The 288,358-nt window shown below is 41.4% G+C and overlaps 1 protein-coding gene across 2 annotated transcripts; it reads left to right on the top strand.

Moving 5' to 3' along the window:
* The first annotated feature begins 3,139 nt into the window (after positions 1-3,139).
* SPSB4 (splA/ryanodine receptor domain and SOCS box containing 4) lies at positions 3,140-237,238 on the top strand. Of its 2 annotated transcripts, none has more exons than XM_030576193.1 (3): positions 3,140-3,173; positions 104,346-105,201; positions 235,957-237,238. In XM_030576193.1, the coding sequence occupies exons 2-3, from the start codon at positions 104,508-104,510 to the stop codon at positions 236,082-236,084; spliced, it is 822 nt and encodes a 273-aa protein (XP_030432053.1). In that variant the 5' UTR covers positions 3,140-3,173; positions 104,346-104,507; the 3' UTR covers positions 236,085-237,238. The 2 variants fall into 2 exon arrangements, with proteins under 2 accessions (XP_030432053.1, XP_030432052.1); XM_030576192.1 differs by lacking the exon at positions 3,140-3,173 and adding an exon at positions 33,958-34,687.
* The last annotated feature ends 51,120 nt before the right edge of the window (positions 237,239-288,358 follow it).

Below are 288,358 nucleotides of genomic sequence, written 5' to 3' on the forward strand. Positions count from 1 at the left end.
ATTGGTAGACTATAAAAAGAAAACATACAAATAGAGTTGGATTAATCTCTGCAAAAATCACAACTAGCTAGTCTGCTTGGCCCTAAATTTTCAAACGGCAGCCCTCTGTACTATATTCAAAGCACCAGACCCAATTCCACTTAGTTCTGCACACGGGCTTTTAAAGATTTTGGTGACAAGAGTATCAATAAAACCACTGGAAGACATTACATACTGTCTTTCTCAGCCTAACAGGGCCTAATTTTGGGTATCTGTTTCCACATTTAGACATTAAAATATGTAGACTGACTTTCAGAGGTGCTGAATTTTAGTGGGGAGCTGCGATTGCTCAGTGCTTCTGAAAATCAATCAAAGTACCTATATATAAATATAGATGCCTAACTTCAGACATTCAAGTTTAAGATTTGAATCTAGGATTCTAGTATGTCACTCTCTGTATGTCTTTGTCGGACATGTCCAAGAAAGGTGTTTGCCTCCTGTTCCTTCCCCTTCCCTTCTTAATCTATCTCAGTGCCCCTTAGTTCTAGAAGTGAATTGTTTCTGCAGTTCAATATCCTTCTGTTGGAAAGAGCATATTTTCTTTGTAGTCCGTATCTGGTAGTGCAGTGCAGACCCAACTGTTGTCCACTTTGAGGTTTCGGAACTAAAGGCTTTGCTCATAGTTAAAGTTACAGCTAATTCATCTATGTTGTTAATGACAAGAATACTGATTCACATTTAATAAAAGCCGTCACCACTTTAACCAGAGGTGATTAATCTAAAACATGGGCTCTCTATGTTTCTCCACTGTGCTGAACCAACACTGGCAGCATGATGATCAGAACCCTAGTCTTAATTCTTTGTAGCCTCATCGCCACAGTGTTTTGCAAATTTAAGAATGTATTAAAAATATTTAATTCACAGCAAATCTCTACTTTGATATTTATAAATAAAATATAAAAGAATTGGTTAAAATTGGAAATCAAATCTCAATGGAAAGCTATAAAGACTCAGTTCAGCCTCTTAATGGCTATATTTAAGTCTCAGCCCACAGTTCAGCTTCCTCCTCCCTTCTGCTTGCAGTGGTGAGGAGGAGATAAGTGAAGGTGTGTTCTTTATGGGCTATTTCTATCGTCACATTTGTGCATGATCATATGAAGATGTTGTCATGCTGTTGAAGCAGATTCAGTTTTCAGGCTTGACTCTTAAGGATGGTATTTTTAATTGTTTATTATTTTAACATTCAGTTTTGACCCCAAGATTAAAAAAGAGTGTTCTGTAGAAATATGACCAACAAGTGGCTTGCATAAAATGTCATTTGCCTCTTCAATCAACACTTCTTGGAAACAAATGGTTCTTTGCTATACAAATAGAATAGCTGGGTCTTAATTTACTGAACTCTGTTAACTTTGCAGATACAGTTCAGATTGAATAGGACAATGAACATCATTGCATTATCCAAATACATGAAAACTCACTGTCTCAAGACAGCTCTTTTGAGGAGGGCAGAGAGTTGTGAATTAACTTTTATTGGCAGAGGTTTTGTCTATGTGGGAATGGGCTTCCTAGTATAATCTAAGGGGTAAGTTTAAACCAATATAGTTATTAAACCCTCATGTGGACACTTATTCTAGTATAAGAGTGACTTTTTAAATTCAGCTAATATTGCTTGGAAGGGAGGTTTAGTTAAACTGCAAAAAAGCCGCCTTATGCTGCAATAAGGGTCCACAAGTGAATTATACCTGCACAGCTCTATCAGTATAACTGGGAAAGCTTTCCTTTGCAGAGAAGCCTATAGTTTTGGTCTGTAACTTGCAAAACATTTATTCAAATTAAGCCCGTTTTATACTTTTCTGGTACGATCATAAACATATCAATCCCTCCCTTGAAAGAAAACTAGCATCAACATTAGTCAACAAATACTGTGTGTGTGTGTGTGTGTGAGAGAGAGAGAGAGAGAGACTGCAGTTATTCAGGTATTTTAGTTCCAGTTCTTGAATATAAAGTTTTAGATCTTATATCATTTGAAAAAATTAGTTACATAAAAGTCTCCCATTGAGTTCAAATGCAGCCCAAGCAGCTAACCAACTCCACCCTCCAACCCTCTGTTTTTAACCTGTTTGACCTATATTGTGATTTTTGGTTGGAGGGGGTAAGGGGGAAAGAGAGAAATCTATAAAGCCAAATCTTTAAGTTTGAATTTTTTAAAGCAGCCTGAGGGGAGTGAAGTGGCCAAGTCCAACCCCAGCCACAGATTTTAAAATATTATTTGCCACTAATTCTTTTTCATACAATTAACCAGTAAACTTCCACAATTGACTTCAATATGATCAGGGATTTGGGTGGGAGTCTGGATTTATTCTACTCAAAAACTTGCACTAGTTTAATTAAACCAGTTTAAAATGGGTTATATTGGTTAAGATTGTCCCTGCAGAGCTTAAGATTTGTATTGATTATTGTTTTACATACCCCTCATTTTTAACATGCCTCATTGTTTGTTTGCATCTTTATGTTTTATTGAAATTTTATCACTTAGCAAAGATTTATTTATTTATTTATTTATTTTTTACGTTGCATGCAGTGTTGCTTTCTTTTCAAAATGCAGGAAGGTGGTTTTATGCTTCCAACCATAATGTTAAACTGTAACATTAAACACAGCCTTAGTGTGAAATGAATCAAATCAAGGTTGTTTCTGTTAAGATTGATATTTAACTGAAGTTACTAACATTTGGTAGATAGTTTAAAGCAGAAAGGCCAATGTTGACTGACGTTAAAAAAAATAATTGGCTGATTTAAATTTAAATTATATTGTTCAACAATGTTATGTAATTGGATGGGAAAGCAAGAAAGTCCTTTTATTAGAGAATTCTTTGTAGATAGTAGCCATGAAAGCCACAGTGGTTGATGCTAATTACCATATTTTGTTTAAATTTCCATCTAAATGAAAGGATCATTCAATTCAGAAGCTGCAGTCATACAAAAACCACAAGTGCAGTTGAATTGCTGCTGCCAAGCAGATGGGGCTTTGATCAGAATAAGTTATTTGCAGCTTTATTGTCTGGCTGCCAGGGTGGGGTTTGTATTGAATCATCTCCTTTTGAAGAAGGGGAAGGGGAGAAACAGGTCTCACTGATCAGTGATACATTTTTATTTTTTGCAGATGAAAATCCTCAACTGAAAAGACAAACTGCAAGGTACATATTTAAAAAATGTCTTGTGATATCTGACCACTTTGAGACCACTTTATCTCTGTCCTTGCCTCCCTTTCTATTTTATCTATTGATACATGTGATGCTTTTAGTCAGAGAATAGCTACTGTGTTTATTTTTATCTAATGGTAGTTTGTAGGGGATGGGGAATTGGATTATTTTAAGTTGAGATCAAACATCTGATTTCTCTCCCCCTGCACCAAATTCAACTTTATCTTATACTGGAGGAAAGGAGGAAAGCCTGTGCAGGACCCATTGCTCCTGCTGTGATGTATCTCATACTTCATGATGACAGAGTTGAAAGCTTAGCAGCTTCACATATCTGAAATACTTTCTGCTTATACTGGGAGGTGCAAACAGTATTGTAAACTAGTCAGTTGGCAAAGCCGTTGGGGGGAGAGGGGAACAGAATGGGAAAGGAGACTGTTTTCTGCTGTGTGGCTTTCTGAGGCTTCACAGGCTATCTTTGACAGTATAACTTTACTAATACAGCACCCAGCGTTCAAAACAGAAAGAAAAAAGTACTGGGAACTCAGTCTGGGAGGAATAAATTCAAAGAAGAAATGAGTGCTGCAGAATTAAGTCTTACCTCAATCAGATAGGCTTATTCTGCAGTGCTCATTTCTATTTTGGCTTTATCCCTCCCATACTGAATTCCCAATACATTTTTCTTCCTGTTTTGAACCCTGGCTGCTGTATTAGTAAGGCTACATGGTCAGAGATACCCTGTGCATCCTCAGAAAGCCAAATGTAATGTTTTTTAATTTTAAATGTTTTTTTAATGTTCTTTAATTTTAAATAGTATTTTTCTCAACTTTGTATTTCAGACTCTTCCTCCCCAACCCTGTTCTCCCTCATTGTAATGAAAGTGTAACTTTAAAAGAGAAATTCAAAAACTATTCCTGTGATCCTGCTGGGGAAAAGGTGCTCTTGTGAACTCTGCCTTATTTTGAGTACTGCAAATACAGTAACTGTCTAGATTCAGCAATGGAACATTGTGAAATAAAGAGAACCTCTATCCGCCCACAACCCCTCCAGACCAAAACATCACCTACTGTAATTTGCTCTGACGTGCATTTTTTAAAACAATATTTGACTTACTCAGTTGCCTTTCCTTACCCCTCACTTTTCCATCCCACTTCACATATTGACAACTCAAGGAAGAGCTAAAAGGAAGTTGTATTTCTGAAATGTAGCCTAAATTTGGTATTAAAGAAATAATCCCATTTACTTCATTCTATGAATAATCCTACCAACTTCAGTGGACACACTGATTAATAAAGTATTTAGGATTTGGCCCTAACTGTACACTTGCATCTTGATCATAGTTTACCTGATAATTGTAATGTACAACCTCAGTCTGTAATATTAACTTTTCTGTCCCCATTGATATGATTGTAGGTGGCTTTTCTAAATTTGGAACAAGTGAAGTGGATAAATGGTTTGTGAGCACTTTTAAATTGTGATGATTTAATTCTTATCTGAAAAATGTCTCCAGACAGTGGGCTCACTGCTATGGCTGCATTTAGTTTCAGTTTCACCATCCTGTTTTTTTCTTTCCTACCTTCTTTACACTATCTCTGTCCCTGCCTCCCTTTCTATTTTATCTGTTTTCGCTTTCTTTTGTGTGATCCCTGCTGGGGAAGATCACAATAGTGTTTTACATATAAAAGGGTTACAGATTAAACTAACTATCATCCTAGTCTTTATACCAAACTTTTGTGCTAAGAACAAGCATTTGAATTTCAAGCTGAAAGCAGGAGTTTAAAGTGAGTGTTTTTAACCCAGCTACTGCTATAGCCTCATAGTAGCAATCCTACGAGAGCAAATTCTTTGTTATAAGAAAATTAAGCGCTTCCGCTAAGAATGATGATTGTGTAGAATGTTTTTTATAGGTTAAAGAAAGGGGAACAAAATGTTATGTTTTGGTGGGCTTGTTCTACCGTAGTCTTGCATTATGGCAGAAGATCCCTTATCTCTCTCAAATTTTCCATTATGCTTGAGTAATAACCTTATTCCAGGCTAAAAGGGGCCAATCCATGGCTAGTTTTGGTTGCAATGGTAGCATTCTTACTACTGGGACTTTTCTAATTTGACACTGCCAGTTCTGCATGATGATTTATGCACCACAGATTCATGATGTACAGCATTTTTTTTTTTACTGAAAGTGAACTAAGATCTGTGAACACAGAAAACTCACTGTTAGATTTGAATGGTTGTCTGAAGTCAAGTAGGTTGCAGAAAAAACTATCTAAACCTGAATCAAATTCTAGACATTATATTATTTCTGGCTCAGATTAGATTAAACTGACTTTTTTGAAAAAATGTTGGGCTTGTGTTTTTTTCCATGTCACTTTTTTACAGTCTGTATAAGTTCTTAAGGACATGGTTTGTCTGTATCAATAATAGGGCAGAAGCAGAATCTGTTTGTTGTTTTTTTTAATAAAATTTGTAAAAATTCTGTTTTTTGTAAGCTTTGGATTCTGCCAGAGTGCAAAATATCCTAGGGGTGGACCATGGTGGTAGTTTCTTTAGGAGAGTTCTAATTTCTTCCTGGAGGAGAAAGTGGTCTAACCAAGATGTAGGGCATGCTTCTTGATCTGATGTTCATACTCAGCTCAAAGTTAGGATATTGCCAGCTGAATGCAAGAGGTATGGAGGTTACCTATTTTGGATAGGGAGGTTTTGGGCTATGGTATCACAGGCATCATCTGCAGGTGTTGAATTGTCCCAGGACGACAAGTCTGATTCTCCATTTGCTTCCACTGGTATACATCATGAGTAATCACACTGAAATCACTGGAGTGAAACCAGAATGAGTGAGAGGAAAATCAGGCTTGTTGAGTTTTGTGAACTTTCTCACCATGCCAGGCAGTACCACTTGGAAACTTTTGTTGATTTATAGATTACCACGATGTCCAGATTAGTTTTGTCACTAGATTTGCAGGTTAAGTGTATGCACTCAAAGAATCTTTGACAAAAATTTTAAAACCATAAATTTCATAATTTTGAGTTTTGACTCTTCAAATGAGGTCTGAGCCTTTTTCAGTCTATTTGATTGTTTAAGAGTTCTGCCCTCGGGCTCATGGAGGTGTGTACATCTGTCACTGAATCTGGTAGATGCTGCACACATGATGATGTTGTGCATGTATCTAAGGGCAAAAATTGTCACGTAATGTCTTGGTGAGACACTGAATGGAACTATCTGGTTAAGCAGTTAAGGAATTAACAGGCAGGTGAAGGAAGAGGTGACAAAGATCATGCTGAGTCTGGCTGAACTTAGGACCAGAATACAATTGAAAGGTCACTAGTTGTATCTTCTGTCTGCTTTTTAGCATCTTCTTTGTTTAACTGTGATCCTTCATAACTCAAATAAGGTGAAACAGATGTAGGAAAAGCATCACTATACAATGTGCCAAACAGCTAAGAGGATTCATCGGGTACCCAGTTATCACCAAGTCATGCTTTGCTCACTCTGGACATGGTTAAGTGGCTGTTAGGGGCTGGTCTACACTTGGAGGGGAGATCGATCTAAGATACGCAACTTCAGCTACGTGACTAACGTAGCTGAAGTCGAAGTATCTTAGATCGAGTTACCTACCATCCTCACGGCATGGGATTGACGTCTGTGGCTCCCCCATCAACTCTGCTACCGCCGTTTGCGTTGGTGGAGTTCCTGAGTTGATAGGAGCGCATTCGGGGATCGATATATTGCGTCTAGATGAGACGCGATATATCGATCCCCGAGAAATGGATTGCTACCCGCTGATATGGCCAGTAGTGAAGACGTACCCTTAGTTATCTTATACCTTTTTTGTTTATTTATTTATTTGATTTATTTGCTAATGTATAAAATAAAGGGGTTTTGCTTAAAAGTTCTATTTTTAAGCGTGTTTCTTTGGTTTGGAATCTTTCAAGAAGTTTCAGTCACGGTTGCCAGAATGATCTTGTTGCACACAACCATTCCTAGGAACAGGAAGTTAGTTTATATAGGTTGCCAGTTGTACTGCTAACCTGATGGTTTACAAATCACAAAATCAGTGTTTGGAACTTATGCCAGGGGAAAGTGGGGGCAGTGGAGGGAGCACAAGCAACTTTAGGCTCGTGTGTAAAAAATCTAAAGCTGTCAACAGTTGGGACGAAGACTTCCCAAATTTGTAAAGTGTGGCTTACAGTCATTTGGCATGCCTAGGAGTTCAATGATGTGAACTAAAACAGTAGCTGAATGACTTTACCATATTTTGGAAGTTCATTTAAGCATTTTAAAGATTTCAGGTATTGACCGAAGTATTTTCTGCTTCTCAGGAATATTCTATTTTATTTTTCAGTTTTTTATTTGATGAGTTACTGTAAAAGCAATTAAGGATTACTAAAACAGAAAGCTCTTTGGGTCAGGGACTTCCATTCCTTCATATCTATAAAGCAGCTAGCATGCCTTTGAATGCAATCTAAGTAATATGGATGGAATAATTAATTTTACCAAATTTAGAACACTCTCAAACATCACGGACTCTAGATAAAACCATGCTTGAATAGTTATACTTCCTAAACTAGGTTTGTAGATTTCTTTTGTTAATTTCTTTTGTGATCAACCAGTCGATTGTGTGGACAAGTGAATGTATATTAGTTTGAGTAGAAAATAAGATGCCTAACTCTGAAATAGGTTTATTCAAATTAAAATAGTCTTCTAGCATGTGAGGAATAACATTGATATATGAGTTATTTAATGGAGTGTCCTGTGAAAAAGTATGCTTGATTATAAAGAGCTGTGTATTAATCTACAGCTGCTGGCAATTACATTCTTCACTGATTTTGAAGAGTAAGCCAAGAGCAAATGCTGGCCTGTTTAGTTGGTCTGTCTTGCTGGGAATAACTGAGTGTAGGCTGGGAGTTGTTTAGCCTGGCAAAACCACAATCAGGACCAGGAGAGATGTGGATCTCCGCTGAAGAGAGGTAACAGTTGTGGATCTGGAGGGGAACTTGGAGGGGATGCCCTTGCTGGACTATGGAGGGGGTATACAGGTGCGGTTGCCCTGAACTCTGACAATGAACTTTTAGATTAATATAGTCAAAGTCTGAAGGACATGTAATTATGGGATTTTGCAGAGAGTACCTTTATATAGGTCATACACTTCAGGTTTATATACAAATTTAAAATCTGAGTGTCCATAACCCAACCAATGCATCCTTGCTATGTACTATTAGTGTCAATGATGAATTTGTTTAAATACTACTGTAGTTATTTCCCACAGAGTCCTTCTCAGTAGCATTAAAGGTGAGGTGCATATAGACGTTCAGAATTAATTGCATTTATGGCATGTTTTCAGTGAGAAATAGTTTAGGTAGAACAAAAATGCCCTACTCTGATTCCAATTTTTAATCTGCTGCTTGAGACTAATTTTAATATTGCAGTGTAATAAAAGGAAAATGATAAAAGTCTTTGTTCTAAATGCACTAATAACCTATCATTTCAGAAAAATGGCTTTAGGATACTGAATAGTCTGATAGTCTGGTTACCTTTTGCTCTGCTGCAGGGAAAATCTTCAGTGGTTCAGACATGGAAGGGATAATCCATGCATAGCTCTCCCCCTTCCTGAAAGTAAGTGGGTGTCATCTACCTCCATTTCACCACTTCGCCAACCCTAGACCCCATGGAGGGACCTCTGCAAGATCAAAGATCTGCACATGGGAAGAAGGCAGCCAGCCATGGGAAAAGAGTCTTGGCAATGTCCTTGCCCATCCCCTCCCAGTGGAAGGACTTCCCCAGTCTGTCTTTGGTTCTGTTCACCCCAGCATGGCCACTGGGATGATCATAGGCTAAGCTTAAGAGCTTTCCCCGGTACTTTGTTGGAACCACCAACTGTTTTTGCGGCTGCCATTTTTCCCGGTGTCCACCAGAAAGAATTTCTTTGTATAAAAGTCCTTGGTCTATCACAAACCGGGATCGGTGAGCAGAGCTGAGAGGCGGTGGGGTGCTCCATGCCACCGCCCAAGCTTTTTGAAGGCTGTCATCTGCTTCCTGCTCAGTCTGGAACTGTTCCCTTGAGGCTGGGGACACCAGTTTTTCCTCAGACTGTGGACTTGGGCTTGGTCCCTCTGGAAGCGATGTAGGTGATGGGGTTGTTTCCATTGCTGGTGAACCACTGTCCGGTGGTGCACCTGGGGGTATTTCAGGCTCTGGCTGAGCCTCTTCGGTATGGTTATCTGTTGCTTCTGCCAGTTGTGGCTCGCTGGCGCCTTCTGGCGGTGAGGTTGAAGATGTGGTTGCGATTGCTGGCACTGGTGCTGGTTTTGGGGGCTGTTCCAGTTCCGGGCCTGGGACTGGAGGCGCTGTGGCTGTTTCCGTTGTTGGCAGGGAATCCGGGTCCACTACCTCTTTCTGGGTCTCTGGTAGCACAGACGGGTTTCCTGTGGACGGCTCAGGAACAGGTATGGGTCTGGAAGCTTGCCTGGTTTGGCTACGTGTAACCATTCCCACTCTCTTGCCCCGCTTCACCTGGTTGGCCAAATCTTCCCCCAGTAGCATGGAGATGGAATAATTGTCATAGACTGCAAAAGTCCACCTTCCTGACCAGCCTTTGTACTGGACAGGCAGTTCAGCTGTAGGCAAGTCTACAGCTTGTGACATGAAGGGGTAAATTGTCACTTGGGCCTCTGTGTTGATGAATTTGGGGTCGACGAAGGATTGATGGATAGCTGACACTTGTGCCCCCGTGTCTCTCCACGCAGTAACCTTCTTTCCGCCCGCTCTCAAAATTTCCCTTCGCTCCAAGGGTATTTGAGAGGCATCTGGGCCTGGGGATCTTTTGGGTGATGGTGGTGTAATGACTTGCACCCGGTTGGGGTTCTTTGGGCAGTTGGCCTTGATATGTCCCAGTTCATTACACTTAAAGCATCTTCCAGCTGACTGGTCACTGAGTCGAGGTGAGTTACTGGAGACTGGTGAGGTGGAAGAATAGGGCGTCTGTGGCTTTCCTTGGGTTGTAGGAGGGGTCTTGGGTTGCCCTCGGTTGTAGGGTTTATGGTCGGTGTGCCCCCTGGGGTATTCATTCCCCTTGACAGTAGCTTTCTTGCTTTCTGCCACTTCCATCCATTTGGCTCCAATCTCCCCTGTCTCGGTGAGATTTTTGGGTTTTCCATTTTGTATGTACCATGTTATGTCCTCAGGAACACCATCCAAGAACTGCTCCATTTGTATGAGGAAGTGCAGTTCGTCCAAGGATTTAACATTGGTTCCTGATATCCAGGCCTCATAATATTTCCCAACGTAGTAGGCGTGTCTGGGAAATGACACATCTGGTTTCCACTTTTGGGTTCTGAAACGCCGACAGGCATGATCTGGGGTTATCCCCATTCTAAATCTGGCCTTGGTTTGAAACAGTTCATAATCGTTCATTCTGTCCTTTGGCATTTCAGCCGCCACCTCTGCTAATGGTCCACTGAGCTATGACCTCAGCTCTACCATGTACTGGTCTTCAGGGATGCTGTACCCAAGACAGGCCCTTTCAAAATTTTCTAAGAAGGCCTCAGTGTCATCACCTGCCTTGTAGGTGGGAAATTTCTTGTGATGTGGAACAATCATTGGCGCAGGATTGTTAGGATTGGCTGGAGCATCCTGCCTGGCCTGCACCAAGTCCGTTTAATGCTTTCTCTCTTTTTCCCTCTCTTCACTCTGTTTTTGTTGTTTTTCCAGTTCTTGTTGGTGGGCTGCATCTCTGGCTTCTTGTTCTCTTTTGATGTTTGATGTTTTCTTCCCTTTCTTTCAGCTCCACCCCTTTTTCTCTTTTTTCCATTTGTCGCCTGTGGTCTGCTTCTTTGATTTCTACCTCTGCCCCCATTTTTGCCTTGGAAGTCATGGTTCCTGTTTTCTTGTGTTGGGGTGCCCTCTGGTGTTTATTGTTTGAACTGCTGGCTCTCTGTTGTCTCCTGGGGTTTGCCTAGCAACAGTGCCTTTTTTTAATCTTCCTCTAGCTAATCTTTTAAATGTAAAGTAAACCAGAAAAACCACTTTATTTGCATGTGTGTTGTGCTGGGTACTTGACTCTCAATCGGAGTGCTATAGTTTAACAAAAGACCCTTTGTCAACCTTAATAGTTCCTTGCTTAATATGCAAGTCAAACTGCAACAAGAGAACAGAAAAAAAAATTCTCTTTGGCTCCTTTTAAAACCAAACCTTTTCTCTCTGCTTAAAAGCCCTAGCAGAGAAAAAGAAAATAATATTCCTACTGGCTTCTGGATTCTTATCTTTCCACACCACTGCCACTCATGTCATAACTTTTTCCTACTCAGATCTGAACCTTAGAGTTCAGAACATGAGAAGCTAGCATGAAACCTCCAAACTTAATTACCAGCTTGAATCTGATATCGCTGCCACCAGCCAGAAAATTCCAGTGTCTGGCTCACTCTGGTCTCCCCAAAACCTTCCCTGGGGGACCCCAAGACTCAGATGCCCTGAGTCTCACCACCAAGGGAAATAACCCACTTCCCTTCCCCCTCTTTACCTCTTCCCAGATTTCCCCGTCCTCGGTACTCTAGGATATTCCCTGCTTCAAGTCCTTGAAACACAAGTACCGAGAGATCAAATCTCTCTCTCCCCTCACCCAGAGAGTATGCAAAGTCAGGCTTAGTAAATCTAACACAAAGAGATTTTCCCCCTCCCTTCATTCCTTAGCCTTAACCAGTGAAAAAACTCAAACAGGTCTTAAAAAGAAAACTTTATATAAAAAGAAAGAAAAAGACATAAAAATGGTCTCTGTATCAAGGTGACAATATACAGGGTCAATTGCTTAAAAGAAAAAATGAATAAACAGCCTTATCCAAAAAGAATACAATTTAAAACATTCCAGCAACTACACACATGTAAATACAAAAAAACAATATAAACCTATTGTCTTACTATCCTTGTATTTACAACTTGGAAACAGAAGATTAGAAAGCCTGGAGATAGAGAGATCACTCTCAGAGCCGAGAGGGTCACCAAACCAAGACAAAGAACACCCGCCCAAAAACTTCCCTCCCTTGACATTTGAAAAATCTGGTTTTCTGATTGGTCTTCTGGTCAGGTGTTTGGTTCCCTTTGTTAACCCTTTACAGGTAAAAGAACATTTAACCCTTAGCTATCTGTTTATGACAGTCATCTACCTCCATTTCACCACTTTGCCAACCCTAGACCCCATGGAGGGACCTCTGCAAGGTCAAAGATCTGCACATGGGAAAAAGGCAGCCAGCCATGGGAAAAGAGGCAGCAGGGAGGGCAGATAAAACATATACACAATCTCCCCACTCGGACAACCAGCTAGGATCCAATGAACGGTTAATTCAGCTGAAATTGTATTGACTATTCTGTAACAAGGAAGACTTGCAGCCAGTGCAGGGGAACAAAGACAGTGACCTAGAGCCACTAGAGTGGAGCACCGCAAATGGCTTGCATTTGGCCAATATATCTGAGTTAATTTGCTCTATAGAGAGAATTTAAGTATATACCAGCTAATTTTAAAAGCCAACGTCCTTACTCAGGACTAGATCAGCCCCTTTGGTGGAAAAACCTGCAGGAAAGGCCTGGGGGACAGAATAGAAGGAGATCCCTTGGGGTTGCTGTTCCCCTATAGAATAATCAGGGTAATCGTCTTTGGTTTATTGCACTGGATCTAGGCAGTGCTTAATTTGTGCCAGAGCTCGCTAGGGTTAAGCCCCGGCATCTCCAGGCTTGGCAGTTCATAGCCCCAGCACCTCTGGGTTTGCCACTTCAGTTCTGAAAGTAAAAAAATTGCTTGAGGCCTACCACCTCTTTCATTAGAAATTAAGCGCTGGCTCTTTGTTCCCCTGTACTGGCTGCAAGTCTTCCTTGTTACTTGTCTGGCTCACTTGAAGCATGGCAGTAATGGGACCACACATGCAGGGATCCCTCTGTCACTTGCTGCCCTTGGAGCCCCCACTCGAGAAGTTGTCTACAGCATGGAGGAGCTTTACAGAACAGTCAATACAATTTCAGATGAATTAACCATTCATTGGATTCTACCTGATTGTCTGAGTGGGGAGATTATGTACACGTCTTATCTGCCCTCCCTGCTGCCTCTTTTCCCATGGCTCGCTGCCTTCTTCCCAGTGCACAGATCTTTGACCTTGCAGAGGTCCCTCCATGGTGTTGAGGGATGGTGAAGGTGGTGCAGTGGGGGTAGATGACACCCATTTATTTGCGGGAAGGGGGACAGCCATGCATGGATTATCCCTTCCATGTCTGAACTACAATGGAAAAACCTGGTTTCTAGGATTTACCATTTGAATTTTGACTTACTGAAGACTTCTATACTTCTTCCTTACAATTATTAGATGATGTTGTAATCACTTCTTCACTTCTAGTTAGCTAACATAACTGGCAGCTATTTACTTTTTTTTTAAAGCAGTTAATAGAATTTTAATTTCTGCTCAGATTTGCAACTCTCTTGTCTGTTCAATATTTTTCTAACAAGGTATTTCTAAGTGTAATTATTTGTAATTAGAGCACACTTAGACTGTCTACCTTTTAATTTGAAAAGGGCTTAAGTGTCTTTGATTTCAGTGTTATTCTGGTAACAATTACATGACCAGAATTTTTATTTTTATTTTTTAGGTTTCCATATTGTCAGAACTACCATCTTCCAAATGACAAGTTATGGTTGTCAACAGCATGAATTAGTGTTATAACAGAAATCAATCTTTCCTTTCTCTGGTTACTGATAGCCTTTTGAGAATGATTTTTGCTAAATTATAACAAAAATATGGCTCAGAGGTCGGCAACCTTTTGGTAGTGGTGTGCCAAGTGTTCAGTTATTCACTCTGATTTAAGGTTTCCCATGCCAGTAATATATTTTAACATTTTTAGAAGGTGTCTTTCTATAAGTCTATATTATATAACTAAACTATCATTGTATGTATAAGGTTTCCCATGCCAGTAACATATTTTAACATTTTTAGAAGGTGTCTTTCTATAAGTCTATAATATATAACTAAACTATCATTGTATGTAAAGTAAATATGTTTTTTTAAATGTTTAAGAAGCTTCATTTAAAATTAAATTAAAATGCAGAGCCCCCCGGACTGGTGGCCTGGCCCCGGGCAGTGTGAGTGCCACTGAAAATCAGCTCGCGTGCTGCCTTCGGCACCCGTGCCATAGATTGCCTACCCCTGATATAGCTAGTAAAATGTGTCGCTCACCTGGCTAGATTGGTTGCATGTCATTGTCAGCTTAACTAGTGAGAACTCAAAATGTTTTGTTTCCTCTCAACTCTCATATTAAAAAAATAGAATATAGCAAATTTAAGCTCCACATTAAAGGGAACTAACATTTTAATTCTCAGTTCCTTAATCATGGAGGATGCACAGAAGCAAAATCTGAGTTTAAGGACATAACAAAGGGTATAATTAAATAGAAAAAGGAATGGAAACACACATCCCCCCCATATATGAACAATATAAATAGCAAGATAAACTACCAGTAACAACTTATATGAATAATTCCTGTGAACAGTATTTAGCTACTAATACCAATATAGCCATCATACAGGAATACACACAGGAGTAAAAGAAAAAATTCTCACAAAGATCATCATATAAAAGAGAGACAAGAAAGGGCCCAAGCATGCAATTTTTGCTCCATTTACAGTGGGACTACTTCAGTGAATAAAGATCATGTGATCAAGGCAGGCAAGAGTGGATCTCAAAATAAAATCAGATCCTGTTTGTCTCACTCGTATTGATTTCAATGAGATTACTCCTGTGGGCAAAAGGAGAGGAGCAGGATTTGGCTCATAACATATAAAAATAAAAACTAATGTAAATGTCTGCAGTAATCTGAACACTTACTTTACTTCAAGGATGGTGACATGTACTTGTTGGCAGCATTCTAATTGGCAAAATTTCCTGAACATACATATTTTACTGCATATTGAACTACGTATTCACCAACAAGATCTGTATGCAATGTTGATAAAATATGGCAAAAATATCATACAGGTAAACTACAGCTAAAGAAATGGAAACAATATTTCATGGGTTAAAACAATCTCAATTAGTCAAATATAGAGTGTTTCATATTTATGAAATCCGCCATTTACTATATGCTGTAGGAGAACTCTATTATTAAGGCAAGAATATATGTGATCCATAGGAAACTCATAAACTGAATTAATATAGTGGAGAAAATATCTACTTAGGCTCTTTAGAAATCTTCATGGATTTGGAGTTGAAGTGTATTCAGCCTGCAGTTCACTGTAAATCGTAAATTTAGATTTTTGTGTGTGCTTCCTTCAGATCTGCTACTTTCTCTTTTGCGTGCTTATTGAGTCCTTACTATACATACAGAATCTCTTTGCGCAGAGACTCATTTCTTTCTGTGTGCAAAGGAAGATTAATGTTTTTCTGATATCTAGACTTTGGTATTTAAATAATCAAATATGGTTACTTTTAGGCAAAGCATTAGTGATGTGCTTTAATTGGGCACTGTGAATGAAATCCATTTTCCCAGCATGAAACTAGCGATCAGGTTTTATGCAGGTAAAGTGCTGCGATGATTAGGGAAGCAAACAGAGTGTTCCAGCCTGGGGTTAGGATGAGAAACCACAGGACAACCTTGCTAGCTCACAGAAATGCTGACTGGCCACCTTGGAATTTAAGTATAAAATATTCAGGGAGAAAACATTTTGGGAAGTGATGGAGAAGTTGGTGGCCAAGGCATCCAAGAGGGAAGTCTCAGCCCTGTTTGAGACATGCAGAAAAGAATTATGTAGGCCTTGCACAACAGCCAGACAATCCTTTTGTGGCTTCAGATTCTCTTGATATCATAAAAGAGAATCTAACTGCCAGAGGATTTTGGCAGTGAAATAAGGCAAAATGTCTAGAACAATCTTCTCCAACGGAACATTCTCCGAGAACAATGCGTGACTTCCTAGACCTATGTCTGACAATGAAATTAAAATAACTTTGGGGGAAGCATACGAGATGTTGGACAAGGGCTGCCTTGGAAAAGTAGGTGCTGGAGATTCCATGAAGCCAATTACACCTTTTGGAGACTGGAGCCATGACATGTACAAAGAAAAGATTATACTAAGGTTTACTTAATTTTGCTTTAAATTCCCCATCACCAAAGTTTATTTTAAACCTACAAGATCAAGTGGTCCGAATCTTTGAATCATGAAATCTGTCTGAGACCTCAAATAATTAAATTTAAATTAAACTCACCATTAGATAATTTAACTATATTCATGTTGTTATCTTTATGAAAACTCTTGCTGAATAAATTCCATTGTTGAACATGCTTTTGTTGTTTTAGTTTTTCTGCAGTGACCTGCTACTCTCAACTTCAGAATTTTGAGTATGGCTCTGGCAAGCTGTAATTTATAGCTTTGCAACAATGGTTTTACAACAAGCTCTGCTAAGTGGGAGTTTCTGTCCAGGTTAATTGCTTTGTACTGATCTAAGGAACTAGAGTTAAAAGCTTTTTTGAAGTGTGTAGAAGCTGCAGCAGTCAATTGTCTGGAAGGGACATCAGAGCTGTGTTCTAAGTATCTTTCTATACATTTAATATATAAAAGCTAGATAACTTGGTCTATTAAATTATTTAAAGAAATACAATTTTATTAATGATATTTAGAGTGACTTAATGCAAATAATATTAAATTAGAAAGCATTTATTTACCAACATGAAAGCTTTCCTACAACATACTAATGAACTTTGTCTTTGAATCTAGCTGTCTGGTGTATATTAATAATTTTATAGTTTAATGATATAGCTGCTGATTTAGAATGTAATTAGATTACAATTATGAAGTTTCTTTGGCAGCCGCATTTCTAATTCGCAGCTCAGCTGTTAGAGAAGCCTACAGAAAAAAGACAAAGCATCTTTAAAATAGTTGCTTTCTGCTTCATATTATAATGTGCTAAAAATCCTTTACGTCAAAGAGGATTTCATACTGGTTGAAAGGGTTGAACATTCCCTGTGTGGCACAGGAGTGGAAGATTCAATAGGCAAAGCCTATTCCCACCAAATTGGTTGGAGATGGGGAAGCTGACCTAGATAGTAATGGATTCTATTTGTTTCCAGATCATCCTTTTAAATAGTATTTAAGATGAGACTGTGACTGACTCAGGCGAGGTGGGGGAGGGGTGTGTGCATGTGTGCCAGGATCTTTTCACCTTCTCTTTGAGCAGGGACCGCCATCTCCTTTACCTGCTGCCTCCTACGATCTTTTCAAGTGTAAGCCATCCCAAATGGAGGTAGAGAGGGCAGAAGCCAGGACCCTCATGCCATCTCACTTCAACCCAGCAGGTATTGCTGAGTAGTTTTATTAACTAACATGATGTTCAATATGACTTTGAAGTTGGTGTAGACAGGGATCATCCTGTTAACTTTGGGCCAGCTGATCAAAGGTAATCCATGCAAGTTCCCGTTAACTGGGATTTATCCATGACCAGCTGATACCATTTTACACATGATAGTCTCTGACTTCAAAAAGATATTTATTATCATATTAGTTAACACAGTGATGCAAGGTCATAATTTCCTAGAGAAGACAAGCTTCTAATGAATAGTGCATTGGGTGAACCATTTGGATCCCGGAGTCATAGTGCTTCTCAGTCTTGTTTTTAAGAAGAACCTGAAGGTAAAATAGGTGAGGTAACTGCTTTTGCCAGGGGCGGGCCATTGCCTCTCCAGTTTTTGAGGCCAGAATGCACCTTACTTTACCTAAATTGGTTTGGGGTCTCTGCCCTTGCATGCTAATACAATCCATTGAGTTTCAAAGGGAATCTGAGGAAAAATACTACTGCTCATTTTTCAGTGTTAGTGAGTAGAACTGGGCAACTGATTATCTGCTCCCAGAGCGCACTCTCACATTTTGGTCCTGCACAGTTCTGTTCTGTCACCCCTCCTTTTCAGTGCACATAGGAGGCTGTTAGACTAGATTAATGGAGAAGTGGATTACATTGTCTTCAGCATGCTGCTATCCAAGCTAAGTATTTCCATTAGTGGAATGTTGGTTAGATTTTTGCCTCAAATAGCTTAGACCCCATAAAAAAAAATATGTACATGACAACATTTTCAGCCTTGGTTGCCTATGCTAAGATACTTACATCAGTATTATAAATTTAGGTGCCTAATTATAAGAAGAAAAGGTTGAAAATGTTGGCCACAGTGCTTAATTCATGTGAAAGTCCATGACAAAAGCAGCTGAACATACCCGCTTTGTGTATAACTTGAACTTGGCTATTGTTCAGCTGAATATACTGGTACTTACATAAAAAGCTAAAATAGGGGCAAAGTTCTGGCTGTAAAAAGATGTTAATATATGCATCCGTTCTTCCTGGTCCCTTTTTAAATGAAGAGGATAGTTTTTTTTTTCCTCACTGTGTCACATAATGTATCTTTCATTTCTCATGACTTTTCCATAAAATGTTCAATCTTGTATTCTTTATGCTTCCAAAATGGATTGGGCCTGATCACATAGAAAGAATAAAAGAATGGCTTTTCAAGAACTACAATGTGTGTGTGTGTGTATGTGGGCTCCCCGGTGCTGCCACAATACAACAAAATTTGTATTGTAATTTTTTTTATTAAGTTGTAAAAAAAAAAAAAAAAAAAAAATTCTAGCCATTGGGTTTAAAATATGTCAACTTTTATTCAGAAATGTGTTTTTCAGACACCAGCACTGAGTGGTTGGTTGTTTTTTATTTATTTATGAGAGAGAGGAGAGATCATCTCTGCCCATTGATCTGGTGTTTGTTGTGAGATTATACGGTATGACCTCTACCCGTAGAGGGAGATGATCCTTCCCAGTCACACTGAAAGACCCACAGAGATTTGTCAGGTGCTGGCAGCACTGAATATAACCAATTATGCTACACCACATGTGATTTCAAATTGTAATTTGCTCTTTTTAGATTAACAGGCATAACAGAATATAGCAGAGGAAAAATCAGCAATTTTTGCAGACCCGACAGTTCTTTGTAAGTTAAAATGATGGGTATTTTAGATTGTAGCTCAGAACTTTAATAAAAAAAATTCTGTAAGTAATGTAGATTTTCCAAATATGCTGTATTTTTTTGTCTCATTATTTCTTGGAAAGCGTTTTCCTGAATTCTGACCAATAGTCCTGTGATTACATCATGGTCTTCAAGATGAGCTTTGCTTGAACAAGAAACTTTAGAAGTTTGACTATGCAGTGTTGTTGTAGTTATGTTGGTCCCAGGATATTAGACAGACAAAGTGGGTGAGGTGATATATTTTATTGCACCAGCTTCTGTTGGTGAAAGGACAAACTTTCAAGCTTACACAGAACTCTTCTTCAGGCCTGGGAAACTAACTCAAAGTGTCACTGCTAAATACAAGATTTGAACAGATTATTTAGCATAAATAATTAACACACATTTCAAGGGACCATTCCATCCTCACCTGTAACAATTTTACGTTCAACGGCAAGCACTTTGTCCAAACCATGGGAACAGTCATGGGTCTAGGATGGGTCCCCAATATGCTACCGAAATACCCGAGAGCACTTGCTTCAAAACAAACATAAGACCCCCTCTGATCATATATGCCTAGTTGCCACCTATCATCCCACACTGGGATCCATATGGGCTATCAAACAACTACAACCTATGCCCAGTGGGGATCCCATCCTGGAAGAAATCTTTCCAAAACCTCTCTTCTGACCTTCAAACAACCCCCGAACCTCTCCAAGCTCATCATCAGAAGTACGCTCCCCACAGACCAGGACATGCCAACTCGAAGTGTCATCAGATCCTGCCAAAACAACGGATGCAAAACCTGTAGACATATTTCCACTGATACAATGATCAACACCTCACACAACATACCTTTCAAGATTCCTGGGTCCTACACATACCTATCACAACCTAACCCAGTATACTAAATGCCCCAATAGCAGTTGTATGAGTGAAACCGGACAATCACTATGCTATTGAATGAACTCGCATAGGAAAATGACAAAAACACCTAATCACCTTTGAGTGAACACTTTTTTCACAAAGCTATCGCTTTATATCTGATCTCTCAGTCCTCATCCTCAGAGGAAACCTGCACACTTTCAAAAGATGAGCTTGGGCCTGGGCGGCGGGTATAATAGGCCAGGGACTGCCACTGGACAACTGGGCTGCGGTGCTGCCCTTACCTGAGACCTCCCCCAGCCATAAGGTTCCTGCTGCTCCCTGCATCCACCTCCTTGGGACAAGGGTGTGAGGAGCGACGTAGAGAGCCAGCGGCTGGTGGAGTGAGGAGGCGTGGCTAGGCACTGCTGGGGCCAGTGGCTTGGCGGTGGGTGGGGTGGGGCCTTCAGGGGCAGGAGGAGCTGGCACACAGGGAGGCTGCTGGCAGCTCTTGGCCCAGCTCGACTGTGGCAGGGGTGGTGGGAGGGATTGGTGGCTTGGAGGGGTTGGTGGTTGGTTGGCTTATGTGTGGGGGGTGACTACTCAGCCTGGCGCTTGGAAGTGCTTGCAGCTCGTCCCAGTGCTGGGTCCGGGCTGGCACTCGAGGGAGAGGGGGGTAGAGGCTAGGCCTGGTGCTTGGGGGGGCTGGTGGCTTGGCCCGGCACTCGGGGGGGGGCAGTGGGTTGGAGGAGGCAGCTGGGGCTGGCGGGCCAGGGCTCTTCTGGTTGGGGGAGGCCTCCTCAGGGCTTTTCCTTTTACAGGGGAGGGAGATTTGGGGCTCCAGTGTGCAGGAGGGTGGGGCCTTGGGTGGAAGGGGCAGGGCTGGTGCCAGCAGGCTAGCATCTCCCAAGTGGGTTGTTCACCTGTTGCTCACGAGCCTTGGAGCTTAGACACTAGCTTTATGGCTTTTTACAACAATCTGAAACCCACCCCTTTGTTTCCACTCTCCTCTTCCCCCCATCCTTTCCTCCCTATGACTGGAGGGGTGTTTACCTTGAGTGGTCCCTTGAAATGTGTTAACTACTTATTTTAAACAACCTCTTCAAATCTTGTGTTTAGCAGTGACACTTTGAGTTTCTAAGACTGAAGAAGAGCTCTGTGTTAGCTCAAAAGCTTCTCTTTCACCAACAGAAGTTTGTCCAATAAAAGCTACCTCACCCACTTTATCTCTCTAAGGAAGAATTAATCATTTAGGCCCAGAGCCTCCAAAGTGTTTAGTCCTCTAAGTGCCTTGGAGGTTCTGGGCCTTTGGCCCAACCATGTAAAGATCCTGATCTTTTTCTTGCGTATACTAAGCGTCCTTAAGTGCTTACAGGATGGGCCCTATATTTTTGGTAAAGCTTGTCTGAAACTAAAGCCCAGCTAAATTCTTATAAGCAAGGAGATGTCTTAGGAGCAAATTATTGGTAAAATTATGAACTCCTAAGAAACATAGGCTGATTTACAGGAAACTCTGGTAGTCCTTTAAGTGTGGTGACACAAACAGCACCACTCTATATAGTTGGGCTTTAAGACTCCAAAGGTGGAGAAGATGAGTTACGAGTTAGGATATATCTAGCTACACACAGAGATATGCTATCCAGTTTGAGAGCTGATGCCATGTGTGAAAGGAAATATAGTATGATAGAGATTTTGACTATCAAGTTTTTGTGACCCTTTAGCTCAAGCTCTGTATAGCAAAGGGTTCGATGCTGTAGTCCTATATAGTGTTTCCTCTCTTCCTGCATGAGTAAACATTAATATACATGCTCTAAAACTGCTTTCATCTCTGATTCATACAACTTCCTTGCAAAATAGCCTTCAGTGTGCTGGCAACATGAACACAGGGTTGTATTGCTTATTCTGCTTTTTGTTCTCATTCAAATTCACACCCATCCTGGGCATGAGCTCTGCTCTCTTTACTCTTCCTGCTTACTTTGCTGGGGCCTGCTATCCTGGGCTGAACAGCTGCTGCTATTACACCACCTTTTCCCCATCTGGGAGGGCAGATGGACTAATCCATAAACAGCCAATATTTGTTCATAGATCATTTTCTAGACAGGGCTAAATTGAACAGCTGACAACCTTCCCAAAGATTCTGAATGTTTCCATGCTTGGGCTATGTGCTACAAAACCAGAGAGGTCTTCCACTCTCTTTCACTACATATAAATGTTGGAACTGTAGAAAAGTATAAACTAAGAAATTGATGATGTGTGGCCAAGGTGCTAAGAACACTTACATTTATTACCTTATTCTTTTGTAACACTTTCTGTAAAACAGTACATGCTTCAAGGACTTCCACTCACTTTTCCTTCCCCTACCAAATAACAACAAAAAATTCTTCCATGGATACAGCACATACTGTGGCATAGTAAATGTGACATTTGATTTTTGGTTTTGCATCCTCCCATAACCAGGATGAGTGTAAAGGTTAGAGAGCTTTCATTTTTCATGTTTCAACTGAAGCCGTGTTGCTTTTCACTAAACATTGTAATTGTGCTTTACTGCTTATACATTTAGTACATACTCAGTGTGTTTAAGTGAATCAAAAAGTTATCTGACATATATTTTCAGACCCTCACAATTTTCCCCAGGGTTTCTTTAAAAAAAAAAAAAAAAAAAAAAAGAGAGAGAGAGAGAAATAAAACCCTGTACTGTCTTTTTTTTTTTTTTTTTTTTTAATTTTTTGTTAATTTCTTACTGGATGGATAACTTCCTCTCTACAGTGTACTTGATGCCATCTGAGAGAACACACTTTACTGTAAGAAAAACCTTTCCCTGGCAACCTATTTCTTAATAAACTTTAACTAAAACCAGTCATTACATTTTCGGAATAAAAAACGTGTATAGGGATTGTTTTTTCTTATGCCAATTAAACAGCTTAATTTAATTATCTATCTCTACCTTTACAGATCTTGAGTTTCTTTAGGTAAGTCAGTAAGATATATTCACTTTGGCAGTCAATTATGCTAGACCACTTCCTCTAGAGCAATATTTATTGTTTTCCCTTCTTATCAGACCTTACTGGTCCTCCTGTACACTCTGTCCATTATCCAACGAGTCAAAGTCTGTAACACTTTACAGACAATATTAATGAAGAATCTGTAGATTACTGGAAATGGGAACTGCAGTTGTGACAGTTCCATAAAGAAAATGATACATTTCACTTCAAAACATATGTTGTCACAAGAATGGTAACAAATTTTAATTGAAGGGTAGAATTGCTTTCTTGTCTAAATTGGCCTATGTGTATTCTGTGCTTTTCACCTTTGTTCACCATCTGTCCTGGCTGAAACTGATGTCAGCCATCTGAGGACTGCCTCCTTGATGCTTAGTTTTCTGATTAGATACTCATGGCACCCTTAAAAAAAACAAAAAAAACTCCACACAACAAAAGATAATAGGGAGTCTTTGTATGGTGCACACTTCTATATCCCCAAGGCACTTTTGTGTTTGCACCCTTACAGCAGCCTTTTTGTGTTTCCAGACCCCAGATGGTTGCGTGCAGCCGCAGGCCTTTTGTAGAAGAATCATACATAAATTGGGTAATGGAAAATAAACTGTATTTACTGGGCTTTTGAAGTAAATGAACATTTCCAAGTTTAACAAACAGGCTCTGAGGGGAAATTGCCAAAATACATATTACTACAAATCTTGGTGAAATATTTAAAGAATTGAAAACATTACTTAAAAACTATTTACTGGGTGCACTGAAAAACAAAGGAGTGCAGAAACTGAAGCTCGAAGGCAAAAATGTAAAATTATTAGGATAAAAATCAAAGATTTATAACTAGAGGTGGGAGCTCGGCAAACAATGCAAACATTCCCATTTTTCAATAAAAACACTTAGGCCGTGTTCTTTACTGACAAATATTTGAGTGATGTAGTTGTATTGGAAAAACACTATCAAGAGGCAAATTTCAAAGTTGCAAGGTGCGTATTCACAGGAATTTACAATTGCAAATATTCTTGCAGAAAGTCCTTGTGCGCTCATCCAGTCAGGGAACAGAACCTGTGATTTTAAGTGAGACTCCTAAGACTCCAGTCTGAAATACTGGCAATCAATCAGAGTTTAAATAATAAGAATTAAAAAAAAAAATCTGCTCAAAAATATTTTGGGAGCAAAAAGAGTCTAGACATACTGAATAAATTATCGATGTGGGTTATTTTCTTAACTCTCCAAGATATAATGCTAAAATGGTAAACAGAGTTCTTCTAATTAAAGAGGTAGTAATTGAGAGAGAATATTATAAAATATAATGGAAGATGAGAGCTTGAAATAATAAAATTACTGCAATATTAATTGACTATCTAATGTTTTGGTGAGGTTGAACAGCTGGAACACATTGAGTGATAGTGATAGTGCGTCTGTTTTTCTGGATGAATACATCTTTAGTCCTTGGCATTATTGAAGCTCTGTCTTGCGGAAGATTGGATTTTTCCTGAGAAAACTAGGGACTAATCTGGAGTTACCTTTAAGTAGAGAGATTCTGTTTTGCAAGGAAGAAAACCTTGAAGGAGAAATGCTTATTTTGGATCTATATTTCCACCTGCTTGACATTTATATTTAGAAATATAATGGAAGTTATCTGCTAGGGTACATTAAGGAGACCCTGATGAAGCAAAAACCTGTAACTAGTCTGTTACATTCTCTTAAGCTATTATATAAGATAAAGCATGGTAGTGCATATATTCTCTAGATTTTCTTGAACAGATAACGTATTTACATTTGGGTGACACTTCTGTCCAAATTAACAGAGTATCATGACAGAATTTGCAATAATAGCTAAATAACTGACTAAATTATTTGTCAGAGGCAGTATAAATGGAAGTGTTCTTGGTTTGAAGCACAAGAGAAGTAGGGTTTATGTCTGTGTGTGCATACGTTATAATCTCTATTTCTAAACATAGATCTGACTCCATATAAGGGATTGAGGAGTTTCCAGGAGCAGTTGTTTTGGGTCATTGTATCCATGTTAAAAATTGGACACCATAGCAGTAACGTGTTACTAACTCCAATCCTAAAGCCTTTCTCATGAGGGGACTACACGGGTATGTTTTGTCAACTCGCTGGTACAATAAATATGCGAAGCAGTACAAGGTTTATTTAGAAAGGAGAAATGGGCTGTGACTTACTCAGTGTGCTGATGATACCCAGCTGTAAGTCTCTATTGCATACATTTTGGCATGAGTAGTGGAATGTCCAGATGATCTTAGGCTTGGATGCGAAGTAGCTGGTTTTGAGTCAATCCAGATAAGGCTGAAATAATGTTGATGTGTTGGGTGAAGCACTTGGTTGAGTTGATGAGGATTTTTCTGACTCCACTAACTGAAGGAGAGAAACTATTCTTTGTAACACAGGTGCACAGTGTACTGCACCAGTTAGTGTTTTGTATCCTGGGCTGGTCTTAGATGCTCCAGGACTAGTCAAGGGCACTTACACCCACCTGCCGCTGGTAAAAAGAATTTGACTTCATGTCTTAGAGGTTGATCTTGTCATAGTTACCCTTGACTTTGTTAATTTGAGATCAGATTGCTGTAATGCACACTAAAAGGAGGTACACACTGAAAGCTAGGACAGAATGATTACTTGCTGCATCAGTGAAGTTTCAAGCCAAGAGCAGCGGCGGCTCCAGGCACCAGCGCTCCAAACGTGTGTCTGGGGCGGCAAGCCGCGGGGGGGCACCCTGCCAGTCCCTGCGAGCGCAGCAGTCAGGCAGCCTTTGGCGGTTTGCCTGCGGGAGGTCCCCAGTCCTGCAGATTCAGCGGCGGGTATGCCAAAACCGTGGGACCCACGGACCTCCCACAGGCATGCTGCTGAATCCATAGGACCGAGGACCTCCTGCAGGCACGCTGCCGAAGGCAGTCTGCCTGCCGTGTTTGGGGCAGCACAAAAGCTAGAGCCGCCCCTGGCCAAGAGCATATTATACCAAAGCTCCAGGATCTACATTAGCTGTCTAACTTTTCCAGGTGGAATTCATGGCACTGTAATGCCTTAAAAAGATCTGAATAATTGGGAGACACTTACTTGAAAGGCCACCTCCCCATGCCAGACTGCTGCAGTTGAGGTCAGCAGAGGCATTTGTGCAGAGCTCCCTCATTTAAACAGGAAAGAGCTGCTAACAGATAATTTTCCATGAGAGGGGGTCTTTTGCTTTGGCATTGAGCCCCTAGGGCTTCCGGAACCCAAAATAGTTAGGATAGGCCTTTTAGCATGAATTAGGCTTTCTCGCAGGTATCATTACTGCTATGGAAGGATTTTTATCTTATGTCTTCTGGGGCATATTTGTTTTGTTTACTGATGGAATAGGGCAAGCAGTCAATTAAAATATTTATTTGAAAGTTAAGTTTATTTTGTATAAATCTAAATAAAATAGTCAAGATGACTTTCTTCTGTTGACCATAATGTGGTGGCCTGGCTGCTATTTCCAACTACATTTTGCATGAAGAAAAGACACTATTTTGGATACCAAATCCATAGAGAAATCAGTTTAGTTCTGACAGTTGAAACTGACATAACCTGTGAGACCATGAACTTTGATGAAGTTGGGATATGAGTGAAATACAAAAGGATTTAAAAGACATTTTTTCTCTTACTCATGGCTATTGCATGCAGATATTCTGAGAAACTGGCTGTGCCTATAGGAGGGATAATTGGTTATGGTATTGAATATGAACTGTGTATTGGACTTTGGAACCAAGATTTTCAAAAGAGATTAATGATTTTGGGTACCCAATTTAAGACCCCTTAAAGGGGCCTATTTTTAGAAAATACTGAACACCTACCTTTTTAAAATCAGTCTCCTTTAAAGTAGCTCAAATTGGTCATGCAAAAGTTGTGGGACCCAATATCAGTACCCACTTTTGAGAAGCAGTGTGGAATACCCTTTACATAAGGGTTAAATTATGTGGTCCTGATGGCTGGGGAGTGTGGACCAGTGTATACAGCCTTTCATCTTTATAGCAGTGGTTTGCATTGAATCCAGGGGTATATGGTAGTGAAGCAAAAATGTTACAACTTCTGCACAGTGAAATGAGCAGTTGGTCTCAGTCCAGTTCCTAGTAGCAGTTCATTTAATTAAAAAAACCCCACCAACTCAGGCTTTGTCTACACTACACAGCTTTTAGCGACATGGCTGTGTCGCCACAGCAGTGCTGCTAAAAGTTGTGCAGTGTAGCCACTGTTTGTCAGCTCTCCTGCTGACAAAATCTTCAACACCCAACGAGCATGGTTAGCTTTACTGGCAGGAGAGTGCCCCTGCTGACAATGCGCTGTGCACACCAGCGCTTGTCGCTGCAAAATTTTTGTCTTTCAGGGGTAGGGGGAGGGGAAGTTAATACCTCTGAAACACAAAAGTTTTGCCTTTCAATTGCCAGTGTAGACATAGCCTCAGGCAGCCTTGTTGGTGATCAGAGAACCAGTACCAAACAACTAGAGACTGAGTTCACTGCTATAGGTGGTCCCTTCAGGTCAAGATTGAACAGTAATGTGACACAGCTGTTCCTGTAGATGCATATCTCCTTTCTAAATAAAGGAAGGTTTTTCTCCTCGTCATCTGGAATTTAGTCATTACTAGAGATAAGAGCATAGAATTTTGTTTTGGATCAAATTTGACAAATTTTTACAGGTCTTTGTGACTTTGTTTCATCTGTTTTTCTCCCCTCTGAACCTAGAGTGCCTGAATTTCAAGTATACTCAATTTATCAAATGTATCTCAACATATCTTAACATATCTTTTATTATGTACAGTCATAAACTCTTGGAAACTAGAGCTTTTTCTACACTGGCAAGTGAAAGACAAAAATTTTTGTCATTCAGAGGTGTTAAAAAAACACCCGCCCAAAAGACAAAATTTTGTTGAGGACAAGTGCCGGTGTGTACAGTTCTGCCTGCTGACAAAGCTAATGCTGCTTATTGGGGGTGGAAGATTTTGGTGGCAGGAGAGCTCTCTCCTGCCGACAAACAGCGGCTACACTGCGCACCTTTTAGTGGCGCGGCTGCAGTAGCACAGCCATGTCGCTAAAAGCTGCGTAGTGTAGACATAGCTTAGGGCTGTGCTACTTTTTATGTTTGGAAGTTGCCTCATACTTTATGGGTGCTACAAGAACAAGAATGGTTGTGCAGCTATATGAGGGATGGTTTTAAAAAACAAAACAAAACACATTTACTAAAGTGTATATGATATTGCCAAATTTGGTCCATATCCAAATTTACCATCAGTTTTAAAAATTGCAGCCTAAAATGGTTTCTGCGCTGATGTGATTATTCTCCATTTTAAGTATAAAATAGAGCAAATGCCATACATTTTTTTAAAAAATGGTGAAGGTGCAGCAAATAGCAATTTTGAAGGGTGACCACTTTCATTATTTAATTGTTAATGTATTTGTGTAATAGAGTTTGCTGAAAAAGAAGGCATTCTGTTTTTTGAGAGGGTAGTGTAACTTCCTGATCTGGCTACCTGTGTAATGGGACTTCTTTTAATAATACCCTTCTTAGTTTTGCAGTAAAGGATTTAATTTTTAAAATATCATGCCTTTGGTAAGCTGTTCATTATTTTTCATTGAGAGGTTCATTTTATAGGAGGGTATAAACCAAAGATTTTATTAGATGACCAAATCTTGGTAAAATGAGATGTACAAAAGAACTTGCAAACAGTTGTGCACACACTTAACTTGACTAATGTGAGTAGTCCCGTTGATTTTAAAACCTGCATAAGTGTTCGCAGGATCTGGGCCTTAAAAGGTATAATGAGCAACCATGAGAGGAAGGATGATGATCCAGTGGTAGGGGACCACTAGCTTCACACTTCACACCTTGTTTCAAGTCTCTGCTGTGGCCCAAACTTCTGTGTGACTGTGGATAAGTCATTTAGGCCCAGATCCTCCAGATCCATTGAGGCTCCTCATTTCCATTCAGTGCCTTCACTGAACCACATTGGCTCCTGATGCATGTACTTAACTGTAGTCCTGATTATTTTCAACTAGGAACTTGAAATGGCCACTCTTAAGCCCTGATGGAGGCTTATGATGTTGTCAACATGAAACCCACACACTTAGTGATAGGAGGTGGGTGTCAAATTTCACACGAGCAAGGAATCTCAACAAACTTTATGGTTATGGGGTGGGGGAGGGGAGGTTGCTGAAGTTCTGTGTCATCTTATCCTCTCTATAGTAGCAGTCAAGTTTAATCTATATTGGCTTTTGCAATTAGGTATTTCTTTTAATATACTGTAATTTCCTCGTGCTTATTTACTCATAATTGAATGCAGTGGGCACTGTTCATTTCTCTTAGATGGCTGTCTTGCAATTTTGACGGGCCTTAGTGATCTCCCATTGGGGAGATAGAAAAGATTTTCTATATGGTCATCTAATAAAATTACTATTTCCTAGTGTATATTTTTGTTAAACCTTCCTTTTTTAGATGCCATGATCACACCTTTATTCTGGCAGGAAAAATTCTCAGGATCATTTCCTGATCAACCTCAGTGAATAATTATTTAAAGCTTGGGTTTTTTTGAGCTTTTTTGGTATGCAGTTCCAAATATCTTTACCACAGGGCTGAATCACTGTTGAATTATGCTACATAGAGAATGTGCACAATGAAATTGCACAGCTTTAGTGTGCAATTACTGTCCTGTACTGACTATGACCAGCTAACACATTTCCAAACACAACTTGCTATATATACAAAAGGTGCAAATTCCTGTTTAAAATTCTTAGTTAAAACATGACCTCCTCTCTCTGCAAGTCAGAGACCTAGGCAAAAGGGTCTATCATTTCTATCCATATACAAACAGTATGTGTCAGTCCTCAGTAACCAGTATAGGCAATAGCACCACTTTCTATACACTCAAATAAAAGTACATTTTGCATGTGCATTGTATTGGCCAAATCTCCCTGCTCCCTGATTGCTCTCAGTTGTTTGAGTTTCAGGCCTAAGTACCCAAGATAAAAGGGAAGAAGTTGTTGAGTTGCAAAATTTCTCTTTAACCTTCCATTGCAGATTTTTTATTTTTTTTTTAATAATAGAACCTACAATTCTTAATTAGGATCAGGGGTCCATTGTTTTAGTCACATTACAAATGTAGTAGTAGACATGGTCCCTGCACAGAAGAACATATGATCTAAGAAAACAGGTAACAAATCTATCCTACAAGATAATACTGATTGTGAAAGGGCTTATCCTTAGAAAAATAACAGCCTGCCCAGTTTAAGGCTGAGAAGAGGAAAGGATGGAGCACAGAATGTATTTTCTTCTCAAACTGGAGAAGTTAAATTTGAATACAGTGACTGGCCTACCAATAGAGATCAAGAGAGACAGATTCTCAGAGGTATTTAGGCTACTACCCTGCTTTGATTTCAATGGAATTTAGGAGCCTAAATACCTTTGAGAATCTGGGCCAGAAAACCTTCATCTCAGGGTCATAGCATGCTTCGCAAAGGCCTGTTGCTGATTTAGAGTGGGAAGCAATGGAATTATTTACCCAAACTTTTTCAAACCTTGAATAAAGTTAAATTTCTGATTTGGTTTTTATATTTTCTGTTTCCTCCATCTCTAGTGGTTACCTAAGTGGTGGGAAGAGAGAAGATACAGCTTAGTATAACTCTCACTGTATGCTTTTTAAAAACTTTTGTGGGAGTTCCAGAACATTGGTTCCAAGGCTGTTCCTCTGTCCCACAGAGTACATTGCAACTGTTTCACAATTCCCCCAATTATGGTGTGACTCATCTCCAGAATAAGATTTCTGGATTGTCACTGTGTGTCACAATGAAGCCTAGAATGTCTGAGTCTGTGTGAAGCGACGGAAACAGTTACAAGCAAGGGTGAGAGATCTTTTTGTGCAGAATATCCCCAGGTTCAGTCATCGCTGGGGTCTGCAGTCTGTCACTGTCCAAGTTTTAAGTTCTCAGCTATTTTCACTTCATGAATTATACCTGTGTGACAACAATGTACATGTCAATGCCATTGTATTATGAGAGGTAACTCAACCAATTACCACCCTTACTATACAGCTGATTTTCATGTAACCATTTAATTGGTTGTATGAGAGAGACTATGTAAATGGTAGATTACTGGCTCAATTGTCACACCCTTCCCACAACATGGACTTTCACTAATTTTTTACTAATGCTGGTGCTAGGAATGTGCCAATGAAATCTATCAAACAAACAGCAGCTGACATAAATGAGAGGTCCCCCTCCAGTGTCTACAATTTTGAGTGTTGAGGTTTGTTTTCTCTCATTTATCTCTACTTTCCTAAATACAGCAAAGTGGCACCTTATAGACTAACAGACGTTTTGGAGCATGAGCTTTCATGGGTGAATACCCACTTCGTTAGATGCATGTAGTGGAAATTTCCAGGGGCAGGTGTATATATATGCAAGCAAGAAGCAGGTTAGAGATGATAAGGTTAGTTCAATCAGGGAGGATGAGGCCCTCTTCTAGCAGCTGAGGTATGAAAACTAAGAGAGGAGAAACTGCTTTTGTAGTTGGCAAGTCATTCACAGTTTTTGTTTAATCCTGAGCTGATGGTGTCAAATTTGCAGATGAACTGAAGCTCAGCAGTTTCTCTTTGAAGTCTGGTCCTGAAGTTTTTTTGCTGCAGGATGGCCACCTTAAGGTCTGCTATTGTGTGGCCTGGGAGGTTGAAGAGTTCTCCTACAGGTTTTTGTATATTGCAGTTCCTAGTACCTGATTTGTGTCCATTGATCCTTTTCTGTAGAGACTGTCCAGTTTGGACAATGTACATAGCAGAGGGGCATTGCTGGCATATATTACATTGGTGGACATGCAGGTGAATGAACCGGTGATGGTGTGGCTGATCTGTATCACTGCAAAACACACTGGGAGAGTTATTTTAAAATATCAGTTTATTTAAAACAGAACAGCGTTAAATGCAGCTGGACCAAATGTTATGGAAAACTCACATTCATGCAATTCAAATCACTAACCCCAATGATTTTATAATTGACAAAGTGAAGTTTACAACATGAACACTGATTTTAAAGAGAGTAGCAAGCTCTCAATCAGCAGAATATTCAACTGTTTGCATATGCAGAATTTGCGCCCCTGCTGCCCTGAAACATCCTTTCAGAGGAGTAGTTTGGTAGTTAAGTGGTCCAGTCTAGGCTTTCAAGTTTAACACACAGTTCAGATGAAAGTGAAAATTCACACTTCTTACTGCTTTTGTTTCAGATTGACTGGAGATTCCAGTAGAAAAAAATGCATTAGTTTATATTGGGAAGGCTGTCACCACCAATATGGTTAAGAATGTCACTTTAAAAAAAAAAGAGGAAAAAAAGAAAAGAAAAAGGAAGCTTAGATCCCAGGGAATACAGGAAAATCCACAAAAAGACCATATGTCCTGACCCCTTTGAATTTCTATTGTCCTGGCACACAAGGAAGAATTATTTGAAACCTTAAGATGTGTATTATTTCAAATACTTTTTTTTCCTGTATCTGAGGGTTCCTTAGTCCATCACCTGGTCTTGAGGTGACAAATGTCTGGATAATAGTAGTGAAGTCCACATCTGAAAGAAAAGGTTTCAACTTGCTAGTCAGGCACAACTGTGAAGAAAAAAGTACATATGCACATTATTGAATGGGGGTTTGAATTAAAGCCATTATTAGCATCACAAAACATTGGGTTTCATTTTAACTAAATAATGGAATTAATATAAACAGTGTTTGGGGGGGAAAGACCCAGATATTGCATTATGATTTGCACATGCACAGCAGTGGATTCTAAGTCAGTGATACAGTTTGCTTGAACAGATCACAGTGCAGGATTGGGGCCACATTTAGGAGTTGTTTGTTTATTTAGCATAAAAAAATGTGCTGGGAGCTATACAGGCCTATGCAAAGACTGGTATCTCTTCCAACAGCTTAAAACCTGAAGCCACGATCCTACAAAAGTGTACATATCACATGTACTTAACTTTACCCCATGTGAATAATTCCTTTTGATTTTCATGGGACTACTTACCAGTAGAGTTAAGTGACTTTGTCTTTACAGGATCATGGCCTAATCAGGCCACTTACAAAGAGGGTGGGGTGTAAGGATGGATAGATTTGCAAGCTTTCCCTCCTGTTCCTACTCTTTAATACAAACCACACCAGTACATTGGTAGGGTGATTTTTCAGAGGTACTGGAGCAACCTTAGCGTCCCTTGACTTTTGCGGTAGCATTGGCAAGGGGTGCTCAGACCTCTAAAGTTCATGTCAACAATGTGTTCTGGTACAGGCAGGCTGTGTGTGTGTGTTTAAACAAACAGAAATCGTCAGGTGCCAAAGGAGATGTTACACACAGGGGCACTGGAACAATTTTTATAGTGGGGGTGCTGCTGCTGGTGGAAAACATTTATTTGATGTTTGTTATTACCAGGGCTTAAATTCGTAATGATTATTTCCTGGAGCCCTCTCCCATCCAGGGGGGAGTGGGTTCCCTGGAGTTCAGGGCTTCCGCCTCACAGGTCCGGGAGGAAGATGTGCTGGGGCTCAGAGCTTCAGCCCTGTGTAGTGCCCCCTGAGGGGCTGAGGCCCAGCCCACAGGTTTGTTTGAAAATATTTATGGGTGCTCCATTCCCGTGGGTTCTGGCTGAATTTAAGCCCTGGCTATTACTACTTAAAGACAGGGGGTACAACAGCACCCCAAATTCCAGCACCACTGGTTGCACATGAGGATCCCATGTATCCTTTGTGACCCAAGGGGTTAAATAATGCAATGCTGGGCTGGCTCAGTGAACTAAGAGTGCTCTTGATGAGCTCTAGCCAGAGATGCACAGGAAAGCGTGCGAGGAATTGCAGTTTGTGCAATAGCAAGGGGGCTCTATTACCCAGTTGGTAGGCTCCGGCTTGTGTGCGTTTCGGCGTCTGTGTGGTAATGCTAGTGTTGGGGGAAGGGGCGTCACCATCTGTTCTTAATTCCCTAGTCATTGGATTAGTAGCCCTTAGTGATGAGATCAGCAGGATCAGCTTTCCCGATGGGTCACTGCACTCGCTTCAGCTGCAGGCTCTTCCCATCTGGGCTGCCTCTCTGGAGGGGAGACACAGAATGAGGAATCCAAGGCATGAAGTAAATTAGCCTTTGAAGGAGCAACAAAACCAGGTCTGCAAAGGGCAGGAGGACGGTGTTCAGAGGCCAGTTTTCTTCTGTGGGGAGTGATGGTACCTTTTCTGCGGGAGCAGTCGTGAAATGTTTCCTGGCTATTACTGGGTTGCTTCGATTTTCTATTACAAGCTTGTATCCTACTGAGTAAGGAAGTGTTTTTTTTCCCCGTCTTTCCGCTGGCTTGTATGTTTGGCGCCTCAGCACACACCACACAGATGTGGCTCTCCAACACATCGTTAAGCAGCCTTTGACAATATTTTTGCTTTTAAACCTGCCTCTTCGGGAGGATTTGCTCATGCTAAACTACGGCTGCCAGAGTTTGGAAGCTTAGCTTGGTTGCCGTTCAAGAGGAAAATATTGTTTAAGGAAGTACTTTTGCGAGTCACAGCTCCCTTTTCTGTTTTGTTTGTTTACTTGTGGTTCGACCTTTCCCTCTGGAATTTTGTATTCTCATAACGGACCAGCCTAAGAGGAGCTTTAGTATTTTTATGGTAAGTTATCGAAAGGTGAATGTTTTCCACTGATTACGACTGTTGTTTTATTCCGTGATATGTTTAGTGATGTACGTTTTTGAAACAGTGGCTACAAGGTTAGAAACTATTTAAAAACGAGCAACAACAAACCCCTATATCTGTGGTTGAAATAATAGTAATACACATTATTCTGCCTTTCAGAAATGCTTGTAAAATTCATGTTTAATTGTAGTCTTGATTTTCACAACAACAACAAAAAATGTAAAAACCAAACAAAAAACTCCATAAATTTGTGCTGCTTGGCTGTGAATTTAGATATTGGTGGTGCTCAAACAATCCCAGATTAAACAAAAATCTGTTTTATAGGGCAGATTGTGATGAGTGCAATATTTTAAGACATTTAAAAAATGACTTTTAGAGGCAAAAGGAGACTTCAGCTGAGCTACTTTTAATATTTCAAATTTTTCTAAGTCTCTTTAGCAAAAGGAACATAAATTATAATTTTGTCAGTAATCAAACCCAAGTTTTTAAGCTGTGTGAGTTCCAGTGAAGAAATGTATTCAATCAGTTTGCCCTGTTGCTACTTTTTAAAACTTCTGGCAAGGATGTTCTTCGACATTGGTCTGATCCTCATTTGGAATAGTAATACTTTATTCAAACGGCTTTTATGGTTTCAAAATGTGCCACACTTTGTTTCCTATTGAATTCCTCAAGCTTAGAATCCCATTCATTCTGGAGGAGGAACATTCTAGTTTAAGATCAGTAGATAAAGTTGATGTGACATTTGGCGTGTTAGTTTATTTTTTTTCTCCCTTGTATTTTGTAAAATATACATTACACATTGCTATGGGGTGAGAAGCGTCCGGAATCTAGACGTGATCAGTTATTACTTTGGTTACCAATTTGATATTGGTTGCAGCCCAGAGTGCTAGTAAAAACCAATTTTTCACAATGCTTCTATTGCCCTTGGTGACAGAAATTATCCATAACAAGATAAACTCTTTCACAATGCAATGTTATTCTTAGAAAAATAACACACACACACCCCCCACCCAAGGGCTGTTCCTAAGCTTGCAACTAATGTTTGTTTGGTTTGTGCAGTGCATGTCAAGCCACGATGCATTTTTAATGTCCTTTCTGTAACAAAAGCAGTCTGTCAGGAACATGAGAATTGCAGTTAGATTTATTTTGTGCTGATGACAGAATAAAGTCAAACATTGTGAATTCATTTTTTAAAAAACCTATGGGGCAATGGTTTTATAATGTGTACAGTGGTATTAACAGAAATGTGTTCTCATAGCAAAAGCACAAAACTGGGAGGTGGGCGACCTAGCTTATATATGCTTGTCTCTGCCATTGATTTGTTGTGTGACCTTGGACAACCTCTCTGCCTCCATTTCTCCATCTGCATGTCCCTACATCACAGTGGGGCTAACGCTTAATTTATTAATGCCTTTGAAGCACTTGAAGGTCTTCAGATGGATTGTACTGTAAGTACCTTTATACACTGCAAGCTTGTGAAACTAAGAGCTGAACTTCTGCATTTACCTGTTTAGAGGCATCTAGGAACAATAGTTTGGCAGCTCCCATCCCTAATGCATGTGTTTTCCTGACCTTATTTCTTCTTTGCAGATTTCACTTAAATTCATCTATCATCAGTCGTCTTGCTCAGTATTCCTCAGTGTTTTGGTGCGATACAGTGATATGAGGTTCCCTTTTGGGAAATACATTTTGTAATAGTCATGCTGAGATCACTTGCACAGAGGTGCCCAAATGAAGATACAGCACTAAGACATATACACTGGCTAGAGCAGCCGAAAATTGCTAATTTTTGTTGAGGCTGTTATGACTGATTTTATGATTTCATAAAAAGAACAGGAGTACTTGTGGCACCTTAGAGACTAACAAATTTATTTCAACATAAGCTTTCATGGGCTACAGCCCACTTCTTCGGATGCATGGAACGGAACATAAATTGAGGAGATATATATACACATACAGAGAGCATGAAAAAGTGGGAGTTGCCCTACCAACTCTGAGGCCAATTAAGTAAGGGGGGAAAAAAAAAAAACTTTTGAAGTGATAATCAAGATAGCCCAGTACAGACAGTTTGATAAGAAGTGTGAGAATACTTACAAGGAGAGAGAGATTCAATGTTTGTAATGGCTCAAAGAACAGGAGTACTTGTGGCACCTTAGGGTACGTCTACACTACGGGGATTATTCCGATTTTACATAAACCGGTTTTATAAAACAGATTGTATAAATTCGAGTGCACGTGGCCACACTAAGCACATTAATTCGGCGGTGTGTGTCCATGATCTGAGGGTAGCGTCGATTTCCGGAGCATTGCACTGTGGGTAGCTATTCCATAGCTATCCCATAGTTCCCACAGTCTCCCCCGCTCCTTAGAATTCTGGGTTGAGAGCCCAGTGGCTGATGGGGCAAAAATCATTGTCGCGGGTGGTTCTGGGTAAATGTCATCAGTCATTCCTTCCTCCGGGAAAGCAACAGCAAACAATCATTTCGCGCCCTTTTTCCCTGGATTGCCCTGGCAGATGCCATAGCACGGCAACAATGGAGCTCGTTCAGCGCCTTTTTTTTTTTACAGTCACCGTATGTGTACCGGATGCCGCAGACAGAGGCGATACTCCAGCGCTACACAGCAGCATTCATTTGCATGATAGCAGACATGGTTACCAGTCGTTTTGTACCGTCTGCTGCCAGTGTAAATTGGCAATGAGATGACGGTTATCTGTCTTTCTGTACTGTCCGCTGCTATCATGGGTGCCCCTGGCTGAGATCAGCCGGGGGCGCAAAAGCAAAACTGGGAATGATTCCCCGAGTCAATCCTTCCTTTATGGTTTCTAAAAATAGTCAGTCCTGCCTAGATTATGGGGCAAGTGTACTAGAGAACCAGTGTATCAGAGAGCACAGCTGCTCCGTGTCAGATCCTGCAGAAATGATGAGCTACATGCCATTCACGGGGGGGTACCCCTGCAACAACCCCACCCATTGCTTCCCTTCCCCCCCAACTTTCCTGGGCTACCGTGGCAGTGTCACCCCCCATTTGTGTTATGAAGTTATAAAGAATGCAGGAATAAGAAACAGTCACTTGTTAGAGAGATAAAATGAGGAGGAGGCAGCCTCCAGGTGCTATGACAGTCCAGGCAGGACATTAAGTGGTGCGGAGGAGAGGAGCCCAGCATGCCGCTGCTATGATAGTCCTGGCAGTACAGAATCTTTTCTTTACACAGGAAAGGGAGGGGGCTGATAGAGCTTAGCCCCCAGTTGCTATGATGAGGACGGTTATCAGCCGTTCTGTCCCATCTACTGGGAATGACCAGGAATCATTCCTATTTTTACCCAGGTGCCCCTGGCTGACCTCACCTGAGGTCAGCATTCACGGGCTGATGGTGACAACGGATATCAGTCATATTGTACCGTCTGCCACCAGGGAAGGCAGAGGAGCGGATACTGCTCTTCACTGCTGCAGCATCGTGTCTACCAGCAGTATTCAGTAGATATAGGGTGACATTGAAAGAAGTCAAGAAACGCTTTCTTTCCCTTTTCTTTCACGTGTGGGGGGGAGTAAATTGATGATCTATTCCCTGAACCACGCCAGACAATGTATTTGACCCTACAGGCATTGGGAGCTCAGCCAAGAATGCAAATACTTTTCAGAGACTGCTGGGGACTGTGGGATAGCTGGAGTCCTCAGTACCCCCTTCCTCCCTCCATGAGCGTCCATTTGAGTCTCTGGCTTCCCGTTACGCTTGTCACGCAGCACTGTTTAGCTTATAGATTTTTTTTTTTCAAACGCTTTGGCATTTCGTCTTCTGTAATGGAGCTCTGATAGAACAGATTTGTTTCCCCATACAGTGATCAGATCCAGTATCTCCAGTACGGTCCATGCTGGAGCTCTTTTTGGATTTGGGACTGCATCGCCACCCGTGCTGATCAGAGCTCCACGCTGGGCAAACCGGAAATGAAAATCAAAATTTTGCGGGGCTTTTCCTGTTTACCTGGCCACTGCATCCGATTTCAGATTGCTGTCCAGAGTGGTCACAGTGGGGCACTGTGGGATACCGCTCGGAGGCCAATACCGTCGATTTGGGGCCACACTAACCCTAATCCGATATGGTAATACTGATTTTAGCGCTACTCCTCTCGTTAGGGAGGAGTACAGAAACCGATTTAAAGAGCTCTTTATATCGATATAAAGGTCCTCGTAGTGTGGACGGGTACAGCATTAAATTGGTTTAACGCTGCTAAAATCGGTTTAAACGCGTAGTGTAGACCAGGCCTTAGAGACTAACAAATTTATTTTAGCATGAGCTTTCATGAGAGTTCATGTCTTCAGATGCATAGAATGGAACACACAGACAGGAGATATTTATACATACAGAGAACATGAAAAGGTGGAAGTATGCATACCAACAGGAAGAGTCTAATCAATTGAGATGAGCTATCATCAGCAGGAGGAAAAAAAACTTTTGAAGTGATAATTAAGATGTCTCATAGAAGGTATGAGGAGAACTTAACATAGATAAATAGATTCAGTTAGTGTAATGACCCAACCATTCCCAGTCTCTGTTTAGGCCTGAGTTAATTGAATCTAATTTGCATATTAATTCGAGTTCATCAGTCTCTCACTGGAGTCTGTTTTTTGAAGTTTTTTTGTTGCAAAATTGCTACCTTCAAGTCTGTCACTGAGTGGTTAGAGGTTGAAGTGTTCTCCCACTGGTTTTTGAATGTTATGATTCCTAATGTCAGATTTGTGTCCATTTATTCTTTTGCGTAGAGACTGTCCGGTTTGGCCAAGGTACATGGCAGAGGGGCATTGCTGTCACATGATGGCATATAGCACGTTGGTAGATGTGCAGGTGAACGAGCACCTGATGGCGTGGCTGATGTGATTAGGTCCTATGATGGTGTCACTTGAATAGATATGTGGACAGAGCTGGCATTGGGCTTTGTTGCAAGGATAGGTTCCTGGGTTAGTGTTTATGTTGTATGGTGTGCGGTTGCTGTGAGTATTAGCTTCAGATTGGGAGGCTGTCTATAAGCGAAGACTGGTCTGTCTCCCAAGATCTGTGAGAGTGAGGGATCATCTCTAAGGATAGGTTGTAGATCTTTGATGATGCGCTGTAGAGGTTTTAGTTGGGGGCTGTAGGTGATGGCTAGTGACGTTCTGTTGTTTTCTTTGTTGGGCCTGTCCTGTATAAGTGGCTTCTGGGTGCTCTTCTGGCTCTATCAATCTGTTTTTTCACTTCAGCAGGTGGGTATTGTAGTTTTAAGAATGCTTGATAGTGATCTTGTAGGTGTTTCTCTGTCTGAGGGATTGGAGCAAATATGGTTGTATCTTAGAGTTTGGCTGTAGACAATGGATCGTGTGTGTCCTGGATGGAAGCTGGAGGCATGTAGGTAAGTATAGCGGCCAGTGGGTTTCTGGTATAGGGTGGTGTTTATGTGACCATCGCTTATTAGCCCAGTAGTGTCTAGGAAATGGACCGCTTGTGTGGATTGGTCTAGGCTGAGGTTGATGGTGGGATGGAAATTGTTAAAATCACGGTGAAATTCCTCGAGGGCTGCTTTTCCATGAGTCCAGATGATGAAGATGTCATCAATGTAGCGCAAGTAGAGTAGGGGCGTTAGGGAACGAGAGCTAAGGAAGCGTTGTTCTAAGTCAGCTATAAAGATGTTGGCATACTGTGGGGCCATGCGGGTACCCATAGCAGTGCCACTGACTTGAAGGTATATATTGTCCCCAAATGTGAAATAGTTTTGGGTGAGGACAAAATCACAAAGTTCAGCCATGATTTTATTGGGGATACTATTCCTGATGGCTTGTAGTCCATCTTTGTGTGGAATGTTGGTGTAGAGGGCTTCCACATCCATAGTGGCCAGGATGGTGTTTTCTGGAAGATCACTGATGGATTGTACTTTCCTCAGGAAGTCAGTGGTGTCTCGAAGATAGCTGGGAGTGCTGGTAGCATAGGGCCTCAGGAGAGAGTCCACATATCCAGACAATCCTACTGTTAAGGTGCCAATGCTTGAGATGATGGGGCTTCCAGGATTTCCAGGTTTATGGATCTTGGGTAGCAAATAGAATACGCCTGGTTGGGGTTCTAGGCATGTGTCTGTATAGATCTGTTCCTGTGCTTTCTCAGGGAGTTTTCTGAGCAGATGTAGTTTCTTTTGGTAATCATCAGTGGAATCATAAGTTTCCTGTAGCATAAGAATTTCTGAGAGAGAGACCATCTCTCATGCTAGTCCACATGAAGCAACTCAATAACTTGTCAGACTTCATTATTGCTTTGTAAACTCAGTGTAATGGATTTTCCATGTACCAAAACTGAGCAAACTATTTCTGGCTTGTCTTCCTCCACAGACACTGCTTGTTCCACTTCTTTGTGTTGGTCACTAACACTGCGTCCTCTCTTCTACAGGGGAGGAAAGCGTTACAATGGAGCTTGGAACTGTTTCATGGATTGTACAGAGGGTTGCATGTGATGGTTATCTTGATGATGAGATGCTCTTGAATTTTACTGACCTTGTGACTAGCCCTTATGACTAGTTTGTTCTTAGAATGTTGCAGTAATGCAGCTGGTAGGGTTAAAATCAGAATGTGGGGTTCTGAGTTCTGATTAGCCTTTCATTGTTACAAGACCTTGATCAGAATGATTAGAAATCTTATGTTAAAAATATTTCTACCAAATTCCTCTTGGCTTAAAATAAGGGCATGTTTTTACCAGGTTCAAGTCTTGTAAATCATAGTGTATGTTTAGCTGTCTCTTTTACTTAGCTTGCTTAACTGCTCTCTACAGCAATGCTGACGTCCTTCACTTACAACCCCCTTGCGTTATGGCAACATTGCTTCAGTGCAAATTTAAGAAGGTTTTCAAAGGAATTCTAAGAACTGTAAATTCCAGCTTAAACAATGGTAATGTAGATATGCTGTCCATCTTAATAGAAAATAAATAAAAGGGAAATCTAAAGGTATTTTAGTTATAACCAAGTTTCCCAAGATGGTACTTTGACATAAAGTTTAGTGGAACTTGCAAATCCTGGCTTCAGGCCAAGGAAGGAGTTACAAAATGGAGGAGCAATGGCTGGTATTCTGTGGAAATGCCTTGCTTTATTGTGAGATCTAAGACACGAACCTTGACTCATGTCTGTTGAATTGTATGGGAGACATACTGACAAAACCCTCTTTAGATTGGCAGTGCTAATTTAGATTTCTCTTGCTGAGCCACATAAATAAAATACACTACTAGAGTATAATGGAAAGAGAAGACCAGGTATGTTGTACTATGTAAATATGTAATGAGGCAAGTTTTTTTTTTTTTTTTTCTCTTCCTGGTTTCCATTATAAAACCTGTGTTTTAAGACTGGCCAGTTGGAACTAAATCAATATTGTCTTATCAACATTTAATGTAAAAGTGCTGTTTGCGCTTAAATGTCTGCTCATATTTCCGTAGAATACCATACTTGAGGATTTATCTTTTAAAATGTAAACATTTGCTCTGGGTTAGGCATGCAGTAATTCTTGATAAAGGACTCTATTTTGAGTTTAATGTACTGTACTACACACACCTATGTCATAGATCATTTGGAAGGTTATTTCATGTATGTTCAGACTAAGTATGATGTGGAAATGTCAAGTGGTGCCGTAAGCTTGCAGGTGAGGTTGAACAATGGTACCCAAAACCAGTGGGATTTTTTTTATCATTCCAGAAAGACTGCAACATGACAAAGATTGCAGTTTTTACTGTTTAATTTCAAGACCTTAATCAAGTTCTTAGTTGTTAAAGTATCTAACAAATGATTAAAAAGTTTTCTATATTTATAATTTTGAAATTTGCTGGCCAGATCAGTCTCACTGAAGATTGTGCACCAGTAGTAGTAGGCTGTGTGCTCGCAGTTAGTACTGTATAGGGGAAAGAGATAAATGTACACTTCTACCCCCATATAATGCAGTCCGATATAATGCGAATTCGAATATAATGTGGTAAAGCAGCACTCTAGGGGACAGGGCTGCTCTACCGTGTCTCATCTGAATTCATGTTATTGCAAGCAGTTCTGCGCTCGCCTGTTACATGCTGTGGCCCTCCCTGGGGTCCCCCCGCACCAGCTCACCTCCGCTCCACCACCTTCCGCTAGCGTGCTGCAGCTCCACTTCTCCTCCCTGCCAGGCTTGCTGCACCAATCCGCTCATCTCCGCCTCCTCCTCTGAGCATGCCGCTGTTGCTCTGCTTCTCTCCTCTTCCCCCGCCCTCCCCGGCCCCTAAGGCTTGCCAGGCCAAACAGCTGGTTGGCATGGCAAGCCTGGAAGGGAGGGAGAAGTGGAGCGGCGGCGGCACACTCAGGGAGGAGGCAGAGATGAGCTGGGGCGGGGAGCGGTTCCTCTCCTTACCCTGATATAACGTGGCTTCACCTATAACACGGTGAGATTTTTTTTTTTTTTTGGCTCCCGAGGACCGCGTTATATCGGAGTAGAGTGAATTCCTAATGTAATACTTCTCCATTTGTAAGCTTTGCTACATACAATGTAGTATCTCTAGTCTGCCTGGTAGAAAGTTTTAATTAAAAAGCTAGTTTCTTGAATTTTTCAAAGGCTAATACTTCATGCACAGGCTAGTTTTTTAATTCCGTGACACTTATGCATAGGTCAGTATTAGTGTTTAAGATGACAAATATGCAGAAGCTGTGAGAGAAAGAAGTGCCTAACAAGACGTTATGAAAACAGAGTCCGCAAACAAGGCCTTGCCTCTGCACTGAAGAGGGATGAAGAGCATATTAGAACTCTTACCAACCATGTCATCAACAATATGATCAACCCACTTGACTCTGAATCACCTCCAGACATGCTTATCAACATATTTACTGGACTGCATGTAACATCAGATGTATAATAGGAGATATTGGTGAAGAAGAAATGGAGAAATGCACTTGATTCTGATGGGGGAGACAGCTTTTGCAGCCCAATTAAGATATCTGGCATCAAAATGCTTGCTGACATGGTCAAGAAGTCCAATTTTTTTTAAGTCTGGCAAAGGAGGGACAATCACAGCAACTATCAGTCCAGAAACCGTTTTCCTCAGAGGCCCCGTCATTAGTGAGATGCAGAGATGATGTTTCAATGGCAACTGTGCTTAGTCCAGTAGGACCTGTGTCTATGCTCCTCTTCCATCCTGCTGGAATGATGAATTAGGGCATCAGCTTAGACGCTCAAGCTGAATGAGTCCATGAGCTAAAACCATGCAAAGAAGAAATTGCATTATATCATTAGAAATGCAGTGGCTGTCACACACATGATGGCTGGAGACAAATTCCACACATTTGGTGAACTGGCTGCTGAATAAAAGGCCTTAAAAGGATTCGATAAAGCTAATTCTGCAATTCAAGAGTTTGACAGATATGACAACAGTACCTCTGTGAAAACTGCAGAATGATGGTGCCGGGCAGGGTCTAAGGTTGGATGCAAGACATACTGGGTGATTAGTGGGCACCCTATGCCTCCGTGGAAAAAATTTCTAAATGTGATAGCCAACAAGTTATCACTAGTAAAATTCCTTTTCCTTTGTCTATATGGTTCAAAATGCACCTGGGAGTGCAGGCACAAACTCAATGCAAATACTGCTGAGGCTTTTCCAGTGGTGAAATAGCAAAGTCCATGATCAGTAGAAGTGTATGAAGACTCCTAAGACTTGTGCAGTACAGAGGAAGTAGACACAAGATACTTCTGTATGCTTTATATGCCAGTATGGCGCTTGGGTCTCTTGGTATCAAAGAAACTATGGCAATTAGGTGACATGCTGCAGATGTTTTGTTCTTTGCTGTTCTATACTTTCAAAAAAGGAACACCTTGATAACATGTGGATTGAAACAGGCATCGTTGCCATAAAACTGACAGTCCTTGCTTCATACCTATGCATACAATTCGTGATGCGTTTGTTCCTGACTTCTGCAACATATTTCCTCATGCACATGTATTAACAGGATGTGACTGTGCCATATCTATTTGATACTGGGGGAAAAAATCTGTTGGAGAGCGTGTCAGAAAAGCCTCAATTTCTTATGGTAGCAAAGAAGTTGCTAGCAGTGCTGAGACTGAGAAAGCAAAGGAGTCCCACAGAGAGAGACATTGCGTGGACCTCAAACTGGCAATCAAGAAGGAAAAGTCGCTGACCAGACTCCCACCATGTGAGGATAGTTTTGAAGAGCATGTCAAAAGAGCATCTTGCCAAACAAAGATTACAATGTCTTCACACGTAATTAAAGCAGGTACTGGATCAGCACTGCAACATGGTTAGAAACATGTGGATATTGAACTTTATTCTTCAAGGGCACAATGGCATCTGAGCTTCTATGAGACCTTTATTTTGGTCTGTACTGATACTGGTTGCTGCACAATCTTCCCTGCACAGAACCATGTATATACGAAGGGAATGAAAATTGTGGTAACCATTGAAATGGATCTTTAACGGCCCACAGCTGGGCGGATTGTTACCAGTACCAGAGAAAATTCGGAAACAGTATGCTTAATGCATAGTAATTTATTTGATTAAGGGGAAAATATCACACAAGCAGTCAGGGCAGCTCCAGACTGCAGCACACCAAGTGCGTGCTTGGGGTGGCATGCCGCGGGGGGCGCTCTGTCGGTTGCCGGGAGGGCTGCAGGCAGGTCGCCTTCAGTAGCATGCCTGCTGAGGGTCCGCTGGTCCCGCGGCTTCGGTGGAGGCGCGCCTGCGGGAGGTCCACCGGAGCCGCAGGACTGGCGACCGGCAGAGCGCCCCACGTGGCATGCTGCCGTGCTTGGGGCAGTGAAATGTCTAGAGCCGCCCCTGCAAGCAGTAAAGGTTATAGACTACGCATCTCGCTAGTAAGCCTTAATTCCCCAAACATAAACCCTCAATAACTATGTTGACCTTACACAGTATCCTGCTTGGTAAACAAAACAGGTAGATGGAGATTTATTTTCTTCTCTTCTCTCCCCTTTCAGGTACTTTGTCTATCAAATGTCCCTTGTAGCAGGGTCTTGGTTACCTCAAGGCCTTCTGTCTTGCAGTGTCACCTCTTTAAATGTTAATTGGGAAACCTAATGTACTCTGTAAAAGCAGCAAAGAATTCTGTGGCACCTTATAGACTAACAGACATTTTGGAGCATGAGCTTTCGTGGGTGAATACCCACTTCGTCAGATGCATGTATTCACCCACGAAAGCTCATGCTCCAAAATGTCTGTTAGTCTACAAGGTGCCACAGGGTTCTTTGCTGCTTTTACAGATCCAGACTAACACGGCTACCTCTCTGACACTAATGTACTCTGCTTAGCATTTATAGCTTTTATTCTGAAAGGAGTCACGTGTCCCAAAAATATGCCCGGTGGGTGTTTTTATTACTGGTTTTCTACCATTAATATTTTGTAAGGGGGCTGCAAAGACACAGATCAAAGCTCATTCAACGTTTGCCTTCTCATCAATCATTCACTTGAGCTCTTAGCGTGATGCCATCCAGAGGATCATTTTGACCTGGGTCAGCCTGTACCAAGCTCATTGATCACGTGTTTTCATGTTTTCTTTATCTGGTGAGCTGGTCCCCACAGCTGATATATTCCAAAGTTTGATGTTGAAACTTACACACGAATAGAGCTTTTATTAATCATTCAAATGCAATTTCAGCAGTTTCACCAACTATCTGACGCTAAGAGAATCCTGCTCCCAGAATCCTCTAGCAAATTCAGACTTACCAATCCATGCCAAACTCATGCTTATCACGTTCATTCATATCAGTCACAATAATTCATAATAATTTGGTACTGCCCCAACAGTAAACACTATTCACAGAGATCATAATGATGAACAAGATGATAATGATGTTGACTAGGAATGTCATGAGCAATAATGCTTGTGACATTTCTAGGTATCATTGAAATGTATTGGATTTTGTTATACGTTTTTAGATTTGTGTTTTGAGGTCACAAAAATCCAATTTTGTCTTGAAATAATACATTATCATAAATTAAGAATTACTACTTTGAAATATTTGCGTTCACTTCTCATGTCTATGGCGTTTTGTTTTTTTTATCCTCCTCTCTCTGTGGGAATGGTACCACTTGACAGCTCCACATCGTACTTCATTTTAAAGTAGACATAATAAGCTCTCAAAGGATGTATCAGGTATGTGTGTATACATTCAAATTGGTCAAATTGCTGTTGTCTGCCACTCGCCTAAGAGTGACTTCTCATACGCACTTATTTTTCTTGTAATTTTGTTAACTATAAATCCATGTCACACTGTTTGCAACCCCGCTCACCACAATTTTTGATGTGTATGTTAAACTTTCTCTTTAAAATAAATTTTATAGACTGTTGGTGCAAAGTATGGATTACTAGGCAGGATATTGATGTTAGCTGATGTACATACTGCTGTAGGAAAAGATGTCACAGCCAGATGCTTGCGCGCGCGCGTGTGTGTGTGTTTATTTTTGCAAAAGCCATAGTATTACTCTATAAAGTAGTATTTTTAACTTTTTCAGATAGGGCAGGGGTGGGCAAACTGTGGCCCACGGGCCACGTTTGGCCCATCAGACCTTTTAATCCGACCCTTGAGCTTCTGCTGGGTAGCAGGGTTGGGGGGCTTTCCACATAGCTCCCAGAAGTAGCAGCATGTCTCCCCTCTGACTCTGGTGGGCAGAGGCAGCCAGGGCCAGGGGGCTCCGCATGCATTCCCTACCCCAAGTGCCTCCTCCCCACAGCTCCCATTGACCAGGAACCCCCAATTTCATGAGCAGTTATGGCCCGCCATACAATTTCTACACAAAGATGTGGCCCACAGGACAAAAAGTTTTCCCACACCTGATATAGATGATAAAATGCATCTTTCTTGCTAACTTTTTAATGTTTTTCTTTTGGAAGATGAAATCTTATTTCATATGGATTGTTGGTAAAATATGTTGACTAGATTCTACCATGCAGCTTGAGAACCAGCACCAGAAGAGCTCTGGGTTCACAGCTTGCTTAAAAAAAATGCTTGATAGAAGATCACTTTGAGTTGAGGAAACTCCTCCATTGCACCACAACGACTGTCTCTCATCATTTGGAGATAGGGAGTGATGTACTCATTGGCTGGCCCTCTTGCAGTGTAGGATTATAGGTACTGCTTGAGGTGGCATAGACTCGCTGGTTGGCTGCCAGATGAACAAACTTTTGGAATACTACCTGGTAGGGCAGCGAGGAATGACTTTGCAATTATAGCAATCCTTTCTCTTTAAGCTTGAATAGTGGCTTTATTATAATTTGTTTAGAGCTGACACAGAGTGTTCAGTGCTGTATGCTATCCAAAAATGGAATACCTGCCCCAAGGTGCTTTCATTCTTCAATCCAGACTTGAAAGCAAACGGGATGCACTGGGAATTTCAGAGGTCCATGGTACCATTCAGACTTGGGGAGGAGTGAAACCTGATGATGATCTCACTTCTTACGGGCACAATTTAGGAAGAGGCCTATGCAGAATAGAAAGGATGTTGCATTTGCAGATGGTAGAATGGAAAAATGCACAGACTGGAATGGGGAGGAGGTAAGACTGGTGTCTATGGAGTAGTGGTGAGTCTTGGGAGACAAGGTTTGAGATGTGTAGCGGCTTGAGGTTGAGCACTAGAAGCTGGAGCTTGATTTGTGTGCTCAATGTTGATGACTAACAAAGTTATCTTGTAGCCAAAATGTTAAAGATTCATTGTTCTCAGCCTTTCAGTTAAGGTCAAGAGCTCATAACAAACATGTCTTAACATACAGTTGTTCAGCAAAACCAAGAAAGACCAGAATTGACATCCCTCACTTTTCTAAAGTGGAAACACTCAAGAAAACAGGAACAGAGTTGGAAAAAGTACAGAGAAGGGCAATAAAAATGATTATAAAAACTGTGACTGTTCAGTTTAGAAAAGAGATGAGTAAGGGGGGATAGGATAGAGGGCTATAAAATCACAAATGCTGTGGAGAAAGTAAATAAGGAAGTTTTATCTACCCTTCGCATAACATGAGAACTATAGGATCATCCAGTGAAATTATTATAATAGGCAACAGTTTTAAAACAAAAGAGGAAGTTTTTCTTCACAGAATGCACAGTCAATCTGCGGAATTTTTGCCAGGGGATGTTGTGGAGGCCAAAAATATAACTGGATTAAAGAAAAAATTGTTAAATTCATGAAGGATATGTCCCTCAATGGCTATTAGCCGAGATGGTCAGGGATGCAGCCCTGTGTTCTGGGTGTCTCTAGACCTCTGACTGCTTGACACTGGAACTAGATGTAACGGAATGGATTACCCAGTGAATACCGTTCTGTTTATTCCCTCAGAAACATCAGGCACCCACTGCAGCTGGAAGATAGGTTACTGGGTTAGATGGACCATTGGTCTGACTCAGAATGGCTATTCTTATGTTAATCCTACCACCAACTTCTCAGGCCCTCTTTGCATGAAGAATTGCTCCCTCCCCCCAAAGTACAAGCTTCATTTAACATATATCCCTGGAGTTCATCATAAATGTAAGGACAGCCATGGGGCAGCTGTTAATTTGGGTACCAGTTGAGATGCTGAATGTTAGCATGAGTCACTGTTTTGTCCAGGGCCCAGAGAGAATGACTGAGTGAGAGTTCATATTTGTTGCCTTCTGTCAAGGCTGAATCCCTTCGAGTGCACTTTGATTGCTGAAGGTGAGGGCCCGCAAGGATTTTAAAAATTAATACTTGCCATTCCAGGCTTGTTTTACCTTGCATTTACCAAACATTTACCTGACGTTGGCTTGGTAAATGCTGCTGCCACCACCCAAATGCATACAAACCCCTTGATCCCAGGAAGGAGTACTTGGGAATTTCTCCCAAGCCCTTTCACCTCCTTCCGGGGAAGAGCTGAGAAAGGAAATTAGCTGTTGCCATCAGCTAATTAAACACCACATGCACAAACCTCTTAGGACACCAAAAATCCAATTCTTTTCTTAAAGATAAATTATATTAAAAACAAAAAAGGAAGACAATACATCTGGAACTTAGACTTTTGCTAGATTTTTGAAGGAGCAATTCCAAAAAGTAAGCACCCAAAATAGCTTTTTGGGGATAAATCTTAAAGGTTACAAGCAAACAAAAGCATCTATAGTTAGCACAGAGGAGATCCACAAGCCAGAATAAAGAAAGAAACCTGATGGCATCTATCTAAATATTCCCTGTCCCAGTGATTCCTTCTAGGTATGGAAGATCATTTTTAATACCTGGTTCAAACCTTACACAGCATTCCTGCTTATAGAATTGCTGCTCCATGTCCCCGCAGCCCAGAGAACATAAGAACGGCCATACTGGGTCAGACCAAGGGTCCACTGAGCCCAGCATCCTGTCTGCCGACAGTGGCTGATGCCAGGTGCCCCAGAGGGAGTGAACCTAACAGGCAGTGATCAAGTGATCTCTCTCCTGCCATCCATCTCCACCATCTGACAAACAGAGGCTAGGGACACCATTCCTTACCATTCCAGCTAATAGTCATTAATGGACTTAACCACGATGAATTTATCTAGTTCTCCTCCTTTAAACCCTGTTATAGTCCTAGTCTTCACAACCTCCTCAGGCAAGGAGTTCCACAGGTTGAATGTGCTCTGCGTGAATAACTTCCTTTTATTTATTTTAAATCTGATGCCCATTAATTTCATTTGGTGGCCCCTAGTTCTTATAATATAGGAACAAGTAAATAACTTTTCTTTATTCACTTTTTCCACACCACTCATGATTTTATATACCTCTATCACATCCCCCCCTTAGTCTCCTTTTCTTCCAAGCTGAAAAGTCCTAGCCTCTTTAATTTTTCCTCATATGGAACCCATTCCAAACCCCTAATCATTTTAGTTGCCTTTCTCTGAATCTTTTCTAAAGGGAGAACAGCAGACAACAACGGGCAGGCTTTTCCCAATTTTAAAGTTTTAGCCCTCTCATTGGCTCTTTTGGTCAGGTGCCCCCCCCCCTTTTTTTGGTACCTATGCAGGGAGGCTTTTTAACCCTTTACAGGTAAAGCAAGTAGAGAACCGCTACCAAGAGGCATTTTACAGCTAACTGGCCGGCTGGGTGTCCATAAAAAGGAGCTCTTCCCCCACCCCCCATTTATCACACCTTCCTTAGTCCTGGTCTACTCTATGCGTTTCGGTCAAATTTAGCAGAACTAAATTGAATTAAGCCTGCACATGTCCACACAACGAAGCCATTTACTTTGACGTAAAGGGCTCTTAAAATCGATTTCTGTACTCCTCCCTGACGAGGGGAGTAGGACCTAAATCGACATTGCCGGTTCGAATTAGGATTAGAGTGGATGCAATTCGACGGTATTAGCCTCCGGGCGCTATCCCACAGTGCACCATTGTGACCGCTCTGGACAGCAATCTGAACTCGGATGCACTGGCCAGGTAGACAGGAAAAGCTCCGGGAACTTTTGAATTTCATTTCTTGTTTGCCCAGCGTGGAGAGTTGATCAGCACAGTGACCATGCAGAGCTCATCAGCACAGGTAACCATGCAGCCTGAGAATCGAAAAAGAGCTCCAGCATGGACTGTATGGGAGATACTTGATCTGCTCACTGTATGGGGAGAGGATTCTGTGCTAGCAGAACTACGTTTCAAAAGATGAAATGCCAAAACATTTGAAAAAGTCTCCAGGGACATGATGGAGAGAGGATCCAATAGAGATTCACTATAGTGCCGTGTGAAAGTTAAGTTGCTCAGGCAAGCGTACCAGAAAACCAAAGTAGCAAATGGACTGTCTGGTGCAGAGCTGCAGACATGCCGCTTTAATGCTGAGCTGCATACAATTCTAAGGGGCGCTGCCACCACTACCCCATCCCTGTCCATGGACTCTGATGATGGGGTACTCTCAGTCACCATGCCTGAAGATTTCTGTGGATGGGGAAGATGATGATGAGGAGGAGGACGACAACGAGATTGAGAAGAGCACACAGCACACCATTGTCCCCAACAGCCAGGATCTTTTTCTCAGCTTGACGGAAGTAGCCTTCCAACCATCCCAAGGCGGTATCCCAGACCATGAAGCCATGGAAGGGACCTCTGGTGAGTGTACCTTTTGGAAATATTACACATTGTTTAAAAGCAAGCTTTTTTTAATGATTAATTTACCCTGAGGACTTGGGATGCATTCGCAGCCAGTACAGCTACTGGAAAAGTCTGTTAACGTGTCTGGGGATGGAGCGGAAATCCTCCAGGGACATCTCCATGAAGCTCTCCTGGAGGTACTCCGAAAGCCTTTGCACAAGCTTTCTGGGCAGTGCAGCCTTATTCCGTCCTCCAATGTAGGACGCTTTACCACAGCATGCTAGTAGCAAGTAATCTGGTATCATTGCATGACAAAGCATGGCAGCATATGGTCCCGGTGTTTACTGGCATTCAAGCAACATCCGTTCTTTATCTCGCTGTGTTATCCTCAGGAGAGTGATATCATTCATGGTAACCTGGTTGAAATACAGGAATTTTAATTAAGGAGACAGAGGTGGCCGTTCCTGTGAGGTTGTTTGCCTGTGGCTGAAAAAAAAATCCTTCCCTGCAGTTAGCCAAGCTGGGGGGGGGGGAAGCATTGGTGCTGAGCTGTTTGCGTTTGGCTAGCAGGGATCTTCCCTGATACCAGCCTTGCGGTGGGGAAAGGGGTAAAGTGATCATCCCAGAGAATTGGATTGGGAGGGGTTAGTTTGGTTTCTGCTGCTGCACGTTAACATGAAAACCGCAGCACTCAATGGGCTTTGCTTGGTATGTGGGAAAGGAGGGCACTGCTTTTATGAAGGTTGCAGAAGCCAAAAGACAATGGCTTACCATGGCCACATGCAAGCTGAATTCTGTTACCTGGCCCTGCATCTTTGATCTCTAACACCAAAGCCACAGGGGCTCAATATTAAGATGCAAAATGCGACCCTGTACTGAAATCACATGTTATGTAATGTGAATAGTCTTGTTCACTGTGAAAGAGAACACATTGTTCTGTAAAATGTATCTTTTAAAATACTACTTTCCCTTTTTTTTCCTCTCACAGCTGCAAATTTTTCAAGCCTCCCTCCTCCGTCCCGAGGGCTATCTAAGATAAGGCAGTGAAAAAAACGCACGCGAGATGAAATTTTCTCTGAAATCATGCAATCGACCCACAGTGAAAGAGTTCATTTGAATGAGTGGAAGGATACAGTATCACAGTACAGGAAAGCAGCCAACCAATGTGAAGCCAGGAGGGATGCTCAGGATGAGAAGTGGCGGCAGGAAGATCAGAGGAGGCAGGATGCAACACTGCAGCTACTGCGGGATCAAACAGACATGCTCCGGTGTCTGGTGAAGCTTCAGGAACGGCAGCAGGATCACAGAGTGCCGCTTCAGCCCCTGTATAACCGCCCTCCCCATGTTCCATAGCCTCCTCACCCAGACGGCCAAGAATGCGGAGGTGGAGGAAGAGACTCCATGCACCGTCCTATTCCACCCCAGTGGACAGCCCAAGCAAAAGGCTGTCGTTCAACAAGTTTTGAAGTGGCCTTTTCCTTCCTTCCTGCCTCCCATACCTCACCCGGACTACCTTGTCAGTTCTCTCCCTATTTTTATAATCAATTAATAAAGAATACATGGTTTTTAAGCAATAGTGACTTTATTTCCTTTGAAAGCAAGCTGTGATCGAAGGGTGGAGGGTGGGTGGCTTACAGGGAATGAGTCAAGGAAGAGGGCAGGTTTTCGTCAAGGAGAAACAAACAGAATTTTCACACCATAGCCTGGCCAGTCATGAAACTGGTTTCTAAAGCGTCTCTGATGTGTAGCACTTCCTGGTGTGCTCTTCTAACTGCCCTGGTGTCTGGCTGTGCATAATCAGCGACCAGGTGACTTGCCTCAACCTCCCACCCTGCCATAAATTTCTCCCCCTTACTCTCTCATAGAGATTGTGGAGCACACAGCAAGCAGCAATAACAATGGGAATATTGGTTTGGCTGAGGTCTGAGTCAGTCAGTAACATGTACCAGCGACCCTTTAAACGTCCAAATACACATTCTACCACTATTCTGCACTTGCTCAGCCTGTAGTTGAACAGCTCCTGACTACAGTCCAGGCTGCCTATGTTTATGGCTTCATGAGCCATGGCATTAAGGGGTAGGCTGGGTCCCCACAGATAACTACAGGCATTTCAACATCCCCAACAGTTATTTTCTGGTCTAGGAAGTAAATCCCTTGCTGCAGCCTTTTAAACAGAGTAGTGTTCCTGAAGATGCGAGAGTCATGAACCCTTCCCGACCATCCCACGTGGATGTTGGTGAAACGTCCCCTTTGATCCACCAGTGCTTGAAGCACCATTTGAAAAGTACCCCTTGCGATTTATGTACCGGCTGCCCTGGTGCTCCAGTGCCAAGATAGGGATATGGGTTTCATCTATCGCCCCACCACAGTTAGGGAATCCCTTTACAGCAGAGCCATCTATTATGACCTGTACATGTCCCAGAGTCACTACCTGTGGTAGCAGCAGCTCAGTGATTTCTTTGGCTACTTGCATCACAGCAGCCCCCACAATAGACTTGCCCACTCCAAATTGATTCTGATCGACTGACCAGTAGCTGTCTGGCATTGCAAGCTTCCACAGGGCTATTGCCACTCGCTTCTCAACTGTGAGGGTTGCTTTCATTTTGGTGTCTTTGCGCTTCAGGGCGGGGGCAAGCTGTAGATTGCCACGTACTTATAGGGGCGAAAGAAAAATGCAGAGCTGTTATTTACCAGGCTGCACGTGGCAATAGACTGTATAGGTAAGGGATGCAAGGAGGGTCTGGGTCATGATGCAAACTGCAGGCACGCACACAACTAAAATTAATTAAAAGTTTTATTGGGGATAGTTACAAGGGGTAGGGGAGCAGCATATGATTAGCTAATAGGGTTAATGGAACTTAAAACATACAGTGGCTAAAGTATTTACTATTAAACAATATTTATAAACAAAGATGCAGTAAACAATATTTATAAACACAGATGCAGCATTTAGTAATAACCAATACTTACAAATACAAACCAACTCATAACGACCGGCAAACGTAGAAACTCTGCTTAAAACACGTGAGATGAGAGAGGCTTCGAGGTGATCAGGCTCGGTTACGGGTGTGCACAAGGTACACAGGATTCATTTTTCTTTCTCCTCTTCTGCCTGCACATGGCAGACCAGCCTAAAATACCCACTATGACATCATAGAAGTGTCATAGGGGACGGGGCCCAAAAACCGTGTGTGTTCGTTTCTGATTGGTACAAGCAAAGTTTACACCAAGTAGGGGAGCAGGTGACTGAAGTCTGGCTTCGCCCCCAAAAGGTGAGGAAATGCATATAGTTCAGAATGCCTTTAACACTGACTGACAAAGGAACAGGCCTGGGCAATACCGGTATGGGCAAGTCTTTTGGATGCAGACAGGAACTTATCTTAACATGCCCCCATGCCCTGGCCGAAATAGTTTGGCCGAAAACCTAAACTTCCGAGTCCGACGACTCATTCCCACCTACGAGGGGATGCTCTTCGGGGGTGGAAGCGATGTAGGCCGAGGCAACAAACTTGTGAATGCAGGCTTTAATGAAGGCACATCCGAGACAGAGAAGAGCGAGCCCAACCAGAAGGGACACAAACAGGGATTGGAAATAGGATTTGTAGGGCACAAGGCCAAACCAATCGAGCCATGACCAAAACTGGAAGGACTCTCGTGACTCTTTGACAGTAGAGCTCAATGTTTGCAGGTCTTTAACAATTGAGGACAAATTAGGAGAAATAGAAGGCAAAGAAACACAACATTTATCAGCAAACTCAGGATATACTTCAGCAAATTTAGTACAAAATGAGGGAGATTGTAACAAATATTGAATCATTAATCTATTTTGAATACTATACTGAACAAAGGAATTTAACTGCTGATTAACTAAGGAGAGGCCTTTGGCCGTAGTATTAGCAAGCATTTCAATAGCAAGGGATTGAAACAGCACTTGATCACATAACATCATATAACCGACAGGGTTAAAACTAACAACAGAGGAGAAGAGGGAGGAAGCTGCTGTTTGCAAACGAGTCCAAAATGAGTGGGTACTACGATGGTGTCGGTGGCTATATGGCAAGGTATAAATACCTCCCCCCGTAGATACAGGATGCCAATGGTGCATATACCCCGGGGGTTGGGAGGAAGCACAGCAAATGCGACATTACCGCAAATCCAAAAATGACCGGGTCTTAAGGAAGAAATTGTGGTATGGCTCCACCTATTATTGTCCATGGAGAAAAAGCTGGATGCACGATTGATACATGCAGCCTTAGCATGATGCATATGCTGGGCATGGAACAGATACGTATGCGTTATGGAGGTATAAAAGGTTCCAAAAAGAATGTTATAATTAAGATGATAAGAACAATTAAGGGGAGGAGGGTAGGTGTAAGTAAGAGTGGGTTTAGTTAGGGAGGTATTAGCATAAGAGAAACTCCACATAGAACAATACAATAAGTACCCACCCAAGTAGGGGCTGGGGTTAAACTATTACCAACAAAAACCTAACAATGAGATGCTGGAACTCTAATACTATCAATTAAAGGAAAGCTATGATCACTTCGACCTGAAGCATTAAGAACTGGAAACACATAAGAATTAAATTGTGAAGAACAATTATTCCAAACACTAGAAGCAGCCCATTGCACATAGGGGGAAGAACAATTTACATTAGACAAATTAAATGAAGAAAAATTATAAACTATTGGTACAGATTGAAAGGGTAATGGATATTTAGATGAGAACTGAGTAGAGCAAACAAGACAATCTTCTGGATTCAGTGCTGACAGGACTTGTTTCCGCTGACCTCCTGCACCCAGTAGGCGGCGAACCATGTTTGTAGTCCACCTTCTCCTAAGGGTTCCGTGGGCAAAGATGTTGTGAGGAAGGGCAGTATAACCTGTAAAACAGAATAATAGGAGCCCTGCTCAGGGGCATTAGTTTATTTATTAAGAACTACATTTGCTGAGCCAGTTATGATGAACTAGCTTGTTACCGGGGGTACTTGTAGCCACTAAGTAGGTGTTAGGGTACTTGCCGGACCGGAGAATGGTGGTTTTTATAGGTTTTCGATGGCCAGAGGCTTGGGGTTCTGTAAGCCAAACCAGTTGGCCGGTGTTAAACATGGGGGACCAAGGCGGCTTAGGTGTAGGTGAAATGTGAGGCCAGCGAGAGTAACTCTTGTTGAGTGCGATAAGTACCTGGGGTAAAAATGGGCTCCAGTTTTTAAAATCAGGGTTGGGGTTTGCTGTTCGCAACATAGTTTTAAGGACTGCGATTTTTCGCTCTATTACACCATTGCTTTGAGGATGATATTTAGTATGGATGTGAAGGGAAGCCCCTCATCCAAAAATGAGCTGTTCAATGCTTTTGCTGGTAAAGGGTGGTCCACCATCTGCTTGGACTTCAGTGGGAGTGCCCCAGGCAGCTGCTGTTTGCTTAAGAGCCACAGCGACAGAAGCAGCATTGGTTTTATTAAGAGGAACACAAAAGGTTTGTCGAGACCCCAGATCGACAGTAACTAAGGCTTTTGGAAAACAACGAGCACCTGGCAAGGGTCCTATTAAGTCAACTTGCCACGTACTACCTGGGGCAAAGTGTTCTGCAGCGTATGCAGAGCGCTCATATCGGGGACGATTCATAGTTTTTACCTGCACACACTGCAAGCAGGACTGAACAATGAGCTCGCACTGACTGCGGCTAACGTCAGGCTTTTGGTTAGAAAAGCTAGATAACAGGCCTTACAATTTTGTGGGTGGTAAGTGTCCCCATTCTTCATGGAGCCAGTGCAACAGCGGGTCTGCCTGTACGGCGGGATTTGCCATATGAACTTGGGAGACCTCTCTCATTCTTTGATCAAGACTGGAATGCAGGGGGTTAGAGTCTGGTCGATGGGAGGGACAGTCCGTAATGAACCAAGGGTGAGAGAATTTACGAATTAGGGCAAAAATTTGGTCCCACAATGTAACAAAAGCTGAGGGAGAGGCTTGCTCAATTAAAATGTCTAAACAAAATTGAGAATCGATACCTAAAACAACTTGCTTGTTGGCAGAGTGGGCATTAGCAACATGTTGGGCAGCTAAAAGAACGCCTTGCACCTCGCATTCTCGTGCAGAGCAGGAGGGGAGTAGCAACTGCACATTAAAGTGATTACATGTGGAACAAAGAACTCCTGCCCTAGGGGATGGTGAGGTGCCCCCGTCAGACACAACCCAGGGATCATATTTTACTTCAATGCATAACGGTTGGTGAAGGGGGGGGGCTAAGATGTTATCGCTGGGAGTTAGGGTCCATGCCTGCCAAGCTACCTCAACCTGGAAACATAGAGGCTGCCAGGTGCTAGTAGTGCCATGAAACTCGGGTGGAGGGGTACTTGTAAGCCATGGGATTAAATGAACACATGGTCCAGACAGGGTACCTGGGATAGGGAGTTGGGACCAGTGATGCGCACTGGATGCAGCCAGTAGCATTTTTCCCACTAGACCATAGTTGTACTGGGGTCCAGACAGGCGATGGGCCCAATTGTAAATAGCATTACCATGTTGCATTACAGTGAACCCTACATGGTGTTTTGTAATAAACAAATTGATGTTGAGGGGTTCTTGGGAATTAAAACGGGCGAGATGGGGGTTAGAGGCGAACCAGCCAGCTAGTTTCTCTAAGCTTTGTTGTGCTGATGCGTTCCATACTTCTCGGGAGCGTTTAGAAGAGAGAGAGCTTTGTAGGATTTCTAGGTTAAAAATTAGCTGTGCCGGGATATATTGGCGGTGATAATTAAGGAGACCTAATAGCTGCTGAAGCTCTCGTTTATTTTGTGGAGGGGCTTCTGTCCAAGGGTCTAATACACTGGCTGTGGCTTGGGTATGAGTGGTGGGAGTGAATTGGAGTCCCAAGAATGAGAATTGCTGGCTGGCCTGCAGGTGGCTCTTTGTTTTGTTAATTTGCCACCCATCTGCTTCTAATGCATCAATTATCATTTGGGTGGTACTTTGAACTGCTTGTGGATTGGGCCCACAAATGACAATGTCCTCTACATAGGTTAGCACATACACATCTTGTAGGGGTTTTACCTTTTGTAATGTGATATTGAGATGAGACGATGCAAGTGCAGGAAAATTACAGAACCCCTGTGGGCAAACTTTCCATTTATATTGGACGCCCTTAAAAGCAAAGTTTAAGATTCCTTGTGTGTCCTGGAGTGGGATTTGGTAAAACATATCTTTTAAATCAAAATTCTGTGGCTGTTGGCAGAGCTGGATACAGAGGAGTTTTAGGAGCTTCATATGGGAGTGGCAAAATTTTCTGAGAGGGACTTGGGGGGGGGTAGTGATGGGTTCTACCTTTTCTGTCTTCTTCTCATTATTACCTTTAGGAGAGCCTGGGGCTGCCTGTTTAGCTGCAAACATTGTGCCTCCATGGAGGACAGAACACAGATCGAGGGCCTTGCATATCATGCTAAACAGGACGGTGGACTGTGGAAACATCCTCAGATTTATATTCATCGGGTCGCAATTTTTTAGTTTTCTTAATCAAATTTAATTCTTTTATCATTTGGCATAATAATTTATGTGCCAGATCAGCAGGTATTACCCGAGGTGGGGGAATTAATCTGGAAACAGTGCCTCCAGATTTTTTAACAATGCAGCTACATTCTCTCCAAAGTTGAGAGGGATCTGCAGCACCGAGGTTTTCCACAGTCTCCGTGCACTGAGGCTGCGGGGAACAATCGGCTGGCTGACTCCTAAAGCTCAGGTGGCACCGAAGGAGGCATCCCATATCTGCCAGGGTTAATGGTACAGTATAACCTTTTAGAGTTTTGCCCGAGCCAAGAGAACAGATCCATTCTATTTTTGGATTAGTCGAATTTTGGCTAGTAAGAAGGTGAAACTGCAAATGTTGGAATTGTTCAGTTTCATTATCTGCGCAATCTGCAGTGTGCCACGGGCATGGCCCAACCTCCGTGCATCCTGTTCGTGACGCAATGTAGATTGCCACGTACTTATAGGGGCGAAAGAAAAATGCAGAGCTGTTATTTGTGAGGGTTGCTCTCATTTTGGTGTCTTTGCGCTTCAGGGCGGGGGAAAGCAAGTCACAAAGTTCCATGAAAGTGGCCCTACGCATACGGAAGTTTCACAGCCACTGGGAATTGTCCCACACCCGCAACACTATGTTGTCCCACTAGTCTGTGCTTGTTTCCCAGGCCCAGAATTGATGTTCCACAGCATGAACCTGCCCCTTTAACACCATGATCTCCAAAGTGCTGGGGCCCGCAGTTTGAGAAAATTCTGTGTTCATGTCCTCATTACTGTCATTGCCGCGCTGCCACCTCCTCCTCGCCTGGTTTTGCAGGTTCTGGTTCAGCATAAACCGCACGATCATGAGTGAGGTGTTTACAATGTTCATGGCTGCTGCCTTGAACTGAGTGGGCTCCATGCTTGTCGTGGTATGGCGTCCGCACAGGTAACCCAGGAAAAAAGGCACGAAACAGTTGTCTGCTGTTGCTTTCACAGAGGGAGAGGGAGGGGGCCTGATGACATGTACCCAGGGCCACCCACCACAATGTTTTTTTTGGTCTCATCAGGCATTGGGATCTCAACCAAGAATTCCAATGGGTGGGGGACACTGCGGGAACTATGGGATATCTACCCACAGTGCAACGCTCCAGAAGTCGAAGCTAGCCTCAGTACTGTGGATGCACACGGCTAAATTAATGTTCTTAGTATGGCCACATGCACTTGACTTTATACAATCTCTTTCCAAAAATCGATTTCTGTAAAATTGGAATAATCTCATAGTGTAGACATACCCTTTATCTGAAATAAGGTGCCTCGTCTAACATCTGGTCTATACTACAGACCTATATTGGTATAACTACGTTACTCAGGAGTGCAAAAAACCCACACACCTGATCAACATAGGTTGGTATAACTCCCTGTCTAGACAGCACTTTGTCAGAGGGAGACCTTCTCCCACCGACACAGTTACCATCTCTCGGGGAAATGAGTTAACTAAGCCTACTGAAGAGCTTTCTCCCATCAGCTCTTAGAGCATCTTCATTCATGCACTGCAGCAGTGCTGTGCTCATGCAGTGTGTTAACTTTACACATGCCCTAAACGACATGGGTAGTATTTTCAGAAGTGCTTAGCATTGGCTAAACTGCTCCTGTAGAAATCAATGGGAATTGAGCCCTTTTGAAATTCTCACCCTGCTTGTTTTGCTCTCTCTGTGTACTGGAAAAGGGGACTTTCTACTTCTGTGTCTTTTTCTTTTTCATCCCAACTCCCTCTTTGTTCCTCTGATCTTCCCTTCCCACCTTGCTCAGTCCAACTGGGCAAGGGACTGGAGTGCAGATTCTGCTCATCCTCCAGATGTGAGAGGGTGAGGATTCTTCATAGTAGGTCTGTGATGATGAATGGTGGTGGTAGTCTGCAAAATGCAAGAGAGATCACAGCTGTGAATTTGGGATTTCTCACAAACTGAGCATAAAAAGCAAGTTGTGGTGAGATGTAAAATCCACTTTGAAAATACACTAAGCACAGCTTGGATTCACTAGCAAAGCTAGTATTTCAGAACTGTAGAGTGAACTCTTTAGCAGAGCCAATATTGTGGGCTTTTTTATAAATATTTCCAAAAAGCTATTCAAAGCTCTCCTGTCCCACTAAAAAACAAGACAAAACTGGTAACTCTTGTGTAGTTAATGGACCAAATCATCCTTTTGTGTAGTCTAAGTAAAACCTTCAGGAAGTGACATTGGGGAGGAAATCTCTGTGAAGATTTCCCCCACACACATTGTCTTAGCAGAAGGATGGTGCTTGTAGAAAAGGATACAGGTCTTGCCCTCAAACCTTGGGGATCTATACAAGCCTAGGGGACTCTGTGCAGAGACATTGGGTGGGATTCACAGGGGAACTTAAGTGCCTAACTGCTACTGGAGGTGCCCAAATCCAAAACTTTGATCCTCAAAACCCCCTCGTTAGTTGTTACCAGTCTCTGAGTGCCTACATTTGTCAATGGGAATGTGCGTGGCTATCTCAGTCTTGACGGCATTGAACAGCTTAGTGGCTAGCATGCCTCAGCCCCTGCAAGATACACAAAGTAGGCATTCCCCACCTATCTAGCTGTAGAATCCGAGATATGCTCTTACACTGCTGTAGTACAAGTCTGTTGGATCAGCCCTTGAACAAAATACAGCCGAGGAGTTGGTGGTGCCCCCTTATACTCAGTTACCCAGTGCTTAGAGTATCCACCCAGAATGAGAGAGAGACAGGTCAAAATACCTAATCTACCTGACGTGGAACAGGGATTTAAACCCAGGCCTTTTCCCTCCTGAATGAGTGCTCCTACTACTGTGCTATGGAGTTCATCTTTCTCTGCCCCGGTGAATACAAAGTGCAAGAGCTTCAGCTGGGGAGGGCTGGAGAGAGACCCACACCATAATTGGTCTTTCCAAGACAGAATATTAATTATACCCGAGCAACTTCATATCTTTAGAAACATTTTGCCAAAAAAAGAGGGGGTGGGTGGGGATGGGGGGTGCTATTTCAAAACTGCCAGGGGAATTTGAATGCTCAGTTACCATTAATTTCAGTGGGTGTCTGAATTACTTTGGATGCTTCATTCTCTGTGTATTTCACTTCAATATGTGAAGCAGAAATTCACATCTGTGCGGGGGTGCAATGCTAGAGGTCATAGGGTTTACACAACAGGATTTACCTAGAGTAGTATTTGCAGTAGTATATGCTTTTTACAAAAAAACCCTCCAAAACTGATAGTGTAAATCATAACTTTTTTTTATTCAAAACAATAATTAAAATGGAGTGAAAATGAGGTAAAAGGCACAATCTTACGATTGTTACCAGTTTTGGTTAATAAAATTTACAACTGATAATCAATGAAAGTCATGCAGAAATATTTAAATCAGAAAGAAAGAGTTGTTAACCATTATATTAAGCCGGTTTAAACAAGACTTACGCTGAAAGGAGATAAACTCTGCCAGGCATGGAATGCTTGTCCCATGTTGTGGGTATTGATATTCAGCATCCATGTATGTAACTGGCTGCTGCATTGTTCTGGAATAAAATGTACAGAATCACTACAGGTGATCAACATTCCACTTAGTGGCCTCCACTATACACCTCTCAAATTCACAGGTCAAAATAGACTGTTTCTGTCACTCGGGAAGTATGCACATGGTTATCCTAGCTACACTCCAAGAAGTGTATTGTTGAGTTTACAAAATGATTATATTTGGCTTCTGGCTGACTTCTAGAATTATACTTTCATAAGTGCATAACTTGGAATCCTAACAGGCACATTGACTGCTGCAATCCATTTGATAGTTCACTTTAGGCCAAACATCCAAAATATGTAAATTATAATGAATAGTTCTCATTTTGTCAGCATTCTTAAATTTCTTATGTATCAAATCTCCTTCTGAATTTAATAAAGCTTACATGGCATCTTCGATCAACAAATAAGGACTGGCCATATTAGTATTGACATCACTGACAAAGAGGAGGCCAAAAGTTTGAGACATTTTAGGATGTTGAGTTGGGGACTCTCTTTCCAGTTGGGTGTGGTCAAAGGATTATTATGATAGTGTAAACTGGATGTTCTGTTGCCTTAGATGCATCTATGCTCAGATGTACCCCTTCACTATATTTTTGACTGTCACAGTGACTCTTCCATGTATTGCAATGCTAATAACTCCTAGGTCGGTCTACACTACCACTCATCTCAGTACAACTTATGTCACTCGGGGGTGTGAATAAACCACCCGCCTGAGTGACGTAAATTACACCGACCTAAGTTCTGGTGGTACAGCGCTATGTCTGGGGGGAAGTTCTCCCACCAACAGAGTAGTAACTGATTTATTATGCCAACAGGAGAGTTCTCTTCCGTCGGCATAGAGCGTCTTCACCAGGTGCGCTATAGCGGAGCACCTGCATCAGTGCAGCTGCACCATTGTAGCGCTTTTAGTGTGGAGTAGTCCTTTGTAGTGCATTCTTCCCAAGTGTCTGGCATCTTGAAGCTGGAGGCCATCCAAAACCTGCAAATATTTCTGCATATGAAGGTTCTGCTTTGGAATAGGCACACTTAAGGATGTGTAGAGCAGAACTTTCAGCTTATGTAGCAGCAGCAGAGCAGCCAAAGTGGATAAGAGAGGTGACCAGACGGAAGGAAGAGTCTCCTTAGGGTGAAAGAGCATTTAAGGTTTCCTAAGAGTTCCCTAAAAACTTACTGTTTACTGTTGCTGTTGTTGAGAAGGATCTTGTATGACAGCAACCCTATAAACAGTAAAATGCAATAAATGCACCACTGTATCAGGAGAATAATATGGAAGTCCCATCAATGCATAGCTTATAAATCAACTATGTATGGAGCTGGAGGGTTCAAACAGTGAAGCAGAGAACATAAGTAATGTCTGCTTTTGTTGGCTAGAATAGTGTCGTATACATCTAAATCAGATTTCCTAAGAAGCAAACTTTATTTTTAGTTTTTGAATATTTATTCTTTTTTTTTTTAAGTCACTGGATTAAAATGTCTTGGGAGGGAATTTGTGCTTAATTTTCCAGGTGTAAATATTTTACTTGTAATTCCTGCCTCCCATATGGTCATGGCTTTCCGTGATTTTTGTTTTCCAAGAGAACAGTGGCAGTTACCAATGATAATATGCCCATTTTAATAAGCATCTGTTTGTTCAGGCTAATATGCTGTGCTTTGAGTGACAGCCTTCTATATGTATGTTTAATTAAAAAATAGCTTATGTACCGTGAAGATGTTATGTGAATTTGTTAAAGAAGTCTTAAGGGTGCTACCTAAGTCTAATGTACTTAATCTAGGATCAAGGCTTAAGAGTTAAGGTTGAAACTGAATCCTTTAACACTCAGTGGCATTTTCTGGGTATTGCAACTTATTTGCTCCCATGCTGAAAAAAGGCTCTTACTCAACTGAAAACTGTGTTAAATATTAATAATTTCACCATCTGCTTGATTGTTTTGTCTTCAGCATTTTTATTGTGATTTAGTCTGGAAAGAGATTAACTTGTAGCGCTTTCCTTCTATGAGGGGAAAAAACATAGATGTGTTGCATTGTGGAATTGGAAATCCGTCTGGTGAATTTAGCAACTAGAATTTATTCTGATTTATTCTTGGGATAGATTGCTGGGTGCAGAGCACTTTTTGAAGTGCTCAGTGTCATTACTTAGGTTGACATCAATAGAAGTCTTGCCTTTTACTATAATGGCAGCAGACGTAGGCCCTAGTGCAAGTGTTAGCGATTACTCTGTCTTAACTAATCTAGTTCTGGGTGGGTAGCCTTTCTCTAGATTCAGCTGAATCTTGTATGTACATAGTAGGCACTTCAAAAACCATTATGGTTCATTCCTGGATACACTCTTGAAACTTGCACAAAAGTCCCATTTCTAGAAATGTCTGAGTCTGACTCTTCAGTGTAATACTTCCTTAAAGCATGACACCAGTATATTTAAGGAATTTTAGGATGTTTTAGTGTTCAGAACCCACTAATTTTTCTTCATACTTCCAGCAGAACCATGTTGGCTTAAAGAGGCCAAAAACATTCAGCCATTGTACAGTTGAAAGCTGTTGGCACAAGTAACAGGTAATGGAAGTTCTTTGCATATAAAGAATACGTGGTCTCAGTGGGATATGTTTTTTAACTTTTTATAACTCTGACCCATCTAATCAACCTCATCCTGAGTGCACTGCTGCACTACCATACTTCACCCATGCAGTACCAGCTAGTGCCTTCTCTCGCGGGTACAGTAGTCTCTTAATTTCTGATGCAATCAACATTTGGGAAATATTTAACTTGACAGTCTTTCACTTGAGAATGAGAATATTGATCATTCAGTAATAAAAATTGTTCTTGTTACCAAAGAGCATTGCAACATCTAAACAAAGTAAAGAAGGCTGGTTTTCTGCAGTTTTAAGAGCTTGTAGCTTTTCCTGCTGAGAGCAGGCAATTTAGATGCAGTTCCTGATGTTTAAAATTATTACAATTTAAATTTTAAAACTTAAAGTAAGAAAACTCCCATTGCTTTCAGTGCAGGGCCAGCTCCAGGCACCAGCTTATCAAGCAGGTGCTTGGGGTGGCAACTCTGGAGCGGGGCGGCACTTTCAGGTATTCGGTGGAGGCTCCCTCACTCCTGCTCGGAGCGAAGGACCTCCCGCTGAATTGCCGCAGATCACGATTGCAGCTTTCTTTTTTTTTTTTTGACTGCTCGGGGCGGCAAAATCCTGGGAGCTGGCCCTGTTTCAATGGGAGCAGTTAGGCCAATGCTGAACACTTGTTTAAAAATCCCACTCACTTGAAGTGTTCCTGCTATAAATTTTGTAATAATCTTTGAAAAGCAAAATTACATGTTAAGGTGGAAAGACCAGGGCCGGCGCTTCCATTTAGGCGGTCGCCTAGGGCACCAGGATTTGAGAGGGCGGCAATTCGGCGGCGGGGGGGTCCTTCCGCGCTCTGGGTCGTCATCGGCAATTCTGCGGCGGGTCCCTCACTCGCTCCAGGACCCACCGCCGAAGTGCCCCGAAGACCGGGAGCATGGAAGGACCCCCCCCGCCGCAGAATTGCCGCCAACGACCGGGAGCGTGGAAGGACCCCCGCCTAGGGCGCCAAAAACCCTGGCGCCGCTCCTGGAAAAGACAATTCAGCAAGTATGTGGAAATCTATCAAGACTGTGCATAGCCTTTTATACTAATTGGAGCACATATTATCTCCTGTCTAAAGAGGTTTAAATACAAAAGGTTTTATAAAATACTTAGCTACACAAGCAGTTTTTGCAACTAATACATCTTTTTAAACAAGATATTTTTACATATGTACAGAGGACCATCTTAGATTTCATATATGAAACTTTTTCAAAATATGTCTGTAGCAGGGCGCTGGTGCAAAGCACCTCATTACCCCAGCTCAGCAAGCTCCAATCAAGAGAAATAGATTGGGGCTGATGAAACAGACCTGATGCCTGGCCTGCAGATTGGCTCCACCTGCGGGCCAGACAAGCCAGCAGTTATAAGGGCTGGGAGCCAGCAGAAAAGCCAGCCAGGGAAAGGTCAATCTCCTAGCTGACTGTAGGAAAAGGGGGAACTAAACCTGCACGCCTTGTATATAGCTCAACACCGGTCATGGGAGAACTCTGTGTGTAAATAAAGCCATGGGTGCTGCATAACTGGAGGCCTCTCTGCACTTTATTGGGGCAGCTAGTGGGTCCAGGAAGGGGGGCAGGGCATTGGACCCGGTTACAATGTCTTCATAGTTTTGTCAATAGACATGTACTATAATTTTTTCTTTTAAACCACCAGCAAATCAATCCTTTGGTGCAAATCTGGGGAGGAGACAGTTTAACGACAAAGGTAAATTTAGCTGCAGACATAGGTAGCATACATTTGTCAGCAATTTTTTGTAAATACCGGGGACTGAAAATAAGGTTATAATGGTAACGATGCAACTTTAACTATAAGAGTTTCTTTCTGATACTTGCTATAATGCTGAATACATATTCTTGTTGTTTGATAGCAATTACAACTGATGTGGTAACAATCTCTTTCCCATTAGCTTTATTTTGTATAGCAACTGTGTTACTATAGATTCAGTGGTATAGGAGGAAGCACTTGAAATTGCTGTCTTGAATTAATGCCCTAGGATGCTGCAGTCTTTTTATTTTTTTCTGTCAGTGAGCCATTTACAGCATCAATAATTGGTTTGCATTTCCTATCTTAAAACTCATAGCAGGAATCAACAGTTTAATTATGTCCACTCAGATGCATCTCTCTCCAGCAATGTTAAATGATTGCCGATGTTTTTTTTATTATTATTTATTTATTTCATTTTTTATTTAACATGCAAACTAACACAGCGAAATTTGGCTGGTGGAGGATGGTGGATAAAGAAAAATCAAGCTAAATGACAGGGATATCACTGGAGTACAACTCTTGTCAATGAACTATCAATATTTCTATTCTAAGCCTATGCTCTAAGATGTTGAGACTGAGTTGATAGGAGCTTTTCACAATTATTGCCTGCAAAGGAAAGCACTAGGAAAAAATCTGTCTGCACAAGCCATCTATATCTTTTATTCCTAGATTTTGGCTACCAGTATCTCTATAAAATAGCTCGGAAAGAGGGGAGCTAACGAGACATGGTTCTAGCTCTGTGAGCAAAGGGAAGTGTATGGGTATGCCCATCTGACTGCTGCATGGCGTGCCTGGCAGGATCACTTTCATGGCAATGCTCAGAATGCTTTGTTAACTCACATAATTAGTCCGTACCACGGCTGAACTCTTAAGCCAAGGAAACCCAAAATGTTTGGGCCCATGTGTGCATGCCAGCTTGCTTTTCTCCTTGTTCCAGATTAGGAGTTTACCAAGAGAGAAACATTGGTTTAGGTGAGTAATTAGAAGTCAGCCTGGGGCTCTTTCTCTTCCTACAAATATATGTAAAGTCGGTTAAACTATTCCCAGGTGATCAACAAGCGAAAGTTCTCTGTACTACTTGGGCTAGCTGGGAAAACCATGGTTAAGAGAGAACATAATGAGGAATGATAGACACAGAGAAAGGAAAAGACTGACAGAATGAAGGGCAAGTGTGCCAGCAGTGCAGTAGCATCACATGTTAGGCTGGAACAGCTTTTTCCCTTTAGGATAGCAAAGGCTAGAAGCCCTGTAGATGGAGTATAAACACCCATGGCGGGAGGGGAGCAGAGCAGAGCACTCCCTGTCTGTCTCTTCTGCCTGACTAAAGGAACAATGCTCATGGACAGGGAGGGAGCCATATCTAACTGTCCTGACTGGGGAGAGTGTGTGCAGCTGCAGCTTAGTGATGGAGAATGTACATTATCCCATCCTCAAAAGGAGACAAGGAGATGCTCAGGACAAATACTTGGGGCAAAGCATGGATGAGATGACTGGTGGCTGAGGTAATTGCATGAAATCCCAAATGGAGGAGGAGAGGGAAAGACTCAGAGAAAAGAGGAATGAGGTAAAAGAAATGAAGAGAAGCTAAGGGTTCATCTATACTGCAGTAAAAGATCTGTGACTGGCCTGGGTCATCTGACTTGGGCTTGTGAGGTTTGAGCTGTGAGGCTAAAAATTGCATTGTATATATATCTAAGAGCCTGAGCCCAAACTTCTATGCTACTACTTTTAGCCCTGCAAACCTGAGTCATTGGATCACAATGGTCCCTTCTGGTCTTAAAGCCTTTGAAACCCCAGGTCTGTGGCTTGGTGCTTTGGGTTTTTTATTACAGTGTAGACATACCCTATTTGATTCATGTGCAAATGCTTCTGTGATTGGGGGCTGAAAGAAACCCACATTCAAGAATCAGAGGGGTGGCCGTGTTAGTCTGTATCCACAAAAACAACAAGGAGTCCAGGGCCCCTTAAAGACTAACAGATTTATTTGAGCATAAGCTTTCATGGGTAAAAAACCCCTCTTCTTCCGATGCATGGAGTGAAAATTACAGATGCAGGCATTATATACTGACACATAAAGAGAAGGGAGTTACCTTACAAGTGGAGAACCAGTGTTCACAAGGCCAATACAGTCACAGTGAATGTGGTCCCCTCCAAATAATTGATGAGGAGGTGTCTGAATGGAAAACCAAAGTGATTCAGAAACAATGGTTCCCTCCCACAGCTTGGAGATTTCCCACTTGAGAGCCTAAACAAAGATTTTGTCTTCTTCCAAAAACTAACTATAGACAAATGAAATTAAAGCCTTGATTACAACTGCTGTTTGAATATGTTAACATTCATCTCCTTGATCAATGGATACTGAAGGCAATGATGTTGCTATAAAAAAATTATGCTTAACTTTATGACCTCTTCAGAAGCTTGAAATACACATTTTTTCCGTAGTCTGTACAATCTGGTTAACACTGATACATTTTTTCCCTGTTCTCTGAATGGCGTCAACATCAATTAGCATGGCTGCATTTCTCACCACCTTATTACAGAATATCTTGTCAGAACTGTGATTTTGATCTTTTGAAATCTTATGAAGGTGCAATGCAAAACTCCTGCAGCCTTTTTTTATCCCAATGAGGCACTTTAATATAGGTAAAGAGCAAACAGGGCTGGAGACAATGCAATGAGGAGAGGACTTGAGAAAATATATATGGCAGTTCGGAAGTGTCTTACTATAAAACCTTTTTGAAGACAAAGAAAAATGTGAGCTAATGTGATCATGATATACAGTAAAAATATAATCTAAATGGCAATAAAAAGAAAATACATAGCCTTTGTGACAGGTTGGGTCACAGAGACCTCCCTTGGGACTGACACCTGATGTGCTGAGGCTACCTCTGAGCCCGTTTTCCCTGGCAGCTTGGGAATTCAGTACCCTGTCTTGTTGAGCCAGACATGCTAGCCTGCTACAAACACAGACCTAGGTCTGAACCACGTCCCCCAAAAGCTGCAGGCTTAACTGAAAACTGCTTAAGAAATGCTCCTGTCTCCAGCACCTAGATACCCAGTTTCCAATGGGGTCCAAACCCCAACTAAATCCATTTTACCGTGTATAAAGCTTATACAGGATAAACTCAAATTGTTTGCCCTCTTTAACACTGATAGAGAGAGATGCACAGCTGTTCACTCCCCTAGGTATTAATTACTTGCTCTGGGTTAATAAGTAAAAAGTGATTTTATTAAATATAAAAAGTAGGATTTAAGTGGTTCCAAGTAATAACAGACAGAACAAAGTAAATTACCAAGCAAAATAAAACAAAAACATGCAAGTCTAAGCCTAATACAGTAGGAAACTAAATGCAGGTAAATCTCACCCTCAGAGATGTTCCAATAAGCTTCTTTCAAAGACTAGATTTCTCCCTAGTCTGGGTCCAGCAATCACACTCACCCCCATAGAAACTGGAACAAAGAACAGTAACTTTCAGGCATCTCTTGGGGTGGAGAGGCTATCTTCTGAGCTAGCTGAAGACAAAATTGAGGGGTTTCCAGGGTCTTTTATATTCTTTCTCTTGTGAGCAGAAAGCCCCAAGATGGAGTCTGTAGCCACCTGGGCAAGTCACATGACTGTGAACGATTCAGCTTTTTGCAGGCCGATGTCATTGTTTATATGTTAGTTTGAATTTTCCCAGGAAAGCTCAGATGTGGATTGACATCTCCCAAAGTCCATTGCGAGTTAAGTACTCCCAATTACTTGAATAACCCCTTCATACTATGTTGACCAAATCTGCCTTATGTGCTTCCTACAGCAAACACTTTAAATACAATCATAGAGCCAACGCTCATAACTTCAGATTAAAAAATGATACATGCATACAAATAGGAGGAAGTATCAGAGGAGTAGCCATGTTAGTCTGGATCTGTAAAATCAACACAGAGTCCTGTGGCACCTTATAGACTAACAGACATATTGGAGCATGAGTTTTCGTGAGTGAATACCCACTCCGTTGGATGCATGTAGTGGAAATTTCCAGAGGCAGGTATATATATGCAAGCAACAATCAGACTGGAGATAATGAGGTTAGTTCAATCAGGGAGGATGAGGCCCTCTTCTAGCAGTTGAATATACTCAGTAGATCATAACCTTTGCAAAGGTATGTCACATGGTATATCTAGCATAAAACGTATTTACACTCAGAAGCATATTTCTATAAAGCATTATTGGGGTTCAACGTCACAGCCTTATCTCAGGAATATGTTGTTTCAGGGGTATGGGAATCTCCTATTACCCTTTATTCTCTTGCTTCTACCAAATTCTGTGTGCTCACTGGTTGAGCCAAATGTGGCACATAAGATGAGTGGTGTATACTTCCCAAGGAAAACAAACTTGTGTAACAAGCAGTGGGTAGGTGATTGTTCCTCCCACCACACATCTTGCCTTTTTGTTTTTTCAGAGTAAATGACTGGCAAGAAACAGGAGGAGAATGAAATTCCACATGCCTCAGAATTGGTTCCGGATAGTTCATTCTCATGTCCATTCCTGGATTTATTTGTTGTTGTATATGTTTCATTGGTTGGCTTTAGCAATATATGCCATATTTAGTGGTTTTTCTGTGTGGTATTTGTAACCCCTCTAATACATGTAATGTACATTTGGCCCGTCCTTTGGAAGAAAGTTTAAAGGATATTTCCTCTTGCATGCTGTGGAGCTACCCTTTTCCCATGCTTGTTGGGGTGGGGGTGGGGAGACAAGTTTTTGTTTCTGTATAGAGGCTGTTGATATTTTTATACATTTTATACAAGTGGTAAGATGATCCAAAGGCATGTTAGATGTTTAAAGGATATAAATCCACATATTTCAGAATGTATTCCCAAACACTGAATGTCTGGATTTAGGAAGAGGCTTCTGTGCCATGAGCAGAATTATTATTGGGGTTTGAAGCATTCCTCTGAAATTACAGAAGGTGTTGGTCTGATCTAGTATTGCAGTTCCTGTAGAATGCCAAGGCTTTCTCTTCTGTGTTCCTGCTTGTGACAATGCATAGAGGTAAAAGATCAGATAAGGAACACAGAAGTCACTTTTGATCACAATCTGTTGGGTGTTAAACATAGTATAAAAATCTGTGCAGGCTGCACTGTTGTTTATTCTCTAAACAGGTGGCAACAGCAAAACATGCCGTCACAGCCATGAGGTTCTATTGCTATAATCCCCTCTCTCTGTGGCAGCTCTACTGCTTGCAGGTTGCTCAGAAAGCAGTGAGATGTTTGAGGAATCATAATCCTATTATATCCATCCTAGATTCTCTGTGTGGGTGGCCTGCACAGGGTAGACTGATATTTTTAAGTTTGTGCTGCTTTGTCCTGACTAGCATCTGCCTACTGATACGTTACAATGGGGGAGAGCCTTACATCTTGCATTGGCAACTAAACTTGCTGTGTGGTGGAATGACCTAGTCTATCTTTTGGTCAATCCAATATCTATCTCCACATCCATCTCTCTGTACTTTAAAACATCTGTTAATTTAATCATGGTATTTCCTGCACCCATTCTTGTGCCTCTGCTTATTATCCTTTCTCTGTTCCTTTACCAGCACTATTGATATATGTTTAAAAACCCATATCGAAAAGTGAGATATTTGGCACCAGTCCTGTAAATGTGACTTTATGCACATGAATATTGAATGCAATGAGATTATGGATTATGCATATGTATACAATTTACCCATTTGTAAGTTTTTTTTTCAAGATCAGAGTCTTAATTTATAAAGCACCAAATGCTTTGGTGGACTGGTTCTGTAAAAATGATTATTCTTTTAATTTATACTGCATATATGTTGAAGGAAAAGAAGTGTGTTATTGATGTCAATGTAGCACTCATGATAGTGTTTAGTTAACTGATGCAAGGAGAACCAGAAAAAAAAGCTGCTGTAAGCTTACAGAAGTGGTGTCTATTATGTATTTTTTCCATCTTATAAATATTTCTGAGCACAGAGCCTTTAACACTTGCTTCAGTACTGTAATGGAATAATCATATTTGGTCATCATGAAGACTATGCAAAAGTTATACAAAATCACTGTCCAGAGTTTATGGTAGGCTTCAGTGTCTCCCAAGATCAGTCTCTTATGGAGGCTTCCCATACAGTTGCCTTAGATATTTTGGAGAAGAAAGGGAATTAGTGACTTAAAGTATAATTAAAATTCTTCAACTCACAAAATAAGGAAATTCACATGTAAACAGCAACATTGCTTCTCTAAAATGCAGCAGTTGGCTCAATTAAAGCTGAACCCTGTGATGATGATAGTCCATTGCTGTCTTACAAATTTAATTCAGACCATTAACTTCATACTGATGTTGTGGCATATGGGTAGCTTTTTATTATTTTAATATAACTGACTTCTTCTATTTAGGTCTTTTTATAGTTTAAATTTTTTTATTGTAAGTAATTAGTTTTTAAAACAAGATATTTATCTTTCTTTTTAATCACTTTAATAGCTGGAAAAAATCTGCTTCATAAGATTTACAGCTCTATTTCCAGTGTGTTCTCTAAATCACATTTTAATTGAATTTTATGTTTGTGACTGATTCCTAATATGCTTTTAAACTCTCATTCTCACAGGTTCCTTACCACTGTTACGCATATTCTAATAAGTTGCCTTTTTAAAATAGTTTTTGCCTCTTTCTTTTTTTAATGTTCTGCTTATTTTTTTAAAATCCAGTAAATAGAACAGTTCATACAGAATAAGGAAAATAAAAAGGTTATTGGATAACAAATGTAAAAAATATCCATTGGTAAATTTCATATTTAGTTTCTCCTTTGTTACTACGTAAACACTTCAGTTATTTACCGGTTGTTATAGTGAATGTTGCATAAGTGGCAAAAGCAGAAAATAACTGAAGAAAAAATATACTTCATATGTGTTCAATAAATTAATACAAGAGCTGTATTCATTTATTTTATTAGTTCTTTTATAAACAGATCACAGTCAATTGTATGGCCTAACATAAGTAATACAACGCCAGGGGGGAAAAACACAGGAAATAAAAATAACACAAAAGATCAGAAAAGACTAAAGAATAGTACTTGGATTCTTAATTTCTTGCATTAAATTAAGAAGCTTATACTTTTTATTCAGAGTAACTCCCATATGACCTCCTGTTTTCCATCACCTAGGAATGAATTCCTTGTAAAATATTTTAAATCTCCGATGCATGTATAAACCAGTCCTTTAGTGTTTGTGGTAGTAGGATGCACAAATATATGCTTAGCATGTGTGACACATGGCTAGCAACGCTTTCTCCTGGATTGGATCTGGACAAAAGTCATAAATGGAGCATTTCTGTACAATCCAGCTGAATGGGGCCAAACTATCTTATTTTATTTACTGGAACTATAAAAGCTCCTCCTGCTGGCATCATTGCTGAAATGATCACATCCTCCCCACTGTCGACCCCTCTGCAGTGAAGAGCGGTTTTCTCTTATGTCCTATGTGAGACAGCCTTTTGTAAGGGCTTGGTTCTCTCTGTGGGATGTTTTCCTGACTAAAAATTGCAGTTTGGACTATATGGACTTCATCATTCTAAAAAGCCTCCAGATACTGAATTCTGAGATATCTGCAGATATTAGGACATTACTGTGAAATCTCAGATAACACTGAGTAAACGTTGACTTAACAATCACAGTACTACTTTTAAAATCTAAACTTATTGAGAAGAAGCTGTAACATCCTCATATGATTAGACCAAAACCAGGCAGCGAGGAGGTTCACAACGTCCTGTGTGATATTTTGTAACTTAAGTACTTTCTTTGCTTGCTACATTTTAAATATTAATAAAAAAAAAGTAATTCATAGAGAATGCTTTAGGGCAGATATGGAGAAAACTGAAAAACTTGCTCTGTGACCAGTTAACTTTATATTGCTAAAAGGAGGATCAAGTCTTTTAATTTGATGTTCAATTTCTGGTAGATTGGTCTGGAATCCTTCAAAATTACAATGATATTGCCCACATAATTGCTTGCCCTTTCTTTCCACCACAGTTGGATGTATTTATTTCCAAATCCTTTTTTTTGTTTTTTGTTTTTTGCAAGTTATAATGGTTTGAGAGCCAACACAAAAAGTAAATGCAAGAGTGAACACCTTAATAGAAATATAAGATATTTTGGTCACTATTATGGACAATAGTTTGGGTGTAATTTTGCAGCAGACTAAATCTTGATATAGAGCAGGGATCAGCAACCTTTGGCACGCAGCTTGCCAGGGTAAGCACTTTGGTGGGTCGGGCCATTTTGTTTACCTGCTGTGTCTGCAGCTCCTGCTTATCGCGGCTCCCACTGGCCATGGTTCGCTGCTCCAGGCTAATGAGGGTGGCAGGAAGCAGCGGCCAGCACAACCCTCGGCCCATGTCAAAGATCCCTGATAAAAAGGATGTTTAAAAAACAACCTGGTAATTCCATTCCATGCTTTGGAATTGATAGTTTGTATCCAAACATGTAGACAGATATGGGATAATCTGCCCTCTATATTAGGTGGTCTCCTGATCTCTAATAGAGATTGGTTTAAACTGTGAAGCATGAGGTTTAATATCCCTTTCTAAATTATTAGTTTAATTAACAAAACACTAGCTATTCTTATATCCATGTAAATGTCCAATTCCTTTTTCAATATTGCTAAATTCTTGCCTTAGTGGCTTCTTGTGGCAGTGAGTTCCACAGTTTAATTGTGCATTATATAAAATAGGTACTTGCTCTCCTCAACCAACTGAACTATTGATCAGTGTTCAGTGTCTGACACAAGTTATTTTTCTTCATCAGAATAGAGATTTGGCAAACAACTTCAGGTCTATAATAAAAAGTGTAGTTTGCTCATTGGAGAGAGGTTCAGTTATGTTAATGTAAATCCTTCAGTTTGGAATGGAATTATTCTGGAATTACAATTGCATAACTCTGATCAGAGTGCCAGCCACTGTCCTCTTTGAGAATGAAGGAAATTAAAAAGGTATTTAAAACTGATAGGGCTTGCTTTCCAAATGTTTGTTAAAGAACTTTGACCACATGAGTTTCTTATAATATGTATAACTCGATAGGAGATCTCCTATCTCCCAGGGAGTCTTGTATTTCAATGAAATTAATTATTTCCTCTGAGGAAACCCAAGTGTCTTTTGAATGGTTCTGCAATCTGGGGTTTTATTGAGTTGCATAAGAGGTCTGTATTCGGTTGTTTTCACAAATTTAAGGTGGTATGTTGTAATGAAAGAGTATCATTAATTAATTTTGGTTGTGTATGCACCCAGTGTAATCCTAGTAGAAATGAGCATGCATCTGTGCCTGTTTCAGTGGTGTCTGATACCAAGTGTAAATAAGACTGTGTCAAGTGTCTTCTACCTAAATAATGCACAAACAGGCAGAGAGTTGAACATGGTTCTCAGTAATCAGCAAATAAAGCATGATTCACACCCAGTCTGTTTAGGATCATGTTGGACAGAACTCTCACCATCTTACAAAGACAGTGATTAAGGCTAAAATGTGCAACAACCTGCTTGGAAAACTGGCCTGAACAATATGGGGCACCAATGCCTAAAAGTTACATACTTCAGCTTTGGCATTCTGTTATTCAGCAGTGGAGTATTGCGCTCAAGTATGGGATCACTCATGTCACATGATGATGTATAACTTAATTCCACCATGCAAGGTACTTCAGTCACACTTAAATCTACTCCTTTACCAAGGTTACTAGTTCTCTGCAATATTGTTCCACCCAGTGTTTGCAGAGAGGAAAGCATAGCAAATCTCATGACAAAATTGTGTGATATGCCATATGCACCATTAATTAAATACTTGTTTAATCCATCACATGGTTGTCTGCCCTCACGTTGCCCATTGTGGCAAAGTTTACTGGATGAAGGATTTATGGTAGAACATGTGTGACAAGCTTCATGGTCCTCAAGAGAAAGTTAGAAATAATCATCTTGTCTAGGGCCATGGCTACACTGGCACTTTACAGCGCTGCAACTTTCGTGCTCAGGGGTGTGAAAAAACACCCCCCGAGTGCTGTAAGATACAGCGCTGTAAAGCCTCAGTGTAATCAGTGCCGCAGCGCTGGGAGCGCAGCTCCCAGTGCTGCAAGCTACACCCGTAAGGGATGTGGTTTACGTGCAGCACTGGGAGAGCTCTCTCCCAATGCTGGCGCTCCGACTACACTTACACTTCAAAGCGCTGCCGCGGCAGTGCTCCGAAATGTCAAGTGTAGCCATACCCTAAGTCCCCGCTCACATCAACCTGGGTTTGATTTACCGTGAAGGAAATGGAGCCCTCTGAACCAGTTTGGACATAGACTCATAGACTTTAGGTTCAGAAGGGACCAATATGATCATTTAGTCTGACTTACTGCAGTGGAATTTCAGTGACATTTTAGAAACAGTCCGTTTGGTCAATATGTGCAGCCATAAACCATGGCGCGCATTGTTATGGACAGCAAAGTGACTTCACTTCCTGGAGGTCTTTGTGCCTTGAACATCTTTGATAAGAACGCTTCACCAAATTGCATACACCTAAGAATAATAATGTAATTAATAACTAAGTAGTTTAAAACAACCTCATCCTATGCCTGTTGATGAAGCTGAGCTTGTAATCACTTATATATTCTCTCCCCCATCCCCCTCCATGCTAGTGCCATTGATGCAAACTTGAACTGAGCATATTTCTGTTTAGGGCAATGAATATTAGAAGGTTATTGAAGAATCTGAATGGTTGGCAGGTTCATATGGTGTCTTGAAGATCATTTACTACTCTCTCCAAGGTATTTCCTATAATGATTTGCTAGATATACGCCTCTTAAGTAATCTCAACAGGACTCATAGAATAATGATGATGGAAATTATTATTTATATATATCACAGTAGTGCCTACGGACTGAATACTGATGATGCTGTGCCTTCATTTCTAGAACATTTTAAGCTCTTTTTTCAATTTTCTGCTGAATATTTATTACATTAAAGGAGAAAATATGGCAAATATCTGTTCCTAAAACTAAAGAAATAGGAGTGTGATCTGAAGAGCTTGCAAGATAACATTACATGATTAAAAATATTCAGCAAGAGATATTAATTGACAGTTGCTCCAGAAAATGGAGATGCAGATAGTGCATAATATAACTCTCCAAATGTATATGAGATTCCTCTCTGCAAAAGGCTGACTTATTTGTACCTTTGTCTGCACTGGGAGTTGTAGATCTATCTAGAAGGACAGTTAACGTAATAGTCTCATGCTATCTAAAATACATGAAATTGTTGGCACTTGCAGCATGAAATCATTTAAGGTTGTGCAGTACTGAGGCTAGCAATATCTGAGATGTAAATGCTCCCCACATTGGTTGCTTCATTTTAATACCTACCATAGTGACTACAACATTGCCGAGTGGGAGAGGCCCTCTCTGATTTTTAACATGTAAAAAATCTTGTAATTGTCCTCCCCCGCCCCCTTTTAAAGATGTATGGACTTTCTAATCTAGTTCTGCTTGAAAGGCCGTCTTTACCCTAAATCCAGCATGTTCCTCTTGTTTCTAAACATGCTTTTTACTATATTACTCGCTCCTTGTTACTGTTGCAAGATAAGATAAATTTTGCCCTCATGAATGCATGGGATTTCCTGTGACTTAAGTGAGAGCCAAGGATTCCACCGTGGGAGAAACTTGGTTGTAAGCTTTAACTCCTCGAACGCTTTTTCTCTTCTCAGATTCTCATGTTGCAAAATTTTCTGATTCCTAAATAGTCACATATGAAATCCTGCTTTATAGACTAGAGAAATGCAAATACTTTATAATCAATTCACAGCCTTTTTCACTTAGAGCTAAACAGTCCTTTTTTCTTTTGCAATATTATTTTCTCTTTCATTCCCATCAATCAGCATAATTGTTTTCTACTGGCAGCTGGCTTCAGTGTAGATCTTTGATCCCTTACGTGCGTGAGAGAGAGGCAGAGGTTGACTGAAGAATATGTTTGAGAGAACATGCTCTACTTATTGTTTGTACTTTGGTAGAGTGCTCAGACCCCACCTAGGTAAGTCTTTCTCTCCTCTACCCCCACATCTGAAGTGTGAAGTTACCCAGGTCACTTGAAGGTGGTACTTAAAAATGTAGGATCTTAGCAGCTAGCTATTGTCAAACATCAGACCGGAGGATTTTTGAAGAACAAATTGATCTTGCTTTCTAGTGTGTGATTTCTCTCTCACTCATATCGTCTGCTTCTATGCAAGTGTGTGCAAATGTAGTATGAGATCTTAAACTTGTGTTGAGAGAGCAGGACTGAGCCATGACTGTCTTTATATCTGTCCTATGTGGTATGCAGCAGTTTGGATTAGAACTCTAATGATTCGCTAGGCATAGCTATTTTTGTAGATATCATCTTTATGTCAGTCCATCCAGATTCGGGGAGGGGGAGGGGTGGCTTCATCAGCTCTTGCCTGTCATGTTTTGCCAGAACCACAATATATCTTGCCAGTAAAGTCTGCCACTGTAACTATTAAAGGCATCCTCGTTAAATCTGTTAAGAGCAGTCTCTTAAGGGTTCTCTTCAATTTGTGTATCAGATGTCTTTGCTCCTGGCCCACCAACTGAGATCTGATAGGCATTAGTCATATGCTGTGTTTTGATTTCAATTGTGAAAAGTAGTACAAGAGCTAAAAAAAAATCCAAAGGGAAGGATATTCTGGACATTCCAAGAAGAACACAAAATTCTGGGCCCTCAGAATTGTGAATCAGCAGTAACTGACTCTGCCATATTTATTTCTGATTCTGTAGGAAAGTGAGAGAAGTTAAAAGAAATGTCTCAACCAAATTTTAAAATTAATGTGGCTGATGCAGACAGTAAAGATCTGTGGGAATAGAGCTAGCTCTTATGGAACTTGGTCAGCCTGAAGAACCTTCATGATGTGTAGCAATTGACTCTGACATGCCCTTGGGGTGTCCCTCTTCACTCCTTCCTTCCCCATCCACCTCCGACATCCCAGACATAGGCCCATACCCTTCATGGTTTATAAAAACTAGGGAGGGGCTCAAACAGCATGAATTTATGATTTAGGGCCCTCCAAATTCACGGCCATGAAAAACAGGTCACAGACCATGAAATCAGACCGCCCTAGTGAAATCTAGCTATTGGAGGGGAGCGGCAGGATGGGGGGCACCCCAGCCCGGGCTCCTACTGTGCATTGGGTTCCAGGTGCTAATCTGCCAGGCTAGGGAGGGACAGGACTTCCTCTTTCCCTGTATGGCCACTCTCGGCAGGAGATCAGACCCACCTCCGGATACTCCCCTGGCTACAGGAATCTTTGATTGTGCTTCCTTCACAGCCCAGCTCTGAAGGCAGCACAGAAATAAGGGTGGCAGTCCTGCAACAACTTTGCAACCCCTTTTTGTGTCTGAACAGTCAGTTACAACACTGTGAAATTTCAGATGTAAACACCTGAAAATGTGAACTTGACCAATTAAAAAACCCTCTGGCCATGAAATTGACCAAAATAGACTGTGAATTTGGGTCCTATTTATGGGACATAATGATGTACTGTTAGAATTTTGCACTGAGAGCTAGAGCCTCAGTAGGTTTAAATTCATTTTCTTCCATTGATTTCAGCAGAGCTACATAGAATAGCACCTGCTGAGGATCTGGTGCAAAGTTACCGCATAATAGAGCAGCTCTTGTCTGACTTCTCCTCCACCTTCATTGAATCATAGATTTTAAGGTTAGAACGGACCATTATGATCATCTAGTCTGACCTCCTCCACAACGCAGGCCACAGAATCTCACCCACCCACTCCTGTATCAAGCCATTGAAGTCCTCAAATCGTGGTTTAAAGACTTCAAGGTGCAGAGAACCTTCCAGCAAGTGACCCTTGCCCCACGCTCCAGAGGAAGGCGAATCCCCCCCCCCAAGGCCTCTGCCAATCTGCCCTGGAGGAAAATTCCTTCCCAGTCCCAAATATGGCGATCAGTTACACCCTGAGCATGTGGGCAACACTCACCAGCGAGTCACCCAGAGAAGATTTCTCTGTAGTAACTCAGATCCTACCCCATCTAACATCTCATCACAAGCCATTGGGCATATTTACCGCTTGTAGTCAAAGATGAATTAATTGCCAAAATTAGGCTATCCCATCATACCATCCCCTCCATAAATTTATCAAGCTTAGTCTTGAAACCAGATATGTCCTCTGCACCAACTACTCCCCTTGGAAGGCTGTTCCAGAACTTCACTCCTCTGATGGTTAGAAACCTTTGTCTAATTTCAAGTCTAAACTTCCTGATAGCCAGTTTATATCCATTTGTTCTTGTGTCCACATTGGTACCGAGCTTAAATAATTCCTCTCCCTCCCTGGTATTTATTCCTCTGATTATATTTATAGAGAGCAATCATATCTCCCCTCAGCCTTCTTTTGGTTAGGCTAAACAAGCCAAGTTCTTTGAGTCTCCTTTCATATGACAGGTTTTCCATTCCTCAGATCATCCTAGTACCCCTTCTCTGAACCTGTTCCAGTTTGAATTCATCCTTCTTAAACATGGGAGACCAGAACTGCACACAGTATTCCAGATGAGGTCTCACCAGTGCCTTGTATAATGGTAACACCTCCTTATCTCTACTGGAAATACTTCACCTGATGCATCCCAAGACCGCATTAGCTTTTTTAAATGACCGTATCACATTGGCAGCTCATTGTCATCCTGTGAACAACCAATACTCCAAGGTCCTTCTCCTCCTCTGTTACTTCCAACTGATGCCTCCCCAGATCATAATTATAGTTCTTGTTGTTAATCCCTAAATGCATGACCTTGCACTTTTCACTATTAAATTTCATCCTATTACTATTACTCCAGTTTACAAGGTCATCCAGATCTTTTTGTAGGATATCCCGGTCCTTCTCTGTATTGGCAATACTTCCCAGCTGTGTGTTATCTTCAAGCTTTATTAGCACATTCTCACTTTTTGTGCCAAGGTCAGTAATAAAAAGATTGGTCCCAAAACCGATCCCTGAGGAACTCCACTAGTAACCTCCCTCCAGCCTGACAATTCACCTTTCAGTATGACCCGTTGTAGTTTCCCCTTTAACCAGTTCCTTATCCACCTTTCAATTTTCATATTGGCCCCCATCTTTTCCAATTTAGCTAATAATTCCCCATGTGTAACCGTATCAAATGCCTTATTGAAATCGAGGTAAATTATATCCACTGCATTTCCTTTGTCTAAAAATCTGTTACTTTCTCAAAGGAGGCGATCAGGCTGGTTTAGCACGATCTACCTTTTGTAAAACCATGTTGTATTTTGTTCCAGTTACCACTGACCCTGATGTCCTTGACTACTGTGTTCTTCAGTTTTTTTCCCAAGACTTTGCATACTACAGATGTCAAACTGACAGGCCTGTAGTTGCCCAGATCACCCTTTTTTCCCCTTTCTGAAAAATAGGAACTGTTAGCAATTCTTCAGTCATACAGTACAACCCCTGAGTTTACAGATTCATTAAAAATTCTTGCTAGTGGGTTTGCAATTTCATGTGCCAGTTCCTTTAATAATCTTGGATGAAGATTATCTCTCTCACCCCCACCCCCCGATTTAGTCCCATTAAGCTGTTCGAGTCTGGCTTCTACCTCGGATGTGGTAATATCTACCTCCATATCCTCATTCCTATTTGTCATCCTACCATTACCCTTAAGCTCCTCATTAAAGACTGAGGCAAAGTATTTGTTTAAATATTGGGCCATGCCTAGATTATCCTTAACCTCCACTCTATCCTCAGTGTTTAGCAGTTCCACTTCTTCTTTCTTTGTTTTCTTATTTATACAGCTATAGAACCTTTTACTATTGGTTTTAATTCCCTTTGCAAGGTCCAACTCTACATGGCTTTTGGCCTTTCTAACTTTATCCCTACATGCTCTGACCTCAGTAAGGTAGCTTTCCTTGCTGATCACTCCCTTCTTCCATTCCTTGTAGGCTTTTTGCTTTTTCTTAATCACTTCTCTGAGATGCTTGTTCATCCAGCTTGGTCTACAACTCCTGCCTATGAATTTTTTCCCCTTTCGTGGTATGCAGGCTTCTGATAGTTTCTGCAACTTTGACTTGAAGTAATTCCAGGCTTCCTCCACCTTTAGATCCACCAGTTCTTCAATCCAATCCTTTTCATACAAAGATACAAAAGCTCCCCACCTTCCACAAGGCCCCACCCCTGCCCTGCCTCTTCTCACCCTTTCCCTGCCCCATTCCAACCCCTTCAGTCCAATCCACTTTCCTAATTAATTTCCTTAATTTTTTAAAGTTAGCCCTTTTGAAATAAAAAACCCTAGTCATAGATCTGTTTTTATTTATCCTTCCATTTAGTTTTAACTGAATTAGCTCATGATCGCTCGAACCAAAGTTGTCCCCTACAACCATTTCTTCTACGAGGTCCTCACTGCTCACCAAAACCAAATCTAAAATGGCATCCCCTCTTGTTGGTTCAGCAACTACTTAGTGAAGGAATCCATCAGCTATCACATCTAGGAAAATCTGAGTCCTATTATTATTAGCACTTGTCCTCCAATCTCTATCTGTTAGTCTCCCATGATCACACAATTCCCATTAGTATTTACTTCATTAAAAACATTAAAAAGGTCTCTATCCATATCCAAATCAGATCCCGGTGGTCTATAGCATACCCCGAGCACTTTCTCAGGGGAGGCTGTAGTAGCTTTCTTCCCCAATGTGATTTTTGCCCAGACAGATTCACTCTTATCCATTCCACCCCTTCTTATTTCTTTACAGACTACATCATCATTGATATACAATGCTACTCCACCACCTTGGCCTTTATTTCTATCTTTCCCAAACAGTACATACCCTTCAATACCTGTACTCCAGTAATGACTGCTATTCCACCATGTTTCTGTTATCCCTATAATATTTGGTTTCACTTCCTGCACCAATAACTCTAGTTCCTCCATTTTGTTACCTAGGCTCCTCGCATTGGTGTACAGACATCTTAATTCTTGCTGTTTAGCTTCACTGACATTCTTTACCTGATTAGGCCCAGATGTCCTACCACCAGTATCATCTATTAGAATTGTATCTATAGTACCCTTCCTCCTTATATCCATTCTCCTGCCCATGACAGTATCCTTTCTTGCTTGGTTTTCTTCCCTTTCAATATTAAAATCCAGCGTGGAGATTACTGGACGTCTCCCAACCATCTTCCCCTAGTTCCTAGTTTAAAGCTCTCTTAATCAGCTGTACCAGCCTCCATCCTAGAAATCTGTTTCCCTCCCTACTCAGGTGAAGTCCATCCTGAGAGAACAGTCCTCTGTCCATGAATGCCTCCCAGTGGCCATACATCCCAAAGCCCTCCTTATAGCACCACTGCCTGAGCCATCTGTTGATTGCCATAATCTTGTCACACCTTTGTTGCCCTTCTCTAGGAACAGGCAGAATTCCACTGAAGATCACCTGAGCCTTGATTTTCTTAAGCGTCTTCCCCAGCCGGTCATAGTCTCTCTTGATATGTTCCAGCGAGAATCTCGCTGTATCATTCATTCCCACATGAAGGACAAGCAGTGGATTCTTTCCCGCTCCCATTAGGATCCTCTTCAGCCTCAGATCCACATACTGTATCTTAGCACCCGGCAGACAGCGCACCCTTCTGTTCTCTGGATCAGCTCTGGTTACAGGCCTGTCTGTCCTTTTCAATAAGGAGTCCCCAATCATGTAGACCTGCCTTTTCCTGGTGACGGTGTGATTCTCTGGTCTATCCCCTGTTCCCTCTGGCTGCAAGTCCTCTCAATTCCTATTCACCCTTGCAATCCTCTGCAACCCATCCCGTATCCTCCTGGGGCTCCTATTTGGTGATGTTATCCCCATTGACTTCTTCCCTCTTCTTATAGGACTAACTGCTCTTCCCTTCTTCCTTGCCCTCTCACCTTCAGTGACCACCTGCTGTGCCCCTTCTTCATTTTCCAACTGCGCAAACCTGTTCCTGAGCTGTATTGCTCCTTCACTGGCCTGTCTTTTCCTCTGCCTGGTTTGCTTAGTCACATGCTTCCACCATCCACTTTCCTCACCCAGCAGTCTCCCCTCAGAGTTCTTTGGTCCTGCTTCTATCTGCAAATCTGAGCTTTTCCCTTTGGCCTCGTCGTGTCTTTGCTCCATCATCCACTCGAATCCCCTTGTGAACTCAACCAGAGTTTCCACCGGCATCTCCAGTCCTCGGATCTTTTCTTCCATCAGCTCTATCAGGCGGCATTTCATGCAGATGAAACTTTTATCATGTACCCTCTCCAGGATCATGTACATGCCACAGCTTCCACATCCAGTCATCCTCATTGTGTCTTCCACTGCTTGGTCATTACAACTGCTGCCTCTGTGTCTGTCATAGGCTTCCCATCTAAATCTGGGAAACACAAACCAACCCAAAACACCACCACCCACAGCAAAACAAACCCCCAACAAGCACCAAGACACTGCTAGAACACCACACACTCCCTTCAGTAGCCTGTGTGTTTTTCTGCCTGCCTTTCTTAGCCCTCGTCCAGACTACCCCGCTGTATCGGTGGGTTAAAATCGATTGCTCGGGGATCGATCTATCGTGTCTAATCTAGACGCGATATATCGATCCCCGAGTGCGCTTATATCGATTCCGGAACTCCATCAACCCGAACGGAGTTCCGGAATCGACACGGAGAGCCGCGGACATCGATCCCGTGCCGTCTGGACGGGTGAGTAATCCGATCTTAAATATTCGACTTCAGCTACGTTATTCACGTAGCTGAAGTTGCGTATCTAAGATCGATTTTCCCCCCTCTGGTCTGGATGAGCCCTTAGTCAAACTCCCCTGTTTACAGGACTGTTTACTGGCTCCTGTGCCGCTGCAGCTGTCATGCTGCCCTTCTCTCTCTCTGAATGGCAGTCATCTCCCACATTCCCTCTGAAAGTTTGCAGGTACCTACACTGAGGAATGATGCTACCCCATAGCTGCCTTTCCCTTCTGCATTAGTTTACAGCCCATCCTACAATTTTAAAGTGAATTGGCTCCCTTTGTACTAGAGGAAACCCAAATATCTGGACTGTTCTCCTTCAACCTGATCATCTGTGGTGGTCATTCAATATTCACATGGGGCCTAGAAGACCAATCACTATACTTCAAGAGAGGAAAAAGGAGAAGTTACTTGGCCATTCATTTCTTGCATTCCTTTTCCCAAGGTCTTGAGATGCCGTAGGATGGGTGGGAAGGAGCTTAGGTCACTGATTTTACAGCAGTAGTGCCTACACTACTGCCAGGATGATTGAGAGTTGAATGCTCTCTCTCCCTTAAGCCAAATCCTCTGTACACTTTTATCTGGTAACTGCTCAAACTAGGGAAGGGAATCTAGGCACGTCTCTTAACCAGGCTGCCTGGTGTCTCCTGGCCTTTGTTTCCAGTCCTCTTCCTAGAATGCAGTCAGATCTCATTTCTTCTTACCATTGTCAGCTAATCAGCTTCTCATTAATAGTATTAGAAATATGTATGCTGCAGTCTTGTGCACCTGCATGCAAATTGCTTTAAGAATATTTAGCAAGTCAAATGTGACCCTGATTTTTCAGACTGGTCATCCATTTGTGCATGTAGAAAACAAAACTCACGTTTTTGTGCTCACAATGAATAGCTTGGGAAAAGAATTAAAAACGCCCTCCCACACACCCCAAAATGGAGACCTTTCTATGTGAAAATCAGTCTAAATTTTTAAAGTTTTTAAACATTCTTTTTCTTTTTAAATCATAATGGGAAAAAGTCTATTGACAAGAAAATACGACATCATGAAAAGTAAAACTGAACTCTTAAGGAAGTGTTAGTCTACTGAAGAGTATCTATATTCAGAGAGAAATTGAGAAGCTTTAAAATCTCATTGAATTATAGAGATGAGAATATCTTGTGTTTTTTTCATACCCATCTTCAATAAAAATCAGTAGTTCCAATTGAAATCCAAAATGGAAATACTCTGCAAAAGTTACTAGTATGGGATGGAAACATCATTTTAACTTTAGTATTAAACCTTTCATGTATTAATTTGCTTTCTGTAGCCTCATTTCAATGTAAACCTGACATTTTAAAATTCAGGTGGTTACTTTGGGGGGGGGAGAAAGAGAGAGGGGGAGAAAGGAAAGTACTTACTAGAGTTGCTTGGAAGATGAGAAATAAACTATTTCTTGCCCAAGGATATGGAAAATGTAATCGGGGACTTCAGAAAAAGCCAACATTCCTCTTTGCTGCCTTTCTGAAACTACAAAGTGAAAAAACAGATTCTGGACTTTGAATTGGTGTTGGTTAAAAAATATTGTTAAATTGCACGTAAGAATTAATGTTTCCAATGCTATAATATGTCCCTGCCTGCAGGTATATGGGATCTTGGGGAGCAATTACCACACAGGTGGGGTGCAAAATAAACTTTATTAAGAAAATGCAAAAACAGGGAAAATTTAATAGTGAGGGGTATGGGGTTTGTTAAGGTAGGCAATTGGGGAGGGAGTTCTTTTAGTATAGTATAGGGGGTTTCAATAGTGGGGTACAATACAGTGAGGTACAATACAGTTGGTAACCAACTAACACTGAAGTATAAATGTAACAGGTAGCTAACAATTTCTAGGTAAAGGGTGTGTCATAGCAGCATATAACCAACTAACAGTTATGGGTAAAATGTGTTAAATAACCAACAACTTTAGGTAAAAATGTGTCACAGTGGTGTAAATATAAATGTGAGGTGTGTGAGAGAGAAAAAGGGTAACCAATGGGGTTTTATGCTAGACTTCAGTAATACAATTGAGGTTTGGCAGCAGTAGGAGCGGGGTGAACACGTGGGGGAAGGGATTAAAAGAGAGAGAGAGAGAAAGGCAGTGGTAGAGGAATGAGGTTAGGGGATGGGGGAAGAGGAGCACGTGGTGGAGCAGAAACCAAAGATAGAGGCGCTACAGAGGGAGATTTAAACTCAGGGAGACACAGAGAGCAGACAGGCTGCAAGTTTAAACAGCAGAGAGACTGCAATAAGTGACTGGGGAGCTCGGGGTGGGGGGGAATTGGGGCAGTGGGAAGACAAATTTAAATAGTAAAAACCTTATCTATCCCCTAACTTAATCAAACTTATATAAAATGACAAGCAGCTACAGAATACAACCAGGCAATGATTTTCTAAACTTATCTTAACCAACAATTAGGCAACACAACAAATATCACAGAAACTTACAAGCTCTACAATCTTAACAAACTATGACTTATTAAAAAAAAAAACAAGACCTATGGTGCACCTTATGCTATGGGGAGGTTACAGAGGGCAGAGTGGTATGTATCCAGGACCCAGCTCCAAAGGAAGCCAAGGGATGGTAGCTACAGCGGTGGATACAGCTGAAAGCAGAGAGCCCCAAGGCAAAGCCCACAGGAGCAGAGCTTAGCAGTGGCAAAGAGCCCTGTAGTTTAAGAGAGGTTTTAAGACACAGACCAAGGTTTAGCTTGAGTCTGTGTGCTGGGGAAACAGAGCCAGCAGCTAAAATAATAAAATAAAAGTATAGAAAGTTTTACAGAGGGATTCTTACCAGTCCCCAAGGCAGCAGCAAAGGCAGAAGCAGCAGCAATATCAGAAGAGGCAAGGAGGGTTCGGTACAGTCTCAATAATCAGGAGATCTCTCAGGTAACAATTCGTTTTTCGTGGGGGGGGGGTTTTCAAAAACGGGGGTACGCTCAAAAATAAAACGAGAGCGGAGAAAGGACCCCCCAGAACCCCTGGCTGATCAGACCAGGCAGCAATGCAGGAACCTTTCTGAGGTGTGTTTCAAAAATGTCTGGTTTTAAAGGCAAACTTGGGCAGTTTCCCACCAGTAATCCTGATAGGCTCCCTCTGTCACAGGGGAGGGGGCACAGGGGAAAAACTGAAGGTAAGCCCAGAGACATGCCTGGACATAGTCCTGTGCAATAGGTGACTCAAGAGCACATGAGACTATGACTCATGCCCAGGATCTTAAAACCACAATAGGCCTTGCAGCTCTGGACATTGCCTACCCTACACCAAGCCCAGGTTCAACGAGGTGATAACAGGACTAACCCTTTGAAAAGGGCAGTGGTCCCACTTAGCATGCAGCACAAGTGGCCATCCCTTTGAGAAGGGCAATGGCTCTTGTTAAACAACTTAACAGCCAGGGAAGGGCGGCCACAGGAGAACAGAAAACCAAATGGAGTCTGGGGAAACAAAATGGAATAGGGGAATAGCTGTAACGGACATAATATAGCAGCAAAAAGGATTTTTTTCTTTTCTTTTCAGGACATGGTTTTGAGAATAGCGTAGGGGAAAAAAATATAAATGAATTTCAACTTCAGTCTTCCACAAAAAATATGATGATTAGGTTTATGTAATTCTGTGTTATAGATGGAATTCTTAAGCTCTTAGAAGTCTAGAGTTGGAACTAAAAATAATAAAGTAATGCATATGTGTAATGTATAGGAACTGGAATCATTTCAGGTATGGTGAAAATTCACATTTCCTTTGAGGAACTTAAACTGATTAATTACACTAAAAGGAAGCAGACACTGCAGATTCTAGATAGCTTCATTTAAAAAGAACTGCACATTTTAGAACAGGGGTCTCAAACTCAAATCACCACGAGGGCCACATGAGGACTAGTACATTGGTCCAAGGGCCGCATCACTGACACCTTTTCATACAAAGATACAAAAGCCCCCCCATCCCTTCCACAAGGCCACACCCCTGCCCCACCTCTTCCCACCCTTTCCCTGCCCCATTTCAACCCCTTCCCCCAAATTCCTGGCCCTACCTCTTCTCTTACTCCTCCCCTGAGCGCGCCAAAGCCCCGTTCCTCCCCCCTCCCTCCTGGAAAGTCGTAAGCACTGGGAGGTAGGTGGAAGAGTGGGGATGTGCGCTTGGGGGGCAGAGGCAGGGGGCGGAGGGTGAGGGGAGTTATCTGCGGGGGGTGGGTGTGTGAGACTGCTGTTTTAGAACTAGTACTCGTGTGGTCAAAATATGACTGATCTTGTGTATCATCCTAATACTAGACTTGATTTTTCCTTCTGATTCAAATTACTGTACTCAAACAGCTTAAATGGGCTAAATCGGGGGGGATGGTGGTGAAGAGAGGCAGATATTCTTCATCCAAGAATATTAAAGGAACTGGCACATGAAATTGCAAGCCCATTAGCAAGAATTTTTAATGAATCTGTAAACTCAGGGGTTGTATCGTATGACTGGAGAATTGCTAACATAGTTCCTATTTTTAAGAAAGGGGGAAAAAATGGTATCCAGGTAACTACAGGCCTGTTAGTTTGACATCTGTAGTATGCAAGGTCTTGGAAAAAAATTTTGAAGGAGAAAATAGTTAAGGACATTGAGGTCAGTGGTAATTGGGACAAAATACAACATGGTTTTACAAAAGGTAGATTGTGCCAAACCAGACTGATCTTCTTTGAGAAAGTAACAGATTTTTTAGACAAAGGAAACTTAGTGGATCTAACTTACCTCGATTTCAGTAAGGCATTTGATACGGTTCCACATGGGGAATTATTAGCTAAATTGGAAAAGATGGGGCTCAATATGATAATTGAAAGGTGGATAAGGAACTGGTCTACAATGGGTCATACTGAAAGGTGAATTGTCAGGCTGGAAGGAGGTTACTAGTGGAGTTCCTCAGGGATCGGTTTTGGGACCAATCTTGTTTAATCTTTTTATTACTGACCTGGGCACAAAAAGTGAGAATATGCTAATAAAGTTTGAAGATGAGACAAAGCTGGGAGGTATTACCAATACAGAGAAGGATCGGGATATCCTACAGAAAGATCTGGATGACCTTGTAAACTGGAGCAATGGTAATAGGATGAAATTTAATAGTGAAAAGTGCAAGGTCATGCATTTAGGGATTAATAACAAGAACTATAATTATGATCTGAGGAGGCATCAGTTGGAAGTAATGGAGGCGGAAAAGGACCTTGGAGTATTGGTTGTTCACAGGATGACAATGAGCTGCCAATGTGATATGGCCATTTAAAAAAAGCTAATGTGGTCTTGGGATGCATCAGGTGAGGTATTTCCAGTAGAGATAAGGAGGTGTTAGTGTCATTATACAAGGCACTGGTGAGACCTCATCTGGAATACTGTGTGCAGTTCTGGTCTCCCATGTTTAAGGAGGATGAATTCAAACTGGAACAGATTCAGAGAAGGGCTACTAGGATGATCTGAGGAATGGAAAACCTGTCATATGAAAGGAGACTCAAAGAGCTCAGCTTGTTTAGCCTAACCAAAAGAAGGCTGAGGGGAGATATGGTTGCTCTTTATAAATATATTAGAGGGATAAATATCAGGGAAGAAGAGGAATTATTTAAGCTCAGTACCAATGTGGGCACAAGAACAAATGGATATAAAGTGGACATTAGGAAGTTTAGACTTGAAATTAGATGAAGATTTTTAACCCTCAGAGGAGTGAAGTTCTGGAACAGCCTTCCAAGGGGAGTAGTGGGGGGCAAAAGACATATTTGGCTTCAAGACTAAGCTTGATACTACAGAGAATTCTTTCCTGGGTGCTGGCTGGTGAGTCTTGCCCACATGCTCAGTGTTTAGCTGATCGCCATATTTGGGGTTGGGAAGGAATTTTCCTCCAGGGCAGATTGGCAGAGGCCCTGAAGGTTTTTCGCCTTCCTCTGCAGCATGGGGCACAGGCCACTTACTGGAGGATTCTCTGCACCTTGAAGTCTTAAAACCACGATTTGAGGACTTCAGTAACTCAGACATAGGTTAGGGGTTTGTTACAGGAGAGATTCTGTGGCCTGCATTGTGCAGGAGGTCAGACTAGATGATCATAATGGTCCCTTCTGACCTTAAAGTCTTTGATTCTAATCCAAATGACTTCCAACACACCATTTGGGAAATGTTCTTTTTATTGCAGAATTGTCACTCTCTACTGCCCATTATTTGCATCAAAAACCAGTTTCAAGTTCTAGATGTGAAATTGCCTGAGAGTTCAGCAGAAGAGAGAAACAAGATTTAAAAACAGATAAATAGACTAATGTCTACAGTTCCCAGATACAGTAGATGGAAGTATTTAAAAATATACACAACACTGTATTCAAAGCTTACTCACATTGTCTTTTGAATTCTTCATATGACTTAACTACAATCTACATTTGATGTCACATACTGTATTTCATATTATCCTAATATAGAGCAGCTAAGTATACAGTCTATTTTAATGGCAAGTTTAAGTTAGCATGTTTATCTTGAATTCTGAGGAGTTAGCTTGTTGTGTAATGCTACAAGAATGTAGCCTTTATGGAAGAACATCCTTAGGGTTTTTGTGACTTGCATTCCTTTAGGAATTGAGCAAGATATGACTGTTAGTATCTTTCCCACAGTATTCATCCCTCTTGTTAAAGGTCATTTCCCTGAGTGTGTAAACAGCACAAAATTTTATTTACAGCACAATGAAATTTAAAATGTCCCAAGGATTACAGTACTACTATTACCATTTACTCCCAGTTTGGAAAATGGACCAAACATTGTTCAAAATATGCAGTAAATCAGTATAATTTAAAAACAGTGTCTGTGGTCAAAATTAAGCTGGTCAGCTTTTCTAGTGCTCTAAGAACATGCTCAGTTCACTGTACACCTCAAACAGTGCTATCATGGTTACTATGCTAGCTGCCCCTCTGAGCCCTTCTGTGGTTTTTGAGTGAACCCTGTAGATGTTAGACCTCAAGCTCTTAACTTTTCTGGGGTGGAACCCCACAATTCTCCTGTTCTTAAACCAAGTTCCAGGCTATGGCACCCCTGAGCATCAACTCTGCTCTCCCAGCAAGTCTCACTGAATATGGTATCTGGGGATTTCCCGCCCTCCCATTTTGGGACCTTGCAACCAGCGGTGAATACTATGACCCAAAACAGCCTCCTTAAAACAAAGCATTGTTATTCTGAATGGTAGGAATAAAACATAACAAGAAAGAAGGATTTTAAATACAAGAAAAAGTTTCCTTCAAGTCTCAGACCTAGGACTCTGTCTTATCTCAGACCCCTATATTCTGTGGGTCCAAGTGTCCATCTGTTCCATAATAGTTTCTTTCCTCTGTCTTCAAGGAACAGAACCAAGTCTTTAAATCCAGCCAAAGTCTTTTTCTTTCAACTCGTGCTGGGACCTGCCTACCCTTCCCCCTACTGATGTTTTAATCCCTATTCAAAATTAGTATGAAAGACAGCCATCAGCACTTATGGCCCTTCTTTGGGTCTGTTTTTACATTTACATTTTACATTTTTACATTTCCCTTTTGAAGGTTTTTCCCTGCATTATGTTATATAAAGAATCCTCATCACATTGCTACTCCTTTATAACGGCATGTCTACACTACAGCTGAGGTTGATGTAACTTACATCACTTGGTATGAAAAACCACTCCCTGAGCAACAGAAATTACATCGACATAAGCACTGTCCACATCAGCTCTAAGTTGGAGGGAGATCCTCTCCTTCCATGGCTTCAGCCTCTCATCAAGGTGGAGTAATGCCGACTGGAGAGCGCTCTCTCATCAGCATGATGTCTTCACCAGACACACTACAGTGGTGCAGCTGCACCGATGTCACACGGTAGCGTAGACTAGCCCTTAGACTATGAAGCTTGTGATCTGAACTTTTTTCCAAGACTTTGAGGCGAGGTAGAGGAGAAGATTTGTTTTTGTTTGTGTTACTAGCTGATGGAGTTGAAAGTTGCTTTGTAGTCTGACTCTGGCTGGACTCTGAGCTTTTGTATGTTTTTTTTATTATAAATAGAAATTGAAAAAAATATACTATCTAATGGGAAGTGTAAATTTTAATCAAATGTGAATAAATGAAAATCTAACCTGGCTTTTTATCTTGGAGCAGGGGAGAGAAACCTTAAAACCTCTTGGAGGAACTGGCCTTCAATGATTAATATTTCCATGTGGCCAGCCTGTGCTTTGTTATAATAAGCTACCTTTACAGTCCCCAGATCCTGGGCATTGTCTACTCTAGCCTGGACTCCTCAGCTTAAGTTAGAGCAACATTGATTCAGCATTGACTTTTGGAGGGCAGTGGGCAGAGAGTTTCAGACAGCTGTGGAATGGGGATGCCCCATGGCATGTCCCCTGCACCAGCACCCATGAAGGGGCAATGCAGCAGCTGCTGTGGCACTGGTCAACCATTCTAGGATTCCTTTGTAGTGGGAGGAATTCTCAGGAGGTTGGCAAGGCCAGCTTTATCATGGCTTTTGCTGCCACAGTGGGCTTGTAAGTCTGTTGTATTTACTGAGTACCATTACGCTCCTAGCCTTGATGTGCAGCATGTGGGTCCAAATTTTCTTGACATCCACCTACTTTTATGCAGTAATTTCAAGTTCTGGATTAGGGATGTAAATAACATGTAAAAACAGTAACCATGTAACTGATTAAAATTCTATCAGTTACACGGTGAAATGTTGACCCCAGAGAGACCCTGGACATGTGGGGCTGGCAGCCGGGACACTGGGCGGAGTTCAGCTGTTAATCTTGATGCTTATTGCTTTCTGTTATCAGTTAACTGGTTAAACTCTTACATCCCTATTCTGGACCTTCTTCAAATCCAAAGAATTCAGAGCAGCTGGGACAGAGGTCAAGCATTAATTATAATAAACTTGTGCTTTTCAGCATGCTCCTCTTCTGGCGATTGCAACACTGCTGTTGAGAACACCACGGTGCTTGTGTCGCAGGTGTTTTCTAGTGAGGTAGTGTTTTTCTCCATACTAGAACTAGACGGTTCTATATTTAAGAAATTCTAAAGAAAAGGGTTGCAAAACACATCTAAGTACTAATTGTACTTTCCTGCTGTGCATTTCTCTGTATGTATGATACTGAGCCAGAAAATAGTGCTAAATAACATCTGTCATACTTATTGCAAAGGGCTGGAAGAAATTGCTCTAAGAAACTTTTGGGTGGGGGAGGAGAGGGGAGAATCATGAACATTGATGGGTTTTGTCTAAATCTTTGACCATGTATGGCCTGTCTACGCTGCAAAATATAATCCATGGCAATAAGTCTCCGAGGCTGGGTCTACAGACTTTGACTTGTGGGGCTCATTGTATGGTGCTAAAAATAGCCATGTAGACGTTCTAGCTCAGGCTATAGATCAAGCCCACCACCTTCCCTGGGCTTCAGAGCCTGAACTGGAATGTCTACATGGCTATATTTAGCTTTGCAGCGCAAGCATGAGTCTGTAGACTTGTGCTCTGAGACTCGCTGCTGTGGGAGGGTTTTCTTTTCAGTGTAGAATATAACCATAATGTCTAGCTAAAAGTCAGTAACACTTATTTCTACAAAACAAAATAGTAAGTTTTTTGTTTATTTGTGTGGAATGGGAGAGGTAGTTGAGAGAAGCTGCTGAAAAATATCTGACCAGGTAGCAAAATTACAGTGGGACTTGCCTTAATTGTTAATTACATCACATCTACAAAAAGAACACCTGCAGACTCCTCCACTCCTGTTAAATTTCTCTCACCCTTCTCTTCACCTCTACTTGCTATTTCAACTAAAAAGGACTCAATGAGGCTCCTTTGGGAGCCCAGTAATGTTATTTCTTAATCAGTCAGAGGAATGGCAGCTGTTGTTAGTAAATACTGATGCATTTTCTACCTTATTGAATAGGGTGCAGCCCTCCAAGCCCATACCCCTAAAGAATAACAACAACAAAAAAAAGATATTGATCTTGGGTGTCTGCTCAATACTGCTAATGTGCTTGTCTCTCTCGTGTGTGGCAGGAGTTTTAATGTCTCCATAGATACCTTTATTTTATACATTTTTAAACTCAAGATAATTTAGTTTTATTTCCCTAAAGTAAAACTCAGAACTGTATGGGGTAATGGTCTAAGACAGCCTAGACCAATATCAATATCGTTGGTAAGTGACTAGATAATAGGAGTGAGTGATCTGGTGGTGATGCAAGTTAGACACAGTAATTGGAGGCTTTTGGGGAAAGGTTCAGGAAATGAGTAATGGGATACCGCAGCTTGGCACATGTCATTAGTCATTGAAAACAGTTGCCATTTGCATGCTTTTTTAATGATTTAATGGTCTTGACAACTGCTTGTGACTTTTGTTGATCACCTCCCTGGAGATCAAGCACTGTCTGCACACACAGTGAAATATCCTCTCCGGCCTAGAGGAGTCTTCCTAAAGAACAGTGGTAGGGCATTGTGGGAGTTTGCACTCCAATTATTTACACTGATGTGTGACTTTATTTATCAGTTTTCTGACCTCACATGGCTTCCTTTTTTTCTAAGCAAGTGATAGTGTAGTGGCATTAACATAAGTTACAGCATGTTCTTATGGTCAGGGCCGCCAGAGGGGCGGGCAAGTGAGGCAATTTGCCTCAGGCCCTGCAGGGGCCCCGTGAGCCCTGGCCTGGCGGCGGTCCAGGTCTTCGGTGGCATTTCAGCGGCAGGAGTCCCTTCAGTGCTGCCGAAGACGCGGAGCGACTGGAGGGCCCCCCACTGCTGAAATGCCGCCAAAGACCCGGACCACTGCTGGGTGAGTAGAAGCGCCGCAGCTCCCCTGCTTTGCCCCAGGCCCGCGGAATCCTCTGGGCAGCCCTGTTTATGCTACTTTCATTTTCAACTGTGGTGTCACAACAATATGTGTGTTCAAGTTTGCTGTATGTTTAGCTAGAGTTCCTCATAGTCTGGAAGGATGGGGAAGTGCAATTGCAAATGCTGAAACTAAAACGTCAAAAAGAAAATCCCTTTATTTTAGTAGCATTTGCACATTGTACTGATACTGAAATACTTCCCTGTATAAATCAGTTGGCATTTTTAACAGTTAAGTAGCATCCCTCAAGCCTCTTTTAAACTGTAATTTCACTGTTGATGTGAATAATAACCCTAAATATCTTGGCAGACTCCATGAGGGCACTGGAAAGTGAAATTGACACTTTCCTTGCTTGGACTTGGCTTGCTCTCAGCTGTGTGCAGTATTCTTAATCTAATCATTTCCTGAAAAAGTGTTGCATGAATGTGAAATTATTAAACAAATACTTTAGGCTATATTTCTCAACACAATATCTCCAATTTCTCAATAGTTGTTAAGAATTCATTTTCAGTGCATGTTCCTTCTCTCCCTCACTCTCTTGTGCTTAGGTTTTCATGAAAAGAATATTTTTTCAGAGACTGGCACTTAGAAAAGTTCTCAGCAAAGTAACTGTTGATAAAGTTTAATGTTATGGTTAAAATATAGCAAATGAAAGAGATCAGGGATTTAGATGGCTATAATCAGGGTCTTCTTTATATTGTGCTGTCAGATCTCAATACCTTGACAAGATTCCCTAATTCTCTGATATGCTGAGGTTTCTGCAGTAGCATAATTTGAACAGAAAAAGCATTCAAAATAAAAACTAAAGCTTAGAAATGGATAGGTTTTTTTTTTAATATTTAAGGATGCATAGATCAGTAAATATGCAAGTTTACGTATAAAAACTGGTTTAGTCGTTAGGTACAGATAAGGAATGTGGTCAATTGAAAGACTAGGTGTGGTGGTGCCATACAAAGGTAAGTACAGCATGGTACAAGTACAGTAGCTGATGTACAAGTTTTATACAGATATAATTAAAGAACTGGAGACAATGAAATATGTAACAAAATCAAATTGTCCAGCTTGATCCCTTCTTCCTCCCTATAACTCCATCCATGGGGACAAAAAGGCCTGTATAATTTTGCCCTGGACAATGCCCTTTGTAAGAGAGATTCCTTGCACTCAGTCTGTAAGATATTAGGAGCTCAGAACATGTGAGATGAAAAATCAGGGAGATGCTGGGGTGTGGACAAAAAACAGTTATTTTTGATTTAAGCATCATAACAACCGCTCTAATACTACACTCCAAAATTCTTTATATGTCCTGTTGTTTTTTTAAAGCAGCCCAAGCTTCCTATGAATCAGTTACTGTTAGCAAAAGCTACGGTTGTAGAATGGAAGCTACACTCAACCTTAACTGTGGGGATGGCCATAATATTTAAGATATCTGAAAAATGCTGAAGGATTTCTACTACTGTTTAATTCCTATAATCCAGAACAAAATCACTAGAGAAAAACATTAATAAAAGCTAAGGTCTGAGATAGACAGATAGATAGATATGTTCTTGGTATTAATATAACAAACAAAAGGAGAACCACTTCTCCATTCTCTGTTTGCAGATGCTGAGTTTGAACATGGAGAGGACAGAGGAGGACTCAGGGAATACTATACTGTTGGGTCCTCTTTTGCCCTGTATTTTCCACTTGATCCAATTTAGGAGCACTCTCATAAATAGCACTTTTCTCATTCTGTAAGTGAGAGCAGGGAGAACAAGAGTTCCTACTCACATGTTTCCCCAGCAACTGCTATGGAGTTATCAAACTATGGGGCAGACCAAAGGGTAATTTTGTGCAGGAGCCATTGCTGAAGTGAATTTGAACAATCTCAGGTGGTACGTAATTGCAGTCTAGCTATACGTTAAGTAGGCCTGCTAGCATCTATATTTGTGAAAATCCATCTGAATGTGGTCAAGGTATAAGCCTTTCAAAAAACACAGGTTGGACATGATCGTTAGAGACTCTCTCAAGGTTTTTAGCAGCTAAATTCCAGCTGCATTGGTCTGTCCTTCCAAGACTTTCCTTGCAATTGTTGCTCTAGGCTTTTGAAGGCTGGGGCTAATTACTGACATTGAGAGCAGGGAGAATTGTGTGTCAGAGCCCTGCCAGGTGGGCCCTGGGATCATGGAGAAGGAAGCTTTTTGATTTGAATGCAGAGGAGGAAAGAATTAGATGTGGAGTTGGAGGAGACTGGGGCAAGAGGCTAGCAGTGGTGAGGGGGAAGCTAGAACTAGGAATTGAAGTGGGTTGGAGACTGGGACTGCCTAGACAAGGAAACTAGGAAACAGTGAGTTGGGGGGTGGGGAGGAGGTGTGGTGGTAGTAAAACAGATCTGACCTGGTGCCTAGGAGTGCTGGGTGGTGGTGGTGCGGAGAACTAAGACTGGCTGGTGGTAGAGACTGAGACAAGGAACTGAGGACTACTGGGAATGATTGGCAAGGAGACTGAGACAGTGAGTCCAGAGAATTGAGACTACTACTTGCTAGGCAAGGAGACTGGGGATGAGAAACATCATAAATGGAAATTGGGACTGTCTAGAGGAAGAGTACAGGATGCAGACCCAGGGTTGAATCAGGGACAGGTTGGAGAGGACTAGGCAGAAGGGGTAAAGCTTTCAGGGAGGGAGAAACTGTGGCCAATGGGAGCTGCTGGGGAAGTGCCTGTCGGCATGGGCAGCGCGCACTGCATAGAACCACCTGGTCACCCCTGTGCATAGGAGCCGGATGTGGCAGCTACCTCCGGGAGCTGTGTGGCGCCTGGACAAGCATGGAGCCTGCCTTAGCCCCATTGCACCACTGACCGGGAGCCACCTGAGGTAAGTGCTGCCCGGCTGGAGCCTGCACTCTGAATCCTCTCCTGCACCCTGCCCCAGGTCGGAACCCCCTCCCATACTCTAATTCCTTCCTGCACCCAGCCCTCTGCCCCAGCCCTGAGCCCCCTCCTACACCTCAAATCCCTCATTCCTGGACCCACTGCAGAGCCGGAGCCCTAACCCCTCCCCAGCCCAGTGGGTCTCTCTCCCACACTCTGGCCCCACCCCAGACCCCTCATCACCTCCCGCACCCCACCCCCCTGCCCCAGCCCAGTGAAAGTGAGTGAGGGTGGGGGAGAGCAAGTGACAGAGGAAGCAGGGTTGGGGGGGGGGGTTCAGAGAAGAGGCAAGAGAAGGGGCAGGGCAAGGCTGTTTGGTTTTGTGAGATTAGAAAGCTGGCAACCCTACTTCCAGATTCTGCAATAAATGAGGCAAGAGTCCTACAGACAACAGCCTCTTTCACTATTCATTTGCAGAATAAATCTGTCCCATGGACTGAATGAAATGGGTCCCATGGAGGATATGGTTGTAACGATTACAACCTATATCATAATGCATGTGCTCAAAGGGGTCACATTAAGGCTGCATGGGCAATAATTCATAAAATTCATAAAATTTCCTAAATTTTGAGTGCTTTATTTGCAACCTGAATAAAGTTTTCATCCTTTTTCACATGTGTAATATTTAATGCAAACTGATCCAGAATGCAAGATTATGTGGCTATAAATTATGAAGCAGTGTGATCCATTGCTAGTACTGTACAGGAGCTATCTAAAAATGGTGCAGTGGAACCTACACATGTTGCAGTAATTTCAAAATATCTGTGTAATAGAAAAAATACAGTGCGGATTGTCTCTGAGAGGGAATGTGAGATTGCATCACACTAAAAGGTGTGAAACCTACATTTAATCACTTATACTAGAAACATGTAATGGCATATCTTTTAAGTCTTTAATTTTTCATTCAACTGCTCCAGTCCAGTGGTATTTAATTAAACAAACAGGCCTTCAGTTGACCTTGTGACTTGGGCTGCCTCGCAGTAGTAATAAAGGGAATGACTTTGTAGGAATGTAGAGTTGTGAACCGGAGCAGAAGTACCATGTTAAGTCTGGTGAGAGTAGGGGATTGCTGGAAGGATGAATTTAAGCAGAACCACTACGTTAGTGCCCTTCACAATCTTTGTCACATCAGTAACAGCAAGATTGTAACATGGTTCAATCCTGTATCCTTTTTAACCCCATGGTAAAATGCTGCAGGGTAAGATCAAATTATTTAGTATCAGTATGAGGTTACAAAAAACATTGTTTTAGCCCAATGTTACTCTTGTTAGTTTTGCACAAAACTAAGTAAATACTAAACTTGCATAGCATAATAATTGTAGCCCTTTAACTATATATCGGTTTGAAACTGAAACAGTAAATTTTTACAATTTCTAGTATAGGCAGTGATGCTGGTATAACGATGCTTGATATTGGTATGATATAATTCTTGGTGCATTGGGAAGGAGGTATGGCCATGGTCTACCCAGGTACATCACCTTTGGGGTTTCCAGTGCTAGCACTAGCAGGTAAAAACCCTGCCCCTTTGCTTTGTGGAGTGCAAGCAGCAGTATGGTATATGCACTGCACTGGTGAGAAATTCCCCCCTCTCGCCATACCCACAGAAAAATTACAATAGTCCTGTGTTTTGTAGGGGAGACTTTCAAATCCAGGACATCTCCCGTAGAAAAGTCAATGGGACTACTAATTGCCCTTTATGCCTTTTGATATTCTCCTCCTTATTTCAGACTGTATACATGTTATAACCTTAGTCCCAGATTTGGACCTTAGCGTCCAAAATATGGGGGTTAGCATGAAAACCTCCAAGCTTAGTCACCAGCTTGGACCTGGTACCTGCTGCCACCACCCAAAAAATTAGAGTGTTTTGGGGCACTCTGGTCCCACTGAAAAACCTTCCCTGGGGACCCCAAGACCCAAATCCCTTGAGTCTCACAACAAAGGGAAATAATCCTTTTTCCCTCCCCCCCCTCCAGGTGCTCCTGGAGAGATACACAGACACAAGCTCTGCGAATCCAAACAGAGTGACTCCCCCTCTCCGTTCCGGTCCTGGAACAAAAAGGACTTTCCTATTCCCCCAGAGGGAATGCAAAATCAGGCTAGCAAATCCAACCCACACACAGATCTCCCCTGATTTCTTCCTCCCACCAATTCCCTGGTGAATACAGATTCAATTTCCCTGAAGTAAAGAAAAACTCCAACAGGTCTTAAAGAAAGCTTTATATAAAAAGAAAGAAAAATACATACAAATGTGCTCTCTGTATTAAGATGATACAACACAGGGTCAATTGCTTAAAAGAATATTGAATAAACAGCCTTATTCAAAAAGAATACAACTCAAAGCACTCCAGCACTTATATTCATGCAAATACCAAAGAAAAGAAACCATATAACTTACTATCTGATCTCTTTGTCCTTACACTTAGAAACAGAAGACTAGAAAGTAGAAACTACTTCTCCAAAGCTCAGAGACAGCAGGCAGAGAGAAAACAAAGACTCAGACACTCAAATCCCTCCACCCAAAGTTGAAAAAATCTGGTTTCCTGATTGGTCCTCTGGTCAGGTGCTTCAGGTGAAAGAGACATTAACCCTTAGCTATCTGTTTATGACAATACATCTTTTAAGTTCTTGTAACAAGGCACATTTTATAAACAACCTAAGCAGAATAGGTCTGCTTAGCAGACCTCCCAGGAAAACACTTAACTGATAATATTTGCTCTTTAATACTAATATTCCATATTTTTACTGTCAATATTTTATCTCCCTCGAGTCCATTAGTACAGATTGAAGTATAAAAATGTTCTCACTGACCCAACTTCTGCCCTCTCTCAAGCATGCTCAATTCACATAAAAGTTGAAGTGTGCGTGTATCTGAATTTGGCCAGCTGTCTGGAAAGGTAGTTTTTAATTTTCCCAACTCCTCTTTATGGTCTTGCACTTCAGTGTTTGCAGATTCCACAAATCTTTGTGGTCATTTTTTGGTTTCCTTTGGCTCCACAAGTAAGCTTTCTAGCAATGGAGTTGACATTTTGGGTATGGTGTCAGTCTTTATTGCATTCACTGAAAAATAGAGAGCTCCATACAAGAAAAAAGAGAGGAAGCTTTTCCCAGCATATTTTCGTTAGCCACGAGAGTTCTCTTTATTTTATTCACTAATTACAGAAAATTTACAGGTGAGTGGCAGCACAGCAATGAGCACTTAGGTGACTTAGGTGCTATAGGAAGTGGTTTGGTATATCTTTGAAAATACACTTGTAAGTGAAATATTTCTGCTATCGGGAATGTTACAGATTGGCTGCTCCTATAAGTGAGGGAAATTAACTGGATTTTCTAAAAAAACCACAAATATTTTTGGCCCCTGTTCAGAACCAGCAGCAACAGAAATTACACTGGTTCCATTTTCATCTGCTAGAAAAGGGAGAAAATCAGTCTCCTTCCCTCCTTCTGGCAACAAACACCAACTCTCCCACAGTATTCCAGCATTCCAGTCCTTGGGTTTTTGGTTGACTGGTCCACAGCTGGTGGTAAAACAGAAATCTCAAGTCTGTATACAAAGTGGTACAGCTCTTTGGGACTCAGCCCTCACAGTAAACACATCTCTTGGCACTGCATCAATTAGCCACTTAATTGGCTGCCTTCCACTCCTATATTAATAAACCTTCTCATCTTTGTGCTCTTATTGGTTCATGTCTCCAGAGTGGTGTGACCTGGCAGTCTTCTTGCCTACAATAAAACATTCCTATACAGCTTCAGAAACAGCTACTGAGCATGTCCATTAACCTCAACACTTTTCTTTTAAATATATTTGGGCTCTTCCAGCTCAGTTGCCCTGCCCTGTGCATAGAATACTAAAATCCACGTGTACTTCCCAGAGCCTCTCATCCTTTATTTGTGCTAAAAATAATGCAATGCTGCAGTGTGCAACATGTGGATTACACACACTACCACACACATAGCACAAGAGCTTGCATTCTGAGCCAGATATCCCCATCTGGGGTGGCTGGCAAAGAGCTGAAATTGCAATGCTGTAGTTTCAATAGCTTGGAAAACTCCATTACTGCGTTTATATCCTCCTATTCTCCTTCACTCTTTCTTCTCGTGCCAAACTCAGTGAAAATAAAGCTTGACAGTTTCATGCTCTTTTTTATTTAAGGGGCAGGGTATGTTAAAGGTAAGCAGTCAGGTTTCACAGCTGTTTGTTATTAGCACTGTTTGTTGCTGTTACAAGATAAAACCTTGGATTATAAAGGCATATAAAGACAGGAACAGTTAGAAAGAAAAGGGGGCTCTGACATAGGACCTAGTTGTGAGAAAATGAAACAAAAAGAGTAAATACAAATCATTATACAGCTGAATATAATGTTAATGCCTGTTGCTGGGGAATAACATGTGCCTTGTACAAGACACTATGGACCTGGCTAGACTAAATGGGTGGAAGGGCAGAAGGTGGAGAATGTCTGTATCCTATTATGAATTGGAGGAAATTACTGTCTGTATTCTGTATGCTGGTGGGCTCAGAATATCCTGCTTGCAGTCTGGTTAGTACTGCAGGACAGAGGACAAAAAAGCAGAGAAATGTTAGTTCTTGTTGTTTAAAATAACCTAGCTAGGATCAGAAGAAGTTTTCAGAAATGTTTGAGAGGATAAACTGGCTTTCTTTAATTAACTGAAAATTCTCGGTTTTCTTTCAGGAGTGTGTTTTCTCTGAAACCATTGCTGCTAAAGGGCTCCAAACAGGAGAAATAAATCCAGTCTGCTTATCGAGTCCCTGGCTCAGCGTGCAAGTGCTTTCATGAGGTAACATTGGGCCAAAGTCAAGCTTTCTTTCTCCTTTCTGAATCTGCAGCCAAGAAATGGGCCAGAAAATCTCAGGGAGCATAAAGTCTGTGGATGTGAGGGAGCCCCCTTATAGACCTGTTAAACGAGAGCTGAGGGGACCAGATTTTTGCAAGCCTGCTCGACTGGACATGCTGCTGGATATGCCCCCTTCCCAACTGGAGGTCCAGTATAAACATGCTTGGAACAATGAAGATCGATCTTTAAATATATTTGTAAAGGAAGATGACAAACTAACTTTTCATAGGCACCCAGTTGCCCAAAGCACCGATTGCATCCGGGGCAAAGTTGGCTACACAAGAGGCCTACATGTCTGGCAAATTCATTGGCCCACTAGGCAACGAGGAACACATGCTGTGGTGGGTGTATCAACAGCAGAAGCTCCATTACATTCTGTAGGATATACATCATTGGTTGGTAGCAATAGTGAATCATGGGGCTGGGATCTGGGACGTAACAAACTTTATCACAATTGTAAAAACCAACCTGGGGTGACGTATCCTGTATTTTTGGAACCAGATGAGTCTTTTGTACTCCCAGACTCCTTATTGGTAGTTTTGGATATGGATGAAGGAACACTTAGTTTCATTGTAGATGGACAGTATCTTGGAGTGGCCTTCCGAGGACTGAAAGGGAAAAAACTTTACCCTGTAGTCAGTGCAGTTTGGGGGCACTGTGAAATTACAATGAGATACATCAATGGACTTGATCGTAAGTGTTATCAAACGTATGCATTATAATATCTCAACTTTTTCCAAACTATTTCTTTTTATTTAACTTTCTTCTTAACTCCTTCTCATATTGTAAAAGAAGAGGGCTGAACAGAGGACCCCTGGTTGCTGTTAAAAAATACCCTCTGTAAAACTATCCAACTATCCTTCCCATTAACTTCTTTCCACAGATGGCAGTGTGTGGCTGTGGGTTGTGTCAAAATATCAACCCAGGTCCTAAAACCGTTTTTGAATCTGTAGTACAAATTACTCTCTCTCTCTCTAATTTATTCTTGGTCTTCTGGCATAGAGAATGTATGGAAATCTCAGTCTTGCAAAAGTCATTTTATTTCAGTAAAATGAGCAGGCTGTGAAAATATCCAGAAAACTTTTAATGTATTTTCACGGTAAAGTTCTGGTTTAGGTGAAGTTAATATATTTAAGATATTGAAATTTAAATTATTTTGAAAGTGAGCCCCTTTTCTTAAATTCTTGACAGATTATGGCAGAAAATGAGTTACCCTTTCTGAAAATGAAGTTTAATCTTCTTCTTTAGCTCTGATTTTGAGGCTTGATCATTAACTAACAAACTATCCAGAGCAACGGGCAGTATGATGATGTAGGCTCCTCCGGTGGCAGTGCAAGAGAGATTGGCTTGTGAATCACAGCCTACTTCCAGGTTTCCTTGCAGCTCCAGGAGCAGAATAAGCCCTATACCCGGTTTAGCAAACACCTACTGACATGCTGGCACAGCTCTGCTGCTTGGGCACTGTGGAGGACAAGCATGCGTGGGGGTTTAGAGAGTAGATGTAGCTGCTCTTTGGAGCCTGCTTCGCTCCTGTACTGTGAGGGTTGGAACAGACAGGCCACTCAAGGTGGTAAGGGGCACTTTCTTCTTACTGGTTCACATGGCTGGACAATCTGGGCTGCAATCTGGCCCTGAACCATAAATGTAAACTCATAGTGTGTGTGACTGAAATAGCTAGCTGGATAAAAGTTCATTGGTCCTGGAATTTTACGTTATGAATTAGAGCATTGGCTATTTCTTGTAAAGAAGAATTTAATAGAAAATGCACAATCTCTCTGTCTGTCTCTCTTTCTCAATAGTTCTAAGAGGGACATATCCCTTTACATTTGTTTTTCTCCTTTTAGCTTCTAATGGGATAGTCTAAATTTTCTCCACCAACAGTAATTCTCTGCTCATTAGCCTTATATTTGATATGTGAACTGCTGTAAAATCATAATTAAAGAACTTGACCCTCTTTAAGATGACCTTTTAACACATATACATAGCATTCTCATTGGGGAGAAAAACTTACCAGCAGAATCCTTACAAGTATATTGCAGCTAAAAATCAAATGAGACTTTCTAGTGCCTTAAAAGGAGGAAGATTAAAGGATCAAAAGTTTTGTAGCCACTAATTTGAAACCTGGAAAGAGTTCTTCTTGACAGTGTGCTATAACAACTTGACTTTCCTCTTTTTATTTTTGGAAACTGAATAAATACGAATTCAGTGCAAACATAATCTTGTTTCACATCTTGGGGATGTCATGTAGATAAGCAAAAGCTCAGTGTCTATTGCATTAAAGTCAGTTATGTTCCATTGTGTGCATTTTAGCTGTTCTGTGGGTTACTCAACTGAGTATCAGAAGATAGAAAGGACGGGGAGGATGTCCACAAATAGGAAGAAAGGAGGAGGCAGAAAGAAAGAGGTACAAAATGGATAAGTAGCAGGTGTGATGGGTTCCCCCTAAGGTGCCACCTGGAACTGGGGTACCACTGAGCCCTCTGACTCACCAGCCTGGGCTCCCTCTCTGTGTGCTGCTGTGATAAGCTACAGACCTGCTCCCGGTCCTACGCTTCCACCAGCATTCACACAGGTAGGGACACACACAGCTGCAGTTACATGCAAGCTCTGGTCAAAACCCCGACCAGTATGAATTTATTATGCAGTTCGCCTCCCCTTAATGTGAAGAGGAAATGCAACAACTCCTGCCCCTTGAGCTAAGATTTCCAAGCACTTCACTCCAAATTCACTGGTTTAGATTAAAACATAAAATAAGTTCATTGACTATAAATAGATAGAATGTAAGTGATTATAAGTGATAGCAAACAGATCAAAGCAGATTACCTAATAAATAAAAACACAAACTAAGCTTACCATACTAGAAAGATAGGATTTGAATTGCAGCAAAGAATCCTGTGGCACCTTATAGACTAACAGATGTTTTGGAGCATGAGCTTTCATGGGTGAATACCCACTTCCTCAGATGCATGCATGTTTGAATTGACAATCTCTCACCCTGACTGGATAATACAAGCAGGCTTGCAGATTCTCAAGGCACAAGCTGCACTTGCTTTGCAGCTTGGGATCCCCAGGTTTTCATACATAGACTAAAAATCCGTTTAGCCTGAGTCCAGCACTTCCCCCAGTTCAGTCTTTGTTACTTAGGTGTTTCAAGAAGTTTTCTTGTGCGGGGAGTGAAGAACAACAGATTATGTCACTCCCTGCCTTACATAGCTTTAGCATATGGTGGGAGCCTTCCCACCCCACTCCCCAAGCTTGGTTCCCAGACAAGTTTGTAGAAAAATAGACATCCCAATATGGAGTGGCCTGGTCACATGCTCTTGCATATCTTGCTGAGTCATGTCAGTCATTACAGGCTGTCTGGAGCATTCTCAGGAAGGTTCACCAGATGGGGGATAAGCTTCTTTAAGACCTGTTGTTTTCCCTAATGGCCCACTTCCTTGAATAGGCCCTTCACAGCCAGCTATCTAAATCAGAACCATCTTGCCTTGTGGATGTTGCCCAGGTGTAACTACATTTGAAATACAGATACATTGTCAATACAGTAATTTCTCACTTAAGGTTGTAGTTATGTTTCTGAAAAATGCAACTTTAAGTGAAACAATGTTAAACAAATCCAACTTTCCCATAAGATCTAATGTAAATGTGAGGAGTTAGATTCCAAGGAAATTTTTTGGGGGGGGGCAGACAAAAGGCATTATATACTGTACAGTACTGTACTGTGGTTGGATAGTGCCCCTGGCTTACTGCACACAGGCACAGCCCGCTGCAGGCAAGGATGCTAGGAAGCACCTTTGCAGCAGCAGAGGCAGCTTCACCGGAGAAGAACAGGCTCGGCCTTTGCCAGGAATGCTCTAGGCCCACCCCACCCAAGCCCTGAGCTCCACCAAACAGCTGTTTGGCGGCGCTTAGGACTTTCGGGGAGGAGAGGGAGGAGCAGAGATGTAGTGCTTCCCTGCTCCTGCCTCTGCCTCCCAGAAAGTCCTAAGTACCGGTGGGGGAAGCACTGGGAGGGAGAGGGGAGGAGGCGGAGAAGCAGAACCTGTGCAATGCTCCCATCTAAAGTCGCTGCTCTTCTACAGAATCTTACAAGCAGGCAGCCAAACGACATATAAGGGAGCATTGCATAACTTTAAACAAGCATGTTCCCTAATTGAGCAGGGACGTAACACTGAAACAACTTTAAGCAGGACAATGTTAAATGAGGAATTACTACATTCATAGCTTCAAATACAAAAATGATACATGCATACAAATAAGATAATCATGTTCAGCAAATCATAACCTTTCCAATGACCCCTTCTATGCTCATTTTGTACAAAATGCATCATAATTATGCCATAATCATATCATAATATCACTGAAAAATATGGGTGCAGTGTCTCAACAGGGAAGAGGTAATAGTTACACCATGCTAGATGATAATTGTGGTCTATAAAATGATAGAAGAGAAAATAATCTTCCATCCTGTTTCTTGAAGGATAATCTTCTTGACTTCCGTTCACTTAGAGAAAAGCTTTGGTCTTTTCAGTGGCATGGGAGAGCTCTTTTAGATTTTGATCCTGCACTCATGGAAGTCAGCGGGTGGATTTTCAGACCTTTAATGTGAGTCAGCACAGTTAAAGCTAATTTTTAAAATCAGCTGGATTAGGAGTATGTTTATCTAGGCCCCACAATTTCGCTGATTGGTGTGATGAAATTTAGAGCCACTCTCCCTGCTGGCTAGGCATTGACTAACTCAGGGTGTTTCTGATCACAGGTTCAGAGTTCCATCCCTTTTGTAGAGCTCGATCTTGTTGTATATTTTAATAACTTTCCATATTCTCAAGATTCGAACAGGTTGATTTCTTTGGTATGCTGACATGCACCCACTAGATACACAAATCAAATGGCTTTACGATAAAGCCTATTCTTACATTTTTATTTGTTTTATCTTCTGAAGTGTCCTGTTCACAAAAGTGCTCTGAATACTTGCTGTTCAGATGAGGGTTTTAGAATCCTCCACTGCCCATATAGCATAGTTGCTTAGCAAAGAATGAAAAAAGGAAAAGGAATAAAGATGACAGATTAAGTGATGGATTTACATATTTGATAAACTTCTGCTCTTGTCACAGTGGCACAAATTTGATATGGGTCTTGGGCTTTATAAATCATTCTGCTAGTGATGCTTCGTACAGAGAGAAGATAACTCTGCTCTGTGAATCTTTGTGACCTGAATATAACAATGCTCTCTCTGATTGTAGTGTTTATCTTTCTGTTATCTTTGGGTGTGGAACATAGTACTATAGGTCTAAAGCATTATTCTTGTTCTCCAGTCTCCATCTGATAGTATTTCATTGCTAAAAATAAAGGACAAAAATTCTCTGCTTCTGAACCCTGCTAGCAGCACAAAGGGAATGAAATCTGGCCTTGTTTTCTCTGCTAGGGAGCACCAGCAAGGCTTGAATGCCTATGCCTCCCTTCCTCATGATCTATGCCTGGGAAGCATGTGGAGAGGGATGAGAGGAGAGTGTCCAGAGCAGGGATCGGCAGCCTTTCAGAAGTGGTGTGCTGAGTCTTCATTTATTCACTCTAATTTAAGATTTCACATGCCAGTAATACATTTTAACATTTTTAGAAGGTCTCTTTCTCTAAGTCTATAATATATAAATAAACTATTGTTGTATGTAAAGTAAATAAGGTTTTTTAAATGTTTAAGAAGCTTCATTTAAAATTAAATTAAAATGCAGAGCCCTCCGAGCTAGTGGCTAGGACCCAGGCAGTGTGAGTGCCACTGAAAATCATCTCGCGTGCTGCCTTTGGCGCACGTGCCATAGGTTGCCTACCCCTGGTCCAGAACATGCTACTTTTTGGCCATCTTTACCTGGAGGACAGTTGCCAGCTGATGCTGGTTGTTCAATGGTGCATATTAGAACACCCATTAAGCTGCTCTAGCCTCAGACTGGGAAGAGACTCAGGGAACCATAACAGACTCCCTGATTGTCAGTCCTCCCACTCCTATTACACTGAGTGGTGTCTCAGTGCAATGTAGATTCTTGCACATGATGATTTCTTCTCCCCGCTTCATCAAACAGAGCTGTTTTATTAGGAATGCAGATTTATTCAGTCATGATCTCTTGTATTTTTCATTCAATTATGTACTTTTTTCCTGTACACACTGCTGGTGTATATATATCTATAGGGTGCCCTACCTTTTCATATAGTTTATATATATAATATATATATGAATGATACATACACACGCATGCTATTTTCAGATGTTAGAATATGGCTTAATAGGCAAAGTTGCTATGTGATGTGTTGATCAGTTGTTCTAAGCAGAGCTGTATAAATATTGTTTTTTCTTCATCTACTTTTTCTTCAGGGAAGTTTGTAGTTAAAACTTTGTAATCTCCTAACTGCAAATAATTTGAAGGGATGGAAAACCTAAAGATGGCCTCAGTGGTTCAAAATTGCTTCAGCTTTAACTATTAAAATATTTTCCTGAAACACTGTCAGGGATGGCCCTTGGATTTTTGTGTGTTTCTGTTTATAGAGACTAGTTTAAACCATGAGAGGTAGGTTCTGACATTTGGGTTTGGTAAGCTCTTTGAGGTGGTTTTGCTTTAGCATCTGATTGCTAACTTATACCCAAGGCCTTGCAAAGACTTGTGTCATTGAATGTGAACAGTTTGAATGGTTTTTTTTGTGTAACATAGTACAAAAGAATATTGTAAAGTAAGTGAACATCAGGATTCTAAACAAAGTCTAGCTAAATTGAGAGACCTTTAATTGGCAACTAACATAAAATTTGAATAGTTTTTCCCTGTTTTCCTCTTAAATTCCAAAGACAATTTTTACTTTTTTAATTGAATGACAAGAAGGTTTGCGAGTGCTTTCCGGGCAGTATTTTGCCCCAACAAGAACACATACTTCTTGTTGCCACATTCGGTGCAGTGAACTTTACTTTAATTGGGTATCAAGTAGAGGTGGGCAATTTGTTAAGGAAAATATTTGGTTTGGTTCCAAAAATGTTCAAAACTTGCAGACAGATTGGAAAACTCCATTTCAGGCCAGCAAACCATGCTCCATTCAAAGAAAGAATTTGAATCCACATTTCCTTCTTGCCCAGTGAGTGGCTGAATCACCAGGCTCTGGAGTCATTCTTTTCTCTCTTTCTCGCATGTGCATAATGACTATATATATGTATCTGTACAAAGTGGAACATCTCATATAAGAGAGATTGGGAGCAACCCACCCCAGGATAGCCTGGTGGTTAGGATGCTTACCAAGGACAGGTAAAATCTGAGCTCAAATCCCTGCTCCAGAGCGGAGATTCAAACCTTGGGTCTTTTTATGAAGGATTTACTCCATTTGTTAGATTAAGCATAGTGAGTGAGCTTGGTCAGTCTAAAGGTATGTCTATACTGTGATTAAACATCTGTGTTTGGCCCACACCGGTTGACATGGGCTTGCGGGGCTTGGGATAATGGGCTGTTTAATTGTGGTGTGGACATTTGGGCTCGGGCTGCAGCCTGGGCTCTGGGACACTCCAACCTTGCAGGTTCCTAGCCACGCCTGAATGTCTACACTGCCATTAAACATCCCCTTAGCCCAGGCCTTGCAAGCCCAAGTCAACTGGTACAGGCTAGCCAGTGGGTTTTAATTGCAGAATAGACATATGCCCTAAGGGGCTTTATCTGAGACATGAAGCTATTCACAGCTAATGGTGCAGGCAGACATAAATATTCTTTAGTTACAAGCTCTCCACGTCACCCTAGACCTCAGGCTGCTCAAATGCATCATATTGCTCAGATAGATTGGGGACGGGGGGAGGTCTCCCTAAAAAAGGGTACTTAAAGAAGAGGATGCTTCTATAGCAGTGGCGCAAATAGATTCTTATATTGCTCAGTGTGTGTCTCCCAGCAGGCAAATGTTCAGACAAATGGACTGCATAAAAGCTACAGCAGCTAGGGGAATGATATCTGAGCCTGAAGGTCTTTAGCATGCTGATATAGTAGGGGATCAAGCTCAAGTTTATTTGCAGTGAAATATATGCAGACTACCACTTTCTGTAATCCAGTGGTTCTCAAGCTGGGGTCCGGGGGCCATGAGCAGGTTTCAGGGGTCTGCCAAGCAGGGCTGGCAGAAGACTTGCTGGGGTCCAGGGTGTAAAGCCAAAGCCCCACCACTTGGGGCTGAAGCCAAAGCCTGAGCAACTTAGCTTCACAGAGCCCCCTGTGGTGTGGGGCCACAGGCAATTGCCCTGCTTGCTATCCTCTAACACTGGCCCTCTCTTATATATGCAGAAAAACAGTTGTTGTGGCACAGACAGGCTGTGGAATTTTTATAGAATGTTGGGGCACTCAGAAAAAAAAAGGTTGAGAACCTATGCTATAGTCGATTTATCTCTTAGTGAGCACTTTAAAGAATCCCCGTATATGATATGGGCAAGTGAGGGGAGGGGGGTTAAAGAGTGAGAGGAGGAAATGCACAGCTTAAGGACTTTCCGCTCCTTTCAGGACAAACTCCTTTGGCCAAATTCTACTCTCATTTGCTCTATTGACATCTGAGATTGTACAGATTGGAGGTCAGACTTTGACTGTTGATGACTATTTCAACACTTCTAAAAACATTTCACTTCAATGCACAAAACATGCTACGAATATAAAGCCACACATATCTTTCCCTATGTATATGTTTATCGAAAGACCACTAAGAGATTGTGTATGTTATCTGACTTAATAAAGAATCCTGGGAAACCTAGCTGCAGACACTGAAATGAGGAATAGTCAATGTTGTGCATAAATATATCCTATAAATCCTGGTTAACATGATTAAAACTTCAGAATAATGGAGGGAGGGCAGGTTAGTGGTGATCATGGGGGATTTATATATTATGTAAATTCAGTACAGTCATTTCTACTGAGGCTGCATTTCTATCTACCATAATTAATATTTTAGAGATGTACTACAGAAGGTGGTTTTGGTTTGTGGGTTTTTTGTTTTGTGTACCAACACTGAAAAGGAACCATGAAGACATCCCAAATAAGTAAACAATAAGCAATCTTTAGCTACAGAACCTTTTGCTGAACAGGCTTCCAAGGCAGAATGCATACAGAAACGTGGGGTTCAGGATGGTCACACCTGCATCACTGGGTTACTCAGAAGTGTGAACTGAGTAACCCAATGGGTGAACTGAAAGGGCCTATTACTGAAATGCAGATTGGATGACTTGGAGCAAGACTGAAGATCTTGAGCATGTACCACATGCTTGGTAATAATGCGAGAGAATGCTACACTTTTTAAATTGGCTTTTCATTCAGAGAACTGTTTACCAAGGTTCTGCAACTGCAGCTAGCATTCAAGCCATGTACACACAGACTGACTTCCTGGTGCCTTCTCCAAACTCTTCTCTCCTGCAACTTGTGTTCCTTCTTCCAAGTTCCATGTAGGTTGGTACATGCACTAATTCAGATTTACATATTACTCAGATATTTATGTCCTTTCTAACTAGAGACATCCCAAACCTCAAATAATAGTAATTCCATGAGGAAAGAGAAACTTCAACTTACTCAAATTCATACCTGAATAGCAATTGGGAATTCTAATTCAAGATACACCAATACAAGAATTAAAAATTTTAATAGGTCCAAATGGGACAAAATCAGACTAAGGTAGAGAAAAAATCTGAATTGTTAATTTTGTATATCAAAATATTGAATGGGTTATAACTGCCATAAGAGAAGAAAATTCTAACAGAAAACAAGGAGGCACTGGGAATTAGCAAGATTTTTGGGAAGTGTTGCTGAAACAACTGGTCAACAGCATAATCTGGTGTCCAGCTGAGCCAATTATTACTTTAAAAAATTCTTCCTTGCCTTCTTAAGTTCCAAAAAAGATCAGCTCATATTTGGGTCTTTTCCATCCAGAATTCCATTTGTACTTAAATGGAAGGTTTCGCAGATCTGAGAGTTAAATGTACAAGACTTCTGGGATGTTTCTTGATTTAGGGTTGAATCTCATGCTTTAAAGTTAGGATAATTTATTTGAAATTGCTTAATTGGAATTTCTGTTGCCAGAATTCCGGGAATGCAATGACTTTGAAATGTTGTTTGCCCTTGATGTGGTGATAGTATGAATATTTGGCTCTTCTGTTTTTTATGTTGGAAAGTTTCCACTGATTTACCTTGTACAGGTTGTAATGGTTGTCATAACAAGTATTGGAATTCAGATATCTGCACAGGTAAATACACATATTTGGTGAGAAGCATTTTGTAAATAAAGAAAGCCTCTAGGTATTCAAAACCCACCTCTGAAATGCTCACATTTCCAAAACACTTTTGTGTGTAAACTCTGAAGGGGCACTGATCTTTACTGAGATCTCTAATAGTGTCTTGTGCTTCTCAGAATATATGCTAATGTTCTTGATAATTCTCTTAATTGATAGACACTATTTGATATAGCTGGGGCATAGCTACCCCCGCCTTAATTAGTTCACTTCCAAAAAGAAATAAAGTTATTAATAAACATTGTGCATGCTTCAAACTTGACACCTACTGTGACTGAACAGGTGGAATAAAAACAATTGCTTAACTATTCATTCCTTGAGTCAGTCTTCTGTATGCTACAGCTTTCCAACATGGTTGCTATGAATCAGAGCAAGCATAAAGATTAGTAGTTAGTGTTTTTAACGACCATAGCCAGCTGCTGCACATTAGAGCAGCTTCCAGGTTACTCTGGAAAGGGAAAGGGCAGAAAATCAGGGAGCCACAGTTTGTTGATTGGTTCTCATCATCTTTTCCCCACCCCAGTCAGAGCTGCCCTGTGTGGCTGTGGGAAGGGAAGTGACTCTTTTCTATGGTTTACCCTAGTTCAGATATAACTGTTAGAGCTCTTATTCTGCTATCTTTGTCCTTTCACAGTCCAACCAGAAAGCAGGCAATGGAACAGCTGCTCACAGTGCTTCCAGCTCCCCCCAAAACTGTTCCAGAGCTTGGAGGCAAACCCATGGGAGGCAGTGCCCACTGCTATCTCTTTAGCCATGGGGCAGATTCAAACATTTCAGTTTTAAAATTTGCCGCGTGTGTTCTTGAGGATAAAACCTTCAGTTCCCAATCAAATGCAAATTCCGCCTTTACACATTTGCCCTGAAGAACACCAGTAGAGCAGGAGTTTATTATGATTGCATTTGGTCTTTTCATTTTTTATTTTTAGTTTGTTTTAACTGAAAGAACACTGATCTGTCAGATTATGCAGAATGAATATTACATATAGAATTTTATAAAGGTGTCTAAGCCAAAATGCAAAATTATCAATGGGCAGAAAGAATTATGGTAGTGTCTTCAGTTACTGTGATTCGCATCCCCTTCTAAATGATCTTCAGCAAGAGTGACTTTTTAATGGATATGCTTTGTTTGTTTGTTTGTTTGTCGTATTTTAATACTCTGACCTGTGTAAGGGAAAGAATACTTAAAAACATACATACAATATAATCCCATTTTGCTAGCTTTTTCTTAGCAAAGGCATTCTTAGCAAAGGCAATTGGAGAATCAAGTTGTAGTAATTAACTAGCTAACACTAAGAAGAAGCTGTCTCCAGTTTTTTGGATAAATTTTAAAAAATGGCATTTGCAATTCCCATTTTAGGAATTATGCAGCTAATTGGAGTTCTTCTCCTGCAAACACATTTTTCTTCTATAATCCCAATTTTGCTGGCAATTTCTCATTTTCACAACAACCTGAATCCCTATTTTACGTTGTCAATAACATTACATCACTGTCTGCTGGTTTGGGGCAAAGAGCCAATCACCTTCTGCCTCTCCCCATGACAGTTCCTTCACAGCCAGCTTCTCTTTCCCAACCAACCAAGGTCCTCTTCTTTCTTCCTTTTGTCCCTCTGTCTCTTTATTTTCCTTTCTTCCTGGTCAGTGCCTCCATCTTCTATTCTCTTGAGCCTATTCATCCTCTTCTGCCTTCACCTTTCCTGTCCCTAACCTACACAATATATTTAAAAACAAAAAACTACATTAAAAGACTATTATTGGCATTACAAAGGCAAGCACTCAAAAGTTAGGTCACCTGTGCAACCTTAACTTGCCTCCCCTAACCTGTTGTGCGTATTCATTATGATACAATCTTTAATTACATGGTCACATACTATTTTGTCCACAGGTCCTAGTCATCATTCAGTGTGCATGAGCAGACCTGCTTTAGGGATGAGAGAGGGTTGTATAGTGATTGAGACTGTTGCCTGTAGGGCCCCTGCCTAGTCTGTAGCAAAAGTGGGAAGGTACGTAGTAAACGAGGCAGCAGATTGCAGAAAGAGAAGAGATGGTGTCATGTTTAAGGCAGTTAAATGCTGCCCAGGAGATTTGGATTCTTTCCTGTCTCCACCAAAAATGTCTTTTGTGATGCTGGGTAAATCACTGAAATAGACCTCTTCACATATGGTCACCAACTGTATTCCTAATTTTCTGGGTTCCTGACCTGAGACCTTGGGGTCTGCCTTGCAGAAATGCTGAGAAAAGCACAGCTCCCATTGATTTCAGTAGCAGCTGTGAATGAAAAAAACTCAGGCCTAGCGCTCTCGAATTGGGCACTTGAAATTTTAATGTATGTGTCTCCCATCTGTAAAATGGGGATAATACCACTTGTAATAATTGGGGCCTGATGGTCCTAGCTTCCTTGTGAGCTCAACTGTGGAAAGTGAAATAAAAGTTTTAAAAACATTGCAGTTACTCACAACATATGTTGATCGGAAAAAGTACTGGAAGGAGACATCATATTAGCTTAGTCCGAACAAAAAGGCCTACTGAGATGACTTGCAGACAGTTGAAATAAGGTCTGATGAACCAGAGAACTCTGGGACCAGAAATCAATGGACCAAAACTGATGTGTTGGAAATTAGGCCTAATTTGGTGGACAAAATAATAAGGGGATGGGCTATTCTCCTCATCACTCTCTTTTGGGGTCCTTTTAAGAAGAGACTTCAGTAGGAGGGTCAAAACGCAGACTGGAAGATGGATGAACTGGAAGGAGCCAGCTTCACCATCATGGCTGTCACTCCCACCATCTTGAGACACTAGGTTCCATAGTGACACCGTTGTACTTTAATTGCCCTTATCCTGAGAGGTGGCCTGTCTGGAGTGGGCCAGAGAGAGGGACCCAAATGACATCGCCACTTGTACCAGCTCTGGCTAGATCCTGAATATCACCTAGGATGGGAGACTTTGGTCCCTATTGTCACCTCTCTAACCCACCTTTGTGTGTCCTTTTCCCTTCCCTTCCCTTATTCTCATTCTTTTTGTGTGTGTGTGCACCTTCTTAATGAGAGTCTGGTTTTGCTGGCCAAGCTGATTTCTTTCATAGCTCCTGTCGTTAGAGAGGCAGAATAAGGCAATGCCCTAAACAGCCCACAGCTGGTACAATTTGACAGGTCTTGGAATAGTTGAAAAGACTCTGTGCCATGCCGCTATTTCTCCAACAGCGAGGTTCCAAGTCAGAGTCACCCAGAGACATTCTTTCTTTGCTGTCCCATTTTGTGTGTGCTTCTCTTGTTTTGTCTTAAAGAAAGCAGATCTGAACTTTCACAATAAAAGCAACATCATCTCAGGGCTTGTCCACACTAACAACTAGGCCACAGGAAGCAGGGAGTTTGAATCTATCCCACCTTAGCCCGCAATGGTCTAACCGCTCACGTGCACCCTTCTGATGCATGTTAATAGTTCATTAAAGTGCTTTGGGCTGGTCCCTTTTCAAAGACAGCTAGTTCAAAGTACTCTAAAGAACCGTTGTTGGGCATCGGCAGGGTGCACATGAGCAGTTTGATCTCAGCAGGCTAATGGGGTAGATTAACACTCTTGCTTGCTACGGTCTAATTGTTTAATTGGACAAGCCATCAGTTAACGTTCTCCGCCCCTCCCCCCACCAACACCACCGTCCCCCATGGATGGTTATTACCATCTTTAATACCATCATAAAAACTGTTGCTTTTTCCTACAGAGCCTCTCTACAGCTAAAGGGAAAGCGATAAAGGGATAATGTTAAAATGAACCTTACTTTGTTTCAGTTGCTTTAACTGTTTTCATAATCTCCTAAAATATGGAAAGATTTTTAATGGTGTACTTGCCAAGCTCTCCATACTCAAAACCCTGAGCCATGTTTAACTGGTTAGTGTTGTACAGTAACACCTTTCACTCTCTGGGCCCATTTATGCCATCAAAATTAACACCACAAACCCTCTCATCTCACAGAGGCATTGGGAAAATAAATTCATTAATAGCTCTGAAACAGTTGAATACTGTAGTGGTGAGTGTCCTAGAAAAGTTTGTGAGGAAATTTAATAATTCAGTCTTCAGAACACCATTTCAATTGTGTGCAGTAAATAAGGCACTGGTCATACTGCAAAATGAGGTTTAAGACAAAGTAATGACTAGCACCACATTCAATGTGTACTGTTTGTTCAGTGTTTTGAATGAGGAAGGAATCCTGGGGGGAATAGTATGTGATCATGTAAGTAAAGACTGTTTTATGCCTTTGAAAACTTCCTAATCCCAGATTTTAGAAAAAAATCCATTTCTTCTGTTATCACTTGATGCAGAGAAAACATTTGATAGAATATAGTGGAACTTTTGATTTCTAGTCCTGTCACGTGTGGTTGTATATATTTTATGTAGGTGTGATTTAGTTCCAAAAAACTGTGTTGTCTCTGCACTATTTAAAAATTTAGTACATTAGTTTTCCACTTCATACAATTTCTTATAGTTAAACAATTAAGTTAAACCTCTAATGGCTGATCTAGTGTATTAAACTACTTCCAGATTTGTAAACAAGTGACCTTTGTCAAGTTTTCTCTCCTTTGATGTCCAGCTACTATCTATTTTTTATTTATTTATTTATTTATTTTTAATGCTGGGTTGGTACCCTTTGGAAAAAGGAGCAATTGTAGCATGGAGAAATTCTTCTTTAATTTGATTGCAGTTCTATACTTAACCTGGCAGGGCTAAAAGTATGTATACACTACAGTGTCTGTTTTGGTATTGCAATGCTGGCATAGCCCCCTAGTATAGACACAACCTACACCAACAAAAGGAGTTTTTCTGTTTCAGGAACACTGGTTTCCTGAATGAAGTTAGGTACATTGGCAGAAGCCCTCCTCTGCTACCATAGTTGCATCTACCGTGGTGTGGTTGTTGGAATAGTTGCGTCAGTCAGGAGTGTGGTTTTTCACACCCCTGACTGATGTAGCTATGCAAATATAACTTAAGTGTAGACCAAACATAAAGATTCATAACATTACATGTTTCAGTGTGCTAGATTCTGCAAAGGAACCTGATACATTATAAGCTAGTCTTGTGTAATACTAAACATTATGAACAAATTGGAAGTTAGAGTTTTGCTTTTCCATCTTTATAACAAAATAGAAGAAAAGGCATTTTAAGGTAGTCCTTAAACTGGAGGGGGGGATCACTAAAAAGAATGGGGAATTGGACTAATTCATCAGGTATAAAGCAGTGCATGGAGCTCTAGATTCTGTGTTTGAAGAAAAATTCATGTGGCTTTAAAGTTGAAAATTATTTTGGAATTGTCTAATCCTTTGGTAAAGAAAAAGACTAGATGATTGGAATGTGGCTGGCAAACCTTTGTCTTCATATCAGAGAGGTTAATTATGTCTATCTTCCTGCCCTGTTAACTAACTAGAATTTGTTTGATTTGAAAGACCATTATCCTTCAGTATGAAAAGGCTCCTTTCAAATTTCAGGGGTCAGGAGGACAAGGGCACTTGAGTATCTTTAAGGAGTTACAAACTGCTCAAGTGTGTGCTGTCAGATGATTGCTTAATAATTCTCTATAATCATAATTAACAAGGTTATTTCTTCAAGTAATTGGAATTAATTATATCTGAGGGCTGTCTAACATCTCTCGCTCTTGATTTCATTATCATTTATTCTAATAGGCCTTATTTATTCACTGACACTTTATGCTATATTGTAACTGGCAAAGTTTCAGTGCTGAAGGTTGAATTAAAACCAGTGAGCCACCAAAGCATTACATGCAGGGGCGGTTCCAGGCACCAGCATGCCAAGCGCATGCCTGAGGCGGCAAGCCACGGGGAGCGCTCTGTCAGTCGCCATGAGGGCGGCAGGCAGGTTGCCTTCAGCGGCATGCCTGCAGAGGGTCCGCTGGTCCCGCGGCTTCGGCGGACCTCCCACAGGTGTGCTGCCAAATCTGCGGGACCAGGGACCTCCCGCAGGCAAGCTGCCGAAGGCAGCCTGCCTACCGTGCTTGGGGTGGCAAAATACCTAGACCCACCCCGATTACATTAAAGCTTTTTTTATAAATATCTCACTATTGTGTCATATACGCTATCAAACATGACTAGGAAATTTACTCATGAGAGAATTCTGTGCCTTCAACACAGTCAGACGTGATTCTTGAGATCTTATCCACCTTTGGCTTCCATGACACTCTCCTCCTTTTTCTGTGGGAAAGCAAAGAAATCTGCAAGGGATATGAATTCTGCACACACCGTGTGGCATAGAATTTCCCCCAGGAGTAGCAATTTCATTACTTTTTATTTGGAAAATATAATCCCAATTTGAAAATCGATGTGTCCATTTCAATATAATATATGCAAAAGGCACAAAAAGTATTTAATTTGATTTCAGTGTTTCCATTGTTTAAATAATTGCCATAACCAAGTTACACTAGAAATGATCAACAGTGTTGGAATTCAGTTATAGAACTTTTAGCTTTCATATAGTGTAAGCTTTTGCCATCATGAAGTGCAAAAGCTCTGTCTTGAAAAGCTGGTGTTCAGTTACAGCAGATTGTGGCATAATACCAAGGTTGCTTATTAATTCTTTAAAACATACTGACCATTATATGTGGTTTTATGGATATTCACCAATACTGTGAATCATGGTTTTCCAATTCTGTGTCTTCACAAATACAGTCATGGGGGATATATACTTAGAACAACAGATGAAACATTTAAAATCCTTCTTAAACTAGTTCTCAGTGCCCTGACAGACCTTTTGTTTGAACTACTCATGAAAGGGTCTCACTACTTTGTTACTTAAATTGGTCTTTTTGATTGCAATCCTATCAGTTCACAGGTGTCTTAAATAAGGTAGGAGCTCTTTTCCTGGAACGTCAGTACTAGACCGTGTACGCTAAAGCTGTACTCAAAACAGTCCCTTCCTTCTTACCAAAGATCAACTCCCAGGTTCTATAGAGTGCAAGAAATTGTCCTTCCATCCTTCTGCTCACCTCCATTTTGCCTCAGAGAGAAATACTTTAGATGCCCACAGAGCTCTCAAAATTATATATTTATCACACTGTTTGGTTCAGAAAAGTAAATGCTTTGTTTGTGCTTTATCATCTGGTGTCAAAGGGAAAGAAGGCTTCAAAATTTTTCCATTTCTAGGTGGCTAGCGTACTATGTCACCGAAGCATACAAGTTAAAAAAAAAAAAAAAAAAAAGTAACTCCATCTTCCAAAATCGGAGCTAACTACCTCAGAACTGTGGCAACTTCATGGGCAGCAAGATTATGTGCCTCATGCAAGAAAATCTATCAAGTTGCCACCCAGTCATCTGTTCATACCTTCCCCAGATTCTACAAGATGGACATCCAGTCATCATCTGATATTGCCTTCATTATACTTGTGCTCCCAATAACTGTTAGGAAATGGTTGTCCCCTTTTGCCGTCAGTACATAACTGTTATAATATTCTGTACCCAAGTAAACACTGCTATGAGAAGCCCCAATGTTATATATCTGTGGACCTCATTATAAAGGAAAATTTATCTGTGCTTTACTTTCAAATGTCCTTTCTTGGAGTAATGAAGTCTGCAAATCCCACCCACTCTGAATAGGCTGTTAATTGTGACAAAATATGGGATTATTAATTGAATCAGTTTGTTGTTCACTGAATTTCTTGCTGTGTAGGAGGATTTTTCTATTGAGTCTTAATACTTAATTCTCCTTACCCTTAGAGTAGTTAGAGAATTCCTAACCTATTAAAGTGTCCCAGCTGGCAGCTTCTCAGAGGTGAAGGTGCACTGATTGATAGGTCTAGTCTAAGGATGCAGAGAACAGAAACCAGTGAGTCTGTGGTCCTCATGAATCCAAGAAAGGACATTTTCAAATCAGACACATACTTTTTCCTAATCTGGTGATTATTGTATGGACAGACAACAATGTGCACAGATGCCTTTCCTGTAAGTATCATTGTGTTACATCCTATGATTGGTCCTTGGTAACAAAGGTAATGATCCTGCAAATCTTAGGTGCATGCTTAACTTTTAAGTATGTGAGTAGTCCCACTGAGCCCATGGAATTACGTACACACTTAGTTAAGCACATGCACAAGTCTCTGCAGGATCAGGTGCTAAGGAAGACGTGTGTAATATTTCATATCCTACCAGGATATGCCAATTTGGTATGCATCATACTAATTTGGTGATTCCTTGGTATCTTTTGTTTTCTGAAATAAAAAAATCTTTCATTAGGCTAATTCAGGTGAAAATGACACAGCATTCTATTCCCACAGAGTTATACTGTCCGGGTTCACCTCTATATTCTGTGGCAAACAGGGTATTTATCATGTAATATTTTCATTTACTTTGTGTATTCATATTTGTATGTATAGCTTGGAAAATCTAATAAAAGGAGCCTGCCTTCTGCTTCCAGCATTTTTTTGAAGTAGCTATGCATATTTGATAATGCTGTCCCTACATATTTCACTGGTTCAGTTCATTCTGAATTCTTCAAATTCTTGGCAAAGCATCATGGAGAAGAAAATAAACTGCTCTCTCTTTGCATAGCTTCAGCAAATGGACATCTCAAATACATTTAGCAGAGACCAGTTGTGAGTTTCACTTATAGCCTGGTGATTTTTCCTTGTCAGTTTTATTTTATTCTGGCTATCTCAGTCTCTACTTCAGCATGAGCATGAAAGTATGTGATCAGCTTTCAAAAATACATTCCTGGGCACATCAGAACTGCATAGGAAAATAGATAAAAAGACAAAGTTTTAGAACGAATATGTATATAAATTTTCCAAAAGTGATGAATTAATGTTTTAACGTATTTTGAATGAATACATTAATATATACACAAACATTTGTATCAATTGTATGGTATTTATTTTACAAATCATTGTTCATATATTCAAATTAGAATGGTCTTTTCAGAGGAACTTTCCAACAAACACTGAAAAATTTAAAACTCCACTTTAGCACACAGTGCAGTCTTTTAAAATAGATGTTTTGCTTACAATGTTTTTTTCCAAGGCTGTATTGTAAACAAAACAAATGTTTTAGTATTCAACCTGAGTCCTGCTGTAAGTAGTGAATATTTTCTACAGGATATAAAATCTCTCTAACCAGCCAAACCCAATAATATATGCATGATCTAGCCACCAGTATGACCTACAACTTTGGGTTTAAAAAAACATAGGAACTGCTGCTCTGAACATAGATAAAATGAAGGTCTTCCCTCCACACTTCCGCTCCCCCAGTAAATTTTGTAAATAATGCATATAATTTTTCTCTTCAGAGCACTTCACAAACATTAACCAAGCACAACGCTGCCAGGTTTACATAAACTAGGACCTGTGAAAGCCCCCTAAAACACAGTATCTGATCATCTGTGAACAAGCATTAAACATATCAAGTGATTTTTTTGGTGAGTAGATTGGAGGTGAACTTACATGTTGTTCCTTGAAAACATAACCAAACATAACCTACTAATTGCACCATTAGTTCAACTTGATTCTGTTGTGCTGCAAACTTTTCAACAGCACATATTATGTTGAATCAGTAGCTTTAATGTTTCATTTATGGTTGTAGTCTTGGATGCATTTGTTTGATTTGATATATGCTGCCATGTGTGTAAATAATTTGCTGATTTTAGAGTTACGACCTTTTGACTTCAGCTTATAAAAACAAATGAAAGTTTATAGGTTGAAGAGATCAGAGGAAGAACTTCTAAACATCTTGCAAGATGTAATGTCCATTGACTATAGTTCAGTTTTAGTGTTTGGTCTCCAAATATTTTTTTTGTTAATGATATTGTTGCAAGAGAAAATACTTATTTGCTTCATCAATTAATAAGTTCTACTTTATTTAAATGGACACCAACTTAAAAAAAATCACACACTTGTCTGATTATGACAACTAATATTACTGCAACTGGAAGGTTAGAGAGGAGAAAAAACTCTTTTTTAACATCATGTTTGCATTTGATAGCAGTATGGTGGTCCCTGGAGTAAGCATGTGTTTAAGTGCTCTGCTGAAGAGGGGTGGATTCCAGCATGTGCTTATTACTTGTGTGTTGATTTCCCTGTTTCCTCTCTATAGTTCAAGTTCAGTGTCCCTTTAATGGCTAAGTTAATTATTTGGCCTTTCTTTTAATTTCACTTAGTTCCTTTTTCTAAATACAGTTTCCTAACTGGCTAGTGTATAGGACTTTTCCTAGTGGCTCATTTGTGTGGAAATACCACAAAAGTAGTAGAGTACCGCTTCTTTAAAGTGATAAAGTATGTTGGCTTAAAAAACAATTTGTATCAAAGCCAGCTGTGGGATCATGTTTCTGAAATCTCTTGTTTTAGATTGTGTTTGGTTTCTAAACCTCCTCCACTTTTTCACAGATGTTGTCATCTGTTCACAATCTGCCATGGCTCAGTTTTTCAAGCTGAATCTACCACACTGATAAGGGACTCTGACTAAAAAGGATCTTTGGATTTGGTTTTCAGTGGATTTTTGTGAGAGGATGCATTACAATTTTTACCAAAAAGTATGAGCTCCCGCACGGTTATGTCACCCATTGTATCTCGTTAAAATCTAAACCTTCATTTTGGTATACAGTATCTCTCAGTTTGCTTATGCCAATCCAATTATGTAGCTTCTCTGGAAACTTCTAATTTCTTGTGTTCTAAATTGTACCTTGATGGCTCCTACTTCTTGTGGTGTGTTTTTACCTATGTGCACTGTGGATCAGCTGTAGTGATTAGCTCTCAATAAGTGCGCTAAAGTTTATATTAGGTAGTGTGGACGAGGGGGTGCCGGGGCTCAACCCTCCCTGGGGAGGAGGGGAGTCACACCAGCCTCGTCTCGTCGTCCGAGGGCTTCTGCCCTCGGGGTCGCAGTCCGCTCCGGCGGTTCGGGCCCTGTGTATGGGACCGAACAGCTACACAGTTAAATAATAGGAGGCCCGCCCTCGGGTCCGGCGAGGCACCAATAAACTCAGCAGTAGTTGCTTGGCTCTGGCCCTTTGAGGCAGGGCAGAGCAGTGGCAAAGTCAAAGGGGGCCCAGCCCTTGGTTCGGGCGGGGCACCAAACACAGTTCAGTTAGCTCTGGCCTTTCGAGCAGGGCAGAGCAGTGGCAAGGTCAAGGGGGCCCAGCCCTTGGTTCGGGCGGGGCACCAAACAATTCAATTAGCTCTGGCCTTTGGAGCAGGGCAGAGCAGTGGCTCTAGGCTGGGAAGAGGGGGAATCTGCCACCCAGTTACGGGTGGCAGGGGGAACGCAGGCCCTCCCACTCCTCTGCGTTCCAGCCCAGGGCCCTAGTAGCGGCTGACGCCGCTAGTGGTGGTCAGTGGGGGTCCTGACCGAAACACACTGACATAGGCGCAGGGCCTTCTGCAGCCTGACTGTAGTCAGCTGCCCCCGGGCTACTTCCAGCCTCCCCCCTGGTTCCTACCTGGTCCGCTGGGGCGTCCAGCACCATGGGTTCCTCCCAGTCAGGGCAGGGCGGTAGGTCCGGGAATACCTCCGGGACGGCGGGCTAGGTCTGGTCTGGTCTGGTGGCTCCTCGGGGCCATAGTAGGGACAGGGCAGCTCCGGCAGCTCCTCGTCGTAGTGACTGCAGGGTAGCTCCGGCAGCTCCTCGTCGTAGTGACTTGCGGGGCAGCTCCCACCGGCCTCGGGCCTCAGCGGCTTCCCGGTGAGGAGGGTCAGTGGGCACGTCTGCTCCTGCTGGCGGCCGGGCCCTGACTGAGGGCTGGGGCCCGGCTTTTATCCTTCCGGGTCGACGCCTGACCCTTTGAGGGGCGGGACTTCCTCCCAGCGGTTCCGCCCTGGGGGGTGATTGACGGGGCTCAAACCTCCCTGGAGAGGAGGGGAGCCACACCGGCTCGCTACAGGTAGCCAAAAATATTCCATGTCTACATTCCTCTATGCAAGGTGTTTACTTAATTTACAATGCTCCAAGCTCCCCCGCCCTCCATTAATATAAGTCTTTAAAATGGCTTATAAAAATCCATAATAAATGTTATCTTTCACTCAAATCACTTTTCACCCTCTCCTTGAAGTAAAAAGAAAGCTGCTCATATCACCAAACCATAGTCCCGTGTAGTAAGAACAAATCTACTTGAATCTCTTTGGTCTCAAATTATAACTAGCTACCTGATCCAGGGACCTCTTGGTGGCAACTGGCAGAGGGCAAAGGGGGTGCATAAGGGTTATGGGATCTCCTAGGTCTGGTATCTACATAATAGTTCACCAAAGTGTGGCATGTAAGATCTCTGGTGAAAGCCTGTGCATCACTGGTCAATACAATCATTGCGAAATGTACATATGAATAATAAGTAAGCAGTTATGTGTTAATACTGAAAATTATGTTCATGAAGCCTATGAGTTGGAGCTGGTCACTGGAAGATGATAAATAAGACCATGTCGACACTAGTGAGATTACAGTGGCACAGCTGTACCAATGCAGCTGTACCACTGTACGTTTGCTCGTGTAGCAGCTCTATGCTAACAAGAGGGAACTGTCCTGTCAATGTAATAAAACCAGCTGCATGATTGGCAGCAGCAATGTCAGAAGACGAAGCTCTCCCATCAACATAGCACTGTGCATGCTACCACATATGCCAGCGAAAGTTATGTTACTTGGGGGAAATGGGGGGTTCTTACACTCCTGAGCAATATAAATTTTGCAGACATTAGTGGTAGTGTAGACATGGCCTCAGTTACCTCAGGAGAGAGATGCTTATCTATCTATCTGTCTATATGTAATATTGGATTTCTGTGAGTGCCCAGTGGATAAGGGGCTGGACACATGGACACTCTAGGGGGAAACTGAGTTTTGGGGGGTTGAAATGTGCCTATTGCTAATATGCAGCGGGACAGGGAAGCCTACACAGGCTGAAAGAGGAATGCTTGTTTTTCCCAAGGCTGGTTTAGTGAGGGAGATGACCCCCAGCAGGCATAGACAAGGTTTCCTGATTCTAAGGGTACATCCAGACTACCCGCCGGATCAGTGGGTAGCGATCCCCAAACATGCTTCCCGTCGACTCCGGAACTCCACCAGAGTGAACGGCAGTAGTGGAGTTGACGAGGGAGCTGTGGCCGTCGATCCCACGCCGTAAAGATGGGAGGTAAGTCGGAATAAGATATGTTGACTTCAGCTATGGCATTCCTGTAGCTGAAGTTGGGTATCTTATATTGACACCCCCTCTAGTGTAAACCAGGCCTAAGGTAGCAGGTGTGTCCCAACCATGGGTTCCTTGAGGAAACATCACAACTATTCTGTCCAATATCTTAATGAGTTAACCTCAAGAAAATCCCTCCTCTCAAGATTATATAGCATGCATCCTAATTAGTAGAGGTCAGTAAACCCAGAAGTGAACCCCCCCATCCCAGTTAGGCTTAAAAAGAGTCAGCCAGTTATTCATGCTGTTCTTTGAATCTTTAATTTGCAAGTTGGCTCTTTTGTTGGGGTGAGTAGGGGAGGGTATTTTTCCTTTACCCATATTTACATGGAGTTGAGTGAGACCCCAGAAGGTCAAATGGCCCTGCATAAATGAGTTAGAAAATGACTTGTCCTGGATTTTTAAAAGGGGAGGCTTTGCTGGGCCCTAGTGGTGCATAGGTCTCCCCTGTACAGTTCTGAATCCAGGAGATGCTGTGAATAGGAGTGGCCCTGACTTGGCCCCATTTTACGCCCTCTTTCTTCCAGGGCAGCGGTCCCTGCTTTTAGCTGTTTCTGCAGCTGCTCCTACCAGTTGGAGTCTGGTTCCTTTTCTGCAATTTTTCCTCAAGATCCAGGGTCGGAGGGGAGGGGAACACCAGGTGGGTCATAATACTATTTAAGTAAATTGTCATGGGGTTAATCAGTTTTTAACTGGAGGTTTGCTTTTCCATTTTGCACACGTGCTGGCAGCTGGCAGTTGATGCCTGTTTACTAAATTTGCTGTGTCTCAAGTATATGTTGCTTAGAGAGCCATTTCATGAGAGAGCTCACAGTAGTTACTGTAGTGCGCTTGGGCATCTGACGAAGTGGGTATTCACTCACGAAAGTTCATGCTCCAATACATCTTTTAGTCTACAAGGTACCACAGGACTGTGTGCTGCTTTTATTGGGATCTAAGTGGGTCTCCATTCATTTATTACATTCAACTGATTTTTTTCCATTAGGATTTCAAAAAGTGAACTGCTAATAGTTCTGAGTACCGGTGACTGCTGGACAGTTTACAGTGAGCCTGCAGTTATTCTAATAGAAACACTGGTAGTTAATTCTCTTAATTTAACATGTATTTTGAATATGATTAATTTATAAAATTCTCTTTTGATTAAGATAATGAAAACAAATCTTCAAAAACGTAACTTCCATATTAAATCTGTCATTTCTAGGCAGTTCACTGGCAAAAAGACAACTTATGGAATAAACGCATATTAACAATACAAACTAATGCTACTAATGCTTAATAATCTGTAAAATGCTGATTTTTCTCCATTTCAGCTCTTGAGACTGAAAGACAATTATACACATAGCTAAAATATTTGCAGCTTAGTTTTCTATTATGCAAATACTTTCAAGAACATTGTGGGTAATTAAGTGTATTTCAAATGTTGTAATAAGGTTCTTTTATCAGCATGATCATAACTGGACACTTTCTTGAATATGACTGTCATTCAAATAGCCTGCGTGATTTTACATAATTTGCATATGCACTGTGCAGAGCTCTATTCTGAGTACAAGTGGGTACTCTAAATCACTCAGAGCACAGTAAGAGTCATATCTGCAGAGGATCTGGGTACCTGCAGCTCTGTTGATCCATGTCTTATTATAATCTTTTTTCAAAAAAAGAAAGGACCTTTTTCATTAAAGCTGAATCTAGTGAAAATCAAACGTGTGTAAATCCATTAACCATGCTTTATTCTCTGGATTAAAATGTGAGGGGTTTACTGAAATACTTTATTCTAAACAACAAGGACTACAATTGGGACAGGAGCATTTCCAGGCTGAGCGCTGCCACTGCTGCGACCTCACAGCCTGGTCCTATCCCTCAACACCAATGGGACTGCAGCTGGGACAAAGGGCATTTCCCAACTGGCTTGGATTCAGCATCGGGCATAAGCATATCTTCAGACCTTGCTTTTTGTAATCTTATCCATCTGCCACTCACGATGGCTCTCATCACTCCCTTTTCCTGCATCATAGCATCTGTTGTCCTTCTCCTTTCCTTCTATTGTTGGCTCCATTTCCCCATCCTGGTTCCCCTGACCCCCGTCTGCTCCTCTTCCCTCTAGCAAAAATTTGGGATCATTCTTCACTCTTCCCTTTCCTCAACTCTTCAGCTCATCTCTCCTGTTGCAAGGTCCCCCCACTACCTCCAGCCCTGGTTCACCCATACACCTACTTCCTCTGCTCCTGCTCATGGGCTGCAGGGCATCTCTGGAAATCCCATGATCAGGCTTGACTTCCTCCACTACAAATTCATTCTCTTCTCCTTCATTCCTGCCATCTTCCTGGATGAACATCTCTGTTTCACTTTAATTGAATCCCACACCCAAAATCACAGCTACCTGTTCACCATCTGTGACTAACTCCTGAAAACCTCCTTTGTCTTTTGCCTCCTCACAGGATCTGGCTGATTACTTCCAAGATAAAATTGACAAAATACAACATGACCTTCCCTCTCCACTTGGCACACATTTCTCCGCCCTTTTCCTCTTACAATTCTTTTCTTCTTTTTCCCGGTCAGATGCAGAAGCTTCTTATCTGCTCTCCTATAACTCCTCCACTTGCCCCCCAGCCCTATCATAACCCATGTCCTGATTTTTCTCATGCTCACTTTCATCCCCTTCCTTATTCTTCTCTATAACCTCCCACTCTAGCCTGTCTCTTTCCTCTCACAATACAAACAGACTTTTAAGTTTTCTCATCTTTAAAAGCCCCATCTTTGATCCCACTTGCCTCTCCAGCTACCTCCTATCTCCCTTCTCCCTTTCATTTCTAAACTCACTGAATGCGCTGTTTACAATCACTGTCAGTTCCTCTCCAGTTCCATTCTAGATGCTCTCTAATCCAGCTTCCATCCATTGCATTCCACTGAAACTACTATCCCCAAAGTCTCTAATGACATTTTCCTAGTCAAAGCTCAGAATCAGTATACTACCCCCATTCTCCTTGATCTGTCAGCTGCCTTCAGCACAGTCAGAGATGCTTTTCTTCTTGAAATTATATCCTCTCTTGGCTTCCTTGACAGTCTCCTCCCCTTGTTCTCTCACCCCTGGTTACTCCTTCAGTCTGTCCTTTTGGAGGATCCTCCTCTTCCTCAGCCCCACTCAGCTTTATGTGAGGGTTCCACAGGGTTCTCACTTTGGTTTCCTTCTCTTCTCCCCCTTATCTCTTGGGTAATCTCATCCATCAACACACATTCATCTATCATCTGTATTCTGGCAATACTGCTCAGAGTGGCTGAAAACTTTCTCAAGCATTGATTCCCTCATTATCCAACAGAATAATCTAGAAATATTGGATAGCATATCTTCCATACCTGTAGCAACAAGTTGTGAGGAACCAGTAAGATATCATTCCTCTATTGTCTTGGACAGCAAAGATTCTTTCATCCCTAGGTATTTTTCACGTTAAAAGTTAGTTCAAAATCACTCAAAAAAAGGTGTAAGTGGACAGCCTCACTATTTCTTATGTACTTTCAAAGAGGGGTCCCTAGAAACAAACATCATGAAAGCAATACAAATACTGCCATCATACCCAGAATATAATTTCCATTAATATTATGCAAACCTATTTTAAAAAATGAAAATGCAACCATTGTAGCCTCACTTAAATTTTGTTACATATACAAGTATCTTTTCTATTTTAAAAATGCATCCGAGGAAAAAATACTCTACGTTCACTAGCAATCATTAAGGGATAGTCTCACCAGTTGACACAGACACACAGTTCCATTGATGCCTTTTAGGCTTTCCCCTCCGGTTCAAAAAATCTGGGGCAGTTGAGAAAGGAGGTTCCCTTAAATTTCTTATTTTAGAATGGGTTCATCATTCTCCATCATGGCAGGTTTTAAAGGTACATGGCCTAATTGCAAACTGAGTGCCACAGTGATCGATCCCTGGCAAGATGCTTAAGGAGGTCAGGTTGTATATTCAGTTTGTCCATCACTGGCAATCTTGTCACACTACCAAAGCTTTTGATACCCATTTGATTGCCAGCTTTTAAAATGGGATAAAAATCTCCTAATTTTCTAGACTCCAAGCTGTCAGAGGAGATGGTCACTTCCAACATTCTTAGTCTACAGCTGTGCTGTACCATGTTGTTGGCTTAATGAATTATTAAACAGAGATCTACATGCAATCACAGTAGAACTCTTCTCTTTCACAGGAGAATATTGCTGAAATAGGTCAGCTTTTTCCATATAGTACTAATTTTGAATCTTTGCCTGCACAGCTTTGAACAGGGAGGATTACAGATAGGCATGGTCTTGTTTGATGTTAAAAACTTTTCCCCAAACTAGCTTTCTGGAAGGGAGAGTAGGATTTGGGCCAAGAAACATCACCACATGGGAATGGGATCAATTGCTGTGAAGGTATTTGAATGTGTGGGTACCAGAGCAGTCAATCTCCGAATCCTTGACTGGCTCTGAATGACCTTTTCTCAATACACTAGTGGGCCAAGCCTACAGCTTGCATTTTTTGGTTCCAAATCTCTGATGCTGGATCATATTCAAAATGTAGACACCCAGAAAGAGGAAGAAACTGTCATCACCTGTTTTTTCCACAAAACCTGATCAAGAAATGTCTAAATATCTGTTTCAACAAACCATTAATACCTCTACTGCTCTAACCTGTGAGTCAATCTTATGATTTAACTGGTACCTATTTTATTTATTAATATACTGTAAATAAGACCAAATGCATCTCAATAAATCATACTAAATTACATCTGACACAATAAATAAAAGTTCAATTTTCCTAAATGGAGAAATAGAACCAAAAATCCCCTTGGTGTATCTGTATAAATAATACACACCAACTCATTTTGAAATGTTCATTGCTAAATTATCAGTGTGAGTTCTACTTCACAAAGATCTTGATGGGAAGTGTGAACGTACAAATATAAATACTAAGTGCATTATATCCATATTGGCCACTGGTAGCATATCCAGTTTAAAAGATCTGTTCCAGGTGGAAACCCATCAAAGTTTGAGAGAGGCTTCTGTACAGGAGACAGTTTGAATCTGAATATTAATATCTCCACACAGGAAGAGTTGAATTAGCACTCTACACAACTATTTTTTTCTATCATTAACAATTACTTGAAATGACAAATGTCCTTTCCCATCATTCTTGTTGCATTCTATGCTTAGTCATCCTTAATAACTAGGATAAACTGCACCTATTACTAAACCTATTATATCTTTCTTCTTTATTATCTCTCCTTGGTGCACCACTGCCTTTGCTGCCTTGCTTTCCTCAGAAAGAGATTACTGCTTAATAGTAGAGCTTTCAGCTACTATACACATTTTATGGTTGGTATTTGAAATAAATTTTGAAACTAAATATTTAATAACAAATGATCCATTTTTAAGACAGGGATGTTAGTTGCAATTGTTTTTTGTTTTTTCTGTTCAAGAAGTGTGTTCAATATTAAACAGCACAATAAATGGTTATACAAATGACTTATGCACTGCAAACAGGATGTTAGGAATCATTTAAAAAGGGGATTGAGAATAAGGAGAATATATTATTGCCCTTATATAAATCTTGAATACTGCGTACAGGTGTGGTCTCATCTCAAAAAAGAACTATTGGCACTAGGAAAGGTTCAGAGAAGGGCAACTACAATGATTAGGGGTTTGGAACAGGTCCCATATGAGGAGAGATTAAAGAGGCTAGGACTTTTCAGCTTGGAAAAGATGAGACTAAGAGGGGTATGATAGAGGTATATAAAATCATGAGTGATGTGGAGAAGGTAGATAAGGAAAAGTTATTTACTTATTCCCATAATATAAGAACTAGGGGTCACCAAATGAAATTAATGGGCAGCAGGTTAAAACAAATAAAAGGAAGTTCCTCTTCACACAGCGCATAGTCAACTTGTGGAACTCCTTGTCTGAGGAGGTTGTGAAGGCTAGGACTATAACAGCATTTAAAAGAGAACTCGATAAATTCATGGAGGTTAAGTCCTTAAATGGCTATTAGCCAGGATAGGTAAGGAATGGTGTCCCTAGCCTCTGTTTGTCAGAGGGTGGAGATGGATGGCAGGAGAGAGATCACTTGATCATTACCTTTTAGGTTCACTCCCTCTGGGGCACCTGGCATTGGCCACTGTCGGTAGACAGGATACTGGGCTAGATGGACCTTTGGTCTGACCCAGTAGGGCCATTCTTCTGTTTTTACCATATGTTTGGGTTTTTTCAATATGAGAGGTTTTTTTTCCTAAAGGTATAAAGTCATGTTTTCTGAGATTTTATGCCAAAAAGGCAGATGGTAAATCCATTTCCAAATGCTTATTTGACTAGAATATCATGATCCTCTGTGAAGCAGACTAATGCTAAGTATTTGTCTTGAATACCACAGATTGTCATTAACAGTAATCTCTCTCCTCGTGCAAAAGTGTTCTATGGAGAATACTGAATGATGTTTTAAGCAGTGATAGACTAATATCTCCAGCCAAGGAGGAGGAATATGGATAACTCAGTTTGTTTTAGCATGTCTACACCAAATGTTTTAAAATACTGAGTTTTCCATGAAAAGAGACAAAATGCAGTGCTGTTCTGACCCAAGAGAAGTGGGCTGTAAAACATGATTAACATTTGTTTTTCTTTTCCTTAATCTATAGTCACATTTCCTGTGTTGCTGCAGGCTTAAAAAATTGACTCTGTTCTTCTTGCTGGTTACTTTGCAGGACTTTATTCAACATTAAGAAAATAAAAGGTTTTAGGACAAATCTAGATATTATATTTGAAGAATTCTGGGTAAACAAATTGTCATTCATAGAAAGGCATGTATGTAAAATGCAATTGTGCAAATTCTGCTAAAAAGATGATAGAGTATCCAATTGGCATTTTGACAAAGCTCCCTAAATAAAACGTGAGACACAAAAATGGAATTTCTCTTAGCCAGCCAGTTTCTTCAATGCCCATTATTTATTGTTAAAAATCAAAGTGAAAAAGAGAGCAGTCAAAAAGCATACACTTCACCTTGCAGGTAAAGAAAATGTCAAATAAAAATCTCTTCACTAGTCAGAAAATAACTTCTATGACCTGCTTGCAGCTACCACAGAGATGCTTGGAGATCTCTCTTCTATGTCTATTTCAACCTAGTCAGGTTGCTGTCACTCTCAAGGCTTTGGGGGAGAGGGGAGCCCTTCAACTATCTGTTTAGATGGGTTGGTATATCTTTCAATAAGTTACATAGCATTTTCCATTTTCAGAGTTCTGTACAACTATAAACAAACTCAGTAACTCTTCATGGAAGTCCTGATTTCAGTCATACATTGCACTTTTGAAGAAAAAAGAATGCTGTGGACTACATAGAAATAGGTTTGCAAGTTGTCAGTGTTTGTCTATTTTTATTTATTATTGATCTATCTAATACAAAGTATGCACTGTACTTGCCACATTAGTCAGAGGAATAATTAATAACAGAATATCCAGTAGTGGGCAACCACCATAATCATTCAATAATATTGGAATCAATTCCGATATTCTTTATTCATTTGCCTCCCTATAGGGGTTGTCTTGAAATTACTTACTAAACTTAATGTACTCCAATAGTTTCCAAAGAAGCTAAATCAGTTGATGGGTTAAACACGTAATTGTGTGCCTGTTGCAAACAATAGTCTCTAATGGCATTATCACTACTCATCTGTTAAATAATTGCAATAGGGATTTTTTAATGCCCCCTGGGCCGCTTCTCCTATCAATTTCCTGTTATTTTCTGCTTCTCGAGGAACACTAACAGTAAATGACTTCCAGTTTCAATTAGGTGGACAAAGATACATATCGTGAAGTGCCTAAGAAGGAGGTGCCATTTTGTGTGCTTTCTGTGTTGTTGTTTCTTACATGTCTTTTATCAATGCATGTGTCTAAATATTTGTCAGGCCGGTCATGTTTTCAGTGCCTAAATGTGCCATATGGAAATGTTGCATGAATTCATCTGCAGCTGAGTGCCAATGGTCTGCATAGAAGCATTGAGGTCCCTTTGGATTTGTCTTTGAGAAATACATCATTGTTGAGATTTGCCCTGAAGAACCCCTAAATGTAAAGTAATGGCTGAAGGGGGATCTCCAGTAACCAGTATCAGTAACAGTACTGAATAATCCTTTTTTCCCCTAGAGTAACTACAGAGAGGACACCCATTTTAATTTGCAGTGGTATATCATTTTAAACACTTATTTGCAGTAGCAGTCCCTTTTTTCAGTACTACTTTGCATCCATGAAGTCAAAGGTGAAAAAAACTGCCATTGGAGTGGTGACTTTGCAGCATTTTAACAGTGATTTGCTGGGCTCATACTCTGAACACATTCTTGTTACTCCCATTGAAATGTCAGGACTACTTGTTCTGTACTTCTCAATTTATGTGAAGCCCCAGTTGGAAAAACAAGTCCCAGCTATCACTGTACACAATGGATCTTCATTACAACAGTAAACTGTGCTTTAGATTTGAATTTTCATTGGATTGGACTGTGGAGGTAGGCAGATCTTGATTATGGTTAGATCTTCAATTCAAGATTTAGATACCAGCTGGACACCAATGGCCAGATTTACAAAGCTGTTTAGGAACCTAAGATTCCAATAGGCACCTAGTGGAATTTACTAGTGTATAGGTAGGTAAGTTACCTAATTTCCTTTAAATGTCTAATTCACGTGAACCTCTTCTCGCCTGAACAAGAGTTATGTCTAAGTTGACAGTTTGTCTCTCTCACAACAGTAGTTAGTCCAGTAAAAGATCTTGCACTAATTCTCCCAGATACATCTGTAAATCCTGTGATTTTCTGCATCTTCAAGATTTTATTTACCTTAGTCTATCTGGCCCCAATATCTTACAAGTCACTCTTACAAAAATGTAGGCTCAGCTGCTTCTTTGAACTTGCCACCACCTCTGACCAAGGCTAAACATTTCAAAAGTACCTAAATTCTATTTTCAAAATCAGCGTAGGCCCTAAAGACCCTAATGCTTGTTGAAAGTCAGCGAAATTTAGGAATCTAAGTCACTTCAGCACTTTTGAAAATTTCACCCCAGATCTGCAAAACAGGCTCCTTACAGTTTCAGATTCAGTTCAGAATCGTATTGCATGGGCATGCTCAGATATGGGGAATTTAAATTGAAGTTCCTCTTGTGAAATTTGTGCATTAATGTTTGAATGACAGAGACAGTCATTTCTTTCTTTCTTTCTTTATTTTTTAGTGTAACTTTAGCACCCTCGTGGCCAAGATGGAATCTGCTCTTCAGGCAGCTCTGGCCAAGAGAAGGCGCATAGGAATGCAGCAGGGAAAGTCCCTTCCACCCCAGGGGCACCTGTTCCAACCCCCCAACCCCCAGAGTGAATACACACAAAAGTACACTGAATATAGGAAAGGGAAATGTTTATTTACAGAGGGATGAAAGGAGAAAAACAACAGGGGGAAAATATATGGGGATCAGTAAAATAGGGTTGCATTCAACTCAAGGCTCCACAGGCCTAGTGGTACCACAGTCTGAAAGGGAGTTCAGAAGTCCTGGGAAAAGTTCCAATCCAGTGGTGAGTTTTGGGTGCTCCTGGTAGTCTTTGGCATCAGTAAACTTCTTCCAAGAAATCCCTCCGGTGCCCCCCTCTGCCACTCTTTGCAGAGTCACACAGAGCGACAGCTTCCCCACTTAACCAGCTAACAGTCTCCCTACTTATTTCCAATGCCAAGTTATAAGCCCCAGTACTCACAGCCCCATGCAGCTATGGGCAGCCATGATACTGGGTCTAGCTCCAGTCTTTCTTTCTCAGGCAATTCCTCTCTGGCACAGGGTTCCTCCTGGCTCCTGTCCTGGGGCCCTGATCAGCCACTCTGTCCCTCCCAGGCTTGAGGCAGGTTCTTGGCTGCTTCATCCTGTGAGGGCCTGCTTGCTTTGCTGCAGCCCTTCTGTCTGGAGCTCCAGACACACACCCGTTACTCTCTTCCCTATCTCTCTGCTCCCCTTCCCACCAATAGCACTTCCTCCTGAAACAATCAGCACTTCCCTCCTCTGGAAAAATATATAAAGGGGCCATGCTCTCTCTAAACCCCAAAGGAATTACATTAGTACTCTAGAAAACCACTTCACAGAAGATTACAGTCTACAAGAAACAGTGAAGCCAAAATAAATAAAATAAAAGGAAATTTTGATTGTTGCTTTACTGTATATTAAAATAAATACAGCACCTTGTTTAGTAATATGTATATTAAAAATGAAAGTGCCGCAGTTGCCTTAGGGTAACAAAAGTGAATTGGGTGCCTGTTACATATGTTAGTCTTTGATAGAATGAGTGGCATGACTCTCATGTACAGTACTGAAATGTCAAGTATTCCAGAGACCTGCACACTGAAGATGGCTGATGATGAAAATGCATCAGAGGTGATGGGACTCCTTGTGTATGGTCATGTATTTATAAGAAGCATTTTAATTCTGCTTCACACGCCCATAATTTAAGATTAAGATAAAACATTAAATGCTAATATTTAGAATGATTCCATAGCATGTCATAAATTGGATGTCTTCTCCTAGATAAAATACATGTTTAAAGTTTATTTTCAGAAGACGAATAACAAGTTTTGAATTATCCATATTTTATAAAATATGAATCATCAGCTTTAAAATGAAAACCATTTTAATCTGGTTATTTCCACATGCATATCAAATCTGTTTTAAAATCAGAAATATTTGTAGGTATACCTGAAAACTGAAGCTTTCAATAACTGTAGGCAGATGGCAGAATTCTGCTTGGCAAACTGTAATGGGGAATTGATTCTACTGCTTTCATTGAATTGAATAAGGACCATCCATTCATATTTAGTTCTAATCTCTCAGACTAAAATAGGATGAACATATTGTTCTCAGGTGCTCTCATAGCCACTGATTGATCATGCATGCAGGATCATTAATCACTATTATGTCTCATCTATAAAAGTACCTCACTTCTTAGCAGCAACAGCAGTTATTCTGTCTGCTTCTCTCTCCCATAGGAAAATGAAGCCCAAGTTGTGACAAAGAAAAAAATCACTTAAAATACTGTACTTTGCAATGCCTGATCTGACAACGCCTCTTGCATTCTTGCCCTGAGACAGCAGCTGTCAGTGCAATGTTTACACTGTAAAGAAAAATCCATGGCACGGAGTCTCAGAGCCTGGGTCAGTTGACTTGGGCTCATGGGGCTGGGCTGTGGGGCTAAAAAACAGCACTGAAGACATTCTCACTTGGGCTGGAGCCCAGACTCTGATATCTGGTGATGAGGAAGGGTGTCAATAATCACTGCTTCGATAACTTGCTTTTGAGGTTTGACAGCTCCTTTACCCATAGGTTCCAAAGGCCTGAGGATGATACCAAAGCACAAGTCTCTCTCCCTCCCAGCTTGCAGATATCAACTGGATGAGATTACAGGGTTGGAATAGAATCCAGGATGGCACGCTGCCTGGTGAACCTGCTGGTGATGGGAAGTGTTTGGCCCCTGGAAAAGTAATACGTTACATAGAGCTAAGGCTTCCATTGACCAAGGCTAAGTCCCTCAGACTGTTTATTGCCAGTTTTATTTGTGGATTTCTGAAAGAGTTGAACAGAAAAATCATTAAAATTTTATTGCTGCGGTTTCTATGTCACTGGCACCAGATAATAAATTATTTAAAAAAACTTAAGTTTGACTTTTTCTTCAGTGACTAGGAAAATTAAAGTAGTCTCCCAAGAAAAGATTTAAAATGTCAGCCATTTTCAAAAATAGTCCTTTATTGCTAGCTGTTGGAATGATATAATGATGAAAAATCAGCCTCAAAATATTGAGTTGAATAACAAGGACTAATGGAACATTAATTGGGCTACTACTTCACTTTGTGTAATGCTGCTTATGACTCACTGTGTCAACAATGGAGCAAGTTCGCTTAACTTTTGCTTGAAAGTTGTGCTGCTGAATTTCGGATGCAAATGTCAGTACAGATTCTTAGGTGATGTAAATCGAGTGCACTTCCATTGAAGTTAGTGGAGCTAAGATTATTTGTATTAGCTGAGGATCTGGTCAGCTCTCCTCAGGCTCTAAAGAAAATATTTAAGGATATGTTAATTCTGGTATCTCTCTTGCCCCTCCTGGTTTTCAGTTGGTTTGGTTAATGTTCATAAAAGAAAATCTTATTTTCAGCATAGACTGTAATAGCATTAAAAAGCCCTTTTTAGATCCAAATATATACACTTCAAAAGCAGGGGCATTTTACCTGAACTTTATTTATTTAACTTATGTTTTTTACTTCACAAACACCCTCTTTTTCTGCAACCACTTTCTGAGGTGTATTGTGGTTTCTCCAGTGTATAGTGTTTCTCCCTTTTTAGCTCTGTGCCCTTGATTAAGGTTAGCCACGTGTTCATAAAACACTGAAACCAGGAGATGGTTTGAGCAAGTCCTCTGTTCATCTTTCCCTCTTCATATCGATTGAAATATTTTAGCTCTGCTTACATTCATTTTCTGCTGTTAACCTTCCCAGACTGGACACATTAGATACTGCAAAGTGAAATTTCAAATGTGAAAATTAAAAACTTTGCAATATCCCATATATTCCAATTCCCACAATTCTTTGTTTGTTTGCATTTCCCTAGTTTAGTGAGAGAATAAAAATTGGAACTTTTTAATATTATAGTAGTTATAGTACAACAATGTTGCGAGCAGATAATAGCTTTGGTATAGTTAATACTCCTTCATGACAGATCAGAAGGTGAGATTGTTTGCATTAAGATGGTGCAAACATAAAATTCAAGAAAAGGAATTTGTATAGTACTATTTTGCTTTCACATTTCAAGGGAAGAATACTTAAGAAACTGATATTTTGGCCACCATATAAGGTAGTCAGCAAGAAAAAGTGTCTGTTTCCAGTAGTTCTGAATAATTAGGCTGCTGGTCAGTGCAAAAGGATATTCCTAGTTTTGTGTGTGTGTGTGTGTGAGAGAGAGAGAGAGAACCACTAAAATTATCTTGGTGGCAGTGGCAGCAAATCAGCCAAGGATGACTGAATAGACATGAAATTTGAAAACGCTTCTTATCTGTAATCTGCTTGGAGTACTTGAGCACGTCAGTATTACAAGGTGAAGAAACTTGTTACAACTGCTGCCTCTGTTATCTTTCTTTTTGGGGTAAATCAAGAACTCCAAGCTGAAGTGCTGTTTTAAGTCACCTTTAACAGGCACTAACTTTCTAAAATTAGGATAAATAACAAATATTTAAAACAAGCAAACAATATCTCTGCCAGTGTAGCAGCCAACTTAATAAAGATAATCAATGAGTTAGTAATATCCTATGACATTTAATGCTTATTGATGATGTATTATTTACAGAGAGAGGTAGCTCAGATTTAGCTGATGGTACTGTGTTGAGAACGCTAAGTAAGCTTCAGGATAAAGAGTAGCATGTGATGTGCACAGTTAATTTGTGCCTTACATTTAAGGCTCTTGGGTTTAAAGTGCCTAAATGGCTTGATGACGTGTACTACATTAGTACTTATCATGTGATGGATTGTGGGCAGAAACACCAAAGGAAACTGGACCAAGAGTTATATTCGATCTTTACATATTAGCAGGAATATGGAACATGTTTTTTATTTGGGGAAAAAAAGTCAGCTGAGCTTTATACTAGTGTTAAACTTAATTTCAAACAGAGATAGAGTTTAGAGAAAACACCTTTTTGTTCAATATAAAATCATGTAGGAGACACAGGAATTCTTATCTAATAATTGATATTTAGAAGATGCTGCATTTTTTAATTATTTCTATAATATAACCCTCCTTTCACCCACCCTCTCTCTCCCATTCTTCCACCCAAAATTTTTTTTTGGATTACTGTTTATGTATTCCACTTTACTGACATTGTTACATACAAACTTTTTTGTGGGAATTATTATTTTCAGCCTTGTTTAATCTAGCTGCTAGAATTACAATCAAATTAACTGGCCAGGTATTCCTAAAATATTCAACTGGGAAAAAAATGTTTGGCACCCTTTAAACTATAAAAGGCTTGTGTTGGGATGTGACCAAACTAAACAAAATGTATCTTGATTTTATGATTCTTATGCCTCTGTCTTCAGCTGTGGCGATTCCTTTATTGTTTCTTATTAAAGGATGCCTGTGGGACTGCACTATTCTGTGATCTAAACTTATTTCTGGAATGGAAGAAAAACAAAAATCTTGAAATTTCACTCAAAACAAAATTCTGTGGAAAAAAATTAGTCAATTGAAACATTTTGTTATGATAAAATCAAAATGTTTCATTCAGAATTCAACTTTTTTTTAAACTACTATACTGTAACATTTTTGAAGCAGTCATTTGAAAATGAAAAGTCAGACAGAACATTCCATTCTGAAAGTGTCAAAACGTTTTGACATTACTGAAAGGCATTCTCCTTTTTCCTAAATGTAATTTCATCAAAATTGATGCATGTATGCAGAATGTTTTGCTTTTGATGAGTTGGCATTTGTGACTGGAAAAACACTTCCTTGGAAAATCCTCAAATAGCTCTCATCCTGACCCCACCACTGCTGCTCCCTTTACAGCTGCAGTTTGTAATGTCTGTCTGTGTACCACTGCTTACTGGAAGTAGGCTGCTCTATAAAATGTAGCTCTGAAAGTCAGGCTGCTTCTCTTTTCCATGTGAGCTGTCTGAGCCAAATGCTACTTCAGTAGCAACAAAAATGTTTCTTCAAAGAGCAGGTTAAGAGGTGACTTGATCACTGTCTAGGAGGTTTACCTACACAAAAAGAGACCTACTGATGCTAGAGGGCTGTTCAAGTTAGCAGACAAAGGCTCAAAAGATCCAGTGATTGGGTGGTGACATTAGAAACAAGATAAGGTTCAAATTTTTGGCTATGAGAGTAATTACCCATTGAGGCAGCTTACCAAAAGGATGTAGTATTTCAATATCACTTGAATTCTTTAATTCAGGAAAGGCTGCCTTCCTAAAAGGTATATGCTCTAGTTTAACTACAGTGTATTGTGCTAGATGCAGGGGTTGCTAAGTGAAATTCCTCTGTAGACTTTGTTATGCAGGAGGTCAGACTTAGATGATTGTAAAGTCTCTATCTGGCCTTAAAATATGTGAATCAGAAAGTCTATAATAGTTTGTCAATGGGAATGGTAATGCTGATTTCAACAGGAGCAGTGTTAGGGCAGCGCTGGGTGCTTTTGAAAACCCCACTCATAATTGCTAATGCAGTTTTGTAGCCATAAAGGCAGGTTACTTGCCGATAATTGTGTGAAACAAGTTTGTAACGGACAAGTGACACACCAACGGGAACAACATTCTGCACTTAAGAAACAGGAAATCAGAGCAGGCTGATTGTACTTGAACTCCTGACAGAACCAAGCATCTGCTAGTTTTTCCCTTGGAATGAGGTATGGAAGTAAAGGGGTTTTAGCAACATATGTAGCACAGTCACTTGAATGCTGAATGATTTTGCATGGTTGACTAGATAATGCACAAAAGAGAGAGGCTTTATGGTCCCAAATCCTCCCCTATCAAGTCTCTGAATAATTCATGAATGGCTGACTGACAGCTGTTTTAATAAGTTGTTTGTCAAGAATATGCCTTCAGCTTTCTGACCAGGCAATGCCTGGAGGAAGGGCATTGTAGGATTTTTTATTTGTCATTAAATATCATACACTTGCAAACATTTCTTTTAGAGGTCAGCTAATGGGATTATGGATAGTGGATGCCATAGCTGCATCAATAATGCAATGTGAGCTGCTTGAAAAATTGATATATTTTTTTCCTGTTCAGGGAGAGAAGCAAAAAACAGAATGTAAGCCTTTGGCCACAGGAGATTTGTGCTGATAATTCAAGTTTCTCTGTGGATTCTAATTGTGACCTTGTAACAGAAGCAAGAAGGCTAATTAGACAATTAGGTTTTATAAGCACTTGGGCTTATTCCCCAAGATATGGATGGCTATGCAATACTAAAAATATCCCCTGGAACAAAGTAACCTTTACTACAAAGACAAGAGTGTAGCAAGAAGTATGTTAACTTGTGAATGTTTAACAGTTAATCTTTCTGAAGGGGTGGACTCCCCAAACTAGCTCTACAAGAGCTGAATTAGGCCAGATGAGCCCAATCAGTTAATTAGGCTGCATGAAGGGGAGATTTAGGCTGGAGACGGGCTCACCTAGAATCATAGAATATCAAGGTTGGAAGGGACCTCAGGAGGTCATCTAGTCCAACCCCCTGCTCAAAGCAGGACCAATTCCCAACTAAATCATCCCAGCCAGGGCTTTGTCAAGCCTGACCTTAAAAACCTCTAAGGAAGGAGATTCCACCACTGAGCTGACTGCAGTGAAGGAGACTACTACTGCTGCTGGGAAAGGCTGCAGTCACTCCCTGAGAGGAGGGAGTTGGAGGCTTGCAAATGCAAAGAGGGAGGAAGCCTGATATGAAGGAAGAAGCCCAGGGATACAGAGCAAGAGGTAGGACTGTACGCAGGGCCGGCTCTAGGCACCAGGTTTCCAAGCATGTGCTTGGGGCAGCACTCAGGCTGCTTTTTTTTTTTTTTTTTTTGCTTGGGGCGCAAAAGGCCAGGAGCCAGCCCTGAGTGGAGGTGAGCTTCAGCAGTGGGAGGCATGGGGAGGGCCGCAGGAAGTAACCCATGGGAGGGGGGGACAGAGGAACCATCCCTCTCAGCCAGGGCCGGCCTTAGGATTTATGATGCCCTAGGCGAGATTATTAAACTGGTGCCCTGTGCCTGATCTGCTCTTAGCAACACAAACATAAGCTTACAGTATTGAAAAACTTGCCACATTCACGTTATTAAAACCAGTTTAACTTAATTAAGCACACTGTAATGCTGATGGACTAGCACTAAAGAAACAATATTATAGAAAAAATTCTGATGACAGAATGATGCAAATTTTTTTTTAATTTATCAAAATTTTATTGGAAATTTATATGAAGAGGTATTGAAACAAAGATTTGTTTTTAATTAAAAACAATCTTTCTGGCTTTTTTGGCTGCAAAATCAGTAATAATGTCATCGTATGACAAAGACAAAGTCGTGTCTTGTTTGATTGCAAGAATAGCAAGACCAGTTAAGCGTTCCTGACTCATTGTAGAGCGGAGATAGTTTTTAATGAGCTTTAGTTTTGAGAAACTCCGTTCTCCTGATGCTACTGTTAAAGGAATTGTCAGTAGAATACGAGTGGCAATGTACACATTAGGATATATGTCAACAAGTTTGCGGGTATGAATAAACTGTACAATGTCCATCACCGATTTTGCATGTGGCAACATTGATGACAGTGTACTCAATTCTTCGTACAGTTCAAGTCCATTTAAATCAAAACTATCACCGTGCTTCAGGAGGCTCTCTAGGTTCTTGCACTTTGTCATTAGTTGCTCTTGTTTTCCTATTTCGTTGAATTTAGTTATGTCATACAAAAATCCAAACTGTTCATAGTGTACTTGCAAGGTATTAAACCTTTCATCAGCAGCAGATACTGCTTTATCCATCACAACATTAAAAAATTCAACCTCAAATTTCTTTTCTGGATCATCTATGGGCATGATCTGCTGTACAGATTCTTCACAAAGAAGTGTCCCTGGCCTTTTTAAATCATATTAACTATGTATTTACTTTATGAAAGTTGGAGAAAACATTGTGAAAACGTAAAACATTGGCTGCCCAACTTCTGGGCTGGCAAAAGTTATACTGACTCACAGGGAAAAAAAAAAGCAGGAGAATCTTAGTACAACATATGGTCACTCTATACCAGGGATCGGGTCGGCAACCTTTCAGAAGTAGTGTGCCAAGTTCACTGTAATATAAGGTTTCTCGTGCCAGTAATACATTTTAACATTTGTAGAAGGTTTCTCTCTGTCTATATTATATAAATAAACTATTGTTATTATCTGAGGTCTTGGCCACCGGTCCTGCTCAGGCCACTGCCAGCTGAGTAAATAAAACCCCAAACCGGCAGTGGGCTGGTGGCTGGAACCCTAGACAAGGATCCCAGGCCCTGCTCAGCCCGCTGCTGGTCTGGGGTTCTGACCACCAACTCCTGCCAGCCAGGATCCCAGCCGCCAACCTCCCCTCAGCCCGCTACCAGCCTGGGATTCTGCTCACCCAGGCTGGCAGGAGGCAGAGTGGGGCTGGCGGCTGAGCTCCTGACTGGCAAGGGGCCAGCAGCCGGAACCCTGGAGTAGCAGTAGGCTGAGTGCTGCTGGCACCCTAGACTGGCAGCAGACTGAGCCACTCAACCCCCCATCGGCCCTGCTCAGCCCGCCACCAGCCCACTCAGCCCGCTGCCGGCTGAGTGAATGGAATCCCAGGCTGACAGCAGGTTGAGTGGTTCAGCTGGCCTGCTCAGCCCACTGCCAGCCTGGGGTTCCTTGGGGGTCCCCAGGCCAGCAGCAGGTGCTGAGTGGGGCCGATGGCTGGTATCCCAGCTGGCAATAGGGCAGCAGCCGGAACCCCAGAGCAGTGATGGGCTGAGCCGCTCAGCCTGCTGCTGCATACCATCAAAAATAAGCTCACCTGCCACCTTTGACACGTGTGCCATAGGTTGCCGACCCCTGCTTTATATACTAGTAAGGAGATGAGCATATTACAGTTGTGGGAGGGCTCTTATCAGGAGTAACAGGCTATAGGAAAGTCAGTCAACATTTTTTGTTTCTCTGATGAAAACTGGCCCACTCCCTGCCTCAAACCAAACCTGTCTCTAATAATTGTCAACAACTTAATTTTCTGTTTTTGGCTAAGATATTGATTTTTTAAAAAAAATATTGAAATTGGATTCAGGATTGTTAGCAAGAATTTTTGGCAAATGAAGTTGTTAAATGACAATCTAAATGGCAACACAGTACTGCTTTCATGCTTGGCTCACCCCCTAGCCTGCTGGTCCAACAGCTGCAGTAGAGGAGGAGATAGGTGGAAAACTGCAGGACCCAAAATCCACCTCTTGGGTTGCAGAGTGGCAACAGCAGCAGCAAACCCTCAGGTCCAATCACACGCCAATGGGCACCACCACCAGCCTTATGGACCATGGTGAAGTTAGCACAGCATCTGATCTCAGGGACAGGGCACCCATGGAGCCACAGCAGCTCATCCTGCCCTGTGCAGCTCCCCCCGGATGAGATGGGTCGCTGGCAGCTGCCAGCCTGGGGGAGAAGCGCTCCCCAGCTAGGGTGGCCAGATCCAGATGTCCTGATTTTATAGGGCCAGTCCCGATATTTGGGGCTTTGTCTTATATAGGCACCAATTACCCCCACCTAGAGTGACAAGACAGAAAGTGTGTAAAATCAGGACAGGGATGGGTGGGGGTGGGGGGGTAAAAGGAGCCTGTATAAGAAAAAGACCCCAAAATTGGGACTGTTCCTATAAAATAGGGATATCTGCTCACCCTACCCTAATCCCCTATCCTGATTTTTCACACATCTGGCTAACCCCAGCCAAACCCTGTGTGACATTCCATGCCTGCCCAGGAAGTGAGTTACTTTCACTTTCATTCCTCAGCAGGCAGGCAGGCAGCCAGCCTCCCCTCCCCCCACCTACCCCCAGCACCTCACCCAACCCAGCCCTGACGGATGGGAGGGAGGAGAGAGAGAGGGGTGCTCCTGGGGAGGAGGGAGAAAGGAGGGGGTGCTCTGTGGGGCAGGGGGGAGAAGAATGGATGTTATGGGGGACAACAAAGGATACTGGTTCCAGAGCCACAGAGCCTGCCTCACCTGACCTCAGCCGGGGGGAAAGAGTCACACTCACAGGTGAGCTCCTTTCCCAACTCCCACCCCCTCCCCTTCCCAGAGACCCCAGCAGCCAATCCTGTCCCTCAGACTGTGCTGCATTCGGCTCTCTCTAGGACCCAGCAGCCCTGCTTCTACACTGTCTGGGCTGCCCGGAGAGTGGTGCCCCCAGGCAGAGTGAGGCCCTACGCGGCTGCCTATGCCTAAGGAGGGCCCTGCTCTCAGCTCACCTCTGCTTCACTGCCGCCTGCTACCTCAAGCACGCTGCTGCTCTGCTTCTCCCCCCTCCCACCCAGACTTGCCACACGAATCAGCTATTTTGTGGCAAGCCTGGGAGGGAGGGGGGAGAAGCGGAGCGGCAGCAGTGCGCTCAGGGTCGCAGGCAGGGTGGAGGTGAGCTGCGGCAGTGATGGGTGCGGGAAGGGCCACAGGAAGTAACCTGGGGAGGGAAGGGGCAGAGGAACTGCTGACCTCCAGCTCACCTCCTCCCCCAAGCATGCTGCCGCTCTGCTTCTCCACCTCCCTCCCGGTAGGAGGGGAAATGTGGCATGCCTTGGGCAGGAGGTGGGGCTGGGGATTTGGGGAAGGGGTTGGAATGGGGCAGGGAAGAGGCAGAGTTGGGGTGGGGCTGGAGGGCACGGGAAATATTTTTTGCTCAGGGCAGCAAAAAACTTGGAGCCAGCACTGACTGTAGGGTGACTGTGGCTGCTTGTTATAGGGTCCCTGGGCTGCAACCCAGTGTAGAGTGTGGGCCTGAGTTGCCCTACTAGCCACTGGGGAGTGGCAAGGGCATTAGGTGCACCAGGGAGTCAGCAGGTCTAGAAAGACAGTGAATTCTCCAGGAGAGGAATTTAGTGATCTGACCCAAGGGTCAAGCCACAGAGCAGAAGCTGCAGATCCAGGAGTGAGTGGGGCAGCAGACCGAGACAAGATGGGAGAAGACAACACCAGAGGGAGAGCGCAAGCTGGCAGAGCTAATCCCCAGGATGGTCAGAAGGAGGCACCACTTGTCGGGAGTAGACCTCATGACAGTTTTTTGAAACATTTGGAAAACTGCTACTTTTCAGGGGGTATTTATTAGTTAATTTACTAATGCTTGAGTGTGTCATCCCATGTCAAATCAACCAACACTTCTCAATGTTCTTGTGCATGGTCACAGAAATTTGGGCACACTTTTATAGTAGGGCCTCTAATCTGACTGGTTGCCAAACCTGGTAACTTGGTCTGCTGTAATAGGAAGTTTAATTAATTCTACTGAACTGCCTTCTCAAAAAAGTGATAAAAATTTAGCCTGATTTTTCCCCTTCAGATTCCAAGGAACTAGCAAGATTTAGCAGAAATACTTCAAGGCGTTGTATAAAACGGAACCTAGGATTGCTAGAGCCATGGAAAGCAATATGTACATTTGCCTTTTATGGATAAGCAAATAGTGGACTACAAACTACAATTTTGGTTGGCAAAGCATTCCTGAAGGCAATGTTTAGACACTTAACTCTGCAAGGAAAAAATTCAGAAACTTGAATTTTTTATGCATGTGATAATGGCACATGTGCACCTGTTTATCTTGGGTGTGAAACAGCATTGGGCTGTTTCTAGAACTTGAGGTAATATTTATGCCACCCAAAATTTATGTTCAAGCACTTAAACAAATGCACTTGTGGAGGCATATGCCAGGTTGTAGTTTTTGATCTCCAATAGCATTTGAATTGGGCTACTAGGGTACCTTTTATCACCAGGATGTTGGAAGCTTAATAAAAATAGATACAACTTTCTGTACTACATGCTATGCGAATATTGTACTCTTTCCTCCAAAAGATGAGATTTTCAGTGTGTGTTGTCAGTTGTGGTTTCAATGCAGATTGGCCTGAGTGTGAATATTCTTAACATAGAGTGGTTGGGTAATGATTTTATTGAGCATTAGCATCACCCAAAGCTTCCGAAAAGAAGCCTGTGTTTTTGACCTAAGTTTTCCCTCCAGATGTTAATATATCTAAAAAGGTTCCTCTCTCTCCGCCCCCCCCCCCAATTTACTTTAAAACCAAGACTCTCCAATTTTCACAAAAGAAAACTGTGTGGTTTATATTAAGCCAAGGGTGAGGATGAGCTACGCTAGCTACATATACGTGCAGTAAATATTGAGTCTTTTGATCTCACCAATTTTGTGCTGATGTAACTCTTAATGGACTTAGTGCTATTGATGTGAGATCAGATCTAGTACTTTGGTCATTTTTTTTTCTATTTATCACTGAAAATATCAGTGAGTCTGCCATTTCAATACACTTTTGCCTCTGAAGAGGGAAGAATAGGGTTTGTTTGAGGATTTGCTCTGGTTTTGAAGAGTTGAAAGCTCTCTTATTCACAAAAAAAATTACAATTGTGGTGAAATGGGTAAATAGCTTCATCTCTTGCATATTATATTCTGAGATTTGCTCAGCAATAACTTGGGCTAGTGGATGAGAAAAGTAATTGTGGGGCTCAAATATATTTTCATCTTGAGCAAAGTTTGTTGTAGCCTGAGGAGTGAAAGGTGTTAGTAAGCTAGCTTGGTTTTACTCAGAGTTCAGGTGAATAATTTATCAACAAGAAGGCAGGCTTCATAGTTTGTTAGAACTATGTGATCAACACTAGTCTCTGTTGGATCTCTTTTAGGTCATGTATAAACAATACTGTATTCCTCTTTATGCAACTGGTTACATTATAGACAAGATTGTGCTACAGTGCACTACAGTTCAGCCTCTTAAAGCAGAAGATGAATAAAGTATAAATTTCACATTTTACTCATACATTATTCATGAGAATTATTATGGGTTATAATACTAAGTGAAAGGCAAATTTCAGCAATACTGTCTAGTTCAGTCAAGCGCATTCTACAAGAAACAAATAATGCCATAATTTCAAATGTGTACGAAGCGAGGTGCTGAAAATGGACCATATCCATTGAATGCTGAGTCCAGAGACCCCGATTCAGGAAAGCAACCCTGTTAGGAAAGTAATTCAGCATGTGTTTATGTCCCATTACTCAATGAAACTTAGGCACACCGTTGAAGTTAAACACATGCTTAAGACCTTGTCTACACGTGCAACAGCATGTAGGATACATGAGGCTACGCACCACTGTGAAAGGCAGGCTGCATCCACACGGCGGTATGAAGCTACATGTGACAGTGAAAGGCTCCGGCAGTGGGGAAGTGCTCTGACAGCAAGGGGCCTCCCTACTGCTAGAGCCTTTCCTTGCAGCTGGAGTCTTTGACTATGTGAGGGAAAGGCTCGGTCAGGGAGGAGGCTGCAGGGCACTACACTGCTAAAAATAACATTGTAGATGTGGGGGGCCTGGCTTGGACGTGTAAAGAGCTATTCTGGGTACATGCCCTAGAGTTCAGGCATTTGGGGCACTTTAATTCCCTAAACCATCCCTCACTGTTTCCTCTACTGTTTAGACCTGTGCTAACTGAGTTTCTTGAGGAGTCAGATGACTTTTATAAGCGTTTCCATTAAACTTCAGTTTTAAAATTGTGAAATTCTCTGGAATTTACTGTTGAGCTTTCACTCTTATTTACAACAATTAAATTCTGATGCTACTTTAAAAGATGGTGCAGTCAAATTGTGTTAAAAGTTGGACCCAAAATAGTTTTAACAGTGCACTAGAATAAAGATTGAACTCTTTTTCTCAGTAGTGTATTATCGTATACATGAAAAATGACAAATTGTGAAGGATTATATCTAGTATGTCAGACTCACTGTGGCTCCACATTACTTGAGGGAAAGAGCATGAATCATCCATCAGTTTATTGTAAAACAATGTAGGCAGCTGTAAATATATCCTGTCTAGAGATTTGATTCCAGTAATCAGCATAAAATGACTGCTAGATTACGCAGAACACTTAAAATAAAATAAAATTAAAAAAAAAAAACAGAAAAAGGCTGCTGAAAAATCAACAACAAATATTATGTGTTTCGTAGAAAATGAATGCACACTTCCTTACATTTGCTTATGGGGGTCACAATCTAAATAGAATACATGTGTAAGAATTACTTGTAGTCTGTCATTCCAGGATAGCATCATCTTGCCTCATTAAATATTTTTAGTTTTAATAGAAGAAACTAAATACAGGTCAGAAACTTCTCTGGACTTATTGTAGTTATATTGATGGCACAGAGAACGACTTTCTTGTTGTGCTCCTGTAGCTATAAAGATTTAGGTGTAAACATAATTGCCTTCTATGACGAGATAACTGGCTCTGTGGATGAGAGGAAAGCAGTGGACATGTTATTCATTGACTTTAACAACGCTTTTGATACAGTCTCCCACAGTATTCTTGCCAGCAAGTTAAAGTAGTATGGGCTGGATGAATGGACTATAAGGTGGACAGAAAGCAGACTAGATCATCGGGCTCAACGGGTAGTGATCAATGGCTCCATGTCTAGGTGGCAGCTGGTATCAAGCAGAGTGCCCCAAGAGTCGGTCCTGGGGCTGGTTTTGTTCAATATCTTCATTAATGATCTGGAGGATGGTGTGGATTGCACCCTCAGCAAGTTTGCAGATGACACTAAACTGGGAGGAGTGGTTGATACACTGGAGGGTAGGGATAGGATACAGAGGGACCTAGACAAATTAGAGGATTGGGTCAAAAGAAATCTAATGAGGTTCAGCAAGGACAATTGCAGAGTCCTGCACTTAAGACAGAAGAATCCCATGAACTGCTATAGATTAGGAACTGAGTGGCTAGGCAGCAGTTCTGCAGAAAAGGACTAGGGGTTACAGTGGACGAGAAACTGGATATGAGTAAATGGTGTGCCCTTGTTGCCAAGAAGGCTAATGGCATTTTGGGCTGCATAAGTAGGGGCATTGCCAGCAGATCGAAGGACATGATCATTCCCCACTATTTGACATAGGTGAGGCCTCATCTGGAGTACTGTGTCCAGTTTTGGGCCCCACACTACAAGAAAGATGTGGAGAAATTGGAAAAAGTCCAGCGGAGAGCAACAAAAATGATTAGGGGCCTGGAGCACATGACTTAAAAGGAGAGGCTGAGGGGAACTAGGAATATTTAGCATGGCAGAAGAGAAGAATGAGGCGGGATTTGATAGCTACTTTTAACTACTTGAGGGGGGCGGGTTCCAAAGAGGATGAATCTAGACTATACTAAGTGGTAGCAGGTGACTGAACAAGAAATAATAGTCTCAAGTTGCAGTGGGCGAGGTTTAGGTTGGATATTAGGAAAAACTTTTTTATTAGGAGGGTGCTGAAGCACTGGAATGGGTTACTGAGGGAGGTAGTGGAATCTCCTTCCTTAGAGGCTTTTAAGGTCAGGCTTGACAAAGCCCTGGCTGGGATGATTTAGTTGGGAATTGGCCCTGCTTTGAGCAGAGGGTTGGACTAGATGACCTCCTGAGGTCCCTTCCAACCCTAAGATTCTATGATAAGATGAGACCTCTAGTTCTGCCTTTTAAAGTTCAGAGTTATGTGGCTAACATAGAATACATGTTCTGCTTTAGTTTGTGTGGTTTCAATATTTCTAAGGTTGAAGGCATATGAACTAAACTTTCATTGTCTTAATGATGAGCTCTATAAGACTGGACACAGTGGGGTGTTTGGACAGAATTTGTTTAAGTGAGAGAGAGGAGAATATCTACTGTGCTTTACTGGTAGGGAGCTTGATATTTGTGTAAAAAGATCTAACAAATTGGAGTTTTTCCAGAAGTTAGGTTGACAGTGATCTTTGGGAGGTTTTACCTTTCTCTGCAGCGTGGAGTGTGGGTTGCTTCCCTGGCTATATCTCACTTAATTCCCTGACATCAGTTCACCTCAGCCCCTCTTATTCTCTGCCTGTGGTGTCTACTTTCATTTGTTGGGTTACTGGGTGGGTGCTGGGTGGTGTTGATGAACCATGATATACATGAGGTTGGACTAGATAAACTGGTGGTCCCTTCTGACCTTAAACTCTGACTCTAAAAGAGAGAGTACAGAAAAAAAAAGTGACATTTTACACGGCAGGAAACAAAATGCTGAAGTTTGGCAACAGTCAGATAGTTAATTACTATTTGCTTATAATGACCACCTAAAATTGTTGATATGGCCAGAACTTTCATGATCTTTCTCACTTCTGTTCTTTGAGGAATCCAAAATTTATTGCTGCCATTGTCTTGGAGTTGTAATTTGTAGCTTTACGTATGTAGGAATGTGGATGGGCCTCAGCAGTACATCTAACCAATAACTATTGGGCACCTAATAGCCTTTAAAATAAGAACTGCAATGTTGGTCTTCAGTGAATCTCTATTTCCTACATATTTTTAATGAATATTTAGACCTGGTAGAGCTATTGAAGGAAAGTATCTGGTTTCCAAAGGCAGATTAGAAGTAGCAGCACTACAGTTCACACAATCACTTACATCAGTACAGTTGTACAGTATTAAAAAGGAAAAGGTAGACAGGCTCTTCCTTATATTTTCTCAGACTTTAGAATATGTTCTGTGATGACCAACATATGGTGGAAAAAGGGAAAGATTTCACTCTGAAATAATCCTGTAGCTTCAACAACAACAAAACTGTAGCCCAATGTGGAGTTCTCCTCAGAACAACGGTTCAGCAGATGGTTATGGTTGTTGTAAACCATTTTCTTTCTAAAACTGTTAGTGGGGAGAGGATCCCTGCAAAACAATCTTGTCTGAAACAGCAATTATAGTAAGTTACATTTATTTACTGTTTTCCACTATTACAATTTATGTGTTTTTGTTAAATCTTTCTACTGGGTAAACTAACATTTTGGGAGTTATTTTTAAAAAGGCCAGTTTGTACTAGCTCATAAAAGTCAAGTTCTTGGCATACAGCCTTGGGGAGCAGTGTATATTTTGTTTTCTTATCTTTATCAAATAAATCTGTAGCTTGAAGGTTTTCAAAATACAGAATGCAGAAGACAGACTTTCTGTTCTGCTTGGGATGTGGAAATGAGACCTAAGAAATAATTCAAATAGTAATGTTTAGTGCTGCTGCTTTGAAATGGAAATTGGTTGAACAACAAAGTTGTTTTCATATGGGCTTGTGATAGGCTTGTTAGTGCCACCTGCGAGGGAGGAGGGATGAAAGATAAGACATTAAAAAGAAATACTTGATGTTGTTCAGTTTCACAATGATCCATCCAGTATTAGCCAACTACACCTCTACCTCAATATAACGCTGTCCTCAGGAGCCAAAAAATCTTACCACATTATAGGTGAAACCGTATTATATCGAACTTGCTTTGATCCACTGGAGTGCGCATCCCCTCCCCTCCAGAACACTGCTTTACTGTGTTATATCCGAATTTGTGTTATATTGGGTTGCATTATATCGAGGTAGAGGTGTATGTACATTTAGCAAGGATTAATATAATTTCTCTTAAGAAATATATCTCCCAAATTACACAGAGTGAGTCCTTTAATTCTAATAAACCATACAGTTAAGAACTATAGGCAAAATGTGTAATCCATGAAATCTGTGAGTTAATTAGAAATATCTGTATTGTAGTTTAAAAAAAAATCACATGGTGGGCAGAGAATCTTTCACTATTACAGGGAGCCCTCAGTAACCTTCGTATTAGCTATTAAAGGCCTGATCCAAAGCCCACTGAAGGTACTGGAAAGACTCTTATTGACTTCAGTAGTTTGGCCCCAAGGGATGCTTTTAATTTAAAAGAAAGCAAGAAGTCATGGAGGCTAGAAGGGTTTTTTAAAATGCTCAGTGCTCTGGAACAGTGGTTCTTAACCAGGGGTACATGTACCCATGGGGGTACACAGAGGTCTTCTAGATGTTTGCCTAGTTTTACAAGAGGCTACATAAAAAGCACCAGCAAAGTCAGTACAAACTAAAATTTCATATGACGACTTGTTTATACCACTCTATATCCTATATGCTGAAATGTAAGTACAATTGATTTATTTTATAATTATACGGTAAAATGAGAAAGTAAGCATTTTTCAGTAATAGTGTGCCGTGAGACACTTGTATTTTGATGTCTGATTTTGTAAGCAAGTAGTTTTTAAGTGAGGTGAAACGAGGGTACACAAGACTAATCAGACTCCCGAAAGGGGTACAGTAGTCAGGAGAGGTTGAGAGCCACTGCTCTAGAAATAATCAGTGGATGGATAAGAGATTCAGCTATTCCACTTGCCATGTTTTTCACATTTTCTTTACTTATTTCAAAAAAGATCATTGATGTAAAATAACTGAAGTTCAATACAAGTCCACAGGACATGTTGCTGAGGTGAGAGCATGGGTCATTGTTACAAACATTAGGCAGCTACTACCTTGGTACTAAAAGTGGGAGCAGTTCTGGGGTAACACACAATATCAAAGTATCTGGGATAGTGCAGATTACCAAATGCCCTGAAAGCGTCAAGAATCTGTGTGTGATAAGTGCCTAGACCTGATGTACTGAGCTATAAAAATGGTAGTTTGATTATATTTAATCATCTCCAAGAACACTGCCTACCAGAGCACCAGCCCTGTGCAACGTGTATAAGACACACAGGATGCAGAGTTCCCTTTTCTGTCTGGTACAAGGCATCACTGGATGCTTCAAATATTAAAAAGTTAAAAATAAAGGCAATAGGGTGTGATCTGAGGAGAGATGTATCGATCTAATGATGTATATGGGGAAAGGTACTTATTTGCTGAATTACCCTATCAAGATATTCTGAGCCCTTGAAATTTGTTGACCATATCTGAAGATAAGTGAATTATATTAGTTTTCTGTAGGAAATGAAAATATGATGATCTCTCTTGGGGCTTAATATTTAGCATTAATTATTTTAGTTGGTTATGTTTGAGTAATTTGAGTTTTTTTATAAGTGATAGTTGTCAGTTTACATTTTTTGGAATTAGAAGCTGAGAAATGCATCTTATTTTTCCAGAGGAATTCTGTATTGCAAAGCTGTATAACATTTACCTTCTCTGCAGCCACCTATATTTTTTCTAAGGACTTGAAAGCCTGCCAACTTCACTGCTTATTCAAAACAAATTCTTAATAGCTGGTGCAGAGATGTCTGCAGTTTTAGTAACCTCCATCCAAGAAGAGTTCCAAAACTCTCCTGGATGAATAAGAAGTGTTCCTGGGTTAGTCTATGAAACCAAATGCAGGAAGAAGAATTTTTAGAAAGTAGCTTGTATTTGTTGCTCATTTTTTATTACCAAATAATAATAATAATAATAATGGTAGTAGCAGTAGTAATGCACCATTGTCAGTGAGAGGTGAGAGTGTTTCATGCACTTTTGTACCAAGAAAGCTTCAATGGGGCGCACATATATAATATAATTAATATATGAAAACATTTTAGTATAATGTTAAAATGTGAGTCTTAATTAGACAAGTCAGGAAATTCAAATATGTTACAATTCAGACAGCAATCTTAATCCTACCCCCTGATGTGTGCCACATTCTAATCATTTATGTCACTAGCATAAAAGTTTTGTTGCCCTTAACTATTGATTTCCTTGCATTTAAGTGTCCTAGGTTTTGTAATTTATGCTATTTTGTTATTGCCACTAGAAATTTTCAGTTTTTTTAAACAAAAGTTTTTGTTTTTAAAGATCCCCACCCCACCCCAATAATGCATACACTGTATATAGCAATTTGTATCTTAGGCTCTTAAACTGCAAACTGAAGCAAACAGGGCTCTGCATAGGTGCAGAACTCACCTGCATAGAGTAGCTCACAGGAGCTCTGCCTAAGTGTATAGCAAAATGTGTCACTGTCTTTGGGTACATTTTTGTTTTGTGAATATTATGTCACGATGCTCAATGGTGTATGGTTATGTAAAGAGAGTCCTTGTTGTGCTGCAAAGCTTATGTCCAAGAGAGCAGAATTGTCACAACAGGTTTAATTCTGAATGTCCTAAAGTTTCAATTACAATCTCAGCTGTAATATTGCATTAATATAATTTGATGATAATGAAGTATATTTTCACAGATATTTGAAGAATAAATTTAATTTAAAACATGACCAACTGTAGCTGATGAAATAGCAGGTGCAGTCTAGTGCACAAAACATATGCATGTTTCCATAGAGGTCTTTGTTCCTTGATGGGCTCTGATCCAAATACTGACTAGGCCCGTCCTTGTTTAAATTGAGATCTAAGAAGATAAAAGCCCATTGGCATATGGTTACAGGCCAGTGGGATTTTTGCTGAATCCCTAAGAGTGAGAGAATGGGAAGGAATCAAATCTAAGGCTTCTGAACAGCACCCTTTTCCCCCTCCAGAAATACATAAAATATTGTACAATAAATCATGTTTATAAAATAGCACCTGTTGCTTTTAGTGACATCACAGACAAGCTACAATCCTAGAACAGCTGTTTATTAGGCCTACTAAGATCATCTGCATTCAGTTATACAGTTACTGCTTTATCACTTATTATATGGTGTGAAACTCGTATGTATTCTGGGATGCATTAATATAATTGCATTACTGTAAACAGGAAAAGCTTCAATAGGATGTAAAGATTGCAAAGTGAAAAGTTAAAAGGATGTAACAAAAAGGTGACATTGAGAAGCATTTTCACTCTGTAAAAGATGAATACCTACGGTATTTGTAAGGTATATTAATTTGTGTATTTGTCATACTGTAAGTGATGTTTACTTCAACACCTTAATATATAAAACCCCAATTAGTAAAACAAAACACTATAACCTAGATTCTTAGCTGTGCCGAAACTCCACTTGATACAGCAAGATAGGTTGCAGGAGGACAGTAACTGGCCTACTTAATTTTAGGATAACCCGAGCATCAGCCCTTGCACAGGTTAGGCAGCCCTTAGGGTTGCCATCTGGCAATGTTCCCTAATCTGCCAGGTGGAGTACAGCATGCTATAGCCTACTTTGACATGTCTCCTCCACTGCATGCTGCAAAGGATGATGGTCTTCCCTGAGGAATCCTCAGCAAGGGCCAGTTCCATCCCTTTTCTGCTATCAGAGTAGCAGAATATGATTTATAGTGTGGTAAATGTTCACAATGTCTAAATTACACTGAATTATATTTGATAATGGATGTTAGTCTTCAATTTGGCTTGGAAGTGCATTTGCTGTTCCTTTTAAATTAACTATCTGAAAGAATTTTTGTGGTAGTTTAAGAACTTTCAAACCATCTAAGTTACTTTTGGATTTTTAAATGTTTACCATCTAAAATGTACCTTTAGGTTATTCCTTAACATAGAGGTGGTGGTCCTGTTTACCCTGTAAAACTACTATTTATCATTGCTTACCCTAGCACGTAAGTTTTAGGAAGGCCCTGATGAGAAGTGTTATGCTGGCCAGTACTTTTAATCTCGGGTACTAGGGAGCCTTGCTTGAGTCTGATCATTGGAACCCCAGAGCACTGGATAATTGCAAAAATTTAAAAGGCATCCTACTGTTGCCATTCATGCAGCTCTCTCTAATAGGCTGAACTGGCACTGGCCAAAAGGTAATACTTCAGGAGGTCGTGATTTAGCACAGTGGGCTGTGTTATAACCTTATTCCCAGATTCTGGACCTTAGCGTCCAAAATATGGGGGTTAGCATGAAAACCTCCAAGCTTAGTTACCAGCTTGGACCTGGTACTGCTGCCACCACCCAAAAAATTAGAGTGTTTTGGGGCACTCTGGTCCCACTGAAAAACCTTCCCTGGGGACCCAAGACCCAAATCCCTTGAGTCTCACAACAAAGGGAAATAATCCTTTTTCCCTTCCCCCCTCCAGATGCTCCTGGAGAGATACCCAGACACAAGCTCTGTGAAACTACGCAGAGTGATTCCCCCTCTCCGTTCCCAATCCTGGAACAAAAGCACGTTCCTCTTCACCCAGAGGAAATGCCAAATCAGGCTAGCAATCCAACACACAGCTCTCCCCTTGATTTCTTCCTCCCACCAATTCCCTGGTGAGTACAGACTTAATTTCCCTGAAGTAAAGAAAAACTCCAACAGGTCTTAAAAGAAAACTTTATATAAAAAAGAAAGAAAAAATACAAATGTTCTCTCTGTATTAAGATGATACAACACAGGGTCAATTGCTTAAAAGAATATTGAATAAACAGCCTTATTCAAAAAGAATACAAATCAAAGCATTCCAGCACTTATATTCATGCAAATACCAAAGAAAAGAAACCATAGAACTTACTATCTGATCTCTTTGTCCTTACACTTAGAAACAGAAGACTAGAAAATAGAACTACTTCTCCAAAGCTCAGAGGAAAACAGGCAGACAGACAAAAGACTCAGAGACACACTTCCCTCCACCCAAGGTTGAAAAAATCCGGTTTCCTGATTGGTTCTCTGGTCAGGTGTTTCAGGTGAAAGAGACATTAACCCTTAGCTATCTGTTTATGACACGCCCCCCAAATTGCAGACAGTGGGGAAGCTCACTGGCGGCAATTTCCTTCTAGAACTTGAAAATAAACAGATTAATACAACACATGCACCTTTACATATACTACTAAGTATATAACTAACAGACTTTTACATGTTAAGAACACTTTTTAACTACTGGATTCTGGGAAACTCTCACGGGAGAGTGCATCAGCAACTTTGTTAGAAGCTCCTGTGATGTGTTGAATGTCAAAATCAAAATCTTGGAGAGCTAAACTCCAACGAAGAAGTTTCTTGTTGTTCCCCTTGGCAGTATGAAGCCACTTGAGTGCAGCATGGTCAGTTTGTAGTTGGAACCGCCGTCCCCAAACATATGGGCGTAGCTTTTCCAGGGCGTACACAATGGCATAGCATTCCTTTTCACTGACTGACCAGTGACTTTCCCTCTCAGACAGTTTCTTGCTGAGAAACACGACAGGATGGAAGTTGTGATCTGTTGCTTCCTGCATGAGCACTGCTCCTATACCACGCTCAGATGCATCTGTGGTTACTAGGAATGGTTTGTCAAAATCCGGGGCCCTGAGTACAGGGTCAGACATGAGCGTTGCCTTAAGCTGGGTAAAGGCTTTTTGACACTCATTAGTCCACTTAACGGCATTTGGCTGGGTCTTTTTGGTTAGGTCGGTCAATGGGGCAGCGATTTGGCTGTAGTGTGGTACAAATTGCCTGTAGTATCCGGCCAAGCCTAAGAAGGATTGGACCTGTTTCTTTGACCTTGGGACAGGCCACTTTTGGATAGCATCCACCTTGGCCTGTAGGGGGTTTATGGTTCCTCGACCCACCTGGTGCCCCAGGTAAGTTACTCTGTTTTGGCCTATTTGACACTTTTTGGCCTTAACAGTTAGTCCTGCCTGCCTGATGCGCTCAAAGACCTTTTCCAGGTGGAGTAGGTGTTCGGGCCAGGAGTCTGAAAAAATGGCCACATCATCGAGGTAGGCAACTGCAAATTCTCCCAGTCCAGCTAGTAGACCATCTACCAGCCTCTGGAAGGTGGCGGGTGCATTTCGAAGGCCGAAAGGAAGGACATTGAATTCATACACCCCCGCATGGGTGACGAATGCTGACCTCTCCTTGGCAGGTTCATCTAGCGGTACTTGCCAGTACCCCTTGGTTAAGTCTATTGTAGAGATGAACTGGGCACGTCCCAACTTTTCCAATAGCTCATCAGTACGTGGCATCGGATAGTTGTCCGGACGAGTTACAGCATTTAGCTTACGGTAGTCCACGCAAAAGCGTATTTCCCCATCTGGTTTGGGTACCAGAACCACTGGAGATGCCCATGCACTGGTAGATGGGCGGATTATACCCATCTGTAGCATGTTCTGGATCTCCCGTTCTATAGCAGCTTGGGCATGAGGAGACACCCGGTAGGGTGGGGTTCTGATTGGGTGAGCATTACCTGTATCAATGGAGTGGTATGCCCGTTCAGTCCGTCCTGGGGTGGCTGAGAACAATGGGGCGAAGCTAGTGCACAGCTCCTTGATTTGTTGCCGCTGCAGACGTTCCAGGGTGGTTGAGAGGTTCACCTCTTCCACGCCACCGTCTTTTTTCCCGTCGTAGTAGACACCGTCAGGCCACTCAGCATCATCTCCCTGGACTGTAAACTGACAAACCTGTAAGTCTCTGGAATAGAAAGGCTTGAGAGAATTAACATGGTACACTTTAGGCTTTAGTGAGGAATTGGGAAATGCTATGAGGTAGTTTACAGCTCCCAGGCGCTCTTGGACCGTGAATGGCCCTTCCCATGATGCTTCCATCTTATGGGCCTGTTGCGCCTTCAAGACCATAACCTGGTCTCCTACCTTGAAGGAACGTTCTCTGGCATGTCTGTCATACCAGGCCTTTTGCTCTTCTTGAGCATCCTTTAGGTTCTCTCTAGCAAGGGCTAAAGAGTGTCGGAGGGTGCTTTGTAGGTTGCTTACAAAGTCCAGAATGTTAGTTCCTGGAGAAGGCGTAAACCCCTCCCATTGCTGCTTCACCAACTGTAATGGCCCCTTAACCTCGTGACCATACACAAGTTCAAATGGTGAAAACCCTAAACTGGGATGTGGTACAGCCCTGTAGGCAAACAGCAACTGCTGCAACACTAGGTCCCAATTATTGGAGAATTCGTTGATGAATTTCCTTATCATGGCCCCCAAAGTTCCATTGAACCTTTCCACCAGGCCATTGGTTTGATGGTGGTACGGGGTGGCAACCAAGTGATTCACCCCATGAGTTTCCCACAGTTTTTCCATGGTCCCTGCCAGGAAATTAGACCCTGAATCTGTAAGGATGTCAGAGGGCCAACCTACCCTGGCAAAGATGTCTGTTAGGGCCAGGCACACAGTGTTAGCCCTGGTGTTGCCTAGAGCTACTGCTTCTGGCCATCGGGTAGCAAAGTCCACTAAAGTCAGTACGTACTGCTTTCCTCTGGGCGTCTTTTTTGGGAAAGGGCCCAGAATATCCACAGCTACTCGCTGAAATGGGACCTCAATTATGGGGAGTGGCTGGAGAGGGGCCTTGACCTGATCTTGAGGCTTACCCACTCTTTGGCATACCTCACAAGACCGGACATACTTGGCAACATCCTTGCCCATCCCCTCCCAGTGGAAGGACTTCCCCAACCGGTCCTTGGTTCTGTTCACCCCAGCATGGCCACTGGGATGATCATGGGCTAAGCTTAAGAGCTTCCCCCGGTACTTAGTGGGAACCACCAACTGTTTTTGTGGCTGCCATTCTTCCCGGTGTCCACCAGAAAGAATTTCCTTGTATAAAAGTCCTTGGTCTATAACAAACCGGGATCGATTAGAAGAGCTGAGAGGCGGTGGGGTGCTCCGTGCCGCCGCCCACGCTTTCTGAAGGCTGTCATCTGCTTCCTGCTCAGCCTGGAACTGTTCCCTTGAGGCTGGGGTCACCAGTTCCTCCTCAGACTGTGGACTTGGGCTTGGTCCCTCTGGAAGCGATGTAGGTGATGGGGTTGTTTCCGTTGCTGGTGAACCGCTCTCCGCTGGTGCACCTGAGGGTATTTCAGGCTCTGGCTGAGCCTTTTGGGTATGGCTGTCGTGTGCTTCTGCCAGTTTTGGCGCGCTGGCGCCCTCTGGCGTTGAGTTTGAAGATGTGGTTGCACTTGCTGGTGCTGGTTGCTGTTCCAGTTCCGGGCCTGGTACTGGAGATGCTGTGGCTGTTTCAGTGGTAGGCATGGAATCCGGGTCCACTACCTCTGTCTGGGTCTCTGGTAACACAGACGGGGCGTCTGTGGACGGCTCAGGAACAGGAATGGGTCTGGAAGCTTGCCTGGTTTGGCTACGGGTAACCATTCCCACTCTCTTGGCCCGCTTCACTTGGTTGGCCAAGTCTTCCCCCAGTAGCATGGGGATAGGATAATTGTCATAGACTGCAAAAGTCCACATTCCTGACCAGCCTTTGTACTGGGCAGGCAGTTCAGCTGTAGGCAAGTCTACAGCTTGTGACATGAAGGGGTAAATGGTAACTTTGGCCTTTGGGTTGATGAATTTGGGGTCAACGAAGGATTGGTGGATAGCTGACACTTGTGCCCCCGTGTCTCTCCACGCAGTAACCTTCTTTCCGCCCACTCTCAAATTTTCCCTTCGCTCCAAGGGTATTTGAGAGGCATCTGGGCCTGGGGATCTTTGGTGTGATGGAGGTGTAATGAATTGCACTCGCATGGTGTTCTTGGGACAGTTGGCCTTGATATGTCCCAGTTCATTACACTTAAAGCATCTTCCATCTGATGGGTCACTGGGCCGAGGTGAGTTACTGGAGACTGGTGAGGTTGAAGAGTAGGGTATCTGTGGCTTTACTTGGGTGGTATGGAGGGTCTTTGGCTGTCCTTGGTTGTAGGGTTTATGGTCTGTGTGCCCCCTGGGGTAATCGTTCCCCTTGACAGTAGCTTTTTTGCTTTCTGCCAGTTCCATCCATTTGGCTCCAATCTCCCCCGCCTCAGCGATAGTTTTGGGATTTCTATCTTGTATGTACCGTGTGATGTCTTCAGGAACACCATCCAAGAACTGCTCCATTTGTATGAGGAGGTTCACTTCTTCCAAGGTTTGAATGTTGTTTCCTGTTAACCAGGCCTCATAGTTTTTTGCAATGTAGTAGGCGTGTTTGGGAAATGACACCTCTGGTTTCCATTTTTGGGTTCTGAAGCGCCGACGGGCATGATCTGGGGTTATCCCCATCCTGTATCTGGCCTTGGTTTGAAAAAGTTTATAGTCATTCATTTGCGGCTTGGGCATTTCAGCTGCCACCTCTGCTAAAGGTCCACTGAGTTGTGGCCTTAATTCCACCATGTACTGGTCTTCGGGGATGCTGTACCCAAGACAGGCTCTTTCAAAATTTTCCAAGAAGGCCTCGGTGTCATCACCTGCCTTGTAGGTGGGAAATTTCCTGTGCTGGGGAGCAATAATTGGCGCCGGGTTGTTAGGGTTGGCTGGCACATGCAGCCCAGCTTTTGCCATCTCCAGTTCATGTTTTCTCTGTTTTTCCTTCTCTTCATTCTCTTTTTGTTGTTTTTCCATTTCTTTTTGTTGTTTTTCCATTTCTTTTTGGTGCTTTTCCATTTCTTTTTGGTGCTTTTCCATTTCTCGGCGGTGGGCCACCTCTTCTTCTTCTAGTTTTCTTTTGTGTGCTGCCTCTTGGGCTGCCTGTTCTCTTTGGAAGGCTGCCAGTTTGAGGCTTTCTTCCTTTTCTTTCATCTCCATCTGTCGCCTGTGTTCAGCGTCTTTGATTTGTTCTTCGGCGTCAATCCTTGCCTTAGAAGTCATGGTTCCTGTTTTCTTGTGTTGGGGTGCCCTCCGATGTTTATCTTCTGAACTGCAGGCTCTCTGTTGCCTCCTGAAGTCTGCCTAGCAACAGTGCTTTTTTCCTTTTCTCTCTCTAGCTAATGTTCAATGAAGGGAAACCAGAAAAACCACTTTATTTGCATGCATATAAGTGCTGCTACTTGCCTTCTAATGGGAGGGCTATTGCATGACAAAAGACCCTTAACAGTCTTCTCGCTTAACATGCAAACCACAAACTGCTAGAGAGAGCAGAAAAAAAAAATTCTCTCTGGTTCCCTTTTAAAACCAAACTGTTTCTCTCTGCTAAAAAGCCCTTAGCAGAGAAAAGAAAAATATAATATTCCTACTGGCTTCTGGATTCTGTCTATATCCCGCCGCTGCCACTCATGTTATAACCTTATTCCCAGATTCTGGACCTTAGCGTCCAAAATATGGGGGTTAGCATGAAAACCTCCAAGCTTAGTTACCAGCTTGGACCTGGTACTGCTGCCACCACCCAAAAAATTAGAGTGTTTTGGGGCACTCTGGTCCCACTGAAAAACCTTCCCTGGGGACCCAAGACCCAAATCCCTTGAGTCTCACAACAAAGGGAAATAATCCTTTTTCCCTTCCCCCCTCCAGATGCTCCTGGAGAGATACCCAGACACAAGCTCTGTGAAACTACGCAGAGTGATTCCCCCTCTCCGTTCCCAATCCTGGAACAAAAGCACGTTCCTCTTCACCCAGAGGAAATGCCAAATCAGGCTAGCAATCCAACACACAGCTCTCCCCTTGATTTCTTCCTCCCACCAATTCCCTGGTGAGTACAGACTTAATTTCCCTGAAGTAAAGAAAAACTCCAACAGGTCTTAAAAGAAAACTTTATATAAAAAAGAAAGAAAAAATACAAATGTTCTCTCTGTATTAAGATGATACAACACAGGGTCAATTGCTTAAAAGAATATTGAATAAACAGCCTTATTCAAAAAGAATACAAATCAAAGCATTCCAGCACTTATATTCATGCAAATACCAAAGAAAAGAAACCATAGAACTTACTATCTGATCTCTTTGTCCTTACACTTAGAAACAGAAGACTAGAAAATAGAACTACTTCTCCAAAGCTCAGAGGAAAACAGGCAGACAGACAAAAGACTCAGAGACACACTTCCCTCCACCCAAGGTTGAAAAAATCCGGTTTCCTGATTGGTTCTCTGGTCAGGTGTTTCAGGTGAAAGAGACATTAACCCTTATGAACTGGCACTGGCCAAAAGGTAATACTTCAGGAGGGCGTGATTTAGCACAGTGGGCTGGAAGCAGTGATAAGACTTTTATTTTAAAAAAAAACAAAACACTATTTTTAGAATAAACCCTAGGAAAGACTGTTACCTTGTCCTTCACAGGTCACACCTTTTTCCCTTCCCTTCTCTCAAATGCAAATCTCGTTATCACTTTTTATATGCAAAATGGTAATTACAAATAGAAAAAACATTTTAAAGATATTAAATTTCCATTAAGAGATCCAGTTAAGCAACCATGACTGTCATGTGTACAATCATGAGGAACACATGTGAAATAAAGTGCTTTCTTTGATATCCATTTGTCAACTGTTTCCTATACTACATGATGATAATGTCCTCTGGATGTAGCTTTTTTATAGCAGGTTTGTGTCCCTTATCGCTAATGCCATACATATGAACTTTTATAGCAGCAATTTCTCATCATTAGCAAGTTTCCTAAAGAATCAGCAGAATTGCTTCTCTCTGGCTGTCTAGTCTTTAGCTACCTTATCACATTAAATATCCATAGATTGTTCTGCCGCACCCCCCCCCCCACACGCTCTCTCTCTGACACACACACACACACACACACACACACCGTTTGAAGGGCATCTCAAGTGGGAATCATGAAACTGTAGCCAAACTTTATCTGGATGCAGCCCTTGTATTTCTAAACCAGGGTAGGCAAACTTTCTGGCCTGAGGACCACATTTGGATATGGAAATAGTATGGCAGGCCATGAATGCTCATGAAATTGGGGTAATGGTTCCAGCTGGGGGTGTGGGCTCTGGGGTGGGGCCAGGGATAAGGGCTTTGAGGTACAAGAAGGGGCTGCTGCCTGGAGGTGGAGTAGGGAGGTTCGGAGTATGGGAGGAGGCTCTGGGCTGAGGCAAGGGTTTGGGGTATGGGAAGGGGTATGGGCTCTGGGCTGGTGGTGCAGGTTCCAGGGTGAGGTCAGAATAGGGTGACCAGATGTCCTGATTTTATAGGGACAGTCCCAATATTTGGGACTTTATCTTATTTAGGTGCCTGTTACCCCCTACTGCCTGTCCCAATTTTTCACACTTGCTGTCTGGTCACTCTAGATCAGAAATGAGAGGTTCAGGATGTGGGAGGGGGCTCTGGGCTGGGGCTGAGGGTTTGGCATGGGGGTGGTGATGAGGGCTCCAGCTGGGGGTGCGGGCTCTGGAGTGGGGCTGGAGATGTGGAGTTTGGGGTGCAGAAGGGTTCTCCAGGCTGAGACTGAGGGCAGCAGGGGGATCAGGGCTGGGGCAGAGGGTTGGGGTGTGGGAAGAGGGCACGGGTGCAGGCTCCAGGCAGCATATACCTGAAGCAGCTCCTGGAAGCAGTGGAATGTCCCCATTTTGGCTCTGTGTGCCACCCTGTCCACAGGCACCACTGCTGCAGCTTCCATTGGCTGTGGCTCCTGGCCAATAGGAGCGGCGGAGCCGGTGCTTGGGGCAGGGACAGCGTGCGGCGCCCCTATGTGTAGGAGTGGACGCGGGGACATGCCGCTGCTTCCAAGAGCAACAGCACTCAGGGAGCAGGGCAAGCCCCTGACCCTGCTCCCCGGCTGGAGTGCCAGAGCCAGGGCAAGACCCCGACTCCACGCCTTAGCGGGAGCTCGAAGGCCAGATTCAAAGGTCAGATGGGGGCGGAGGTGGCAGATTTTTTCCTCTTATGTGAGTTTAGCAGATACTGTTCAGTTGTTTATGATATGCTAATACAGCAAATTAAATTGACTCCAATTTATAGAATGAAGCTTAAAGAATAAAGTTTAAATATTAATGTTATGCTGCCTAACTTTGTAAACCAACTTATTGGAAGAAATCAGTACATTTAGGATAATGGTATGTAGGAATGTGCTGAATGGTTCAACAGAATTCTGGTGCCTATCTGATTGTGGGCAATTCTTATGCCAGAGCTGCCTGTAGAAGCAATGGGTGAATGAATCTACTTTCTAAACAGTGTCATTTAAAAATTGCCAGTGAAATTGATTAAGTCATTCATGAAATGTTTGACGATATCCAGGTTACTCTACAACTGAACTACACAACCCTCTGAGAATTGCAAGATAGCAGAATTCTAAAATCCTTGATGTATAGAGAATTGCATGTGTGTGAGCACCGTACACACAGGGGCTCCTAGACTTGTTGATACTAGGTATGCATAGTCCGTGGTGGGTCAGGTGTGTGTGAATATGATGGGTTGGATTCTGACTCCTGTACTGGCTCCTATACTCTCGTGTTTGTATAGAGGCCATAAAGGAGCCACAGTGCACCTGGAGCAGTAGAGAGCTGACAGTGTTTTACCCTGCCCTGTATAAGAGGAGGGAGACAGTGGGTGAGGGTGATCTTGAAGTGTTCAGCAGCAAGGTTGGTTGTAGAGCAGTCCATATAGGTAATCTGGCTAAGGCTGTATCTTACTGCATGGGCCATTTGGAGCCTCCCCTCGCCCTCTTCCCTCCCAGCAGCCGAGAGTTCATATGTACATAGCCTCACAATACGCGTTAGGGAGGTAAAAGGTTAACCAGTAAGCATTAGGCTTACCAGTTAACCAGCCTTAACTGTTAATCCAGGTGGTACCGCACCATCCAGAGGGACCCTAGCCCCAGCCGGGCCAGAGTGGTCCTTGCCATGCCAGCAGGACCCCTGGTCAGGCTGGCGGGACCCCAGCCCCGGCCAGGCTGGAGCAGCTGCAGCCCTGGTTGTGTCAGCTGGCAGTTCCCCAGCCCCAGCCCCAGTTGGGCTGAAGTGGCCCCAGCCAGGCCAGAGCCCCCAGAGCTACCTTGGTTAACTGGTTAAAGGACATAATTTTTATTGTTTAACCAGGTAACTTTTTAAACCGGTATTTACATACCTGATGCGCACGTAGAAGCATAGTGCATACAGGCTTTAAATCAGGTGGTAGCCATGTTAGTCTGTATCAGCAAAAAGAATGAGGAGCAGTATCTAAGGTGCCACAAGTACTCCTTGTTCTCTAAGCTTTAAATCATAATTTCTGGAGTCTGGCAATGGAACTCTGAATGAAATAGACCCGGGTGGTCAACCTGTGCTTGAGAAGGAGCCAGAATTTGCCAATGTACATTGCCAAGGAGCCACAGTAATATGTCAGCGACCCCCATCCGCTCCCCTGCCAGCCGCCCTACCTATCAGCACCTCCCATCCCTCCCTGTGCCTCATGTAGCATGCAGGAGGATCTGGGGGCGAGGAGAAAAGCGAGGGCGCAGCAGGCTCGGGGAAGGGGGCAGGAAGGGACAGGGTCGTGGGGGAAGGGGTGAAGTGGGGGCAAGGCCTATGGCAGAGGCAGGGGTTGAACAGAGAGCACTGGAAAGTTGGCACCTGTAGCTCCAGTCCTGGAGTCGGTATCTATGCAAGAAACCGCATATTAACCTTTGAAGAGCCACATGCGTCTCCAGAGCCCCAGGTTGGCCACCCCTGAAATAGACTGTCAATAAAGCGATGATCATGAGCCCTACTGTGTCTCATCCCCATTGTCATGAGGCACTACCCTCCAGCACACACATGCTCCTTGTGGTCCTGTAGATGCATAATTGGGGTTGCAACCCTCCAGGATTCCCTGGAGTCTCCAGGAATTAAAAACTAATCTTTCATTAAAGATTATCATGTGATGAAACCTTCAGGAATACCGTCAACCAAAATTGGCAACCCTGCATTGCATTGAAAGCCCCTTGTGTTCCTTCATCCAATTATCCAGACTAGCTTGATTCAAAACCTGTACCCCCTTTGTGGGATCTGCTTATCAAGTCTTTCTACAAAGTGTAACACACTTTGTTAGTTGATCCAGTTCATCACACTCTGGATCCATATGAGAGTCTTGGTCAACTCTATCAATGCTGTTCAAGAGATTCCCTCAACCCCCATCCTGGAGCTGGAGTTGCACTTTAAATGATGCTGTCCGTTCCTCTTAGAGCTGAGAGTCCCTCCTCAAGCTGGGAGCCCCTAACTGTCGTCCTTGGAGATGTGTTGTAATTTGAGTTATCGCTTTCTTTCTCCTCACCACATGAGTCCTCAGCCCTCCTCCTGGCTCCACATTGCAATATGGCCTCAGTCTACTTCTCCTTTGGCTAGCCCCTTTTCCCCATGGCTCAGGCTCGGAAGGTTCAGCAGGCAGCCTTCTCCTGCTGGTGTCTGCCCTTCTATGAAGGAAGAGGCAGCATTTATGCTGGTTCCCCTTATCCCAGCTTATTCCTTATTGGTTGAGTGAGAGGGGAGCCTTACCATGCCCACTTTGCATGGCCCCAGGGCCTTAAGGACACAGTGGTGCAAGTTCCATCTAAGCATCATTTTTTCTGGGACTGCTTCCTCCCTATCAATATCTCCTAGGCCTGTGGGTGGGTGTGACCTTTCAAAACCTGAAAGGGACATGCCACATGATGCAGTGAGCTGACCACTAGGCACCACTACCCTTAAGAGGCAGTCTACCCCATAACACCTATATAGTCTAAAATTTGACAGTGTAAGACAGCACTGCTGAATATTTCCCTCCCTATGTCTATGCGCAGCAATTCTCTGTCTATGCAAACCTTTTTAGAAAGTATAGAGATACATTAAGAAAATTATAAAAATAAATGACAGTTCTCCAAAATCCTGATAACTGTATGAGTGGAGCCTCAGCAGGAAGACATTTGTGTTTGCAGTCAGTGAGATTTGAGAATATTAAGTCTAATCCAGAGTGCCTGCATTTCAGCCTACTTCTGCTGTCTCCTGCTAGGAGCTGGGTTCAGAAGACTTAAAAGTTTGACTCAGGTCTGGAGCGTGCAGCGTTCTTCTGTGATGCCAGCAGAAAAGAGATGTTCCTTTATTTTTCAGAAGGTCTGCCTAGCACTGGCACAGCTCATGAGGAAGCAGGCATGATTACAAGGGCTGTGACCATTTCAGTTATTGCAGGATCCTGAAACTTGCAATATTCATTTGAAATTAAGCTAATACATAGAAAAGAGATTTTTTGTAACCTCTAAGTTCTCTGCTTCTGTCATAGTCTTCATAATGATGCGGGGGAGGAGTGATTTATTTCAAGTGTCTTTTATATGTTTTGAAATAGGAAAAAATGTTAGTCTTATGAAATGACACAACACATGGACAAGGTATCCACTGTCATGAAAATGTACTTCCAGCATGTTGGAAGTACCCTGCTTTTATCTGCATTTCTCACAATATATGTTAAGGTAGGATGAAATCTACCTTTTAAACGCCTATAAACTATATTATGGTACTTCCTGCTTCTTGAAATGGCCAAGCATGTATGCATGCATCATCTTTTCCCTGCTGAGCAAATAAATCAATGTCCTTTCTTTTGACTCTCTTATTTTAAGGTATAATCTAGCTAGGTCAAATGAACATGATAAATCCATTAGCACACTTGAATATATTAGACCACCGTGCAGTGCCTATAGCATAGTTGGCTCCTGGGGCCCAGCAAACGAGCTTAGCCAATTAGAGTAAAATTGGTATGACTTGAATAACTCAATGGAACATAGGTCAACTTTCCATTTTTGTTAGTTAAGGTATAATATATGATAATAGCACATAACTTAGTTGAGGTATTTACAGAAAGATAATACATACATTCTATCAATTGTACTGATTTACTTGCTGTGACCTTTAAACAAGAAAGTGACACCATTGTTGCATTAATTTCACTTTGGACTTCATTTGGATTTAATCACTTGGAAAGGGAAAATCTGTATAGTACTGGTTGTGATTTTTCAAACCTGTCTAGGGATTTAGACACGCCACCTTCCATTAAAAATAATGGAAGATATGTGTTGAAGTTCCTGAATTGCTTTTAAAATTAAAATGATAGTTTTTATTCATCAATTTGGCTGGCATGCATCAGATATACATGCCAGAAATAATGCTGTAGACGTGTTCCTGAAATATCAAAGAAGTAAATACCAACTACAGGAAGAAAACTACTCCAGTAATATTTTTAAATGACATTTTCGTACAGCTGTATTTATCCTGATCAATTTATGACAAGTAGAGTTTGACGGACTAGAATGAATTATTCATGATGTTAACTGTTAAGACTGTTAAACATGTTGATGGAATTACCGGCTCTTCCATACTGAATTGCTATTTTCTATTTCTTGGGGTTGAGGTTGAGGAGAGAGTGTTCTACTATGAAACAAATACACCGCTACCTCGATATAATGCCACCCAATATAACGCGGTAAAGCAGTGCTCTGGAAGGGCGGGGCTGCGCACTCCAATGGATCAAAGCAAGTTCAGTATAACATGGTTTCACCTATAACAGGGTAAGATTTTTTGGCTCCCAAGGACAGCATTATATTGAGGTAGAGATGTATTATGCTGTGAGAGCTGGAATCTCTGACATTTCCTAGAACTGCTAACATAAGAGTTAAGTGAAGTCTAATATTAGAAAAACACTCAAGTGCTGCTTCTGATCCTCTTAAGTATACTCTATTGATTGTGCTGTGGTTACATTTCTGTCAAAGTTCCTTTTTCATTTTAAAGGAAGGAATAATGTTAAATTGTATTGAAAAATGCTTAGCACAAAGACATTAGTTGTTCTTGTTTAGGTTCAGTTCCTGCTCACATGTTTTATGTACTGAAGTGACAGAATATTCATTCGGTGCAGAAGTCAAAGGAAACTAATTTTTCTCCTTTCTTTCCCTTCCCTCCTCCTTTTGAATCTCCCAGTGCAGGTCCTCTTATTAAAATGAAACATGGCAATACTGTAGATAATTGGCAGTTTTATAGCTCTTCCCTCATTAGCAGTGTGTATTGCCATGTGCCATCGTATAGGAAAAGGTAATACTTAAACCAAACATTAAGCATGTTAAATGTTGGCGGTTCTTTGGTATAATAAGAATTATGATTAAATAAATGTTTAAAGAAATCAAAACAAATGACTGCTTTTCTGCAGAGTAAATTGAAATATTTGCCTCTGAACCTGGACAAATTATTGGGAGTCAACCCAGAAAGCTTTTAAATTGTTTAAACCATTAGCTGGAAGCTGTACCCTGTATAATTACAGTTGCGAAGTACCATAGGCCTTGGAGTAGCTTTTGTCACTAATGTATGTTAAGAGAGAAGAACACTGCTATGCCATCTCCCAAGGGACTTTCTTTAATCCAAAGGTCATGATTTCTCTGAAACCCAAACAGAATGCATATAAGTTACTTGTAATGATAAAAGTAAGGTTTGGAAGGCTTGAACAGCACACTGGTATAGTTTAGGTTAGTCAGGAAATGAGGACCCTCACCTACTTCATGTAGAAGTTGTTGTTTCTTTCTCTCCAACTTAAGAAATTCTTCTGGCCCCCAGTGTTCCTGTGAAGTAGGAGAACATGCCTATAAATTGTCCAAGATAAAGCATTTCTTATTCGTGATGAGGCCCAGAGATCTCTGACATGGGAGTACTCTGCTCTCTGCTACCTTGGAGGCTGACAAAACTTGTCAATCAGAGGCAGGAGATGTGTGGCTCCACCTCTGAGAAACCCCCAGATTATATGTGTCTCCTGGTGCAGAGGAAACTTGAAGAGAAGGAGTGAAGAGGTGAGGGAAGGAGAGAACCTTAAATCTCCAGGTTATCAGGCTCTACTTCTAGCAACAGAAAAGATTCCCTTTCTCCTCAGAAACTGGGACCCTCTGTGCCCCATGCCCACCCAGCTGGAGTGCAGCATGGTAGAGAATGCTGAGAGAAAAAAAATGGACCTACCTCCCCTGCTGATTAAGTGCCTGTCTGGAGATCTGTGCCTGTTCTGTGGAAACCCAGGCATCTCTTAAATTCTCAGAGAGGGGCAACCCTACCGCCTGCTCAGGTGAGCTCCCAGGAAACAGTGGCAGCAGCTCTGCAATAGAAATTCCCTAGGCATAGCACAAGTGACAGTAGCATCCCTAGGACCAGCAAATGGTGCTTCCTCCCACATGGGCAGGAAGCATAGATTGAAGCACAGTATCAAAGGGCCAGGGAAGCTTCCCACCCAACTGGTGGAGCCAGTGTTAACAGCCATGCTGGTTGAACACTGAGCAGCTGCTCAGCCCCTCTCCTGCACTGCTGTGGCAGCAGGGAATTACTGACCAGGATCCAGAGATGGAACAAGATGTTGGTAAGGGGTCCCTGAGTCCAATCCCTCCTTCCATGCCCTCTACAGCAGGCATTCTGCCCAACCCTGCAGCGGCACTGGGCTATTTGCTGCTAGCAATGTAAGGCCAGTGCTATCTCCCAGTGCAGCAAATAGGCCAAGGACTCCCTTTAAATGTCGAGCCCTGTTCTTATGGATTGGGATCAGCCTATTTCCAAGCCCTGTCCAGAAATCTGTCTTAAAGTGTGAGACTTCGGGAAGCCCCCTCTCCACCCAGTCCAGCACAAAACCCATCTTTCTCAGGGCAAGAAAGATAATTAAGAGTAATAGTTGTAAGGTCCCTCTCCTGCTCTCAAGGGAACAATTAGTCTGAGGAGGAGGATCAAGGGGAAGCATAAGAAAGGGGTTTCAGATTTTCAGATCCTTCTAGATGCCACAATATAAATCTCTCAACAAAAAGCCCGCAGTCTCCTCCATTGTTCTGAAGAATCTGATTTCAGGTGGATTCTGCTAGGATGTGCTCTAAGAGGCTCAAAGTAAAAACTGTTTCCCTCAAACCTCAGACATTTGCAGAGTGCATAGCAGGGTAGAAATCCTCAAGTAGCAGCTCCCATGCTACCTTCATGGAGTTCAGAATGAGACATAATTATCAGCGCTGGGTTCCCCTGCTCACCCTCACAGAAGCAAATCAATGCAGGAAAGACCCAAGCCTATACATGTGCTGTTTCATTTATAGGCATGTATATATACAAAACCCTATGAAGGAGTCTGTCCCTGCTTAGGGGCGGAATGCCAACACTCCAAATCAGAGCTAAAGACCAAAATAATTAAATATTACAAACAAACAAAAACATACATACGTACACCCCTCAGGCAAAAGGGTACTGAGTATTGTGAACTACAGTAACGAAGTCTGTAGATACCTTAGACAAGGTAATGCTATATATCCCACCTCATATGCTGAGTGTCTAGTAGTGGGACTGGGATTTCCTCCCACACCTAAAAGACTGGAAACGTAGCAGTCTGTCATCCTCAGCTGCCGCTGCAGTCACCATGTCTTAACCATTGTGCTGTCTTTCTCATCTGCTGCTGTGGGTCACTGTGCTCCCAGCTTCTGTTGCAGGTTTCCATGCCTCTCTGTCTCCTCACCTTCCTTTCTGAGCTAGTGACTATGAAGTGGTGAGAGGGCAGCTGCCCAGATGTGGAAGGAACTGGCAGACAGTGAGAAGCCTCTTGGCCCATCTCTTTTTCTTTCTACCCCACAGTCCCCGCAGCCTCTATTCTGTAAGGACAGAAGGTTCCTTGGTGTCCACCACTCAAAATGTATCCTGGTGTCACTGTGACACAGAGACCCTTTGGCAAAGGATCCCCTGTGCTTTGCAAATAACTCTCACCTCAGACCTGACAAACTCACTCATAGCTAAGAGATGAAGAATTTACATTGAAAGAATGCTTCATGGACTTGGAGTAAAAATTAGTCACCAGGGTAATGTGTCTCGGTGATGATCCATTGAAGCAAGAGGGAGTCGTCAACATGCCCAAGCTTGCTGGTGAGGTAATGCAAGGTTCTGCTGTATACCATGGCCACATCCCAGAACAGTGAATGGAAAGACAATTGCAAATGATTGAAAACACTTAGAGGTGAAAAGGGATGTTATAGCAGGCAGGAGATAGTCCTGGGTATGAATAAAGACACTTTCGGCATAACAGTGTGTGTAGGTAAAGGCACTCTGTATCCATTCACTGAGGAAATCCCATAAGGATTGGGGGCCTTTTATGAACATGTGGATCCTGTTTTTTTGTGAAACCAGACAGCTCTGCAATGGACTGAACTTTAGGGGAAAAGCCTACTTCATTAAATAGGAAAGGTATTCATAAGTGTAGACTCAGGTTCATGTTTTATGACTTTGTTTCATGTTGTAACCAGTTGTTTCCATCACTTTCTTTTATTTCTAGTTAAATCTTTATTCTTACTTACAATAAAACAAAAATAGGTTTATTTAAGTGTTCACAATTACTAGGTAGTTTTTAGCAAGTAGTATATGGTAAAATTGGTAATTTGGGGTACACTGTGTGAAGGGTCCCTCCCCTGGGATTCCAGTTGGAATTGAGGTATCATTGAGCCCGCCTGACCCACCAGCCTGGACTCTCTTTACACTGTACTGCTGAGGCAAGCCAGCCAAGCCCTCCCTCAGGCTTCAAACTGCACTTTACCAGCACACAGACAGGTAGGGACACACCCAGCTGCAGCTATACACACAGATGCTGAGATCAGCTCTGCATGGGAAGGTTCAGCTAAGGAACTGGCCAGCGCTCAAGTGCACACCCCCTCTGGAGTGTAAACCCAAAATTGTAGGGTCTTGCACTGCACAGAAAATTGTATAGCATAAGCCCATGAAATTGACCCCCTCCCTCAATATGGAAAGAGATATGCAACAGGTTTTTGCCCCCCAGTTATGGATTACACACACTGGGTTTTAGACAAAACAAAAATAAGTTTATTAACTACAAAAGACAGATTTTAAATGATTATAAGGATAGCAAACAGACCAAAGTAGGTTACAAACAAATAAAACAAACACAATCTGAGCTTAAAATACTAAAGAAAGTGGTTACAAGTAGTATTTTCTCACCCTGAATGTTGTTTTAGGCAGATTGCTGAGGTTCTTGAAGGCCAGCTGCACTTGCTTGCAGCTTAAAATTTCAGATATTTAATTCACAGGCTAGACAACTTTGCAGCCTCGGCTCAATCCTTCTCCTGTTGTTCAGTCTTTGGGCATGTCTACACTGGCAAAGTTACACCACCAGCAGTTACAGTGCCGCTCAGAGAGCGCAGAAAGAAAACGGTTGTGTGTTCACACTGACAGCTGCCTGCACAATAGTGTGTTCACACTTACAGCACTTGCAGTGCTATTTGGAGCGGTGCACTTGGGGTAGCTATCCCACAGAGCATCTCTTTCTCTTTTGCCGCTAAGACTCATGGAAAGGTGGAGGGGGTCTGTCATAAACAGATAGCTAAGAGTTAATGTCTCTTTCACCTGAAAAAAAAAATAACCTGAAGCAGCAACAGAGGACCAATCAGGAAACAGGATTTTTTCAACTCTGGGGGGAGGGAAGTTTGTGTGTGAGTCCTTTGTTCTTGGTTCTTCTGTCTGCCTCTCTCTCAGCTTTGAGAAGTGATTTCTGTTCCCTGCTTTCTAATCTTCTGTTTCCAAGTTGTGAGTACAGAGATCATAAAAACAATAAGGGTTATTGTTTTTCTTTTGTATTTGCATGTCTATAGTTGCTGGAGTGCTTTGATTTGTATTCTTTTTGAATAAGGCTGTTTATTCATATTTCTTTTAAGCAACTGACCCTGTATTTGTCACCTTGTTACAGAGAGACCATTTTTATGTATTTTTCTTTCTTTTTAAGACCTGTTGGAGTTTTTCTTTAGTGGGGAACTCTAGGGAATTGAGTCTGTGCTCACCAGGGAAGTGGTGGGAGGAAGAGGTCAGGGGGAAATCTGTGTGTGTTAGATTTACTAGCCTGACTTTGCATTCCCTCTGGGTGACGGGGGAAGAGAGATTAGCTCTTGGTAATTCTGTTCTCCAGGCTGGGAACGGGGAGGGTGGAGTCCCTCTGTTTAGGTTCACGGAGTTTGCTTCTGTGTATCTCTCCAGGAACACCTGGAGGGGGGAAGGGAAAAGGTTTATTTCCCTTTGTTGTAAGACTCAAGGGATTTGGGTCTTGGGGTCCCCAGGGAAGGTTTGGGGGGACCAGAGTGCCCCAAAACACTCTAATTTTTTGGGTGGTGGCAGCTTTACCAGGTCCAAGCTGGTAACTAAGCTTGGAGGTTTTCATGCTAACCCCCATATTTTGGACGCTAAAATCTGGGACTAGGTTTTGACAGGGTCACAGGGCATCCTGGGTCCAGTCCCAATGTCCCATGATGCATTGCTTCACATCCAGCAAACCCTGTGCTTCCGTCCACATTTGGCGCCATCTTTCAATGGTTTGTGTACTGCATGCCATGCCTCTTGCAGGATGCAGGAATAGATCCAGAACTGCTGACCAGTATGCTGCTCGCTCTGACCAACACGTCACGAGTGGCAGTAGAGTTATTCCTTAAACTACAAAGTCAAGAGGAGTGTGACATTGATCTCGCCACGCATAGGAGCTACGACACAAGATTGCTTGTGGCTTTCACAGAGGTGCTGACCACAGTAAGCTTTTGGGCTCGGGAAACAAGCACTGAGTGGAGGGATCACATCGTGATGCATGTCTGGGATGACGAGCAGTGGCTGCAGAACTTTTGCATGAGGAAAGCCACATTCATGGGACTGTGTGAGTTCACCCCTGCCCTGCAGCACAAGGACACAAGAGTAAGAGCTGCCCTGACGTTGGAGAAGCGCATAGCAATTGCACTGTGGAAGCGGGCTACTCCAGACTGCTACTGATCAGTCACTAACCAGTTCGGAGTGGGAAAGTTGACCATTGGAGTTGTGTTGATGAAAATGTGCAGGGCCATTACTCGCATCCTGCACCAAAAGACTGTGACTCTGGGCAACATGTGTGACATTGTGGATTCCTTTGCACAAAAGGGCTTCCCTAACTGCAGAGGGGTGATAGATGGCATTCACATTCCAATTCTGGCACCAGACCACCTAGCCACCGAGTACGTTAATCACAAGGGATGTTTCTCAATGGTTCTCCAGACGCTTGTGGATCACTGTGGATGTTTCACAGACATTAACACATGCTGATCCAGAAAGGTGCATGACGCACACATTTTCAGAACCGTGGCCTGTTCAAGAAACTGCAAGCAGGAACTTTCTTCCTTCACCAGAAGATCACCATAGGGGAAGTCAAAATGCCCATTGTGATCCTGGGAGACCTTAATGCTAAGGCTTATGAAGCCGTACATGGGGCAACTTGACAACAGCAAGGAGCGGTTCAACAATAGGCTGAGCAAGTGCAGAATGACTGTGGAGTGTGCATTTGGCCGTTTAAAAGCCTGCTGGCGATGCCTATATGGGAAGCTGGACATGGCCGATGACAATATTCCTATGCTTATAGCCGTGTGCTATACACTCCATAATATTTGTGAAGGGAAGGGTGAAAGCTTCACTCAGGGCTGGATCACAGAGGCTCAGCACCTGGAAGCTGAGTTTGAACAGCCAGAGACCAGGGCTATTAGAGGGGCACAGCGCAGGGCCATAAGGATCAGGGATATCTTGAGGCAGCAATTTGAGGCTGAAAGCCACGAACATTTGTTGCTATGCTCGGGAATGCTGAAATTGGGAGTCCCCACTGCTGGACTGTGAGGAGGGAGGAGTGGAATGCTGCAGGTAGAGGGTGGAGCCAGGAGGTTGAGAACAGTGTGGTGTTGGGGTATGGGGGGGGAGGGGAGAGCGGGGGGGCGTGGGAAAGAGTTTTGTAACAGCAGCTGCAGGGGAGGGTGGGTGTGGAGCTGCTCAGGTTGAAGAGTTAGTATCGCCTGAAGCGTGTCCATTTGCCACTACATAACGTTTAAGAGACGCTCCGTGGATTCTTTCTGGTGTTCTGCATTCTCCTTTCTGTTCCATTCTTCCTGTTCTCGCTGTCCTACCACTCCTTCCATTTGCATCATAACCTCATGGAGAAAGTCCTCCTTATTCTTCGTGGCCACATTGTAATTCTGCACAGTTGTTCTACCGCCAGTCAGGGAGGCTGGCCTCCCAAGGTCATCCCTGTGAAGTTTAAATGCAACATTTTACAGAAGCAGTATTGTTTGCAACACGGACATTACTGATTCAGTGCTTTAAGACACAGCCAGTACTCACACACGTCACTAACTGGCTGACCCCAGGCAAGAACACATGAGCCACAAGACCCCCAAAATGGTGAGTAGCTGCAGGGGCAGGGTGAATCACTCTTCCCGGACCCTGCTGTACCCTGGGCATGTGGCTCTTGGGGAGCGCCAGCACTGTGTGTGTGTGGGGGGGGGGTTGATAATCATTCCTGTCCCCAAACTTTCCACAGGATGTGATCATTATGGAAGATATCTCGCTGCTGAGGGTGAACAAGGAATCAAGGGAGGGTCTTCTCCAATGCAGTGGCTTCTGCCCTGGCCCCTATGCAGCTCACCTGTGTGCAGCAATGGTCATCCCCCCCGTCACCCCTCTGTGACAGCAAAGTTACCATTAATGGGGCAAGAAACAGAGCAGCTTTGCTGAGGAACCTGTAGCAGCGGATTGCTCCATATCTCCACGTGCGTTTCCTAGAGATCTCTGAGAGAGATTCCCATGAGATGAGGGAGTCTATCAACAGCCTGTTCCACCACTCAGAATAAGCATGAGATGGGAGACCAGTCTGAATTCTGCAACCCTCCTGCCCCTAGCAATTCCCAAAATCAGATCCACTTACCAGGGGCCTCCTTTCCTGTTTGCGCTTTGCCAAAATCCGACTGCTGTGACGGGCTAGGCTCCTCTGGGGTAGAAAAGAGCTCCTGACGGCATGCATCTCTGGCCTCCGAGCCATCTTCTGTCTCTGGGTTCCCCTCCCCCTCTTCATCCAAGATTTCCTCCTCCTTCAAGATTTCCACTCTTGACTGGCACCTGAGCCAACGACATATCCACAGGGGCCTTCGTAGTGGAGGTGGGGTCACCACTGAGTATCACATCCAGTTCTTAGTAGAACCGGAAGCTCGTGGATGTAGCACCGGAGTGGCGGTTTGCCTCCCGTGCCTTGTGGTAGGCATTCTGCAGCTCCTTCACTTTTACCCTACACTGCAATGTGTCCCGGTCATGGCCTCTCTCTATCATGCATCGTGAAATCTGTCCATAGGTATCATAATTCCTACAGCTGGAGCGAAGCTGGGACTGCACAGCTTCCTCTCCCTAGGTGCCGATTAGGTCGAGCAGCTTGGCATTGCTTCAAGCAGGGGATCACCTGGTATGTGGAGCAAGCATGGCCAGTTGGAAAGATGCCCTGACCACTGCACACATCACCAAACAAACAGGAAGAGGACTTTTCAAATTTGCAAAGGAATGTATGGGGTGGGGATGACGGTTGGTCACCTGAGGGGAGGGGAGGGGAGGGGAGGGCAGGGCAGGGCAGGGCAGATGGGACAGATATATCAGTGGTTTGAGCATTGGCCTGCTAAAACCAGGGTTGTGAGTTCAATCCTTGAGGGGGTCATTTAGGAACTGGGGTAAAAATCTGTCCTGCCTTAAGCAGGGGGTTGGACTAAATGACCTCCAACCTTATATAAAAATAAATAAATAAACAAAAAAAAAAGTAAGCTGAGAAAAAAAATATAAATTCAAGCCAATAACCAGAGAGGCAAGAACAGGCATTGTGGGATACCTCCCGGAGGCTAATCACAGCGCTGTAGTCACCATGGTGTCTACACTGGCACCGCAGCACTGTAGCCCTGACGCAGAAAGCTGTACTCCTGTCATCAGGGTGGTGGGTTTTTTTCGAGTGCTACAACTGCACAGTTTCTGCACACTAAGTGGCTTGGCAGTGTGTACACCTCTGGAATTACAATGCAGAAAGCTGCTTTACTACGCAGAAACTTGCCAGTGTAGACTGGGCCTTTGTTTCTTAGATATTACAGCAGTCATATTGGGTGGGTATCCAGTGAAGAATGAACCATGATTATGTCACTCCCCTGCCTTAAATAGGTTTTACATATGGCAGGAATCCTTTGTCTTCCAGTGTGGTTCCGAACCCCAGTGAGTGGAAAAGTACTAGAAGTATACATAGAGTCCAGTATCAGGTGACTTGATCACAAGACCTTGACACCATAACTCAAAACGGCTGTTTCCAGGGTCCCCAAGTAGGCTCCCTGCTAAGAGATTAGCATCTCCTAAGACTGTAGAACTGATAAATGAAATTGTTTTTTATTGTTAACTTCTGTTCACCACTCACTACACTTGCCTACACTGTAACTTCTGTTCCATATTGTAATTCAAACCTCATTTTAAAACACTCACTCCATTTTGTAAAAGCTTCCTCCAACCTTCATTTTTGCAAGCCCTGCTGTAATCTTATTAGTTTAGTTTAGATGTGTGAATGAGGTATGTATGAATGACAGAATCAACCTCTAGCCCCAGCCTGTCCTGATGAGAGAAAGTTCAAATACCAACGGCTGAAGACCTAGACAACAGCCCTAAACAAAGTAAGAAGCATCCATCCTAAAAAGAAAAGGACAACAGAACAACAGAAGGAAGATCAAAGGCAGGTTCAAGGCTGAACGTCACGCCTGCAATTGATGGGTGATCAATCTAAACCCAGAGGCAGCGTGACACAGCAAGACCTATAGACTTTGAATCCAAACTAAAAGCCTATAAAAAAGAAGGGTGAGATGAGAGACTCTGGGTAACATTCTGCTGCCAACATGGAAGAACATCGGTGCCTGCCCAACAGAGATCCAGCTCGGCCTTGTGCCCGGCTTTCCTGGCCAGTTAGCCGCCACAAGCTACAAACCCAAGCTGCAAAATCAAGCCATGAACTTAAGCTATCTTCAGGACTGGTAACTATGCAGCAGCTGCAGAACATCTGTTGAATGTGGGGGTGTGGGGGTGTCTATAGGTATTAGATATAGTGTGTGTGTATAAGAATTAAGATATTAGTTATTAGTCATAAATCAAATTATCATAATAAATGTGGCATCTTTGTCTTGTCCCCTTTAATAAGATCCTGCTGGTTTTTACTGGTCTAATATAATTGGTATAACAAGACCGATTGTTCTTCCTAATGGCCCTTTCTAGCCAGCAATCTAGACTGATTGTACTCTGTCTAGTGGGTGTTCCCCAGGTGCAAACACATTTGTAATAGATGCATAGACAATATTCCTAACTCCAGATACAAAATTGATACGTGCATACAAATAGGATAATATTCAGTAAGTCATAACCTCTCCAATGATATCTCATGTCTTATCTTGCATAAAATACATCATTTTGCCATACTCATATAATAATATTATTATGAAGACTATGGGGCATAATGCCACATACTGCACCTTTGGGTGGACAGGTTCTGGAATTTCTGAGAGTAGCTAGCATCAAGGGCTGGATATCACAGGGGAACGATTCACAGGGACGCAGAGTTCGGGGTGCATCTGTTGTTAACTTGCAAGACAAAGACAGTGTTGGCATTGCCCTGAGGACTGTTCTTGAGTGACTGAAAGGCTGGCGGTGGTAGGTAGCTGACACCCAGCTACCATAAGAAAGACACCCTCTTGTTGGAGATGGAGGGAAACAAGAGGACTTAGACCTGGGAACCCCAAGACTGTCACAGTCATTACTAAAGATGAAGGTGCCTTTTTTTCCCTGGTGATCAGGGACTAGTCATTTCTAACTGAGAAAAGTGGGTTTTTTTTGTTTTTTTGTTTTTTAAACTGAAAGTGTGACTTCCTCCCTCTGCAGGCCCTTTTCAGGCAGCGCAGTCCAGGTAGGCATAATTTCATCCGCCTCCTCTGGGCATGAAAACTACTGGGGGCATCTGGCCAACAAGAATAACAAAATTAATTAAAAAAAACCAAACTGTTGTCTGACAGTCTCCTATACTTTCACAAGCAGTGCTTATATGGGTGGACAGTATTGTAAATGTGGTCTCTCTCAGCCTATTAAAAATAAATTCTTCCATATGGCCTAAGGGTTTCTGTCTGAGGAAGAGGAGGAGTTAGGTCATGCAAACAGCCATCCTAGATCACCTACAAATGGAAGCAATTGTACCTGACCTTCCTCAACAGAAGAAAAAAGGCCTTTCTCCATATTGTTCTTAGTTTATACAACAAACAAAGGCTGCAGAGCAGTTCTTGACATCCAATAGCTCAAAAGGTCCATGAAGAAATCACAGTTCAAGATGGAGACATTATAATCCACAGGAGCTGCCATCAATACAGAGGACTGCATGACACTAGATGTGAAGCATGCCTATCTCAATATCCTAATTTGACAGTTTCACAGATGCTTCCGAAAGCTTTGATCTCAGAGCACATAATCACCAATACAGGTCCTGGCCCTTTGTTTTAGCAACAGGACTTCAAGTGTTTACAAAAGCACTGGTAGCGTTAATATCAGGTATCAGGAAGGAAGCCTCATCCAGAGTCAGTCATAGGCTACCACCAAAGAAATAAGGATGAAGTAGTTTTGTGAAAGTCGATTAAAGTCTCAGCCTATTCCTGGTCTCTGAGTGGGAACAGTCGCTGTTCTCTTCAAAGCTGCTTATTGCAGAAAAAAGGGATATGATATTACAAGGCCAGTCATGCATCAGAATCCAAAAGTCTGCACCTAGCTGCTTAGTTCTCGAACAGAGAGCCTCTTAAGCCAAGAGCTTATTCAGGCCCTCCATTCAAACTACTTGTGCAGATGTTTCATTACTTTCTGACCATTAAAGTGATCTTATGATAGCAATTGTCTATTTGCAATGTATCTGAGTTAAGAGCTCTTTTCTTGGAACCGCAATACTGCATGTCCCATAAGGCTACGGTGGTACTCAGAACCACTAAATGCTAAAGATTAACTCCACACTCAGCAGAGCACAGGGACCAGCTTCCATTTTTCTGCCCAACTCTGCCTTCTAAAATTGTGGCATACTTTGAATGTCTGCAGTGCTCTTAAAGTACACATTCACCAAACAGCTCAGGGCAGAAGGACAAACTGTTTGTGCTTTATTGTCCCACGTCAAAGGGAAAGAAGGTTTCACAGTTCTTTGCTAGGTGGCTGAGAGATTGTCTGTCTCAGATGAACAGATCTCAGAAAACCTAACTCCATCTTTCAGTATCAGAACTCACTCCCTCAGAGATGTGGCATCTTCATGGGCAAAAAAATCTTATGCCTCATACAAGAAAACTTGTAAAGCAGCTACCCCATCATCTCTCCGTACCACCTTCACATTCTGCCAGCTGGACATCCAGTCATTGACTGATGTTGTCTTTAGTCCATTAATGCCTACTAACTACATTATCCCCGTAACTATTAGGGATAAGTAAATCCTCAAGGACAGGTCACTGATTCAGAGAGATCTGGGTCACTTGGTAAATTGGGTGCAAGGAAACAATGTGTTTTTTAATATGGTTAAATGAAAATATATACATCAAGGAACGAAGAGTGTAGGGCATACTTATCGGATGGGGAACTGTCCTGGGAACAGTGACTGAAAAAGATGTGGGGGTCATTGTGTATAGTAAGTTGAACATGAACTCTTTATGTATCACTATGGCCAAAAGAGCCAATGTGATCTTGAGATGCATAAACAGGGGGCTCCTGCGTAGGAGCAGAGAGGTTATTTTACCTCTGTATTTGGCACTGATGCAACTGCTGCTGGAATACTGTGTCCACTTCTGGTGTCCACAGTTCTAGAAGGATGGTGATAAACTGGAGAGGGTTCAGAGAAGAGCCACAAGAATGATTAAAAGATTAGAAAACCTGCCTTTATAGTGATAGACTCAAGGAACTCAACTTATTTAATTTAACCAAAAGAAGGTTAAGTGTTGACTTGATTACAGTATGTAAGTATCTACACAGAGAACAAATATGCAGTAGGCTCTCCAGTCTAGCAAATAAAGGTATAACATTATCCAATGCCTGGAAATTACAATCTGAATTTGTCTAGCTTCAAAGAAGATGTGACATTTTGACAGATAGGTAAGGAATGCTTTATCAAGGGTTGTGGTGGATTCTTTATCATTGGCAATTTTGAAATAAAGATTGGCTGTTTCTTATTAAAAAAATGCTCCATGAATTGTTTTGGGGAAGTTCTATGCCCCATGTGATACAGGAAATCAGACTGATGATCACAGTGGTCCCTTCTGGTTTGGAATCTATGAATCTATCATCTAATTTATCTAGGGTTGCAGAAAGATGCCCTGGTATCCTCCTCCTAATGGGGAGTAAGCTGCCTGGAGGGTCTTGGCCATCCTGGTTGAAAAATGCTGTGAGAAGCACTTTGGGTAAACAGTACCATATTTAGACAAGAGGCATCTTGCTAGTTAGGTTTAGGCTCTAGAATGCATGTTATGAGTTTTTGTTTTACTTGTAATCATTTGTTTCTATTAATCCTATTTGTGTCTTCTTCAGTCTTTATTCTTTGTTAAATAAACTTATTCTCGTTTTCACTGTAATAATTTCTAGGTGAAGTGGTGATCCTGAGGCAACCCTGATAAGCTGGTGTGTACTATTCCTTTGAGAGTAGCAGATCTGAGTGTTCTAGGGGTGTCCAGTAGAACAGGGGATGGGCGCCTCATGCGGATGCTCGTAGGACTCAGGATTGTAGCGTATTTATTGCTAACCTGCAAAGGGACAGCAGAGAGGCTGAGAGGGAAGTGCTTGTGCTGTCTGGGAGCTGACCTCTGGCAGGCATGATAAGGCTCCCTCATGCTATGGGCAAATAGCAGAGAAATGCCTTCCAACCATCACAGGTCCCTGGAAGGCTTTCAGTTTTAGAGAAAAATATAGTCTTGTAGTTATAACACTGGACTAGAACGTTGGAGATATGGGGTCAATTCCTGCCCTTGCCACTGATCTCCTGCATGATCTTTGGCAAGTCATTTAATCTCTGCCTCAATTGCCCAGTAGTAAAGGAAGCCGCTAACTATACATGTGTGTGCAGTGCCTATCACAATGGAGCCTGATCTTGGTTGGGACCTTTAGGTGTTACAAATAATAAATGACAATAATAATAGTAAAGCAACTGACCCTTTCAAATTCATGAACAAGCAATCCATAAATGAGTTAAATTCATTGACACAGACTGAAGAACTAGAATATCCAACAGACAGCCAAAGTAATCTGTAAAACTGAACCTCTTACAGTTATGGGATTGAGCTGACATTTGTTGCATGTGAATGATTGTCCCTGTAAGGAAATGTCCTTGAGCTGTCAGAGCGAATAAATGGCTGCATACTCCTGTCATAGGTAGACTTATTGTTTAAGCTTTGGCAGGAGTTTTCTTTATACTCACTGTTCCCAAGAATCTTGTTTCAGGTCCAGTGCCAAGTAGATGCTTAGATGTTGTTGTACTGTAAACTAAATTTAAAGTTTGTGTTCCACATAAAATGTTGCTCATCCTCCCACAATGAAAACCTGGACCTTCCCTGTTTGCATTCATCTTGAAGCTGAATATCTTTGCCTAAGACACATCCTGTATTCCTGGAAATCTAAATTTGTTCATATTGAGTCAGACACAGTAAATTTGATTAAATGCTCTGTTTTGACTACAGAAGGGGTTTGCTTTCTCTCCTACTTATACTGATATTGCCTGGTTTAATCTTACAAAAATACATTATAAATGAAAACATCAAAAGCTTTTCCAAGTCAGTGAGCCCAGGCATAAATGTATCAACTAATTGCAACAGGCAGCAAGAAAGATGTGCTTTCACAGCTGAGGAGCCTTCTGCAGTTCCTGTGTATGTCTACAGCTGAGGGAGGACTGTAGGTTTTATCCAGCAGTGGATCCTTGAACACATCCATGTTCTGCCCCTCTCATGGACTGCTATGCAGGACTGACCTTCCCGTTCCTGTACACTTCCCTAGAATTCCTCCACACCCTCTTCTTTTCCAGCTCAGCCAGGTTCATTTATTCTATTGCAGAAGTAGGGTTGGAGTCCTTAAAGAAAAAGTTATGTATAATTTATTTTTCTTAAATAACATCCTGCATACACAAGCTTTTTTGATAGCTTATTATCCCTTATTATAGCATATGGAGCAGTCAACTCCATTGGACATAATTCCAAACTATTACAGGTTTAGTAAGTGCTGGTATTTCTTAGAGATGATAAACTGTGATAGCATCTGGTTTTGTGTGTGCGTGTCTTTGTTTTGATGAGGAGGCAGTGATGCCTGGTAGGTAGAGCACTGGACTGGGACTCAGGAGACTTAGGTTTTATTCCCAGCTCAGGACCTGAGTCAAGTCACTTCGTTTCCCTGTCTGTAACATGATGCTTACCCCTTTGTAATGCACATTGAAATTTGCTTTGAAAGCGCTAGAGGAGTATTAATCGTATCAGATTTGATGACAAAGATCTGCAGGGAGAGTATGCAAATTTGATGGCATTCTTTGGCTCCTAGATCAAACTCTTATCCATAGTTAGTTTGCACACTTTGCTTGTGCTATGAAGGTTCCTTGTGTATTTGTAAGGCATCCTGTTCATCTTTAATTTAGTAGTGAAGTGGCTTATCATATTCGACTTTAACATTTTTCAAGATTCATTTCAGAAATTTGTGAATGGGAGAATCTCTCAGTGTACCAGTTGAGAATATACAGGTGACAAGATTTTAAAAGGATTGTGCTCATATATGTGTTGTGTTAGTTGAACTACTTTGGATTAGGTGATTTGGCCCTTCCCTCTCCTTTGTATCCAATACTTTAATTAACTTCACTGATAGCATCAGGTGCTTCTGGTTTGTGACTGACCAGAGGCGTTGAGTGAAATCTTGGCCCCACTGAAATTAATTGGAGCATTGTCATTGATTTCAGTGAATACATTTATGCAGCAATTTGACAGCATCAGCTACCCGGGGTCAGCTGACTCAGGCTCGTGGGGCTGTACAATTGCTATGTAGACATTCAGGCTTGGTTTGGAGCCCAAGCTGTGGGACCCCATGGGGGCAGAGGATCTCAGAGCCCAGCCTCCAGCCGAAGCCTGGGCATCTACACAGCATTGTTTAGCTCCTGAACCTGAGTCAGCTCGCCTGGGCCAGCTGTGGCTGTGATGCGGGTCTTATATTCCAATGTAGGTATACACTATGGGACCCAGAATTCATCATTGTTTCTAATGCGACCCTCCTCTCTTTCATCTCACGTTTTGTTTCTCTTTTCTGTCTCTTTCCACACTTCCCTCCACTCATCAGACGCTGCTCACCCTCTCCTAATGACTTTCCAGTATAATCTGAGTTCTAAGAGTATTTTTTCCCCACTCAGATACAATTGAATATTTTGGTACAATTTGCCATGAATATCTTTTTTGAAATTATTGACTGATTAAATATATTAAATAACTTGTTCGCCAATAAAAATCTAAATATATTAATATTGACAGTGAATAAAACTGTAATAAGTGGTCAGTCTTAGTGTTATATAGATATGCACATTGCTGAAAATCTGAAAATCCACTAGATTTCCTCTGTTACATTGCAGTAGTTGAGAACTGCTGAGATACCCAAGATTGCAAATCTCAGTTTTAAGCAGAACAGGCTGGTGCCAGGGAATTTTCAATAGTGGGTTCTCCACTCTGGACCTCTTATTTTTACCAGCATGTGTATGTCAGATCCCAAGTTTATTGACCTTCAGGATATGCTAAAATGTTTTTTCCTAAAGGGATTATTGGGAGGTTTCCAATATTTTTTTCCTTAGGTGGGTGGAGTGTTTGGAAATCCTGATTAGCAATGAGCCAAATGTGAAGTAGTCACTTGTTGCAGTTATGTATCGCATACATACACCGAGTGTTGTGATTAGCTAATTTTATGTATCTTAATAATTAAATCCAGAGTAGGCAAGGGCCACCATGTGGTGTATTGTTTTATATTCAAGTAATCCAGTAGTTTTAATAATTCATTGCTAGTAATTTAACAGTCTTGATTAGATACATAGTTAACATGTAGGCAGAGCATCTTCACTCAGATCAATCTGTCAGTCTAACCTAAAACCAAATCACCTCCTCCAACTGTCAGCTCCCACACTCTGAAGTTCCTATTAATTGTTTTAAAGCCCCAGTACACCACATCTCCTTTCTTGTATGTTTTAGCACAAATTTACTCATGTGTCTATATATCAGATTATCTCAACAGCTTTCTATAAGTCTTTTAACAGATCTCCTTTGATGCAATGACAGTCTGACTTCTGTGCTTGCTGTATTATTGAAGTTGTTTGTATTACTTAGAGAAATGACGTCATTTTCATGTTCTTGTTGTTATTGCTGTACTACATATATAATTTTTTCTTTCAGCTAAATATTGGAAATGTCTCCAATTTTGTGCCAAATATAAATCAGTATTCACTTCTTGAGTTGTTGTTAGTGATCTTGTCTTTTATTATTTTAACACTATTTTCAACTAGCCTTTTAGATTGTGGATAGCCTGGACTCTGTGAAATATGTTTCAAATCATAGACTATGGCAAAACTTTTAAACTTTTGACTGTGAAATGGAGGTACATAGTCAGTCATTACCATATTGGGAATTCCATACCTTGAAAAAATTGATCTGATGTTGTTAATGACTTGTTTGGCACATGTGATGTGATAGATATTTCAGTAAAATGTGAAAAATAATCAAGAACTATAACATATCCATCACATTCAAATAAATCTAAAACTACTTTAGACCAAGGTCTTAAGTTTTCTTGAATAAATATCAAAGGTTGCTTAGACGGAGCATTTCTATATTTTTGACATATGTCTCATTCTTTTATATAATTCTCTATTTTCATCTGTGGCCAGTACAGAACCTCTCTTGCTCTATGTTTACAGTTTTCTATGCCTAAATGTCCCTCATGTATATGTTTCAACATCTCTGCTGTTATCCCTAACGGAAACTCTCCTCTATTACTTTTAAACAGAATTCATCAATTATTGATAAGTCTTGTATAAACTGATTATATGGATTTAGTATCATTTTTTAATATATGCTTTTTCAATAGCTGTAGTAACCCTTTGTAAATTTTCATCAGGTCTAGTTGTTTGTACAATTTCTTCCCATACTCTTTCTGATGTAGGAAACAAATTTTAAGTACATCTACATGTATCACAACATCATAATCTTTAGTTACACTGGTTACATCATAAGCTCTAGAAGGAGTATCTGCAACAATTAATGATTTGCCTGACTGATGCACTATTTTTATGTCCTATAAATACAGTTGAAAAAATAATCTTTGTAACCGAGGACTCTAAGGTAGGATTGGCATAATGATCCAGGAGTTCACATTTGTTACTGGCTTGGCGAAATCTAAGTATGGAACATACCACCAGTTAGGGGTGTCTTCCCTGTTTTCTGACAATCTGCCCTGAGGTAGACACTCACAGTCATGAGCTATTCCAGACAACGTGACAAGTGCTGTAGTCATGACAAGATTCACATGACAGAGGTCAATTTGGGCTTGAAGATCATAATCCAATGCTGTCAAAAGTTTAAATTTGATATTAAGAGATGTAAGGATTAAAGATAGTCACAGTGAGTGAATCATATGAAGGTCTTGACACAAAAGACCTTGAAAACTTATGTACAAGTAGGAGACTGTTCCATAAAAAGAGAGCCTCAGAACAGGACCTGAAAGCTTTGCTCATGGACTTTGACCACAGAGCAGCATCTGAGCACCCCCATACCCAAGATGCCATAGAGACCACTTCAACAGAACTGGTTCAGCTGAGGCTTCTGGAAGCCAAGATAGTACGTGAGCATGAAATAAGGATGGCAGAACTCAGAATCAAGGAGGAGAAAGAAACTGAGGAAGCGGAGGAGAGAGCCATGTCTAAGCATATTATTGTTATCACCATGGTAAAGGGAAAGTATGGATCTGATTCACCTGCTTTGTCTGTGGTCAGCAGGGAAGGCTGTGAAGGAGAGGGAAATGCCCTCAGTAGCAGCTTGCCTTCTGAGGAGGAATTTGAAAATTCTTCTGTTGAGCCAGAGTCTGCTCTGGGCTTAAGTGAAACATAAAAGGAGTTTGTAACTGCTCAACAAGCTGACACTTTTCTGGCACAAGAGGTGTTTGGATCTCAGAATGATGCCCAGCTGAGGAAGGAAAGTGTAGATTTGTTTTTTTAAATGCAAGAAGATTTTGGTGTGTAGGTGGGCTCCTACAGGGAGGGAAAAGAGGCATCCTGGTGAGATTTGCAAGCAGGTAGTTGTACCTGAGAAATACAGAAGAGAATTGCTCCAAGTAGCTCATGACTGTCCATTTGCAGGATATGTAAGAGTGGGGAAAACCTGTGACAGACTACAACAGAATTTCTGTTGGCCTTGCATGTTTGAGACAGTGCAAGATTACTGTAGGAGTTGTGATTTACGTCAGAAGCAGATTAAAGGGACCTTGCAAAGCAGCATTGTAGCCTTTGCTCATTATTAAAGAGGCATTGGCCAGCGTGTCTGTAGATGCTGTGGGACCTCTGATTAAACCTTCTAGGGATGGAAGAGATATATACTTGTGGTGGATTCTGCCACCAACTATCTGAAGCCACAGCCTTGTCTAATACTGAAATTGAAACAGTGACTACAGCTTTATTTACTATTTTCCCAAAGAAATCTTGACAGACTGTGGTGCAAATTTCATATCGGTAGTCTTTAAATGTATGTTTAAAGTAAATATATGTATATTTCTATTTTTTTTTCAGTCTTCTCTGTTTACAAACTTTTGGGACTTGATTATTTATTTTGGCTATAATGGGTCTGATCATATGCTGGACATTGTCCAAGCTGATGCATCCTTCCACATCTAGAACATTCTTTCATTGCTCATTTATTTTAACTTTTAATACTTTCACCCTGTTTTCCTCCACAGACTTGTTTTTTATTTGTCTGTATTCACATCAGTTTTCCTTTCTAAACTCTGCAGTTGTTGATTAAGTTCAGCAGTTTGGCAAATTGTCACTCACTTTTCCAGAATTAGATCTGTCTTTTCTAATTGTCTTTTTCTTACACTGACATCTTTTATATCCATCACAATCTAATCTCTTGTCATTGACTCAGATTCCAGAAATTGCACATCTGACTTCTTATCTTTAGATCTGTGAAAAAAAAATGTTCAGAACTCTCTTCCTCCATTTGATTTCTTGAATGAAACAGAAATCTTTCAACTATTTCATTTCTTTTCATAGAATGTCAGGAATGGAAGGGACCTCAGGAGGTCATCTAGTCTAACCCCCTGCTCCAAGCAGGACCAATCCCCAGATCCCTAAATGGCCTCCTCAAGTATTGAATTTACAACCCTGGGTTTAGCAGGCCAATGCTAACCATTGAGCTATCCCTCCCCTCTGTTCCTCATATTTTTAAAGACAAACTCATAGCTCTTTTTCTAGTGTTAAACTCAAATTATTTTATGAAATTGTTTGAGTACCAACAATATTAAAAAAGGTGGCAATCTTTCATTCGTCTTCCTTATGAGTAGATCCTGATGCCCTCAAAAATAAATCAGTTCTTGTGTAAACCTTTTCCAATTTTCTGCAGCATTTCTCAATATTTTAAGAAATGTGGGGACTCCTAATTGATCCATCTTATTTCATTCAAACTTGTTTTTCACTTCTGAGCAACTGTTACTTCAGAGTTTTTTGTTTTGTTTTAACTTGCTCCAGTTGTTTTAATCACTTCCTTCACTCGTGATACCAGATGTTGTTTTACATTCAAATAATCCACTTGTTTAGTAATAATTTATTGCTAGTAACTTAACAGTTTTTATGAGATACATAGTTAACATATAGACAGCATCTTAACTCACATCAATCCATCAGTCTAACTTCAAACCAGCTTCCTTCTCCACTGTCACACTCTCACCATGAAGAGTCTATTCATTCTCTTAAAGCCATAGTAACAGTACACATGGTATGTTCAAGAACTGAATATGAGAAGTGGATCTGTACTGCTGTATTTCTGTGTAGTTGACATGCTCACTGAACTTTCTCTTGAAGTGCAATTCATGCCTCAGCAGGGTGAATGCTGGTAGAGAGTCCTTTAATGTGAAAGTCTGAAAGCCTTTTTCTGGTTCATAAAACAAGAAACAGAATTTCCTGAGAAATGGCTGGTGTATCCTCTTGTGGGAACTGTCATTGTTGAGTTGAGGGAAGAACTGCTGAAGAAGAATCTGTACTCTTTTTAATGTTTAGATAAAGAGGAGATGATTTTCATACTTAAATGAAGTAGTATAAGAAATAATCTGATTCCACAGGTTTTTAAATAAACTTTTTCCACCTAAAGTATTACTAGGAGTCCATGCACAGCAGACTTGATCTTTTCAGATAATTTATTAACAAGTGATTTTTATAGTTTAATTTTCTAAAATGTATTTAATTTATTCTTTTGAACCCTTTACAAGGTTTTCCAACCTTTAGAAAAAATTTATGTGCATGTTGAATGTACATTTTAAATATTTTTCCTGGATAATATTGTAAACCCAGAGTTGAAAATTAAATACAATTGTTTGGGATTGCAGTTTGAAGTTGTATGATAAAAGCAGTTGGCTTTGTGGAAAGTTTATGGGAAAATGTACAAAAGATTCTACAGCAAGTATAGTATTTGACGGAAGTAACTCACAGTAATGAGTTCAAAGAGCTTTGTCATGGAATTCTAGTGTCTGTATTCTCTTGGGAGGGCAGAAGGAATTTGTGAAAGAAAAGTAATTCCGACAGAGAACTGGAAAGGAATTTGAAAGGTTTATAGTGGCCTCATGATGAAGTAGTAATTCATCAGCCCAGTCTTCAACAAAGAGAGCAAAGATGTTCCTTAAGGATGTTTGTGAAAAATCTCCTGGCCCTAGTAATGTATAAGAGGCATAGGTGCATGCCCAAGAATTAAAGTACAATGAATTAGAAATATAAAAACTGTGCTTAAAAGTTAGTCAACACTTTGTTCTTGGGGGCTTAAATACATTTTCACTATTGCTGCTGTACTTAGGAATCTAAGTAGGTTTTTTCCTTCCCCACTGTTGTCTTGTGCTATGGCAAATCTACTTGCGCTCTCTCTCTCTCTTCCCTCCACAATCAAATTCAGGCCGATATATTATACTCGTAAGCAACTGTTCAGATGTAGAAAAGCATGGAATGGATGTTGAGTATGGAGTAGGAAAAGGCCAATAATTCCTCAAAATCAGAGACCACTTGTGAAAATTTAGGCCTAAATGTTCATGCAACTCACTATAGTCCTTGAACTGATGTAAGAAAACTTTAAAGATTAGATTCACCGTTCATCTAATCTTTGTTTTAACCTGTAACACAGTAAAAATCTTCATTTTAGTGTCAGCGAAAGAATAAAAGGGAGACTCTAATTATAAAGCTGGCTTTTCAACTGTGAAAGTCCAAAATTAATGAAAAGCACACTTTAAATTATGCATTTTTTTAGCATCTTCCCCATAAAAGCCATTGATCAGAATCCTTCAGTCCTTTCTCAGGATTTTTGATCAATGGGAGTTTTTGTCTGAAAAAAGAACTGCGGGATTGGACTTCATGTTTTTACATGTTTACAGCTCAGCTGAAAAGCACATACTATCCTATAACTCAGAGGTTTTTCAAACCTTTGTGTGAAAGTTTCTACAAAATGACCTTACTTATTTTACCCACATACCTAAGAACAGTGAATAATCAAACTGTGTGGTTTCCATGATTCTGCTGTAGTGAAAAAATGGCTGCTGTAACATATATAGATCATGAAGTTTTTGCAGTCATACAATATTAGTTTGGACTGTCAACTTCCTGGTAGATTTACATGGCTGAGATAATTTAAAAGGGCCTACTATAAATACACAGTAACTGTTTTCTGTAATTATTTTTTTAAAACTGGGTTATGTCCAAGACGTTTAAAACATAAAGATTTCATTAGTTAATAGTCCATGAGAGCATTCTGTATAATATACATTTATCTAGACATTTCCTAATGCTGCTAGAGTTCTTTCTCCCATTTCCCAAATATCAGTTGGTTAAATATTTATCAGTGGAATTCACTTCTCATTTAGTAAGAAGAGTAGAAGTCTGTACGTTAATAGTGGAACAGAAGCTCCATGAGTGTCTGAAAACTGTAACTAAACCACTCATTGAACATCTCTGTAGTTAAACTACAACATTTGCTTTTCACTATAATCATGTAGGAAAAAATTTCAAAGGTAAAGAGAAACTAGCTTGTTCTCAGAAAAATATGAGATCTGAGAGTTTTTTTATCCTCTAGTCTCACCACAGCTGTTGTCCAGCTATACTAGAAGAAGGGTAGGAGACACTGAATATGGTTAAATTAGGCTGTAATTTCATTATTAGTTGTCCAGGAGTACCCGGAAGTTAACAGTATACAATGCAGGCAACTCCTTGATCATTTCAATATCTACCAGGAGCTTCTATCGGCTTCCCGGCCTTTTTTTCCATCCTAGTCCAGAGCCAACCTGCTGCTGGGACCTTTCCATCCCCCTCCCACCTTGAAGGTTAAGATAGGCTATAAAGGGGGGGAGGGCTCCCTGTCATGCCAGTCATAGGAGCCCTGAACCTCCCTTTTTTTTTCTTCTTTAATGAACATGTCCTTTAAATCCTTATCAAGCCTTTATCTGATCACTGTATTAAGCAGATGAGTAAAGTGCTCGTACTTGGAATGACAGGAATTTGACCTTGCCAACAATAAGACGACATCAGTTAATAATTCTTTTGGTCTTTAGTTTCTTCCATTATTGCTTAGCCACCAACCACACATGTGACAGGCCTACCTTTGTGGCAACAACTGTTTTTCTGCCTATCCAATAGATTAAAAGCCAGGGCTAGCATTAGAGGGTAGCAAGCAGGGGTATAGTCTGAAGCCTAATACAACAGGCAGCCCTGCAAAGCTAAGTTGCTCAGGCTTCAGCTTCAACCCTGGGCAGGGGGTTTAGGCTTGGGCTTGGGCTTCAGCTTTCTGCTCTGAGCCCCAACAAGTCTAATACTGGCCCTGCTCTCTGGGTTATTTTGTCAGACCTGAAACCTGATTGAGAACCACTGATCTATGGGGTACTTTCTTCAATTCCAATAGGATGGCTAGGAATCTAAAATACAGGACTATTGTCTGTGCTTACTTTCTCTTTGTTCTCTTGCCTACTAGAACTCTCAGAGCATAGGCTTGTCTCTTTCCCTTCCCCCATCCTCCCGGTCAAGGAAGCACAATGACAGGTTTCTATCATGCCGCATTAATTTTTAGCAAAATGCTCCTTCAGCCTTGGGTTATACGAGTAAAGTAGGAAAAGTAAAACAAGAGAGGCCAGAATTGGCAGGACAGCTCCTGAAGAGTGCTAGTAATTTTAATCTGTAATTCAAATGTTTCCTTTAATAAGGAAAGTGCTGATAGAGAAACGAGTTTCCTTGTATAAAATATGTTCTGGTGATGGCTAAGAGTATAATCCTTGCATAATCCGAGGTATAGCCAAGTCATGACACTCTACAATTTTGTTTTAACCAATTCACTATATTCAAGCTATATATATTGCGTCTCACCTAGTAACCTGGCTTGTTGACACCTGTGAAGAGTGTTCCTAGCAATAATTGAACCCTAATGAAATGATTTTTTATTCATTTTAGGTGAAGCTATAGTAAGATTAAAAAACAGGGATGTTAAAATTGTTTTTCTAGTGACATAAATGCAGAGCTCAAGAACAATTGAGAATGGTCATAACTCTCAGCTATTATACCATGTTAGTAGCTCAACACTAGATCTCAACCATTATACATTAGATAGTATATTACGTACATTTATTATTATTTATTTATTTATTGTCATGCATGGGGGCTGGATCCTCATCTGGTGTAGCTCTGGCCTTGATCATATTTCTTTAGTGAAACCACAGATGTTAGAACTAGAAGAGTTCACTTAAGTCATCCAGTCTGTCCCTCTGGATGCACTGTCCATACAATGCAGCTTTTCACTGGTGGTGATGAAGATCTGCCAACTTTCTCAGCACATGTCAAAGGTGAGCCTCACCCCTGAGCAAAGCAAGTTTCAGTGCAGTAAAGTGGCAGTGTAGACAGTGCACCAGCGCTGGGAGCTACACCCTTCGTGGAGGTGGAGGTTTTTATAGTGTTGGGAGAGCACTGTCCCAGCGCTGATGCCGTGACTACACAGCTGCTTTAACATTGCTAATGAAGACATACCCTTAGCTTTTCTGTGCCTCAGTTCAATCATAGATCAAATATGTGTCATTTTTAAGATTAAATTTTAATTATTTTTCAGATTAAAATGTTTTAACTTTGCTATTTTTCAAATCCAAATGTGGAAACATGGTTGCATTTGTTTTATGGGCATTTCACATAGAACTGCCTGTTTAAGCACTATTTATATATTACCCAGGTGTATCAGTTTTTCCTGCTTCATTATCTGAGTCATCCAAGTTAATTTATTTGTTATAAAAGGAATGAGATTAAGCCAGTATGCCATTTTATGTATTCCTCAAAATAAGTCTTGATTTCTAGGTGGGCATTTTATGTGAGATTACAGAGGTTGAAACTCTCATTCTGTGTAATTCAGTCCATTTTAGTATAATGAGCATTTCTGATAAAAAAATTAAGATGTGCAGCACAATTAATTTAATATAAATGTCAATATTTCATACTAGGTTTTTTCCTTTGAGGTCTGACTCCATTTTAATAAAACATACCACTGAGAAAATCAAAAGACAGACTAAACATTTTTCTCCCCTTTTTTTTAATTAGACAAAAGACCAGGACTGATGTTGAAAAGAAACCTAGCAGTAGGAGAAGTAACTTAGGATGGCATAATTACTCACTATTTGCTATGCCTTCATTAGCTGATGTTTTATTAGACTGTGAAATGAGAGTGGTGTAATGTTAGATGGAATGTTGAAATCTTTAATATTCCATGGCATGAGAGAACTAGGTTCAGTTTTGTTTTAACTCTAAGCAATACTGACAGTTGCCCAGGATAAGAAATTGTGTGTCAGTTGCTCTGGGAGTGTGTGTGCGCGCGTGTGCATACGTACGTGTACACACACACACACACACACACTTGTATAAAAAAATAAAATCAGGAGCTGTTCTTTTTCTTCCTCACAAAGATTCATTGATTTTTTTTTTAGAAGACTAATTACTGATGGACCCAGTTTATTTTTATATCTATATCTATATTCATTTACATCCACAATAATTCACATTATACTGAGTGTTAGCAGCTACAAATCAATAACTTAAGCAACCTAACAAACATTTTAAATTTTACAGTATTCTAACCAGCTAGTCTATTTCTTTTTATGGCAACTGCTAGACACAAACACTTAGACATTATCAATTTGAAATTTAGTCAATTTTGAAACTTTAATTATAAAGGTTGCCTCAGCTACTATACCTGATGCTTTACCCCTGCTAGTTTTGTGGTTTTGCAGTTAGATTTTCATGAGTGTATTAAGATTATTTTTATCTTCCATATTCCTGTATAAAAGACCCACCCAAATGGGGAAAAGAGGGAAACTGACTGTATACAAATTTCAATTAAATCCACAAGGTAAAGATACTTTATAAAAAAAGAGAGAAATATATATATATATATATATATATATTTTTCACTTTCAAATATAGTAATCTCATGGCATCCTTATAATAAGAATAGGTTAACATTTTGAAATATAGGGCTTTTTTTAGGTCAATTGTTTATTTAAAAACAGATTTTTATTAAAAACAAACAAGGAAAATTGGAAAGAAACATTGATAATCAGTCACCACTTTATAAGCTGCACAGAAATGTTAAGGATTTGATTTTTTGTATCTTGGATAATATTTCTGTTTGCACTTGAATGTAATACTTTAGTCTTCAATTTATAGAAACTGTCACTGCAATTTCAAATGGAGTAATAACACAGGATACCAAATATAGTTTTATGCCTAATTATAGATTATATGTTGTTTTTAAAATTTAGAACAGCTTTATTTGCTTGGTTATGAAAATCATAGTTACAGAAATTAGAGATAGACTAACTGACACTTCCTGTTACTTGCCAAAGCAACATTGTTCCCTGCAGTATAATTTCTAGTACTTGTTTCACTTTTTAGTGATCCAAGCAATCGGGCTTCCACCACTTCATTTGGGAAGCTATTCTATAGTCCATTTCCTGATACTCAACCTAAACTTTCCTTTCTAAACATTCCTGAACTTATAACTGCTTCTGCTAAACAGTTACTCTCCATCCCTGGTGTTAAAACCATTTATGCTTTCTATCAAGTTATCCTATCTTACCTCCTCCTTTATCATCATTTTGCCAAGCTCTATATTCAGTTCTTTTAATCTTTTCTCCTAAGTCAAATCCCTCAACCTCTTAATCATTTTTATTGCTTGTCTCTGACTTCCTTCCAGTTTATCAATACGTTAAATATGCAAGAACTTTTAAAACACTCTTCTGTTTCAGAATATTAAATTAGATGGTGGTGCATTTTTCATGGGAGAATTTTTTCTGCTATTCTGGCTCCACTCTGGGCTTTTTTACTTTAATGAAAGTAGGTTCTTTCACTTTGTGTATAGCTTCTGTTTGAAGCTAATAGAAATCAAGAAAACGCATTGACCCAGGATCAGAAAAGTGACATAGGCATGTAATTCTCACAGGCTGATGGTATTCTTATCCAGTTTGCTCTGGAAAGGGAAGGAAGGGGTTCTCACTTTTAAAAACTAAAGATCCAGTTTTCACCAGTCAATAAGGTATTTAATTAAACTCATTACAAAAATAAAAGATGATGCTGTAATCTTTTTTCACCCATTCTTTTTGTACATCCCTCCCTGCGTGTCTGATGCTGTCTTCTTGTCCGCTATCAGTAATATCAAGGAATTAAATATTCTCTAGTTCAGTTTGATTTTTCTTGTCTGATAACTTGGGAATTGATTTGTTTAAAAATAGGCTTGTTTACTCCCCTCCCACTCTGTCTTTCTCTTTTTTTTTTTAGCTCATTCACCCACCAAAAATTGTATCTTTATGGATTTATAGTTTGATGGCAAAAGTTACCCGGATTTTAAACACATTATCTATTGTCAGTCTATTCCCTTCAAAATAGCAATATTTCTGTTGGACCAGCAAAATACTATATCGCCTTTCTTCCAGTTTTGCTACAGGAATAAGCAAGCACTATTCCTATGCATGTTTGGACACTAAGATGATAAATCTTGTCTGATAGGTTGAAATTAGAAATGGATCCAGACTGCAAAATTTGAATGCAAATACAAATTTTGAACTTCCTAAAGCTTGAGAGAGCTTGGATCCAGGACTTTTGTTCAGCTCCTTATGAAGAGTGGGACCAGATCCAGGTATGAATTCTGACCAGGCTTAGTTCATTGATGTTTGCACCCATCTCTGTCTTAAGTTCATTAAAATGATATTCCCATTCACTTTACTGCCATTCAAAATATAGCACATGTTCCCACCCTGATGTGTCAAACTGAAAAGGCTAGCATAATAAATGTTACCTACAAGCTTCTGAGAGAGTACAGCAAACAGTTAAAATAAATTAAATGTCCATTTAAGCAAATATATGCCTGTTATTACTGACAGAAGAATATTCAAACATGATTTCCCACATTCTAGTTTTTGTGTAACTCTGTTAAAGGATGGGATGAAGTGGTGTTTAGCATCAGGAACTGACCTTCAGAACGCTTATGTTCAATTCCTAGTTTGCTACTTAACCGCTACATGCCTCAGTTTTTCAATCTGTAAATGGAAAAGTCTAAGGCCAGATCTACACTACAGACATTTATCGGTATAACTAAGTCTCTTGGGGGCATGAAAAATCCACATCCCTGAGTGATGTAGTTATACTGACTAACCCCCAGTGTAGACAGTGCTATGTGATGGGAGAGCTTCTCTTGTTAACATAGTTACCGCCTCTTGCAGAAGTAGATTTATTACGCCATTGTTGCCTCTGTAGCACTGTGAGTAAAGACAAGTCCTAAGTTATGAAATTACTGATATCTAGCTTCACTCTTCCAAACTGAACAGCTTAATACTAGAATTAGACCAGTCACAACATGCAAGACAAAAGTTTCAGCTGTCCTGTGTCAAGAACCAGAGGGATTCTTTTCAGCTTGTCATAAGTTTAGCAAATAGGAGAAAATTCTCCGTGTCAAAAATGAATATGACAGGTATTTGCACTATTAAGTTAGCACAAAAATTCCATTATTTTGTGCTTTTGTATAAGTGAAGAAATGGCAACAGTGTGAGTGTAGCATTTAGTAACCCTGTCTCTGGATATCCCTAGTCCATTTTGGCATAAGTTCCCCTGGCCTCCTCTTTGACATAACTTCTTTTTTCTATCCACAAAAGCACTTAAGATTTTTTTTTATCTGCCTGAACTCTTCTTTTCTTAGTTCTATATATTAGATTATCAGCTTTTTGGAGGGAAGAGTCCATACATTTGCTCAGTGTTTGTACAGCACCTAGTAAATTGGGTCCTGATCCATAACTGGGGCTCATTGGTGCTATGAGGTACAAATAAAACCTGTCTAAATCTGACTGAGGTAAGAATCAGATGAAGTGATTTTGTCTAGCTTTACAGACAAGATTATACATTTTCAGGTAAAGTGCCCAAACAATTTAAAATGCTGGAGGCTACATGAAGACTATAGATAAAATAATTTAGAGATATCAAGTGTGAATGAGTTTAGTCTCCTTGGTCTTTAATGAAATTCTGTCATTGTAATCAACCACAACTTCTGTCATGACAGAGACAGTGTTTGTATAGGGTCCATTCTCTTGATATCAGATTGAGACAGAGCTCAATCTGTCAGAGTGGGGAGTGATTAGCAAAATGCCTATGCCCACTGTATTCGTGGCTTTAGGAAGTATTATGTGCTCCGCATTTTTGTGAAGAGCAAATTTAGATACTAAAGGGAGCATGAAAGGTTTAAGGTAGAACTGCACTAAACGGTTTTAAAGACTTTAGAGCCACATTTTGAGCCTGGAGCAAGTTTTGAAAGGATCCAAAGAGCCTTCTCCCTCCATATGTCCCCATCACCCCCACAGGGGCCTGCCACAGTTGCAGTCCTAGTCAGGAGAACACGAGCTATTGATCAGGTAGGGCCATGCCTCTACCTTGTACCAGCTTCCTGGGTGGCAGAGGAGGGAGCTCATTCCCAAGGGCTGACTCCTGCATGCCAGGAAGCACCAGGGCTCCTGTGCCTTGCTAGGACAATGTGCTTCTACACTGCACCTGTGACAGGTGAGTGATAAACCACTATAATCTAGCCTTTAAATAGCTATATGACTATTGTATTAGTAATACATAATCCACAGGAATTGCCTTGAAGTGTAAGCACCCTACAACCTGTAGCTTTTCCATCACAAATCAGACATTACAGTTCACTTATCCAGCACAACCATAACATATCCTTGGAAAAAAACTTATGTCATAATGTGTTTTTCATCTTTTACCTCTCCATTTTTTCTTTCTTCTGTAAAAATCAGTCTTCCCCTTTTACTGAAAAAAATCAGGGGTGTACAAGATTATAACTAATGCCCAGTTCTGTTCTAAGTTACCAGTTTGATTCTGTAGAAGGAATCTAGCAAGCATGTGCTTTGACTGCACTGAATGTTCCTTTTAACTGCTGCAACTGGATTCCTTCTAGATCTCTTTCCACTTGCTTTTTTTTAAATGAACAAATTTCATTTAATTTTGGAGAAGCTATAAATGCCTATCCTTTAAAGATTTTCTCACATTGTAAAAACAGCTTTAATGGAAATTACGCAAGCATAAAGGTCACCTTCTTCAATGACTTGCTTTTACTTCACTCATTAAAAGAAATAGTGCAATATGAGAAACTAAAGGTCTTCAGATGTTATACTTTAAAATATGTTTTTTTGAAAGAATATTTTTGAAGCAGGAAAAGCAGATAATGGTAAATTATTGACTTTGCCAAGGAGAATAGATATACCTGTGAGTACTTTGTTCTTGTATCTATTATCCCGTATTGCTGCATCACAGTATGACTTTTCAAAATCTTACTGAAGGGAAGTCGGCAAGATTTTTAATTTTACAGTGTAATTTTGTGCAGTAAAAATATTGTTTTAGCAAAAATGTAAATTCCAAAATGTAAAGACCAATAATGCTCTTTATGTAGTGCCTTTTTTCCAAGGACCTCAGTGCTCTACAACCATTTGTGAAATAAGCTTTTTCCAAGGACCTCAGTGCTCTACAACCATTAGTGAAATACCCCTGTGAGGAGGTAGAGAAGTATTATTTCCATTCTGCTGATGGGGAGATTGAGACACCAAGAGTTGACTTTCCAATATCAAACTGGTTAACCACCAACCTGTCACAGTTTTGGGATTGCCAGCTTCCCGATGGCAATAGCAACCTATATTTGGACTGGTATGGCCTTTCGTCTCTGTGTCCTGGTACTGAGGGACCAGGGCAAGCTACTCATACAGACGTGTGAAAGTGGCCTTCCTCATATGTACCTTCTGGATCCACTACCGATCCTCCCAGGTCCATATGATGATGTAGTTCCACTGCTCTGTGTTTGTGGTCCTGCCCCAGAAACACCAGGCAGCACAGGGGGAGTTCTACAGCTGTTAGAGCCTGCATCGGGTGTGTTCACTGCTCTGGGAGGGCAGGCACTCTGTGATCTCTTCACCAAAACCCACTGGTGATTTCTCAGGTGACAATCCACTGCCAAAATACCTTCTGCTGTGGCTCATGCTATTCATGTGTGTCTTGTTGCTGAAATGAATTGCATTAATGCCAACATTTGTAATAGATCATCATCCTGGAGTTGGATCCATGACTGGCACAAGTTGGAATGGAGGTCATGCACAGATGTCTAGAGCTGAGGTGGTGGGCTAAGAACACTTCTGCCCAGGGGGCCAGGAAGAGCAGCATGTTTTTCCACAGTATGCTGCAAACAATTTAGAGAGCAGTAAAATTTAGAGCAGCATTGAGAACCAGGAGATGTGCCCGAACAAGTCCTAGCTCCTCCCATGGTGAGTGCAGTATTGCTGTGGAAGTGACAACTCAAATTCAGCTCAGCAATGGGCTTGCAGTATGGACATTCACTCCATGAGTTAGGCTAATTTGGATGTCCAGAGCCAGGTTAACTTTGTAGTGAAGATCTGCTCAGAGAGGTTAAGTGATTTGCCTAACATCATGTAGGAAATATGTTGCAGAGTGAGGAATATTTCTGCCATGATTCTGGCATGCTTTGTATGCACCAGCCTCTTGTGTGAGAGCCCAGTGCCTTCCGATCCCAAGAAACAATGATATCTAGACTCCAATTCTTTGTGGGTTTTTTTTCTATAATGTTTTCTGTAACATTTGTAGCTTCTGGCTAACCAATCCTGACATGTGGTTATCCCAGATACCCTGCAAGACAACAAGATGTCTTTATTTCCAATGTAGATTTCTATACATGTCCATTACAATCTAGGTGTGTGTTCTTATACTGATGACACTTCACTCCCTACAGACCAGAACAATAATCTCTCCATGCTATTTCAGTGCATATATAATATGCATGGCTAGATATCTAAAAATTGGCAAAAACATTAATAAAACAGGATTAATAAATTATTATTGGAATTAAGTGAATTTGGAGATGTATTCCCAAATTTCCTATATTTTAAATGGTGATTTCCTACTTCCTATCACCACCAACAGGAAACTGAAGATCCAATTGGATATATGAATCACACCTGAAGGTATTGAAAACCTGTAACTTGAGAGATGCTTCCAGATGAAAGAATCTATCAGTGGCTGATGTTGCAGTTAATTCATATCTTTTTCATCACGTGATGTTCTTTTGGTTTCTATCTTGTCATTTGACAAAAATGTTTTGCAATTGAGCCTGAATGCTGCAATAAATTTAATACAGACTGTTGTGACCCTACGTCACTCTTCATTCACTATATAGTTGTTGCGTGCCTGGATGCTCTGCAAGGACGAGGCCCACACACAAGGTGAATTAATTGGCTTTAATGAAGGTTAAGTGACACACCCGCAACCGGGACTTCAAGCGTTGCTGTCACTGGGATGGGGAACCCAGCGCGCGAAAAAGCTCGGCCTGGTGCGAAGTCCAACTACGCAACCGATGGCCCGCAGCAATTATAACATCATGCTAATCTCATGCAAAGCAGCACATACATGTGCAATTTGGAGCTTTCCATCAGCAATGGCCACCCCCCCGGCCTATGGCCAGGGGCTTTCTGCAGTTCCTCATAAACACCGGGACTTCCCACACAGGGCAGTTCTAACTGGTTAAAAGCAGCATCTACTAGCACACTGTGTCCACTAATAACCTCTCCTTGAGAAAGAGCACAGCCCTAACTAGGCCGTGACAAAGTCTTCCGGGGTCCCCTACAATAGTCTTTCTGTAGATGTTTGAATTAATTTTACACTATTGTTTTTAACAAGGGCCTTCGCCATTTTGGCCAGATATAAGTAGTGATTCTTTTGTTTCCATTCAGTTCATCTTGTATCTATCATGATTCTGGTCTTGATTTACTAACCACTCTTAATAAAAATTCTAGATGTTAGGTACCAGAACCTCAGGATGATGAAACTTACGTCCTAATGTCTGACTTTAAATCAGCTATTCTTTAATTTATGTTCAGAGAATAAAAACAAACTTTCAAGCCAGTTTTTAGCCAGCCAGTTCTGAGCTGAGTAAAGAGGGCTTTGTTCAGCATTTTGTGATGCAGTCCCCGAAGTTCCAAGGTGAGGTTTCAACTTTGTCTTGGAGAATGAGACCTTTAAAGAAGGAAATAGGTGATCTCTGTTAGTCATAATGCCTTTGGGGACAAACTGAGGGAGCAGGCTCACTTGTCACGTGCTACAGCAGTACGAGCAGGTATAGTATGCAACCTGCTGAACCTAGCTGGTGAGCTTGGGAGTTGGGCCAAGGCTAGTTGGGAAGCACAGCTGGCATCGTTGGACTCCAGAGTGCTTGCAGTCAAATGATAATAGCTGTCTGTTGAGGATGGGGAAAGGACAGGGGCAACCATAATAGTCTTAAAGGCTCTCATACCTGTAAAGTGAAGATTTAAAAGGTTGTGTTAAGTTTTGCATTCGACCAATAAGGCTTTCAGTATAATGTGTTAAGAGCTGTTGCTGCCCTAATCCAAAAAGTTACATATCTTCGGAAATAAAGATTAAGCTGTCAGCATCATGACTTGCTTGTGGCCTTGGGGGGAGGGTTCTTTTGGTGGTTTATTTCTGTTTATTTAAAAGAGGAAAATATTTTAGTCTCACTTTTTTAGGACAAGGTTTCCAAAGGTGCTGATTTAATCCTAGGGTATGTAGGTAGTTTAGCCATGATGTTTACAACCTAGACTATATCCTGTGCGGTGACTGCAAAGAGAATGAAACTTGCTATATAAATGGGTCTCTAGGAAGTGGCTTCACAGGATATCTGAAAAGAAAATGAATTAAGTATCATACTATTCAGAGTTTATCATAGGAGTGGGGAACCTCCAGCCCATGTGCCAGATATGGAATGCTGCTTAATTTAATCCAGCCCGCGGCAAGTCTCCGGGCCGGAAGCCCCGAGCCTCGGCATCCCTCCAGCTCCCAGGCAGAGGGGCGAGCAGGGAAGCTCCGCTTGCTGCCTCCAGTGCCAGTGACGCAGCTCCCTTGGCTGGGAACCACAGCCAATGGGAGCTGCTGGGGTGGCAGTTGTGGGCACGGGCAGCACATACCTCAGAGAGCTCCCTGGCCCCTCCACCTTGGGGCTGGACATGCCAGCCACTACTGGGAGCAGTGCGGAGCCCTGGCAGGCAGGGAGCCTGCCTTAGCCCTGCTGCACCACCAACCAGGAGCCGCCTCAGGTAAGCAATACTCAGCTGAAGCACACACCCCAACCCCCTGCCCTGGTTGGAACCCCCTCCCATACCCTAACTCCCTTCCAAACCCTGCACCCCTACCCCAGCCCAGAGTGTGCTACTGCGCCCTGAACCCTTATTTCTGGCCCCACCCAGAGCCTAGGGGGAGTCCTGAGCCTCCGACTCGCCCACCCTCACCCGCCAGGCGGGGCTGTGTGTGACCTGCGACTGATTTTTTCTATGGGTCAGTGAGCCCTAACAGCTCTTTGTATTCTATTCCTTGCCATTAACTTGAGAGTCAGTACTTTGAATTCCCTGTTTCTGATGCTTGGGGTTCTCTTGTGAATCAAAATAATAATTGGTTTGGACACTAGTACTTAAAATGAGTGATAATGAATTATAGGTTTGTTAGAGATATGATTAATCTAGATTGTGATGGATATGGAAATTCTCTGTAATCTTTATACATACTGTATGTTGGGCTGGTTATTGCACTCCTGGGACTGTAGGACTTTAGGTAAGTGTGTGTAGACTGTTGTTTTAAAATCCTTTTTCTCTAATGCTTTGTTCCTACTACTAAATAAACAATACTGTGGTTTTAAGAGACTATCTGGTCACTATATTCACCACTGGTCACAGACTCCTGAAAGGAAGAACCCGCGGATGCCTGAGTTCAGGCAGACCTGCAGCATAAGAATGGTGGATACACAGACTACTGTGGCCAGACCTGGTTGATGAATGGGAGAATTTTGAAATTCCACTCCAGGTGAGGAGCCCTCAGAGGGACCATAAAGAGGATGAAGGTGCAGCTAACCCTGTAATTGTGATGTAGATTACAGGAAATAATGATGATAATGTGCATAAGGTTTGTCTAGCAAGTTAGAAACAGTATTTGCAGAAGAGGCCTTCAGGGCAAGTACATGAAGTGTACAGATTAGAAATGTCCAGAGGATAATTCCATTTCATGGCAACATTGGAATGTAAACCAAATCTTTGAAATGTTTTTTGCAAAAATAGAATTGCCTAAATGTCTGGTTTTGGATTGAAACCTGAGCATTTTGATTTGGAAAGTTCTTTCGGGCCCAGGGAATACATTCTCTCTTGACCAAAAAACAACAAACAATTCCCAATGAAAACTTTGTTGAAACTGATACTTCTCCATAAAACATTTCAGCTTCTACAAAATAGCAGATTTCAGCAAAATTTAATTTAGAAGAAAACGTAGAGGTGTTTTCTTGCAGAGCATCATACATTATTGAACTAAACAAAGAGATCTCTTCAACGTCTTAGAACGCTATCAGTGCTGACTCTGAAACCTGTGAGAGAAGCAGGAAAAAAGTCCAGCATGATCTGAGTATTTGCTTGTTAAATCTTCAGTAAGAAGAGAGACTTTTCTGATGTGACCAAAGAATAGAAAGGGAGGGGTCTGGAGTTGGAAACACAAGGAATTTAATGGTTTTACTCTCTGTAGCAATTACAAAAGTTTAGTGGAGGGACCAGCCCACTAGTTTGATAAAGCAAAAAACATTGCATACAGATAATCTTTGTATGTAACACATTTCCGAGAAGAGTCCTTTCGGTACAGGACAGTTATTTGGGATGTCTTTGCCCTGTAGTGATAGGTTTACAAATGTTGTATGTATTGCCATTTATTATTTCCAAGATTATGTCATGGGACAGTGAAAAAGAAATGTAAGAACTGCAGTTAGAGTCCTCAAGGGGCAGCTTCTGTTCCTATGTGGAATCTTCAAGTGGCAAGGTTAATTTTCCTGTTTTGAAGTTTGCCATGACCTGCTTCTGCTTAAGTGCTGGTTTGTGACAGAGTGGCAAAAGTTTATATCTTAAATCTAGTTATATCATTCTACTGATTATAGGGCAACTTTGTTCATTAACTCGTTCAAAAAAAAAAAGTTCTTGGAAAACCAGTTTTAACTGATGTTCTCAAACAGCTGAAAGGCCCTGATAAATAATGTATAGTCCTGCTTTTGCATGTTGAAAAGTGCATCAATAAAGCAAATTGTATGAAAACATTGACCTTTTTCTAAGAATGGAGATTACCTTAGGGACAGTCAAATGAATAATTTAAACTGCACCAAGATCCTGAAAGTATAAACCTCAATTCTGATTATGCAATAATAAATATGTTGTTGAAATATATCTCAAAAATAAGAGTTGTCTCAGAGAACATTTGAACAACATCAGCAGGTTATTCTAAGGGGGTGTGTGTATGTATCTGTATATGTGTGTGTGTGTGTGTATATGACATCACATAATAAGCTTTTTTCAGAATCTTCAGGCTTTTTTGATCTGTTCTCATTTTAAAAGGCTTTCTAAACAACAGCATATATGTGGTAAAAGCAGTATGTTACCAATCAGCTTCAGAAGTGATTTCGCTAACTGGCCTGTCATCATTATACTTCATAAATGTCCCATTGTTCAGTATTAGAGGCTAGATATTAATTTATGAGCACACTTAGGGATTTATTGTTAGAGCTATTGTTTTATCATTATGATGGTAGTAAAACATCAACGGGTAGGAATGGTGGGTCCTGGAAATGTAGTAAAACTAGAAAAAGTATTACACGCCTCTCAGAACCTTTATTTCCCCATTTTAGTGCAAACAACCATGCTGGTGATATAAGAAGTTGATGGATCTGAACATAGTTGTTGCCATCTCAGAACCAATCTTTGTAAACCCTCATCATTTCTCCTTCCTTCCTTTACACCTTTGGAAGGTAGCCGTTACCACTCGGAGCAATAAGTCTTTCACTGGGAGCTCACTGGTCTGTCCTTTGTCTTTCTGTGGAGTTGTTTCTGCCCTCCTGCCTTGTCTAGAGCCCAGAGTTGGATGGAGGAGAGGTGAGCTAAGGCCTTGATTCAGTACATATCTGAGTAGTCTTGCTGCAGTGAATGAGACTATTTACGTGATTAAAGTGAGGCATACGCTTAAGGATGCATCTACGCAGCCCATTGCAGTGAGCCTTCCAGCTGTGGTCAACAGACTCAGGTTTGGAGGGCTGGTGCTACCACTCCAAAAATAGCTGTGTAGATCGCTCTTTGAAGTTGTGTCTTGGGCTGGGGGTTGGGCTCTGAGCATCAGGGAAGGGTGCGTGTGACAAAGTGCTAGATATGAAACCCTGAGTCAGCACTCTATTCATAGCAGCTCCAAATTGGAGCTGACAAGGCAGATCTGTGCCTGATTTGTGGGTGGGGTAGGGGAGGAAGGCTAGTTAAAGCATTAGCCAGAGCCCACAAATAGACAGGAAGGACGTGAAAAGGGGGGAAAGCAGCAGTGAGAGGGAGAGAGAGAGACTGTTCTTTCCCTACTTGTGCTAGGTGTTCTCTGAAGAATGTGACTCAATTATAAATAAACCACACCGGATGTTGAATCAGCACAAGGTTCTCTGCATGGTTTATCAACTGAGACAGAAGCAGAACCGAGGAGGACCTGTTACAGGGTGGGCTTCAGAGCCTGAGTTCCAATCTCAAAGAGCTGTCTACACAGCTATCTTTAGAGCGCAAGCACAAACCATAGCCTGTCAACCTGGGCTGTATAGGTGTATGATGGGCTGTGTAGGTGCAATCTAAGTGTCTTGCTGAATCTGGGTCTGCCTGAGTAGAGGTTCTCATTCAAATAGATTCAGCTGTTACTGTTACACCTGCCCATATATACAATTCCTAACACATCAGAAATCATGGACATATATCTATAATTTATAAAGAGAAATATAGTTGGGTCCAGACGGCACAGCAAAAAGCACAAGCTTATTTATTGTCATCTTAGTTTGTAGAGCTTTTTTCCTTTTTAATAACTGGAGTTACAGTAATTTACGATTATTTAGTTACTAGAAATATAGGTAGTGACTTGAAGGGTACTTAAAACTAGGTCTATTGGAAATTCATCTGTTTCATTTGCATGGGTTCAGCAAACTAAAACCAATGGGTTTGTGTTGTGTGGGTTTGTCCCGTGTGATTGTGATACTTGCACTCCTGTGAAAGTCTTAATTAAGCCAGGAAGTTTCCAACTGTCAGTATTTCTGGAAGGACTCAGCTGGTCTTTCTCCCCACCAGGCTCCTGGTCACATACAATTTTCAAGGCTTGACCAGTTGGCCACCTCTCTCGCACTGCCCCCCCCCCAAAATTCCTGAGTACATGTCCCCCGAAATCCACCTGGGAAGGATCTTTGCGGAGCAACAGGACAGGAAAGGGTCCTTGGATTCTCACTTAACTTCTCTTTGAAGAACCTTGTCTGGGGGGTTTGGAAAGTGGAGAGAAGAGAGCGACCTATCTGTATCAGGTATTCGTAAGAAACACAATGTGTGAGTGGGCCAGTAGAAGAGGTTAAAGTTCACCAGGCCTGCTCACCTATAATGATGAATTGTGGGGTTGGGGGACTGTCTTAGGAAGTATGGAATTTCACTTTTGACATTAAATTGAAAACTAAGTGTTTATCCTAGCTTAAGATTTTGACTCTATATTCTATTGCAAGAACACTTACTGTTTTAAGTGATACAAAAAGATCTGGAACATTCCTTCTAATCTGTGGGGTAAAGGCCATAACCAATGTGGATAATTTGAGTGGTTTATACAAATCAATTAGGGTTAAATAAAGCCCTTCCATGGGACTAGAATGGCTGGTCACCCAACCCTGGAAAGAATGATTTTAAGGTCATCTTATGTGTCTTATTGTAGTATGGAAATTGAACAGGTTTGTTTGTTTTTGTTTTTAATTGAATCAGACCTTTAAAGCTTAATTGCCTTTAAAATACTTGGAAATTTAAAATGGCACAAGTGTATTCTAAGCCTGAGAGTTCAGTATTTGTCTTAGAACTTTAGAGATTTAGCAAAATATATTCATGTCCTACAATCGTCAAACCAATCATCAGAAAAGCTATGACGGCAAACTAGGCTTACCCTCACCTATGAATGCTTTGGGCCACATTTAGCAAGATTCTCATTGGCTTCAGAGATGGGTCTGTTGGAGTAAGAAGGGCTAAACAGAGTCTATAATTAAAAGGAATTTAACATGAATAATGATCCTTGTGACATGTACCTAATTCTGAACACACTTTTGATGCTGCAGTTATTATATTATGCATTTATTTGACAGAATTTCCCTTCTTTAATATACCTCCAGGCTGTTGTTTTAATCATATAGCAATAGTGTCATGTTTTTTCTATCATATCATTATCGCCCACATTTTAACATGAGCCGGTGAAATACGGGACAATCCCTGATGTTTATGGACCAGCAAATAGAAATTGATGGAACTTTACATTCTCAGAGCTGTGTATACCAACTGGCACTTTGATCACTCTGCTTGAGAGAGAGAAAACATAACACAGGGAAGAAAGATGATGATGATGATGATGAGAGAGAAGTAGTAATTAACATTATAGAAAACATTGGAAAAGGTGGACAAAGAGACACTGAGAGATAAAACTATGTAAGTAAGTTTCTTTTGTTCCTTTTTATTTCTCACTTTGTATTATATTGAAGAAAAATTATGATATACAAAGTTTGATGCCCAAGAAGTATTAGGGAGTTTGGTGCCCAAATCCTATTGAAATTCAGTGGGAGTTGGTCACCTAACTCCTTTATGCTCCTTGAAAAAATTGCAGTTGACAACAAAATGCAGGGTATGATTAGAGTGTAGTGTTGCCCCAAATTTTAAAAAGTAGGAGTAAAAATTTAGGCTACTAAACATATACGGAGGCAATAAATAAATAAATAAATATCCGCTGAGCTGCAGGCTGCTCAGCACTGTAAAGATTCAAGTCACTTATTTCAAAGAATAACTACAACCCTAAAAACTTCAATTTAAGCACCTGGTTTTGAAAATCTTCATCTGTGTGCATACTAATGCCTGGATATCAATGTATTTTTTCCCTGGAGCTGAAAAACCTTTTACCATTGCCTTTAATGCATGTGTTGCATATTTCATAATACCGAAGTAAGTAATTTATATTTGAATAAGGTGCAGAGCAATGGAATGCTAAAAATAAGAATGGTCCTCTGCTATTAATTAAAGCGTTTTCCATAGTCTAAGCAGACAGGAAACTAAAAGCTGCAGGAATTAAATGATCTTTTATCTATTTAATCCATGTTGTTCAAACATAAAATAGGATATTTAGGGTGTTTTGACTTATAGATCTCTGCACAGTGGGACTGGCGTGCGCACACAAAAAAAACCTTTGAAATTTCCCCCCGCCTTTGATGTTCCATATTACAATAGAGGTATGGCCCTGTTAGATGTATTTGGTTTCAGAAGAAAATATTATTTTAAATATAATCTTTATTCATGATAGTGAATATTGTGCCAGTTTTGTATTGTGCTTGTACTGTGTTAAATAAATAGTTTTACATTTCAAGTTTCTTTTTCATCTCCTGAAAGTGATATAGACACACTTCAGTTGGATAGATCGGGGTTATGGGCAGAGATAGATAGCTGTGAAATCTTGGAATGGCTACTTACTTAGTGTTACTAATTGATCAACACAAACCAGTGTTCTTAGATTTTAAAATCTTTGGAGCAGGAGTCATTTTTGTTCTGTGTTTGTACAGCACCTAGCACAGTGCAGTCCTGATCCATCACTTGAGCTCCTAGGCACTACCAATACAAATAATAAATAAGTGTCACACTAACACCAAAGCTAACTATAGTATACTCTATTGGTAGGCATAGAAACTTGTTGACATTAGTGTTATTGCTTTTTCCGCTTGATACATTTTCTCTTAGTCGTCTTGCACTTGCAGTTGATGGTAGAATAAATGCATTATTTTAGTCTTTTACAATATTTTTAAAGATAGCAGGATTTCTTATCATAGTTTAATTACTTAGTTACTTGCTGATGCCTCTTAGCAAAATATGAAAAACATGTTTTTTAGAAACTGTTCTATTAAATAGTGCATATTCTCTGATTTTCTTTCCTTTATCCTTAATACTAAGGATATTTGGATGAAAACAGGCCTTATTTTGTTATACTCTGAAAACTGACCATACAAATATGATTGTTCCGTGTGTGTGTGTGTATTTCTCACTGATTCCAGATCAGATACTACAGCAGTAAAGGGACATGTAAGCAGGGCCAGCTCTAGCCATTTCACCGCCCCAAGCACAGCGGCACGCTGCGGAGAGCGCTCTGCTGCTTGCCAGTCCCGCGGCTCCGGTGGACCTCCCGCAGGCGTGCCTGTGAATGCTCCACCGGAGCCACAGGACCAGCGGACCCTCTTCAGGCACGCCTGCGGGAGGTCCACCGGAGCCTCCTGCCGCCCCCCGCAGCATGCCACCCCAAGCACACGCTTGGCGCGCTGGGGCCTGGAGCCAGCCCTGCATGTAAGTACCTAGACATACTAATGGAATGGTAAAATTTGATCAATTTACAAGTAATGTAACATCTCACGCTTAGTAATGCTTTTCTAATTGCCAGTCCTGCAAACTCACTTTGGGATCTGAAATAAAGCTGGATTCTTTCCTGCTTGTACATCATTGCCAGTAATAAAGTTTCTGCAGGCCAAAGGATGCTTTCATTTACACCTGTGCAACTTCATTAGCCAGCTGGCAGCTGGAATAAAAGTCTTTTGTAGACTGAGCACATTTGATAATGAATCGGTAAGACACAATAAATTCAGACCCCGTGGTAGTATTTTAGAGTGAAAGTGCACTGTAACAGCTCAGCTATACTTTTTTTTTTCTGCTCATCCTGCATCAAACCTCTTTTATGTGGAGAAGATGTTCAGAAATATAGGAATGGATGACCAGTAAGAAGACATTATTCCACCCTTAGAAAAAAGTCTCAGGCTAAAAGATATCAGTCCTCTACCATTGCTAACACCTGTGATCAGAGGCACACAGTGCTTACGGAAATCACTAGAATAGCTGTAGCTGGCCAAGCTCATCAGAGGCCAGATTCCTGTTTGCATTATGGCCCTTTTGTGCAGTCTGACATAAAGCAGCCAGATCTGGCCCACTGAGAATTCCCATAGTGGAGTGAAGGTCTCTTAGCTGGTGCAAGCTACCATACCTAGCATCTGCACTGCAAGCCCATTCAGCCCCAGAACAGGCAATATGGGGAAGAGATGGAGCATAGCGCCGTGCCCCAGCTATACTCAGCTGGCTTACGGCCTGTGGGAATCACTGTAACCAGGTTACTTGCCTCCAGATACAAGTCCACTCTGGAGAATCAAGGAGCTGTAATTGGCCGTTGACAATTTCCCCTTCTGTACTGAGCAGAATCACAGCCCTGCCCAGCCAGGTCAGTCTCCTACACCCAGTCTAGCTCTTCTCTCTTCTGCATTTAAGTCAGGCTGCATCATTCTCCATGCTTCCTGGGTTTCAGCAGGGACAACACTAAGAATACAGGAGAAACAGGCTCCTTGCTTAAGTTCCAGTACTCACCTCAACTCACAGCAGCCAGAAGCAGCAATTGAATGGAAAGTCCCATTGGACAGTCCTGAGTTTCAACTTGCAGCTTGCTCTTTGCTCTTTTTCATCCTAAATAGCAAAAGGCACATCACTGACAGACATCTGTGACAGCACGTCCCTGATCCTAAGCACTGAGGCACTAGAGCTTCTAAAAAAAGATGTTTGTAAGATTTTCTTTTTCCTAATCTCTCTCTAGGAAATGGCTGAACTGTTTTTGCTGAAAATTTCCCCCCAAAATGAGCCCAAGGCATATATCCAGCATGTGAAATCTCATCTAAACTGTTAATTTGGCATAGTTATAAGCAACTGAAAACAGGAAATTATAATTGGATGATTTGGGCAACCTTGACTAAAGGCTGTGTACCAGTGGCTGCCTATAATATGCAAGCAGATGTATTGCTAAATAGAATGCTTTATGAACATTTCCCATTAAGCATAGGTTGTGTTTTCCTATTCAACAAGAAATCCTTAATTTAGTATTAAAGTAACTCTGTGGCAAATACTAAATTACTTGCTAATAAAGATGATGGTATTTGAGAGCAATAAACACTGTGAAGACATGCAAATACAAATAGTATTTATAATAATTTCGATCCCTTTAGTTATTGTGGCTGATTTATTAATGCATTACTCCAGTCCCATGCCAATGAAATTCAGTTGAAATCAAAACTGGAATAATGAAGTGATGAATCAAGCTTGTTGTTTGCAAATCTCCCCCGGGGAGAGAGTTTATTTACAAGCATGTTTTAATTTTAAATCTTAGGCTGCTCCCAGTTTTTCACTTGGTTTGAGGATATTTGGAGACTTTAGGAATTTAAATTTAAATAATTAAGAAAATGTACAACAGAATGATACAAGAAACATGGTCACAATGTTTACCATTCTAAACAGTTCAGCACTGTATATCTAAATTTAATCAGGATGGTCTGAGAGTTCCATTTTTCTACCAGTTTGGCACTAAAAAGAAAACTGCAGTGTACTATAAAAGATACTTTAATCACTCAATCTAATTCCAAAGCCAAGTAAATGACTAAAACGGAAATATAATAAAGACTAATTAAAACTCATTCAGAAAACTATCATGATGACAGTTTTATGGGGCAGATTAGGGCTGAAAACATTTGGGTTATAAGCAATAGAAGCCTGGGTGCTTGGGTAGATATTTATTATTTATTTCTAGTATGGTAGCACTTAAGAACTTGAGTGAAAAATCAGGTCCTTATTATGCTATGCCCTGAAAAGATAAAGATGACAGTCCCTGCCCCAGAGATAGTCACAGTTTAGGTGTCAGAATGACAAAGTAGACACATGGAATGGGGCATGGTGGAAGAGTGATGTAACAAAACGAGCAGCGTTTACCTGGAAAATGGCTAAGGTAAATGGTTTTTTAATTGTTTTTAATTGTTTAACTTAATGATTGGTTTAAAAAAAATAGAATGACCTTTAAACCAACTTTGAAACACTTTTAATTTTGATCTGAATTTTCTCATTGTTCCTCTGTCTCATGAGGGTCGGCCTCCTGTTGAGAAGCATAATGCTGTATAATTAAGAAGGCAGTCCTTGCTGGCTCCCTTCAAGGAATGGAGATACTGAAAGAGTGATTTCTAAAAACTGTTCTGAAAATTTCTTTTAAAAACCAAATAAACAACCTATCCTCCTTTCGTCCCATCTACCTACCAGTTGTCTACATATCATACCACTTGTCTGTCTATGTTATAGCACAGGGGTCAGCAACCTTTCAGAAGTGGTGTGCCGAGTCTTCATTTATACTCTAATTTAAGGTTTTGCGTGCCAGTAGTACATTTAACATTTTTAGAAGAACCCTCTATAAATCTATATATTATATAACCAAACTACTGTTATATGTAAAGTAAACAAGGTTTTCAAAATGTTTCAGGAGCTTTATTTAAAATTAAATTTAAATTCAGATCTTACAGTTTAGTGTGATCCTTGCCCTTGCTGAGTTTTCCAATGTCTGACATGTATTTGGATACTTTAAGCTGCACACAGGCTTCTGAGTGATCAGTTGTTAACCAGCTGGAAGGAGGTCAGCAGCTGGAACCCCAGATCAGCAGCTGAGGTGAGTGGAGCTGGCGGCTGGTAGGGCTGAGCAGGGCCGGAGACCTGGACCCTGTCTGTCAGGGGGCCTGCACTGGAACTCCAACCAGAAGCAAGGTGAATGGGGCTGTGGCGAGGACCCCGGCTGGCAAGGGGCCAGCAGCCGGAACCCCAGAGCAGCGACTAAGCAGCTCATCTCACCACCGCTCTGGGGTTCCAGCCACTGGCTCCTGCCAGCTGGGGTCTCAGCCTGCTGCCAGCCTGGGGTTCCTTCACCCAGGCCAGCAGCGGGTGCTGAGTGGGACCATCAAAAAAAACCTTTGGCATGCATGCCGTAGGTGCCGACCTCTGTTACAGCAAATCACAACCATGTTTAAATCTCATAAGATCCTTCTAAAATCAACTAAAAGTTCTGAGTGACTGCTCAGAAAAGTCCAAATCCTTCAGTCAACTCCACTAAGGGCTGGTCTACACTACGGGGGAAAATTGATCTCAGATACGCAACTTCAGCTACGTAAATAACGTAGCTGAAGTCGAAGTATCTAAGATTGAATTACTCACCATCCTCACGGCGCGGGATCGATGTCCACGGCTCCCCATGTCAACTCCGCAACTCCGTTAGGGTTGGTGGAGTTCCGGAATCAATATAAGCGCGTTCGGGATCAATATATCACGTCTAGATGAGACGCAATATATCGATCCCTGAGCAATCGATTGCTACCCGCCGATATGGCGGGTAGTGAAGACGTAGCCATAGTCTTAAAAGTCCTGCCACAAGGGAGAACTTGAATGATAAGGTACTACAACTTCTGTATTTAGCATTATGTGTGTTGAACTTTGAGGAAACATGAAATAACCTGACTTTATTTTATGAGGATAGAAATGCTTGACAAAATTGCACCCCTGAGATACAGGAGAATTTGTTTGTCAGAACTGAAAGTTGTCTTGAACTTTAATAGATCAAAGGAAAATGAAGTTTAATACAAATTTTAATAATCTTTCATGCTGTAAGCCACCAGGGCTTCTCTGCTGCTGTAGATCAGTACGGCTATACCGGAAAAGTACATTTCACTCTTCTGTTATTTTTTCTTCAAGAACTCTGACAAATAAGCAACCAAGCATTCCTTTCATAATAAATAAAGTAGAACATCTGAAATGCAGGTTCCTACTTTTGTACCATTCCTGTAAAATTGGATTATAGTGAATTTTTAGATTAATAATTTGTGCCTTGCATCATAAAATGTGCAAATTCTATTTCTGTTTCTCTGAACAAATATTGCAGTATGAAACTCTTCCCCAGTGTATTGGTCTAGTAGTTTATGTATGTTCTTCAAACCCAGCTGCCTCAAGTTCAGAGACTGTATGGCAGAGGTAGGCAACCTATGGCACATGTGCCGAAGGCGGCACATGAGCTAATTTTCAGTGGTATTCCCACTGCCTGGGTCCTGCCCACTGGTCTGGGGGGCTCTGAATTTTAATTTAATTTTAAACTAAACTCCTTAAACATTTAAAAAACCTTATTTACTTTACATACAACAATAGTTTAGTTATATATTATAGACTTATAGAAAGAGACCTTCTAAAAACATTCAGATGACCGGCACGCGAAACCTTAAATCAGAGTTGTCATAAACAGATAAGTAAGAGTTAATAGAACAGAAGTACTTCATATCTCTTTTGCCTGGAAAGGGTTAACAAGATCACTGAGCCTGGCTGTCACCTGACCAGAGAACAATCAGGGACAGGATACTTTCAAATCTTGAGAGAGGGAAGTTTGTGTGTGTGCTGTTAGTATTTGGTTGTTGTTCACTCTGGGGGCTCAGAGGGACCAGACGTGCAACCAGGTTTCTCTCCAATCTCCCTGATACAGGTTCTTATAGATTCAAAATAGTAAGTACTAGTTGATAAGGCTAGTTAGGCTTATGTTTGTTTTCTTTATTTGCAAAAGTGTATTTGGCTGGGAGGAGTTCAAATTTGTATTTTGCTGAAAGGATTTAATTTGTACTTGTATACTTAGGCTGGGAGGGTATTCCCAGTGTCTATAGCTGAAAGACCCTGTACCTATTCCATTTTAAATTTACAAAGATATTTTTTACTGGTTTTTCTTTCTTTAATTAAAAGCTTTTCTTGTTTAAGAACCTGATTTTTTTTTTTTATTCTGGTGAGACCCCAGGGACTGGGTCTGGATCCACCAGGGAATTGGTGGGGAGAAAGGAGGGAACGGGGAGAGAAAGGTTAATTTTCTCTCTGTGTTAGGATTACTTTCTCTCTCAGGGAGAGTCTGGGAGAGGGAGCGAGAAGGAGCAGGGGAGGTGAATTTTCCTCTCTGTTTCAAGATTCAAGGAGTTTGAATCACAGTGATCTTCCAGGGGAAGCCTGGGAGAGGCAACGGTGAGGGAAAGGGTTTACTTTCCTTGTGTTAAGATCCAGAGGGTCTGGGTCTTGGGGGTCCCCAGGCAAGGTTTTGGGGGGACCGGAGTGTACCAGGCACTGGAATTCCTGGTTGGTGGCAGCGCTACAAGTACTGAGCTGGGATTGAGCTTAGAGGAATTCATGCTGGTACCCCATCTTTTGGACGCTAAGGTTCAGAGTGGGGAATTATACCATGACAAGTGATTAAATGAAGACTTAGCACACCACTTCTGAAAGGTTGCCAACCCCTGCTATATAGGCTTTACCTAAATATGATCCACTGGTTCGCTTTCTCTGTGTAATTATGTCTATCTTTTATTAAAGCTGTAGGCTTGGTCCCCAGTTCTATTAGCATATTGTCTCTTCTTCCCTGTCTCTGGAACGGAGACCAAAAGCTCTTTCCTAAACTATTTCATCAGCTTGATAATATAAGTGCACATTGCCTGTAAGATTGTTTGGAAAGCCCTATAAATCTTCATATGCTATTTCATATATTTAAAAAGTTTAGCAGTGTTCTGCCTTCTTACTGTTATATACACCTCTACCCTGATATAATGTTACCCGATATAACACGAATTTAGATATAACGTGGTAAAGCAGTGCTGGGGGGGGAGGGGCGCTGCATGCTCTGGCAGATCAAATCAAGTTCGATATAACGTGTTTTCACCTATAACGCGATAAGATTTTTTGGCTCATGTTTGAAACTATCAAGCACTGAGGTTTCCTGCAACAAAATGTCTCTACTCAACTTTGTATCATGTCCAATAGCACATTAAGGGCACCAAATATAGCCTTGTGATAATATTCAAAAGTTAATAATGAGAGAAACACAACTAAACTAAAATCTTTTAATCAGAAAACAAAAGCTTTCCAAGTCTCTCCTCTTTCCCCATCATCCTGCTGGGGATCATATATGTACATGATATATTTTGCTGCTGCTTGTAACTTGCACTGAGAACCCACTTAGCCTTTTGAGAATTGACCTTCTAAAATAATTCATCCTTATCTGCTTAATTTAGGTGGCTCTCAGTGGCAGATAGTCATGAGGGGCTAAGATACTGTACCAGCTTAGTATTTAATACAATAACAGTTACCCCAAAAGTCCAATGGGTCCCTTGGAATAGCAAATGCATTTAGGGTTTGTTTATAATAATTCAATTGAAAAATATATAATTTTTAATGTCTTTCTTCTGTTGCCCTGCATTAGGAAGGGTGATAAATTGTTCTCCTTCACTATTTAAATTGCAGCAGGGGAGGCTTAAGTTAGATGTTAACAACTTTACGGCTAGGAAGTTTTTCCTAAGCATTAGAACGAATTACTTAGGGAAGCTGTGGAATCTCTGTCACTGGAAGTTTTTAAGAACAGGTTAGACAAACACCTGTCAAGGATGGTCTAGATAATACTTAAGGCTAGTGTACACTGTTTTGTTTCTCTTATCTGGAAACAAGGGGAGGCTCACCATTTGACCATCCAGTTCCCTTTGGATGCCCAGCAAGTGCTATTTGCATCACTGGTGGGCCACAGGGCATGTTTCAGGAGCCTTGGTTTATGGGTCTACCTCAGACTTTCTTGTGTGACCCTGTGCAAGTTGCAGTGTGGGAAGTCTAGGTTGGATATTAGGAAACACTGGAATGGGTTACCTAGGGAGGTTTTAGAATCTCCATCCTTAGAGGTTTTTAAGGCCCGGTTTGACAAAGCCCTGGCTGGGATGTTTTAGTTGGGGATTGGTCCTGCTTTGAGCAGGGGGTTGGACTAGATGACCTTCTGAGGTCTCTTCCAACCCTAAGCTTCTATGATACTGCTTCCCTAAAATACAGGGGTGTTAGGACTGAATTAATATTTGTAAAGTAACTTTAGTCCTTGGAAGGAAATTGCTACAGCAAGGCATAGTGTAATTATATTGTTAAATGTACAGCCTTCCCCCAAACTGTAGATGATCTATTGAGTTACATTACTGTATTGTGGACACATCACAATTGCCTTTTCTGATACAACGTATTTTGCCTCAACCTGACAGTGTGGATAGCTTCCTCATAATGGGCATCTGACTGTGGGCAACTGAGACCCTAATGTATGAAAGGACATAAGCCTGTGCTTAAATCCAGTGACTTCACATCTTTAATCATGTGTATTGTCCAATGATTTCAGTTTAAACACATGCTTAAGTGCTTTCCTGAATAGGGATGCTTTCCTGAATTGGGATCTAAAATCTTAGGGTCCATTCCTAAAACTCCTTCCTCATGAAATTACTAGTGTGAGCAAGGAAAATGTCAAGAAGGAGATTGAAGGATCAGGCTCTTACTCAGTCTCAAAATGACACATACTTTCTAAAAAGTGCTAATGATATGCAGCTAGCTTTAGGGTTTGTATTTCTCTCATCTGCTTTTCAACTGTCTTCCTCTCTTTAAAGTAATGCACGTGGGTAAGAATGTCTTTATTGTGGAGACTGTTGATTCACTGCTGTTTTCTTCAGCTTAGTAATGCCTTTAAATACTACACCATTTAAAACTTAAATCAGGATTAAATTATTAGTTTTTAAATTTTTCCTCTGCCAAAAGATAAGGTAATGGCATAGTACCATATTAAACTTTATCTTCCCTGGAAAATAAATGCTGGAGACATTAAAGTGACTATTTTCAGTTTTAGCTAATAACAAGGTCTTGGCATCTGTCACCCATTAGTCTTTTCAAGAAGAAAACACAATAGCTCCCAGCTGCTTGTATGTGAAGAGACAGGTGGGGGGAGCGTGGGATGGGGTGGGGATGCAGGAGTATGCGTGTGTATCCTAAGCAGTAACAGAGTTAAGTTCATGTTACAAGAGTTGAATGGGTTATACTTGGGGACTTTTGAAGACAACATGTATTAGGAAGGAGATACTAGAATAGAATACTAGGAGCAAAACACTTTAAAGAACCAAGGTCAGATATGCAAAAGTATGTGTAGAAGAAACATTGACACTGGTGTTTCGTTTAAACTGGATGAACATTGACACAGATAAAATTCTTCTAAAACACCCAAATTGTATAAAAATGTAGTGTTGTAATATTCTATGTTGGAAAGAAGGTAGACTTGGTTACTACATAGCTTGCTTACTTCTGCAGAAAAAATATTTGACTGCCCTTATTCTGGCACACACTGCTAATATCTGAGTCCTGTTAGTTGGTAGAGTCATATTTTGTTTTTATGACTGATCATAATCTGCATTCTTTAAAAATGTATTTGCAATTTCCTTTCGTTAGAATATAATGGAGAAGCTGCACTGCCTTAACAGGCAACTTAAAGAATGCAGTGGGCCACGTTTCCCCCCCAATTACATCAGTGCAGCGCAGCTCTAATTGTTTCAGTGGGGTTGTACCAGTGTAACTGGCAGAATAATTTGGTGCTATATGGCTGTGTGGAAGTAAAACAGTAGCTAATCATGAAAAGGAAGGGTTAAGAGGGATGCTTCTTTCTTGTCTACATATATTTAATTTTATAGATGAGTGGTAGTTGAAATGTGTGTGGACAAAGTGTTTGCACAAAACCAAATGCAAAGTTGTATGTACAGGAATAAAAAATGCAGAACATACCTACAGGATGGGGGAATGTTTCCTGGAAAACAGTTTCTCGGAAAAGGATTTTAGGAGTCATAGTGTGCAAGCAACTGAACATGAGCTCCCAGTATGATGCTGTGGCAAGAAGGTTAAGAATAGTGAGCAGGAGTAGGGAAGTGATTTTTACTTCTGCGTATAATGTTGGTAAGACTGATACTGGGATATAGTGGCAACTTCTGTTGTCCACACTTGAAAAAGGATGTTGAAAAAATGGACAGGGTACAGAAAAAAGTCACAAAAAGGATTTGCAGGCTGGAGAAAATACCTGCCAGTGAGAGACTTAAAAAATTTAGTCTGTTTGGCTTATCAAAAAGAAGACTGAGGTGACCTGATTACAGTGCACGAGGCAAAAATACTGATATTAATGGGCTCTTTAATATAGTGGAGAAAGACATAAGAACCAGTGGTTGGAAGCTTAAGCCTGACAAATTCAAATTAGAAATAAGGCACAAAGTTGTAACAGTGAGGGTAATTAACCATTGGAACAAACTAATAAGGGAAATGATGGATTCTCCATCTTCTGATGTCCTCAAATCAAGATGGGATTCTTTTCCGGAAGATTTGCGTTACTCATACCCAAGTTATTGGGCTCAATACAGGAGTAACTAGGTACTATTTAATCGCCTGTGATATACAGTTAGGTCAGACTGATGATCTAATAGTACCTTCTGGCCTTACATTTATTTTTAAAGGTGACTTGCAAATATAATTAAAAATTGGGTGTGTACCCTTCCACCCCCCCACCTTTTTTTTCTTTAGGATAGCCTGACAGCTTTACCAATAAAAAGTGTGAATGGACTGAGGTCAAAACATTTGGCATAAAGGGTATATTTTGACATCATCCATATAAAGGTGGAGGTTAATCATGATGCCATTTGAGGTAACATTTGAGGAGGGAGAAGAGGACGAGGACAGAAACTTGAGGGATGCTGACAGGTATTTAGCAGGGCTGGGGCAAGAGGAGGTATTAATTACATGCATCAGGTTTTGAAAGCAACAGTTCAGAAATCTATGTAGAAAAGCTAAGATCTGAACAAAGGCACCAGATATTTTCCTAGTTTTCCAGACTTTGTGCATCAAACTTTCATTAGTATTGCATTAAGCTATTTCCTTTCTCTCTTCTGAGTAGACCTGTTGAAAATTTTCTAATTTTTATATGAAAAATCCAATTTTTCAGCCAGCTTTAATTTTGTGTTGACTTCTGAGGCCAGGCTGAAAATTGCAGCTTAAAATAAAAAGGCCCTTCATAGATGAATGGTTACTTCTCACTAACGCAAAGTTTTACAAGAGTAGACACATTGTGGTGTTCAAGAAACATTTCACATTATTACATCTAGCAAAATTCTTCATCAGATAAATTGTTTTATTTGGCACGTTAATTGCACATACTAAATGTAGTTCACTTTTTCCAGTGTCACCCAGAACTTCTGTGAATAGTAGTATTTTTTGGTGTTCTATGGCTCAGGAGTGCAGTCTTCATTCTTAAAGCATGTTTGTTGGCATAAGGAATTCCTATTACTTTGCCAAAGAGTTAATTGACTACAAGTTGCCAAGAATAAATAAGCTTGTCAATCTCCACTGTGTATATACATGTGGTGTGAGAAGAGGTGTTAAATAAGCATCTGTATGTGTGATAGCCTTGTACCTGTTGTCACATCACGTTAAATTACAGTTTAAACAAGGATGATATCTTCCCCACTTGTGTGTACAAGTCTAGAGCACTAAATGAGTGACATAACGATTACTGTCCCCTATTTTGGTGTGTCACTTATGTCACTTACAGCAATCTGTAATGAGATGATTGAAGCAGGGCCGCCCAGAGGATTCAGGGGGCCTGGGGCAAAGCAATTTCAGGGGCCCCTTCCATAAAAAAAGTTGCAATACTATAGAGTACTATATTCTCGTGGGGGCCCCTGCGGGGTCTGAGGCAAATTGCCCCACTTGCCCCCCTGCTCCCCTGGGCAGCCCTGGGAAAAATAAACATTTAAAAACCTTCCACATCTTGGCACAAACGAGTTTTGAGAAAACTTCATTTCAAGGCACCTTTACAAGGTATCACTGGTTCTCAGCATCAGCTAGTGCTAAAAGGCACTAAATCTCATTAAAAGGGTTGGACAAATATTTTCTGTCAAAACTTTTTTTGGATTAAAAACTAGGGGTTTTTAAAAAGCAGAAAAAAATCATGGACAATGTCTGCTTGCCTTCAAAATTTGTTGTGATTTTTTTAATTGAAAAGCTGAAATTAGTCTGAACATGGTTTGGGGTTTCAGAAGTGTGTGGCCAAATATTTGCTGCTTGCTGTATTTGTTTAAAGAAACAATGAAAAAATTCTGCTTAAAAAAAATCCAAAACTTTTGAACCACCTCAGGTTGTGACCTAATGCCTGAGCTCATCCAATCAGAGATTTTTCCAGGTTTCTGATACTCTGCTGGCTTCCTTGACTCAGATCTATCTCCATAACTTTGGGTTCATTTAGCTTAGAACATAAGAACATAAGAATGGACATACTGGATCAGACCAAAGGTCCATCTAGCCCAGTATCCTGTCTACCGACAGTGGCCAATGCCAAGTGCCCCAGAGGGAGTGAACCTAACAGGTAATGATCAAGTGATCTCTCTCCTGCCATCCATCTCCACCCTCTGACAAACAGAGGCTAGGGACGCCATTCTTTACCCATCCTGGCTAATAGCCATTAATGGACTTAACCTCCATGAATGTATCTGTTTCCTAGAGACTGGCTCCACAGGGTTCCTCACAAACTTGAGACGGTTACTGTGGGTTTGTCTTTAGTATAGCTTATGTACATACTCCACGACCTGAGCATTTGAGCTTGTTCCAGAATCTGGGATAAGCCTATGTTGTGAAAACTGAAATGCTCAAAATAGCACATGCATGTGAATGGACACAAGGTGCTAAAATTAAATTAACATGGGTTCACAAACTGGGGGTCGGGACCCCTCAGGGGTCACGAGGTTATTACTGAGGGTCGCGAGCTGTCAGCCTCCACTGCAAACCCCGCTTTGCCTCCAGCATTTATAGTAGTATTAAATATATAAAAAAGTGTTTTTAATTTATAAGGGGGGGCCACACACAGAGGTTTGCTATATGAAAGGGGTCACCAGTACAAAAGTTTGAGAACCACTGAATTAACCCCTCTGGAACCTTGGGGAATGCAGGGGAGTGCGGGGAGTCTCCCTTGGTAGGGTTGGGAAGGAGGTAGGTGGTGTGGGATATTGCTCTTCTCATGTGATCCCTCCCCCATGGAAAAGATAACAGCTTGACTCTTTGTGTTAAATAGCTGTCTGCAAGCCTCAAACTGCTGAATGAGCTTTGGGGTAGGGAAGGCTGTACCTCCCCAAACAGCCTGACCCTGTCCCCTATCCAACCCCCATCCACTTACTGCCCCCCTCAGAATCCCCAACCCATCCTGCTCCTTGACCCCTCACCACCCCCCCAAGACCCCCTCCCCAATCACCACCTCAGGACCCCACCCCCACCAACCCCCCTTGTTCCCTGACTGCCCTGACCCCTATCTCTCCACCACACAATCAAGTCGAGACAGACCCCTGGGAATGCCCATGATCCAACCCCCCATTCCCTGTCCCCTGACTGCCCCCCCAGAACCTCGGCCCCCCCGTCCCCTGACTGTCCCTGGGACTCCCTGCCCCTTATCCACCCCCTCTTCCCCCCTGCCATGCTGCTTGCCCCCATCTACCACCTCTCCCGGAGCCTCAGCGCACCGCATCCAGGAGCAGTTCTGGACAAAGCTGCAGCGGCCTGACTCCAGCGGGGCCTGAGCTCCTGCCACTAGACCCAGAGCTCACAGCCCCACCCCCTTACCACGCGGCTCCAAGCGGGGAGGAGCTCAGGCCTTGCCGGAGCCATGCCGCTTTAGCTCTGTCCAGGGCTGCTCCTGGGTTACCCCCACCCCTCCCCTCTCTCGGAGCCTTAGCGCGCCGTGTCCAGGAGCTGCCCTGGCCCCTGGACAGCACTGCAGTGGCATGGCTCCAGCGAGACTAGAGCTTGCAGGCCCACCCCCTTAACACGCAGCTCTGAGTGGGGAGGAGCTCAGACCCCGCTGGAGCCACGTCACTTTAGTTCTGTCCAGGGCCACTCCTGGACTTGGCATGCTGAGGCGCCGGGGGAAGGCGGAGGCGGGGCCGGGGCTGGAGCATTCTCGTGGGGATCGATCCCTGCGGCCCTGGATTGAAGGAAAGGCTTATAAACTGACTTGTAGGTTTTATTGCCTAGGATGAGTGTATTTTAGATACAGTTACTGTTTGGGAGGAATAGTGAAAGGAATATCTTATTTTTATTTATTTTACTTTGTGGCATCATTAAATTAAAGTCTCCTTTTTGAATGCTGTTGCAAAATTGGGGCTGTCTAATTTGAGCTGTGACATGGAACTGAGAAGACAGAAAGAAAAGGGATAAGTGCTTTGTCTTACTGAAAAATACAGTTTTTTCCCATCTGGCAGCTGCTGAAATGATGCTGAAATGGAGAGCTTTCATAATAAACCTTAATATGAGAAGAAGATGCCCAAAAACACATTTGGAAGCAGGCTCGCCGTCATACATTTCTGGAATAAGCTGCTGGCACTTGGAAGGAAACCTTAGGTTTCCTGTGAAAAATTTGCCACATTGCAAATATCTCACTTTGTATTAAATTCCTAACTAGCCTAAGAAACTGAAAGCGCTATTCTTGTGAATCATGTTTTCTTTACAATTTTATATTTCAGCTTTGCAATTTATTTTTTTTAATTGATGGGATATAACTAGAATTCATAAGCCTTCAGTACAACCGATGTCCACAGAGATTCTGCTTTGAGGGCTTGTATTCTTCCAAGCTCACTAATACAGTTGGCCACTTCAAATGCAGAAAATACAAACAAGTTATAAACAAAAATGGAAAATTAGTGATTAAGTGGTAGGCCTACAAAATGTATTTTATTCTTGCTACCACAGCACTCTAATTAAGTTCACAGTGTTGTGGGGGAATCATAATTAGTTCCTACTCTTGGAGTCAGGGGCGGCTCTAGGCATTTTGCCACCCCAAGCATGGCAGGCAGGCTGCCTTCGGGAGGTCCTCCAAAGCCGTGGGACCAGTGGACCCTCTGCAGGCACGCCTGCGGGAGGTCTGCAAAAGCTGCGGGACCAGGGGACCCTCCGCAGGCAAGCCGCCAAAGGCAGCCTGCCTGCCGCCCTCACGGCGCCGGCAGAGCAGCCCCCGCGGCTTGCCGCCCCAAGCACGCGCTTGGCGTGCTGGGGCCTGGAGCCGCCCCTGCTTGGAGTAACATTATTCTCTTTTCAGGGTCAAATGCTGAATGTTCTAAAAGTAAAACTGATTTTCATAGTTGAGTTCTCAAATATTCAGAATACCACTTTCCTGCTGTCTCTTGCAGAATTTGAAGAGTCACTGTTTAGTATTATTTGTACCACCTCAAAGGTCCATATAGTGCAAACTGAAATTTTATTTTTAAAATCTTGAATGTTAGTGTTTCAAATATTTTGGGTGTGGAAAGTCTGTGTATTTTATAGGTGGAGCACGTAGCAACACACAGTTAAGGGTTGTCAAGCAGTCTCTTTCTAAAGAGACTATGTTGCTTAACTATTACCTTTCTGACTGAAGTTTCTATGTTTACTCCTTGCGCCCTGGTGATTTTTTTTAAGTAAATTTCATGAAAAACTGTAGTCATGTCTTGAATATTAAAAGAATGGTGTGGACGAAATCCTTTTGTCATTATAAACAGTTATTGATAGTTGTTTTGAACAGCTCTAGCACTTCAGTGGTTCGGGAATCAGGTTCCTACACCATTTCCTTCCATGATGCCAATATAGGAGGCATGGGTGTAGAAAGAATGCCAGAATGGCACTTTCTTATGCCCTGCAAGATCATGGCTGCCCTTTTGGCTTCTTTGGGATATTGGCAACTGTCGTATGATAGAACTCCCCGACATCTGCCCTGACATACAGCTGGAAACTTGGCTCTGGATCATGGGCATGCAAAGATAAGCTATATGCTACTGTAACCCCAAGGAGATTACCTAGAGTCCTGGGGCTCTGTCTGCTGGCAGCTCAGGGAGAGGCACACTGTCCCTGGTGGGGGTGGGGGGGGGAGCCAAGCCAGACTCAGAGTCTGCCCAGCAACCAATAGGGACTGAGATGTCCTTCCCAGGGAGCTCAGGAAAGGGGAGAAGCCATTTTTTTTGAGATAGTCTGGAGCCAGCCAGGGCAAGGGCAGGACTGGCTGTATGGGGAGCTGGTGAGTCCCAGGCCTGCATGCAGGGTTCCCCCTGAGAACTGGCCTCTAGGGACCTGAAAGCAAGATCCCTCAGCTGGGCTTTCCCCCCTTCCACTGATGACTCCAAGTTTGCAGAGTTTTTCTGGGAAACTTCCCCAGCCAGGCTGAGTTAGCCCTCCAGCTCCCTAGTGAGACCAGTCATCACATGGTCAGCTCTGCTCTGCCTGCTAGTCAAGGGCTGCTGCCTACTGTGAGTGTGTCTGGATTCTGGAGTAGGAGACTACAGTTTGGATCTTAGTGTAGTTGTGTAATCTGCATCTTGAGCCCTGCACCCCTTTGTGGTGAGGGGAAATCCTGGAAACAGAAGTCTGCCTGAAGAGGATTCCTCCCAGCAGAGATCATCCCCTCTGTAGTGACCGAGGAGTCCAGAGTCATCTCTGAACCTGAGGATCATTCATGGAGTTTGTGAGTGCACCAGTGCGGAGAAGATATTGTAGTCATAGGTCATCAAGGGCCCCAACAAAGTACATTTACCAACGGGACACTGATCTTACATTTACTACATCTGGTCACATGACTGGGGAAGCCACAAGTATTATCAGTGTGGGCACTAGTGACCCTAAGAATAGTATTTTATCCTGTTATATTTGTCTCCTGTTTAATATAATTACTGTGTTGAATATATTGTATATGTTTGTGTTATTTCTTTGGAGTCTCCAACTGTCTGGCAAGTAAATGGGGGTTACCCTGTGGTTAGAATTTTCCTCCCAAGCTGCCCTGGTGACCCTGCCCGGAAGGAGCAAGTGGGGGTGGAGGCACTGCCAAATAAATTCATAGGGAAAAATAAAGAAGGAACACCCCGCTGAATGGGTGGCGGGATCCAGAAGAACCCAGACCTGTCCATCAAAACCTGTAAGCAAATTGGAATTAAAGAAAGTAACCAGGTGGATAGGGGGCGCTACGCTACCTTTTGTATATAATACACTAACACTCAAGGTTGCACCGCAAGTTGCTCAGCCAGACCCAACAATCTAGCCCACAGTCCTTAATTGCATGATTATATAGTATTATTTTGACAAAGGACGCCCTCATCATTCAGTGTGCAGTTTGGACAACAAATGAGGCAGAAATTTAGTGAAAGGCAGAGTTCTTACCTTATAATATGCAGTAATCTCATCTTTTGAGCCACATGATGTTGCCGATTTGTAATCTGTGATTTTTACCATCATTCATAGTTCTGAGCATTTTTACATTTACTACATTTAAAACTGCTTTAAAAGCCTTTAAGAGGTTTTTTAAAAAAAAATAATTTTTGATAGTTTAGGGCCATTGCACAGCTGGAAAATTGTGTTTTTATTTTTTCTTTAAATAATTTTTTTTGAGTTTAGAGTAAACTTCTTTAAAACATTTTAGACCTAATCTGCCCTAATATATCTGTAAGTTTCAGAACTGATGTAGGGCTGAAGGGAGGAGACAAAATATTTCAGATTTCAAGTTATACGAACATGTTTAATACTTGAAGTTTGGCAATTGCTGCAAACACTTGAGGGCATTTTTGTATTATTATTTAGTAACTGAACTTTTAGAGCCCATGCAGGATTTAGTGAGAGAGGAGATAGAGAAAGGGAAGGGACCTCAAGAGGTCATCTAGTTCAGTCCCCTGGACTCCAACCTGCTCTTAAAAATCCCCTATGATGAAGATTCCACAACCTCCCTAGGCAATTTATTCCACTGCTTAACCACTCTGACAGTTAGGAAGTTTTCCCTAATGTCCAACCTAAACCACCCTTGCTGCAATTTAAGCCCATTGATTCTTGTCCTATCCTCCACAGTTAAGAACAATTTTTCTTCTTGTAACAACCTTTTATGTACTGTTATCATGTCCCCTCTGTCTTCTCTTCTCCAGACTAAACAAACCCAATTTTTTCATTCTTCCCTCAAAGGTGATGTTTTCTAGACCATTAATCATTTTTTTGCTCTTCTCTGGGCTTTCTCCAATTTGTTCTTTTTTCCAGAAACGTGGCACCCAGAACTGGACACAATACTCCAGTTGAGACCTAATCAGCATGGAGTAGAGCAGAAGAATTACTTTTCATGTCTTGCTTACAATACCTCCCAAAATGTTGTTTGCTTTTTTTGCAACAGTGTTACACTCTTGACTCATATTTAGCTTGTGATCCACTATGACCCCCAGATCCCTTTCTGCAGTACTCCTTCCTAGGCTGTCATTTCTCATTTTGTATGTGTGCAACTGATTGTTCCTTCCTAAGTGGGGTACTTTGCATTTATCCTTATTGAATTTCATCCTATTTACTTCAGACCATTTCTCCAGTTTGTCCAGATCATTTTGAATTTTAATCCAATCCCCCAAAGCAGTTGCAACCCCTCCTAGCTTGGTAACATCTGGAAACTTTATAAGTGTACTCTATATGCCATTATCTAAATCGTTGAAGAAGATATTGAACAGAACCGATCTCTGTGGGATCCCCACTCATTATGCCCTTCCAGCATGACTGTGAGCCACTGATAACTGCTCCCTGGGAACGATTTTCCAACAAGTTATGCACCCATCTTATAGTAGCTCCATCTAGGTTGTATTTCCCTAGTTTGTTTATGAGAAGATCATGTGAGTATCAGAAGCCTTACTGAAGTCAAGATATACCACATCTGCCGCTTTCCCCCCTATCCACAAGGCTTGTTACCCTGTCAAAGAAAGCTATCAGGTTGGTTTGACACAATTTGTTCTTGACAAATCCATTCTGACTGTTGTTTATCACCTTATTATCGTCTAGGTTTTTTCAAATTGATTGCTTAATTATTTGCTCTATTATTTTTCTGAGCACAGAATTTAAACTGACTGGTCTGCAATTCCCTGGGTTGTCCTTATTTTCCTTTTTATAGATGTCCTTTTCCAGTCTTCTGGAATCTCTCCCATCTTCCATGATTTTTCAAAGATAATTGGTAATGGCTCAGATATCCCCTCAGTCAGCTACTTGAGTATTCTAGGATACATTTCATCAGGCCCTGATGATTTGAAGACATCTAACTTGTTTAAGTAGTTTTTGACATGTTCTTTCCCTATTTTAGACTCTGACCCTACTTCATTTTCACTGGCATTGACTATGTTAGACGTCCAATCACCACCAACCTTCTTGGTGAAAACTGAAACAAAGAAGTCATTAGGAATCTGCCATTTCCATATTTTCTGTTATTATCTTTCCCCCTTCATTGAATAACGGGCCTACCCTGTCCTTGGTTGTCCTCTTGCTTCTAATGTATTTGTAGAATGTTTTCCTGTTTCCTTTTATGTCCCTAGCTAGTTTGATCTTGTTTCATGCCTTGGCTTTTCTAATTTTGTCCCTACATGTTTTGTTTGTTTATATTCATCCTTAGTAATTTGACCGAGCTTCCACTTTTTGTAGGATTCTCTTTTGAGTTTTAGATCATTGAAGATCTCCTGGTTAAGCCAGGGTGGTCTCTTGCCATACTTCCTATCTTTCCTATGCAGTGGGATAGTTTGCTTTTGTGCCCTTAATAATGTCTCTTTGAAAAACTGCCAACTGTCTTCAATTGTTTTTCCCCTTAAACTTGCTTCCCATTGGATTTTACCTACTGACTCCCTAAGTTTGCTAAAGTCTGCCTTCTTGAAATCCATTGTCTCTATTGTGCTGTTCTCCCTCCTACTATTCCTTAGAATCATGAACTCTACCATTTCATGATCACTTTTACCCAAATTGCCTTCCACTTTCAAATTATCATCCAGTTCTTTCTTGTTTGTCAAAAACAAATCTAGAACAGCCTCCCCCCTAGTATTTTTCTCCACCTTCTGAAATAAAAAATTGTCTCCAATACATTCCAAGAACTTGTTGAATAATCTGTGCCCTGTTGTGTTGTTTTCCCATCAGGTGTCTGGGTAGTTGAAGTCCCCCATCACCACCAAGTTCTGTGCTTTAGATGATTTTGTTAGTTGTTTAAAAAAAGTCTCCTCCTCCTCTTCTTCCTGGTTTGGTGGTCTGTAGTAGACCCCTACCATGACATCACCCTTGTTTTTTTACCCCTTTTATCCTTATCCAGAGACTTTCAACAAGTCTGTCTCTTATTTCTATCTCAACCTCAATCCAAGTGTATTCATTTTTAATATATAAGGCAACACCACCTCCCTTTTTTCCCCCTGCCTGTCCTTCTTGAGCATGCTTTATCCTTCTGTACTAATATTCCGGTCATGCATATTATCCCACCAAGTCTCCGTGATACCAACTATGTCATAGTTGTGTTTATTTACTAGCATTTCGAGTTCTTCCTGCTTATTCCCTATACTTCTCGCATTACAGTATACAGACATCTAAGATACTGATTAGATTTTCACCTCCCCCAGTTCTGTCTTGTCTCTCCCTTTATTTCTGCTATAACAGACCATAGTCCACCCAGATTCCGACCCCCTCCCTGGTCTCCATGTTTTTGACTTACCTGTGGGCTTTGGTCACCTGCCCCTGTATTTAGCATGTGAATCTGGAGAAATATTTTATTTATTTTATTTATTTATCTATTTATTTATTTATATATGTATTTATAGATTTTAAAGTTTTGAATTAACTCCATGACTGGTTAATTACTTACATTTATTTGCAAATTTTGGCTTAAAAAATAGTAAAGTCTTAGCACCATGTGGTCATTCAAGAACTTGTAGTATCATTGAGCTTCAGTTACTGTCATCTTTTTTAAATGAAATAGAAGATGCCTGGAAGATCAACAGCAAACTGCAGATCAGGATGTAGTGTCTGGAATGTCTACTGTGTTACTCCTCAAGTCCTGTAATCTGTGAGATATCTATGCTCCCCACCCCAATTTCATAGTCACTAAACCTCATTAATGAATTAAAGAGCTCCATCCCCTAGGAGTTATGTTCCTAGTTGTATGTAAAAGAAACTTGAGATCACAAATTTGCAAAAGTTTTAGCTGCATTTCTGAATTGGGGAGTGGGTAGGCGCTATTTTCTGTAGTAGCTACCAGTCATAACCTATCCAGTGTGGTTGAGGTGATGGTAGGGATGAAAAAACTTTAAATTCTTTTGAACAGTGTTTCCTGAGAATGTTTGTTTCAAAAAGTTTCACCACTGGACACACTAGACAAAGAGATTGGATTCATCATTGGACTTTGTGGGCCATATTTTCCGCTAGGTTTGCTGAGAAGTGCATTTAGCCTTAAGAGACCCCTTACCACCGCTAAAACAGAAAAGGAGTTGGTGTTTAAAGGTCAGGAGCTATTAGTTTAGTTGTGCAGAAAGTTGTGTTATTAACAGATTATAAGATCTTGCATTATTATTGGAAATCCTGAACACTTGTGTAACAACACTATTTCTCTAACTATTGGGATAGTGCTGGATTACTAGCTCATATTTTATAGAGTCAAATACTGAGCTGAAAACATTATGCTTGTTTTACTATATATGTAATGTGATAAAATGTTGCTGCTTCATAAATCAGTATCACTTGTATATATTTTTCAATTTTGTGAAAATTTTACCATAATTGTTACCCTTTGCCAAGCATCATCTTTTTTTGCTCCTGAAAATGTTTCTTCAATAATGAATAAAACGTTGATTTCAAAACATTAATCTTATATTATTTTTCTTCCATTTTTCAGCGGAACCCCTGCCTTTAATGGACTTGTGCCGAAGATCAATTCGATTTGCTCTTGGCAGAGATCGCCTGCATGACATAGAATCTCTACCTTTGCCCCAGTCTCTGAAAAATTATTTACAGTATCAATAAGAAGTCTTAGAATCCTTTTTCTGGCCTCACGTTGGACTAAATCAATGCAAATGGCAGAAATTATTGTTTACATCAAAATAGAAATCTTTGTGGTGGACACTTGAGAGTTATTTAAGTTTTAATGTATGTATTTTTTTTCTGAATCAACTGAAGCAGAACAAACGGGGGAATACTAAAGTATGCAAAAAACATCAATTTGATCTAGATTCACAGATTATCTGTTGCCTGTAGGACAGTACCCAGGACTGAATTCTCCCAGTCAGATCCTTAGCTGGCACTTATTGGCGTAGCTCCATTGACTTCTGGTAGACACCAGCTAAAAATCTGGCCCCCAAGAGTTATCCTTATGCAGAATAGCATCCTTTGAATAATGTGGTTACTAGTGATAGAAATAACAGTGTGTTAAGTTCACAATAATGTCTAAATTTTAAGATTTGATGTTCAGAGGTGCTGAGTAATCACAGTTAATCTGGAGTCTTGAATACTTATCCCTTAATTTGTTAGAGGACCTATGTTGTCTAAAATATATGAAATAAGTCATTATATAGAACACCATTGCTGGATTTAAAGATACATGAGAAAAGTTGTTCCTGAACAGTGGAAGATCAACTAAATTGGCTATGGTAATAAAGTCAATGCAGTCCAATGTTTTCAAGGCCAAATCTCATTCCTCCAAAGTTTTGCATAGTTTATAACAACAAGAGCTGTTCACTATCTTGAGATTTTAGGATATTCACATTTTAAGAAGCCTGTCACTTTTTTTATTTGAACAGATGTATTATTTTTTTGTTATACCAACTCTAAATACTTCTGCTCTCTTTTTAATGTATGTGTGATATGTTGTTTATTTATCTGTTTAATGTCTGTGGAGTCCTCATTTAACTGTTTTCATCTTGGAAGGACTGATTTACTCCCCGCCACCCCCAGATGTATACATTTTTCAGGCTCAACCTGTTTGTAAAGATGCTGCTTTCTATTTGCATTTCTTATGTTTCAAGTTATCTGTCTGATCAGTTATCTAGTTTTTAAACTGGAAGTTGTTGTAATGGCAGGATGTTGACTGTTGATACTTAACTGCCTTCAGCATATTTTAATGTGAACTTACTGATGAATGAGGAGAAAATTTCTAATAAAGTCTACTGTCCAAAATGAAACCAGTCTCTCCTTTCATTAACTATTAGATATACTTAACAGAAACAATACGTTCCAAGTTGAAGTTGAGTTTCTGTAGCACTTACACTGCTGCTTCTGTGTGGTGTTTCTATGGCAGTGGGGTGGGTGGGGTAGAAAGGAGAGGGACTCGTCTGTCTTAGTAGTGCCAATGCCCTGCTGCTGACGTGTCCTAGTCACTGTGGGCTTGCTAGCACTGAGATCAGTTGCATACTATATTGCAATATGTCTTGCAGAGGGGGAGGCTGCAAATAGGGTGACCAAGACAGCAAATGTGAAAAATCAGGACAAGGGGTGGGTGGTAATAGGAACCTATATAAGAAAAAGACCCAAAAATCAGGACTGTCCCTATAAAATTGGGACATTTGGTCACCCTAGCTGCAAATTACAAAACTTGTTATATCTCTTTCCTCATTTTTTCCTACTCCACTCACTTTTTGCTTTGCTCAAGCCTTTTGCCTAACTATTCCTTTGTTCTATCCTCTCCTGCTCTTATCTTAATGCCTTCTTCCACTGCTGCTCATTGTTCTTGAAAAAGTCTTCCAGTTGTGTGCCCCAGTCAGTCTCACTCTTCAAAGCAGAAAGTTTCCGTGAAATCTTGCAATCACAGTTCCCCAAAATATCATACAAATTTGAAAGAATATAACAAAAAAAAACTTATCCAGTCTGATGTATGATCTATGGTAAATCATGCTTCTCAAAAAGCAGCAACTGCTCCTCCCTTGATAATGACAGAATACCCTTCCTTTGCTGTAGCTCATCCCACCATGTCTAATGCAATATTCTTGTGTTTTCAATCAGTTTACATTGCAAGAATCTCAGGACCCCTTTAAAATGCTGTGTATACCTATGGTACTGTGTAAATTATGTTATCGTTTGAGGCAAACTCTCTAACTTTAGAATGATGCAGAGTGACTGGAAGACCTTGTGCAGCAGTGAAGAACATCTCAGGTAAGCACTACAGAAAATCAGTGCCTTGTCCTTTAGCCTCATTGTTCACATTCCTTTTAATGACTGTGTCTGCCACAACTGTTACACTTTGGATGTTATCTTTCAATACCATTTTGTACCCTGACCCATGCTTGATCGTCTTTTGTCAATGCAAAAGTTAATTGTGTGTGTGAGTGTGACATAAACTAAAGCCCACTGGGAGCAGAACTGGAACAAATCAATAGCAAATCTTCCCTTACGCTCTGTCCATTAACCTAGTTATTATACAGCTTGGATTTGGACTTTCAGTAGAGGAATGTTCAGTTACCATTCCTCCAAAATGTTAGGGAGGGAAAGTGTCAAGTTAATAATCATGGAGGTATTACAACAGCACATATCAGAAAGCAGATCTGATTATGTAAAATATCCAGTTTTAGCATTTTAAAGTAATAAAATATTTTACAAGCACATTGATTTTAGTGTATGATTTTCCATGCAGTGCAGCCTTTTGCCTAACAATAATTTGGTATAGCCTCTCCTGCTTTTATTCAACCCGTGTCCAAGGTGCCATCTTCAGATAAGTTCTCAGGCTACCTGCAGGAGACTTAAGTTTGCAGGTAGCTTGTGAGGTCTCTCAGAATGAGAAGCCCTTTATCAGATTAATGAATGTGAAGTACTTCCACCTGTCATCACACTGTAAAAACAGGCTTTTGTCCCCTTCCAGGAAACTTTATAGGGAAACAAGCACAGCCTATTTATAGTGCTGAGATCAATGCTTACAATCTAAGAAGCCAAAAACACCCACACGTACAAGACACAGAAGATGAGCAGTCACCTGAATGGCATTATTTACACTAACAGCAAGTAAAAAAATGAAACAGGATTTTTAAAAAAAAAAGCTGTTTAAACATCTCTAGTACCAAAAAATTATAGAAACCTTACAATCCAACATCTCTCAACCTGAAAACAGTCAATGGAGTCCCCTTACAGACAGACTAGTCTTTCAATATCTGTCAGCATGGATCCCACTTCATGTGCACAGACCTCTTGTGCAATATTGGAGTTCTTTGCATAGCAGTGCTGCGCATGCACCTGTGCCGCCTCCTGCTGCCATGTAAGAACATAAAGGACAGAGCAGCTGCAACCCTCACTCAGTTCCTTTGTACATGGCAGTGAGATGAGCCCCTCAAGTTCGCTAGTTGGTTGAGTTCCATGGACAGAGATTGCTTCCTACAGGTCTAGGAAATCATGATACAAAGCAAGAGAACATCTACCAGACTAACATAATCATCTGAATGGAAGAAATTATTGATGTGAGCAGCCCGATATGGTCTGGACCCATTCCAGGCCTCTCCGCTGAAGATCCTTGACTTCTTCTTTCACTTGAAATAGTCTGGCCTTTCATTTGTCTCTATTAAGATTCGCCTCACAGAAATCTCAGCTTAGCATATGCCTGTACAGTTATGTTCAATCTTGTTTCATCCCAGGGTGTCAAAGTTTCTCAAAGCGCTATTACACACTTACCTACCTGCTCCCGCCTGGGGTCTCAACATCCTCCTCCTCATGCTCATGAAGCCACCATTTGAACTTCTCTCCGAATACTACTTACATCACCTCTACACAGTCAGGCTTCCCGGTGGCTGTCATATCATCCAGGAAGGTGAATAAGCATCAGGCACTTATGGCCAAACCACCTTATTCGATATTCTGTAGCCCACTCAGCACTACGAGAAATAAATTACTCAAACTTAGAGGCAGCCAGAACTTGGCTTTATTTCATTGACAAGACCAAATCATTCAGACTGTCATCCTGTCTATTGTTAGCCATAGGCAGATGTTCTAAAGATCAGGCCATCTCATCACAAAGAATATTGAAAAGGACAACACAATGTATTTCACTGTGCTATTAGCTGGCTGGTGTATCTCTCCCACCAAACTTCTGGGCTCACTCTGGTTCAGGAATGTGCCAATACCAGAAATCTGTAAAGATTACTTACCCTGCAGTAACTGGTTCTTCTAGATATTGTAATGAGTGTGGATCCCAGGATACACCTCCATCCCCACTTTTTGGAGTTCCTAGCTACCGCAGCAATTTGAATTGCCAGAGAACTGAGGAAGGGTCATAGTGACTCTGCCCTGCTTCAATGGGAGCACAAGGAGACACAGGGTACATGAACTGCCTTGACAGACACTGCTGTGCAAAAAGACTGTAATCTCTCACATGTGAGGCACATGCACAGCTATAGTGAGATCCACACTGATTACAACCTCTTGAAGAACCACAGTTGCTACCAAGTAAGTAACCGTTCTTTCCTAATACACCTCATTTATTCATTTGGGCAAGAAAATACTCTTCGAACCTTCTCTTCCCTTTCGCCCCTTCCCCATTGTCTTGGACATAAGTGCACAAAAGTTTGCCAGCTTACCTTCATTGAGCCCCTTGCCATAGGTTAAGGGACTCCAGTGAGGGGGTAGGAGAGAGGGTCTTCAAAGCAGTAATAGAAAGATCTCTTGGCAACCACTGAGTCTGTGTCAGGGTGAAGCTGTAACATCTATTCTAAACTACTGTTGGATGTTATCCAGATCACCTACTGTAACACAAACAATTGCATGCTGTTTACTAACACCTGGATGAGACAAGGGCCCAGGTATTTCTTAGGAGGGAAGGGTCAGGCATCCCTTTGTCTTAATGTGGTGGCAGCCATATTGTATGATACATTGGGATTAAACTGGGGATCTCTAGAGCTAAAAGCATGATCCTGCTGGATCTAAGGAACCAGGTCCTGTAACTGAGAGCTGTAACAGACTTCCATTCATTGTGGTTTGGTCACAGAGGGGGACTCGTAACACAAACTGACCAGTGGGTTACACTAAGGACGATTGCTCCTCCTCTCTTGGTCTCTGGTCCTCTTTCCTGGCACTTCCATGAAGTCCTCTCAAAGTGTACAGGACTTAGGATCCCTTGTGACAGCACCATGCACTGGAACCTGCAGACTGATATATTGAGGACTCTGGTTGAACCTTCTCAGCTTCCCTCTGATACTCTCTGACTTTAATGCTGCTTCTCTTCAGCCTTTTACTCCTCCCCTGGAAGATGTCATCCCTGGCTTTTGATTCATTTAAATGGTCTTTGACTTTTCCCATCCACTGCTATTTACTGTCTATAGATGTGGGCTTTCATTGCTATGGCAACTGGAGCCCCAAATCTTTCTTAACATGACCCACCCATGTCTTTCCAGGGAACAGCTAGCAGGAATCACAAACAAATGGAGTTGGTTGTTGTTACCTTTTCCCAGCTGAATAATGAAAATAGGGTAGTGGGTTAAACTTTTGTTTATGCTTAGTATTTAGTGAATCTCACTTCAAGGAAGAGCAGTGATGCAGTGTCAGAGAAGCACACACTGCAAAGGAAAATATTTCTAAATGGTTTTATGGAAATATTGCTATTGGCTTTTAGACTTTAAAAATGTGTTTTTTTAACAAAGCCTAAATTGGGAACCAAATTTGACCTGACATCCTTTGAAAACTTCTACGGCATGTGTAAATATGTGAAGACATTGACATTCAAGTTTATAATGCAAAAGCAAAGCACAAGGCAAAATCTGTAGTCTCCAGTCTGCATTAGTACAATACATGCCTGTGAGTTTCTGCACACTTAGTAAAACCAATTACAGTGCAGGCACAGTAGCTAATGTGATATGATAGGTACAGTGAGGTGTGTCCTTTTATCTGAGAGACCAGGAATGACCTCTACAAGTGTGCCTAAGACTTTAACTTTAGATTCCACCATGATTTTTTTTCTTAGTTGCTTTTTAAAGCCGCTGATTTAACTATTATACACATTTCCCTTCCAATTGGGGAGGCAAATTGATAGCATAATTAATTTGTTTCTGGCTTCAAACTAGCCAAAGTACAGTATGCCAAACTTCTGGCATTTTCAGCTAAATAGAACAAATTCAGAATACAAACTCATCAGCAGACTTAAAACTTGACTGTATATATAGAGTGTACTGACAAGGTAGTATTTCTTCTGTGCAAGTTGTATCTCCATGGATTGATTCACCCTATTCCAGTATAAGTAGGGTCTTATCCTGAAGTCTGTTGAATATGAAAAAATTCTGTAGGAGCAGATTTAAACAAATGAGTCATTCGAGTGTTTCTCATAGTTCTAAAGAAGCAGCAAGCCATAAATGTGCTCGTCTCGTCCCTGTTTAACTTAATATTGCTAAACTAACATGTTCTCACATCACTCAACTGCAACCCTTAGTCAACTCCAGCAGTTCCACATAAAATCCCCACTGCAGTCAGTGGGAGGTGTGCCTGGGTCAGCACTGCAGATTTTGGTTCCCATGTAAAGATCTCCAAACATTTCCAAAACACTGATTGGCATGATCCATGTATACGTAAGTGATGTCAGACAGATTGTTTCAGAAGAAGCTTTTCTAATTTGGCAAAACATGTTGCTAAGTGAAGTTAGATAAAGACTGAGAAAGTTAAGCCACAAAATGTTTCTATTTGAAACTGAGTAGCTATATAATGGGAGAGTTAGAATGCATGGCTCCTCAGTGGCAATTTAAAAAAAAAAATCTGATTTTGTAAATCTTTAAAAACATCGCCCAGAATTTTAATTAAAAATACTTGTGAATTTCAGATTGTCATTAGAATTCATCTGCTCCTGTTTATCTCTCAACAGAAAGCCCAATATTTATAATATCAACCTCCTCCCCTCTTTTTTTTTTTTTTTAACGGATTGATGTTGCAGAAGGATGATGAAGAGCTGCAAAGATACTGGTAAGAGGAACTTGTCCCTGGGCAAACTCTCTTCATGTTCACAGAATGGAGAGAACTACCAGATAAAATATACCAGCTGAAATGTTTCTAAGTGGCTTTCCTGAGAGGGCAGCAGCTCTTTAAATACAGAGTTTGTGAATGTTATGCTGAACGTATGTAAAACAAACCGTACTCTACCATCAATTCTTTACTAAAATCACTGTTGTAAGGAGTCTGAATTCATTTGGTGGGAAGAGGGTGTGCTGGTGAAAAAATCAATAGCACAATATGGCTTTAAGAGTTTACAAAAGCCTGGAATAAATACAACATTGAGCAACTGGTCAGAGATTGATCTAGTATCAAATCTTTTATTTTTTTAGAATGAAATGTACAATTAAAATTCTGGACAGAAAGTAAAAATTAACAAAAAATTCATGAGATTTGTTTAGAAACCACACATCTTTATTCTAGAAGTAAAATTTTAAGCAGTAGCATGGATTTTTTTTGTACTGCACATACTTCAAGTGTCTAAAGAAATTGTACAGTGCAAGCTTCAGTCCAGATGCTTTCTATTCACATCTGATATCCACATGGATATCACTTTATGCTGTATGTCTTTATTCTGTATGTCATTTCATTAGAGTTAATGGGTCAATTTGCAGAGTAAGGTATTAATCAAATATTCAAAGGAGCCTGAATTTCAATGTGATCTGGATGCCTAACATCTTTAGTTTTCTTTGCAAATCCCAACTGACATGAATAAAAGTATCAACATCTTGCCCTTATTGCTCCATTCTCATCTCTATGGAATTCCTGTGCATCGAGACCAATATATAGCATTTAAGCTTAGAGAGTAAAATAAGGGGTAAAACAGAAGTGATGTTTTTAATTTTTACAAACCATAAAGTGATATTTAACAGAATAGTATACCTTGTTTTTTCCAAGGGGAGAACTTGTTTGATTTCAATACACTGCCCTCTCTAGCCATAGAATACCTACATTTTAGAGAACTGTTGCTATTTCCACATTTCTAAGCGAAGGATGAGCTGATGTTTTTGATGAATTCCATTGTCGGTTTCAAAGACCTCTCCTGAACAGTAATCATAGAAGCACTCACATGATGTTAACATCTGTTCAGTGATTTTCCTGGGTCAAACAGTATCTCCAAAAAAAAAAAAAAAAAAAGTAGGGAGGACAGGGAATGTATTAAAAAACTAAACATTTCAAGTTCACCTAAAAATTAACATTCTTGCAGGGAATAAAATGTTCATATTACACTTAGGGCTTTACTCACAGAGACACAAATAACCCAGCTGCACACATACCTGGGAAAACTAACTCATGTTTTTAATGGCAGACAGCTTCACAAATAACCCAGCTGCACACATACCTGGGAAAACTAACTCATGTTTTTAATGGCAGACAGCTTCAGCCTTTCTACTCTTCATTAAGAAAATCAATTTGGCAAGTGAATTGCTTCTCATATAGCAAGTGAGAACAGCTTTAAGGCATGTGGCCAGAATTTCAATAAAAGCATTTGGAAATGACTTTTCAAACACAATAAAAATGCCTTTATGAGTTGTCTTGGGGGTTGGAATTGATGTCTAATTTATAGATGAATTAAAACTGCACATATTTCTTGTGAATTAATAGGAAAAGGGTAATCTGTCAGGGGCCTGCCCGTACAAAAACAATTTAAACATATTTCCACAAATTAAACTACCTGTGGAAAGCCTGCCATTGCATCAGATATTGCTACTAACAAAATATTTCCCACAGGCTGTTGTCCAATTGCATTCATTGCCCTGCAATGAAGAAGTCTAATATAAAAATGTAGGAGTGATTTTGTCACACGGACTTTTTTTCCTGTGAGAAGTCTTTCCCCCCCTTTCATGTTAAACCCTTGATGTGAGGAGAGAGAGTTAAATCTGTTGTGCACAAAACAGACTTGTGTACCATAAAAATAATCTTGCATGCAGAGGCTGGTGGATCTGATTACTAAGAGGTCTCTTCCTTTTGTAGCTTCTGTCAGTAGACTGTTCTTTTGAATCTGTTGATGGAAGGAATCTATTGATCTCCTTAAGATGCTAAATTGGGACTCAGGAAATCTGGGTTCAAATCCTGGCTTGGCCTCAGGCTTCCTGGGTGAACTTTGGGTGGGCCATTTAATCTCTTTGCCTCAGTTTCCCTTCTGCAAAATTAGGCCCGTATTGCATCCAGTTGTTATTGTTTGTTCTTTTCATATTTATTATAGTAAACTTAATGGCCAACCAAAAATGGGGATCCACTGTGTTAAGCAGTGTACAAACACAGAATAGTAGATTGTCCCTGCCCCAAGGATTTTATAATCTAAACAGAATAGGGCAGAGAAAGTCCAGTCTAAACGATAGAAAGTGCTCTGAATGTCTGAAAGGTCCTTGCTTTGGCTGCTTCTGCAAATGGTCCTATTGGCTGGAGTCTCTGGCGAAGTTATCTGTCTAAGTTTCCCCCATGGGTGGATGGGTTCTAGTACCCCTAGAGTGGGAAGTAGTTCTTTGCCAGATATCCTTGGATCCAGGGAGGGATGGGCCTTCCTGGGCCCTGTTTTATCCTCCTCTCCAGTGTCAGAGTCTCTGCATTGGCTGCTTCTACCCCAGCAGATAGTCTTTGGATTGTTTGTTTCATCTGTCTAGTCTATTTAGATTGTAAACTCTTTGGGGCAGGGGCTGTTTCTTCCTAAGTGTAGGTGATGATGATTTCCATAGGGATGTCTGGACACTTCTGTAATATAAATCATAATAACTGTAAAATATGTGCAATGGCATTAATTGTACAACCTTTGGTGCCAATGGAACATGTGCTAAGAAATTCCATCTATTTCTGTAGGTTCTTATATGGCTCTCATCGCGGTCCTGAGTGTTAAAGGTATGAACCAATGGTGATTCCATAGGAACATTGCTCTGATCCACTCTGACCATTCCTGAGATCCATCTAGTCCAGTATCCTACCTGTGACAGGGGCCTGCACCAGATGCTTCAGAGGAAAATGTAAGGACATTACAGTAGGCGAAGGAGGGATAATCCATCACCCACATTAGGTTTCATCCTTCTCTCTTTTTATTAGAGATTTTCTTGAGCCCTGAAGCATGAGGTTTAATATCCTGTCCACAAAGTATGTTATCATAAATTATTCTGACTGGATATTTATGATGTACCGATAAATAACCAATCCATACATAAGAATGGCCATACTGGGTCAGACCAAAGGTCCATCTAGCCCAATCTCTTGTCTTCAACAGTGGCCACTGCCAGGTGCATCAGAGGGAATGAACAGAACATGTAATCATCAAGTGACCCCATCCCCTGTCGCCCAGTCCCAGCTTCCGGCAAACAGAGGCTAGGGACACCATTCCTGCCCATACTGGCTAATAGCCATTAATGGATCTGTCCTCCATGAACTTACCTAGTTCTTTTTTGAACCCTGTTATATCATTGGCCTTCACAACATCCTCTGTTTTTTAATCTTGTTATGTTCTTGGTCTCAGAGACTTCCTATAGCAATAGGTTCCATAGTCTAAATACATGTTGTGTGAAAAAGTAATTTCCTTCTATCGGTTTTGACTTTTCCACCTTTTAACTTCACTAAACATCCCCCTGTTCTGTGATAGAAGAGAGAGAGAAAAGAAGCTCTCAGTCTACCTTCTCTGTCCCATTCATTATTTTATATACTTTTGTCTTGTCCCCTCTTATTAGTCTCCTTTCTAAGGTGAACAATCCCAGCCTTTTCAATTTCTCATCATATGAGAATTTTTCCAGGTGCCAGCTCCCAACCTAGTGAGGAGGGCTTTTAAGCTAAGTTCAAAGAGGGCAGGTGTCAAAAGCCCACAGATAGATATAAAAATGATGACCTATCAGAAGACTATATGTTGGGGTGGGTAAAATGGAAAATTATAATAGGATCAGAGAAGCAACAAGAGGGGTACCAGCAGGGGAATCTGTTCAATGTCTTAGGGCTGGTCTATACTTAAAATTTAGGTTTAATCTAGATACGTTGCTCAGGAATTTGACAAATTACGACAACCTAATTCCTGGTAGAGCTAGACCCCGCTAGGTCAGTGGAAGTTGTCTTCCATTAACCTAGCTCAGTGGTTTTCAACCTTTTTTTCATTTATGGACCCTTAAAATTTTTTTGAATCGAAGTGTGAACTCCTTTGGATATGCCACTGTAGGCTGTGTGGTATAGACAAGCTTGGATGTCAATACTCAAATGCAAAAAATATGGGGAATAAACAGGAAGAACTGGAGCATTAGTCTTCTCTTGGTTGTATATAAGATGGGGTTGGTGACATGCTGCTTTTCAAATGATCAATTTGGCCTAGAACTTCTTTTTCTAACACCACAGTCTCAGATAGTAACTTCTCTTTATTCCCAGCAAAGAGCACCTTGGGCTTCGGAATCTTCCCAGCATCCCCAGCTGGTGAAGACTGATGGAAAGAAAACATTGAGCTTCTCTTTGCCTTGGGAAGCTAATGCTCAGGCTGATAATTACCTCTGAATATTTGTTACTGGTATTTTACAGAGTATAGATTTTAGACTGGCAGGGCACTAAGTACCATTATTAGTCCATCTTACACAATTCTTCGTACTGGTAATAGGGTGTTTTACGGTCAGGGTCGGCCACTCATTTCCCATCTTGGTTCACCACAATCTCTACAACATACTATAAGAGGCACTTTATTCCCCTCAGAACTTTTCCAGAGTAATGAGAGGGAACAAGAAGGAGGGAGATATTAGAGGATAATGGAAAAGTAAATCAGTAAATGATAAATAAAAGTGAGAAGCAGCATGCTTCAGTGAATAGGGCATGTAAGTGGGAGTCTGGAGAGAAGGATTCTATTCCCTGCCCTCCCACTGACCTGCTGTGCTCCTTAATGTCACTTTGCCTCTCTGTGCCCTGTTTCCCCCTCTGACCTATTGTCTGTTTTGTATGTTCAGATTGTAAGCTGTTAGGGGCAGGGGCTGTCTTTAACAGCTGTTTGCAGAGCGCCTACTGCGGATCTTGGTTTGGGGCCCTTAAGTGCTATTGTAATACAGATAAATAATGAACCAATAAAAAGTTATGCACAGGTTTGAAGTTATGCTAGGTGTCTGCATGCCTTGCTGTCAAAGGACATTCAGCAATCAAAGTGTGCAGATATTGGGTCAGAGTAGCTTAACCTGGGATAGTGACCCTTCTCCCATCTTGTCCAACCCTAGGAAGTGAATCTGAGACTTTCCACTGTTGCCTTCCCTCAGGATTTCTGCTAGAAGAGCATCTTTAAACTCTGCAAGGAGTTCCCTAAGATCCCAGTCAGCAAAGCCTGCTGAGGTTGATGTACTGAATTTGTTCATTTCTGCTGACTTGGCCATTCCCCCTTCTGGCCAGAACTACTCATCTTTTGGCCTTAACTGTGCTGTCTTTCCATCATGAAGGTGATTGCAGCCATTTTGTACTTTGTATATTACAATATGTATTTTATATGCAATTCCTCCTGGCCCTTGTACCACATTCCTCTCATTAAAGAGGAAGATTAGTGTTGATATTCTGACATTGAGGGAGCTCATTTTATGGGTCTTCTGTACAGGATGTGCAATATTCCACCAAATAGTCTGTTTCCAGAGGTCAAAATTCCTTGAGCCATCCCAGGAATAATTTGGAAAGCAAAATATATTACAAGAATCAATGGCACAATTGGAATAATAAAGACCTGTTTGGATGTTTTTACTTTTTCCTTCAGGTATTCAACTTCCCTAATTAGGAATGTATCTGCTAAAAGATAATGATAAGATAAGATATGACATTTCCAGCTGTCTGAGCTCCATGACCTCCAGTTTCCTGCTAAATCTGAGTGGAAAACATAAAATGACTATCGAGCCAAATTTTGTGCTTTACTTGGTATTCCAGAATCCCCAGCCTCTCGTTCAAATGGAAGCAAGGGGGGTTTTTTGATTGTCAAATAGCTGGTAATGAATAGGCTCTAATGATAGGAGACTATCCTACAATCTTTTGTCATCTGTATTAAAGGCCAAGATACAGATCTTTCAAAGAGCTTTCCTCTCTCCAGTTTGAATTTCTAAGATTAGCTTTATTGTCTCACCAAGTTGAGTGAGCAGTTCTGTTCCTATTTCAGATCTTAGTCTTTTGTATCCAGAAAAGATCCTAGATGGCAACCTGAAAGAAAATTTTAGGCAGTGCCCTATTTTTGCTATTTTGTGATATAGAAAGACAGCCTGACCAGTGGGGGCTGGTTTTCTGGTTGTTTGTTTTGTTTTGTTTTTTTAACTTTGAAATATCACAAATATCAAACTACTTTGGTTTTTCTGGAAAGTTCCTTGGAGAACTGGTGATGGTGTTGACTTGCCCATAATTGAAAGGGGCAGGTACGTTGCACATTTGACAAAAAATCTTTCAGAAATCAGTATTTGGTGGTTCTTCACTGAGGAACTGTAGGCATGTGCAATGCTCCTTGGTTCCATCTGTGGTTCTCCAAGGCCCCCAAGCTAGATGTTCATTCTGCTTGAAGCAAAAGCATAGCAAGCAGGTGCAAGATTACAGTTGTACTCCACAATACATAAGAGGCAGCACAAAGAGCAATAAGAAAGGTTGCATTTATTTGGCAAGTTGGTGAAAGCTGTGCTATCCACCCTCACTGGTCTGAAGGAAAGGAGACCAAAGGAAAAAGTGTTGTTTGGAGCCATGTTCTTCCGCGGCATCTAGATGGGAATAGAGTGTAAAATTCATGGATATTTTTTCATAGATTCATTGATTCTAAGGCCATTGGATTGTCTATTTCTGTATATCATAGGCCATTAAATTTCATCCAGTTACCTTTGTATTGAGCCCAGTCATTTGTGGTTAACTAAGGCTATGTCTACACTACAATTACTTCGGTATAACTTTCATCGCTCAGGGGTGTGAATGATCTGCACTCCTCAGCAACGTAAATTATACTGATCTAAGGGCCGGTGTGGACCATACTATGTCGGTGGGAGAGCTTCTCCCACTGACATATCTACTGCCTCTCATGGAGGCAGGAATTTTTTAAGCTGACAGGAGAGAGCTTGGCTGCTCCTTGCCAAAATACACATTTCTTATTCAGAATGACATTAGCTGGGTGCAATCATCTCAAAACTGCATGTAGTCACTCATGTTCATTTTTATCTGTGCCATGTACCAACACATCAGCTGTATGGCAAAGGATGACTTGCAAGCCTGACAGAATCTGAGAGATTCTCTTTTGAAAATGTTTGAGGTGCTAAAGATATGAAGAATGGAAGACAATAGAAATGGTATCTTCCAAACAATCTGACTAATGTAGATTCTAAGTAGATTTACTTAGAAGCCTGCTGTAGCATCTCACTTTGAGAAGACTTTGGCTTCTGATAACTGAGCTAATGTCTGATCAGCTGTGGGAAGCATGTGTCTTTCTCTGCATATATTTTTATTAAGTTGTGTAAGGTCCCCCCAAATTCAGATTTTGCCATAGGGCTTTGGGTACTACAACTGCACAGAAATCAGTGGATCTTCTATCTGGGAAATAACCCTCATATCTTCCATTCTTTTAAATTCTTCTTTACCTTTCCCTAGCAATGATCTAAGGATATGGCCTGGGGCTTTAAGAGCTAAGGGAGTCTCTGGGGGGCACCAATTTTATTTTGTACTTCCTTAACAGCTTTCTTAGCCCTGTGAAGATATGTGGATACATCTCTTATATAGTAATGCATTCCAGTTTCCCTACTGGGTGTAGTCCTTGTATTGCTGGCAACCCTAGGGTACAATCTAGGAGATGCCACAAAATGAGACATTTTGCAATAGGATGCACATCACTAAGAGTAGAGGAAACAATCCAAGAGGGAATGTTATCATCAGATGACAATGAGTCCATACTTCTGTGGACTATATCCTCATACAGCAAACAATATCTTTGTAAACAAGCAGAAATCTAAATGGTCAAAACCTTAAAGTTAAAACTGATTCTGGGGCAGCCATCACTGCAACTCATATTATATTATATTATATTATATTATATTATATTACATTATATTATATTATATTATATTATATTATATTATATTATATTATATTATATTATATATATAAATTAATCCTGTGATGGAGATCTGCAAAGACCAAATCAGATTGTATGTGGGACTTACACCACCACATTGGATGCTCGTGGCCACAACTGGAGGAAGGACAACAAATAATATACATAATACAAGAACTGACAACTTCCCTAACTTAAACTTTGTTTTCCTCATCAGTGTGGAGTCAGGCATATAGGATATCGTCAGCAGCATCACCCATGGCAAATATTAGGGCATTTACCTTGTATTCTTGAACGTCCTCTGTTAAACCAGAAGTTATCTAGAATCACTCAGATCTATAGATCCAGCAAGTCCAGATGCCTGAGTAGCCAAAATCAGACTTCTTTAATAGAGCCATTTGTGCTATGGTTGCCATGGATGCACTGAGAGGTCTCTGCCTCCTTCCTGATGCAGCTTTCACAGATCTCCTCCCAGATTTTCCATTTTCCCCACTCACTGATCTGGCAGTCTGTGGCTGGGTCTCTCTTCTTTCCTTTTGTCAATCTTTAGAGAGAGGGATTCACTCAGTGCTGACATCTTGTCGTGTGATGATGTAAACACAAAGTGTTATGGCTCAAGCAGCAACTCGAGAACTCCCTAATCAGAAAGCTCTTCTATTTGTTAAGCTCCCCACTACAACACATCCTGGTCCTCTCTGGTAACTGTGCGTGCCAGGAACTCTGTAATCCCTTCACAACTGCAGCACAAATGAGGACCCAAAGTGGAGACGTGAAAATGTAGGATGCAGTCAGGGAGAGTGAAGTTCCCAAATGAGTCCACTGCCCTCTGATGAATTATAAAGCTAGCTCAATCCCCGATGATAGGAAATCCATATGTTGTGTCTGCTAAATTGTGAGAGTAGCTCCCACTGAAATCTTAAATTCCATAGGAAAGTCAGTGGAAGTTGAATACATGTCAGTGCAAAGAAGTTAGTCCTCAGAGTAGACAAATACAACTACATATTTTCACTGTGATGAATAACTCACAGATATTCATGAGGGGAGTTATAGCAGTTACAGTTCTTCCTCAATATTATATAGCACCATACTTTGTATCTCCTAGGCTCCTTGCAACTACTGTCCTGTTTATTGGTATCTCCCTGTCTCTTCAGTTCATTATTTTGATGTAGGAGTAGAGCAGTAAAAGGCATTCTGAATGTGTTAATTACATAGTGTTATTTTTGTCCCAAAGGCCACAAGAAGATGTGAATCTTCAGAAGAACCTTCTCTTTTCTCTTGCATGTTGTGACAAAGTTCCTCCTCTACCTTGGTGGGTCCTGCGCTTATTATCGGATTTGCTCACCTCAGTGATCTTCCCCACAGTCTGGATCAACTCCTCTGTGTTGATCTGGAGTTGGGAGGTTTGGGGGGAACCCGGGCCTGCCCTCTACTCCGGGTTCCAGCCCAGGGTCCTGTGGATTTGCAGCTGTCTATAGTGCCTCTTGTAACAACTGTGTGACAGCTACACCTCCCTGGGCTACTTCCACAAGGTCTTTTCCAAACACCTTCTTTATCCTCATCACAGGACCTTCCTCCTGGTGTCTGATAATGCTTGTACTCCTTAGTCCTCTAGCAGCACACCCTCTCAGTCTCAGCTCCTTGTGTCTCTTGCTCCCAGCTCCTCTGGCTCCTCTCCATCTGACTGGAGAGAGCTCCTTTTAAAACCCAGGCGCCCTGATTAGCCTGCCTTGATTGGCTGCAGGTGTTCTAATCAGCCTGTTTGCCTTAATTGGTTCTAGCAAGTTCCTGATTACTCTAGTGCAGACCCTGCTCTGGTCACTCAGGGAACAGAAAACTACTCACCCAGTGACCAGTATATTTGCCCTCTACCAGACTCCTGCACCCCACTGGCCTGGGTCTGTCACAATGTGGTGGCACAGCAAGCTATCCAGGTAATAATGCTGCGTAGATCAATGCTGAATGTGCTAGTCCAATGGCCCGGATGTCATCCTTCCTCCATAATGGTATTTTCTGTCCCATTTATGGATGTGTTGTATAATTATTATGACAATAGGTTTTCCCTAATAAAGCCCAAAAGAATAAGTCAAAATGTTAAGGGATATCATAGGTCATAGAGCCTAACAATGTTGTATAGTACCTTTCAAAATGTGCTTTCTGATAAGATTCATGAAATTATTTTAAATTATTCCAGCCTCATCCAAATTGATCCTATTTAGCTTTGAGAGCCATGGTGACCCCAGCCTGAGGTCACAGGTATGGCAACAGGCTGTGAGGTCATCATTTAATGTAAAGTAGACAGAAGAAATCCAGTAATCTCATTTGCTGTTATAAATTCTAACATCAGTGCCAGTAACTTGGCACAGCTCACTGGGCTTGATTCCTAAGATTAACAAATAGACATTACCACCCCCACACCCCCATTTTTTAATTTCAATAAAAGATGCTAATACTATAATTGTGTTATATTAGTTTGTGCCAAATTGCATTGATATTCTGCCTTTGGCCTCGTGTTTAACACCACACTATGTATAAATTAATATAGCATAATACATGTTCTGTCATGTCTTATTGCTTAATTATTCTCAATGAATGAAGTACAATAAATATTAAATAATATTTCTAAGAAAGATTTATGGATGCCCTGTACTGGTTTGCCAATAAATATAAATTTGCCTTCAAATGCTAGTTAGCTTGCGGCTTACTCATTTGTAACTGGACATTTCTTAACAGGATAAGAGATGTACAGTTTCCAGATTGTCTCAGTTCTGAACTATGGGAGAGACTGCAAGTCCTGTATTAGTCTTGGATTTTAGTTTTCTGTATTGAAGGAAGAGTGAAGAATGATTGAGCTCTAATAGAACTTTACTCAAATCAATTCCAAATCACATTTTTTCATGATTTTCATTGAACAAAAATTGAAATGATAAAAACTTGAACCCGTGTGTCCATTTCTTGAAAGTATTGCCATTCGTTCATCCAAATTAATTTTAACAGACTTTGGTAATAACACAAATGGGATTATTTATGTGCATAAAGTTAAGCAAATATATATGATTTCAAGATTGGAGTCTGAATTTGGAAAATAAGTCTCACTGGAAATCCCCTCTTGGTGCTAGCTGTGTGGGTAGGTAGCAGGTGAACAGTAGGTTTAGAAGATAGAGTGATAGTTGTGTGGGAAAGATTTGTTTGTGAGAGATTGGATGGAGAATGAGAGACGAGAAGGGATCAAATTAGGATGACCAGATGTTCCGATTTTATACGGACAGTCCTGATATTTGGGGCTATGTCCTATATGGGCATCTATTACCCCCCACCTCCTATCTTGATTTTTCACACTTACTATCTGGTCACCCTAGGAATCATTGCTAGGCAGCTAGTGAGAAGTTTGTATGGAGCGGGGAAGTGTGTGTTGCTTCCTCATGATAGACACAAGTTGTTCTTTTACATTAGAATTTCAGGTGCACAGAAAGGAAGGCTCTGCCCTTTACTCATTAGAAATGGAAGTAGCAGGAGAGGGGAGGACACAAGGAAAGCGAAGGCAAAAAGAAAAGAACAGCTCACATTGACTTCAAAGGGACTCAGGGCACTCAACATTTGCAAAATCAGGCTTTTTGGGGATCCAAATTGCTCTCCTGATTGGAAACCCATTTTCTCCCCAACATTTTTCTCTAGCTAATAACCATGTGGTATGGTACCACTCTGTTCCAAGCATTAGCTTGGTTAGTCTGAAACTGGCTTCCACTGGCTTTGTTGTTTACCTTTCTGAGACAGAGACCTTTCTAAGACCTTGTGCCCTGACAAAAGAATGCTTTATGTAGCAGCCAGACTATCAGAAAACTGACTCTTGGAAACTCTAGCCCCATTTGCTAGCAGATTAGGAAAATGCAGTAGCATTGTCACATTTGTTTTAAGTTAATTACAGTTCTCCTTACGCGCACAGCCAATGACTAGAGCAACGGTTCTCAACCCGTGGGCCGCTTGCAACCCAATCAGAACACAATTGTGGTCCATGTGACATCCTCAGGGTCACACAGGTAGTATTGGATGTGGCCCACATAACACATTGTGGGCTGCATATGTGGCCCATAATGGTAAATAGGTTGAGAACCACTGGACTAGAGATACTGTAGCTGAACTGAGAAGTTGTGTTGTAAAAATAGGTCAGATTCACCTTTGTTGGAAAGCTGCACTACCTTGTGAACATTGATATAAACTGCTGCCTGGCCTTCATCTTTCCAGAATCTGAATACATTTTGACAAAGGTACGTTATTTATCCTTCCTAAGTGGTGGTGGTGGTTGATCCAACATTATCTCTCCAGGCACAAGCCATCTAGGTCTCTTTCCCTATTCTCCACAAATCAAACTTTTTTTTTCTGTTTTCTTCTACAAAGAGATATTAGTAAGATATTAGTTCTTATTTTCCATGTCATTGTTTTTAATCTGCCTATTTTGGCATTTATACTGCACTCATTAATGGGGATTGAAAATATAATTTGGCTTAAGGGCAAATGCACCAGGTGGGCAACCAGGAAGCTCTGGGTGAAACCTGGGCACATTGAAATCAATGAAATAACTCCTGTTGGCTTTTGTGGAGCCAGGACTTTACCCAAGTCTCACCTCTTCTTCTGACTACTAGGTGATCTTATAAAAACATAGATTGGTAAGTAGCTGAGTACCCATTGCACTCACTACCAGGCTATGTAGGTGTATCTTGCTTTCCTTTTGTCTTTTGTCCTACTCTGGCAGATGAATCAGACCAAAGGTGAATACCTTCTTCAACTTCTTACTTCTCAGCTGTGTTACAATAAATATTTCCCTCTTTACTTTCTCTAGTTCATTCTGAAGTTCGCTCTGTATTTAGACTAGTGTTTACAGCCTCTCGGTCCCTCTCATTTTAGCCATTCTTCCTCATCAGCCCCTAGATTATGAGGCTATACAAATGAATAATTCATCATAACACTCTTTCCTTTCAGAGTTGTGTTTTCTCAGTTTTATAAGCTAGCGTCCCAGGTAGAACTAAAGGCTAGCAATGGCCAGCCAAGGGTTACTTCTTCTTTGTATACTATGCTGTACATATAGTCATATAACTGATTGAATTTCTTATGGGGCTAAAAGGCATACAAACTGATTGCAGTTTTAAAAAGAAATAAACTATGATTGTGCTGTGATACTAGAGTTCCTGCAGCATTTTCTTCTGTGTACTTTTCATTATTCTGATACCATGTCAAGATTATTGGATTTTTTTCAGAGGTCATCACTGTATAATATATTTCATATGTTTACACATTGTCAATTTCAAACATTTCCTCACAGCTTTTAACCTCCATATTATTGGAGTACTCATTCGATATCTGAGTGCAGCTCTCCCTCATGACAGCCTGCACATCAAGCTGTTACATTGATTTATAACCCTTATGGAAAAATCCCATAGAATTTAAAAGAGAAACAAGCAGCTTTTTATAGATTTTTCACACTATGAAATTCTATGGGAGAGAGATTATCCTCTCTTCAATGTTATATTTTTTGAGTAATTTCTATCGAAACCTATTAGCTTCATCCCTATTAAATTGTGAAAGACTTCTTTCCATACTTAAAAAAATTGGGACAGCAAAAAAGAGCACACGACCAAGATAAAATAAGATAATTTATGTGAAACAGAATCATTTTAAAATGTTTCTTGAATAATTATGTCCTCTAATAATGTGGACATTAGTATATGTTCTGATCATTTCTATGATCATATTAATGTGGAAGTAAAGCACGCTTGCTTTTTTCCCCTTACACTGCCACTCGGTGGCCAATGAAGTTGTGTCATGTTGAGATCCTGTTTTCTAATGGCTAAAAAAAGTCCTACCACAAATATTCATCATTTTTAGGGTTTTAGTCAGTGTTGGAATATACCAGGGCTGAGCCCCAGTAGTTCAAATAAGCCTTGGTACATCACATAGTGAGACTGTGTATATGTGCATTTAGTTGTATATTTTGAGGCAAAATAATTGCATTCTGACCCAAGAAATATTTGAGAGAAACTAGGTATGAAATGATATCTCTTATTAGACCAATTTCTGCTGGTTAATGAAACCATTGTAATTCTGCTACTGAAACCTTGGAGCACTGTCCCATTCAGAAAAATGAGAAGATAAATAACTTGCTGTGATGCTGGCAGAGCAGCTGCCAGCTCATGCCAATGCTCCTAGGTCTCAACTGAACACTGATAAACACATGGCTGGAACCAGTCTGGCTCACCTGTGTGGTGTTATCGTTCAAATAGGTATCAGAGTTATAAGAATGTGTTCTGTGTTAGACTTTGTGAAATACTTGTAAATTGCAGCATGCATTAATCATACTTATAATATCTGTATCTCATGTTATAAGGTAATATTTAAGGGTTTTCTCTGTAACTGTAACTTGCCAGACAGCAGAGAATCATTAGCAAGTGTGAAATGCTAGTTCCAAAGGAGATGTTCTCTCCTGCCCATCAAAGGAGGCCCACCAACACCAGACAAACTATTGTGGAATATCAGAGGACAAAAAAGGCTTTGCTGATTTCCCCCTTCCTCCTCCCACCAAGTGGAGACATTCAAGTGAATCCCTCCCAACAGGTGAATTTGCAACTCGAAGCAGAAGGGAGAAAGGAATAAAAAGCCCTAACAAAAAGGAAATGTATCTTTTATGCGGCTTGGATTCTGAGGGGCAAGGGATTTACTAGGCACAAGCAAAAGATCCCCGGTGCTTGGCCTGAGTTAGCCCTAAGGGGTTATATAAAGCTTGCTTATTATAGAAGCTTCTATTTCTTTTTGAAACTTAAGATTGGAACTCATTTGTGTGTATTCAGGCTTTGACTGCTTTAACCTTGCAAATAATTCTTATTTCCTTTCCCTAGTTAAAAAAAATCTTCAGATAGTTTATAACGGGATTAGCTACAACAGTTGTCTTTGGTGTGAGGTTTAAGGTGCAGTTGTCTTAGTGTAATTGAATGGTCTTTTGGGACTGGGAATAACCTGAATATAGTGATTCTTCGGTGTAAGGGACCATCTATCACAAAAGCAAACTTACCTGGGTGGCAAGATAACTCGGAGTACCCAAGGGAACTCTCTGTGACTCCATGTTAAGACTGTGTATAGTGCTTGAGGAGTTGACACTTGATAATTGATTGGTGAAATATAAGTACAGAACTCTCAGCCAGTTTGGTGTGTGTGCCCTGCTTCTTATCAGTCTGCCTTGAGGTTGGTGCTCATGCGCTTCAGCCACTGGAGGGCAGCTTGACGCTTGCAACTTCCACTTGAATTATATAGAGAGCCCAGCTGTTCCACATATTCCAGTAGGGATCCCAAAGCCCCAATCTGATTTCAAGGCAGACACCACATCTTGAGTACAGTTCACAGGAAATAATTCATCAGGCTAAGCAGTTTGTGGGAGGAGACAAGTGTGTGGAGAGAAAGTATCAGGGTAAGGCCTACAACTGTCTTGCTTCCTTGCTAGCTTAACCCCTCAGACTGTCTAACAAATGCAGCTGGGCTCCAGTTTAGCCGCCTGATTGGCTCAACTGCCTGACTGACTGATGGGATCTTAAGACCAGCAGCAGCAGGATGCTGGCTGCTCAATGCATGTGCCCACAGCTGCAATCTGTCCTGTGCCTGCCCTGCTCCTAGCTTTGTCCAACCCTGCTCCTGTTCTGCCCAATTCATTCCACACTGGCTTCCTCATTATGGCTCTGACCCCTGGCTTCGGTTCCTTATTGGCTCTGACCCCTTGACTCTGGTTGCTGGCTTTTTGACTCCAGCTCAGATCCCTGGCTCCTGCTCCAGCTGCTTGGCCTGATCAGTAAATGTGGTGGAGTGAAATGTTAAATGGAACAGTCCTACAGTAAACCAATCGGGAAGAGAATGTAGGGGTTATTATGGAAAAATCATTAAAACCGTTAGCCTTTTGTACAGCAGCAGCAGTAGAGAGGGAAAAAGTAGGGGGACAGTAGATTAGATTAGCAGAAGGACAATATAAAATACAGGAGGTAATACTTAACTGTGATTATGAAGTGCTTAGACTTCTCCTGGAATACTGCCATGCAGTACTGGTCACTCCACTACAGGAAGAATATTACCTCTGATAGGATGCAATGTACAGCAACAAGGATGATATACAGTCTCAAGAACTCAGGTTAAAGGAAAGAGTATAGGAACTGGGTATAGTCACAGTGAATCAGATGAAATTTTGGGGGCTGAACTGAAGCTGATAGAGAGAATCTTTTTACACTGGTTGTTCATAAAAAAAACTAGGAGCCAAAATAAATTATGGTCCCAGACATAAATAGGCAGCTTGGATAGAACAAACGTACCGAATAAGGCCCTGATTCAGCAAAACATCATAAGAACAATCTCAAGTCCATCCTTATTCAACAAGAGTAAGATTTTCAAAAGTGCCTAGGTGAAAGTCAATTAGACTTAAGCTCCTAAATTACTTAGGGTATGTCTACGCAGAATTTTGGAGTGAGTGGAAGTGAGCCTCCCAGCTCTGGTTGACAGACTTGGGTTAGAAAACTCATGCTAGCTCTCTTAAAAATATCTGTGTAGACAGCACTTAGAAGCTGTGGCTCAGGCTGGACCTTGGACTCTGAAATCAAAATGCATCTTGAATTTATTTTGGGAGGAGAAAATTGAGAGTAGGCAGGGAAAAGAAAAAAGAGCAATTAAAATCAAGGTAATGTGCTTATTTAAAAACATGTAATGCTTTCTCCTTTCTTTTTCACGCTGTCATGTCAGGGTAGATGAAAAAAGCCTGACCAGGAAAATATATGGAGCAATATTTACAGAATCAGAATTCCTGATACAGGAATAACTAATGGGTATGAATAAATAATGGAGTTGTGGTGTTCAGTGTCATAAGAACTCTGGGAACATTCTTCATGAAATAAATGCTCTACCTGATTTTTGCCATTCATCAACTGTCTAAATCACTATAGGCTATCTTCCCTCACATTTTAAGCATTTGCAGCTACTTGAATTGTAAGGCCAATCAAAAAAAAGTATTGCTGTTGCTCTAACACATCTTCAAGGCTTAATGAATGACTGATACAAATTTGAAAATGTACAAGTAAAACAGGTGCCCAGAATTAATTTATTTTGGGGCACAAGGAGTAGTTTCCAGACCTTTACACACACCATTCTCTCTCTTTTTCAAATGAAAACCTTATCACTCAACAAAGTACTTGAGACAAACAAATCAAAGGTAAATGCAGATCCTCAGCATCTTGTCTGGGTGATCCACCAACAGCAAATTCAGAGGATTGGTAATCAGATTTGGAGCCTTTCACCTCTGTTTAGCTAGTTGAAATGTAGCCCAATAGCTATACCTTCTGATGGCTGTGAAATTAGTTTATTCTCAGCCCAGTTTTCTGTAGTCAGGTGTCTTCATCCCCAAACCCACCACCACTGGCTATAATTTGTGTACATGTTGGTAATTTCAACAAAGGAAGGGCATCCTTCCTTTCGAGGTCTAGGTCAGGGTTTAGGTATATGGGCAGGGTTGTACTGTATAAGAAGTGTGCACTGCTGCTACTTTTGTTATACGTGCTCCATGGATTAAACAGAGAACTTCAGTCTCCAGGACTTTCAATTCAGCACTTTTCAGGTGCTCTAAATTCACACACAAATTATTTATTTACTTCTTTTATTCTTTACTTATGCCAAAGGAGGCAGAGGGGGAATGTGTCTGTAATATACAGAAGCGCACCTCTGTTTGTGATGACTTCCTGGGCCCACTTGCCGCCCTCCCCCACCCTGAACTATAATCCTCAGCCAATTCCTCCCTGCCTCTCCTTATGCTTCCTTCTGCCACCTGTGTACCTGCTAAGGCTAGGTGGGCCTAGGGCTGCTATCTGGATAAAATCTTATTGGAGCATCAACTTGTGCTTCCTGGGGAAGTTTTTGAGTAAGTTTTTCCCTGGGTGCTAGGAATATTTTAGCCTTGTTTACAGTATATCCTAAACTTTACTCTCTGGTTTGAATCAGTAAAGGTGAGCTATTCTTCTTCGGATATATGCATGATATGTGTATCCAGAGAGAGAGAGAGATTGTAGAGCTCATATCAAACTTGTATGATGTTTCGAGTGTATTCCCTCTTGCTAGCTGAATTCTAAAGTTTATCTCACTGAATCTTCTCCCTTTGATATGTCAGCTTTCTAAAGGCCATATATTGAGTGTGTTTTTAAATGTATATGTAAACATTTCCACTTGTAACTCCCTTCTCTTCATGTGCCAATATATATTTATGCCTGTAGCTGTAATTTTCACTCCATACATCTGAAGAAGTGTTGTTTTTTTACCCACGAAAGCTTATGCCCAAATAAATCTGTTAGTCTTTAAGATGCCACCGGACTTCTCGTTGTTTTTGTGGATACAGACTAACACAGCTACCTCTCTGATACTATGTAAGCAGTGTAGTGATTAGCAAACCTGCAAGCTTTAGATGTTACTCATATCTTACCTAGACACGCTCTTTTTAAATACTTGAATTTTAAATAAGTGATAAACTCAAAATTAGGGCTCGGTGCAGTGGTCACACTTAAAGCCATCACAGATTTGCCTTAGCTAGGTGTGTAACTTTGCCAGAGTGCTTGCAGTATTCTTTACACTATAGTTGGGAGGAATAATTCCCCCACCCCCTCAGATAGACGGACATGTGTTACCTCTGTTTGAGCTAGCACACTAAAAATAGCAGCGTGGTCACTGCAGCATAGGTGGCAGCTCAGGCTAGCTACCTGAGTACCTACCTAGGATCTAGGATGGGATTTTACTCAGGCAGCTAGCCCGAGCCACTGCCTGTGCCATGGTGACCACACTGCTATTTTTATCTCAATAGCTCAATCAGAGCTAGCACATGTATGTCTAGCCAAGTTCAGAATCACACCTTCCAGCTGCAGGGTAGATGTACCCTTATTAAAGAGTAGAGCATGAGTATTCTGCACTATACCGCTGGTTAATTCTGCCCATAGATTCCAGTGCAACTGGCCCAAGAAGGATCGCCCCAGTTGTCCAGCTAAGTTATTGAAATTTAAACCTATTATTCCACACAGTGTTTCATGTCCATATAATTTTAAAGATATTTGAAAAACAATTTAGAGATGTTTGAATAACTGATTTTTCATTTTGCTGGCGGTTCCAAAAAAACCCACCACAATCATTTTGAGGTGATTTTTTTCCCTCCTTTTTCTCCCTTACTGAAACAACCCAGCAAATTTTGACACAAATTCACAGAATATTTTGTGCAGCTCGATTCTGTAGTAATTGCAAAATTGAGACCAATATTGGGAACTATGTCATTTGTGTTAGAACTGGGCAAAAATTTTCGACGAAAAGCTTTTGCCCAGCTCTAATGCAAATGACATAGTTCCCAATACTGGCCCAAATTCTGCAAATATTTAGGCATGTACTTAACTTTACACATGTAAACTCCTGATTACAGCCCTAGTTGTTGCTTATTGGCAATAATATCTCTCCCCTCATGTCATTAATTTAAAGGAAGGGGGCTGGGAAGATGAATAAATATTTGAAACTCCAGTGGGAGAGCTCTGTGTGGGCATAGCTGATGCAAGGCTAAGAAAGTTTTCCAACAGGAGTCCAAGAACACCAGAAAAATACAGTCAATCAAAACCAGTGGAAAGAGAACATTTGAACAATAAAACTTCCTACACTTCCATCTCTGTGATTGTAGCCCCAATGCACCTGGCTCCAGACAATGTCTGTTCTCTTGAAATGTTTGTCTGGTTAGAGAGGATCCAGCTGTCAAATATGGAGTCAGGAGAAATTAAAGCTAAGCTGTATAAAACTCTCCAGGCTGTAATGTTTCTGGAAGAGCATAATTTAAAAGAAATTCATCTAAATTCCACATTCATTTTTAGGGAAATAGAAGAATAATTATAATCATGGCATGGAGTGAGCCAAACAACAATCAAGAGCCAACTGCTGGGAGGGATATTTTAGGAGCAAGAACCGAGCTAAAGGAAGGTTGCAAGGAATGCGTGCACATAAATTATTAAACTATGTTACTACTATTATTCAAACACGCTGTGGCCTGAATTAAAACCTGTCTGCTTGCATGGAGCTAGGAAAGCAGTATTTATCTCGCAACAGTGTGATTTTAGTAAGCAGCTCTCATTGTGGAGTTTACATTTAATACTCTGACCTTCAAGGGCGGCAATTGCGCTGAGAAGACCATATGAAATTTCTTTGAACTGAATGAGCTTTACATCTATAGAAATATTTATATTTACATCTATAGAAACAAACAATATGATTTGTTTGCATATTTTATTCACTGCAAAGGTTCAATCTCCATAAGCACAGTGCTTTGTTTCCCAACCTCAAGAGAATCTATGGGCCAGATCCTCAGCATAGCTCCCCTGGAGCCAATGGAACTATGCTGATTTACATCAACTGGGGATCTGGACCTTATAGCCTGGCTATTGATTAATTCTCTTCCAATATGATTTTATATGCAGCATATCAACAGTATCTTACCAGTAGTGAAGGATTTGTCTGTCATATTGAAATAATTGTGTTTCAAGCATTCACAGAGGAGGGGTGGGAGAGGCTTGTGTCAATATCGTGGAGACACTTGCTTTACCATTTGAGATGCAGAGTTTTCGAGGGAGATTTGCTCCTCTTCTTCATGGTAACATGTTTGTGCCCCTGTATTGGCCTTCTGAGGCTCATGATGTTAGGACCCTTCCTCCCATCCAACCACTCTTTCCAACACACAACTGGATTCCCCTATTATTCCACTAGGTTTCAGGTCTCTAGGATGCTGTTATCTTCAAGTCTTTTGAGCCCCCCTGTTTAGAGCATCCGAACCGGTGGGATGTGGAGGTTGCACTGGCACAGATCCCATGAATGAAAGAGGCAGAGATCTGAGATCTGATGGAATAGGAGCCCCTGAAATCTTGCTATTTGCACATGCAAGCCAGATTATTAGAGTTTCCCAGATCTGCTGAACACCCATGATGGTGCAACAGATAGCAGTTAACGGTAAGCCTGAAGTGTGCCTGACCCAAAGCCATTCAGTTTGCCCTTGTCTTGAAGGCTATCTATGGCACAGCTGCCTAAGTAGTGGACTGTAGGCCTGTTGGATTCTGATTTCATTTCCACCAGCGTAACCCCAGAATAACTTCACTGAAGTGGGTTAATATTCATATTTGAAACATAAGCGCTAAGCCAATAATCTGCATTTTAAACACATACAGTGCTAGTCCCTTATGTTGCACTTTGTTTTAGGTGTTTTGAACATCCATTAGATTCTTTATTCCCTGTAACTGCTAAAGCCACTGGTAAGCCATTATTGTTCAATACTTGGAGGACAAAACAGTGGGAAAAATATCTATCCAGTTCAATACCCGATACTATTTATTCTTGCCTGTTCATGAGAAATAATGGATTTGTCTTAATCAGGGATACTTTCTTATATAATAAGTCACTCAACTGTTCTGGTAATGACAGCTTTTTCTCTGCTTTTGTGTGTAGTGAAAAACTTGTCTCTCCAAACCAGTGTCTAATTAATTGGTGCTGACAAGCCTTGTACTAATAGGCTGTGAAGTCTAGTTCTTCCAGAAACCTCCTGAGACTGTCACTTAAGAGTTTTAAAGTACTTCTTACCATTCTTGTCTTTTGCCTCATTCCAGATGAATCCCATGAGTTCACATAAAATGTTTTTAGTTTTAGAAATTCTATATAGCAGATAAAATCGAGGCACTTTAAGGTGCAGCAGCGAGCACCCTGAGCAAACAAACGTTGAAGGTGCAGCTCCAGATCCCATTGGAAAGGCCATGACATCTATGAAGCCTCTACTAATCCACTTCTAAGGTGAGGGAGAGTCAAGGGCACAGGGGCACTGGAATAATTTGTATAGTGGGGGTGCTGAAAGTTAGTGAACAAAAAATGTAAATAATTTGATTTTATTACATCAAGTCATGTGATGCTATCTGACATTCAGCATCCCTCAGGGCACCTGAAGGGGTCATGTGTTTTGTGAGGGTGCAAGGAAGGTCTAGAGTCACCAAACTTAACCAATTAGATAAAGAAGACTGGAAGAGTATCTTAACTGGCTCATGCATTTCATTGTGTCAATCATAGTGCAGGCTGAAATTGATAAGGAACATAACATTTATTTTAACATTGCTCAATTAATACTGCATTTCTAAACCATTTTTGTCCCCATGGTTAGAAAGAGCATCCATTTCCCATGGAGGGACCTGCACATGTAGAGTATGAACTTTTAAATTCAAGCTGCTCTAATTATCTCAATGCAAGTTAAATTTGCCAGTATGCTTTTTAAATGGCTGAAAACTGCTGTTTGTTTCATGTTTGGCTAACTGAAGAGGAAGGGTGTATTTTAAAAAACAACTATCATAAAAATGCTTTACAAGGTGAAGAGAAGCATGAGACACTTTAGCTCTGAAAGGTAATTTTAAAAAGCAAATAAGATCTGCTGGGGGTGGGGGGAAAAGAGGTTCAGAATGGAAGTAACATTTCAGCCACAACTAGAAGATGGATCACAGCAAATCTCTGCAAATAGTTCTACAATATAAACTCCAAGCTCCTTAATTTTAGTGGGCAAATAGAGCCATGTTAATAAAAAAGTCATTGTGTTAAGCTAATCATTATAGAACCAGCATTACATTTAATCTGTGACTGCTAACAATATTTTCAAATGAGGTATTAAAATATTGTCTTGGGGGAATGAATGAATCAAAATAAGAGATGAAATAAAAGAATCCTCAGTTTTTAATGAATTACACTTCATTAACAGCTTGGGAAAGAATCCTTGGTTTGATGTATAGCCACCAGTTGCCTCCAGGGGCGGCAGGTTTGTATAATTTTTGGTGGTGCCCAGAATGGGTCCAAGTCCCGGCTGCCCCACACCCGCCTAAGGCTCTGGGAATGCGTTTTGGTGCAGGAGGGGGTTTAGGGTTCAGGAGGGGGTTTGGGGTGCGGGCTCTGGGAGGAAGTTTGGGTGCGGGCTCTGGGATGGAGTTTGGGTGCAGGCTCTGGGATGGTGTTTGGGTGTTGGGTGTTGGGCTGGGACAGAGGGTTGGGGTGCGGGAGGAGGTGAAGGGTGTGGGACTCAGCTGGGGATGAGGAGTTTGGGGTGCAGCAGGCAGCCTGCACTGGAGCAGAGGTCCAGAGAGAACTTCCCCCAGCCCTCACTTCACCAGTAGCAGTGAGCTCTGGGGGAGGAGTGTCCCCTGCCCAGCTCCCCCAGCATGACAATCACCCAAGCCCCTCCCCCCGGCTGCTATTCATTGGAGGTCCAGCCAGGATAAGCCCCCCCTTGGAGTCGACTCCGAATCACCTGCCAGGGGGAAGGGGATGTTTGCCATGAGCATCTTCCCCTCTGCAGGTGCAGCAGCTGCCTCAGCCTGCTTCTGGTGCCACCCCCTTATAGCCAACAGTAGCAGGGGCTGGCAAGGAAGCGCTGTGGAGCTGCAGGGGGCAGCCGCCCACTGCCCAGGGCAAGCAGAGATGCTCCAGGACAGGTGTGCGGGGGCAGCAAGTGAGGCCAGGGAAGAGACCCAGCCCCGAACATTGGTGGAGCCGGGCCCCTCAGGCCTTGAATTTGCTGACGCCCAGGCACCACGGACCCATATAACTTGCCGCTCCGGTTGCATCATGAAATGAAATACTCTAAGAAATTAAACCCTTAAAAAAAAAAAGTGAGGCAGAATCATAAAGTCATGAAGTATGCAGGTCGGCCTTATTATTACTAATCTGTAGTTAGTGACTCGGATAAAATTTTCAAAGGTACCTAAGTAAGTCCAATTTTGATACATGACTTAAGAACCTAAGTGTCATTAAAAGCAAATGGCATGTAAGTCTTTTGAAAATGAAACTTGGGCCCCAAGTCAATTTTGAAAATTTTACCCCTTGTCCACAATTTGGGGGGAAATGTTCATATGAATAGGGGATTTAGACACACAAATTGCAGTGAAGGCCAATAGGATATGTGCACCTAAATAACCTAGATGCTTTTGAAAATCACTACCCCTTAATATTCTGGCCACATTTATGAAATTTCTGAACAATTTTTACATCTTACTACTTTTTGAGAAAAATGAATGCTCCAGCCAACATACATTTTTTAAAAACATGAAATGTGCACAGTATACTTTCCCCCTCTGTTTTTAGAACTATTCAGTGACTGAAAAAGTAACTAGATTTTTTTAAAATGAATTTAAGAACATCTGTGTGTACCTGAGTGCAAATTCTGGATCCTTTATGTCCTAGGGATTGATCTTGCACTATACAAAGTCAGTAAGAATTTTCCCATTGACTTGAATGGGAGCAGGATCAAGTCCTTAATATCTACAAGTTCAATACTTACTCATGATGTAGCCCTACTGAATTTTATGGGACTTTTCAGTGACTAAAGAGAGTAGTCTAGCACCGGCACTATATTTAATGGGATTTAAAGGTAGTTGTTCCAAAGCTTAGCACAGGACTGCCTGCAGCTAAAAATACTTTTTATGATCATCATTAAATTGTGACCTGTGACATGACAGAGTAATATTTTTATACACTTTAGTATATACAATATATTCTACTTGTGCAAATTGTCCCTTGTAGGTTATGTGAGTGCTAGAAGTGAATCTACTCTACTTATCTGCAATAAATTCATTCACCTATATTTCACTGGATACAGTTATGCACCTCAGGGCTGGAGTTACATGAAAGGTGTGTGTATATTTAGGTTGACATTAATTAAGTCTTTCAGTGTGTAACAGGAAAGTGTATTACAGTGAACAGAGAAAGTCTGAGGAGTGTATTTCAGGGGCTTGGAAAAGAGCTGCACAACTTATTAATATCTATTTCATATATTTAAATGTTAACATTCTAAAAAGATGTCTATAATACAGTTTGGTGGAAGAAGGAGAGTTGAAAAGGCTGCATGACATTGTGCTCCTGCCTAACACACATGCTGTAACTTTTGTAACTGAAGTATGCTTGGAATTGTAGGTTTATGGTAATTTTGTTTTCAGAGAGGAAAGATGGATTGATGGGGCTGGTGCTAAAGTGTGACTTGTGGGAATTGAACCTGGGTCTCCCCTCCCCTAGAGTGTGACTTGCTGTGTTACCTTGGGCAAGTCACTTAATCTCATTGTAACTAAGTTCCCCATCTGTAAAATGGGTAAAATAGTACTTCCCTGCTTTACAGAGGTGTTGTGAGGATCAGTAAAGACATTAAAGATTATGAGGTCCTCAGATAGTATGGTAATGGGGCTATATAAGTATCTCAGATTGATAGATTCAAATAGTTACAAAGTAAATAAGTTTGTTTACAAGTAACTAAAAATAAACCTCATATGAAAGAAGGATTGACTTCAGTATTAAACATTCAAGGCCATTCTTAAGAGTTTGCATGGCTTATAATGTTGCTAACAACATTAGCTGAATCACACTGTCCCCATGTTTAAAAACAAAAATCATTGTCTTCTTTCTTGCCACTTCCCTATTTGGGGTCAGTAACTTGTATAGCCTTCTTCCAAAATCATGATTGTACACCAGCCTCTTGTGTCACATCCAAAAAAAAAAAAGTGTTCCCCGTTAAACAGCGCTCTGTCCACAGGCCTATGGATTTAGTTATTGAGGAAGTCTAATAGGAGTGGACCCTAAGTAAGGAGTGGACCCTAAGTAAGGAGAACATAATGGTCCCTGCTGCTTATATTCACCCCTCTTCTCTCTTTCCCATGTTGTATTTTCCCATTTTTTTTCTGCATCGTATTCTAACCTTTATCTGAGGGGCATATTCACAAACAATTAGAAAAAATATGACTTTCTGTGATGTTCTTAATTTTTCTTCCAAAATTGTGGCATTATTTTGAAGATCTGGGGAGGCACTTTTGAGAAAAGAAACTTGAAAAATAACAGGCTTAATTCCCCAGTACATTACTCCACTTTTATACTAGAGTAACTTCATTAGCGCAAAGCAGTGGTGAATCAGGCCCAGGGTTTTCAAATGCTTTATCACTCGGGCTCTAGTTCAGCAAGGTATGCGCTAGTTTAAGCACAAAAGCGGTCCCATTGAGTGTAATAGAACTACAAACCTGCATAAAATTAGTTATAGGTTTAAGTATCATGCAGAGTGGAGGCCTCCAACTTGTTTGCAAGATATGAATGAAACCCTTTCAATGTGCCTTATTTCTGGCATAAAAGTTAAAACTCTATGCAAATAATTGAAAATACCTTGCCTGACTCCATAATTTCTTCTGTCAGAATATAAGCAAGAAGTAAGATTAATCTAGCAGTTGATAAAAGTTGGTGTCAAGCAGCACTAGGTAGTCGTTGGTGTCCCCTGCCCTTGCCTTTCTCCCAGCCATTACGTTTTCCCTTTTCCACTCTCACTACTAAGCTGCAAGTCTAAAACAATATGAATCAAATTAATATTGTATGTAGTGTAGGGCTTATTTGCTTATGGAAAAAAGGGAATGAGTCTTGTTTAGAATATGCTCCCGTGTAGCAAAGTTTTCTCTCTCAAGTTCAGCCTCATGCTCCTATTGCAAGTCAACTTCCTACTGTCGGACTGTGTTAATCCTCATAACACCTGTGAACTCACACTTCATTATGTCTGATTCTCCTGTGAGTCATGTCTCTGCTTGTATGACTCAGCATCCTCTTAGTCATTTTTGTGTATTCCCAATATATGGAACTAACCAGTCAAATTCTTGTGTTTATTTCACAATTTGGCTCTCTCAGGATGGACTAATTAACTGATATGGTGGATGGTACTATGGAAACATTTGCAGGTGACAGTTATTTAGGTTAGAGAAGATTAAAAAAAATCTAGGAGGACTTCACAAAGCTAGATGAAGAAGCTGCACCATGGCAGATGAAAATCAGTGTTGATGATATCAAGCTAATACACACTGGAATAAATCATTTGAACTCCTCAGATTAATCAGAACTAGCCTGAATAATGACTTGGTGTGGGGGAGGTTATTGTGGGGAGCTCAATACTAGCCTCAGTTCAATGTGTAGAGGCAGTGAGACAGACAAACAGAACATTAAGATGGAACATGACTGGGAGAGAAAACAATAGCGAGAATATTACGATGCGTTAGTGGTATGCCCTCCCCCGGAATGCTGTGCTCAGCCTGTGCTTTTTAGCCAACAGAGGCACTAGGGCTAGACTATTTCCCTGTAAATGGAGTTTATTCCATAATTTCTATTATAAGGTTTTCTTACTCCTTTTTCTGAAGCATCTAGCATTGACCAATAGCTAAGACTAGTTGGACCAGTAGTAATTCTTATGTGTCCTTATAATCTCTTGTGAAAGATAGTTTCTGACTCCTTTACTCTCATAATATATTGATACATAAAGTCAATAGAATAGCAAATGGTTTCATAGAGAGAGTTAATCTCAGAAATAATTGGTTTGCCCTGTGATTTGTGTAGTCTGTTATACATCCTGGGTAGTACAGTGCCTTTCTATAAAGGGGGGAAAATAAAAAGTACTATTTAATAGGAGTGGCTGGTAGGTTTTCTGGGTGTCAGGGTACATTATACACACTATAACTAACTGCTGCCTCCCAGGAGCAGTTAGAAATAAAATGACATTACATAAGAACTGGTCAGCCCAAAGGTCCATCTTTCCCAGTATCCTGTCCAATGCCAGCTATGTGCAAACTGGGATGGAAGACACTCAAAATAGGCAGAGCAATGACTTCCCTGCTTCCTTTCACACCAGCCTGTAGAGGCGGCTTGAGTGCATTAGTGGGAACAAGCTGCATCATCCAAATTCACCAGGGAACACATAGCCAGGGGAGAATTGTTCCTTCCTGAAGCATGCTCTTTCTGATTATTCCCCATAAGCACTGGAGCTCTGCACCACACCCCATTTGGGCCAGCTCTATCCTTTTCAAGAACAAATCATGAACTTTTCCAGACAATGCTCTCACTGTGAGTTTGTTTGCCAACGGGTGCTGGTTATGAGAATGCATGTGTGTTTAGATGGAAAAATCAAATGTATACCCCCAGCCAGACCCTCATCTCTCCTCTCTGCAGACATATGCACTGCAGTATATGGTGAAGGGGATTCTCTATGGGAGCCCTGTGTTAAACTACTGGCAGCATATCCCCATGTCACGTCAGTGACTGCTTGTGTCAGGATACTAAGTTGGATGGACCTCTGTTTTGCTCTTCTATGGCAAGAACACCATTTCTCTAATTAAATGGCTTCTCTCACACACTTCTTCTCTAAGAAGAGAACCCCTCTGGACTACTCGATCAGTTCTGAGGGGAGCACCTCTTTCCACATATGCTGTTCTTTATTTGTTTATATTTTTGAAGAGGCTTCCAGCTGCTGCTGCCATCTGTCCTCTGCCACATGGAATCGATCCCTCTTGAAATGGCAGGTGGCCTTGGTGACTGGCAGGAGCTGCTATGGTAAAGATTCAGTGCTGCTGCAGATAGATAGCCCAGCAATGGGGAGAGGAAACCTATTAATAACTGCTTGTCAGGCAGGGTTCAGCAGGTGGCCTGTGTGTTTGTCCCTTCAGTCCTGAATCCAGTGTTCTGTATCACAAGTTGGCAACTTGCTGTTGAGAAAACAGGGATACACACACCTGAGCCAGCGGTCTAGATGTTCATATTTTCTGGTGATGTGGGTAATGGCCATAACTAAATGAGAAGAAAGGGTAAAGATCACATAGCTCCTGTGATTCTCTAATAGAGATTTTCTGTTTGAGCTGTCCCTTCCCCCACCCTCACCCCCCGGTTCTAAGGGCTCCTCTGTAGACAGCATCATATTTTACAATGGTAGATTCATTCACACCAAGCTCAAAGCACCTTTGGAAAATAGATGCCCTCTGATGACTCCTGGCCCTATATGACCTCTGCATCTGGCAGGGAATTTAGTTTAATCTTCAGTACATTTAGAAAGAGAGAGAAAAGCCAATGGTTCAGAAAATGCCAGAAGAACAAAATATATTAGATCAAATGGGTAGTCTCTCGTATCATTCTATACAATAGATAAGCACAGTGTGGCTTTATATGTCAGTGTGGATTTTTATTTTGAATGAATCACAGCTACAGTTATCAAACTTTGAAAACACCACACTTCCCTGCTTACCTCAGGGCAGGCCGTGGGGTAGCTTACTGAGCAGTTTCTAAAGAGATGTGTTCTTTTGTTGTACTCTTTAATATAATCCCGTTTGCAGTGTAAGGGGGCTCTCCTCATAAGATAATGTAATTTCCATACACACAGTACCATGAAGGGTCACTTTGTGATCCATAACTTTATTCCCATGGACTTCTATTATCATATCAGAGCTTTTACAATGCAGTGTAATAGTCTTGTTGCAGCAATATTATTTTCTTAAAAATCAGTACATTTTATTTAGTCTTAAAGAAAATCCAGTTAAACATAGTGGGCTAGCTCCTCAGATAGCTCCAGTGATTTTAACCAATTTGCAGTCGAGGGTCTGGCACAATATGTACTGAATTACAGAATAAAGGAAGAGAAGAAAATTTCCTTTCAGGAAGATGAAAAGCAAATAAACTTGTGTGTAAAAAATTTGGAAAATGAGAAGTTATAGAGATACCCTCTTGTCAAAATTTGCCCATCTTAAGTTTATAAAACTAAGTTTTAACTAAAACAAAGACTAATGGGAAACATCTATTTATCTTCTAATTTCACTAGAAAATAGACTTTGCGAGTAGTATTTGCAAAGACCTATATGTTGCAGCATTAGTATTGAGAACAAGAAAGTAACAGACTAAAAAACTGACTCTGAATACAAATCAAACTGGCTAGCCCATCTTCATTGTCCAAAGTGATAGAAATGTGAACAATGAACACACTTCATCGGAAGTGGAGAGTAAGACCTATATCTGCAAGAGTTGAACCGTGCACAGCTTCACTGAAGTCAGTGGTGCTCCCCGGGGGCATTAAGTTCAGTATGCCTGGATCTGATTGCACTCAGATACTATGAGGAAAGCACATGGTATAAGAATCTATAGAGAACACAGTAGAATAGAATTGCAGAATAGGGGTCTATATTAGCATTCAGATACCACAGTGACTTCTTTATAATTGCCTGCCTTAGACAGTCAGGAGAACAGGAACATTTGCTCACTTCCATCTTGATTACAGACCATGAATCCACCAGGTCCAAAGAGGGGCTTTCTAGTTCTGTCCATCTCCTTCCCGCACCGTACCCCACCCCACCCAGCAGAGCCTCAGTACTACAAAGTGCTGATGGAGTGGCTCTATATGGATGTTGGAAGGATGGTGCTGTAAAGCTGTTTTCCCTTCCATTCTCTCAGTACTACTTCCTCCTTCTCCAGTAGGAATGGGGAGAGCAGTGGGCTCCTAGTGAGGGTTTCTTTAATATTTATATTTGAACATTAAAATGGTCACTTCCACATTTCCGATGTTATCGGACATCTAAGGAGGCACCGCATATGAAAAATATGCTCTGAAGTAGGTGTGGGCAAGGCTCTGGTACACAGAGTGAGCTTTGTATATAGGCCCCTTAGGAAACCACGAAAAATGCTTTTTGATGTTGGCAAACGTATCTGTGTTGCCCTTGGCTTAGCTAGTAAATTCTAACAAGTATGGAACACATCAACTCCTAGGGGGAAGTGCAGTTCTCCCTGGGACCAAAGAAATATCTCTTGAAGAGAAACTAATCCTCTTCTGTTTTGTTTGTTGTTGTTGTCAGTTGTGCTGAGCATGAGTCGAAGGATTGGAGAGAGCAGCACCTCTGGGAAATGATGGTTTATCACAGACTCCAAAGGTGGATGGCAAAGATCTGACTTCAGGCTTGCTTTAATCACAGAAACACCCAAAGTGTCATTGCCAATGGGGAGGTTACGTACCAGGCTCTTAACTGTATAGTTAATTTTCTTACCTTGAGGAATGACTGGCCGTCAGCTTGTCAGCCAGAGTGTGAGTAAGATAGTCAAAGAGCTTTGACAGCTGACAGTGAAGGGGAGAGAGTAAATTTTCAGTGCATTGTGTGAGGTAAATTAGCAGAGCTGTGCAAAACTCAGAGCTGTGCAAAACTCTCTGGTTTTGCTTTACAATGGTCAAGTTTCATTATAGTTTTCAGAGTCAAACAAATCCCAAAATCAAAGTGAGCTACAGTTAAAGCCCATCGAGTCTCCACCCAAACCCAGAAATTGACTGTCCACTTCAAACTTGGTCCAGAGTTACTTAACACTAGGCCTGAAAGATGCATGAATATTAGGTAGCCCGGCTTGAGTTTTGCATTTGTAATAACACTTCCAGTTTTATTGTGAAAGTTTCATGGAACTCTGCAAACTAGTCTTGCAACTCGTGTTCTATTATGTGTAGCTTTGAATGTGTACAGGATTTGCCCACACTTAATATCCTGAACAGTACAATTATTATTTCCATAAAAACAACCCTCTCCTCTTTCTTGATTTTTTTCCACTGCCATCCCACATTGGTAATATCTCAGAAACATAGGTGCTACTAGATTATTTCATTAATACTATGAAATTTGCTGTTGTACGATATGAGCTAATGTGACTGTATGAAAAAGTGAAGTGACCTTTTAGAATCACTGATGTGAGAGAATTAAAAATTTGTATTGTTATTTATAATTCAACATCATAATGACACTTCTGAAAACAAACAAAAAAAGATTAACTTCTTGTTCAGCTGAGCTGTGCTTGTTGCATGGCCTAAGGAGGAAGGAGAAGATATAGTTTACAACCTCTACGCTACCTTTATACTCCCCAATCCTGGAAAGGGCTGCCGGTGAGGCTGGCCGCTGGTATAAATTAGAGCAGACTATAAATTACACTATCAGGAATGGTCTCCTATCACCAATCTCTCTCTCTCTCTCAATATAACTCCAGTGTAATTGCTGTTGATTTACACCAGTGTAAGTGAAATCAGAATTGGGTCACATGACTGTTCAACTCTTTCTTTGTAAATGTGGCTAGTAAAAGGTTCTAGTGCAAAAATCCAGGAGCACTCATGGCTCCCATTGTTACAACTTCCTGATGGGTCTTTATCCAAATGCTCCATATTCATGAAAGGCACAGGTGGTCTTTAGTTTTTTCCTGCTTAGCTTTAATAGTAACCAGGTAAAACACTGAAACACTAGGGAATGACAAAAATATACTTAAATTACTTTGAGTGCCGAATACTGTACAGTGTATCGGTGATATTGTACAGATGCACATATCTTCAATTTAAAGAAGATACATCAAGTAAACTGGGACCTCATATTCTATGTTTCTTTAGATGTGCTTTGTTGCTTTATAAAATCACTTTCTTCTGTAGATTGTTTTCAAAAGACATCTGAAGATTCTATAAAAATTACTAATCAGACTTCATCAGACAGACAATGAGCACTGTTAAATGTAGTTCATTTTAAAAGCTACATAATTATACCCGGAAAATATTGGATAATGTGTCCTTTTGATATAACCACATCTAAAACAAACTGTTATATAATGTTTATTGCCGAATAAGCAAAATCACAAGGGAACATTTGATCCTGGCTTATGTACCTGGTTTTGTAACTGTATCTGAAAGGAAATAATTTAGGTCTTCATTAAATTAATTAATGTAATCTTATTCCCTTTCTCATTCTGCTATTGATTAAATGAAAACCAAACAAATTTTAACTCTGATTAAAAACATCAATCTGTGTAAGCAGATCTCCGCAGCTTGCATAAATATTAAAAAAGGCGTAAATTAAAATAAAAAAAAAAACATTAAAATAAGAAAGAAAAGATTGAAACATATCCCATGCTTTGGGATTGTGATGAAATAGATATTTTTCTGGTGCTCTATATAAATATACAATATATCCAACATTACACAACATATTGTATCAACTGTTTGCTTCTTTGGATTGGAGATAGATATAACAGACAGAATACATGCCAAACTTTTAGGGCCAGTTTGATCCTGGTCTTTATATAGGCTTGTGTCATAACCAGATAGCTAAGGGTTAATGTCTCTTTCACCTGAAAAAAAAAGTAACCTGAAGCACCTGACCAGAGGACCAATCAGGAAACAGGATTTTTTCAACTCTGGGTGGAGGGGAGTTTTGTGTCTGAGTTCTTGGTCTTCTTCCTGTCCCTCTCAGCTATGAGGAGGATTTTTCTTTTTCCTGCTTTCTAATCTTCTGTTTCCAAGTTGTGAGTACAAAGTTGGTTTTTTGTTTTGTATTTACATGTCTATAGTTGCTGGAGTGCTTGAAATTGTTTTCTTTTTGAATAAGGCTGTTTATTCATATTTCTTTTAAGCAATTGACCCTGTATATGCGCCAGCCAACCTTAACAACCCTACGCCAATGATTGTTCCACAGCACAGGAAATTTCCCACCTACAAGGCAGGTGATGACTCCGAGGCCTTCTTGGAAAATTTTGAAAGAGCCTGTCTTGGGTACAGCATCCCTGAAGACCAGTACATGATAGAACTGAGGCCACAGCTCAGTGGACCTTTAGCAGAGGTGGCAGCTGAAATGCCTAAGCAGCAAATGAATGACTATAAACTTTTTCAAACCAAGGCCAGATACAGAATGGGGATAACCCCAGATCATGCCCGTCGGCGTTTCAGAACCCAAAAGTGGAAACCAGATGTGTCATTTCCCAAACACGCCTACTACGTTGGGAAAAATTATGAGGCCTGGATATCAGGACACAATGTTAAAACCTTGGAAGAACTGCACCTCCTCATACAAATGGAGCAGTTCTTGGATGGTGTTCCTGAGGACATAACACGGTACATACAAGATGGAAAACCCAAAAATCTCGCTGAGGCGGGGAAGATTGGAGCCAGATGGATGGAAGTGGCAGAAAGCAAGAAAGCTACTGTCAAGGGGAACGAATACCCCAGGGGGCACACCGACCATAAACCCTACAACCGAGGACAGCCAAAGATCCCACATACAACCCAAGTAAAGCCACAGACGCCCTATTCTTCCACCTCACCAGTGTCCAGTAACTCACCTCGGCCCAGTGACCCATCAGATGGAAGATGCTTTAAGTGTAATGAACTGGGACATATCAAGGCCAACTGTCCAAAGAACACCATGCGAGTTCAATTCATTACACCACCATCACACCAAAGATTCCCAGGCCCAGATGCCTCTCAAATACCCTTAGAGCGAAGGGAGAATTTGAGAGTGGGCGGAAAGAAGGTTACTGCATGGAGAGACACGGGGGCACAAGTGTCAGCTATCCACCAATCCTTCGTAGACACCAAATTCATCAACCCAAAGGCCAAAGTTACAATTTACCCCTTCATGTCACAAGCTGTAGACTTGCCTACAGCTCAACTGCCTGTCCAGTACAAAGGCTGGTCAGGAATGTGGACTTTTGCAGTCTATGACAATTATCCTATCCCCATGCTACTGGGGGAAGACTTGGCCAACCAGGTGAAGCGGGCCAAGCGAGTGGGAATGGTTACACATAGCCAAACCAGGCAAGCTTCCAGACCCATTCCTGTTCCTGAGCCGTCCACAGACGCCCCGTCGGTGTTACCAGAGACCCAGACAAACGTAGTCGACCCGGATTCCATACCTACCACTGAAACAGCCACAGTACCTCCAGTCCCAGGCCCGGAACTGGAACAGCAACCAGCACCAGCAATTGCAACTTCATCTTCAAACTCAACACCAGAGGGTGCCAGTGATGGTGGGGGCATTCAGAAATGAGATGGGCAAGATATCTTCCTTCCTCTTACAGGAGTGATCTTTAAATGAGAAGTGTGCATGTGGGTGCACTTGTGAATCAGAGCTGGTCAAAAACCAGCATTTCTATCCTATAGGTGATTCTGATATTTTGACATTTGTTGTTTTGACATTTGTTTTTGTCCTTAATTGGGACAAAAAGTCAAAATATAGAAATGTTTCATGTAATGAAAAATTCTGAAAAATTTTGATTTGGAAATATCAAAACGTTTCATTTCAGCTCAATTTGACATTGAACAGTGTCCACCAGAGCTGCCTCAGTGCTATAGGAGTTGTAATTTGGGTGTCTCATGTCCCTTCTTTTCCATTGGGCTGGGTGATCTGTATCTCTCATGATGCACCATGTCAGCAGACTCCTTTGATGCACTCTGGCGATTTAGCCAGAAGGGAGACTGTGGTACTTCATGGAAAGTGTAGTTTGCTCTGAAGCAGAATGGGGACATGAGGCACCCAAGCTGCAACACCCATGAGGCACCTCAGTTTGACACCAATCAACACAAAACTGATACAAAATGAAAAGTTTTGATTGAATTAGACAAACCACAATTTTTCAAACTGCATTGACCTGACCTGAAATGGAATATTTTGTGTAAATTTTCCTCATTTGGTGGGGATGGGGGGAAGTTGTAGCATAGTTCCTGGGTTTTAATGGACCAGTAAAACTTGGTGTTGTGTACTTCAAATGGCTTTCTTTTTGCATCTCTTTGCATGGAGCTCTCAGCAGCACTTCCTGTCTTAGAAAAGCCAGGCACTATTGCAGGGAAGAGCATGGACAACTCTCTTTGTATCACCTTTCCCAGGAACACACATCACCCTGGTCCCAAAGGGAAGGGAAGGCCAAAGAGTAGGCAGAACTCGGCCAATGTTCTCCTGCACTGGCCTGTGGAATGGGAGCCACATGCAGGACAAAGTATGCTGCACCCCAAAGCACAAGGCATATGGCCCATGTATGCTGAGAACCTCCAGGAGGCATTCTAGATTTATCCTGGTACTCTGATTGGGCAGAGTTGTACTTTAAGGGCACAATCAAGCCCTTAATCAGCAAATTTCTTTTTTGCATTTAGAAAATGATTTCCAAGTCCCAGAAACTCATCCCTCAGTTCTATCAGCCTGATTCACATAATACCTTATTTCCAATAGGAGACTGCTTGCATAATAAGGTACCATTCAACTTAAGCAAAGGTGACAGAATCAGGCCTTCAGTGATCCCATTTCAGTCACTGCTGGTTAGTTGCCATTGAATATCAGCTTTACAATTATGGTTAAAGATAAAGAGTGCTGAATCCCGCAGAACTTTTCAGGAGTATAATCAGTACCTACAATAGGCACAAAACTATGAATCAGTTTGGTGCCAAGTGTTTAGCAAGAGTAGCCCGTGTTCCACTAGATGTGCACATCATCTCCCATGTTTGTACAACATTGCATTTCAGCTCATAATTACTGGTGGTTCTCCGTCTTGCAGACCTAACTATTAAATATATTTCACATACAGAATTTTCTGCTCTGTTTGATTTTGTTAGGTGATATTCACCTCATGTTCAACTCTGTGCAGTCCAATGCACTCTCATGTATTTCCATATTATATATTGTTTTCCTGACCAGCTGGGTGTATTCAGCCACAACCAAGAGAGCATTTATCAGTCTCATTTAAAATTGCATGTATGTAAGCACTGTAAAATTGGTAGAGATTCCTAGTGAATTAAAGAAGTGTACTATAAAACAAACAGTTCTTCACAAACAGCTTCATTTCAGGTAAATACATTTAAATATTAATGAGAGGAGTTCATTTTGTTATTTGATCACAGCATTTCAAGGAGACAGATGACCCTACTCTCTCATTATATGAACCAAAAGTTTTCCCACATTCTCGAAGTCCCAGATTTTAGCTTTACTTGGCATGTAGAGCAATTGTTTTTCAGCATGGGGTTAAATTTATATAAATGGAATGCAATGCAATGCAGTTTTGCCTATGCAAATTTTATTAATTTCAGATCTCATGGGACTCATATGGTGAAACAGATAAGTAATTTTGCCTGTTGCTTTCATTTTAATGATTTTCCAGTGAGTTTGTTTTCCCCTGGAAAGATACTAAAAAGTTTAGAATCCTATAACAACTGAAACACTCTTGACTCTGTTTCAGATATACCAGCAGGATCTCCATTTTCAGGAAGGCAGTTTAATCAGAAAGCAAAGATGTATCAAAGCACCCTCTAGTGTTACTTTAGAAAGTTTGGTGCAAGATAAAAACGAACAACCAGAGTTGTGGAAAGTTCATATTGAGGGTGTCACTCTAAAATAAATGAAATCTTTTGAAAGGGAAAAAAATACCTCCTGGAATAGGCACAGTACAAAATAGTGGAGAGTGTGAAGATGAATGAGCAAGGGTATTTTTCCCCAAGTCTTTTGGTGTATGTAAGGTCTTCAACCCCTATTTGGATGAGTTGGAAGAGAGGGCTTAGGTATACTATTTCAATTTTGTACAAAATTAAGGCTGTGATTTTCAACTTGCTAAGGGATTTAGGCTCCAGATCCTACTGAAAGTAAATGGAAGTTAGGCTCCTAATTTCCTTAGACCTCATTCATGTCCAACCAGAGCTCAAATGGAGGAGCAACCTGTGACAGGTATGGCAATTTTCTGTGATATCCTGGACAAGCTGTATTCAATTAAGTTAAACTTATTGAATTAAGCTTATGCCTAATTGTGGGCTAAGAATTTTATGAGAAAGGAGGACCACAACCCTCCAGGAACTGAGAACATTGGGTTGATTCAGGAGGTGTTACAACCTGACTGAATTTGCTTAGAGGTACCGCCACCTGGAGAGGTTTGCATATGCTGGTTCAGATTGGATTGCCAGAGACCAACAGAAAAATAGAGGACTTTTGGATAAATAACCTGAGTTCAAATTGACTTGGAGCCTGCTTTCTTATCTAGCAAATGGCCAGGACTGTCTGTCTAAAGGGAGGCCTCGATCCTTCCTAGGAAGGGTTGGGAGCACTTGACCTATTCACGGGAGTGCTTGTTTGGAGCAAAACAGCCATTTCAAAGTTGTAACAGAAAAAACCATGATGGAGTTTAAAGGACAGATCACCAGCTAGAGCCATTTTTGGAGATGGGGTGATTAGGGTGTAAGTTCTTCTTCAAGAGATGTCCCTGTGGGTGCTCCACTTCAGGTGTTGATGCATCCCTGTGCCTTCGCTAGGAGATTTTTGCAGCAGTACTCGTACTGGCCATGCATGTGCAGAGCCTGTCCCCTTGCTCTGAGTATACCTTAATAGTACGTATGCGTGGCCGGTATCCTCAGTTGCTTCTCTATCGTCCCCGGACTGAGATGGAGCTCAGCAGACTCATTAAGAACTTTCTTCCTCTTGTTACAATTACCCTTCTAGTTAGTTAGTTACCATTTTCTATCTTTTTTCTCTTTTAAAAAAAAGTTTCTTTGTCCTGTCAGCAACAGCCGCTTCTGACATGCCTGACTCCTCAGGCTTTAAGCACTGCTCTACCTGCAAGGAGCCTATCCCCCTGTCAAATGGCCACTCAAAATGTATAAAATGTTTGGAGGAGACCCACATCCCCCAAAAATGTGCCCACTGCAGTAAACTTAGCTCCAGGGCACGGAAGGACAGGGAGCTTATACTGAAACTTCTCCTCCTTCAGAAATCCCTAGGAGGAGTTTCAGACCCAGGTGCTGACTCCAGCTCCACTGCTGGTCACAGCCCCCTCACCTCAAAGAGGCACAAGAAAACTTCAAAAAAAGGGCACCTTCTGTCATCCACAAAAGAAACCCTGCGGGATAACACTTCTCTGGGCAGGTCTACCGCTTCCCTCCCAGCGCTTCCCCACCTGAGCAGGTTTGAGATGCCGGGCTCCTCTGGCACCACGTGAAACCCGCCTGCAGCTGCAGCACAAAGTTCCAGTGCCGAGGCTTCAGGCTTCCCGTTGCCTGCCTCTCTTCTGGCACCGTTCGGCACCACGATGGACACAGTACTGAGATATTAGGTCCTGCCTGACCCCCCGCAGGCTGATATTGATCTCCCAGCACTGGCTGCGGCACCGACACCCGCTGAGCTGACCAGTAGTGAGTCAAGCCTCAAAACACTGGTGCAGAGGAATTTTCTCACAGCAGATTCCTCCTGCACAGCCTTAACCTCACGCAGGAGTCTCTGCACTGCAATTTACTCAGTCAAGGGACCTCATCATGTCACCTATCCTGCAGTCACCCCTACTGAATGCCTACTTCTCTCCAATGGTTGACTCCGGGTCTGGACAGTCTTCCTCCAGTTCTGAGGAAGCTGGACCACAAGGGGATTTTTCACTGTATCAAGATTCTCATCCTCAGACCCCAGTCAGAGGTCACAGAAAAATTACCTCATCCTACTCTCGGGATCCTGCCCCATGGTGTGTGAACCCCTGGATGGCACCACCTATGCCTTTCCCAACACCATGGCAATATTGGGCCCCAGGGGCATTGTATCCTCGAGAACATTCGCTACTCCACCTCAAACAGGCGCATAACCTGCCTAGCACCACTAGCTGACGAACCTGCCACTGATGCAAAACAGGCAGCACCATTACAATTGCAGGATAAATCACATCCTGCTCCTATTCCAGTAGACCCGGAGGTACCACCTGAAGAAGCCTTACTTCCCCTTCCCATGACATCTTTGGATGACTTCTCACAATTTCAAGACTTTTTAAAAAGAGTTGCCAGTGAGTTGAGAATTACTTGGAGGAGGTCCCTGAACAACAGCATGAGTTAACGGATATCCTACAGCTCTCTTCTTCCTCTAGGGTTGCATTACCAATCAACACAACCCTTTCAGAACCTGCTAAGGCCATCTGGCAGACCCCCACTACAAGCCTACCTGCCTGTAAACGAGCGGATCGCAAATACTTCATCCCTTCTAAGGGCTCTAATTCCTTTTTACCCATCCAGCACCAAACTCGTTGGTAGTAGAGGCAGCCAACCAAAGGGCTAAACAGCAGTATTCCTGCTCCACCCTATCCAACAAAGACAGTAAACACTTGGACCTCCTTGGATGTAAAGTATATGCATCTTCATTGCTACAATTTTGTCTTGCTAATTATACTGCAGTTTTTGCAAAATATGACCACAAAAACTATAACAAATTCATGGACTTATTGATGACATTCCAGAAGAAAAGAATAAACAATTCACAGCTCTGGTCTCCGAGGGACAAATCATATCACGTACAGCTCTTCAAGCGGCCCTTGATGCAGACAATACTGTAGCAAGATCCACCGCCACAGCAGTAGTCGTGCTCCGAGATTCATGGCTCTCCTCTTCCTTTCCTCGACAGGTCCAGAGTACTACTGAAGATCTTCCCTTTGACGGTGACAAACTCTTTGCTTCCACCATGAACAACATACTTCATTCAATGAAGGACTCAAGGGCAACCCTCCGGTCCTTAGGAATCCAAACCCCTACAACCAGAAGGCGACAATACAGATTTCAACCTTACCACCGTCCATGCTACCCCACATATACACAGCACTTCCATAGATCACAGGAGCAACAACAGCAGCAGCAACGCCAGAGACCCAGATACCAGCGTTGTCATCTCAATTCTTCGGTAACGCCTCAACCCCCTCCAACTAATGAGCAAATTTAAAGTTTTGGTTGAGGACCTAGAAAACAATGTTCCCACTTCAGCACATACACCACATGTACCTATTTTTGGACACCACCTATGACTATTCTCCCACCAATGGCGGAGCATTACCAACGACAAGTGGGTTATAGAGGTTGTCACAATTGACTACTCTATTCCCTTCCTCTCCTTGCCTCCCTCCCACCCACCCTCCCCGTCCCTCTTCGGGGACCCCTCTCACGAGCCACTATTCTTCCAAGAAGTACAACATCTCCTTCAGTTGGGAGCAGTGGAACTTGTGCCCAAACGACAGAGGGAAGGGCTTTTATTCCCATTATTTCTTAACAGAAAAGAAAACTGGGGGATGGCGACCAATCCTCGATCTCAGGTGGCTCAACAAATTTATCAAAAAAGCAAAAGTTCAAGATGGTTACTCACTACCATAATCCCAGCACTGGAACAGGGCAATTGGTTTTCAGCCCTCGACCTACAGGACGCCTATTTTCATGTCAGTATGCATTCGGCCCACAGATGTTTCCTTTGTTTTACCCTCAGCTCAACACATTTTCAATACAGGGTTCTACCCTTCAGACTTTCCACCACCCCATATGTTTTTTTCCAAGCTCCTAGCCGTAGTCACCACCTACTTTAGGAAACAATGGGTCATAATATTTCTTTACCTCGACGATTGCCTCCTCAAAGCCTCAATGTTCAACAAAGGTCTCCGATTCACGCAGCTCACCAATCGATTGTTTCCTATCTCTTGGCCTACAAATAAACAAAAACACATCCACATTACATCCTACCCAGCACCTGGAGTTCATAGGAGCAGACATCGATTCCCAGACAGGATTGGTGTCTCTCACACCCGACCGATTCAATACCATAACACTACTGGCCACAAAACTACCCTCCAACCTCTGCTCTGGAGTCCCCTTTCTCCAGGATGCTTCATCCCTCATAATGACTACTGATGCATCCCTCACAGGGTGGGGTGCACACATGCCTCACCACACAGTCCAGGGGCTATGGTCTTTAACTGAAACCTCCCTGCGCATAAATGTCCTATAACTTCGAGGCATACGCAATGCCTGCCATCACTTCCTCCTACTAATCAGGAATCAGTATGTACAATCATGTATAATGATGGACAACATTGCCTGTATGTTCTATGTAAACAGGCAGGGAGGAGCTTGCTCTCACTCACTTTGCACAGAGGCTATGAAGCTCTGGAATTGGTGCCTTGTGAACAACATCCAGATATCAGCCGCCTATCTTCCTGGAGTTATGAATACCACAGCGGATGAATTAAGCAGACGCTTTCCTTGGGATCACGAATGGGAGATAAACGAGACAATCATCCACAATATATTCCGCATTTGGGATCACCCAACCATAGACCTTTTTGCAACTGTGAAAAACACAAAGTGTCCTGAATTTTGCTCCAGAGCGGGACTGGGCAAACATTCCCTTGGAGACACATTGATGGTCCCATGGCACTGGAACTTACTCTGTGCTTTTCCCCCATACCGGTTCTCCACAGAGTTCTGACAAAGATGCAAACAGATTGTGCCACCGTGATCTTGATTGCCCCGTTGTGGCCCAGACAACTGTGGTTTCCGTTCCTCACTAGAATGTCAATTTGACAACCAATTTTGTTGCCCCTCACTTCAAACCTTTTATCACAGCAACACGGCCAATTTCTTCACTCCAATCTGTCCATGCTTCACCTCAAAGCCTGGTTCCCTACATGGTTCTCCCAAAACCAACTAGCTTACTCTGACCAAGTATCATAACCTTAGTCCCAGATCTGGACCTTAGCGTCCAAAATATGGGGGTTAGCATGAAAACCTCCAAGCTTAGTTACCAGCTTGGACCTGGTACTTGCTGCCACCACCCAAAAAATTAGAGTGTTTTGGGGCACTCTGGTCCCCCTGAAAACCCTTCCCTGGGGACCCCAAGACCCAAATCCCTTGAGTCTCACAACAAAGGGAAATAACCCTTTTTCCCTTCCCCCCCTCCAGGTGCTCCTGGAGAGATACACAGACACAAGCTCTGTGAATCCAAACAGAGTGACTCCCCCTCTCCGTTCCCAGTCCTGGAAACAAAAAGGACTTTCCTATTCCCCAGAGGGAATGCAAAATCAGGCTAGCAAATCCAACGCACACAGATTTCCCCTGATTTCTTCCTCCCACCAATTCCCTGGTGAGTACAGACTCAATTTCCCTGAAGTAAAGAAAAACTCCAACAGGTCTTAAAAGAAAGCTTTATATAAAAAGAAAGAAAAAATACATACAAATGGTCTCTCTGTATTAAGGTGACACAACACAGGGTCGATTGCTTAAAAGAATATTGAATAAACAGCCTTATTCAAAAAGAATACAAATCAAAGCACTCCAGCACTTATATTCATGCAAATACCAAAGAAAAGAAACCATATAACTTACTATCTGATCTCTTTGTCCTTACACTTAGAAACAGAAGATTAGAAAACAGAACTACTTCTCCAAAGCTCAGAGAAAGCAGGCAGCCAGAAAACAAAGACTCAGACACAAACTTCCCTCCACCCAAAGTTGAAAAAATCCGGTTTCCTGATTGGTCCTCTGGTCAGGTGCTTCAGGTGAAAGAGACATTAACCCTTAGCTATCTGTTTATGACACCAAGTTCAAAGAGTTCTTCTACACAGCAGAACACAATCTACTCACCCCACCTATCTACGAAAGGTGAAGCGATTCACACAATGGTGTTCAGCTAAACAACTTTCTCCCACATTGGTACCTCTCCTGCTCATACTTGACTACTTATTGGACCTTAAGCAATCTGGCCTTTCAGCTCCATCGGAGTCCATTTAGCTGCTATTACAACTGTTCATGACAGAAATCGACAACACTTCTGTTTTTGCTCATCCGATCACCAAGCATTTCCACAAGGGACTCCAAGCCCTATAACCAGACATTAAACCACCTACCCCTCCATGGAACCTTCATTTAGTATTATCCTGCCTAACTAAACAACCATTTGAGCCCCTAATCACTTGCTCCCTTTTACACCTTTCTGTGAAAACAGCATTGTTAGTGGCAATTACCTCTGCCTGATGGGCAGGAGAAATAGCAGCTCTTATGGCAGATCCACCATATATTCTGTTTTTCAATGACAAGGTTACCCTTAGATTACACCCCAGATTTCTTCCAAAAGTGCATTCCTCATTCCACATTAATGAGCCAATACACCTACCAACCTTCTTTCCGAAACCACATGCTAACTCTTTAAAGCCAAAATGCATATGTTGATGTACGCAGGGCCTTGTCCTTCTTTGGACAGAACCAAACCTTTTAGAAGCTCTTCTAGACTTTTTGTCTCCTTTGCGGAGCGTTCCAAAGGCACACCTATTTCTACCCAGAGACTTTCAGACTGGATTTCTGAGTGCATCCGATTGTGCTATCAGATAAAGAAAGTTACACCTCTAACCAGAACTCACTCCACTAGATCTGTGGCTACGTCTGTGGCTTTATTACACCAATTTCCCCTGGCTGACATCTGTAAAGCGGCCACTTGGTCCTCCGAACACACATTTGTTAAACATTATGCCCTTACTCAGGGCCCTCTCTATGATACATGATTGGGCAGAGCTGTATTATCTACTGCATTCCTATCAGATCTGAAGTCCCTACCTCCTTGAGACACACTGCTTTTAAGTTACCTGAAGTGGAGCACCCACAGAGACGTCTCTCTCTCGAAGAGGAGGTTACTCACCCTGTGCAGTAGCTGACGTTCTTCGAGATGAGTGTCCCTGCTGCAAAAATCTTGGTGCATCCCTGCACTTTCGCTCGGAGATTTTTGCAGCAGTACTCGTACCAGCCACGCATGCGCAGAGCCTGCCCCTCCCCCCCACCCCCCCGAGTATACCTTAATAGTACGCATGCGTGGCTGGTCTCCTCAGTTCCTTCTCTACAATGGAGGCTACCTCAACTCCAAAGTAGAGGGGAGGAGGGTGGGTAGTGGAGCACCCACAGGGACACTCATCTCAAAGAACGTCAGCTACTGCACAGAGTGAGTAACCTCCTCTTCATTTACTGCTTTAATATGTCTTCACTCTAATGCTTTCACCTTAAGAATAAATGTACTTGTTTAGAAAGGGCTGTGTGGTAAGATATACCTATGAGCAATTTGTTTAGAGCTTCTGAGGAGAAGGCAAAGCAGGCCTGCTGAAGCAGTCTGACTTACTGGGAATTCATAGAATAGGCAGGGAATTTTGAAACCTGGAAATACTCAGATCAGCAGGAGGAGAGACATGTGTTTCTGCCAAGATAGGTGACAGCTGGAGAGCCAAAAGCCTATGAGAGGGTGTCCTTGTAAACCACAGAGGTGGAGTTCTGGTGCTGTTGCCCTGAACTGTGACAAATCCAGAAGACCATTTCCCATTAATAAAATACAGTAAGTAATCTGATGCATCTAGGAGTGGACAAAAGGGAATATAACCATGGCATGTACCAACATGTTTTATACTTACTCCCAATTTTGTTTTGTTCTTTTCCTGTAAAATCTATCTACTCACCATTCTGTGACATATGTGGCCTATTGCACTCACATGTACCTGGAGTAGTCTATCACAGCTGGTTAATATTTCACAGCCCTGGTTATTCTATTTAAGTAATTATGATGTTTCTTAAGCTACCACTGGATGGTGCTTTAATACAGCCTTGTTTTCTGATAAGAAAATTCCATGCCTTTCTGACAGTGGAGATTCTTCTGCTATATGAAATTAATGTCCCTTTTATGCCCATATGATGAGAGGTTCTAGGATTCATCATTAGGATTCACTTCATTTTCTTTCCCTCTATTGGAAACCAAACACACTGTAGAATCATTTAAATGTAAGCAACTACCTACAGCATATTAGGTTACAAATGCCTATCTATTTCACTATATGATTCATAAATAATATGAAGGTTGACTTTATGTTGGAAACTGGTGGAGCTTCATTCTGTCCAATTACAGTTGTG

Source organism: Gopherus evgoodei, chromosome 9 (genome assembly GCF_007399415.2).
Source record: "Gopherus evgoodei ecotype Sinaloan lineage chromosome 9, rGopEvg1_v1.p, whole genome shotgun sequence".
In the NCBI taxonomy this organism is placed as follows: Eukaryota; Metazoa; Chordata; order Testudines; family Testudinidae; genus Gopherus; species Gopherus evgoodei.

Coding starts and splice junctions, on each gene's coding strand:
- SPSB4 (XM_030576193.1), top strand. CDS start 104,508: ATGGGCCAGAAAATCTCAGGGAGCATAAAGTCTGTGGATGTGAGGGAG. Junction 105,202..235,956: donor ATACATCAATGGACTTGATC/GTAAGTGTTATC, acceptor TCCATTTTTCAG/CGGAACCCCTGCCTTTAATG.